The sequence below is a fragment of the Sphaeramia orbicularis genome, chromosome 7 (assembly GCF_902148855.1).
Source record: "Sphaeramia orbicularis chromosome 7, fSphaOr1.1, whole genome shotgun sequence".
Classification (NCBI taxonomy): Eukaryota; Metazoa; Chordata; class Actinopteri; order Kurtiformes; family Apogonidae; genus Sphaeramia; species Sphaeramia orbicularis.
The window spans coordinates 25,180,954-25,467,210 of NC_043963.1; the positions used below are offsets into that span (position 1 = coordinate 25,180,954).

The window sequence follows — 286,257 nt, forward strand, 5'->3', positions numbered from 1 at the left end:
AGTAATGGTTAATGGCACCCACTATTACACCCTGCCTCTGTTCACTGCAGTGCTTGTAATTTACCTCTTATGGTTAGAAACAAATGTGTCCTCTGGATTTATTTTAACTCTATGCCTTGTTTTGTATTTCAGTGTTGAGGAAGAGACTTGCAGCCATTTTTAATGCCTGTGTACTGTCAAAGAAATGTCAGCCAAATTGCACCCATCAGAACAAAAAGGTTAGAAGTGGTTTTCCTTCTAATTTTTTGGAGTACGGTCCTAAATACTATCATATATCTTTAGTAGATGTTCCTCAGGTTTTAATGGTGAGGAGAAGTATTTCCTTAGTTATTTCTGTCTTTTCAGGTTGTATGGTTTACAGTTTGTATTTAATTTATGTTTAGCTTCAGTTCAGTTTTACTTCAAAGATGCTTAACTAATGTTTCATACTGCACACACAGACACAGACACAAATCTGTATTTTGGCAATTTAGCTTGTTTGCACATATTGTGATGTTCTCCAGGGTATTTTATTTGTGCACTCATCCATTGCCCTTGCATTTCTGGCACTTACTCCCAGACCAGGAGGTGCTCATAGGGCTTAGCTTTTAGCCTGATTAGCTTTTAAAAAAATAAATAAATAAATAACAGCATTACATTTTTTTTCAACCTCAAATCAGAAATAACAAACATGTCATATATTAATGTTTTTTCATTTTATTTTAGATTTGAAGATACAAATAAATTCATTTTAGTTTAGCTATTATATTTTCCTTATTTTTGCAGTATATGTTTGATTTTTTTTCAGCTAAGAGATTTGCCTTTCTTCTTTCCTAGAACCTTAGCAAATTGGCTTGAAAAAGGTGTACATAACATTTATTTTGCAGTGATGATCAGCTCACTGTCCATTACTCCTTGCATTTTACATGTATTGTTAAATTCATGTTAAATGTGTTACAGCTGCTACAGTGTGCCCTGCAGTATTCATTGATATACTCTTGGGAGGTGCCTAATAACTAGCTCTTATGTAATACTGGTTACACCTACAACTATGGAAATTATTATTAGACTTGTGATTTTTATCTAGGTTTTCAATATACCAGCACTGCTGCATGCCCCTTTGTTATTCTGTCTTTCAAGGTTCATTTATTGTCATTCATTTAATGTAGCACATGAAGAATGAAATATATACTAAAAAACAGACGCATAAAAACACATACATAAGTAAAACACACCTAAAACACTTTAATTATCTCTAGATTGTTTGCTTATTTCTTTATTGAGTTGGAAAAGCAAATATTTCATCTGCATTGTCCCACATATGTACAAAAAATAACATTATGGATTCACAAGTCATGTTTATGACACTACTTTGACAGAGAGATAATGACTCATGCCGTCCTGTATTAACTGTACAACATACAGCACTAACTCCTCATAAGACTGGTCTCATTTGAGGAAGACTTCACTCAAAATGCCATTGAGATGTTACATGGCTACATTTTGTGATGTAATGTGAAGTTATACCTTGCCTCTTCCTCTGCAGGGGCTCTGGGTGTATATGATAAACATAGCATTCAGCGCTTTGGCCATCCTCCACCTGACGTACCTGGGCTCTGTGTTCAACTCCAGCGTGGACTATATGGAGGAGGATGAGGTGAGATTCCAACATGTGTGGAGGAGTAAAGGGAACTCTATTTTTGTTCTCTGCAGGCATGAAAGAACAGTATGTACACTATCTGGACAGTATGTGACATGTACACATTGGAAACTCTATACTTCATCTCCAGTTCAAAGAAGAGAAGTGTATACCCATAAATTTATTTTTGAGCATGTGTCAAGTCAGAATTATTTGTATAGCACAGCATCAGAAACTATAAATATGTCTCAAGGGAATTCTGAAATAAAAAGTAAAAGTAAGAATCTAATGCATCCTAAATTCTCCTTAAATGTCCCAAATATCTTGAAATCTTATGAAATGTGTTAGTCAACTAACAATGTGTGCTGCCCCCTACAGGATGATATAACCCATCATACCATTCAGAAGTGGTCAGAGCTGAGCTGGACAAGCCACTGGGTCACGTTTGGATGCTGGATTTTATACCGTCTCATTCTCTAAAAACAAAATGACAGAGGAAGAGTGAAGGAAGCAATAATGGGAGATGTGAGGTGAACTCGTCTTCTACACTGTGACTGTATCACACATCAGAGTGAGGAGAGCAGCATCAACCTGTATACGTGCAGCAAACCAACACGCAGTTTTCACATAGTGCTGGCTGATCTATTATTCTAACCTGCTGGGGACTAGTTTTTGATTTCCATGAAATGATAACCCACCCCCCACCCCCATCCATTTTTTTTTCCCTCTGTATCGCATCATTTTTTTTATCTGAACCGCAGTTGTCAAGCCTTCATGTTGTGACAGCAGTTACCGATGTCTCACTGTGAGTCACAATCAATACCTATCAGCATGGTGGAGATTGGTTGCTCCTTTCTGCGGATTATATCAAGGATTCAGTGTACGACTGCGGCAGATCCTCAAGGTGTGGTTTCCTTTCACCTCAAGTGTTATACAATCGTATCTTTAGGATTTAACAGAGCTTTTCTTTTCAGCATGTGTGAAGTAATAAAGCGTTTACATTGGAATGATAAGAGCACATGTTATGGTTACAAGGCAGCAATTTTATTATTACCAGTAATAAACTCCCCTTTTGTGATTTTTAGATAAAAGAAACTCATCAGTTAGTCTTTTAATTAATTTTTGTGATTGGATGGTGTTTGTATTTTGTTTCTTGTCTTTTTTATTATTTTATTTGACTTGAATTCTTTGCCATTGCTTATAGAGAGGGATTTCCTAGTATTTGTGACCCTTTGAAACACTTACTCACTCTTAAGTATTGAAAATAGGGTATAGAATCAGGGTATTTCACATGTGTCACTGTAGGGCCAAGTGTTAAACTTCTCTTCCTTACAGGCTAAAGAAAAAAAAAACAACAAAGTACTCTGTATAAAATACTTATCCTCAAGTCCAGATTTTTCTTACACTGCTGCTTTTAATGATGCATTTATGTAATGATTCTTGATGAAAGTATAAACATGTAACAGATTATGTCTTTTCAAATCAAAAACATCTAAGTATTTACTTCTTAACTGAAGAGGAAGAAGTTATAGTTTTAGATTAGAGCCTGAATGTTTATTCAGAAAGAACGCTCAGATGCTTTTGACCTGATGCCACCTAATCCCACAAATATTTTAAAAGCTATTCTGGTATTTAAATCAAAGTTTTTTCCCTATAAATGTGAAGGCACTGATACACCTGTGATATTTTTATAAAATTTTACATGAAACCTTGATTGTGGACTGTGTTTAATGTTGTGAAAAAGTCTTAAGAGGTTTTAGGGATTATAACTGGTAAAAAGACACAACACAGTACTGGGCTGCTGTAAGAAATAGTTGTTTATTTCAATAATTATTTACAAGGATTATATGAGGACTGTTAGACAGTCAGTATGGCGTGAGGGAGAGTCAGGAAAGGACTGCAATAGGATGTTTTTGTTTTTTTTTTTTGTTCAAAGTGATGGACCTGGTGTCTATTTCCAAACATCCATTAAACCAGAGGGGACAGTGTAGGGAAAGGGACAGAAAAATGTGGAGTGGGGGAAGGAACAGAGGTTGAAGAACAGATGGTGATGGATGGAGATCAGGTTCACTTTGTGCCTCTGTGAGAGGTGAGCAGATGCTGTATTAGAAGGCCTCACAGCAGCCCGATCTGCAGGCCTGAGGGAAAAAGTGCGGAGGGTAGAGAAGGTGCACTCAGCCCTGTCTGCCCCGAGGACCTCCATGTTTACGACGGCAGGACCCCAGCAGTGTCTCCAAAGCCATCTTCACGAATGCCTGGAAGTTATTGCTTCTCTCCCTTCGGCTGTCCTGCGAGGGGATGAAACACAGACAGATACCTTCACTGGGGACACAGCAATCACAGCACCTCATTTCCACACTGCCCCAAACCACTGGAGGTCTATATCACAACTGTAGACTTAAAGAACATATCATCTGTGCATAGAATAGTTCAGGGGTTAAAATAACACCCATGAAGCCTCAAATTGTAGATCATGTAAATGCTTACCTCCTTGCTTCTTGTTATCATCTCCTTTCTGATCACCTTTCTTCGGCTGCTCTTTAGGACTCTGAGGTTGCTGTAAAATTAGAGCAATAGTGAGTGAATATAAATAACAAAAATGCAAAGATTGAGAAAGAATAAGAGGGATTTATTGTAATATAGAGTAAATAAGTCCCTTACCTTGGTAGTTGACTTCTTGTCCGACTTATTACCTGTAAAAGTTGGAAAAACATTCAGAAACTTCAGTGAAAGATCACCTGTGCTTCATTTTTTTTTATTTTATTTTTTTTAAAATATCACTTTTGATATCCAAATAAATTAAACAAAGTAAAGTACATTTTTGTTCAATGTTGCTTACCTTTTGTTCCTGGCATTTTGGCTGTGCTCCAGAGGCTGTGCTGTTTTTTGAGAATGCAGTGTTAAGTGTGGTGTTCAACTCGGTCATTTATGGCCCATGCTTGTGAATGGCTCTGTCACTGGGGCCCCTTCGAGAAAGAGCACCATGAACAAGCAAAGAGCCCCGTCAGCTGAGCAGCATGCCCCACAGCTCTGCAGATCTTTGCTGAGCCAGGCGAAACCTCAGAGCTGACCTTGTAATACTGCCATTGTGAACCCACTGGAACTGTGTGCTCACCTATTGTCCATGACAAGAAAGCATTATCGTCATGTTACATACAGGATAAGAGAGAGTGTGTCATTTGGAAAAAGTAGACAACTTATGATTATGTTATCATTATCATGTTCATCGGTATGTAGACAGAGGACTGGATAGGATTTTGTCCTCAGAAACTTAAAATAAGTGAAGTTTATTGTGATGACAAAGCATCTCAGAAGAGGCTGTATCTTGCTACAATGGAGGGTTTGGGAGGAAACATCAATAATGTGTCATCAAATGTGTCATCCTTTGCATTCTCCATTGTGTTCGCCCCCAGGGAGGAAACTGAAATAAAGGCAATTCTAGTATAAAGCAAGTGATTTACTGACACCTCAGGGCCCCCAGTGGTCTCCATAACCACTGCTCTGAATGAGGACGAACATTATTTCTGTGTTTTGACATAAATTGTCAGAATTACAAGAAATATATCCATCTCATAACCGGTGATCTTATTTCTCTAACCACAGGCTGTTCCATGTTTTATTTTAACTACATTAAATTGTACTAGACATCAGATAAAAGGATGTTTAATACTGCGGGTCATCACATCTGTAAGTGGGCTGTTACGTCGGGTCATGTGACTTCACAGAAAAAGCAGCGATGGAAATAAGCTAAGGAAGGTGAGCCGATTTGTGACAAAATCCCCATGTTCCTTTTATTAAATTCTCCCTGTGAACGTCTCATAGCTAGTATAAAATGTCTAAGTGATTTTCTGTGTATGCATATCGAAGAAGGAATGGGAAATAGGTTTCTATGCGAGAACATCGGAGATGATGTTGTGGCTAACCAGCTAATTGCTACAGGGTTAGCTTAGCAACATTAGCTTCTACGACAGCTTCCTTACAGTCGCTTTTGCTTGATATTCACCAGAGACATGTCTATAAGCCATTCATCGATGCAAACGGACTCCTTCGGCTTATTTTAGTAATTGTATTGACGTGTCAAACTTTTTCACCATCACCATAATCAGAAGTAAGATGTGTTCCTGTGGTGTCATTAATATCTGCATCATCACTTGGTCTCGAACCTGAAATGTTACAGGGAGGAGGGGTATGATGTTCAGTCTCTGTTAACATAACCTAATGACAGATAGAGGTACCGTGGCATAGAATATATACATAGAATACATATTACAAGTTTATTGGTTGGATGAGCTCTAAGCTTTAACCAGATGTCTTGTGTTTTGACAGGGATCTGCCCTGGCAGTGGCTTCCTCTCTACCCAGAGTGCTTGTGGAATGGCAGCAGTTTGGCAGCAGGTTTTGGCAGTGGACGCAAGGTGAGACCAAGTCAGGCAGCAGTCTGTAATTGTCTGAACTGATGAAGAAACTGTTCAGATGTGTAATTGCTTATGGATCACTAGTGAATTATTGTATGTGCTGTGTCACTTCTTTCCCTCTCCAGGTACAATGCTTACCGCACGCCTACCTTCCCACAGTTCCGAACTCAGTACATCCGCCGACGCAGCCAGCTGCTCAGAGAGAACGCAAAGTGTGGCTTTGAGCCGGGACTGCGCAGGCAGTACCTGAGGCTGCGCAGTCAGCTGCTGGCCCTGCGCTACGGGCCCCTGTCTGAGCAGAGCAGCTTTAGGGCCAGCAGTGTGCGCAGCTCCCGCACCACACTGGACCGCATGGAGGTCAGACCCAAGTAACAGAAAACAGACAGGGACAGTGAAAGATAAGGGGAGGGGGTGTCTGTACTAATTGGGAAAAGGAAATACAAAAATATCTCAGTGCTGGAGTGAAATTGTAGGACTTATCTTACCAGAGCCATCTGGATGGTTCCTCTAGATCAATCAGCAGCGTAGCCAAACAGCACTTTGGTTGCCCACGCATATTAAGCTGAGCAGCTTGGTTGAAATCGTTGGCACTGCCCATGTGTTGGGATTTATCATTAACTTAAAGATGCATGGACATTTTAGTAAGATATTATGATCTGTATTTTTTGATTGTTTGTGGTCAGCAGTTGTGTCTGTGTCATGCACTGCCACTAACTCCTTCAAGACTCTGTCTCCACCCAATGCTCCCCTCCATCTCTTTTCTTCTTGGGTAGGACTTTGAGGAGGACCCCCGTGCCCAAGGGGCTCGTGGTCACCGCCGGTCCGTCAGCAGAGGCTCCTACCAGCTACAGGCCCAGATGAACAGAGCTGTCTATGATGAGAGGTACCTAGAAGAGTTGCTGCCTCACAGAGATTCTCAATTTGCATCTTGTCACATCTCATTGAGCAATTGAATTGTCTTTGATTTATTTGGTCTTTCAGCTGGTGTTGTAGTTTTTGTAGATTTATAGGCTGGCATTCTGGTTTGGTTGCATTGCTCAGATCTCTCATATTGAGTTGTCAGCTGTACGTTGTATTGATTTTATGCTTATGTGACGGTTTTTATTTGTGGCTGCAGGCCTCCGGGCAGCTTGGTGCCCACCTCAGTGGCAGAGGCCAGCCGTGCCATGGCAGGGGACACAACTTTGAGTGAAAATTATGCATTTGCTGGCATGCATCATATATTCGACCAACACGTGGATTCAGCTGGTAAGTTATAGTCTTTATGATTTGTAATCAGACATTTTGAAAACAATGAATTTAGCTTTTATTTCCTCATCACTTTTCTTTCCTCCTGTTAAGTTCCACGTTTGCAGTTTGCCAATGACGACAAGCACCTCCTTGCTTGCTGCTCACTGGATGGCTCCTTGTCCATTATGACGCTGTCCCCGCCTCCTCCCAGTGTGAAGGTGACTCTGAAAGGTCATGGAGGTCCCGTCACAGACTTTGCATGGTCCCTCAGTAATGACATCATCGTGTCGACATCCCTTGATGGGACTCTGCGTATCTGGAACACGGAAGATGGGCGCTGCATCAGAGAGGTCAGAGATCCAGAGTCTAGCGAGTTGCTCTGCTGCACCTTCCAGCCCATGAATAATAATCTTACTGTGGTGAGTCCTGTTTTTTATTTTGTGATTTCTGTCTAATCCCCAGTATCTCAAATGACCTTTAGTAAGAGACTTGTACTTATGGAACAATATTAAAGATACCTATAAATTTGATGTGAAACAAACCTCAAAGAGTTTGTTGTGGAGAGAGCCCCTTCTAACTAGCTAAATGTGTACTTTTTGTGTACTTTTATTGTCTAATTTGTTTTATGTTTATTATACTTGGCAGCTTTCTAAACAGATTTCTGCATTACTCTATTGGTACAGAAAACAAAGTCGTGACGGTAATATTTTAGCAGAAACAGAATCCAGCTTCTGGGTTTATTTTTTCCTCATACAATCATCTGCCACCTGCTCTCATGTCTGTCACAAAAAAAAGACAATGGAGCAGTTACATCACATCTTAAAAGGTTTGGGTGTACAAAAAAACCTTGGCCATGTTTCATTGCAGTTGCCACTAATACATCTATGACATATAGGGAAGGAAAACAGAAAAAGACAAGCAAGCCCTTCATAGATTAGCTTTTCATTTCATTCCTATTAACTGCAAGCTGATTTACACAGTACGTTGATTCATTTTCAACTAAATGTCATCAAAACAAAAGTGGAAAATGGGTTACATAATTCTGATTTTACTCTGCAGTAGTTGTTGATGAGCAGAAAGGGAAATTAAAGCAGAGCTGTGCACAGTAGTTAAAATGAGTCAGAGGGAATTTGATGTCTATTTTTACTTGAAAGTCAGTGCAAATGGATGTCTTAGGACATTTTTAAGAAATAGTTTACCTTCTATCTTGACCTTTGAACTTGAACTAGAATATATAGGTTTAACTATTCTCCCACAGAGGACTTGTGGTGTCTGCTATTTAAATTAAGCTGTGTAAAACATAACATCTTGTATATTCACAACATCATAAATATTCACATTTAAAAATAGTTTAACATAAACATTTAATTTACTGCTTTTCCTCTGTGTTACATCTGACAAAACTACTATCAGTCAATGAGGGTCTCACTGGCAGGTCTGTGTTGCAGGTGGGAAATAGCAAGCACCACCTGCAGGTGGTGAACATCTCCACTGGGAAGAAGGTGAAGGGGGGCTCCAGTAAGCTGACAGGTCGCGTGCTGTCTCTTTCCTTTGATGCTCCGGGGAAGATCCTGTGGGCTGGTGACGACAGGGGGAGCATCTTCTCCTTCCTCTTTGACATGGCCACAGGTACAGTCAGAGAATGCAGCATGCTCTGACTAAATACAAAAATTCTAATTGCTTTTCATTTCATCCACTCAACACATCGACTCAACACTGGCTGAGAGGAAATAGTTATGTATCTGTGCCGGTTTCTGCTGCTTGTGCCTGGCCCCCCCACAGGGAAGCTGACCAAAGCCAAGCGTCTGGTGGTGAGTGAGGGCAGCTCCATCTGCAGCATATCTGCTCGGTCCTGGATTAGCCGAGAGGCCAGAGACCCCTCCCTGCTGGTCAACGCCTGTGTCAATAAGCTGCTACTGTACAGGTCAGTCTGAAAGGGCATGTTGCTGTTTATTAATAAGCTGGTTTATTTCTACTGCCAACTGTGATGCATGCATGAAATAGTGTATTTGCACAGTGGTTTGACCCTTTATCTTTACAGGGTCGTGGACAATGAAGGAACACTCCAACTGAAGAGAAGCTTCCCCATTCAACACGGTTCTCAGCTTGTTCATAGTATCTTCTGCCCCTTAATGTCATTCAGACAGGGGGCCTGTGTTGGTGAGAAGTCTTCCAATTGTCCTGCTGTGATTTTTGAGTAAAATTGTGTTGACAGTTTATTACAAGCTGCAGGCTACTCAGTGATGCTGTTAAGGCCACTCAAGTGGGGAAAAAGCAGAGAAAATAGTAACATTACTCCTAGTGGAATAAAAAGGGCCTTTATTTGGCAATGGAAAAAAATATGCAGCCATTTTATGAGTTATTTTTATTTGTTTGTTTTAAATGGTATCTTTAACTAAATGCAGTCAGTTGAGATCATCTTCAAGCATTTGCCACTCTTTGACAGAGCTTCTTCACCTTACTTGGATTTTTCACACCAGTAGCGCTTCCTGCAGTGTTCAGCTCACTACAACTGTGTGTGTTAATTTGATTCAGAACTTGTCAGTATTTCAATTATGAGGTACTGTTTGACCTGAGAAACTGGTATCATATTCGTCTTCTTCTAATTCTTCTTCTTCTTCTTCTTCTTCTTATTTGTACATTTTCCCAGCGGGTTAAAAACTGAGTGGTAATATGACTGCTGCTGTTAATTGTGTCATCTGTGATTTTTAAATACTGAGTTATAAACTAGTGTTTGCTCTATTGCAGCAGTGGATTAGCTGTTTTAAAGCTACATCCATCATTTCTTATGGTTTCTGTGACGCATCTTTAATTGCTAATTAGTCTGATTTTTCCCTCTGACACAGTGACTGGCAGTGAGGATGGCTGTGTCTACTTCTTCGACGTGGAACGCAACACTAAAGCGATAGTGAATAAGTTGCAGGGTCACGGGGGACCTGTGCTCGATGTCAGCTTCAACTGTGACGAGAGTTTACTGGCATCCGCAGATTCCACCGGCATGGTCATCATTTGGAGGCGGGAGCAAAAGTGACTGATCTACCAATAACAAGCTTCCATCCACTGCGTACAAAAGGCCCGCTGTTAGTTAACCGTCCAATAACAAGTCTGTAGATTTTCACTGGAATGTAACAGGCTGCATTAAATGTGTAATGTAATGATACTTAAGTGCAATCAGATAGAACACCATGTTGTGTACGTGGTAGGGATGTCTTATAAATTCAGAGGGTGGGGGCGGTATGTGAGTGTCTGTGTGTGTGAGTGTGTGTGTGTGTGTGTGTGTGTGTGTGTGTGTGTGGTGTGTGTGTGTGTGTGTGTGTGTGTGTGTCTGTCTGTTCGTGTCTGTTCTCCTACAAGTGAGAAATTGCTTTTCACTGCAGAAAAAGCGAGCACTACTCCCATGCATGTGGGGATTTGACTGAGGTGATGTAGAGTGATCTTCCTGAGGAACCAGGTCTAACACTTTGTATCACACTGACAGTCCCTTTGACATAGATCTAGTTCACTATTTATGTAACTGTTATTCAAGCAGTGTAATCAAGTGTAGTAAACTGCCTTATTTGCTTTCAGTCCTGCAGTTGCCTGTTTGCATTTGAAACCTTTTGCATGACGAACTTCCAGTCAGTCAGTGGGCATACCAATCAGTCATAAAAGATAAACAAGTGTGTTTTGTGTTTCTACTTCGTCTGTGTGTGTGCGTGTTCTGTTTATGGTGGTTGCAGAGTCATAATTGATTTCACACACATACAGAATAAACGGCTCTTAACTGTGTGTAGTCTTTGTTTGATCTATTAATTAACTGGCACAACATAAGTATAAAATACCGAAACATGTTAAATATTATTTTATTTACTGTGATAATGTAAATATACTGCTCTTAAGGCTCAGAGGTTCATACTGTAGATTTCATGCATTATTTAGATACTGGTAATGAAAAATCCTCCATCTGTTTGGCAAAATGGTTCATGATTCATTTCATGATTATGACAGATTTCTTGTGAGTAGCTCTTTAAAACATAGCCAATAGCTACAAAAGTATCCTCACATAATTTAGATTCCAACCAAACATACTTTAATGTCAGAGTTAAAACTTCATTGTTGTTCACCACAAGGTCTTTTTACTTTCAATCTCTTTTTTTTTTTTTTTTTTTAATCTTCATAAGCAGATCTGGTTCCTAGTTATCAAGAAAATGTAGATGTTGAAATGTGAAATAGAAATGTTTGGCCTTCAAATTCTTCACATCACAGTCTGTTTAGCGGCTGTTCCTAAGCTTTCATTTGTGCTGTGCCACCTGAATAACAAAACTGGAGAAATAGCAATTTGATCCAAAGTTCTGTAACAGCTAAACTGTACATCTCATTGTATATTTATGTTATATTGTGATTGTATAATATTAGATTTTGCAGATACACTGGAATTTACAAAATAAGTCAAAATTACACATGTACAAACTTTTAAAACCTCAAGATATTAGTTGTGTATCACAAGATTAAAGTATAACAGTAATGGAAAACAAGTCAGTGCAATTTCCACACTTTGTTTTTCTTTTTTTTTTTTTTTTTTTTTTTTTTTTTTTTTTTTTTTTTTACAATTTTTACACCATAAAATATACAGCTGTTATAAACAGAGCTAGGAAGCTTAGAGTGGGTAGGAAACACTTTCAGAACATATAAAGGCACAATTAGACATCCTGTTTTTCCACTCAGTGTTGGTGGTATTATTGTGACGTTTCAATGTGACTGTGTGGGTGTAGAAGTGCAGTGAATGGTTTGCTCTCTGGACAGGACAGGATTTTTTTTTTCTCAAAGGAAGCAGTGTGAATGTTGAGGAGCACAAAACCTTTCATGAACCTGGGTGCTCTGTGTGGACTGACCCTATGTCTTCAGCACAGTGGGCGAGGACAAGCTTGTACAAATGAGTAACGCAGCTCTGTTGTGGTGTATCTCACAGAGAAGTGGGAAGAAAAACTAAAAATAAGCACTTAGAAATCTTCAACATCAGTTCTGGGGAGACAGAGAGGCACAGTTAGATCCAACCTGGACTATTTAGAGAGTGCTCACATCACATCGCTCATGCTGCTCACTGTGGAAATCAGCCACAGTTTTGAGAGCACATATCGTACAGACACAGGGGATTGTCTCTCATTGAGATTCAAAAGACGGAGTAATTGTTTATGCACAGAATGAACAATCACACACAGGCTGGATTTCAATCAGGCCCTAATTAAGTTTACAAAAAAAAAATTCTCCACCCTTTAGATTTATTGTTTAATGTCAGAAGCATAATTATCTAGAATGGTTGGTCAAAGTTTGATTTGCTCTGTATGTGCAATACATAACATTTGTTTTTCCACAAAATAAAAATTTCAGAGTGTTTTACCCTGCAGGAGAACAAACAACCATATTAGACTGACAATGTTTGTATGATGTTTCTGTTTGAGAGTGGAATCCTGGTGCTATGTTTGTAAAATTAACATCTATTCATGGCTTATTTTACATGGTAATGCGAGTTTAAACCTCCCACAGTAATAAAAGAATAAGCTTGTGTTCTGGCCTGTTCAGTGATTACATATCGCCTTGAAACCATTTCTCTATTTCCATAAAAGGCTTCACATCTGCCTCTTTAAAAGTCTGTTAAAGAGTAGCTGTTGTTTGTTTTTTTCAGTTTTTACAGTCACTGGTATTGAGTGATCATTTCTTTTTATTAGGTAATTAAAAGCACTCCACTTCTCAAGATTTGGAATTTTGAGCCTTCGCGTGCCTTTAATGAAATTGACTCATTGTCTTTGGTTATGCCATGTGTGTTCATCAGTATGCATATGCTCATTTATTCTGTTTTTCATGCATTTTATTTCAGTTTTTCTTAGTGTTTGAGTTAGATTGCTGGATGTTTTCACTGCTTTATACATATGTATGTTCTGAAATGTAGGCCTGTTTGTTTTCATTTGTTCCCATTGAGCTCACGTCTTAAAAACCCCTTCACTCACTTGTATATTGTTGTATGTTTGTGCCTCATCCAGCATAGATTTTATTTTTTTAGGTATTGTTGTTGGTCAGTGCTCAGTCAAGATGACTTTGTCATTTTAAGCAATGACCTACAAAGATATTTGTGCTACATGTTACATCTCATTTCAACATTATAGCAGATCAGGAAATCAGAATGCATCAAAAGTAGAGTCTTTATTGATGAGTGGGAAAAAGAACCACCTCAGTTAAACTGTACAGTTACAGAATATCATCTCGCAAAGGAATGCCAGACGTAAAAATTATGGACCTCAGTTTACTTTTCACTTAATCTTTCCACATCAACATCTGTACAAGTTGTAATCCCCAGTTTTGAATCTATGAAATGCAGTGGAATGCATGCTAATACAGTATGCTGTGCAAGTGTCCACATTTAGAAAACTGACTGCACAAATATTTCTATGCCTAACATACTGTAGGTCAGACATTTGCATTACATGAATCTTAATTTGGAGACACAACTCAGTGTAGTCTAAACTGGTTTCCACACAGCAAACATCTCTGGGGTTACAACCAGCCTGAATACTTTTTGATTTTAGACATACTGTGATCCAGACACTCAAATGGTTTATGTCGCTGGGAAATATAAGAGGGCCTGGTAACATTCAAGTTTCCTTCATTCTAAATACCACTTCATTTCTTTAAGTCTTTGTATTCTGATGAGAGCAAAGCAGTATTTTAAAAACATTCCCAAGATCATCATTTGCAAAAAAATATTCATTTGCTAATGGCATTTTAAAATGCAGTAATTTGCATCATCATTCAAATCATTAAATCCTATGGCCCGCTTGTAATGTGAAAGTGTTGTTTGCTAATTATTCTGTCCCCTTATTCATTATCCAGTCGTGTTTAATGCTTGCCTGTAAATTACTGTTAAAAAATCAAAGTACATTTTCAGTCAGAGAAATCCATTTAAAGGATACATTTTCATATGATGACTGCTCACTTTGTATGATTTGGAGACCACATGCTGCTTTCATATTGACTCAATATTACTGAAACCTATTCTATCGTCATTATTTCTTTCTATCCCTTTTCTCTCTACTGCTTCCTCTCTCACACACACTTACACACAAATGCTATATAAAAACACACAAGCAGGAATATACATTCCTGTACAGTCTATACAATATGAAATCAAGTCATATTTCAAAATAGTGTCATCTGCTTAACATGTATAGTTTACAAATAAAGGAAAACAGGCAATTTTTTATGATACAAAGAAACCTGACACGCCCTAAATCAAGTTCAAAAAATCAAGCATGTTAGGGGCTTGGGTTCACAACAGCTATTTAAATGTATCCAAGGGTATTAGGTTCATTCGATATTTTGCGGTCTCCATTGAATTAGATGAAAAGGCGTCCAGGGTGGTCTGCCGATCCATTTAGTCCCTTTGAGTTCCTTGATGTTTCTCAGAGTTAGAAACACTCTGATCAACACTTTCTTTTCACAGGCAACAGTACATATCTTCAAGGATTTCAACCCTCTGTGTGTCTGTTTTGTGTCTCATGCGACACAGATGAATACTTGGGTGAAAGCTTTGGGGTACGTCCCTCTGAAATAAGGCAACATTATTTTAAAATGGCATCTGTCACACTTAAATCTAGTGGTGATTGTTGTGATCTTTTCTACTCAGTACTTGTACAGTACATCATCTGAAATACAAGCCATTAAAGTGTTACCAGGACTTTTCTGTTGCCCTGTTCAAACCTTTGCACCTGAGGGCAATCTTATTCAAATATTAACATTCTTAATAAAATGGCACTGTGCCTGCATTTGTTGGTAAAATTTGATTTTGTTGTGCAAAACAACAAAACAGACACTAACACTTAACCAAGGTGCATTAAATCTCCAAATGTCCCTTAAAACCTGAAACATTCTCGTTCATACAGTGATGTCTTATCACATGATGCAGTAGGCTTCATCCTGGGGCAGGTGTTGTTTAGTCCTCCAGTAGGTTGGCAGGTGAGCTCTCAGCACTTTCCTCAGGTCCTCGTTGAGCAGGAGACAGAAGATGGGGTTGACACCAGCCTGGGCAAAGCTCATCCACACTGTGATAGAAAGGTACCTGTGAGGGATGGCGCAGGACTTGACGAACACCCTCCAGAAGCATGCCACGATGTAGGGAGCCCAGAGGACCAGGAAGAGCAGGGTGATGGTGTAGAACATCCTGCCCAGCCTCCTCTCTGACCGCACCTCTTCCATCCCGAGCAGCCGCCGGTGTTGATTGTGTAAATTTTGCCTAATGCCCAACAGAGTGGGTGGCATGGGACCTCGACCAAAACCAGCAATCCAATTAGCTGCAGCTTGACCAGTGGCCCCAGGACCGTGGAAGGTCCAATTCTGGCTGATAGCTGGGACGAGCTGGACAGGTTTCATCTTGCGGTGCCGATACTCAAACAGCAGCAGCTTGGCGTAGAAACCGTGGGTTGCCAGGACCACCACAGCCAGCATGAGCATGAAGCCTAGGGTGTCATTGGTCTTCAGGTAGCGGTGTTCAAAAATGCACTGATCCTCATCACGGATAAACTTGTATGTCCCCACGTCAAAGACAGGTGGGAACGCCATGGCAACGGCCAGAGTCCAAACCATGCAAATAATGGCGGCACAGGTCCAGATGGTCATGCGCTTGGCGTAGAATCGGTGGTGGGCAATGGCAAGGTAGCGGGTTACAGCCACACAAAACAGCATGAAGGCAGCGTGAAAACAAAATAGCACAGCCATAAAAGCCACAACTTTACAACTCAAGGCACTGTAAGTCCAGGCCGAGCTGTTGTGGACTGAAACCAGCACAAAGGGGAAGCAGGCAGCAGAGCGAACTGCATCGGCCAGGCACAGGTCCAGGAGGAAGAAATAGGGGGCCTTGTGAAGTGTCCTGTCTCGTAAGACTAGCACAGAGACCAAGAGGTTTCCTACAAGGCTGACACAGATGATCAGACCCAAGAAGACCAGCTTGAAGTAGGCAGACACATCTGTGGCAGAGATTCCTCCAGTGTTGCTGCTGCTGTCACTGCTGCTGCTGCCGCCTCTTGCCAGTCCACTCTGTGAGGCCAGCACAGCCAGCAAACTACCAGGGCCATCGATGGCAAAGCTCTGGTTAGCCATTCTACCACCTTCCACAAGAGCCTGTGGTTCAGGCCCTTCACAAACACTACTGATCCTCCTAAAGCCGTCGTCTCCCACGGCTCTCTCTCTCGACTTTACAAGGAGAGGCCGAAAGGATCTTTTCTACACGACAGAATCATCTTTCCTCTTTGTCCACAGCCACATCACCTGTGAACAGACAGATACATTTTGAAGACAACTCGAGTGAAAAACAAGATGTCTGACATGCCTGTTACACCTAGAACAGTCTAATAAATGGAAATAAATATTAGAGCTAAAAGCGTGGATATAGAAGTGCTGTGTTGGGCAACACGGTGGAAATCTCTGCCTTCCTGTTCCTCTAAGGCTGGGATCAGATCAGCAGCTCTACAGCATGCCAGCTCCTTGGCTCTCTCAGTAATTACCTTGCCCGTTGCTAAGATACAACAGCTCACATACTTTGTGCAAGTGTGGGTGTTTGAGTGAATGCATGGGGGTGTACAGGGGGATGGAGCAGACACAGTACAACCAACACTGGGTATGTCCAACAAACAGAGATGTTGTAAATGAGCAAAAGAACATTTTATGCTTTCCTTCTGCTGCCCTGTGTATGTATGCATGGCAGTTACAGAGCATCTGGTACAATGTGCATCTTAAAACAAATGTGAGAATGTAATGGCAGGGCAGGCAGCCATTTAGTTCTTACTGTAGGCCTGTATGTGAATGGCTAGACAATGAAATTGGATTCAACCTGGAAAAAAATATGTCAATTTTGAAGATACTGCTTTTGGCAAGGATCCTCACATCAGCCTTGTTTAAAGAGGGCACGATTTTAAGCCTGACACGATGATTAAAAACTAGATTCAAGATGCAGCCTCACCCAAAAAAACTCATTCATAGGCGTAAGGTAATAATAACAGAGAGCTGTGCTTGTCAGGGTGGGCCTTGCCTATGTAGGCCATGAAACACAGTAAGATTAGCTTTGACTGTAGGCTTATTTTTTCTATACCTAACAGCCCTCTGCCACCTTGACAAACATCATCTCACCCGATTAGATGGCTGCCATGTCAGCTAGGCCTAAAACACTGACTGAAGGGAAAAACAGATGAACAGGTGTCAAAATCACCTCTGTCGTGTGTATGTGAGAGAAAGAGAGGCTGAGAGGAAGAGAGAGAGAGAGGGAGAGAGAGATAGACAGAGAGATAGGATAACATACCTTTCATCCCCTCATTTATGGATCCGTTCTTCTCCCACGACAAAAAAACAAACACAAAAATGATCCTTGTCGCTTTGTGTCACTGTTTGTTAAATCGAGAGAAAAACACATAATAAAGCCTCACGCTCTCGTTGTGCTCTGGGCTCAAACAACACCTGTTATGCATGAATCCATCGCAAAGGAATATCGAATTGAGCAACATATAATCAACATAATACATTACAGGCGATGCAATAATCAACAGCTGATCAAACACTCAAGGATGAGGATTCTGCTGTTAAGCCACATTTCAGATACAACAACAACAACTAAAAAAAAAAAAAAAAAAAAAAAAAAAAAATCCCAGTGCCACCCTATTACAGTTTCATATAGAGGGATGTGTTCATTTGGTCTGGGTCTGAATATCATCCGAGAAAACAGATTTTATGTTGCATCACGTCGAAGATGGATCTCCACAGGGCTAGAAACAGACGCGATGAAAAAGATGTTGTTCTGTTCATATATCCAAATGATGTCAGATTTTCAATGCTTATAATAACCCACCCACAAGCGTTAGAGAGGAAAAAAAGATCGCGCATCCCCTAAATGAATCGTCTTGGCATGTATATTGGCTTGTGGCACCAGAACAATTAGTCCACACAGACAGGCTCGGTACGTCTCTTTTTCCCATCTTTCAGTCAAAAAAAAAAGGCGATGTATTTACCCTGAACAGTTCATATGCAGTCTTTGTTTTGCTGTCCAACGAAGGTGGACTACATCTTAATAGTCCACAATAAAAGCCTCCATGATAAGCATAAATACATCTCTGACAAATCCAGCGATGCCTCGGAAGGAATTTACATCACCAACGCTGTCGAAATCACGATTTGCAAAAAATAAATAAAAATAGCAGGAGAATAAAAACAGCACTGCTGGATTAGGCGAATTATTCCTGAATAATCCCAATTATGGCTGCTTGCAAGGAGGCAGCTCGCACATTCGCGGAATCGGTCGGTTTTATTCGGGGAGAGAGAGAGAGAGAGAGAGAGAGAGAGAGAGAGAGAGAGAGAGAGAGAGAGAGAGTCGGTGTTATCTGTGCAGTGGTCCATACATAAGTTGAAAGTGATGTTTTATTCCAACAGCCTCTGTCATCATACATGACGCGTCTGTTTTCTTCCTCCGTGGAGCTCCAGCTGTTCACAGACCGTGGATCCTGTTCATTGGTCTCCTGGCCCTGGTGACGGACTGGCCTCACTGGACCCCAATGACACAGGAACAGGCCTGACAGGGGCGAGTCCCCTGGAACAGCACCGGACAACGACACACGGATACATCCCATTTCCGAGGCTCACTGAAATTATCACCATCTTTCACATCCAGTAGAACAGTGTCAAACACATACAGTCCAATGTGATCTCAATTGGGTTGGATCAGTAAGATAACAGCATAAAATCTATAAATAATGACCACTCCAAAATTTTAAAATGTTTTATGTAAAAAAAAAAAGTAAAATTACATGATGAAAATGTTTATTTACAAACTATCCTTTCAAAATAAAATGTGAATTACATCAATAAACATGAACACTCAGAAAAATAACTACAGTCTAAACAATATTATGTCTCAGCATATCATTAAACATGTGCATCACAATTTACAGATCACAGTGGATCTACGAAGGTACAGAACATGTAGTAAAAGGCATAATACTGTTACAATATCACTTATTTGTATTCAGACATGGTGTTCATATTTGTTCAGGTTACTCACATTTTAATGTGAAAGGATCATTTGTAAATGTAAATATTTTCTTAATGCAAATTTTCCGTTTTTCACTTCAAACCAAGTACAAAATTTGGAGTTGTCATCATTTATATGTTATTATGCTATTGTTTTATTTGTCCGACCAACTTGAGGTCACATTAGGCTGTTTGTGGATAACTAAAATAAGTTTGACACCCTTGACATTTGCAAATCCATCCTGTGGGCCAGATTAGGCCCTTTGGCGGGCTAGTTTTGGCCCATGGACTGTATGTTTGACACCTTTGCAATAGACTATGTTTTTTACATTATTTTATTGTCATATACTATTTTTTTCTTTGTAAATTAACATTAACCGTTAACATCATGTTTCTAGCATTTACTGTATTCAAAACTAAACATACACTACATTTAGGCTATGTGATTATTTTGTGAAATAGCCTAAAGAATTCCACTTGTGAAGGGTTTTGAATGCCCTTCATATTTACTCACAAATCATCTGCTTTCCTAATGTTGATATGAGTAAAACCAAACCATACAGTTCCCATTTACTTATTTTAGTATGAAGGACAGAGGGTGTTGTGTATTGCACATATTGTAAAACCCATTGAGGCTGATTTATGATTTAAAAAAATCTGAATCCCTCTGATTTTCAAATCTCAATTATCACAAACTTTCCCATTCAATAGACTACAGTAATAGTGTTAAAAGTTGTTTTATTAAATATATATATTGTAAGTGGCCTGAAGAACACCTCTTGTCAAGGCCCTTAAGGGTTTTTGATTCTCATTCATATTTGAAAGTTTTATATGAGTAAATAAAACCAAACTGACTGCGACTGTACAGTCCATATTTACCTATTTTAGTATGAAGGACAAAGGGTGTTGTACATTGTACACATTGGTGAAGCCTATTGTGACAATTTCTGATTTGTGATATTGGGCTATAAAAATAAAACATAACTTGTCCTGGTAACATGCAGCCTAGGTATTTGTATATGTTACAATAGCTTTGGAATTGGTATTAGACCACCTTTGATTTTCAGCATTAATTCATGTAACAGCCCTTCAGTGTGATCTTTTGATATTATGTAATTGGAAAATTATTTTTCAACATTACATGTTCCTAAATTATATAATATTTTAGCATTAATTTAACACAGTTTAGTTTTTTATTTAATCTGCAAAACACTTAATGTGTCTTTTGCCACATCTTTAAACTCATATTAGCAACAGCGACCAGTGTTGGCTCTTCACTGATGTGTTGCAGCCTCACCCGGTAACCATCTTTAAAGCTGTTCCTACAACTGGTGCATATTAATCTATGTATATTTTACAAAATCTATTGCCTAATGTAACTTTTGAAGCCAATGGAGAGTTTTTAAACTATTGGTCTCTCACTGGCCTTGTAAATTCTAAATGTTTTTCTTTTTTTTAATAAATGTGAAGAAGTAGTCCATATTTTTAATATTTAAATATGTAGTCAAATGTTATCTTCAACATGTCTATGTCTAAGTATGTTGGGTAAAACATTCACATTAGGATGGATAAAGTTTTATGTCTTTTCATCTGTCAGGTAAAACGTCACTAATTTAATTTAAAAAAAATCTAACATGGTAACATCTGAAAGTTTATACTTTACCATTCAGTCCAAGAACATGTGCTTTGTTGTAGAGAATACTTAAATATTAAATATTGTTAAAACAATTTCCAATTCTTTAAAAAGCCACATATTGGAGAATTTTCATTAATTAAAAATGTCATCTTGATAAGTGGACTAAGCAGATGGTTGTCTCACAGCCAAAATAAATGTAATAAACAGTCATATTAAAGATTGATGCACCAGATAAAGTCGACAAATATTCATGGACTAATTCCTTTGAGTAAAATGATAAATAGGTGTACTAGGGAAGGAAAATTTGTCATGTCTTGGGGAGATTTTGCTGTCAAAAAATGTTATTTAAAAGGAGAAATTGTTTGGAATGATGGAATAGCGCCATTCATACAAACCAAGCAGTAGCACAGACTGTTGTCATAGTTGATGAGAGGGATAATACTCCCTCGAACACTGCCTCTGTTGAAATCGTTGGTTTACACAGCTTTCAGTGATGTAGATTACTGCTTAAAAAGGCATTAATTATTTCAATGTGAAAGTCTGTTGTAGGATTCTCACTGATTATCCTCCTTGGGTCACTTTTAAGTCTGCTTAAATTTTTAATACATTCCACATTCAAGCTATGTGACCATCACACAAATTAGGCACTGCTTCCTCTTTCCCCGCAGAACTCCATGAAATCAAAGTGTGCTCTGATTAATAATTTTGTTTTAAAGCCAAATACTATAATCCTTGTCTAATCCGGAGGATATTTGTCATCCAAGGACTGACACAGACAATTATGGGGTTGAAGGTATTTACGTTAGTACAGGATAGTGTGGGTTGATCCAGCAGGAAAACAATTCAGGTGTTTACATTAGATTTTAATGACTCACGCTGTCTTTAAGATGTCGTCTATCATGACTTCAATCAGAAATAGTGCCTGACTCTCATCACACAGCACTTGAGGACATTTCCCAGGAATTGTCACTGTTCAAACACTGATCTTAAATCACAGCATCCAGTGTGCACTTTCATCTGTCATGACACTGTGACTTCAGTGCAATGTCTGACCTTTGGCTTCTATTTGCAGCTCATGTTGCAATCTGTGTATTTCCACTTGAAGCGAAGCTGAACATGCTCCAGAGACAGAGGCGCTAAAGGCTCTGATGTCATTTTAGTGGTGTCAGTCCTTCCAAAATTTGCACTGCAGTGTCATTATCGTGCATGAAACTGTGTACATATTAATTTCAGTATAAATGAACAGAAAAATCAATAAACTAAGACACTGGGGTGCACGGTATCAGACCACGTTTAATGGCAACTCACTGCAAAACCTTTTATCACTTCAAACATGTCACATACAGTACAGTCACTCTGTGAGGTTGTCAAAGTAGTGCTATAAAATATATTATTGTGCAACGGTAATATTGTGTTTAGGAGAAAGTATTAACAGGAAGACTTCTCCATGAGGAGTAGTGTTGAGGCTGGTACACTTTTTGTCCCTTAAGCAACATCAGTTTCCAACTGATGTTGCTAAATGTTAGCAGGTTATAATTTCTTTATAATTAAGGCAAAATTGTTTGCTTAAGTGTGTTTTGCTTTTGCATCTGTAAACAAAATACAATTTCTGTAAGAGGTCTCTTAAGTGTGTGACCATGGCAATGCTTCTGTTCTTCATTAAACACATAATAATACATGGAATTCACAAGATCACCCTTAGCTACACACCAACACAAACATCCAAAATAAGTGCATTGTAGAAGTGAGTAATGATATCAGAATATAAAGCCTGGTACACTCCACATGACAGAAAACAGTGATTACAAATCACTTGCAAAAACATCCACAATGATAAGATACTATGCTTTATCACTGGAGTGATCACAATGTTGCTGAAAGGATGGGAGAGATAAAGAACAACATGGCAGATCATCTGTATTGTGCAATATAACAAGATACTCTCAACAGTTCCTGAAAATATAGGTTTTTACTCACTTTATTTTTGCATGGTCATCCTTACAAATGCCTCTTCTTTCCTTGATGAAAATATACATCAGTCTACAAACTCACACAGTGTTAACTAAAAATCCACATCTACAACAGAAACTAAATGTGGATTTTTAACCAATTGGCTTAATTTGGAATCATGAAAAAGGCACTTCCATGGATAACAGTTTAGGAGAAACATCTGTGGCATAAATCACAAACGACACAAAACCAAAAATAGTCCAATGATTAACAGGGCACTGGGTTCCTGCAACATGACAGACAAGGAAACAACTCCACTCAGAAAGATGATTGATGGCATCAGATTGACGTTTACGTCATGCTCAGACAATGTACTTGGTAGATTCTCTAATAATGTGTCAGGGGATATCTGGGGAGCATCTTGCCTCTCCTCCCTGGCCGAGGCAGAATGAAGAGCCAAGTTTTCCTTCACCTCACTGACACCTGTACTCAGTGAGTCATTCTCTGCAGGTTCAAGTGACGGGGGAGCTTCACCTTCTGCTCCCTGACTCTCTGCCACAGGAGACAAGAGCACAGGCACGCTGCCTTCATAATGTGCTGCAGACCTGGTGGAACCTTCTGATAATCCTGCAACAAGTTCACTCAATCCCACTGCAACCTCTGGCTCAGAGCTCTGAGTCACACTGAGAGCAGAGACACATTCAGCAGGCAGTTCAAGGCAAGGACGGCCGGCCGGGCTCTGGGTTGATCCGTATTCTCCTGTTGGCCACAGATTCGTCTCTGTGGTGGGACAGCGCTTGCGTGGAGTCTCCAAAGAAGAGATCTCCTCTTCGCCAGCCGGGGAGCTGTCTGATCTCAGCCTTGACTCTGGTGATATAGAGGGAACTGTGGCAGGCAGCAGTGCAAAGGGACTGCTGTCTTTGGGCTGCTCTGAGGTTTGGCTACCTAACACACAACGGACTCCGGGTGAAGGCTCTGACTTATTTGATTGGACTGATTCGTTGGTACAGAGTACAGAGGGTAAAGTAGTTTGAAGTGGGGTTGAGGAAGACATAGAAGGAAATAGTGCAGATACGGTATGAGCGGACTGTGTGCCATCAACAGATGGAAGCTCTTGGTTGGGTGGGACAGAGAGACCAGATGGGTGAACCGCAATCTGTTAAAGTAAAACAGTGAGAGAACAGTGACAGCAAGGAGAGCATAAAGACAAAGGGGAGAGATCTGTATTCCACATTAACAGTGCACACAGAGAAAAGAAAAGCATTTTACAGCATACTAATGCTTTTCTGCAAAATGGATCCCATGCTGACTATGTAATTGTGAGTGAATGCAAAGAGAAACAGTATGATGGGGATAATTGGACGGTTTTCAACACTACTGGCGAAACTGTACATTTGAAAGCTGTGACTGGATCTGTCATGAGTACAGAAGAGATTTAATTATATACCGTCCTTTTACTGGAGTCTGTACCTCACAAGGGCATTAAAGGGAGAAGGAAATGAGATCTATGCAAACTTTCATCATTAATTTATTCTGAAATTCAATATAAAACAAAAATGCAGCTCCTCTGGCATTCAGTGTTTCCACATTGAGAACTACAGTATGTGATTTTTGCCTTAAAACATCAGAAACTGTGACTGGTGCCTTATTGAAAGAACTTCATATTGATTTTTATGTAATTATATTCTGAATAAGGTAAATAATTATTAACTCAGAGCATATACCAGATAAATTCATGACAACCAAAAGACAGAAAACAACATCCAGAAGAACCAGAGCTTAAGCAAGACACAGATAACAGATGTTCTAAGACAGAGCATGTAGGTGTTAGGCAAAGCACAAGATAAAAAGAAAGACATATTTATGTGCATATGCTGTGATTTAAACATTTATGCTAACTTCATGTTTTATTCAGCTGTGATCTATTGTCCCTTTTGAGTCCAAAATGTAACCTGATGCACAATACATTTCAAAATAAATCATGTCTTCCTCTATAATTTTGTGTGCTGCAGTTGTTTCCATTGGAATTGCTGCATTTATTTACATCAAATAATTCCAAAGAAGTCTACTTTTAGTTCAAGAGAGCACTTTGTGTCAGTCTAAAGGGAGAAAAACCAATATGAAACAACCTTGACGCACTACAAAATAAGTAAAAGTTTTGCAAAGAAGTAAAAGCTCAGCAAGTGAGAGGTGGAAATGGTAGACGCCAGCAATTACATAGACATTATTTCCTTGAAAATTATAGTTCCAAATTTGAACTTGAAATTGTCAGGAGTGATGAAGATTATAGGGTTTGTGTGAAAAAACTAATACAGAAGTGTTTTATTGGATTTTTCAATGGTGTGAGAGTGAAGATGTGGGATAAAAAAAAACAATTGAAAAATGCTGTTTAGACACAGGCTAAAAAGTTCACCTGACATTTAATTTTTCTACCACAAGGAGACAGCATTAGTATGAATACTGATGGACAAACAAATGTGCAGTAAAGATGATCAGATCTGTAAGTCAGTATCAGTACCATACTAACACAGATCGCATGTTTTTCTGTGGAATAATATTACTGATTGACTGACTGACTCTGGGCTGTCTGGGGCAGTTTAATCAACGCTATGCACAAAAACTGCAACTTCCTACTGAAATACAAATTTCTTCCTGTCTGATATGCTTTATGTATGGAACGTTTCCAAAACCAACCTTTGCTTGCCAAAATGCAAATGCAACCCTCTTGTAATCTTAAGTAGCTCTCTCTTCTGCCATTTTACTGTAAAGAAAAAAATATTCAGAAAGTTGCTTACATTGTGTTTAGCATTAGTGTGAAACTAAGTGTTGAGGCATGGCAAGTTTATATCTTAAATAGCAGCGGGGTCACAGAGGTTAAACTGTATTCCATAAAAAAAGTCTGTCTTTGTGTGACAAATATGTTTCTTTTTGGAACAAATCATTCAATATGAAAACCTAGACAACAGCACATTGACAGTAGTCTTCAGTACCATGATCACAAACACTTTAAACATACAAGGGATTAGACATGATTATACAGGGTGTGAATAATGAGTAGTGATTGGACCGACTTAAAACTATGAAGAGACCATGAATTCAAATCAAATGAAAATCAAATTACCCCTGTCCTGTTCTCGCATCAGGTAATATCCATACAATTATAAAATAATTAAATCCAACCAATAGGGGGAAGTGATCTGAGGTTCAAAACCCTCTTAGATCAAAACTGTCAAGCATCTCGTGGCCCCAGTACACTTATATTGGAGGCAAAATTGCTGAACAGGACAGGGGTATAAATAAATAAATAAATAAATAATCAAAAGTTGCAAAGACATGAACAGCATGCATAGTGATACAAATGCAATAATACATACTCGTGCTACAGCGGTGAAAAAGCGAAACATTACCTAAGTTGTTGCTGAAGCTTCAATGAGCTGTGAACAATATAAACAACCAAGCCAGTGATGATATAAAAGCTATAAAAGTTGGAAAGAAAGGTTTGTTATGTTTTATTAGACATGTGACTCGCATAAAAGGATAAAGCACCTAGCCTGCTTACCTGTTAAATGAGAATGTTACAACAACTGCATGCAAATCAACATAATTTGAACATAATCCAACACGTTATTCGCTAAATGCGAATCCTCTGTTGGCAAGTGAGCCAACAAGCTGGCAGGCTGCAATCATGTTGGACCATTCTAACTTTGCAGGTCATAGCAAGTTCAAAATTAATAACCCTGATGAACATAGTATATTCCTGCTTCGCCCTTACCTCCACGTCGATGTCTGGCTGAATAAGGAGTGGGCAGATGGCTGTGGGTCGGACAAGGCCGGCTTGGGAGGTCCCTGCTTCGTCTGCTAAACAGATACATGGACTATAATTAATATACACAGAGAAAAAAGCAGCAATATTTACAGTGTTTACATATATTTGTATCTTTGGCAACACAAGCTACAAGTAAAGTGATTAATAAGACCAAAGTCATTATCACTAAAATCATAAATAAAAAACATAGATGAAAAAATTATCTTTACACTGTACCTTTTTTGTCTCGCTCATCCTCCAGATCTGAATTAAAATCCATCCTGAAAGACAAGCAAAGCATTAGAGTTCATTCACACTAAAAGATAACACAATCATGAAGCAAATTCATTTCAGATCAATCAGTTATTTCTATACTGTGATGTGTATCTTGAAAGAACATCCATGTTAGTGAAGACAGAAGACAACATAAACACTACAGAACACTTAAACTAGGACTGAAATGTAGAAAAAAAAAAAAGAAAAAAAAAGAAGAAAACATATGTCTGTGCTACAACTACCTCCTCCACTCAGACAGTTTGGTATTTAAAGCTCATCTCCTGCCATAAAGTCACCCTCTGAATCAGCTGACGAATGCAGCAGTTATGTATGAGCAGAAAGACACCATTTTGGGCCCCGAGATGCACCGTTAAACAAGCTCATGCATGAAGAAGACACGTATATAGTGATGTGCCATCATCAACACCTGTTATGGACAATTAGACTTAATATCTGCTGATGCAGTTCAACTGTTAATGTGCTGAATTTGCCATTTCAACCTGATATGGTCTCTTTGCATGCTTCTGTTTTTGACATTTAATCGGATAAAAGGAGATGGAAAGGTTGAATATTTTTGTGTGAGATTATTGAAGCTGGAAGCAAACACAAAATGTGGAAAACACATTTCTATATCAAAGTATTGTAGTGAATGTATTTAATGCAACTGTGCTGACAGTAATTACTTTAGTAGACATGAGCTTACTGCCTCTTAAAGCCTTTGTTTTACTGGCTTACAGATCTGTGTGATTGAACATGTGTTTGCAAAACATTATGAAAACAAGTAGTGCCAGGCACAACAAATCTCACCCCTCGCATGTATTGTAGCTTACTTTGGCATCAGTGCAGCTGATGTCATCATGTCTATGCATGTGGTGATGTCAGCATATCAATTACCTATATATATATGTATATATATGTGCCAAGTTTGAAGTAAATGGAAACAAAATTGATGTTTTTATAGACATTTGAAATTTTGCCCATTATAAGTAAAAAGGAGAAAAAAAAAAGATAAAAAAAATTCATTGACCTACTTTTCTCAAAATGTAACCACATCTGTTCTGGGCCACTGGTAACCTGTAACCCAAATTTGGTGTAAATTCACCCAATAGTTTTGCTGCTAAAAACATTTGAAATTTCACCTATTAAAAGTAAATGGGGAAAAAAGATTTTAAAAATTCATCTAAAAAATTGTAACTTTGACCTACTTTTCCCAAAATGTAATGAGATTTATTCTGGGTCACTGGCAATCTATAAACCACATTCGGTATGAATTCAATCAACAGTTTTCCTGCAAGTGTTAACAAACAAATCAAACTAAAAACAATACCCCTTGCCTCCCCTTCAGGGGGTGGGGTAATAATCTGACTGGCTTTAAAATAACCTCTAAATGATGAATTAGAGTCGTTTTCTGTGAGGAAGATGTGTTGAAAGAGATGAGATGTAACATATCCAAGAGTCCTGCAAAGATGCCAAATGTAATAAAGTTCAAGCCACATGATGAGCATGTGTTGAGAGCTGTGCAAACAGAGAAGGCATCGCCTGAGATGCTCTTTGTGGTCCCTGAGTTTTTCATAGGTTAAATCATTTAGATAATCTTCGTACTACTTATCTAACTCAAGCTCTTCTGTTGATGGTACCTAGAATAGTCATTACAAGTAAAATTCTGCACTCGTTTTAAAGAAGACATACAGTATGAGTTATGGGTTACGTTTATGACCTTACCCTGCACAATGACAGGCATATGTTTAGTCTAAACTGAAAAAAAGCACCACATCCTTGTTGAAAATGAGCCAACTACTGTGAAAAAAGTGGTTCGTGTTTGCTCCAGGCTAATGCATGATAAACATAACCTCAAGACCTACTTAAATACAGTTAACATTTTTAATTTCTTTTTATGCTGATTGTGTTTATTTGCTTAGGCTCCATTCAGACATGCAGTGGCCCTGGCTCCTCCACTCTAGAGACAGCTTTGGCAATAGAATAAGCCGTATTTCTAAAAGTGCCCGATAAAATTAGCCTTCTTGACTGAAAATACTGACGGAGGGAAAATAATAACTTAAATGATAAAAATACCTATGCTGACCTCAACTTTTTATGGGTAATTTGATATTTAGTCACACATTTATTGATAAATCACTTTGTTTGATATTCAGTGATTTGGATATAATTATTACTTTGACTTTGATGTGCAGATCAACAGTTAACCTATTTCAGTTAATTTCAGTCACGTATTACGTAGTTTCATTTCAATATGTTTGGGTGTATGAATGATATTTCTTGATTAATCAGCTCTTGAATATCACTCACAGTCTAGTCCAGTCCATGCTGCAAAACTCAGAACTGACCCAGGAAATCAGTGCAAAATAATGTTATGACTGAGCTGAAACTTGAAGCAGAAAAACAGCTCTGATTTTGTTTTTCAGTGATGCAGCAGACCATGACTTGTTTTACATAATTACTGTGCAACCTAAACTAACATGAGGACATTAGATTTCTTAAAATTGACGTCTTGGATCAACATGCAGCAAGTGATCTGGAGTCAACGACTGTTTCACCCCATAGTAACCCTTCCTCCTACAGGCCCGCCTTGTTAATGTGTCAAAATCCAATTATCAGTTCACTTCAAAGCATCTGATGAATTTACAGTATGATGGTTGCTATGGTGAAGATGCGGCTGCAGGTTTTGATCCCTTTACTCTTCTTCCCTAGTCAGTGACTCATCCAACTCTAATGATCCATCTGCCCCGTCCTATTTCAGAACAGCAACATAAGAAAAGTCCTGCGTGACCATTTACTCTGCTTTATATCCTGTTTAAGGTTTATAGGTTTGCTGGACTCCTCCTGCTGTCTTCTGTTTTCCTTCAACACTTTTATGTTAGTGTTAACAATAGATTAACCACTGAATCCTCCTCTCTGATTTACTGACTCTGAAGTAGTAACAAAGAAGAGAAGGTCTGGGTGCAACCTTCCAAATGTACAAGGGGAAGGGGCCGGTATGATGTATTGAGATGGCTCCGCTCCCTTATGTCTCTGATAGAAAAGGTCAGAGGTAAATTTTAGTGCAAGGGAAATGCCAGGGCTGAACACGACACCTGCCCTTTGCCTATTTTGATCATCCTCACACACCACTGGATGATTGGCATACTGAAGGGGGTGGTACGCTCTCCAACCCTAACTGCAGACACTGAAAGACACAAGATTAAATAGATGATTAAACCAAAAACAGACATAAACAGGCCATTGGAGTGCAACTATCTGGCGTGATACTCCCTCTGTGCTTTCGTTACAATACAAGTGCTTACTTCAGACTTGGATTCTTTCTATGCAAAAGGACGTCTCTGAGCAGACTCACTGACTGAACTGAATGCTCATTTCCACAGACGGACAAAGCTCACATGGAATTACAAGGCCACTGGAGCTCTGTGGCTTTTGTGATGCGCCTCTTTTCACAAAAACTATAAAGTATTTCTCTGTGACCTGAAAGTTTTAACTCTGCTTTGAGCATCCTTTTGACTAGACAGATGCAAGGTGATGTTAGAATAAGATCTGAGTTTCAATGAATGAACTCTGAGCTGATCAATCTGTGGAGGTCAGAGGTCAAAAGAATCACAGCAAAGTGAATGTGGCCTGAATTCAAGCAGCCTGTTAAATCTAAATCACATGTCAAGACAGTGACCTGTATGGTCTCGGAGGTTTCAGGATACCTCTCAACTCACTTATGTCGATGTTTGTCGCAGGAGAGTCTTCTTCATAGGACAGGAGCAGAGTTACCACATAATTCATTGGGAGTTATTGGGCCCAGTATCACCATCAGGAGGTTTCATAGCGAATAACAACTCAATGCGAGGAGCCATGTGTGATATAGGAGGAGCAAAGACAACTTGAAGGAGAACTTGTCAGTGTCTCCGTCATTAGATTCCTGGACATACTCTGCTGGGTGGTCAAAGTAAGTAGCCCAGTTGTCCATGGTTGATCTGATGTAAACTGCTTTGTGGAAAGATACGTTCAGGACTCGTACTATCCCGCAGAATGCAAGTGGTTCACTATCTACTGAAAACACTTGCTCGACCTCCACTTTGTTTGTGCGCACAGCCTGCAGAAGCGCACTGCCGCTGGGTGACTTAAACTCTGGGTGCACATCATAGATCGGCTTTTTCTCTGCTTTCCTATATTTCGCCTCCTCTTCTTCCCACCTGGCACTTGTCTCCTCGTCCTCCGAATCGAAAGCAAAAAATTCCTTCACGTCCCACTAGATCCCACCTGTTGTATCGGCAAACGACACATCTTTTTTCCCAGCGCCGCGTGGATTCGCAGGTACTCAGCGGTCTCGTCGAAGATGACGACCCTCGCTTCCTCGGTACCGGGGAGCATCTTGGGATGAGACGGACGTCCTCGGTGTCATCTTCATCATCATCATCATCCGCGTCTAAGCCGGGACACCTACTTTCTGCTTCGTTTGCGTCCTTTCCCAGCTCTGACCGTGGTAAAAGGCCCTCTTGACTTGGTATTGTTAAAAAGACATTATAGAATTTGTGTACACTCGTGGAAGCTGTGCGCTGCAGAGAGAGTACATATGGCGTTCTCCAAAAACACTAACAAAATACTCATGGTTTTGCGCAGCACTGCCCGGGTAGCTGGATGTGCGTTACGCACAGCCTCCTCAGTCAACGTGTGGCGTTTAAATGTCACCCATGGAAACTTGCCTTTAGTGCCAGCCCTTGTGATAGTGTATCCCCTGGTTTACATGAGTTTGTGCATCGCAATTTGACTGCTGTCGCGGAAGGAGCTGCCTAATTTTTAGCCCTGACCTACCAGGCTCACCATGCCCCAATTTGGTCTTTGGTTATAATCCTGTACCTCCCCGTGTTCTGTTTGGTTCGGGCTGCTAATACGACCACCACTGGAAATGGGATACTAAGAGTTTGATTGAAAATGCCAACATTCCCAGCAATTAGTATGGTAACGCGCGCCCCTCAACACAAGGGTTTAATAACCTCCAGTCGAATTATTCAAGGTCATTGTGTTTTTATCATCATGGCTTTATTGCCCCAAGAAGAATCATCACTTAGAGTAGATAGATCAAATAAAATGCATTTAAGCCTTAGTGTTAGAAAAATGTAATTGAAAGGCCCTATGTTCAGTGATTGTACTGCAAACACACTATCCTGCATTAACCCTACGGCCAGTTAAAGGCAGTTGACCCCTGTTTAGTTGTTCAAGAGCACGAGATCATGATGATGAAATGTGGTCATGCACACACTGGTCTGTGATTGGCTGTTTCATTCTACGCAATGACCGCAACATGGCAGTTAATTAAGCCCACGTGTAAACATAAATGACCGCAAGCAGCAAAAGTTAAGACTAAAATCTTATGTTTTTTCCCCTTCACTACTCTATTTTAAGTGTGTCAGACTATCTTAGCATTTTTACATAAACATCCATTTTCATCATACAGCATTGATTAAAGTAAAGCAAGCTTCTAGTATTCTCTATTCTGAGTGATTTATGCAAACCAGCTCTGTTAATCCTGTTTAAAAGCACGTTAACTAATAGCCTCATGTGAGGATGTCTAGTAACCGTTTAGACAGGATTATCAATCTCACGACACAGACGACGATGATGATGTAATTGATGGAAGAATTCAAGCTTGTAAACACGACCAGATTGTAGAGGAGACCAGACGTGTTATGTTTGAATGGTGGTTCAACGAAGAGAAGTGACCCAGTAATCTGTGAAAAAACCTCTCATTTCACGAAATGTCTTTATTTTTTAATCATGGCTAAATCTGTGATGCTTAATAACATCTCATCTACAGGCGGTAAATGACACCGTGGCCTGTTAAAAGCTTAAAATGAACAAAATCATCATGTTTGAGCCATGTGACGTCTTCAGGTATCGCGACAACGCGGGGCTCATTTCCGGCGGTCTACAATCTGTTTCTGTCATACACCTTCATGTCTGTTTTATTTTTTTACATCATAAATTACGTAACAATTTGCTCACTAAACACTTAAAGGTCGGTGCGCAACGACAGAGATTTCCGCTCTATTGTACCACAAACATAACTGTCCGTAAAATCTAGGAAGGCCGGTTGGCTGACAATTACAGAACTGATACGACTGGCTCACAGCTACACACGTGACAGAAGGTAACGCTTGTTAGCTGCAGCTCGCCGTTACGTTTTCCTCCAATGATGAAAGGCTAACTTTGAATCTCTCCTTCAGTTACATTATCTTTGGCAACACTGCGCTCGCTCGCAGCGCAGTTCCAGCGATGTAAAACACACCCTTGTAAATGATTGGTCGAGACGTTTTAGCGCGGCGTGTCGTGCCAATCAGAGGATTGTTTTTCTCTCACGTCGGTGCACGAATAGTAAGCTAAGGATAATGCAAATATAAAGTAAAAATAACTTAAATTGCAGTTTAAGGCGATATAATACGGGAAGTTTTGATTGATTTGGTAACGCCTTTTTACTGGACTTAATTTATGAATATGTGGTCCGGCCATGAATGCGAGGATATACGAATTGGGTAATGTAAGCTAACAGCCGTTAGCAGTCTCTTGCTAATTTTAAACATAAACGCTACGCAGGCCGCGGAGAAATTGGAGCGCTGCTTCCTGTTTGAGGTTCATTGAAAATGTAGGTTACATTGGGATCCGAGTTTCTAAATCACAACGGCTATCCCAATAGTTACCCGTTTGGCGTGATCGATAGCAGTTAAGTTTATTGTAGTTACGCTTGCGGGCTACCTAGCTTGTTAGCGGTTTGGCTAGCTAGCTAGCATGAGTGAACTGACGGACTGCAAACAGTCCGCTGATTCTGCTTCAAGGAAACGTCCATCACCCGACCAGGATGAGGACAGCGCGATCCCCTGCAAATCCTCAAAAGTAAGTGAGGCATCAGAAGAGCCAGGGGTCACTTCGGAAAGTTGCACAAACAGTGAAGCTGAGAGTAAGAAAGCGCTGGCAGGAAATCAAAAGATAACGAGAGGAAAAACCAGCTGCCGCCCAACTCAAGCAGAGTTCAGACAGCACCAGTAGACTGTCTGTCAACAACTCCAGAAGAGATGGTCATGAGACGGCAACAACCAGAAACCACAGTCATCAGATCCACAGGGACCCGCTGATGCAAAAGATGTGGAGAAGTCATCAGAACGGATCGGCGTCCCTCCTCTCCTTGGACAAGTCAGACTCTGCAGCCATAGCACTGCTGAGGCTCTTGCCAGTCTCACAGGAGGAGACGGGGAAGACAGTGAAGAGACTCCTTGCTCATCAGAAAAGGCTAAACAGGTGAAACATGGCAACAAATTTAAAACAACGTGGAGGCCATCAGTCCTCAAGAACAGGTTCGAAACACAGGCGGCAGCAGCAGATAGCTCCACATCTGTACATAGTACAGACAAGGAAGATGCAGTTGACATGCCAGAGGCAGATGAAGGTGAAGATCCATATCTGTATCTTCCTCCACACCAAGCTCCTCTTTTGCATCAGACAATGAGGACAATGATGAGGGGAGTGTGCCATTGTGTCAGTTAAGATGGCCCCAGAGATGAGACAGTCAGTGGCTCTCCTGGCACAGGTACAGATGAGACTGGAAGCACTTGAGAAGAAAAGTGCCCGGCTTCACCAGCGGTTAGAGCTAAAGATCAGTCGCCAGCGGCGGCCACATCTGGATCAAGCGCAGCTCAATCACAAAAACGATTCCTGGCTTCTGGGTTACAGCTGTATCCTTTTAAATGGAGAAATGTCTCTTAATCTGTCTTTTATGTTTGAGTGTTTGTAGCTAGAGTATTTTCTTGACTTGAATGTTCCAGCTGCTGAATCACCCTCACCTATCAGCTCACATTGATGAAACTGATGAAGATGCTCTCAGCTACATGACTGACCTGGAGGTAGGGAATGTTAGTGATGTGTGTCGTGTTTTTTTTTTGTTTTGTCTTGACTAAAGATAAATTCTATGTTTACTCATATATCCCTTAGATTGAATCTTTTAAAAATAACAAACTGGGCTACAGGATCCGATTTCACTTCAGAAGGAATCCGTACTTCCAGAACAACATTATCATGAAGGAGCTTCACCTTGGGATGGGAGGTAATAAGGGTCTGCAGTTATGGCATAAAATCGTGACAATGTGAAAAATTAAATAACACTACTAATAAAATCCCATGAAATATTTATAAACTTTTAAATGTATTTTGGTTCTACAAAACATAGAGCACCACATATATTTTGAAAGTGTCCTGGAAACTAAAAATAAGGGTCAGTAAACATTAATGTCACACCTAAAATGTTCAAAACAAAGGTGCATAAAATTGTGAAAAACAGGAACTATATTGCATTTTTTTATGGTTTAACAGTGATTCAAATGGGATTTCCATATTAAACTTAAAATTATAAATGTTAAAATGATAATAATTGTGAGTTAATAGTTGTGATATTTGTTTTCCAATGTCTTTTAGATCTGATATTGCGATAGAATCACTTTGCATTGCATTGTACAGTGGTTTCTATGTCTTGTCTCCTTGTGTAACTAAGCGGTCATCCATATTATTGTTTCATATTAATGCGAGTGATCATGACGTTATGTTAATGATCATTAATTAATCAACAGTGATGCAAGGATGTTTGTTGTACAATGCTGCTACACACAGTGTCTTTCATATGCTTTACCTTGAATAATTACAGAAGAGTCAAAAGGGTGAAGTTTTAACCCTGGCTGCTTATGTCTCAGGGTCTCCCATGTCCTTCTCCAACCCTATCCTGTGGCATCGTGGACATAACCTGACACCCACTGTGAACCCAGGAAGACGGCACGTGGGGTCTACCGACCTTTTTCAGCTGGTTAGTGACCACAGCAACCCAGGACAAGATGAGTGTAGCACAGGTGCATGACAGCTACTCACTGAACAATCGCAGCACACGAAATCAGTCAGTTTGAGCATACTATTAATATACTAATTACTGTCCTCATACATGCAGACTTCAAAATCTACAACCATTATGCATGATGATGAGTAACAGATGTTGTCTTGTTGGCATTTTGTAGCAAAATGTGGTCATAAAAATTCCTTTGTAGATTAGATTAGACAGAACTTTATTGATCTTTTGAGCCTCATGAAATGTATTATTAATAATCATTTAATTTTTTTGTAACACAGTGAAGCAGATTTGACAAGCATATATTCTAAAAGATCATCATTCTAGTAAAATGTACAGAACGAATTTCAAGACTGCATTTTTAAGAGACTGGAGAGGAAAGGTGACCACATTCATCGGCAACAACATGAAGCAGTGACTAAAGTTGTTGCTTACTAAAAAGGTCAGGCAATGACCGATGTTTAGCTGTGATTTTTGCTACTTTGCACAGTATGTGAAATACTTGATGTCATTGTGAAAACAGTGTTACATAGATGGAATGAAAGCAAATAGTGATGGATGTTCCACCAATTGCCATGATGATATTTGTACATGGTGAAGACAATGAGACACAATGTACATTTAAACTTATTGAGACTAAACATTCTTTTGTTTTTTTCTTTTAGATACTTAAGGACGATCTGTTCAGAGACCCACTGAGATACTACCTCACTCCTCTCTGGGAACCTAGGGAGAATGGCAGGTATGAAACAGATGCTCATGGCTGCCTATTAATGTATATATGTGTATTGAAGCAACTGACACACACAGAACTCTGGAATGTTTAGTTAGTGGTCAAACCACCTATTAAGCTATAATTGTAGAAATATTTTCAGCCACAGGGCCTTGAAATTATAGCTCATGTTTAAGTTTTTACAGTGTCCTGATCTGTTGGTAGACCAGGTGGGACACATACCGCATGTTTTTTTTTTTTTTTTTCTATACTAACACATGTTTGTTTGTGTGGTTTTCACTTTTTACAGCAGTTCCAGTGGGGCTAGAGCCGCCGACAACGGTAACGGCGACGACTGTGTAGTAATCTCAGATTCTGACGACGAGCCTGGAGAGGAGGCGAGTGAGGAGGCTACTGAACCCCAACAGGGCCGGATTCGAGAGGAAGAGGAGGAGGAGGAAGAGGGAGAGGAAGAGGAAGAGGAAGAAGACGAAGAAGAAAAGGAGGAAGATGGAGAAGAAGACAAGGAGGAAGAAGTGGAAGAGGAAGACAGAGGGCCAGGTGCAGGTTAGAGTCAAATTTAAACTGACATCTAAAACCCCTACTCCTCAGGGCTGGATGGGATATTCAATATGTATTTGTATATTTTATTTAATGTAGCTTGTTTTTAAAATAGAAAACCTTTTGTCACTTCTTAACAAAACTTTGTGTTACAGTAGTATAATAACATAAATCTTAGGTGCCCATGAGCTTTGTTGTTTTTTAAGGTTTTAATCTCGTAGTCAATCCCATGAAAGAATTTAAGAAAAATATTATGATGCCCACCCCCTTCCCACCCCCCCCCCCCCCCCCCCCCCCCCCCCATTCAAGAGAATTACTCGCCTCCCATCCCATTCCTGTGTTGTTGTGTTTGCTTTTTTAGAGGACAGTATTCGGAAGCAATAGAAGGATTTTCTGACATTTCTATGCCTAAAGAGATGATTTTCGTCTGCATTTCACATTATAATCATATAATTATTCATATAAGAATCACATATGTTCTATATATAAACTGACGTCATGTTATTACTATTCCTGCTCCTGAGTTTTCTTTGTACAATGAGTTGAAAAAAATCCCCCACCTTCTAAATGGCAAAATTGACTCCTATCCTGGAAGATTCCTGACACTCACAGGATACCTGAAAAGTGGTCTTTAATCCAAATATGTACAATCAGAATACAAAGGAAATGTGTAAATGGTATTACAAACAAGACTGTCAGTAATATATTGATATTATAGAAGCTGTATAGGATTTTTAGTGAGTCTAGAGATCAACTCTGGGGAGTTCTGTGGGAAGCTGGTGGAATAAACCACAAGATTAATTTGGAAAACCTGAAGACAGTCAAAAAGAGCTCAAGGTGTACCACATGCAAACAGAGGTCACATTAAATACTGAACTTTGTCTCCGGAAGCCAATTAGTGTGCAATTTTGAAGTAAATTACATCTGCTCTGTACAACCCTGTAAAAACAATGAAGCTTAAGATGCACTAAGACTTTAGCATTTTTATGATAAGTATCCATATTTTATTAAATCCAATTACTGCTAAAATATATGTAAAAATGCCCTACTTTGGATCTAATGTAGCTGCTTCTTTCCATTTGAGGTGGTCTTGAACAATTTCCTGTTCCCAGCACAATCTGATTGATTACACATTAAGAGCCAAAGTGCGGCCCCTTCCTGCGAGCCCTATAGGTCAGGATGTGATTTCAGAAAAAAAAATTGGGGGGAAAAGAAGTCACTGGCAAGAGACAAGTGACTTTTTGATTCTGTTGGTCTTGTGCCACCATTTAAATGTCAATTTAAAAGATAATTTTAGGTGTCATGTACGCCATGGTTAGTTGTAAAGATAGCAGAGAAGCATCTTGTTTTGTGTTAAACAGCTCAATGGACTGCATCATGTCACCAACACCAAAACATGCGCTGCCTTGGTAAATTTGACCTCAGTCAGTGCTTTTTTTTTTTTCCCTATGGGGGCACAGCCTGGAGGAGAGGGCCTTTGTTTCTATAGCCTGTCAACAAAGAATTAAGAAAATAACATGTAGTTAATAAATATTCACTGTTAAAATCCCTTCAGTTCAATATGAAAACTGACCAGTGTTGAAGTGTTGAATTGGACTTCATTTGATTTGACCTCCATATTAAAGGTCTTTCAAAGACGTTTTGAGTTTCAGATACTCAAAAATTTTTACACTAAGATTACATTTTTAGTGCAAATGTACGTTGGTTGCAAGTATTGGTCACTACTTTCCTAAAAACTTATCAGTCCTTAATGTGTAGTATTTGTTGTTGCATGTCGTGACTTAAAAGCCAAAGGCCTGTTAGTATCAAGTTTACTGACTTATGTTGTAGATTACATAAAGCCTCTGAGTAATGCAGGTTAAACTGAATAGACAGGAAATATCTCCTCCTCAGATGAGAGCCCAGTGGAGAAGGATGATGTTGGAGAAATTGTGATTGACGGTAAGACTTCACTCTTAACAGCAGTGTTGTACCTTCACTACTATAAATAATTGGGCTTGGAAAAACTTGGTGTCTTTGTTTTGGTTTTTTATCATGGAATTTTATTTTAATAATCTCAACGCTTGAATAAACACAAAACAAAGAGCATGTGGAGTAATAATCCTTTGAAACCACTGTGATGTTCTTCGTCAGGTTCTGATGACAGTGATCAGGAAGACGCCTAAAAAGAGGAGCAGCTGTATTTTAATGAAGATGAGTCATCGCGGGACCAGAGACAAGGACATTGAAGAAGATGCTGAGATTTTATGAACCATAGCAAAGATTGAGTACTTCTTCCCAATGTTAGTCATTGTTATGCACAGAAACCAGTTTTTTTTTTTTTTTTTTAATACCTAAAAAAATATACATATTAAATCAGGGTTAATTATAAGACTAAAGCCAAGGCAGCATGTTTCCCTTCTTTTTTATACAGTCGGTACTATGTGTACTCTAATTCACTTTTTGCAGTTTTTTTTTAAGAACAGGTTCTTGCACATCATATTCAGCCAGACACTTCATACAGCTAGTGTTCTTCGACTTCATGAAGAACGATCAGTGACGGCCTACACATATGCAGGTGAGACTCTGTTTGCCAGTCCATTTTGGCCGTAAATCTGACATTACAGATGCTTAAAAACAAACCTTTACTTGTGTTATCAGAGGACGCTTGAAAACAAGTGGTTTTAAATTCTAGACATTATGGAAGTGTCACAAGCTAAACTCATCAAGTTATAATACATTTCGGATGCACTGAGTCCTGAACCAAAATCTGTTCTCAGGGATGATTATGGTGGTTAAATTGAAAGGATCTTAATGACTTTGAGACATTTACACACTTTCCGCTCTCTATAAGGAATCGTGTACTCTACTGTAGTAAATAGGAACAGATACAGTTTTAATATACTACCTGCATTTTTCCCTTTTTGTTTCTGTTCAGTCTTGTTACACACCACCATTCACCCTTGTTAACAATTTGTAAATCATCTATGATGTTAAAAATCATTGTTTGACCAATGTCTTTGTGAATTCCTATATTTTTGTAAAGCGCTTTACATAAGTAGCTGAGTTTTGTATTTACTTTAGATTAACTTAAAGCTTAAAAATTTCTTTGTAAAACATTTAAAAGTTTAGTTTTCTCGTAATGTGTTTAAGGATTTGTGTTCTTTTCTTTCTTTCTTTTTTTTTTTTTTTGAAGATTGTATCGATGGAATTGTTCTTCACATCCACATTGTGGCATGCCTGTGAGCATGAAACATAAGGATGTTAACATTATTCACAAAGCTGTGTAAAGGAAAAAAAATGCTGTGCACAGTGTCAGTAAATGTTAAATTCACAGAAACATGGAGTGCACTGTAATAAATCTCGTATTTGTATTTGCTTACTTTTCTTAGCAATGACCTGTAAATAATATTTCAACATTGTCTTTTGGATAAGACAGTACACATAATTAAACCATGGATAATTTTAACAAATAATCAGGATTTTCTTTTTCATGAACATAATCAGAAAGTTATATTTTGTGTGCTGTGTTTTATAGGACACTGTAGTAATAAAAATACACTTGTTTGTTAATTTGCTTTAGAATAAATGTCCACATTTTGACTCAGACCTAATAAAAAAGGCAGTTGTTTCACGTTGATCTGTGTGTGTTTTCAACATTAACATAAAGTAGATCTGTTTGTGGTTACACTAAATTCTTAACTGAAAATCTTTATTTGAAGCCGTTTTACTTAAGGGTCAGTTTACTTTTTGCGCATTCATGTCAGTATCAAATCCTATTGGCGGATGAAGATCATGTGACGGGATTAAGAGGTTAAGTACTTGTGGAAGTTTTGGTCTGTAGGTCAGATAAGTAATTCAGTGCTAAGGTGCCTTTGAGCAAGATCTGTTCTTCAGAGAGGTCATACTGGAATATGTGTAAGCCAGAATGTGGTTGTGAACACAGAATACACTGAGCCAGACTTCTGGATAAATTAAGGCTAAAAGAAGCAGAAATATACAAATCTGAATGAGCTTTAAAAAAAAAAAAAAAAAAAAAAAGCGAGAGAGTCCCAGTTTTGTCGCCATTTCAATACTGTTCATTGAACTGCAGGCTGTATCTAAAAGAACCACAAGGTGGCAGTGTAGTTCAGCATATCACATTGGACTGTCAATGTGCTGTAACTTACTATCAGTTACAGTATGTAGTGTTGTACTTTATCCTGTCAATACTTTTCAGTACTAGTTAACTGAAATAAAATATATTAAATCTTAAAAATGAAGCTTTTAAGTCTCAAAAAGTGTTGCCTACTGTAAACATGGATTATTTATTACATTGAAAGTCATTTGATTGTACATAGCTTCAACATGTTCTTCTTGAGGGAGAGATATCAAAGAAACACTGCTGCGATACAGCTGTTCTTTAATGTTTTTCGTCTTTGATATGACAGCGGCATGTCATATCACTGACATTGTGAATGTAGCACTGCAAATAGCCCCGGGTAAGACATTTTTGGACAGGCCCAGACAAAGGAACAGCAGCAGTGTTGCAATGGTACACTTAAACCCTTGATTCCACTTTTAATGCACAGCTATAAATATTCCACTAGCAAAAACCTATCCTGCTGCAGGCCCTGCAGCACCCAGGGTATGCAGTCCAGGATGGACGTATACTATATACTGATGAGGGAACACATTATACCTCATGAAGTGATCCCATGTGAAACACTGTGTTTGTCTGCTTTGAAGCAGATTTTTTCAGCCCACCTCGGAGCACAACATGTTTTTATGACTATGAATTAATAATGGGTTTGGTTCCTACAATATTGATCGTGACAAACTAAGTACAGATTGCTGGGACAACAAAGCCATCCTCTGGCTGCGTTGTGGTCTGAGGGTTGTCTGTGAAGCCTTTGTTATGTATGGGGTGGCAAAAGCCTAAATGGATTCCCTAGTGTAAACTACACTCCCCTGGGTGAGCTGGTGTTGCTACTGTACACAATCATCTTGTCACGCTGCTTTATGCTCTCACGTTCACAAAGTGGTTCCCTGGAATCTGCAACTCAGACTGATTCACCAAAGACTGAAAAATGAAAAGATAACACACAGTGACTAATTCTTTATGTGTGTGATTGATGTTGGGAAGAATATTTACTCTGTAGAATGTACAAGTAAAGGGTCAGTGCTGCTTTCTTAGGCTCATCTATAATGAGTAAACTGAACGAGGGCCCCTGAATACCAATATCTGTGTGTGCTTGTGCATGTGCACACCCATGATGCCTGATGGTGAAGGCTTACATTTATTCATATCCTTCCATGCATGTGTGCAGTTTTGGATCTTGGACATCACAAACACATGTCTGGCTTTTTTTAACACCTCAGTGCACAGATCCATGATTGTCTGCTTGTCACCTAATCAAGATTAAGCACATCATCTGAACTGAGCTCAGGAGACAACATAGAGGGATGAGAAAAGAGAATAGAGTGACTATGATTGAAGGAAATGGATGAGTGCAGCGATAAGCGGAGCTGCCTGGGCCCTGACAGATACACACAGCAGATGGATGACTCTTATCTGGGAGATCACAGAGTGCATACTCACGCCTAGGCCCAGTTACACAGAGCCACGATCACACCAGACAGATGAATAGGCCTACCCCCCACCAATCACATTGCACATACAGTACACACATGCACACAAGTGCACGCGCACACCTACACACACAACCACTTGACAGAACGAACAGATTGCAGCACTACCTTCGTGTCTTTGACATTGAAATTCACCTGGAGTCCGGTGTCTCAAGGATGTGTGCACAGAGAAGGAGAGAAGGGCTGTGGAGGGAGAGATAAGAAAAAATCTATATTTTTAATCTTAATTGAAACAGCAAACCAGGTGTGTGAGCATGTGCATCCATGCCAACACGCACACACTGTAGACATGTATGTTAGAATACAAATTTGTCTGCGAAAAAGAGAACACATGCCTCTGTTCACACATTTTCCAGCATGACAGATTTTTCACTGATTCTCTGAGCACAAACACTGTCTGTCGCAGAAGTTAACATGGAGCTGCAGTCACACATTTATAAAACAAATTTTTTTTTTTGCATGATCACACTTCACCATTAGGCTGTCACCAAAAGCTTTTGCATGAGTGCTGACAGATTTACCTTTTAAGAAACAAGCACTGTACTTTCACTCATCTGCCTCACATCCCCACTATTCTCCTTTCATGTACAGTAACACCCTCCTTAACACACAATCCTTGTTATTTGGAAAGATCTCTTCTTCAACAGCTGTTGATTCTCCCAGCTGCATTTTATGGCAAGGGAGAGTGCCAGTCTCGTCTTCAAGGCAGATGGTGGCTCGCTGGCTGGCCCGGTGAACACGTGGCATATTGGACGACCGCAGACAGTAGTCCATCTCAGGGAAGCTGCAGCTCTACAGTGTAAAAACCTGCAATCACCTCACTTTTAATACAACATAAGGCGAACAGGCTTCAACTGGAATGTGTGCCACGTACGCTCCCTTCATGTCAAAGATGTTTTCCAAAGTTGCTCTCTTTTGATAATCAATGGTGTGTGAAGTTCATGAATGTCACACAGCACCTGTTCCCTTATCTTGGGTTTGATGTTTACATTTTTTGAGCCGTAAGATAATAATTAAGGAGCTTAAAAAAAAGCTTGTAAAGCTAAGGTTGTGGTTCAAAAAACAGACTGCTGGACAATATTCCTATTTTATTTTTTCCATCCTGTAATTTCCTCTCAGGGTCATGGTTGTCTATCCAAACAGTACCTCGGACTTCTGTAGCAGACATGTTTAAACACTTCCAAAGTTCAATTAATCAGTATAGAAAAGACCATCAGTAAGTCAAATAATGGCTTGTTTTTTCCTTTAGGGTACAATACTCTTACAATTGGTGTGATTGATGTGTCTGAGGGCCAACGATTCATGTGGAGCCTTTGGTTGGCGATAAACGTCTACCTCACATTTCACCTAACTATCCATTAGACCTGAACATCCCACTGACAGATCTCTGTATGGACCAGAAAATAGACACAGTGTTTGTTTTCTAATCCACCCTATCTGTCTCCGTGTTACAAAAATCCATCCATCACGCTAGATGTAACAGGCCTGTTCAGCCTGCTCCCTCTACTCACGTACGCAGAGGAAAAAAAAGCCCATTCCTATGGTATTCTATGGTTGTTGGCTATCTCTCCAGCAAGTTGAGGCAGTAGGATGCATGCTGGTCAGATAAGACTCCAGAGTGGTACACCATCAGAGATAGGGATGACGTTAAAAGGTGCTTGTGAGGCTGTGGGAGTTGGTCAGTGTATTATAGTGTCCATTGCCAAAGTTGAGAGGACAAGGAAACCTGAACTCAGCACACACTCGTGACTCATTTCCTCAGCTGGAAACACAGTGATGCCTCCCATGAAGCGGGAAACAAAGCCTCTCTCCTGGACACATCTTGACACACCACTGTAGATCACATCTGGCTGATTCCCAACATAAGATAAGGTCACTGCTAACATATTCTGTCTGTGTGAAGATTAATCAAAACCAAGAATGTGCATTAAAAACAAATTCAAAAAGTTAAATTTAGAGCGTTCTCGTACTTACTGCCCTCCTCTGTGACCTTTTGCACACTGACGCACCACATTGGCTCACATGTTTATTTTATTTTACTGTCTCACAGGGCTGTTGCTCAGAATACAGGCACCCCCAGCTTTTGTGCCTTCAGTGCACCATACTGCGTCAAACCTTACACCACAAAGACAGAAATGATGAGAGGCGCTCTAGAAGCTGTTTTAATTTCAAGCTCAAGGCTCTGTTAAAAGGATGGAGGTCTTTTACTACCAGTCCCCCCCCTCCTGGTTACTTTGTCACCGTTGTTGTGAGTGCTGGAGCTAGGCACACAGGAATCTCAGGAATCTGTTTCGGCTGACTTGACTCTCATGTAGAGCCCAAGAGTAATGGTGACATTGTCCAAGTGGCAGACCCCTTTATAGTGAATCTGAGCCCCTGAATGCTGGATAAGAATAGGCCCTGATCCTCCTGGTTCATGAGAAAAACATTAGTATTCAGCAGGCTGCATGCCCTTTGCAGAATCTAAAAACAATGATTAACTTTAAATAAACCTGGCCAGCAGAGAACTATTAATCTGGCATAGATTGGTAACAGTTTAGAGCAGAGGCAGAGCTGAACTCACCAGCAGTGACAGGGTTAATCATACCCATATGGTGTACCAAGAGGTTTGGTCCAATGCTGCTGTGGGCCAACAGGAGAGGGAAGGCTGGGTGGGGGTAGAACAGACGGGAGAGGACAGCGGGGCACACACTCTCCAACACCTGCACCTGGTCACTTGATTTTCACTGAAACACCATCCAACTCCCTTTAAAGGATAAATGGAGCAGCATCTTGATCACATCATGGTGAGGGGTGTTGCCATCCATGCTTGAAGTTTTTGGAAAGAGTGGAAACAGCGTTCAGAGGATCAGCTGTGCGCTTTTCTGTCCTAACGTTGCCATGAGGACATGCCGTCGGTTAATAGCGAGTGATTAGAGAGCGTTTTTTTTTCTCTCACTCTCTCTGGGGGAATTTGCAAACCTATCGGATTGTTTCATGCCAGCGCAGCGAGGCTGAGAGAGATTTTCCAACCCAGCTCCGAGGGCGCAAAACGCGGGGAATGCAGCGGTAACATCCCGTAAGTTTTGGATCTGAGAGGCAAAGCGGGCACCGGGAAAGTCACAAATCAAAGGTAGGACATTTGACGTCTCTCTGGCTTAACTTTTAACTTCTGTTTGGTTACTCTGTATCCTAAAGTTAATAGTAGATGACTGCTACACACATATGTTGGTTCCTATTTCTGGATGTTGAGTTCACAGGTAAGTGCGCACTGCGCGTGGAAAAATAAGAAGTAGGTTAGAGAAATCCTGTCATTATTTTTGCGGAGAAACCATAAATTATTATAGCAGGACTCTAATTTGTCCAAATGTTAACATCAGACCCAGAAAACCAGGCATAAATACCTTGAAATATCACCAAGTGTATATTCAGGCCATCTTAACGAGGAGCCCACACACATTTCCATGGTTCATTCATACCGTCTGATCGCTGGTTTTTAAATATTTCAAGGTCTGTAAATGAAGTATACTCTTCAAGTGAATTCATTTACAGAACGGGAGGTTAAATGTTACAGGCTTGGATTTAAATGTTCAGACTCACTGTAAGCAGTGTATTCATCTTTGCACCCCTACACTTGGCCCTGTTGCTTAACCATATTTACTCTCTGATAATAATTGAATAATAAATGGAATGTGCCTGTGGTGCTTTATTTGGTCATGTACTTGTTTTATTATGACTGTTTGACCAAAATTATCTGGGGTGAAGATGTTTATCTGTTTGATTTAATAAGTGAAACTGACCAAAAATTGTCTTGGGGGAAGATGTTTATCTCTTTGATTTCATTGGTAAAATTATTCAAAACCCTGCTGTTTTGCTGATCTTGTCTGTTCATGAAAAACATGTTTACACATTTCAAGCTGTGTGCTTATAGTACATTTGAGTATTTGATTGAAGATACATAAATCAGCTATCCTGGTGAGCAGTTATATGGCCTCTGTCGATTTTGCCAGGAAAGCTGCAAGACATTCCCTGTGGCTTGTGTTTTTAATTTCCAAATATTCTGCATGCCAGTCATCTCAGATTATTTAGTGTTAGTGTTTTTCATGAGCACATCTTGTCATAAAATGTGTTACACATTAATTAGTGCCTGCATTCATATTGCGAAATATAATTCAAATTTTTGGGAAATCACTTTACTTTTTTTAATGATTACCTCTCCCAAAAGCTTTCATTTCGAGGCATGTTCCCGTGCCACTGGAGGCCTGGGTTACATGTCGTCATGAGACAAAGAGAAGCCCGTGGGATGGCTTATCGCCCGAGTAAAGCACACCTTCAGAGGGACAATTTAATGGATGTTATGGACTCAGCTTTTAGTATTCATAATTTATATGGGATCCTCTCCAGCAAAGTGCAGATGCATAATGAATGCTTGAGTTAAGGTCTAACAGTTAGGCCACGTTTCAACACCCCTAAACTGTCAGAAATTGTTTCAGGGAGGACTACCTGTTTCTTTGAACTGTCATGTATTTCACTCGTCAACTTCTGAAAATATGCTGACGTGCTTTGTTGAAAGACTAAGACAGAGGCAGAGGGAATCACTGATGGGCATCAGAGTCTTGTTTTAGACACTTTTCACTCAAACTGTGAATGGAATACATGTTGAGGAAAATCTATTATGCTCAATAAAATGTTCAAAATTAGGACAGGATGTCATCATTCACCTTTTTTTAAGATTTTTTCCAAATGACTGTGGTTGAAAATGCCATTATACAGTCTTAACACATACCTCACTACATTTACACTTTAAATAAATAATAGGGCTGTCATATTTTCCAGAGCAGGTGTGAAGATTTGGACGTTGTTCTCTCCTGCCAAACTATACGTCTTGGAAGGCTGCAGGCCAAACTTCTGATCACTGAGATCAGAGAAAGAGAGAGAGAGTCTCTTGCCTCTCCTTCCTTCTTTTTCTGTCTCATATTTCTCATGGGGCACACTATAATAATAGTTCATTCCTCTTTCTTTTTTTGTACAGATTTAGATCTCTGTGGGCTACCTGCATGACTGTTACCATGACAGCATCTGGAGCCCATCTCGTCCTGTTGGCCTTATGTGTTTACAGAGGCTCGGGCCTGCAGCCGTTTGCTCCACGGGTTCGCCTCTCCTTCAAAGGTGAGCTCATACACATTAAATAAAAACAGTCTTACAGTGGGGATTGTCATAACAGTTTATGTAATTGTATTTTTTTTGGTTGCGTTTCTCCTCTGTCTTACAGAACAACATGCACACATTCACAGCACCGGTTATATTTCCTCTTTATACATATGTAAAGAACGTATTTCCTGCCTCATGTCAAACAGTGCAACACTGAAAACAAAAGGTGGATGTTACGTGTAGGTGGTGACTGGTAGTGCCCTTCAAAAACTTGACTTAACATTCCCCACCCTAAAACCCACACACATTACAGTCTGACTTGTCATTTCTTCTTTGTTTTTGATGTCTGAAATGATGACACAAGAAGGAAACACCTGAAATTTGATCATAGGAACAAAAAGATATTTTAGCACATAAACGTTTGGCCGCAAGGTGAAAATCCAAGATGGGCGGATTGAAGGCCTTTTTGTAGACTTTTGGGATTTTCCCATGTTGTCTGCTGCCCGTCCTCATTAACTCTAATGGCAGATGCTCACGTTTCAAATACGTAGATGACACCTTTGATCAGAACAATGTTGGATGATTACAGTTATTTGTGCATCTCTGTCATGTGCACATCTACTGACACAGATACACAAATATGCACACACCAGCATTACCTGTGAAGATTTAGAGGTGTGAATCAGATTCATAACATGCTTAGGTGCTTTCATGTTGAGCTGAGTAGACATTTTGTATCTCGGCAGCGTTAACAAGTGAGGTTGTTTCTTCACTGCAGTGATTTAATGAAGAACATTTATGATTTTGCACAATCTTTGCCATATGAAATAGATTAGAGGTGAGCAACAACTGGAGTCAAATTGCAGTGCTGTTTTGATTTCAAAATTGATTCGGTAAGACTGAAAACAGCTGTCCACATGCCTCCATGTACAGCAAGAGTCCACTTGTAGTTTACAGGACTAATTACAGCGCAGTTTTATTCGACCTCTGACACTAATCCCTTTTCAGTAAACTGCTTATACACAAGTTTTTGCTGCGGGGTTCACAAAACAGCATTCTGGAAAGCCTGGTCTCAAACGTCATTGTTTCTTTTCCCCTAAATGCACTGATTCATTTACTGGAGTTTGCTCAGTGACTGTTAGATTGTTGTGAAAGTCCTACAGATGAAGCAGTGTCATTCACAAACCTCTGTCAACCTTCCCCCTAATACCAAACAAAAAGGAGGAAAGTTGGATTTTCTCCGCAACAGTTTTCTGCCACTCCGAGGATTTATTGTTCATTGTTTGTGACAGCAAGTCTCTTTGTTCTCTGAGGCGCCTGTGGAGGAGGTTTTGGGGCGCCTGGGGGTCATGTGACTTCTGAACAAACTAGTTGGCCTGAGTGACACTTTGGGATACTGAAAGCCTATAGAGGATAGTGATCTTGTATTGTTTCCTCTGTTGCTAGGAAGTTTTTCCAGTTATACACACTTCAAAAGGGTTGACCGAGTTAGATAGAATTAGTCAGCATTGCTAGAGAGCAGAACGTGCAGTGTAACTGAAGCCATGTTTTAGAATCTCATACCCTTACTGTGCTGTCACCAGTTTGCTCATACTTCAGATAGGCCCGGGACTAAACGACAGTGGTCATTAGTGCCTTAGTGACAATATGTTGTCAAGTTGTAACATGAGAGCTTCCAGTGGCTCAGCTCTAGCGTCATACTTCAATCATATGTCCTTCCCAGTGTTTCCCTATCAGTATCAGAATGTTGTCAGGGGATAAGTGATTGCTGAATGTTTACCAGATGATGGCAGTGCATTGTTGGCTATTTTTGGAGAATGGAGACATGTATAGGGGTGTGGTGTTGCTACATTTAGCCTCTACTGTGAATCCACTATGGCCCACTGGAGTTTGGCACCAGGCTTGTTATCCTGTGTTTACCTCTCAGGAACAGAACCGGACCTTGTCCTACCTCTAAGACTCCATCCCGCGTTGGCCGGAGATCCGATTGCATAGTTTATTTTAGTGGCACCTTGACTGCATCCTGTTAACATTGACCTCAAAAGGAAGATGGCAGGCACTTTGATGTAAATAAAGATTGTGCTTCCTCTTGAATCCCTGTAAGCCAGCTTCTGAGGGTCTGTGTGAACATTTGTCATTATATAAGCCTGCTGTCTTTAACATGCCTCTGCCCATGTCCCAGTGTGCACATATGGTGGTCAGTATGTTAAACATGCCACAGATGTGTGCGTGTGTTGCTTTTTTTTAGGTGATGAATTGTTGGATGAAGGAATGGAAACAATTGCATTTAGAGGCAGAGTACAACCAGAATCCATTTGTCCCACTGCACATGAAAATTGTTCAATCAAAGCTTTCAGCAGGACAAAAAAGAGAAACATTTTCCACAGCAGAGCATGTCTTAACAGGTTATGCTCTGCTGAACACAATCCTGATCTTAAGAATTAGCTCTGAGTTCCACTGACCGTGTATCTTAAGGGACCCGCTTTTTCGCCTAACTCCACAGGGCATGCGGTGCCTTAAACTCAATCAGAAAGTCTGAGCACATAAAATATTGAGATCTTAAAAGCGAATATGTTTTTGAAAATGCCGTAAGTTGAGTTATATTTAATCAGTGACACACATTTTCCAGCAATGAAGTGAGAAGGGTGTTGTTCAGGGGACCAGAAGTTCATTCAAGTCAGTAATGAAACATTTTCAGTGAAGGCATTAGGTGAACATAGTGAGGGGGTTTGAGAAGTAACCTCTGCTCCCCCTGCTGGATATGAAATTGCTGTTTTTTTTTTCCAATGGCATAGTTCTTTGTAAGAAAGTTTGAGTACTTTTCAAACAGAGCTCATGGACACACGGGCTGCAAGACCCTTCAGTTTCTCCTTCAACACCAGCGACTACCGCATCCTCCTGATGGATCAGGATCAAGGCCGTCTGTACCTGGGTAGCCGGGAGTACCTTGTGGCCCTGGATATGCACAATGTCAACAAGGAGCCGCTCATAGTGTGTACAAATTCCTGCTTTTCCTTCAATCCAGTCTGCTATTTGGTATAAATCTCTTTACGCAATCCCTAATAATCCGGTATTTTCAAGTAGCTGTTATATTTTCCTTGTCAAACAGATTCACTGGCCAGCATCTGCTAAGAGAAAGGGAGAATGTCAGATGACGGGAAAGGGAAGACAGGTGGGATCAAGTTTTCACATCCTGTCCTTTCAAAAATCTGAGACTTGTGCTTTCACCGCAAGACAATGACGATGTTTGAATTCCATTTGTCTTACTCTTTCTTGTCCAGGGTGAATGTGCCAACTTTGTGAGGTTGATAGAGCCGTGGAACCGCACCCATCTCTACACCTGTGGAACGGGAGCGTATCAGCCTATCTGTACATTCATCAACAGGGGTTGGAGAGCAGAGGTGAAGACAAGGACATTTGCATTTCCCCCCAGAGAGGGATTTACAGCAAAAATCCCTCAGCAGTAGGCCTGGAATCCTGTGTCCTGCTAAATATTTCAGGCCTACAAACTGGGACACTGATTTGTTTATGATTTTCTCATGCTCCCTTGTGATGTTTTAGCACTCTATTTTTATGCATACTCTCACTGTATAATTTGCTTCTCCAGGACTACCTGTTTAGACTGGTCCCTGGGTATGTGGATTCAGGGAAGGGAAAATGTTCCTATGATCCAAAACAGGAAAACATTGCAGTTCTGATCAGTAAGAGATGCGTCATTTAAAAACAGTTAAGAGTTTCATACATTTACTACTGAATCACTCACTGTTTTCCTCCTGTCTGCAGATGGTAACCTATATGCAGGTGTCCATATTGACTTCATGAGTACAGATGCTGCTCTGTTTAGGACCATGGGAGGAAGAACGGCAATCAGGACAGAGCAATATGATTCCAGGTGGCTCAACGGTGAGTAAGTGTGGGCGTGAGGAGGTAAATGTTGCTGATTACAGGTTATAGTTCTTCTCCTTTTATTTGACAGCCACTTCCCTCAATCCCCTCTTTGCTTATCTGTTTTTATCCTCCAGAACCTGTGTTTGTTCAGATTCAGCAGATCCCTGACAGTGCAGAAAGGAATGACGACAAACTCTATTTCTTTTTCCGTGAGAAGAGTCTGGACTCCAATGGTGGGGCAAGTCCCAGTGTTTTAGCCAGAGTGGGAAGAGTGTGTCTGGTGAGCCAAATCACATGGCACTTCTAGTTTAAAAAAATAATAATAATAATCTGTGCAGAAAATGAAACATAGCCTACACATTCTGTAGAGTCTGACCTAATTTTTTTTTTTTTTTTTTACTGCTCAGAATGATGAAGGTGGACAGAAATCCCTAGTGAACCGCTGGACTACGTTTCTGAAGGCTCGCCTTATCTGTTCAGTGATTGGAGAAGATGGAGTGGAGACACGGTTCGATGAACTACGTGAGGACACAATAAAATAAGCGCTACGTTTAATCTGATTAAATTTTAATTGATGCTCCTTTAACCATGGTGTTATTGATTTTCTTTTTTCATTCTTCTTTCAGGGGATGTGTTCATTCAGCCAACTCAAGATGAACGAAACCCCATGGTGTATGCTCTCTTCACTACAGCAGGGTGAGTGGTTATCAGAAGCTTTTGTCATAAATTGTTGCTGCAGGCTGGGATCACATCTCAACCAGCCTGCTTAACATTTTTGTGGCCAATTTATGTGTTAATTTCAAGGGTTGGGCCCAAGCTGTCTTCTACCTCGCCCTCTTACCTTAATTGTCTGTTTCTGTTACAGCTCGGTGTTCAAGGGCTCGGCGGTCTGCGTGTACTCGATGGCTGACATACGCAATGTTTTCAACGGTCCCTTTGCCCATAAACATGGACACAATTACCAGTGGACAGAATACACTGGCAAGATCCCTTACCCGCGGCCTGGAACAGTATGTTTCAGTCATGTTATCTCCAAAGTGATGCATTCACAGAGTTGCATGAAAAGGAAATTAACACACACTGTAAACACATTCAGATGAGTGTGCTCCATCTATTCTGTTTTTCATTACAGTGCCCTGGAGGAACCTTTACTCCTGGCATCCGTTCCTCCAAAAACTTCTCAGATGAGGCTGTGAATTTCATCAGAGCCCATCCCCTCATGTTCCATCCAGTTTACCCTATTCACCGTCGCCCCCTGGTGGTGAGAACTGGTGTGGACTACCGCTATACTGCCCTGGTGGTGGACCAAGTAGATGCAGTTGATGGACGCTATGAGGTGCTTTTCCTGGGGACAGGTGAGACAGAAAGCGTCAGGTCTAATCCCACTAAAGAATACAAGCTTTTGGAGAGAGGATTAAAATCTTACAAGTAATTTTCCACTTTTTTAGATCGTGGTACTGTCCAAAAAGTCATAGTTTTGCCTAAGGATCCAACCAGTATGGAGGAGCTCACACTGGAGGAAGTGGAAGTCTTTAGGGTACGTCTAAAAATCTGGCCTAGCCAAAAAAAAGAGACACTCAAAAGTTTAAAGACGAAATCTGACTTATTTATTTTACATCTGCAGACCAGAGCTCCTGTCAAAACAATGAAGCTATCCTCTAAACGAGTAAGTGAACACCTCAGACATGATGATATACATTTCAGTGTATAGACCTTAGATGATTCTTTTTTTTTTTTTGTTCGTGTCACTACAGCAACAACTGTACGTGTCGTCTGATGCGGGGCTGACCCAGGTGTCGCTGCACCGTTGTGGTGTATATGGCAGGGCCTGCTCTGACTGCTGCCTGGCCCGGGACCCGTACTGTGCCTGGGATGGAGAGAGCTGCTCTGCCTTCACCCCGTCCACCAAGAGGTTCTGTCTCATGTTCATGCATGCTTCTAAAGTGATGATGTGCACTTCAGCTTTGGTGTTTGCAGCAATCTGTGCAATAATGCTGTTTTTTTTTTTTTTTTACCTCAGGAGGAGCAGAAGACAGGATGTTAAACATGGTGACCCACTGAGGCAGTGCAGAGGCTTCAACGCCAAAGGTAAGAGTCATCACAGGCTCTTAAGAAGTCTAATATTCAGTAACCTCAACCTTAGACCTTAACAAAATAAACCTAAATTAAACAGTTTACATTATGGTGTTATTGTGTTACCTACAGCCTCTTTTAAATGTGTAGTTGTACTTTATCATACTGGAACTGAACAACATATGTAGATTAATGCAAAGAGAATTTAAAGGCTAAAGTGTTACGGTCAATGAAGTCTGGCTTTTCAACAGAAATAGGTGTTATATTTCATTCATAACATTCTCAAAAAGTTCTTAAATTGACATTTTGAAACCTGTAGAAACATTGTTACAGATGGACAGTCCTGAAATCTTTATTCTGATAAAGCAGTTTTCAGCATTTCACCTGTTTTATATCTGTACAGTAGAAAAACGTCTGAGAGAAACGGTCCAGTTTGGGGTGGAGGGCAGCAGTACATTCTTGGAATGTCAGCCACGCTCTCCCCAGGCCACCGTCAAATGGCTTTTCCAAAGGGAAGGAAAGAGGAAACTGGTAAATGTTCAATGTGCATCAGCTACTTGTCCACTCTAAGCATGTTATGATACATTGTTCTCTATTTCAGACTTTCCTGATGTTTACATTGTTTTTTTCTGCAGCTCAACCGTGCAGGAGGAGTCCTGAAGACCAACCATGGCATCCTTCTGAAGTCTCTCAACCAATCAGATGCAGGTCTTTACCACTGCCTTGCCACTGAGAATAACTTCAAACACACAGTAGCCCGTGTTGCACTTCGCATCCTGGATCGAGATATCGTTTTAGCTCTGACTGCTCAAGACGAGGATGAAGAACCAAAAACCCGCCACGCTGGACCCTACCTACAGTCATCCATCTCTTCTACACCCTTCCCACCTGAGATTAGACTGATTAACCAGTACTGCCAGTCCTACTGGGAACAGATAAACCCCAAACAGCAACAGCAGCGCAAACGCACCAGCCGTAGGCACACAGAAAGCCAGGATCAAGGTCTCGGCTAGGGGACTGGACTGGACCTGTCCAACACTGGCCTGTCTGGACTTATGGTGGACTTCTGTGGGTCATGCATGTTTGTGTGTCACCTTTATTCATAAGGCAGGTGATACAGTCATGCAGTCCTTAAAGTACTGTATTGGTGGTTTTGCATGTCTGCTTCTAACATTATATGTGTAAAAATACATCTTATTTATATTTTATTGTACTAACAACCACTTTCCAGGGATTACATTCTAACAACTGAATATTTATCTTTCAGGTTAACACAGCCATGAGCTTGTGTCATTTGGATAATTTAATCAAGTTACAGACTTGTTCTTGCATGAGATCAAATACTTCAGTAACTGTGAGATGTCAATCACTGTGGAAAATCTTAGTTATAGTGCAAGAAACTCAAAAACCTTTTTCACATTGTCTGCTTTTTCCTGTCATTTGTCCTCTGGATTACATTTTCATACAACACAGCTCAATAAGCAGAGAGTGTATGCAGCCGATAAGGTGCGGGGAGGATTATGTGAAACTGGAAAATGAAAACTGTAAGTGCAATGAAAATTGAAATAGATGGACGTGTTGCATATTTTAGTTATGGTTTTCCTTCCGGTATTAACTGAAACCAGCAACTATCAGAAAAGTGGTTGTAATGTAAAACTTGTAGTTGTGGGCTACAGGGGCTAGAACATGCAAAACCACTGGTATGGTCCTTTAATTATATTGAAATAAAGTGTAATATATTGATTGTGAATATAATATATATGGTCATGATATGGTCACTCCATTGGATTTCTCTTGTACTGTGTGAAGATAATATGATGATGCATATGTCGCATGCATATGTTTGTTGTAAGTTGTACATTTTCCTGTTGCTCTGTTTTCAGCCTTGGCGTTTATGATGTTTGTATGGTGTAATGTATTCGATTAAGCTAATTCCATTGGATGTTGTCATAAAATGACTCCCTTACTGTCCTGTGCTCTAGTGACCTACAGTATGTGAGTGTTGAAGATATGTATAGCATACAGTGTTCTTCCAGTTATGCACTTTTGTTGGTGGTGGTATTTGAGGGAATTGGGGATCTTTGCACAGGTGTTTGAGAAAATTATACAGGAACATAATTTTATATGTACAGTATGTTATAAAAAATGGGAATGAAACTGGCTCAGATTTTAGTATTGTTGATGTTCTGTTGTGCTGTATTTACAGACGTTCAAGTGGCTTTTTTTAAAGAAAGTCCAGAGTCACTATTCACATTCATTGAGAGTAACACAGTGCTATGTGCTGTCATGCTGATAAATCTACACTGGAAATGTTCGAACAGTTATATAAACATTTCTCATTTCTCAAATGGACTTAAGTGTTGAATTTGTTTTTTCACTTCCCAGCCCTTTAGTTGCACTTTTATTAAATCACTTATGTTGTATCATGCACAAGTCAAACAAATAATTTGCAATGACTAAGGCTATAAAACCCTGAAAACATATAACAGTGTTAAAATTCAGCATTTTCCAATATTAATCCCAGTCAAACTAAGCTTTAAATCCACAAAACCATAAACTGCCTCATCAGTCATCCCATTCGTCATCGTCATCATCATCATCTCCTCCATCATCTTCACTTTCATCTGAAAAACAAGATAAATGCAAATTTATTGGAGTTGGTTCTTTTGTTTTGGGAACCTGTTCACTCTTCATGCAAATGTGTGATGTTTACCAGAGGAATGGATGACTTTACTCCTCTTCTGCATAACCATCATGAGAGCACCAACAATTCCTTCGCCTGATTCTGGTGGTGTAGGTGTAGCAGGTTCAGGACACTCTGTCACCTGTAACACAAGCCAGGAGGGTAATGCATGACGATGGAAAGTGTAAGATGGCAATGCTACTGAATAAATGAAATTTAGGAGTAAAAGTATGTGATTTACATTTCTGAGCTTCTTCCCCAGTCGGATCTGATCCAGTAATGCCCCCCTGCTGTTCCCTCCTCCACATGAGGCTGTTGGAGGTGGCGGAGGTGGAGTTCCACCTAGAGGAGGAGGAGGTGGGAAATCTGAAGAGATCAGGGTCTGTGGAGGAGGTGGAGGAGGAGGAGGGGGAGGCCCTGCTCCACCTCCACCACCCCCTCCTCTGTTAGGTGCAGATGGGACGGGAGGAGGTGGGAAACCCACAGAGCGCTGGTGGTTGGACGGCGGTGGAGGAGGAGGTGGGTTGTGAGACATTGAGGGTCTTGAAGGTGGTGGTGAAGGGAAGTGAGAGGATGAAGTGTGTGAAGGTGGTAGAGGTGGTGGAGGACCACCTCGGTTTGTTGGAGGTGGGGGCGGTAGGCTACCCCGTGATGGAGGAGGCTGTGAGGACGGGCTCCCTCTTGACTGGCCTGGAACGGGAGGCAAAGGTCCAGAACGGCCTCGTGGAGGTGGAGGAGCCGGGGCACCGGAACCCGGCACCGGAGGGAGAGGCCCCTGTCTGCCTGGTGGGGGAGGTGGAGGCCCAGAAGCTGCAATGCATGGAACAAAGTGAACATCACAAAACTACACATGTCTATTTGTCAGTCAGTGGCGAAAAGTAATTAAGCACTTAAATACTTATATGTGTACTTAAATACATTTGTAAGTTACTTGTACTTCAGAATTTGTTCCACACGTTCTAAAGTGAATCTAGAGTGCTCCAACAGTGAGGCTTCACCATTAATCCTCTAATTATGCTATTTATAATAATCTATTAGAGGAAGCTAACCAACATTTAACCCCATTTTGCTGCTAACACTTATGACTTGCAGTAGGTAGTGAGCTTTTGTGCAGGACTTTTACTTGTACTTGGCTAATTTTGCATCGTTGTATTCTCACTTAAATAATCTGAATACGTCTTCAACCACTCATTTAATATACAATCTGTAGGTTGCAGTGATATTAACAATAAAGAGACAAATAATGTGTTTGTCTAACCATCTCTGTTCAGCTCCCTTTTGACTGCCTCCATGCCTCCAGACTGCTCGATGACATTATAGATGAGCTGGGAGGTCTGTTCATCCCTCATTTCAGCTTCACCGATCCCAGCTTGGGAGAGCAGTCTCAAAAGGTCAGGGTCAACGTTGTTGGGATCCCAGCCGACATGGGTAACATGCCTGATAGAAAGGAAGAAAGATGAGGCAATATGTTATGGTTTATAGATACAGTTTTAAGTGAAGCCTCCTCTTCACCCCAATGTAAAGTCAAATTCTCACTTAAATCCACTTGGGGCTCCAATGTCTGCTTTGGAAAGTTTGGGCCCCTTTTTCTTGCTCTTCTTATCCTTCTTTCCTTTACTGGTCAGTAATGAGGCGGAAGCAGGTGAAGGCATTGAGCGGTAGCGTGAAGACTGGATGTCTGGGTTCTGGATGTCAACTGTAGCCATGTGAAGACCAACAGGGCTGGTAGATACTGTAGAGTAAGTACAGAGTAAATACAAATACATATTATAATATTATAGCCCTTATATCGGTGTTTTTAAACCTTAGGGTCGCAACCCCACGAGGGGTCACCTGAAATTTTAAGTAATTGATAAAAAAATTTTAAAAATTACTAATTAAAAATATATGGTGGGTTGAGAGAGATAATCCCAATACATAAAAGACATGACAAACTCTGAAGCTGAAACTGAAGCGCTGTGGTACTGTTTATCTTTCAAATGTTCTTTATGGTCAGTTTAAGATGCTGCAGCTCTTTCATAATTCATAGTTTGAGTCATATTTTTTTCAGTATTAATTGTCAGCCTTGTAAATCCAAGCTGGACTGGCTGTACATATCCTGACCAAGGAAAATAAAATTCTCACTTTGTGCAGTAATCTACACCTGGCTTTTCTGCCTCCGTCCATAATAATATACATTATATAGACTAAATGTCATCTAAAATTAATGTTTATTTGCAACATAGTATAGCAAACTATTACATGACCAAAAACAAAATAATCTTAGCAAAAAAATGTCTCCATTTGAAAGATCTGTGGTCGACAGAAATTTGTGACGTTAAAATGGGGTTATGAGCCAAAAAAGGTTGGGAACCACTCCCCTAAATGTTCATATTACTCAGGGAAAATGAGCTGCACACCTTTTTCATTTGGTAGTGGAGGTGGACCACTTCTTTCTGTAATAAGATAAAACACACAAAGAAAGAAAAAGAAAACAGTTACACATTTATATCCTGCAAAGCAGTGTGATAGTAAGGAACTGAAGTGATTGCTGTCTTACCAATAGGAGGTAGGGGGCGTTGTTTCTTATCTGTTGGTATAAGATATATTTAGATGCTGAGAATTAATTATATTTTCTGTGACTCTCATATTTAAGTTTCTACAGTAGGATGCCTAAAAGAGGCTCAGTGTAAACATGTTTCAGATTTATACATAGATATATAGATATATAAACACATTTTACCAGGAACATACAAGAAATAACATGTTATACTTAGAACTAGTATTGATAACATACTGTAGATGAAAATGGATCTAAACAACTGTATAAAATATATCTTATGTTCTGTGTTTGTTATTGTGTTCGCTGGATGTATTTCTCTAACCTTGGCGGGTGTTTCTTTGGTTAATTTTGTCCACAACTGCATTTTGGAAGGTGTCTGCTTCCTGTTGTTCAGCAAAGTTCAGTCCAACCTGACAGTCCTAAATTGTAACACAAATGAATATAGAGGGGCAAGTGTCTCTGAAAAATAGCTTAAACATATATGAACTGGAGAATTTTTTTATCACTAATAATTGTGTATCACTACATTATGAGTGATTAAAAGCCAAAATTAAAAGTGTTGTCAAAGGTCAAAAATGGATGTACTTACATCTGCAGCAAAAGTGTGAAAGAAGGATTGTGGTGCGGAGTAAACTAATTGGTTGTAGATTTCTTGCTCCCATATCAGTCTCCCCATCTGTTGAAAAGTATAGATATTTCAGCCTTGCAGCAATACTCTCATAAGAGCCATCTTGCATTGCGTCACAGTTTGTTCATTTCGTAATTCACAGCAGAACAAAAAGTAAAACAGTACATACAGTAGCTGTGGTTGTTTGGGTAAAGAGTTGTTTAAACAGGCTTTTAATCAGATGGTTGGTTTAGTTACATAATTGTATGTGGTTACCTTCAAATCAAACATCCGTATGAAGTATGAGCGTTTGGGGTTGTCCTTCACAAAGCAGACTACTCCGGTGTGTTGCAGACTCCAGAAGGATGGGCTGTTGGGCAGAGCCATGAACAACTGTGCAACTGCGGTGGCCATGGACTAAACACAACAATACACATACAGAAAACAATTCAGTACCAAAAGGACACTCGATAGCATTTTATCACACTTCACATGTCAAATTTCAGATATATGGTAACAAGTCACTTCCTTGTCTGCATACAATAGCTCAGATAACAAATTGGAGTGCTTTAAACTTCAACTACAGATGCCTCGATGCAAAAATGTGCAGGCCATATATTATGTATTCTGCATTTATGGTAGTTTGTCATAAATATAGGCTGCATGTTTACTTCACTTAGCTGGAACTGAGTCATGAAGAGAGCAACTTCTGCTCTACTGTATAACTAACCAGGCAATAGTGTCTAATTCTGACAGCAGAGGAAGAAATGGTTCACCCCCCATTTCCTGTTACAGCTACCTCCTTTTTGATGACCTAATGTCAGTAGTTCATTTTAAACTGTATTTTCTAAGAATAAAATACTCAAATTGGATTTTTTTTTTTACTTAATCGACCATAATTAAGTCGTAAAGAAAGTATTGCCAAAATATAAAGTAGATAAAATCAAATAAAAGTAGATCGACCCTGTGGCTTAACGTTAACCTCATTCTGAAAATTCTGAACATGTTATTAAACCACCGAAAGCAAGAAACAGAAGTGTTAGGAGTAATAAGAAATACTGAGGGCTGAAAATGCTGATTCTTTGTGTACAGACAAGAACGACCTACGCCACAGATACCTTTCCTTCTCAGGTTTTCAACATAGCGTTTTATCAGAACAAATTCACATCAGGACAAACACAGCAGCAGAGGACATTCCCACAGTGGGGAGTCTCCACCTTGGTCAGGTCAGGACTTACAGCACACCTTCTGCCCAGCAGCTCCTCAAGTTTGTCATTCTCTTGTAGGCTCAGCAGACAGCTCTGGACACTCTCCAATTTTGTTTTAGATCCACGGCTCATGGTCCTATAATTAATTTCCCAGGTTAATCTAAAATGTCTGTGTGCAGCATCTGAAAAAGCGTCCTCTCAGCTCTCACACCAATAAACTCTACAGTAAAGGAAGTTTCTCTTCTCTGTTCTGTGCACACATCAACTCAGAGCAGGAAACGGACAACCACACTTCTCTAACCCCCACTTTTCTTCTTTCTGTCAGATGCACAGCACAAATGAATGTGTTACTTCCATTTTCAGAATGAGGCAGTGCACTACAGCGCTATCGCTTAATTCTACCTTTTCAAAGAGGACATCATAATGGACTAAATAGACTATAGATTGAACAGCAACTCAAAATGTATGTACAAAGACATATTTTATTGACAAATAACATTCATATTAATTTAAAATGTACAGGAAGATAACAAAGTCAAAATATCTTTGAGTCAAATTTTAGAAACATAAAAGAAAAAATAAAAACAGACTGCATTACTTTTAACTTAAGCTCCAGACATCATTATTCACGTTACTCAACAGTTTCTGGCTAACATGGACATTTTCAACATTGGATACTTTACACACATGTTAAAACAGGTTTTTATTGGCCTTGGCCGACATTATTAAAAAAAAAAAAAAAAAAAAAGATGTTACATCTTATCTTAATGTAACAAAATATTTATAGTATTTGGTTAAGGATATTATATCCTCATATTATAGAAACCATCTTTCTGTGTCTGATGATTCACTGGTGATCGTCAGTAACTGTCTGTTTCAATGACCTTCATTAATAGCAGCAACACCTCACAAATTGCACTGAATCTACTGGATCCTTTATCAAAGGTCACCTCAGACTCAGCGTGGAAGTTGATCACATTTTAAATATTTATATGTGTCATAATAGATTAATTAAACATCACATTAATTTCACTCACTATGTAAAAGTCATTGAAAAAATGGGTTTTCATAAACTGGAATCTTAGTGGTACTTCAAATAACTGTTCACGTTTAACTGAATCTGTGAGGTCATGGGTTGTGGGAAACACTGAGGTGGCAGATTTGACAGTAATGCATGTTAAAATAGACAAAAAGAAATTTATTTTTGTCAGATAAAAAAGCTGCTTGAAAAGGAAAGGGCTGTCTCAGGCCAAAATTAATTTACTGTCCTGTAAAATATGAGATGATAGGGAAGTACTTTGGACAGATGCTGGCAGTGACAGAATTATTCCATGGAACTGTACACATGCCCTGCACCATCTATACCATCCCCTCTAAAATAGGATTTCCATTTGACTCATGAAGTTCTCATTCATCCTTTATGTGTTAGTCCTTTATTGTCTTTTGCATTTTCACAAATGCCTCTGAAACACATCCTTACATGCCCTGTTATACAGGTTTTATTCAGTCAGAACACATATAACTGTGTTCTCTCCTCCATTGTGGACGGTTTTATCTGCCCCATTATGTCTTAATGCTTTCTGTGTTTTTTCCAGGTATTTGAAATATCCTTTGTGTTATGTAGCCAAAGTTTCTAGTTTGGCTTTGTTTGAGAATTGGGCAGATGAGGGTAAATTTAAAAACAGGGAGAGCTTTGGTTGGCATTCAGTTTATAGTGTATCTGTTCATTCGTAGCAACTAGTGTCCACCTCCACTTCGAGACTCTCCAGTCACCCAGTCAATGATGATAAATGACAAACTCATCACCATGAAGATGAATCCCACAGCAGCAAAGCATGCAGCCTACAGAAGAGACAGGAAAAAAAAATCTGGATTAACAAATAAAAAATACTGACAAAGTCATTTATTGTTTTTTTCTTAATTAAAATAAACATTGATGTTAAAGAAACTGGGTTGAACCTGAATTTTGGATCTGGAGAACATGGGCTCCTGCTCCTCAGGAACAATCCGGATGTAGAAGATTCCCGGAAGGATGAAGATGAGGCTCGGGGCAGATGTGGCACCTGAGATTCAGTGCAGAAAACAAAGAGGCGAGTTCAGCAAGGTTGTACAAAGTATGTGACTGAAAAGATTACACACATGACAAACAACCATTCATCACCATTCAGAGTAAACATACCAATGAGGCCAAAGATGTCACGGATGGAGGGTACAAAGATAACAAGCAGGTTGACCAAGGAGATGAGACAAAATGCAATAATGATGTGTCTGGCCCAGTGGAAAGGCTTGTCAGGGAACAGGATCTGGAGCAAAGCCCGGCGGATCTATAGAGGAAGAGAAGTAAAAAACAAAAACAAAAAAAAAACAGAAAAAAAAAAAAAAAATCGTTAGTGATAACAAAATCATGATAGTACCTTTAGAGTACAGTAGAAGTACTCAACCTTAAATTTTATTTTTCCATCACCCATTGCACTAAAACACATCAGTCTTGATATGACTCTAATGTGACTAGAAGTACAACATATTTAAAGGTTTTAGCCTGAAGACAGATGAGCAGAACCAGCTTTTGTCTTCATAATTAATTACAAAATCTGGTGTTGTAAGTTGTTATTTTTTAATCTGACATTAACTGACAAAGATGGTTTCCTCAGTGTCAACAAAACACTGAAAAGGAAACAGGTTTGCTGCAGCAGTTTCACTCAGAGACAGCACAATGCACCAAAGCAGTTTCAGGTTTTTCACTAACCTCTGGCAGACACAACATATATTATCTACTCTCAGCATCTATCATGTTGACCTACATATGGGTAACAAAATAAAACAACAATAACAGCAAATTCAATCAGATGCCTCCATTACCCTCATATTATTATCTGTTCATACAGCTCTCTAAATTAAATCAATTTTAAAAAGCAAACTAGGAACATATTTGTAGACTATATGGAAATGTGGAGTGTATGTATGACTTCATTATGTTGTGTTTTGTTCAAGAGATGTATGTATGCAATATTTACATTATACTTGATGGGGGGTGGTTTCATCAGGTTTTTGGTTTAATTTGTACATTATATGCATACTGAGTGAAGTAAGACAAATTTAGTAAATTTCGTAACTAAGAACTATAGCATCTAAAGAAATTGTAATTTGTAAGTGGATTTTTTTAAACTAATAATCTGAAAGAATCACTGAGGTACCCCATGGTTTTATCCTGGCTCCACTACTATTACCTTCTACCACAAATACTACATTTTTTAATAGAGACACCCACAATAAATTCTCAAATTCCAAACAAAAATACCATGTATGATATTTATTTTCCAAGGTATAATTACTGTTATACCATTTTAAGATTGGAGACACCTGTGTTATAAGAACACCTTACTTTAATGATGTCATAGCACTTTTGGGCTCATAACCCTTGTATCCTTTGATTATTTTCTCTTGTTTTAAATAATGTAATGTGCATACAGTGTTATTTTTGACATATTTAAATGCTCAAATAAAATAAAAAACAAGTGGTGCCAGGCACAACAAACCCCACCCCTCACATGTATTGTAGCTTATTTTGGCATCGACCCAGCTGATGTGATCATGTCTATGCATGCGATGATGTCAGCATATCAGTTGCCTCTATATATGTGGCAAGTTTGAAGTAAATTGAAACAAAAGTTGTGTTTTTATGGACATTTGAAATTTTGGCTATTATAAGTAAATGGGAGGAAAAAAAGATTTTAAAAAATTCATTAAAAATTACAGCTTTGACCTACTTTTCCCAAAATTAAACCGCATCTGTTCTGGGTCACTGGCAATCTCTAATCATAATTTGGTATGAATTCAACTTGTAGTTTTGCTGCAATAGTCATTTGAAATTTCACCCATTAAAAGTAAATGGAGAAAAAAAAATTAATTCATAAAAAAATGAACTTTGACCTACTTTTCCCAAAATGTAATGACATCTATTCTGGGTCACTGGCAATCTATAAACCCAACTTGGTATGAATTCAATCAATAGTTTTGCTGCTAGAGTGTTAACAAACGCAGAAACAAACAAACCAAACCAAAAACAATACCCCTTGCCTTCCCTTTGGGGGCCGGGGTAATTAATGCATGACTGTGTATAATGTCAGTGTGTCTTTATGGGCACTTTTAGCTACATTCTATTGAACTGTAACTTTAACTGGTGATAATGAAGTTAATCACTGATAAAAATAAGTGTTAAATATATGAATACTTATCTTACTGAGCTCTATTCACACACCTCTTCAGCCCTCACTTGTTCTGAAAGTTAGAGAGGCCTCCTCTGGCTAGTTACAGTTGCTAAAGTATGATTGGACGGTAGTTGTTTTTGGGAGGGCTTTAGTGAAGGGTATGTGTTCAAAGTGTAAAATAACAGGATATCCTAAGATTAATAATGTTGTTGCTGTTGTAGTATTGATAGATGTGTCTTACTGGAAAGAGAACGACGGGGACGGTCAAAGTGACGGCCACCAGCACAGCTAGACGCACACAGAGGACCAGGACATCCAGTGGGTCCACACGACTGTAGGTGTGCAGTAGCTCAGACTCCACATTGCCTACCCACAGAAAAACACACACAGTGGAATTAATGGTCCACTGCATATACAAATAAGCCTTTGAGTTGTAGCAGTAATGAGTTGTGTGAAGTTCAGATCTTGCCAGTCACATAAGAACAATGTGACCTTTAACTCTCAGGGGGACGAGTTCCTTACCATAAAAGGTGAGGTAACCAAAAAGAGCTGTCAACAAGTACATGATAAACATGGCCAGGATGGAGATGTTTGCAACATTCTGCATGCGTTTTTTGGTAGCACTAGAGTGGAAAAAAGGAGATAAATGACAATAATGCAATAACAGATTTTTTTTTTTTTTTTTTCATATATTGACTGCATTTATATTTTGTAAACTTACTCTCTCAGCTCAGTGTAGATAGGAAGAACTTCAGGGTGGCAGACAAAGGCAAAAGCCAGAATTGGGATGGTGTATGCTGTCTAAAAGCCAAACACACTAAGGTCATTCACTCAGGATTAATCAGTTGTAAAAAGTCTGAGCAACATTTTAAGTCAGTTTACCATATATCCAACATAGCTGTTGGCATAATATGCATTAGTGCTGTTGGCATAACACATTCTAGTGCAGAAAATGTGAATCTACTTTGCCAACAAATAAAGGCAAGTCATATAACTCTGAGCATTAGCTGGTGAAATGTCAGGGTTTTTTTTTTTTCAAACCTGTGAGTTGATGGTAAACATCTTGGCCTCACAAAAGTCATCTGTCCCATTAATGTAGCCGTGGCCGTGAGATAGATGGCTCAAGTTATGATGGTCTTCATCTTCCAGTGGACAGGGGATGTTGAACTTCTTGTAGATAACCTGGGGAGACACACCCATTAGTAAATCAAAAACAAATATTGTATGACGAACAGTTTGTTATACTGTACAAATATAGTCTGACTCACCGAAATGAGGAAAAACACCATGCAGGACAGGGAGAAACCACTTGTGTATCCCAGATACCCTAGAGCGCAAAAGGATATTAAAGGAAGATTTGCGATGGTTACACACATTAGACAGGGCATTAATATCAGTAGAGGGCTTCAAGGTTACAACTCAACTAAACAGGTAGTGGAGATATGATATACATGGATGAATATAGGAATAAAAAAAATAATATGGGCCTACAGAATGAAAAACATACCAAGTTGTTTCATGGTAGCTAATGGAAGGATGATGAGAGCACTAACAATGATGATCAAGAAGTTTCCATTCAAGAACCACTCTCTAAGATAGTCAGCAAAGAAATGTAAAAAAAAAAAAAAAAAAAAATCAGTATAACAGAATACATCAAACAACATAGAACTGGACATGAATCGACAGGCTATCGCTAATACTCACCCTGTGTTTTCCTGTTTACCAAGGAAAGCTTGAATAACCAATGGGAGCTCAGACTTTACGATAAAGAGGTAACTGGACATTGCTAAGAGGAAGAAAAAACAATCTTATCATTATTTACTTTATGATTATCTGATTACAGCTAATACACACACTTGGATATCAGATGAAATAACAACATTGACCCATGAGAGTTCCATGGCAATACCTCCAATGTTGTGTACTGTTATAATGACGGCGGCCAGCATTTTTCCTGGGTGACCAAAAGCCCGGTTCCCAAGCTGTTCATATGCCCGGATGCCTGCAAACACACACATTAGGCCTGGATGTAACGAGTTCTGAAAACACAAATGGCTCTGTGGTTATATGTGTACAAGTTATTGGTGCTAATTGTAGCTCTATCTTACCAACAACTCCAGCACTTTTCAACAGGAGATGAATAGAATAAGCGGATAGAATCGCAATAAACACCAACAAGATTCTGAAACACACAAGAATGGAGATCTGATGAGAATGCATGGAGGTAGATCTGGATGTTATCCTTGTTAGAGGATAAACTAACCATATACAATTTTGACAATAATTATCAAACCACTGTGACCATGTTGTGAAAAAGTAAAAAATAAAAATAAAAAAAAAATAGTAATAATAATAATAATAATAATTGTCATAAATGTACCATCAGGATTTTTTGTGTACAGTTGTGAAGCAAATGAAAAACCTGCATGAAATGTTTGCTATCATCAGTAATCATCACAATAAATAACGTTATTATTTTTAGAGTAATGACTGACTTTTGGTCCTGAGTGAAAGCTGAAGAGACGAAAGGGTTATTTGTGATTTTAAACTTTATCTAATGTTCAAAACATTTCAGAAATCTCCAGTTGAAATTATTAAAATGATAAAAATTCTCCTTCAACATCAACAAATTTAAGCATTATTACTGTTATTATTACATAAATATTAAAATGTTCTGCGACATAATTGTGATATAAAATTATAAGGAAGGAAAACTGTGACAGTTTTACAGTCATAAAAATGTTATTGTGATATGACACATAATTATATTACAATAAATATGATTATACACTATATGGACAAAAACAATGGGACTTGTTTATGCTTTGTAGGACTTTGCATTCCCGTTGACTTGAAATACCATAACAATAAAAATGTTCATGTCAGTTGAATGTCAGTCAAATCCATATATCTTTAAAAGTTATTTTTTTCCCTAACAGAGAGCTGAAGAAATCAGATGGTTACTTGTGGTTTAAAATGATTATTCATGGTCTGAACATCATAAATATTTTAGAAATGTACATGTAGAACTAGAACGAATTATAATGATATAAAAAATATGGCACTGATTAAAATGAAGCAAACTCTGTGGTATTTTGTAAGAATAGTAGATGACAATGTAAACAAAATGAACCCTGAAGAACAAATTAAAACATTTACTGCAATGACAATATATTTTGATATACTGTATCTTATCTTTTTGTTGCTCAGCTCCTTATTAGAAACTAAACACCTGAATTCAATGTGTAGTTTTATCATGCAGCCCTTAAAAAAGCTGTATTTAACTAACTTACAACAAAAGTTAAATTGAGAACATTAAGGAATAATTAATGCTCAAAAAACAAAGCATCAAAATGCCATTTGAAAGGCTAATATACTGGATTTGTATTGATAACTACAGGTGGTCTAATATTTGGTTCCAAAGTAGAAACATTAAGACAGAAACAAAGAGAAGAAATTAAATATTTTTTTCAGGGAATATACTTGGGTAAAAGGCAACTGTGGTCATTTTTTCCAACCACATGAGCAAGTATAGCTGTGAGAGAAAAGCTTGCCAGTCACAATCCACCCCCCACCACACAGCACAGGACTGATCCAGGCAGGCGTGTCTTGGATGTGATCACTACAGGCTATATTTAACTCTCAAATCTGATTTAGTGAGGCTGCATGTCTATGAGCTCTAATGTACATTCTGATAGATCAGGCCTCATACTGTGCCACTTGCACACATTACGTACACAATTCACACATGTAAACATACAGAAACACAGTGGAGCTCAGAGGCCGTCCTCCTGCCACTACACACTAGTATAAACACAAATGCAGTCAGACAGATGATACACACACTCCTGAGGCCCTATTCGTGTCCTTATAAGGATCCCCCACATCCAGTCCGTATCCAGTAACAAAATATAAACTTAATACTAAAGCAAATGTTAAAACACAGTTTAAGCTTGAAATAGCCTGTGATGACCAGCTAAAATAACCTCTATTTAAAAAATGTGTTACAAAAAATAATAAACGCAAATACACTCTAAATAACCCTGCTCTATTCTTACAACCTTGGAGGGAGAGCGAATTTTTCTTCACACAAAATACCCAAAATAAATCAGAAGTCCCATTTGTACAACAAAGTAAGCACATTACAAAGCAGAAGTCAAAGAGCTTTACTGAAAGAAACAGAAGAGAAACAGGTCAAAGTGACTGAATCAAGCAAAAGTAAGTACTGTGCACTGAAAAAACAAAAGCACTCGCCAGGTCGCATATATGCGCAAACATACATTACACAGAGTTACAATTACAGCCTCACTTAAAGTTCATCTAAAGTCAAGCTTGTGTGTTTTGGCATGAATACTCACATAAAAGAATAATTCCGGTGTTGGACATAGCAAAAGCCAGTCCCAGAATTCCACTGCCCATTATGGCGTTACTGAGGTTAAAGATGGACATACCGAATGAAGTCTTTCCCTCAAACTGCAGTGAAAGGAAAGTGAGGTATGTTACACAGAAAAATTATTTCATAGGCATGAATGAAATGGACAGATTTGAATAATATGAAGTAATATGGTGACTTCTGTAACATGCTACTACTTTAAATCACTCACATCTGTAAAATGAATTTCTTTCTTGGAACCACTTTTATGTGGGAGAAACTCCTCTTGTTCAGCCAAGGCGTCCAGCCCATCGAATCTACAAAAGCCAGAGGTCATTGGGTGGAAATGAAAGCACACATTACAGTCACACGAAAACACTGATAAAGGTGGCAATACAACTTATTTTTCTAAAATGTAACTCAGATCATTTTTTTAATCTTACCCATCATCCTTGCTGTGTCCGTTTATCTTCTGGAGTTCCATCTTGGTTGCTTAGGTTGTTGATGTCCCTTTAAAACACTCACGTCACTGAAAGAATATAACACAAGATATTAAGCATGATATCTGACGAGTAGAGAATTAACATATTTATTTATGTTTATTGCCTTTTCAAAGAATCTGGAAGTGCTAGTGATTATTTAACACATAGAGAAGGTTTAATGTCAGTTGGGCTTGTTGTTGCATTACATTCTAATATGTCTGCCAACTTTCCGCCATGAAAAACTGCACACAAGCTGACGCAGATGTGGGCCTTTGACCGTCTACAATGTTTAGGTATGCATCATCATTTAACAAGTTTAGACACGATTCACACTGGATTTCTGGGAACCTTTATATCACCATTAAAACGCTGTACATTTATGAGATGGATGTAAAAAAAACTTGCTCTCGTCTATGATATTGCTGTGATAGACTAGAAGACATGAATCCAGTTTTTTAAAAGTAGATAAAGTTAGGAAAAAGGTCAAAACATTTTTTATGAAGAAATACAGAGGAGGTAAGGATCCCCCAGAGACATGTTTCAACTCAGATAAGGTTTACAGAAAGAGGCTGATGTCAGTTCTGAGTCAGATTTTGACCTTGGTGTTTTTCCCCATGTTTCAACTCAGATAAATCTCAGTGCATCAAAATATCTTCATTTTAGCTCATTTGGAAGTAATTCCCGTAAACCCCTGTGGTTTGGTCATTGAGTTCATTCTGTAGTATAAAATAAGGCCAACATTTTTGAAGCAGGGCTGGACAACATGAAAACAGAATCTCAATTTTTTTTTGTATTTTTCATTGAATTGCCTCTGTCTACATGAACACAAGACAAAACATGATTAGAAAATACTTGTCCTCACTAGAACTACATATAAGCCCAATATAACTGAAGAGCGATACTTATATGAAGTATATCATAACAAGCAAACGGGTGGGTTTTCATTATTTAAGTTAAGCCCCCCACACACATACCGAAAAAAAGAGTAAACTGTTAAGTTAGTTAACTGATGTATTGCCCTAATTTTTCATGTGAATGTTAGTAGATCTGAACTTGTAATTCTATTTATGATTTTATAAACAACTAGGAGGGTATCAGAGTTCAGAGACAACCAAGGCCAACTGTTTACTCCTTTTCTCATTCCACAAAACACAAACAAAACAAAACACAAATTATGGCCTATGTTTTTCCTTATTTTTGTTAACTGGTGTACTATAACTAATTGTTTAGCATCATAACAAATTCATAGATCTAATATATCAGTCAATGGCAAGGGCCAGTTTGAATCTTTAATTAGACTGTATTTTTGCACAGTCCTGCAAACAGGAATAATCACATCACCTCATTGGCAGAGGTGATGATCCAAACAAACTCCCACCATAAGGGTTTGGTTTTGATATGTGCCTATTTAAAGTGTGTCTGACAAAAATAGTGAATAAAAATAAAATGCTGTCAAAGAACCTATGTTACTCTAATCATCTCTGCAACACACAAAGCTGACATAGACAGCCTCTGAGAATGTGTGTATGTCTGTGCTCCTGCCATGGGGTCATGGGATACTTCCCCTTCCTGTGGGTCTAACTGCCCTCAGGATTTTCACATCTGACCCCAAAGACACATTCACACTACAGCGCGTCATTCTTTAAACGTTTCACACAAAACCAGAATTTTTATATTCCTACGCCCATCTCTGAACACTTCAGATGCACAATGATCCATACAGCCATCGATAGCAGTGGGCCACAGGGATAAACAAAGGGTTTCTGTGTAAATGGTACCATTTTATCTAAATACAGAGTTGCCTTTCCCCTCCATACTGGCCTCCAGTCAAAGTTTGGTTGGAGTAACTTTCTTTAACTACATTCCCTGTGAGTTTCCCATGGCCTGTGGCCAACACATACAACCAACAAAGTTTGGAAGGAATGTCAGGGATAGTTTGCAAATTCACTTTTCTAAAAATTCTTTTTGTAAGAACTAATTACCACTGTCATATGTTAAAGCAAATGTTACCACTATGCTTTACTTGTTAATGAAGGGAAAAGTAGAAACCAGGTAAACCTGATTAACTAGATGCCCAATATGCACATATACAAAAATATACCATGTGAGCAACTCTTACACAGTGAAAAGACTTAGGAGGTTTAAACAAAAGGAATCTGACATGTTATTGTGTTTTCATCTGTTAAAGAAATTCTCCTTCAACATGATACTCCCACAAGCATTGAGTGAATAATTATGAAACTTTATTTTAATCATATATTTTAATTTTGACATGACACTAAACCTGCCTGCTTTAAAAACAAAACATAGACATGTTGAGCTTTACACAATCCATATTACTGCAGCCCTGCTCTCCAGGCAGTGTGTACCACATGGCTCTTGTCTGACGCAAGACCAGCTCACTATTGACAGTTAGCCCTTCCCTTCTCTTCCTCTTCATCTAAATACAAGGACACACACACACACACTTCTCAGCAACTTACCCTGGAGATCAAGAAAGAGGATGGTTTTCTTTTTTAAAAAAAAAAAGTTTTGAATATAGACAGAATAAATCCACACTCAAGTTCAGCCAATTTTCAGACTTCCAATGTTTATATATAGCTTTGTTCTTAGGAGTGTCTCCAAAGCTCCTTGGTAGTGAACAGAGGAGAGAGTGAGAGGGATTACAGGCTGGGAGGGAGCAAGCGGGAAATGGGAACACCTACATTTAACCCTTTGTTAGACTAGTCACAGGTAGTGTTTGCAGTTGGAAAGAGACTCCACTCACCAGGTGCTCACGCTACAAAGACGTCACAGCTACTGTTTAAACAAAAGAACCATTTGACGTTTTCAGAGCCAGTCTGTGGTTTAAGGCCACATGTAACTACAGGAACACATCAGATCCACAGGGCTTCCACTGTACATATTGAAATCTAATTACTATGTCATTACAGACTAATGTAGTACAAAGGAGGGGCAAGATGCTGTCATCTGAGGTGGGCTTTGTTACAGCACGAGCGGATATTCTCTGACAGTTTACATCCTGCTATAAGTCTCAGTGATGTTAATTAGCTTAGGAGATAAGTGCTTTTTTTAAGATTACCCACATGTGATTGTACTTAAGAGTGGAAACATTGTGCATGCTGACATGGTGGCATGAGCTTGACCCCCCCCCCCCCCCCCCCCCCCAAAAAAAAAAAAAAACACAGGAACTGACACGAGAGTAAAAATGAAGCTGTCAGGCAACATGGCACAAATAGAATGATCCTACAGAAGGTCTTACATGGCTCCGGCATTACAGAAAACTTGTGTACGATTTAATCAGTCATAGAAAGTGCAGAAAAAAGCGCCTCTGTAAATGAACACTGGGAGGGAAATTCATGGTGAGGTATCCAAAAAGCCTCTCACTACTTTGGTAAAAGGTCATTGTTTCCTCAGGGTCTACATTTCAGTTGGCTGATAAAGTTCTACTTAGCTGAGATATGAGCTTCCTCTGCACACCCAAGAAACACCCATGTTTTCTTTATCTCAACATGCCATAAAGGTTTTACTGAGAAATTTAGTCTTTCTGTTGGAAAAAGATCTCATCTAGTGGAAACAACAGATGACAGATTTCTTACACCTCTTGAAGAACTATAGTTTAAAGAGCATATTTAAAAAACAGACACTGTGGTTAAAGTAAAAAGGAACTAATCACATAATGTTAGAGCATTAAATACAGAAAGGATGTATTCAAGCAGTAGAAACAGCTACCTCAATCACCTTAAATGACCCGAGTCACATACTGTGAAACCAGTGGAGTGGATAAATCCAAAAATAAGGTTGTTCAAATATAGCAACATCCTGAGTAAAATATAGTCCATCGGGTAACATTTCTCCACACATCAAACATTTAATGTTATTTTTGTACATAACAGACATGCAAGCATTTGGCCCGCAGAGATACTCTCCCATTTCAGTGAGTCATTTAAAATCCCAGTCTGAATACAGGACTGCCAACATGTCCCAAAAAGAGCAGACTGTGACTGAGAACTTAACTATAAACTCAGTTGAATGATTAAAATCTCCTTCTGAAAAGACTGTTATTACTCATTTTTTCTGGCAACATGCAGTATATCATCAGTGGAGTTAATGATAATATTCCTTCTTTTTTTACCCCATGTATGAATGGGAGATTGTCTCGTGATTGAAGCTGAAGGAGCTTCAGAGTGCAGGCCTGTTGGACTTTTTCTGGTACTTACCCCTCTCTCTCGCTCTCTCTCTCTCTCGCTCTCTCTCTCTTGTAATAGTCAATCACAGAGACGTCTTCAGTCTAGACAGGAGTTGCAGGGCAAAAGTTAAAATGTGTTTCCTGATTCACTTCCAATTTCAGCTTTTAACCAAGCTGCGATGTTCTCTCCAGCTGTAAGAGGAGAGGAAAGCAGAGGGAAGGAGGGAGGTAGTAATTGCGCGCCTTAAGAAATTTCCTGCCATGTCACAAGCCAAGCCACTCCCTGGTTCGACTGAATGATCAGGCCACATGTGAGGCTCTGTTACTTTATGAAGCACTGTAATCAAATTGTACAGATTGGAACCCTGTGAGGATTATCTTTCTAATGTAATCAAGGCCTAATACTGAAATGTGAATTCTGAATGAAATACTCTTAGAAACTGCTGAACATCATGAATATAATGTGGCTGGACAGCTGATACTGTCAAGAGCATGTGCTGCTGTGGAAAGTTGCTTTTAATTTCTCCTATGTTCCTCATCTTTGTATCATAACCTCACTATTATTGCCATCTAGAGGGCAGAAATCTATAGAATATTAAATTTACTGATCTTTCTTTTACCCAGGGACATGCACTGAAAAAGTCCAAGAGAAAACAGTTTTAGATGTAATCATTAAATATTCAGTCCATAATCCTTCAGAAGCTTCATGACAGGAGACACTGTTAGACTTAAAAAGATTAATGCCATACTTATATCAGTATAGAATGAGTGATGGATGAATATTTTTGACCAGGTTTCCTGAATAGAACTTCTAGTGAATTTGACATTAATCTCCATTTACTGGAGACCGTGTCTGAGTGATAAGAAAATATGTATTATTAAAAAACATGCGTCGTTTCATATTATGTTCTATTGTTTACATTTTGTTTGTCAAATCCCACTTTTTAGACAAGATTTTTTAATATTTGGACAATGCTTTCTTCCACAGGGAGGCAAATGTGAACATGGTAATTGACTGATTTGTGAGAATAAAAGTTACAAAATAAAATTAACATGTAATCAAATGTGATAAAGCACTGTATGGGTGTTTCAAATAATATGTTTACTCTTGAAATTGTGGTCTGATGCTCATAATGATAAAATAACATTTAGATAGCAGATGCCAATGTTTTTGGAACATTTTGTATTGCTGCTAACTGCTAACATGCTAACCACCAGTGCACCAAACCCAATAGGGAACCTTACAGTTTGGATTGTAGGCAGTATATTAATAATAAATGTGTTGAATAGATACAGCCTATGGTTTATATCAATCAACTTATAATAAATATAACTAACAAATAAATTGTTCAGTGTCCACCCATAGTTACCATCAGAGCTGCACACTCTGCAAACAATGCAGGCCACTGAAGATTCAAGAATGAAATTTTATCATTACATGGTACTACACTGGACAGAACTGAATGGACACCAGATTGGCTAGAGCTGTAGACTGATGCCATGGCTAAGATACAATCAGACAGATTGCAATGGATTATAACAGATAAACATCAGTCAGACTTTTTTTTTTTCCAATCACCTATAGGCCAATGACGGCCCAAAAGCAAAAACTACCCATGCAACTGATAAATCAGTGTATCTGTATTTTAAACTTTTTCATAATTTCATATTTTCACTTAACACGACACAAAATCTAAGATCTGCTTGTTACTACACCTACACTTAATGCATTCCTGTGGTATATAATATTTATGAATCCCATGTATTCAGTGCTTTATCCATGTCTGTGGACACACCACCTACTGCACTCTGTCTGACCCTAAAGTGGGATCCCTCTTCAGTGGCTCTTCCTGAGGTTTCTACCATTCCCAGTTAAGGTTTTCTTCAATAAATATTTTCCTTCTTTAAAAAAAGGATACAGGAATAACAGCATGTTGTATATTTCATACACTGTAAAGTGCTTAAAGTCATATTTCTGATTAGTGATATTGAGCTACATGAATATAACTGAAGTGAATTACATTCAACAATATGATTTATATCCACCCTATCACTGTCATCATCATTTGAGGGTTTTTTTTTTCCAAATCCTTAAATTTGACAGTGTGGTGTATAACATAACATGCAGCACACTTTTAATACCTCTTGGCCAAATACAGTGTAAGATTCTGTTGAGCTACAGCCCTATAGGTGACCTATTTTCAGTAGGCTTCTGCTCCATGCCAAGATGCATCTATAGCATAAATTTGGTGCAATATCTCAATGCATTCTTCAGATAATAGAATTACATCACTGAATGGATAGACAGACAGATGGACAGAGAACACAAAACTATTACAATAACCCTTCGGCCAGAAGTTGGCCAAGGGGTAAAAATTACAGAAACCTACTCATTATCCCACTGGTAAAACCCCAACAAAAAACATGAAACCAAACTCAGTGTAGTATGATGTTTTATTAGTTGGCTAAGACAACACAGAATCACTATAAAAATCTGCAATGAGAAGACATGTGTATCAGAGGTTTAACTATAAAAAACAATTAGTAGTCTTATATCATTTGCCCTTGTCAACCCACGCAAAAAAATTACAACGAGCCTCCGGATTGGAGGCATGTCCCTGAGGACGGGCACACACAAAGAACTGTCTGCCCATGTTTGGCCCCTCCTTTTTCACAGTACGAAGCACACATGGTTCTCCATGGACCTTACACGGGGGCGGTGGGGGTGGTCCATGAAACAGTGACTTCCAAAACCCTGAGGATGCTCCTTTCTTGGTATCTGATGGCCCCACAGTAGGCTGTGATGTTAAATGTGGAGTTTTTACTTTTGTCCCTTGGTCATTGTCCTTTGGGTAGCTGCTGGTGCACAGTTGCTCTGAACCATCCAGGACAAGTGTAGCATCTTTAGTGACACTGCCTTTGACTGAAGGGTTTTGGGGTGAGGTGACTTCATCCTGATCAAGATTTTTTTGCCTTTCAGGTGCTTCAGTAGAAGGAAGAACATTTGTGATCTTAGGTTTGAAAAATGTAAGAAGGCTTCCTTGTGGCTTTGAAGCAGCCTTTGCTGTCTTTGTTTTTTTCCCCTTTGGGATAATTGATTCTGCTGTTAGGACTCGTTTTTTACCTGCTCCAGAGGGGTTTAAATTCTCCCTTCTTTCTTCCTCCTCTTGAGATCCAGGCAGTTCATTCCTCTGCTCTGACTGAATTGATTTTTGGTCCATCTTAACAAGGAAGCGGGAAAGTTTTTGCTGCTTGCCAGCAAACTCTGGCAGAAATCGAGTACAAAGTGGAGGATTTTTGGAGCTGGGTAGGAGTGAGCAGCTCAGTTGCCCCCAAACAGGGCAGTGGTCTGAACCCTCCACTTCTGGCATGATGTCTGCTGCCACAAACTGCTCTTCTGCAAGCTGACAATCAGCAAATATATAATCAATACGTGTGCCATAGTTGGTCTGTCGTGCTCCAGTGAGAGTAGACCAGCAAGTGAAGGCATTGGTGCGAGTTGGATGGAAATGACGAAAGGTATCCACAAATTTTCCATCATGGGTTGAAGTCAGCTTGTATGCTTCATTATATTCCTCATCAGTACTTTCTTCTTCTTGTTTGTCACTGTGCAAAAAGCAGTTTAACCATTTTCTCCCAGGGTTCTCCTCAAAATCATCCTATAGATGAGTAAAACAATAAACAAAGTCTTATTATTACTATTATGATGCGTATGATTATGCTGTTCTTATTTGGCAAGAACATAGCACTGCCCTTTGTCATTTTAAGTAAAGACAAGTAAACATATTAATATTACACTAGTAATGTATTACTCACAATGTCACTTGGGTCACAGTGGTCTATCGTCCGGTGAGATGTGTTTATATCACCTAAAACAATCACATAGCTGAAATGAACAAACCAAAAGAATGAATTCAGTTAGTTATGTAATATACTGCCAATATTCATGAATGCATGCGATTGTTCAAGGTCAAATGAATACTGAGGATTTTCAGTTGCAGAGTTAAAATGTGTCTGCAACAACAGGATACACCTGCACCACAGTTTAACAACAAGGTTTTTTGTTCTTGTTTTGAAACTTTTTGTAATGTCTCACCTCCCGTCTTTCAGAATGGCTTCTGCCCGGCCTTGAAGCAACTTGTAGAACTGCAGTTTGAATTGCTTTCTCTCTGGTTTTTCAGGGTCAGCTCGTGGACAGTACACATTGATTACAGTAACTGTTTTCACTTGGTCCTGACACCTGTAGGGATAAGAAAAAAATAACATAAAAACTAGACATATGAATATTTAAAACTACAGCCAGTCCATGTTTTAACAGAAGTGGCTCAACTTGATTATGATTAATGCTCATGCAAAATGTATCATAATTTTGTGACAATAACCTTAAACCATATTTAGGTGCCGCAACAGAGGCAACACATTAAGTAACGTTTTTCCTCAGAGAAATATCAAAATATAATGTCATGTGCTTACATGATTCTGTGTTGTGTGATAACGGCTCGTCCTTCATTGTCTAAAAGCTGCAATTCCTCAGTAGAATACTCAGTGTGGTCACCGTAACACCGGACAGGACCTTCATGGTTGGTCAGCAGGCCTGTGAGACCTTCCTCAGCAGCAAACGGAGTGGCACTGTCCTTACAGTAAGTGGCAACCCCTGTGCATGCCAGGAGAAAGAGGTGAATTGGGTTGCGTAATTTAGATTGTCTGTAGCACCAGAAGACAGGTATGGGTCAATAAGGATATTTGGAATAATTGGAAATGACTCTAAATAATAATAGATACAACACTCAAAGTGAAGTGACATCAGAGAGTAGACTTGTTTTAGTTGTTTCATTTGTGTTACACTTTAATTAGTACTATTATGATTTAAGCTTACTTAAGGCCCTATTATTTTATCACGATTGTGTATTTTATTGTTTTAGTCGACTGTGTTAAACCTTAATATACACAAAATAAAGGTTGAATGAATGAATAACAGTGCAATGAACCTGAATATCCGCTACGTCCTCGGCTGAAGCTGAAATAGGAGTTGTAGCCATCGACAATTGCCGTTCTTTCATCAAGTAAGTCTCCTGTTAAAAAAAAAAAAAAGAAAAAAAAAAAAGAAAAAACAATTCAAGGATGAATTTTTGAATCCTCCGTAAGCACTCAGTTGCACGTCAAATCACATTACCCGCGTTCAAAACTGTAAAGATTCACTAACTTGTCACTTTAGTTTCCTGAAGACAGATAATATCCGCATCCAGAGAATCAAGAGCTTTTTTAATGCCGCCTCTGAAAGTCCTGATGCCATTTATGTTCCAGGTGACGATCTTCATTGTGTAAATGTCCAACGCTTCTATTTACTACAGTATATGGAGCGGGTAAACTCCTCCATTCCTACCAATGTGCACACCCGGAAGTACAACGGAAGTCGTTGGAGTCTCAGCGGAAGTGCATTTCTTCAGCAATATTTCATTATTTTTCTTTTATCTTAGGAGTTTTTAAAATGATATCATAAACGACAAATTTTATACTTGAATAGACAGTACGGATTTAGTGGCTTAAAGATATTCTCTTGTAAAGAAAGCCACTCGGTGTAATTGCATTTCTCAATTGAAAAGCTAGAGGGGGTCATCGTGCTTTCACGTTTTCGGCGCGCTTTTGACAGTCGGCCTCACCTCACTGAAACGAGAGAACCGGGTGGGAGGAACAGAAGCGGCTGTAACCTGCTGCCCGTGGTTACTAGCGTGATTAGCTAACACTACCGTTCTGCTGCGAGCTTCAGAAGGAAGTCCCCGGTTATCGCTCGGAGGAGACCGCCGTGCCTTATCATTAAATACAACCAGAGGGTGAGTGGCTATTTTGGCTAACGGCGATAGTTTGTTCTGCTAATTAGCTTGTCTGACCTGGACACGACTGACGTTACAACAGAACAACCCCGCGTCAGGCACTTGATACCCTGGCCATTCCGCTAAGCCTTTAAAGAATTTGCTAACCACAAAGCCAAGAGGCTAGCTAGCTGATTCTTTCAACTCGATGTTTCTATTATCATTATGATGTTACTTACTGCGCACATCAGGCCAAGGCTACTCATGCTAGCCTGTCCGGCGACATCCGTGTGCGGTTTCCAGTCCGGCATCGTTAAACTATTTGTATGTTGTAATAATATATTCTATCTGCCAGTTTGGTTAACTCTTAAGTGGAAACGGGTGACATATGAGTTTGTAGATATTAAACATCACTCGCTTTTTATATTCTGATGAAGCCAATGCATTGAATTGGTGTGTGGCCAGGGAGGAACAGATGCTCACAGGATACATCATTTGTAACCGGACAGCCGGTGGCTAGTGTTTCCATCTTCGGTCAGAGAAGAGGACATAAGGAAATGGGGGATCTCTGCCCCACCCAATCGATACTGATGGTCAAGTAACCTTAATGCATGTGTTTTCTGGGCCATTTTGTTGAGATCACAAATGTTGTAATACCATTAGTAACCCTATACATACTCTGAGAGATGTTACACCGCTGGTCTAAAACGTAATAAAGTTGACCTTTAGTGTGTGTAGTCTTGCCTTGTAATGCAGTTCAGTGAACGTCTGTTTCAGGGACTTAAACAGTCAGTGGTGTTCTTTAAATACTTCAGTACGTGCAAATAAATGCCTGGCTTACTAGAGAGCCGTCATACTATAGTCAACTAGGCTTGTTGTTGGCATTAGAAAGCTAAAAATATTCGTAAACACAATTAACTGTGGAAATCGTGAGTCGTAACTTTTATTAATTACTGGCTTCTGAATTGAAAAGAAATGTTTTCCACTTAACCACTCACTCAGTTATTTCTTGATCGTGTCGTCTTGCCAAAGTGGTGTCATAATATATCTCAGAAACAAAACCTCTTTGTTGTCTGTTCATTGTTGTAAGTATTTTATATAACCACCATCTTTGTGTTTTGCCTTTTCATAGTGAAGTAATGAGAGTGGAGGAGTGAAGAAGGCAGGTGTCCCGATTGAACATTGGCAGGCAAGTGGGAAGCCAGGCAGAGATGCTGGAGGCGGATTCAGACCCAGCAGCGGCAGCAGTGCAGGGAGTAGAGGAGGCAGAGATGGGGAGTGGAGACTTAAAAGCTGAGGTGCTTAGACTGACTCTGGAGCTTCAGGAGGCCACTGAGGAGAAGCTTCAGGCAGCCCGGTATGGCCTAGTGGTGCTGGAGGAAAGTTCTGCCCTTAAGGTGAAGCACAGACAACTGGAAGAAGAGCATGAATCCCTCAAAACGGAGCTACAGCAGCTAAGAGAGGTAGGAATATAGCGTGTTTGTTGTTCTTTTTAGAAAATATAAAAAACTCAAGATTATTCATTTCTGTCATTAGATAAAGCAAGTGCTTTATTTTTCTCATGAAACAAAACTGCTCATGTGATCTAAAACTGCACTATTTTTAGACAGTCTGTTATTTTGGCTTTATAGCTACATATTGTACACCATAGACTACATCTATGAACTTTGGCATTCTTATGACTTATGCTCATCCCTCAAGTCTTGCTTTTCACAACACTAATAGCTCTGTTAGATTTTTGACCTCATTGTTCTTCCACTGAATGGACTTGTGATTACATGCTGAGTCAGTTTTGTTCTTCGAATGTCATCTGATGCACATGGCATTTCAGAGGAGGCCTCTTCAATGATTCAGATTGGTAGAATCTCATCCAGATGTGAGTTACTCACTTTTTTATAATGAGCTGAATCTGTTATCTCATTTAGACTGTGCCAAAGGATAGATTACTGTCTTAGTCAGGTGGTTAATAACATATGTTATCACAATTACAACTGTTTGTAAAAACTACTCTTTTTTTTTTTTTTTTACAGAGACTTATATGTTTTGTTAATAATAAACCTTTATGCAGCACAGGGGGACAACCACCATGTTGATATATTTTTAAAGTTTCACCTTTAAGGATGTATTTCATGAAAATAGTTCTGACATTCATATGCCCTTGCTTACATTAACATAGTGATGAATGACTGATGTACTCTGTAAAATGTGCCATATTCACTTATTCATGTTCAGGTTGAGTTTTTTTGTTTTTTGTTTTTTTTACTAATGCTGGAATTAGCATGAATGAATTTGTTAGCAGATTTGTTTTTTGTAATTGTCCCATTTCTACCTGTTTAAAGTACGACCAAAATGCTTTAAGACCTGCTTCTGATCTATCTTAATGTTATAAAACCAAATATCCATCAAAGCTTCTTATATCTGAAGGGACATACTGGTACAGAATTTTAGTTATTTTACATAATCTGTATAAGCCCAATTTCTTGGCAGTTAACCTACTCCATCTTTGGACGGGTTATAACACCAGGAGGGAGCAAACTTGTATGTTGTGAATTAACAGCATTATGTAACCACAACACTGTGTTTAGCTGAGCGTGAGTAGTTACATGTTCGTTGTATTTAACACTTTTATCTGAGTCAGTGAGCATAATTTGCAAATTAACGGATTATGCTAAACTGAGGTGAAATGCTTTATGTATTATAGCGTATTACGTTTATCACACTTACTAGATAAGATGGAAGCACAGCATTAAACAGTGTTTAAAATGCAAATGAAAGGTCTAGAGTGTTACTGTAGCTATTTCCTGACAGATGTGATCAGATGCCAGGTGATGGTTTTCACAAGCTTCTTCCTTTGTTAGGAAGTTGACTGAATTTCTTGTTTTGACTGCATCTTTCAGTAGTATTAATTTAGTCCACGTGTGTAATATGTAGTCTTCCATATATTGCATAGTTTGCCCTTACCTTAACCTTTCTATGTGTTTTAAGGCATTTGCAGATTCTGTTAGCAGCCAGAAGCGTGCAGCTGCTGATGGAGAGTGCCGGGAGGAGAGCTTACTGCAGGAGACTGCCAGTAAGGAGGCTGCCATGGCAACCCGCATGGAGGAGGTTCAGGCAGAGCTGAAGCAAGCACGCCTTGCTCTAAGCAATGCTCATGCCGAAATCGATAGACTGGGGGTCGTCTCCACCCAGTTGAAGAAGGTATTTAGCTTTGTACTTCCTATATACAATTAAATGTGACATCACGCCTTTTCAGGGTGCATAACATTTACTACTCTACTTTGCATAGATGTAACTGGATTTTGTTTTACAGGAGTGTGAGTGTCTGGAGGCCGAGAAAGGCCATCTGAGGGATGAGATGAAAGAGTATAAAGTACGTGAACTACGCCAATTGCAGGACAATGGCGAGCTTGAAGAAGAAAACATATCTCTGCAAAAGCAGGTGTCCGTGCTTAAGGAAAACCAGGTCAGTTATAACTCAAGATACAGATTTACAAAGAGTAGATTTGCCTCATAGCTGTAATTAGAACTGATGGTTGAATTAGGAAATGTCCACAATAATTGACATAGCACGTATGTCTAAAAATTGATTATTGAGGAATCTTTGCTTTGCTGGTCTTTATGATTATTTCTGTATTTTTATTAGTTCTAAATTTTTTTGAAAGTTTATTGTTTCCATCCTGGGGAAAACATATTTGCTTGCAAATGTCTAATCTCTTTCACAGGTGTACTGACATATCTTCACAAATGGGTTGTAAAACTGGTAGTGTTAAAGGAACAGGACAGACTAGCAATGATTGCTTTTACATATGGCAGAAAACTAGAATGATCCTCTGAATGTCTTTTTTCCTCATTTTGTCAATGAATTGTGATTAAGAATCTCAGTGGGAATTTTGGTTTATAGTTGCCAATAACCAGGTTTCAGTCTAACTATTTCATAAATGAAATGCTTCCTTATGTACAAGAGTAAAAAAAAATTTTTAGTACAGGATGTCCCTTGAAAGTTTAGGGAAACTAACTGCAGGTTATGTGTTGCTCTGGAATTGATGACAATTTCAAAGACAGAAGTACAGACATTGTCTAATGGCAAGCAAGTGAAAAGCTAGGTGCAAGACGTGATGTGAGGTAAGACTATTTTGTTTGTCAGGGTACTGGTATGAACCTACCACTAAGTTGTAAACTGCAGATGCATGTCACATGCATGTTAAGTCACCATCGCAGCAGCTGACAGAGTAACTATATCAGGGACAACTGAACCGTATAGGGAACACTACACCCAGTGAGCAGAGGTAGATGCTTGTCTAATGTTTGAAGGTAGGCATTTAATAGGGATTTGAATGTTCATCTGTCTGTTGAATTAAATAACTGAATAATCATGTTTCTCAATAACAGTTTAATCTGGTTCAATTAGAACATTATTTTTATTCACATTTCATTTCATTTCATTTGTGTAGACTGTCGGACCAAATTAACAACACCAAAACCATTTAAAGAAGAAACTAGGTTTTAGAACATCTTAAGAAAATAGTTTTTTGATTGTGCTCTTTAACATATTTCAGGTTGAATTTGAATCAATCAAGCTGGAGTTGACCCAGAAGAATGAGGAGCAGGACGAGCTGCGTGCACAGCTGGATGAGGCAGCGAGGCTGAGGGAGATTGCAGAGAGGCAGCTGGATGAGGCCCTGGAAGCCCTGAAGGAGGAGAGGGAGCAGAAGAACAGTCTGCGAAGAGAGCTCTCTGCCCTGACCCTCAATCCCTTTGACTCAGTAGGGAACCTGGAACTCCACCTGGATCAGCTGGATGATAGCCAGGAGGAGGGCCAGGGGGGAGAGGGAGAAGGTGAAGGTGAGGGAGAGGAACAGGACAGTGGCTATAACAATGGTCCTGGGTCTGCTCCCAGTTCTGCTCGCCCTCCTCACTTAGGTGGCTCCAAAAGTAACGGCCTCATCCATCGCTACTCAACTCCTCGCAACAGTGATGTATTCTTGCGTGCTCCGGCATCTGGGTTGGTGTCAGACCTCTTGAGTGAACTACACTTTTCTGATAGTCAAAAACTAAAACAACAACTCCTACAGGTAAGCAGCACAATTTGGAGTGTTTTGAGTTGTGTATTGTGCATCTGTTTGACTTTTTTTTTTTTTTTGCCTTTGCATCTTTGGCTGTGATATACAAACACAAGATGTTTTAAATACACTAGCTTTCCAGTGTGCAACTAAATACTCATCCTCAGAAAATTATGAATATTATCTATTTAATATAATGTGTATGTATTTAATCCTTGATTAGTTTTCTGACCATGCTATATTCAAATGATGCCACCTTTTTATTAAGTTGTAGTGAAGTTGTCAGACAAGTTGGTGGTGTGACTAAGCTGTTGACAGGGATGTGTGCTACTTCCTGCTTTAGACCACATCCGCTGTATGCTGATGAATGAGAGCACTTTTACATGAATGACACCCATCTGACAAATTCAGCATTTTATCATAGGTTGTTTCACCAAATAACGATTATTTGAAAATGAATGAACACCAGATACACATACAATACATAGTTTACCAAAAAATGCTCTCAAATAAATTGAAAATGTGTTCAACTGTCATTCTTCTTTGTCTAAAAGAAATATATTATTTATGATGCACTTAAATGGGGGTTGGGTTATCATGGTCCTACCCAACAGATGTGGGGTGTGTGGAAGTGAGTGGCGTTAGTAATTGATTTTCATAAATAATGCATCAGAAGATAAGATGGATTTTTGTTTGTGACATAGTAATAGACGTGTTATTATTATTTTTTATTTTGTTTAGTTTTTTAATTTTTAGTTTATTTTATGTTAGCAAAAAATGCTTCTATTGAGCTGATTTTAAGCTGGAATACAAAGCTGTTTTATGTAACTTGCTAATGCCATTATTATAGAGCTTTTCTTTGTATCACCTGATGTTTTCCAACTTGCACTTGTGATGTTGGTGTTTAATGTATTTTTTATAAGTTTTATTAGAAGATTGATTTTGTGACTCAAACTTTCTATCCTTTTTAATTTATGTACATAGGCAGAACGAGAGAAATCAGGCCTGGCTAACAAAGTGGAGGAACTGCAGATGCAGCTGGTAATGTCTAAACAGGCACTTAGTCAGCAAGAGGACAAGGTTGGATCTCTCACCCAGCAGCTGGAGGCTGTACAGAGCAGCCAGCAGCACAATCAGGAAGCAGAAGACAGGGCTGATGATGAGACAGAGAATGGAGAAGGTGACGATGCTGTCTTTGACTACGAGGTGGACACCAAGAGCAAGGAGGTGCTGGAGGCACGGATGCGGGCAGCTAGTGAAGAGCTTCTGAAGCTAAGAGATGAACTGTCTCAGGCAGGGACTCGTTATAACACCTTAGAGCAGCGATACAAGCAGGAGAAGGATCGTTGGAGGGCAGAGGCCCAGGAATTGGCTGACAAGATCCGCCAGTGCATCAAGTCCAGCAAGCAGGATCAGGAACGCATCAGTGAGTTAGAGAAGGAGATTGGAGCCACAAGGAAGGTGGCAATTGATTCAGAAGGGCACTTGAGTGTTGCCCAAGAAGAGCTGTTGGCCTTCTCTGAGGAGCTGTCCAACTTGTATCACCACATCTGCGTATGCAACAACCTGACACCCAAACGAGTCACTTTGGACTATTATCGTGATGGCGCCCGGGCAAGTGGTGGAGCAGCAAGTGGGCGAAGACCACACCATGTCTACCCCCAGCATAGCACCCAGAAAAAGCAGCGCCCCAATGACATGTTCATCTCCAAAGCTGCAGCATTACAGTTCATGGGAGAGGTGGACAGTGCAGGAAGCAGTGCAGGAGACACGCCTAATTGCCCTGGATCACCCACCCTGGACTTCAGGGACCCTTCCAATGTGCGCAACTTGGTAGCTGTCATCCGCTGCCAGATCAAACACCTCCGGGTAAGAAATCTTTGCTTCTGTCCAACATTTTTCCAGCTATCACTGGACTGCTACATGCTATGTGGCAAAAGTCATAATCAGTGCAACTTACGTAACTCTTAAGTTGCTTGGTCCTGGAGTCTGAAAGCTCTCCATCCTTAACAAGTTTCTTGCTTAAACCAATACTAGGATCAGACTGATCAATGTGCTTGAGCAGCTCCGCACCAGTACAAATCCAATGTGTGGCGTGAGCTTTGTTAACACGTGTGTTGGGTTTGAATGGATTGGATTATCAGAGGGCAAAGTTGAGTTCAGACTTCTACTACAGAAATCTGTTAGTGTTTGCAACAGTGGGAAGTTGCTGTCCTAAAAATGTCCAGTTAAGAACCCCATGATGAGGTTTCCTCTATTTTTAAGAGTATTTCATATAAAACCAGTTTTGGTAATGTGGTACTTTATAATATAACATATACATAATAACATATAAAAACACATGCAAATGTTTTTGTTTTTTTTCCTGAGCAATCGTTTAAAAAATTGTAAAATACCACAGAGATAAACATGTAAATATTACATCATATTGAACTGTCCTCATCCTCCCTCAGGTGGCAGTGGACCTCTGTCGTCAGAGGGGTGCGATGCCTTACTCAGGGCTCAGTGCTAGCGGAGAGTCAGAACGGGATGCCGAAAGCCTTTTGGAGGAGGTACTAAAACTCAAGTCCCTCCTCAGCACGAAGAGAGAACAGATTGCTACTCTAAGGACTGTTCTCAAGGCTAACAAGCAGGTAAGTCCCAGTAAGCACCAGCCCTCATACACTGCTCATTTGTAATCTTTTAGCATGATCTGTGTTTATCTTTCCATGTTTTTATTTCTGCCAACATAACCTGTGTATTAAGTATATAGTTGATGCATAGCTTCTTTTTTTTTTCAATAATTTGTCATCTGAAAGATTTCTCATTTTTCTCAGTATGATTATCTTAATCTAAAATCATCATCTAAAGTGACAGAGTTAATCTGTGTTTCTTCAGGATAATCCATGCATAATCTTGAAATAATCAGTATGGTTGTCCTGTATCATCTGTCTAGACAGTCCCTTTAGTGTTCACGGTCATGTACCTTGAGTACAGTGTGATGTTACTCTCCTGAGAGGTTTTAGTCCTTCCCCTCCTCCTGTTCCTGTGCGTCAAGCTCTCTGTGACCTCCTTCTGTCATGCGCTGAGTTGTCACTCGCATTTACATACACACTTAAACTCTAAAAGGGAATGTGCTGTTGCACCAGTCTCACATTCAGTCACTTGTTTATATTCTGAAGGCTGAGGCTTAAGAAACTTCAGCTTTCTTTAATACTGGTGTTTGGGTTCAAGCCACATATCTGTAAATCTAGGGTAAAAGTAACATCAATAAGTTTTAATTGATCTTTCCAGCTCTAGTTTGAGAGTATGTTATTGTGACATGACTCAAGGTTAATGGGGTCTTTTATGACCACATTATATTTTTATTGCATTGAAAGGATTGTGTATTATAGTCTGGGAAAAAAACAGAATGATTAAAATGTATCTAACTTTTGCTTTTGGTTGGTGTTTTCTACCCTACATCAGAATTTATGATCATAATGGTACTAAGAATTTGAAGTAAATGTATTGCTTACTGTTAATCGTTTTCTAAGTGGGAAAAGGCATTGTATGGTGTATATATTTAAAGCAGTTTTTAGAAATCCATATTAACTATGAATACATATTTTGTGAGACTGTACCAGTTCTTAAAAACACAACTTGTAATTGTTTTTAACTCCACAATTTGTAACTCAATTAAAAATGATTTCTGTTTTTATGTTACAGCCAGATGTCGCTCAGGTTGCACAAAAAGTAGAGCTTTTGGATGTTACAGGGACTGTGACAAATGAAAAAGCACATCCCACTGTCCTGTTTGCATAAAAAGGAGGCTTTTTTAAAACTTAGATTTTATGCACATGATGATGGGTTCTTCATACTATGACTGTTACATTAAAATTAAATTAAAAACTTTGCAAAATATCTCAATATATTAAATTGAACTCCTGTATCATGATACTTTTGATGTTACCAGATCCTTTCCAGTACAAGCTCCATATAATGATACAGATATAACTTCGTCTGTGCTTGCCGTTGCAGACTGCAGAGTTAGCCCTGTCCAATTTGAAAACCAAGTATGAGACGGAGAAAAGTATGGTGTCAGAGACTATGGTAAAGCTACGCAACGAGCTCAAAGCCCTGAAGGAAGATGCTGCCACCTTTTCTTCTCTCCGAGTCATGTTTGCTAGTCGGTAAGTCCTTTTCATTACATTGAGAACAAAAGAGTAGGTACAAAGAAGTATTATAGTGTAATAATATTGAAAGTATTTTTGGCCTTGTGAAACAGTAGATTGGTTATGGTCTTCATAAAATTCAGACTTTTTGTTAATTAGTTTTGATAGTCAAGTCTCAACCTCTTTGCTTATTCTTCATTCTTAGTAATGGTGCTCTTGTTGTGGTACAGCTTTTGCTGCCACTCAAGTAATGAGATTACCTTGCTTATTGCGCCTGTGGACAATCCACTAGTTCACGTGAAGATTACAAACCACATGCTCTGCCCTGTGCTGACGAAAGGAGGCAAGGACACAGTTGTCCCATCAGGCCAATCACCTTAGGGAAGGAGAAACCTCATGTCGGCGGGAGATGGGTTGAAAGGTTCTGTCTAGAATTAAACTGACCAGCCACAACTGCACTCACTAATCACTAACCTCTTTTGAACTTGTGCATCCGTTTGCATGGGTAATGCTGTGTATTATATGCACTTGTGTCCTCTGGTTTGATTCTTTCTTTGTAATAAGCAGTGTAGGTGTGTGCATTGTTTTTATTAACTGCCTGAGAATCTTCTTGCACATGCATTACACTGACATTATCGACATGTGTCTAGACTCTCCAGACAGTTATGCATTTCAAATAAGCTGGTATTTGATTAGTCTTAAGAAGGATTGGAGCGGTCAAGGACTCCTACTGTCTGTTGCAACAGGCTAAAGATTAGAGGTTCAACTGATCCTCTACTTTATGATTGAGTTTCTGGTGCCATCATGTGGATAGCTGAGATGACTGCATGTGTATAGTGGACAGGACTTTTTTTTTTTTAAATTCTTTAACTCAAGCACCAGTGAATATATCACAGTTTTATTGTCATAGTCATTTGCACGCCACTATTATTGCCAGTCTTTGCTGTTGACAACCAAAAGCTATGAGAATTTGAAGTTACTGCCCAAGTTTTTGATTTGATTTCTCCAAATTTAAAAACTCCTAAAAACATTTCAATGACATGGTATAGATACAATTTACTTTTTCACATGTAACAAGTAATTTATTCAATCAAAAAGAGCTGTGGGAGTCAGTTATCAAAATGGTCCTCAGTTGCATTAGTAATGTTTGTTTAAAATTGTATTGTTTGAAGTTATTGTTTTCCTCACTATTAACCAGGCTCCTGCTCTGGCTTAGTACTTTAATAATTTTTTCCCTGCTTGTGCATGTTGCATCTTTTCCATTGTGTGTGCGTTTCTCAGGTGTGACCAATATGTCACTCAGCTGGATGAGATGCAGAGGCAGCTGGCAGCAGCTGAGGATGAGAAGAAGACACTGAATTCCCTGCTGCGTATGGCCATCCAGCAGAAACTGGCTCTTACTCAGCGTCTGGAGGATCTAGAAGCCCCTATGTCTCCTCACAGCTTAAACAGCAGCCCCCGCCGCTCCCGGGCTAAGGAGTTGGGCACCAAATCGGGTCGGGCCCCTCGAAGCCCCCGAAGCAGTCCTGCACGACCCCCGATGAGGAGCAGTCCACGAGCCAGTCCCGTTCTTGGCAGCAGTGTTCCAGCGATGGCCACACACCACCTGCGAGCACTAACCCGAAGCCTCCACACAAGCCCAGTAAGAACCCCTCTCTCTTTTTGTTCTGACAGCTCTACCCAGACAAGCAGCAGGTCTCACCGAGGCAGAGGTCTCCCACGGGACGCCACCTTCATTAGAAGTCATAGTGTCAGTGATGTTTTTAACACAGAGGCGGGTTCTGCCTATTCTGCAGCTCGAAAAGGCTCTACCAGTTCTGTGAAGAGTGAGATACTGGTCAAAGCACAAGTAGATGATTCAAGGAAGGGTTCCTCAGGTCGGAGAGCTTCGGTTCCTGCACGCCAGGACACCTTCATCACAACCCGTGTCGTACCCGCATCCCGACTAAAACCCTCTTTATTTTCATCTTCCATAGAAAATCTAACCTCTTCTAAAGGTTTGTGTGTGTATCCTAACACATCTGCAGCTTGGGGTGAAAGTAAACCGAAGCCTGAGTCGAAGGCAACTGTAGATGTGTCTGTGCGTAGAAAACAACACTTTCCCAACAGGTCTAATTCTGTTCAGGCAGCGGCTGCATGTAGTAACACATCTCAGGCAGATGTGGTCTCTCGCCAGTTAAATGCTAAATCTTCAGCAACCCTGACAAATACATCTACTGACATTCACCATCCAATGGGTAAGACGAGGATGACTGGGATCTGTAGGGAGTCTAGACGTAGAATATCTGCCTCCACTAGCAGAACCACCGAGGAAACCAATGCTAATGTTGCTAAAAGCTCTGGTAATAAAGCTGCGGCTGCATCTGCAAGGGCCCGGAGCTCACACTCTAAATCATCTCGTAGGCGATAATGTGTTCAATAGATTTTTGCTCCAAGGTTGATAAAGGTCAAACAAGTTTTCATTAATATTTGGAATAAAAGGGTTTTTACACAAATTTAGTTTAGCTCTGAAGTATCATTGGAGTTAATGCTTGTTTTCCATCTTTGTTATGTGACTTGATCCATCAGCTTTATGGGAGCCAAGAATTTGCTGATATATCTGTTGATATATTGTTGTGTTGATCCTGTTTATCCTTAAGTACCTTCCCCTCTTATGTTGTTCATTTTATTTTTTACTAAATATGTTTTTTTTTGTCTCTGTTTTCACCCTGTCTCTGTAGCGCTGAAACACTCCTTCCATTACTCCAAACCCCCTCTTCTCCATAAGGACCTGTCTTCATGTTGACTCCCTGGCTCCTTCCTTTCCTGACTCAAGACATCCTGTTCATCCCAGATTTGATGCTACATTCCCCACTCTACCCACCAGAACCATGGATTTTAAGTAAAAAAAAAAAAAAAAAAAAATCTCTCATCTTGCCCTCTTGGTTTTCTCTGCTTGGAACAGAGAAACCTGCATGCAGCCTGGTGACGGATGAAGAGACCTAATGTGCTGCTCATTGCTTTGTGACTTCATTGACTTTGTCTTGTCCTAATTGGTTCCAATTTCCATTTGGTCTTTTGACGCTATGTGTTGTGATGAACCACTGACAGTATTTATTCCTGAAAAGGACACTTTCCATGTGCAGTATTTACTGTCCCCAGACTCTTATGTAAGGCTATGACCTGTTTCAAGTCTTTACCCTCTTTGCCTTTAGTCTGGCATCTTTGTCAGGCCTGTGTGGCATATGTTAGTGTCAGTAAGATATTAGATCATTAGTGATAACCAGACTGTAGTTTTTATAGAGCACTGCAGCCTTACTAATAGAGTTGCTAAGTAGTAAGTAGTCGAGCTTGCTATCGTTTCAAAGTTCCTCCCTGCTACTGATAATACTGTTACATCCTTTGACATGTGTGGCCCCTCGGCTTTGGCTTTTCAGCCACTCCCTTTAACTAGAAGTCAGTAAACATGCCATTTAAATGATGGAAAAAGATCAGCCATTAGTACACCATCTCAGGTCAAATACAGAATTATTAAGTACATGAGGTGGAGATCTCTAATGTGCATCTTACTTTGCAAACTATGCAGACCAAGTCAGGACAGTGCCTCTGAACTTCTGTTGTTCTTTAAGATTAGGGTAGGTTCCAAAACATACCTTCACTTTTCTTCTGTTAATATCAGTGGCTGGCTGCAGCTATTTTACCACAGTCACTTTAGCATCTCTTACCATAAGCAGCTTGTGGAAGTCCTCTGATGCAGAAGTGGCACAGGTTCAAATATCACACTGACTGGCAGTGTACTCTTCTTCTTGTCAGGCTCCAGAATTGAAGTGGCTTAGGTTTACTCAAATCTGATGCAAACATGTTTGCCCATGCTCATTACTCTCAATTACATAGTCATGGTGACAGCTCCCATTTAGCATCTCTTTCCTCCTCTCTCATTTGATCAGCTAAGCAACAAACATTGTTTTGTATTTCATCAGTGTTGCCATGCTTTTTATGTGCTACCAAAGTAAGCATGTTGTCATGACAAGCTTGTTTTTTTTTTTCCTGTGGCTACAGAATCTACTGTACTCACTTAGGAATACTAATAGTGCTATCAAGCTGCTGTTGGGTTGCTGCTTGTAAATAAGTAATGTGTTACACTTTTTAGGAAAGTATTATACAGTGCTTTACAGCTGATAGCAGAATACAATTGAATGCAAAAAACATAATTTTTGCTAGTCAGAGCTCCACAAACATGGGGCCTGGAATGCACAGAAAAGATTAAAACAAACCTGTTGTTGGTGCAAACATTTGACCAATTGTAAAATAGACTGATGCCTGTTTTGACAACATCAGCGCATAAAGTTACATGTGGCACTTTTTAATGCCACTTGTCAAACTAAGTGAGAGAGACCTTTCAATTAAAGTGACTTGATGAAGACCAATCATGATCTTTCAGACCACCGCTGGAAATGGCTGTTTAAAGAATAAGAAGTGAATGCAAGGAAATTTGAGTTTTTGTGATTATTTTTAGCTTACCTGTCCTGTGGTTTAGAAGAAGCCACAACCTGCTGATTTGTTTGTTTTAGTGCCTTGGTTTTGATCTTGTCTGGTTTTAGACTACATCAAATTTTCTAAATGAAGGCTACTATTCAACACTGTACTTGTAATTCTGTTTGTTTTATTTGCTTGTGGAGAATCTGATGAAGGACAGTTCACACTGAATGAAACGATATCTCATTTTGTTAGAATATTTTCACATTTTAGCTTATTTCCCTTATAGAATTTAATTAGTGTCAACTAATGTATCATTAGGTTACATTTGACATAAGCTTCCCCTGGAATTATCACAATTTATGCCAATTTCATAAAATGAAAATGACTATTGCACGAAGACTGAATGCAGTAATGTACAATGTTTTGTTTTTTTCCATCCAGGGGAACCCAGGCTGTTGATTTCTGACTGTATAAAAACTCCTGCTAAGAAGTGAAAATGCTTTAACTCAATGTGTTGTTACACTGAAGGTTGTAAATGGATTTCCTAATCTATTTAATTCACTCTGTGCAGATGTTTAATTTAATTACCACTGTTGTATAATATTTTAACTGTATTTATGTGTTCTGCATTCTGTGTAAATTGTTCTAGAAAATGACATGCACACACTCAGTCAAACACTTTTGGTGGTCCTCAACTTTTTACGTGTATGCAAGTTCCTTTCATTGACCTGTGAATCACTTTTGTCATGAAGAATAAAACAAGCCAACACTGTACTGGATGTTTATGGTCTGATTTGTGCAAACAAACTCACCCTACATTAGATAAGAACAGAAATGAGAAGCTGTCAGGTTATCGTTGTGCACACACAGGGGTGTCTATTCTTTTATAGTTTGTTTGTTATGGTTATTAAATTGCTAAAGACAGTTTACACAATGTTATACTTGCTTAGATTTTAATTATTTGCTAGTTAATCATAAGCTGCTTTAGAATGGTAATATAATGAACAAACAAAGAGTTGAAAAGTAAAAAGTGAATTTTCCTTTTTTTGTGGAGAATCTTGGCAAAAAATAGTTGTATTTATGCATAAAATGGTAATAAGATTATCATGATACCATTTTATATTTGGATGTTATAAAACTAAATCTCAGAAAGCCTTTAACTCTAAACTCACACCTTCACAGTTAAAAACTTGGGTAATGAGGCTCTAATCTTAATGGAGACCATCTGAGCTCAGTTTGGTCTTCAAACCTCAACCTAAGGCCTTCAAAACAAGTTTGATGACTTCAGACCTTCTTGTGATAGGTGAGCATTACAATTCAAGATCATCCAAGAAAATCACTGTTAGCAAACAGGCCATGATAATGTGTTCTTTCACAGAGTAAAGGTCGTGCTGCACTGGAATTGTGAGTGCAGTGGGTTTTCAGGTTGGGATGTGGAGATTTTATAGTGAAGGTTGATAATTGTACAGAGCCTTAATTATAATCTAGGGGTGAAAGAAATATTGCTTCTGCAGATATTTGCAGAATCTGGGAATCCCTTTGTTTTTTAACATAAGCGTTAACATCACCTTTAAAATATACCTTTGTCCTTAGGTTGTTTAATGGGAGGTCTTTAAAATTGTAAAACAGGTTCCATTGAGACTGACATTTGCAAAATATTACTATTTTAGAGGGAGTTTTTGGAAACTTACTAAGGTATGTAATGCTCACAAACTGCTACATATTTGAGAACCAATAAAGAAATGAATATATTCATTATTTTGATACCACTGCAGTGCATAGTGTTTTGGCTGAGTTTCATCTGATTCAATTCACTTCAATTGAATTCATCTGAACTTCCAGACATTTCAGATTAAATGAGTTAGGCCAACTTCAGTGCAAATATAATTGTAGGTGTTGTGATGGAAATTGGATGGAATTGACACATTAGTTTATTTTATTTATGTTATTTGACCTTTATTTAACCAGGTAAGTCGACTGAGAACCAATTCTCATTTACAATGACGACCAGCACAAAAACAGGACAAACAAGAAAAGCACTCAGAGAGCGCAGACCTCCGCCAAGGCCGATCAGTGGGGCCCCCCACCCCCAATCACCACCAAAATTTAATCATTTCTTCCTTGTGCCAGTATCAACATTTCCTGAAAATTTCATGAAAATCCGTCCATAATTTTTTGAGTTATCTTGCTAACAAACAAACACGCACGCACACAAAGCAAAGCGATCACAAAACCTCCTGGCGGAGGTAACAACAAAAAGGATACACTCGCAACAAATAACATTACACCATTTGTAACAGTCACATGGATGAAATAAAAATGGCTGAAAGCAGATGCAAAAGTCACGCAATCTTGCCTTTACTATTTTTTTCAAAGACAGTGGAACGAATGAACTGAGTTTTAGTGTCTGCAGCAAACTGAAATAACAGCAACTAGTGCAGGTGAAGTAACAGAATTTAGTTCAACAAAAGCAAGAAAGCACAAATACTAGTGATAAAAACTGGAATAGACAAACAACTATGCAGGAGTTCTAGTAGTACTATAGTAGCACATGTGTATTAATATCGTGATTCCCTGTGTTAAGCATGTTAAGAGTGTTTTTGTGTTTCTGCATTATGTGGGTACTTATGGACATACAGTGGCTGTTTTGTTCCTGTGCCTTGGCTGTGTGTGCGCATGCGCAGAGAGAGTGGGGAGAAAAAGAAAAGAGACGCCCGGTGTGTGGCTGTTCGGTTAAGTTTAGCAGCTTAAGTTGTCGCAGTAACAACAACTTCTGTTCTTGACTGTTTAGTCCCTTAATAAAGCTTGAGTCCAGCGGAACTATACTCTGTCTCGGGTGTCATCGACTTCAGGGCTATTACAATATTTTATTCTGAGGCCTTTGCACAGTCCTACTTTTTCTTTAATGCTCTGTGATATTTACCTCCGCCAAGGAGGTTATGTTTTTGCCGGCGTTGGTTTGTCTGTCTGTCTGTCCGTGTGCAAGATAACTCAAGAAGTTAAGGACGGATTTGGATGACAATTTCAGGAAATATTGATACTGGCACAAGGAATAAATGATTAAATTTTGGTGATGATGGGGGGGGGGGGGGGGGGACTGATCTGCCTTGGCGGAGGTCTGCGCTCTCCGAGTGCTTTTCTAGTTTTTATTTATTTATTTTTTTCTTATACAGTCCCTATTGCACTAAGTGTTTTGCTGCTAAATTGCACTGAGCTGCTAAACTGATGATCAAGGTGCATATAATTATGCAGTATGTAAACACTGGCAGCAACATTAGAATTAGTGTCACATCGGTTTGTCTGTATTACTAAAGTAAAAGGTCAAAGGTAAACAGTTGGAAGATGCAGCAGTTTTGGACAGAGTTGTCAGACATGATAAATACTCAGGGTGAGATCTGATTGGCTGCAAATATGACTGTCCCTCCCCTTTAAAAGCAGAGGTGTGGCCTCTGGGCTGAGTATTTGTTTTCATGTGCTGCCTGATGCCACCCTGCAGCAGCAACAGCAGCTCGACTTAGCTTAGTAGTTTACACCAAAAATGTCTCTGAAGACAGTTGGCACAGCTTTAACGCGCACAATATGGATCAGAGGAAACAGGACCCCTCCGGTAGCCAGGTCTCCTAAAGCTAACAGACTGTCCACCACATGCAGCGTGTCTGGAAAAGGAAAACAGGGCCACGACAAAACAAAAGAACAAAGTTGCGTTGCGGATTCAGACAGGCCGAGTGGGGCCGTCCCTTCACGCACAGACTCCCCCCACAGAGGCGCGTCCGGCGGCTGCAAAAACACCGATGAACCCGTGGGTCCTCCCGGTGTCACTGGTAGGAGAGGACGGTCCTACTTCTCCACCGCTCCTCCCGTGGACCAGAAGTCTTACCTGTGGGCTCGTTACAATGAAATGAAACGGCTGGTTAACGGTAAGCACAGCAGGGAGTCCCTCCACGTTTTACCCACGGCCTCTCGTCCTCTGTCAGCGGGTCTAAGACTGGGGGAACATCCACGTCACCGGGCCGTGTGTCCGGCGTCTTCAGCCGTTGGCACCGCGGGATATTTTGTTAAGGCGCGGATTGTGATTCATCCTCTCCCGGTTAAGTAGCTGGTGCAATCAGACAGATGGCACAGCAAAGCCCTTTGTTTGATAAATGCACGTTAGGATAAAGTTAAACCAGTCTGTGGAAAATGAAACTCCAAATCCTGAAGTCGGGGTCCGTGTTTTTCCACAGTTCCTCATTACCTTAGCATGGGGTCACAACGTTAGCTAGCTTACAGAATACTACAGCCCACGTAAACACAGTGGTATTATGTGAATTTATAACATTTTGTTAGTTTTTCAGTTGAAAAAGAAGTGTTCAGAAACGACAACAAACAATACTCTTACAATATAAGTGCATTTTCTCCTAAACGTCCACGTTAAAGTAGAACAAAAGGGCTCCTTAATGGATTATTTCGCTAGAAAGCTACATGTCTATCTGTAAACCTTTTAAATGTTGCACTTAAATATTCCACCAATTTTCCACTTTGTATGCCCTTGACTAGTTTATTTTCAACAATTTATGGGTTTTATTAAGTGCATGGCATTTGTTGAGTGTTGCAGTGGTAAGAAACATTTTCAGAAACAAAACCATCAATACTTTTAAAGCAAAACTGCAATTTCTTCATGAAGCCATGAAAGCAAAGTATGAAGAAGTGCTCCTAGTTGTACCCATGCATTATTAGATTTGACCAAATTAGGTTCAGTCTCACCCATAGGTTGGTTTTGCAGTCACATGATGACATCCTTGTGACATTTCTCAAAGGGATGTTAGAAAATTGAGGCTTTTTACAATGGATTCAAAACTAGAAACTACATTAAAAAAATTTGCATTTAAGCTACAGTTTAGCATAAGTTTTTATTGGTGTGTTTTTAATGTTCAAACTTGTATTTATTAATGCATGGCACTTGTTGACTGATACAGGGGAAAGAAGACTTTGAGCACAAAAACAAACAAAAATACTCAATAAAAGAAATCTTAAATGAGTGTACTTAATAAAATCAGAGCTAAAGCATGCAAGTATAACCAATAGACTGCACTTTAATGATCATCAAGTAGAACTGTCCCATTTAGTGGTGCTCTAGATTAGATGAGACTTTATTGATCAGGGAAATTCACTGGTCAAGCCAGCAACAGAATAAAGTACAAGAATAAAATGTGCATGCATGAAGATAGAATAAAGAGTGCAAAAGACAAACAATAGATACAATAAAAATAATAATAGTAGTAAGTAATTACTTACTACTTTTATTTGTAATTATGTACAAATAAATAGCTTTCAAAACTACCTATCTATGAAGTTAGGCATCAGAGTTTGTTACTCTCGTCAGAAATGATGAAATTGTGAGGTGGTATACAACAGAGTAGACAAATTAAGTACAAAACCCTCAAAACTTGAAGAAAATGTCCTTGTGATTCCATCAGTGCTTACAGCCTAGAAGTGTTTATGCAAAGGTGTTCCTAACAGAGTAAAGAATTCAAGTGTGCAGGATCCTTGGTTTTAACTATAACTGTAAAATGTACCAATGTACTTTTTTGCTTTTCTTCCCAACTGTTCCCCCGTTCCTTTTATGCTGAGTCACATTTCCATGCATGAATCAACAAGAAACAACGGAAGGGCACCAGAGAAAAGCATTTCCAGTTATAGTTTGCGTAGCTGGAACTGTGTGTTACACATGTTAAAGGTTTGTCTGCTGTCCAGCTGCAGCCTTCGGACATGGCCTTGAAGGTCATGGCCCACTTTCTCAGTCCTCTGCTCATATTCTATCCAGGACGGCATTAGAGACTAACCCCAGAACACTGTGTAAACTGTTTGTTTAATCTGTGTCCATGTGTTAGATGCATGACTGGGGAGTTTATCAAGACAGTCACCAAACAAACTCAAAATGAAATCAATAATATGAGATCATGCATGGGGTTCTTCTATTTACTGATAAATTAACCACTATATTTTACTCTAAGTTGTGTACACCATTTTATGTACATAATCTTCTCTTTGGGTTGACTCAGTTCAGTGAGGAGTCGTTTTGACAGCTTACAAGCTCATTATGCAACCTCCGGTGTGCTTGCCAACCTCACTAGATTGAAAACAGCACCACAGTAACTTCGTTCCTCTGTGCTGAAGTGTTTGATCAGCAGCTTTAAGGACCTTTTTTCCCTTGATAAAAAGAATATTACTCTGCGTCAGAGACAGATTTGTACTTCCTCTCAAAATGTGATAAATATATCATAAGTATGGTACTTTAAATCTGTGCCAGAATTAAATGTAAAATCCCAAAATTAATGAATCCGACATTGAAAAATAAACAAGATATAGCATACCTATATTGACAAAAGTTTTATTGTAGAAACTTTAATGTGTTTGATACAAAATGACCAGTGGATTGCTAGTGATCCAGTGGGAATGGATAAGCTAATTAGACTAATACATACTTGTGAATGCATTTCCGTATTTGTAATTGTATGCTTCAGTGAAAATATATTTGTAAACAGTCATACCCACAAAACTCATTGTGTTGACAGATTGTAAATAGACTTTCTCAGGTGACAAAATGGTGAGTTGTAATCACACATTGAATCATTTTTTTGAGCGGGTGTTTCCTGTCTTCTCCCTCTGTTTAGACCTGATACCGCCGGGTGCATGTAACCTCCTGAACTCTTCTGCCATCTATGCCAACAATGAGGTCAACCTGGCTGAAGTCGACATCTATGGCTTTGACTATGACTACACGCTGGCCCTTTACTCAAACGCACTCAACACAATGATCTACAATGCTGCAAAAGGCTTCCTCATTGAGCATTTCAGGGTTAGTTTTTACTGGTTCAGGTATGTTGGCCTTATGACATTTATTGGACTAAAATTAAATTGCTTTATTTTTCATTCTAATTCACAGTATCCTGAAGGCATCCTTAAATATGATTATATTCCAAACTTTGCTGTGCGAGGACTTCACTATGACATTCAAAAGGTAAACTGTCATTTTTTTAGAAAGATAAATTTCCTGTTATGATTTCTGTGTACAGATGATTAGAAAGAAATTCCTTCCGTTTTAATCTGTCTCTTAGGGTCTTCTGATGAAAATAGATGCCTTTCATTACATTCAGCCCGGGACAGTGTATCGGTGAGACTAGATATTGCACTAAATGTATGAATGAAAGGTTGCACTGAAATGTATGCAATGTGTAATTGTTTCTCATTGGTTGTTCCCAGTGGCCTGAACCCATTGCCAGATGAAGAGGTACTTGAGCTTTATGGAGGGACTTATCATGTCCCTCTGGAGCAGGACAGCGGCTTCTATGGAAAGGTAAGAAAGATAGAAAAACGCCTGTAATTATATGATTTGTTACTCAAAAGTAGATGAAAAACAAACGGTTGCATATGTTTAAACCTTTTTTTTAGAATTCAGGAAGTTCCGGAAAAACATGTATGCTACTGTGAAATCTAATTCCATAGTTCATCCAGTTTGTTCTCATTCCAGGGCAGGCACAGCTCCTCCTGATGTTAAAGGCTGTTTTAATCTCATCCAGCTGCCCTCAAACAGCGATGTAGTTCAGGATTAAATCTGTGACTGTTCAGAGATTTTAAACAGTCTGGCTTAGACGTGGCTTTCCTCTTACATAAGTCATGGTTCTGAATTTTGTAATCTCATTTGTTCCTTTACCGTCATCAATCATCTGGCAGTAATGCAACTTCTAATAGAGCTGACAATAGGAACTTTGTGTTCTGCTATGTTGTTTTTTATTCATCACACTGCCCTTAATCAATCAAAAAACTAAAACTCTCCATGGAGTCTGACAGTCCTGAAGTCCTGTTTGCTAATTAGGAGAAATCTGGGCTGTGATATTTTCAATTGGGGCTCAAATAGTTTTCGGTCCATTAAGTCTTTTAAGTGTTTTCCTGTAGCAGTAGCTATGCCTCACCAGTCTTTAATCCCACTTGAAACAGTCCTGCTCTAAATGGTTTCATCTCAGTTTGATACTTGGCTCTGTTTTCAATGTTTCATCTAGTGGATAGTGGTTATAAAAAAAAAAAAAAAAAGTTTCCAAAAGTGAGGAAAAGGACAGATGAAGGATACATGTTAATTTAAGTTGCCATCACACATGTTTAATCATAGGGGAAAAAAATAATAGAATACACCCCTTCCTCATGCAGCGCTCTCCTCTTGTTCCAAATAAACACATCAAATATAATTATCCTACAAAGTCAAGGCATTACTGGGTTTATATTTCTAGCCTGAAAACCCAAGGAAAGAGCAGATGCAGTCTCATGTCCTGTCATAACACTTGAATTATCATATGGTCAAAAGAAGTATTGATTGATTTTTTTTTTTTTTTTTTTTTTTTTTTTGCCTAATGACAGGAAAAACCTTTCAAATGCTGCATCTTTAACTGTTAAATATATTGTATTTTAGGGACCAAAGGTGAAGCAGTTCATGGACATCTTCTCCATCCCAGAGATGACTCTTTTGGCTGTTGCAAATGACTTTTTCATCACAAACGACATCGAATACGACCCAGTTCACCTCTTCAAGGATGTCTCGGTGAGAATGCTCACTATGTCCGGGTATATAACATTACACACTATGTTGTGAGAGCTCAAATTTTAGTTCATGCTGAGAGACATAATGGACCAGTGTATTTCTCTGTTTTCCCACACTGGGATTCATCAGTAGGTTTCCCATGAATCTGCTGAGCTTAGTCAAAGTGTACAATGAACTCTCATGTGTACAACAGAACAATAACTTCTTATGCTCTGTGTGCTAAGATGCAAGGTTTTTCCAGTTTCAGTGACCTGTGTATCCAGTGCTTCATAAAATCTGTGATTTCACACAAAAACAGGGAAACTTTTTGGTTCTTGAGCATTTTTATGTTCTAGTTAAACATTTCTTTATGGTTGTTTAAGCTGTCAGATACTACAGGATCAAGGAGTACTGCAAAATGTTGAACACCACGTGTTTATTTAACCTCCACATAACATTTATTTAATTTTCAGGAAGCAATTGGCATGGTTCACCTAAAAGGTTACATGTATAAATGGGTCGTGCAAGATTTGGGTAAGAAAACAGTTTTTTAGTACATGTTTCTCTGTCTACAATGACATTGCAGAGGCTGAGTTTTATTTTGTGTCCTCACAGATAAATACATTCTAAGAGGAGAGGAGACACATGCTGTTTTGCATAAATTGGTCAGCAGTGGAAAGAAATTGTTCCTCATTACCAACAGTCCCTTCAGCTTTGTGTGAGTGCCATTTATTTGCAGCCCAGCATCTTGACCCATAGTGAGAGTAAACACTTCTGTTACAGGCTGTTACATGTTTTTTTGTTATTTTTGTCTTGTGTGCATGTGTAGGGATAAAGGGATGACTCACATGGTTGGAGAAAAATGGAGAGACTTTTTCGATGTTGTTATTGTACAGGCAGACAAGCCTCACTTCTTTACTGACTGTATCAAGTGAGTACATTGCCGTAAATACTCAATAGTTATGCAGTATCTTGTACATGTGCGTTTGATCCAAGCAGCTACATCTGACTTTATCGCCCCAGTTTATTCTTTTGTAGCTTCATTATGACTTTCTACATTGTTACTTTCATAGGCCATTTAGACGCTTGGATACTAAAGGTGATCTCTGCTGGGAAAAGATAAAGAGTTTGGACAAGGGGCAAATATACAAACAGGTCTGTTTTATTGCCAAACTGCTGTGTAAGTTTTCTAAAAGCAAATAATTTGCATATTTGTGCAACCTGCTGTTTGTTTTTAAACTGGCCTGATTTTTTTTTTTTTTTTTCTGGCCCCTCTACACTGACATGATGTAACATGTTGACACTGTTTTCTTCAACTTTTTCAGGGAAACCTCTTTGACTTTCTTAGACTGACAGGCTGGCGAGGCTCAAAGGTTCTTTACTTTGGAGACCATCTTTATAGTGACTTGGCTGTGAGTGTCAAAACATGGTGACAATAAGACTACCATCATCTATTGTACTTTCCTAAATAAAGCCACTGGGCATTAGGGTGTGGTCAGGCTAGAGTAAACTGCAAAGTGACTGTTTCAAACACCAGATGGCAGTACATGATCCTTAATACTGAATTCTTAAATACTGAATCCATGAGGGTGAGTACAGGATCTACTGTCACAGCATCAACAACAAACTACATATGCATCATTTCAGCGAAGAGAAAAAAAAAAAAAGTATTACGCTGAAGTGTCAGGCAACATTTAAATATTTGTATTTGGTTGTGTCAAGTATAATATCTCTTTTTTTTTCTTTATCTCTTTATTAAGATACCACAAGAACACACAGGGAAATATTGTATAGTTTTAAAACTCACAAAAAATATACACTAAATGGCTACAGGCAGCAGTCAAGATTTAGCATGGCTTCCCATGACAAAAAGTAGCCAAAATAAAAAGAAACATCTGACATGTGTTGAGTGAAACTTGATGGAAAAACACAAGATTATTGTAGTAAATCTTATATAATCTCCCTAGAGGAGTTGAAGACATGTTGAGTACTAAGAGAAGACACTCTAAACACCAGAATCTTTGCTCTCTTTTATGTTAGAAAATATGAGAACAGCATTAAAAAAGTTTCTATTTGTATCAGTTGTATCATGTAAATGAGAAATGCTAAGGTACATTATACTATGTCCTTAAAATGTTGCAAAAACAACTGACTAGTTACAGGGTGTGTTTTCCACCCAAGGAATCATAAAGAATGCACTGCAGAGTTCTGCTAGAACTTCCAAAATGCATACGTGTAATTTCTAGTCTTGGAAGGCACGTGAAGTATCCATTGTATCCTCAGTGACTTGTGATTTGCTGTGGTAGGACTTGATGTTGCGACATGGCTGGCGTACAGCAGCCATTGTGCCTGAGCTGGAGCATGAAACCAAGATGGTGAGCACAGGACGCTACGCTCTGAACCTCACCTGGCTGCAGGCTCTAACCGGTCTGATGGAACGCCTCCAGGTAAACACTAAACCTCAGTGTAGATGACACTTAATTCTCATTGAGTTTGTTTGAACGTACAAAAATAATGCAGATTGTACTCGGTGGCATCTCAGATAAAAGTGTCGTCTCTGTTAGTCATTTTAACACAACAACTGGAGGCAATGACAAACCACAAGTGTAGAAAGTTGAAGGATGACAGTGAGTTGATGACGTTATAGTTACTCATACTGTTCTGCTGACTGCTGAATAAACCGCAAACCACAATCTAAACTGCAATGACGGGGTTCACCAAGAACAATTGCCACATGTTCTGTAACTGTATTAGCTCTTGTCATTGGTCATAGTGACCTCAGTTCCAATAGAAAAAATTTTCACTGGTTCTCACCAAATAGTAAATGCTTGTCTATTTTTAATAAGAACCTTATGTTGAGGTACATTTTGAATTTTTCATATATGCTTAAAGTTTTTAGTGTAATGCTAAACCCTGTTTTTTTTTTTTTTTTTCATATTATGTTATTTAATATTGTAGACTCATCGTGACCCAGAGTCACAACAAGTTTTTCTGGAATGGCAGAAGGAGAGAGAAGAACTCAGGTAAGAGACTTTGTATCACGGGATATATTGTCATCTTTTTTTTTTTACCTCCGCCAAGGAATGGTGGAGGTTATGTTTTCATCGGGGTCTGTATGTGTATCTGTCTGTCTGTCTGTTAGCAAGGTAACTCAAAAAGTTATGGACAGATTTGGATGACATTTTCAGGAAATGTTGATACTGGCACAAGGAACAAATGATTACATTTTGGTGGTGACTGAGGGGGGCTGATCTGCCTTGGCGGAGATCTGTAGTCTCCGAGGGTTTTTCTAGTTATACTTAAAATAGCTGGAAAAGTAAATGTTTGTTGTTGAAGCTTTATAATGATGATTTTTATTTTTGAATGATTTATATTTTGACTGACGCTACATTGGTAATACAGCTGAATACCTGCTCTACAACCATGTTTATAAATCTTATGAACACATCCCTTCATGTCCTAGGATCATGACAAAGAACCTGTTCAACCCTCAGTTTGGTAGCATCTTCAGAACATGTCACAACCCCACCTACTTCTCCAGACGTCTTTGTCGTTTCTCTGACATCTACATGACGTCCCTCAGCTGTCTGTTGAACTATGACCTCTCCTACACCTTCTACCCCCGACGCACCCCTCTGCAACACGAGGCTCCTCTGTGGATGGACCAGCTCTGCACAGGCTGCATGAAAACACCTTTTCTGGAGGAGATGTCTCACATAAGATGAGAGATTCATATACCACCGGGACTAACAGAACATTGTATTTTAGACCTGGTGAATACTTGAAATAGCCTGAAGATTTCTTTCAGATCGCCGGGTTTCTTCTTAGCCAAAAAATATACTGCACAATTTTTTTCACAGGGTAAAGCAATACTGTCCCTCAGTGATTCACTTACACTGTGAATTCACTAGAGGGTGCTGTAAATTTAGCTACTGTTCAGAGAAGCATGTACATTTACTCAAACGTGGTACAAACTGGAAGACACACTTCACCTGCATTGTTACGAAAATGTTGAGGAATACTGGGCTGCTGACGCACAATTATAATAAAGAACTGAAATGTTACACTATTGTATATGGCTTTATGTATTTATTTATTTATTTAATCTAAAACTTTGGAAATAATTGTTGAGTTACTGTAGCAAGTGAAAGGCCAGCATTTGTCAGTAATGTCACTTGTAAAGCAAATGTATGTAAAATAAATAAAAAAAATCTAATTATATTCAGTCCCCACCCCCTCTCAGAACCCAAGAGTTAAAAGTGGTGTCTCCTCAGGACCCAAATTAACACACGGGGTGGGTAGATGGGGGGGGCTCGTGAACTGCCATAAATAAACACACATACTCTTACACTGTCAGAAACTGCCACAGTCTGTTGTTGCATCATTTACAATATTTCTGCCTTGATTATGTCTGTCAGTTTAACCCTATTGCATCTTTCACGTCATTTTTTATCTTATTACATCTTTGAAAACCAACACCACTCCCTTGGATTGCACATGGCCTTGGTGAAGTAAACAGTTAGGAGCTCATCCAATGAACTCTGTTTAAGAAAATCATTTCATATATCATCACAAAATATTTTCTTATGACAGTTTGTGACCCAAAACAGCTTAATGACACATTTCATATCCCATCTGTAAGAAACCAGCTTTATTTAAAACAAATGGCAAGAAAAAAAACCCAAATATTCTTCTACGGGTACTAGTAAAATTCAAATTAAAACATGTGATGGTGAAAAACAGTGTAGGAACAATTATTATTCTAAAAACAGAATAGCAAAAGGTGGTTTGCCTGTTATACTGAATTTCTGTAGAAAATCACAGGTGGTTAAAATATTATTTCGAAAGCTGTTTATAAATATTTTTCAACAATTCTGTCCTATAGGCACTTGTAACCACAATGAATTTAGTCTGCTAATAGTGAGGATTAATGAGTAATGGTTTGAGTTGAATTTCAGTAAGAAAAATGATAATAATAGTTTTTGTCATGTTCTGTTATTGGTCAGTTGGTCGCTAGGCAGCGCAGCATCCATTCATCAACACTGCGCTCAGCATCATGAACTCATTCACTTCCATCCAGCCTGAAGACAACACGGAGGTACTGTACTCTGCATGTTATAGCTTGGTCTGATCACGAATTATGTCAGTGTTGTACAAAGCTATATATTTCCATGTGGCTGGACTAAATCTGTTGGTTTTGTCAACTTTTTGTTGCGCTGTCCCGTGAAGGAACCATCGATGAAACAGCTGTTTTTCGTTGTTGTTCTGCTAATGTCGCGACACGGACGTTTACACTTTACAACCCACTCCAGTCGGTGATAAAGTTATTTTTAGGCTTTGATAAATTAGTCATCTTTTGGGATAGGTTGCAGTATTTTTATTTTTATTTTCATTTTTGTTTATTTTACTGATTGTTTTGAACCAGATAAAAGCTTCAAAATCTGGCTAGTGATGCAGAATAACAACTAGATTCTTCCTTCTATCGTCTGAAAGCAAGTGTTTTCCATCAGATGATTAATAATTTAAATTATATAATCGATTTTTACTTTGTCAATTGATAGAGACATATGCAAATAGAGAAGAGTGAAGATAGCCTCTTTTAATCTCTTAATTAACAGATGTAACTAGCTAAAATTAAATTACACACAAACACACACACTGAGTTATTTATTCCATTGTGGGAAAAAGATAAACAGGTTTAATGTAACTGTATGTGATTTGTATCCGATGATTTCTTTTAGGTTGTGCAAAAATATATTGAACTGAGCTGATACCAGATTTACCTTTGAGAATTAGCCTATTCCACAGAAATTGGATATATCTTCCAGTTACTGATGAATGATGCACTATCTTTTGGAGAATCACTTAGAACAAGGCATGTACTACACACTGAAGTCTAGATCCTATCCTATTCTATCATAACCTCAGGCACAAGAAAAATGATGATAGTAGCTGTGTCCATTATAACCCATTATCCCTTCTGTCAGATGATCCTGCAATAACACACTCATATTTTAGATGTACTACATTCTTCAAACCTTTTGGCACCATTTTAAATCCAATAAGTAACTACTCTTCAATGTTACCTGAAGACTGAATGGTATTTTCTCTTGACTGCAGCCACTCCTGTCTCTTTTCCTTAAGGACATAGCAGTACTTGTTCTCATATTTCCTCATGTTGCAGTCAAAATTTCTCCTTCAATATGTCAAACATGTTGTGCTTGTATGGTGACTTTTATTCTTACTTAACCCATAAAGACCCAGTGCTACTTATGTGTCATTTCCCAAAGAAATATTTGTCTATATTTAACCTTTCTTAAAGTCATTTATCACCATTTTTTGTAGTATTATCTTCTTTGCTTTGCGTTTTTTCAGTGACAATCACATATTTCCCTATATTTAACCCTTTCATGCATAGTGGTCATGACAATGGACAGTTATTTATACAGCTGTTCTCTTGTATATTCATGGGTTTGTTGTTTTAATTCCATATCAGCCAACACAGTGAACACTTATACATCATCCCATACACTCCAATTCATTCCATTAATGTAACTTTGCTGTTCTTGATAAACCTGATCTATGGTAACATGTTTTAGTGTAAATCAATTGTCATATTATCTCCATGAAGTGAGTAATAACTAACATTAGAATATGTTAAAATGTGAGAAAACATCAGGTTAGTAGCATTAAAAATGTTTTTTTTATTTTATTGTTAAATTAAATGCATGGACATTTTTGTAACTCTATGAAAAAAAAAATGATCGCATTGTTTTTTTTCATGCCTAAGGAGAAATAAAAACACTCAAGAAAAATTTTTCGACCAAGGATCTCATAATTCATGCATGAAAGGGTTAATTTACTGATCATATATTATAGATGTTCATAAAATCTCAAATTAAAGTTGAGGGTTATGTCAGAAACAGAAAAAAATGAAGAAAAAGTGACATTTTCAGTCAAATCTATCATTAACTGAACATAAATTGGTCAAACTCCATGGGTTTAACAGGTAAATCAATGTTATAGAAGATGACGGCATTTCCATGGTAACTACAGAGCCTCTGAACATCCAAATGGGTCATATCTGATGACCATGAAAAGATGATAAACTGCATTTTACACTAATTATTTACATGTGTTGATAGGATTAGTGGATTAACAAGTATCAAACATTTTAGGTCAGTAGATGGTTTTGGTCGATGGTGAATGTTTGGGTTTTTATGGGTTAATAACAGCTGTCCTCAGTTTACTGATTTACACCAATGTCGAGGAAGAAAATCAGGTTCAATGTAGCTGTTTTAAGACTATTTTTGGACATTTTTTAAGCTTTATTAGATATTGGTAGAGCAGAGAAATGGTAAACATAGGGTAATGACCTGCAGAAAATTGTCTGGCCAGTTGGGAATTGAACCAGACACTCACTGCTCAGGATATTTGCACCCATTTGCTCTGCGGCCTCACCTCAGCTGGATCAAATGTGCCGCAAGAAACAGTAGATGATCCACTTTAGGTTGTGAAAGGTGAAATGCCAAAACTGAGCTGATACCAGTGCTACCTTCTTTGAGATCCATTTGAGGTAATATTGATGAAAGTTTGGGGTGTATTTAGAGGCAGGTTGGATTTCACATCCCGTTAAACTGATTCCTATACTGGAGTTATTTATAGCGGCTGATCATTTCACTTACTATTGTAAACGTGTTATGAAGCAAGTGGTACCTGAAACAAAAACACTGATATACATGTTATCGTGTCCTCTTAAGTGAAGTAACCGTGTATCTGCAGTTTGAGTGGTGTTTCTATGCCCTTGCCCTCCTGCTGCAGTGAATAAAGCCCTTTTCACATGGGTCAAGAATAACCTGAGGGATTCACATGGGAGAAATAAAGTTGTTGTTTTTTTTTTATCAATATTACTGACATTATCCCCAGATCTAGACTCAAATTTACAGTTAACTGTTGAACTGACTGAAAGATGGAAATGATTATGAATGATTAAGTTTGTGATAATTTGGCGTGAACCTCAAATTTGCACTCAAAACAGACCAAATAAAAGGTGGAAGAAACAAAAAGATGTTGCAAATGACTGCAAATCACAGAGGTGTCGTTTCATGCATGAGTAATATTATAACAGGACCTGTGTGTTTGCTGAAATGGGGAAGTTAATTTGCAGTGGAATATTTATTATATTTTTACTTCCTTACTTTTTTTTTACTAAAATGCAGACAGAATTGGGTGGCACTATGATAAAAGAGGAACTGCAGTTATTGGAAATGACTCTAGTCTACAAGCACAATGTGTCCTGATTATAAATAGTAAAACTTTCCCTGTTTAAGGTCACTAGTATTGAATAATTAAGTCAAAGTGCTGGTCAATTGTAGTTTTCAAGATGCAGTATTGGGTCAAAGGAAGTGAAGTTCAATGAATTGATGAGAGAATGAGTGAAACTTAAGGCCAATGTTTGTCTCTGAGTTACCAGTTCCACTTAAAACAATGTTTGGGTATTAGAACACATTCACTTTTCATCATTCCCTCGACAGTCAGACTTATTTATAATGTACATGTACGTAAAGTTATGTACTCAGGTAATAGCACTTTGTCATACCTTGAAAACAGTAGTCCACCTGTGCTTGTATCATTTGTTTTCTGATTCATCTTATCAGTGAAGGTAAGATTTAGCACAATTTATCACTGAAGAAGGTAATTTCCGTAATTGTAGACCATTGTTGTTGGAGTAATAGTCTTGCGCAAATAAGGTTTATGTCTGCAATTGAGCAACAGAAGCTGTTATTGGACTAAACTTTTTCATTCCAGCTGCTCTCTCACATGTTATTGTCTTTGAAATAATTCAAGAAAGACCACATTTACAGAAAACAAACCCACAAATAAATGTGTGAGCAGAATTAGTCAATATAACAAGTTTTTATTTCATTTTATTTTATTTTACAGTAAAATTAACATAACATACATATGATAGACTGCACCCACACACTTTGGATAGCTGCAGATGAGGAACCTATGCAGGTTAGTCCATCAAAAGCCTATAAATATTCTCCCTCCATTACCATTGAGCTACTTTTCCCTCCATCCCATCATACTTGAGTGCCTCCACAATTTTTCTGCATCACTTTGTAGCTTTCAGTGACAATTCTCTATGCTTCTCCTTTTACCTGTTCTTCTATTCACTTTACGTTTTTCGTCCATATTCTTACATTTTGTCACTTCTACATCTCTCCATGTGCACCCCCCCCTTTCCTTTTCCGTCATTTCTTGTACTTCCACTTGAGTGCTTCAGTGTGTGTCACTGTGTTGGCTATGGGAGGCTATACACTCAGAGGATTGTGTGCTCTGGCAGTCAGTCCCTCCCCATAGCAGCCTCTTCTATTATTAAATGTAACAGGACCTTTACTTTTACAGCTGAGCAACCTTAGGATCTCTGCTTAATACGGGAAGATTTCCCCGTTGCAGACGATATGCCAACATCTCCCTCGAAAACTGAAACAATAGAGAGATCTGCAGGGAAACACAGACTTCACAGTGTTTGTGGTATCATTATTCTTGTTTTTTTTGTAAACCACAACATCTTAGTTAATTCATGAAGCTTGCTGTCCTTTGGCTACTAAACAAAGGAAATGTGATGTGATGCTGTTGAAATTTTGGCTTTGACAGACACACACAAGACAGATGAACAGTGAGAACCTTGACGTTTCACCTAATTGGCCTTCTTTTCCAGCAGGCATTTCTCCACTGTTGAGTTAATCAGATCTAACATGAGCAATTAGCCTGTATTAATACGCTTTTCCCACATACAGTAGTTGTTGAAGCTTTGGAGTTCAATTAAATTAAGATATATTCCTGACAGGATAATTGATTTTCCAGAGCATGGTGATTTGTGCTCTAAAGATGTGTGGATGTGTAGTGTCCTGAATTCACACTGAGGGCTGAACATGAGTTCAGTGGCTTCCTGCAAAATATAGTAAAATATGCAAACAGAAAAAAGCAGATCAACTATATAAAACATGCTCATTTCACATCATTTAAGAGCAGTGTGCTACACAATGATAATGAGACCTTTGGCACTACTTTTTGTGAACATATCACATTTTAAATTAAATTGTGACCTTTATATTTTCACATATATTCATGTAAAATGTGTTATATTGATGGCATTTTTACAGTTAATCTCACACTCGTAAATGTTCTGGCAAATGTCAGCTAGGTCTAAAAGCTGTTAATTAAAGATCCTGCTTTAACATCATTAAGCTCTACTGACCCGTGATAAGTGGTCAGATAAGACCACAAAATCTAAAAGTAAAATTCCACAGTTTTTAATGAATCAGATGACCTGAGATGAAACTAAAGTAAGTGATTAATTCATTATTTACAAAATAGCCATAGGAGCATGTTTTGGTAATAATAAGCACTTTTTAGAGTTGATGTAGTTTTTTGATGTATATTTTTGTCTTCAGTCGATTCTTTCACCTCTTTTCAGTCTAGCACTACACTACCTCTGCCAGATTTCACATGGATTATTAATACAGTGGTTTATGTAAGGCCACTGGCTGCTCCTGAGACACTGCACTCTTTCATCATCATACATGTAGGATGGCCCTCTGGCAGCCTGTCAAAGATGGAAGTCAGTGAAGATGCTCTTTTCACGGGTGCAATTTACTGTCTCCAGCCCTCTCCCCCTCTCATGCCATAGTTTGATGCCTAATATGTTACTGAAGCCTTTGGAAATAACAGTCCTGTCCTGTGCTGTAATTAACATTGTCAGTGATACAGAGAAGAGACGCTGCGTTAAAAGAAGCTATATTATGCGTTGTGAGGCTGGAGGGGCCTGTGTGACAGTTTGTGTGGCTTGGGGGGAAGAAATACTTCATTAATAACTGGATTTCCAACAAGACGTGTTTTAATAAGTCATTGTGCTGTATTTTTATAAGTTGATATCTTAATTATAGAGTTCTTCCGGTGCTTCAGCAGCCACGACTAGACAAACTGTATTTAAAGCCTCATGTTGATACTTCTAGTCTTTTTTTAGAAACTAGATGCATCATTTTGCTCCCTGTTGAATTATTCATTTGCATTTGTGTGCATTCTCTCCTCAGAGAAGGATGTCAGCTCGACCGTTGCAAACAGCTCATTAGAGCGAAAGTGTACTGTGTCTTTGATGGGCTTTGAATGAGTCATCCTCTCTGTATCGCTTACGCCTTTATTATTTATTCTTGATTTTCATCACATATTGCCTTTGCTCATTGAGTAGTTTCAGTACTCAGATTGAAGCAGCAGAAACACTTAGTGCTACACCACACATGGGCTCGTAATTCACCTCATGTCTCACTTTAGAGTCATGGCTTTGTGATTCAGGCCTTTATTTAGTTCTCTTGAAAAAATTCTGTCCTCCTTGCCTTCATCTTACATGAAAGAAACACTAATCCTCTGAAGGAATTGTTATTGAAAATGTCAGTCGCAGCTGCTCAGTATGTAGTCAGACCTAGTTTAGCAACAGAATTATCCTTTAATTAATTGACTTTAATTAGATAGAGTATAATAGCATTGTATAGGTACAGTCCACAGAAGGGGTGCATTAAGATAAATTTAATTGGCACACAGTAATATTTAATGGCTAAATATTAAAAACTGGCATGCAAAGCATTTAGTAGAAAGCTGTAAAAGCAAGTGTACTGTATGTACTCTATGCTGAAATAATGTACATGTGTATTGAGTTTAAGGTCTCCCAACCATAATGGCACAACATCCAAGTAATTTTAGGCAGCAATTAATTAATGTTACATCAATGTAGAGACCATAAAACTGATTAAATGATGTTAGATGCAATGCTTGTAGGTGACAAGTTTTGTTTGTAAGCCTTTTTGTGTTGTTTGTTTATGATCTGCTCTAGTTTTTCCAATTCCTTGCACACAGATAGGATAATACCAATATTAATAATAATAATGCTCTTAAATTATGTGATATTATGTAATTTCCATCAAAAAAATCCAACATATTCTTGAAGAAGGTCCTTTAAAACCTCCATGCATGCACTTAAGCCTTCTTCAAACTTAAGGAAAATGCTGTAAGAATATGGAATTATTTAAAAAAATTATCCAATCTAATTGTTTTGTACCCATGACTGCATGACCCCACCTATTGCAACCACAGTGCAGTTCATACCAGCGCTGCACAGTGTTTGTCTGGAGCCTACGCTGATTCTAACTGAGTAAGCATCACAAGTGAAACATGGCCAGTGCGTGGTCTAATTTAAGAAACCGCCGGCAGATATTTATAAATGCTTAGATCAGTTGAGGTATCACTAATTCTTTGTATTTTCACTTGACTAAAAAAAAAATCCAAATTCATGAAGTGATTTATAAAATTATATACCCACAGCAAGAGAAAATTTTATGGCAATTTAGGGCTCTGTAATAAATGATATGACTCTGCATTAAAAGGTTATTGTCACATTAAGCATCAAGCACACGTCTGTTCCTCTAATGAGCCCATAAAGGTACTGACATGTGTGACAGATTAAATACAGTTATAATACAACAGAGAGGACCTAAGACAGTCTGATGGGATTTGATCAGACAAGATTTGCAGATAGTTTGTAATATTTAAGATAGACTGATGAGTTTCACGGGAATGTGCTCAGAGGAATCATAAAATGCCCTGACTAATCAACTCTCTGTCACCACAATCTAGTGTTGAGTGGATTACACACAGATGTTTGTTTGCAGACACGCTGCCTGTTCACTACAGCTGTGTTCAGTGGTTCACCTGTGTGAAGCTGCATCATACATTACATTGTCCAGTAGAGGGCACTGTTACGTTGCTCATATGAATAACACTTAAAATATGGACATACAGTAATAAATGTGCACTTGTGTAGAGTGTACTCTTTACAAAGCTTTAGGTTATTCATAACATAAATATACTCACTCTCTTTATCAACTGTCTTACTGACCTTTTCACTGCAAATGCTTCCTGGATCCACAAACGGGTCATTTTGAGTTGGTCAATACCAGTGCAGGGAAATGCTATCAAAATGGCTATCCGCTGTGAGTTGAAAGCAAGGGGATTAAAACCTGCCCTTTGGCTTACTGGTATTTCTCCACCAGCTGAGGGATTTCAAGTTGAGTAGTGCTGAAGCTGTCTCTGCAGTGGCGAATCATGTATTGATCACCTGGCATAAAGACAAACTTCTCCTCATTTGCAGTGAACCATCCATCAAGGGAATGCTTGGGACACAGCAGAGAGATAGCGTGGCAGGATCCATTATAAGTGACACAGATATTCCCCTGCAACAAAGATCAATGACAAACATGTCACTAGAGCTGCTGCCTCCATCCTGTATGGGACATCTGTTTAAAGAAGATGGAGTGCCATAATTTACTAATTTAAAGCCAATATATTGGAGACTTCCCTCATTTTTTTAATGCAATGATGAATCTTAAAACTATAATTTGAACATTTTTTACTTTCAAAGTCATGTCAATCACAGCAGTATAGTGTTTTGCAGAGATGCAGCTGTTACTATACTACCCAGCTACTATATATGTGCATATTCTATGTATGTGTGTTGCCAATCTTGGATCAATTTTCAGAAAATCTGCAAAAGGAAATGCAAATTGATCCGTGTTTACATCCCTTATAGTTATGTGAATATAAAGGGATACTACTCCATCATCAGTGTTAAAACTTTGCAAGTTAAATGTACTATTTCACACACTAATTTACTACCTAAGCCATGGATTCAGAAGCAGAATTAGAAATACTTTATGAATCCCAGAATGAGAAATTATTGGTTGCAGCATACATTGAACAAATAGAAGACAAAGTGCAAGAGGGTAGCTATATATACAGTAATATAATACGATATACAGTAATATAATGCAATAAACCCAGTGCAATGGCTTCAAAGAAAAAAGAAAAAGAAATAGCTGTTAATAAAGTGCAGAGACATTTTGGAAAATCAGTCTTGAGTTAAAAAATATCCAGAGAATCATCTCCCACACAGAGGAGAAGAGTGGAACAGTTTTATTGAAGAGCTGATCCTGATGTTTTTTTCTTTTGTTTTTTTTTTTTTTCCATAAAATCTCAAAGCTAGTTTTAGGTTTTGGCTCCTGAACTGCAAAACATTATATGGATCGTAAAATTGTACTTCTCAAAGCCTTTGTCTAACATTTTTTTCTGCAGCTTTTCCCACATGGTGATGTTTAATCATTTTTTTCTATGTATATGACATTTGTGTTGGGTCTTCTATTGATTCATTGAACATTCCCTCTTTGCAAGGAAACATGTCTGAAATTTCTTCCATTTCTGCTGTGCGTTTTATGTGCAAATTGAAAAAGCAAACAAAAATAGCTGGATGAAAATACACTGTTGCCCATAAAGTTGGAATAAAATATTATTTACCTCTTCACATGAAATGATTGTGATGCTGTTATTTACTCTTGATAAATAGAGTGTAATTGGGACTAAGTATGTAATCATGGCACTTGGCAAAAGGTGGTAACTGATGTGTAAAATAAATAGGAACAATAAGATGAATGTTTTCGCACTACGAAAATGAAAATCTTACTAAGTGTATTTTTTTCATTTCTAGTCAAAATATCTCATCACACTTAAAATAAGTCATAATCACCTAAAGAGTAACTTTTCAGTGAGATATAAGAATTTATTTTTAGACAACAGATCTTGAAAATCTTCTTTCAAGAAATCTTACCAAGATAATTTTCATTTATTCCATTGGCAGATTTTTTTTTTTTTTTTGCTTGAATTAAGCAAAAAAAAAAAAAAATCTTGAATTAAGCCAAAAAAAATCTGCCAATGGAACAAGTGAAAATAATCTTGGTAAGATTTCTTGAAATAAGATTTTCAAGATCTGTTGTCTAAAAATAAATTCTTATGCCTCACTGAAAAGTTACTCTTTAGGTGATTATATCTTATTTTAAGTGTGATGAGATATTTTGTCTAGAAATGAAAAAAATACACTTGGTAAGATTTTGATTTTTGCAGTGTGAAAACAAAATAATTCTAACTTTATGGTCAACAGTGTACATGTAATGTCTGCCCTCAGTCCATCATGAGAAGATTAAGAAGTAGCGAAGCTGTTTATCATGGATGTAATAAGTGAAATAAAACATTCATTATTCAGGATCAGCTGGATAAACCTGTACCCTGTTGTAATAACTAGTTTGGCTACATGGCTGTGATTAGATTATTAGGTGCTACTGAAGCAAAATATGTGCTAAGACTCTACATGTTGGTGTGGTGGTATGAAAATACACACAGAGACATTTCCCTTTTTCAGTTTGCAATATGTGCTTTACAATATCCCAAATGGCACTGATGGATGGTTTTGTTGTTGTAGTTTTCTTGCTACTATGGCGTTTTTACACAAGTCCTGCCCAAATGGGATTTGTTGGTCCATTGCTATCTTGTCTGGTTTGTGTGTGAGTTTGGATCTGAACTAACATGTTTAAACTCCAAGTCACACAAAAACACAAGCAAGCTACCAGGTCAAGGCAGCATTAGACCAGCAAACCTTGTGTCCTGCATGGAAAAACATGGTTTTTGTTAATGGAGTCTCAACCTCTGAGGGCACTTCAGATCCCTGTCGGAAAACAGCTGTCTGATGGCCAAGTAAAGTGATGTAAAACATTCCAAATATGGCTGCATACACAGAGTTTCAGAAGTTTGGCAGTGGACAGCAGTACGACAGCTTTCTGGTAAAATTCTGCCCCTTTTTTTTTGTAGTTTCAGTTTCATCCTGATCTTATTATACCTTTAAAGAGACATCCAGATGGGGCTATTTGTGATTAAATAATTAATTGGACTTGATGGAAACAAAACCATCCTCTAATGTTGCCTACTAATTAAATGAAAAAGGCTGGGGACAATACAAAGAGCTGATAATTGCATTCAGACCTAAACAGCATGAAACATAAACAGCGATGGGGCTCATTCAGACCGAGCATGTTGCTACAATACCTCTTTTCTGCTGCCTTGTCTGCCATAACATCCTGGCCATCCATGAAAGGCCACAGTGTGTGTGCGTGAGGTTGTTTGTATCGGCTCCCAGGGGTCTGCGGGACACGTGACCTCATTGGGGAGGAGGATGGTTCAGTGGGCTCACCCCACGCCTCCCAGTCAGACAGTCAGCAACTATTACTGTAAGTTTTTTTCAGCTGAGTTATTTTTGGCCGTCTGCTAGAGGAGTCTATATGTCAGGTGTCTACAGACCCAGAGGAGGATATGAAAGTGATACACTATAGGCCCTAAAGCGTGAGAAGAAATGCCCTTTCAGTTGTCTAGAAATGAAAGTAAAGTGAAAGGAAAGAATCTCCTTCATGTATTTAATGTTTTTAACAGAATGCAAACATCTAAATGTATGAAATGATTACAGCTTTGAATAATTACTCAATGATTCAATCTTATATGTTCATTCAGCTTTTGAAGTTAAAAAATGTAATGAAAATGAACAGCTCACACAGCTATAGCCCAGCTTATTTCCTCTGCTTCAAAGCACAATTGCCCTTTGAATATTCACTCCCTTCAAATATTTGTATGGCACCCCTTCCTCCGCACACTCACCCTCCTCAAATATCCAAGTGTATGTGTACTCCTTGTTTGGTCAAGTATCTGGAAAATATTTTGAATGTATACAGCAGCTATAGGCTGTGTTTTCATCAGGTACAGTACAAATATTGTGGAGTGATTACCCTCGTTCTTTAAGGGGATGCACATGAGCTTAATTTTTACCCTTTAGACGTAAAGTATCAACAATCTGCCTCTCCAAATAAATGCACTCTCTGTTTAACACCCCTCACCTCTAAAATGAATGGTTAGAAAATCTCAAACACCTTAGGAATAATTATTAAAATGAATTGTGGAATTGATAATAATACTAATGAATATACTTTGTGAGAGCTTTAAGTAGAAACTGAGATCATAAGTAGCATTAGCCATAATTTTGGTATAGTTACACTGTAGAATACAATAAATAAAAAGTATGTAAATGCATGATTCTGTTGCTGTCTTCAGGGTGTCATGAGTCAGTTAGAATGGTTTAATGTAAAATATATTAAACTGTCATCATTGTTATTCATTTTAAACTTTATGGTGTAGCAGCAGTGTCTAAAAGGACCAACTGTATATTCACAACTGATTTCCTACTAGTGTTAATGTGAATTAACACAGCACACAAGGCTGAATAATTGTAGTGTTTTCTGTTTCAATAAAGTTTTTGTTGAGCCAGCAGGGCTCCAAGCTTCACATGGCTTTGATTTATAATGATTGTCCAGCCTCAAGCACATTTAGCTCTGTAATATAGAAAATTATAGATTAGAAACAAAATGATAAATTATTCACACCTTCTTAACAAAAGCCTTTCCACACATTGGAAGATTAATCAGTGTCTGTGGCTCTTTAGACTAACACAACTCTGATTTCTTCCTAAAGAGCCAATTTTCTGCTTCTTGAAAGCTGAGATCACTGTGCATTAGTGATCTATACATTTGCTCAGTCCACTGTACAGCCCTCATTGACCTCAGTGTGTCCACGTCTGTATGGCTTTTCAGCTTACATACTGGAAACATATAATGGGCCATTCCTCAGTGATTCGGGCTTTGTGATCCACATGTAAGTTGCAGATTTTCATCAGGAACTATGATAGAAAGAAATGGTCTGTTGTCTCTGCCCAAAAGCATTTATTTTTTTTAATTAGCATCCAACATTTACTTGCTATTTATCAAACATATCCCTCCTCCCATCCCATCATATTTTTTCATTTCATTTTGTTTCACTTCACTTCACATCATTTCATTTTGTTTTGTTTGTATCGTTTCATATCGTTTCATATCGTTTCTAAAAAAAAAAAAAAAAAAGCACAGACCACACTATTTTAACAGAGTAGTAACAATGTAATGTAATGTTTATTATACCTGAAACAAAGACTCCATCTTGTATGTTTTTTGAGGAGTTGAACCAACGCTTTATGAACTGTTTTGTGTTGTTTTCCGTCTAGACTGGTGTTTTGGTAGTGGGGCAGTATCAGTAGTTTTTCTGGGTCTCAGGACTTGGATACTGGGACAGGATCTCCACTGCCTTTGTCCTCTTGAGTGTCTTCCTGCCTGTCCATTTCCTTAAAGCAGGGGTGTCCAAACTTTTTTTAAAGAGGGCCTGATCTGATAATGTGGACATTGCCAGGGGCCAGTGGTCCCTTCAGACATTTTTAAACAGTAAAAATTACATATAAATGTGCTGTTCTACAACAATTTTATTTTCATTGTCACAATATAATTTTTTTAAATGGCAATGTAACCAAATCTAAGCCACTCAGGTGTGAACAAATTAAAAAAAAAAAAAAAAAAAAACATTTCTGCCTTCCTTTCACATCTGGAGTCAGATAACATAGAACAAACTGTATAGAGTATCTTAAACTTCCAAGTTGATAAAAATCTTAACCCCACATTCATTTTAAACATGACTTATATGAGTAATCATTACTCATATATTACTCAGTAATGCAAAGTCTGTTAACATTTAAGATGAAAACATTCGACTCTTACTCTTGTCTTTCACAAAATCATTCAGAAAGTAATATTTGTGTCACATCTACAAGTACGTAACACCAGCAGTTAGAGGCAACTAACCTGGCAACTTGGTAGCTTGCCTTGGTGGTGAATTCATTGAACTCCCAGGTTCACATGAAGAGTCACTGTTGTGAGTTTAAAGCAGCTTGAATTTGCTTCACTTTTTCAGAGCGCTCACTCCCTGCTAGCTTGTCGTATGCGTTAGCATGTTTTGTCTGCTCGTGTCTCTTTACATTGAATTCCTTAAACAAGGCAACAGTCTGTTGACAAATTAGGCAAACATAACTGCCTCGATTGTCAGTGAAAAAAAATTGTAATTCCCATCTCTCCTGGAAGCGGCGGCCCTCACTGTCAACTTTCCTTTTTTTTATTTACAGGCGCCGTGGTTAGAAATTAGCGAAAAAGGTTCACGGAGAGGTCACAGAGCCAGATAGAGTTAGAGTGGTGCTGCCACCATGAGGTGAAAGGAGAAACTGCATCTTGAACCTTTTATGATTCATGTACTCGGTTCAACAGTCCAAGCGGGCCATAAATAATAGAATATAAAACCCAAGCTGTGGGCCGTATAAAATTTGACCGCGGGCCGTGATTGGCCCCCGGGCCGGACTTTGGACATGCCTGCCTTAAAGACAGAAGTGGAGTCAGAGCTGCTCTGAGGACTGAGTCTTGTCCCTGAGGTGATGTGATTAAAGGCTACTGTCTGGGCTGTATCCATTCAAATGCCTCGCACACACCACAGCTGCTTTAGTTAATTGAATTGTCAGGAAAGCAGACAGGACCTAAGGTAGCACCCAGACTGATGTGCTGAATCAATAGATTGGCACATAAATAAAAGAAAGTTGGGCAGTGGATGAACCAATAAGCTAAATCTGGCTGTCCGCTTGTTTGGATAAGGCAAGTTTTATGATCATTTCAATTTCTAAGTGGCAGTGTGGAATTAAAAATCCTAAAAGTGCCAAGTTTGCATATATGAGAGTTAAGACAGTTCATTAAACTAGCACAAGGTTAGTTTCATTTTTAAAACCAAGCAGTGCCAACTAAAGGCTGTGGTTAAATGTTTTTAGAAAATTGCATTCTCAGAGGAAAGAGGTGATGTAATTGCAGTGAGATGATGTAATTGTCTATCAGTGTGTGCATGTTTGGCAGACCACATTGATTAATTAAGTGATTGTGTGCCCAGTTTGCACTTAGCAATTAATGTGATGAAGACCTAGTTGGTTCATGGAGAGACTGTAATTTTGGATTTCAGAGAGTTTATTTATTCCTGATTTATTGGTAGTTTAAATGCTGCCAGTGAAGATCTTTCTTTGCTGCTACAAGTACCTTTGTCCTTCTTCACAGTGACTATGGAGACAGATGTGCTTCATCCAGCACTGTTTTGAAAATGGATGTCAGGCAGATACATGATCTTCTAATGTGCAATCCCTCTGTCTACATTCAGTAATCCATGGCACTATTAATGTATTATTTGTCACTGCATCCAGTTTATTTAAGTCAGCAGCCATTTAAAAAAGAGATTCACTGTCCAGAGGCATTCACTCAGTTTAATCAATACATCTCGTAGTACTGCAGGGTAACTGTGTGCTGAATTAACCCTACTGTGTTGCATACCAGAAGTGATGATCTTACAAAAGGAGAAATTAGGAGGGAGATGAAGGTGTAGATTAGAAACTTGTACAAAGGACATTTCCGTCAGTATGCAGGAGCGTAGGTGTTAACCTGGAGCAAAGCTCTGTGATCAGGGAATGATGAAGTGTTTGTGTGAGGTCTACAGCCTGTTTAACCAGCTGTCTTCCAGTGACAGAGAGAAGGAGAACTGGTGTTGCAAGACTTGCTAGACAAACTTTCACAATGCAAAGAGCTGTTGTGTAGTTTGTCCATTGTAAATGAATGAATAATTTAGTTACCTGTAGACTGTGTCGAGTCCATGTGTTGTTTAAGGCTGACAAGAGCCTCAGAAAAAAAAAAAAAGAAAAAATACCCAAAATGATCCTCTGTCTGTGTGCTCCCTGTGATCCTGTAAGACAAAGAGGATGTAGGATGTATGTGAGAAAGGCTGCCCCACGCTCCTGGTTCCCCGGGAGACTGGCATGGTCAGCAGCCCTGCCTCCCCCCCCCCCCCTCCTCATCCTCTGTTTGTGAAGGAGGCGTGTGAGCAAGGAAGAGGCAGGGCATGTTAGCCGAGGCTGGGGGAGTGGAACTCAGACGGCAGGCAAAGCATACAAACACACAGATTCACACACACATGCTCAGTCAGCGTAAGTGACACAAGTGCTGGCTCCATTCAGCACTGAGTTGACTGACTCACTGCTGGTAGCCATTAGCCGGCATGCCGCAGAGAAAGAGGAGTTTCACTTTTGGAGCCTACGGAGGGTAAGAAGGAATATCATAATAATTCATACAACTGTGATGCCTCTTTTATATCATACCATTTACATCTGTGTGATTGTGAGAGTGTGTTTGTTTCTGTCTTGCCATTTGATGACTCTGCAGATTCTGTGTCTGTATTTGTGGCTACATGTGCCGTTTGCTTTGAAATGCATCACAACACCCTCTGACTACACCTTTTAGTTGTCATTATAGGTTTTCATCATGAGTTAGACCTTATAGCACTGCAGCCGCTGCTTAGGCTTTAGTCAGAATGAATAATGAAGTTCATTTTCAACAGTAGCTCTGAGGTATGAGATCAAGAAACATAAACAAGATAAGGTGATGCAAGGTTCAGGTTACAGGAAGATGTCACCAAGGCCCCGCTTAAGCTAAAGTTGTGATGAAGAATGTGATTTATGACTCTTCATTCATGTGAGCTTTCATGCATGCTCGCTACACATGCAAAACTCAAACAACATGTGAATGGATATAATTGAATGACCATATCAGTCCATGTAAATATTATCTAATGCATTTTGTGTATATTTGCCTTAAATTTAATTGCACTGCTGTTGCTGCACAGTCCAATGAATGCATTTGTGTCACCAGGACTTCAGACATAACTGGTACTAAACAGCAGGCGCAGTCAGCAAAGACTTTTTAATGGTCAAAAGGGGAACAGGTGCTTCAATGTTAATGCATGCCTGAGTGTCTTCACCGAAGCACAGGTGTTGTGTATGTTGAAGGTGAACATAAAGAAATCTGAAAATGTAATATAAGTAAAAAAAACTGGAGGAGAAATGATCAAGGTTGTGTATCAGGACTTAGTGGCCACACTTGAAATTACAGACCACAGAGGTTCATTATTGAATGAGTACCAATTCAAGAGAGTTCACTTCTGTTTTCTGCAGAACTCAAATCTAATCTTACTTGATGCAGCGTGGTGTGTAATTTTGTCATCAAATATTTCTTTTATGTTAAGTATTTTTCTTTTTCTTTTATTACAGCCCTTTTTTTTTTTTACATTCTTTTGCTAATGAAATCTGGCAGAAGAAATACAATGAAGTGTAGAGTAAGTTACATGATAACTCTGAATTTTTCATAAATCTGTCTCTCGCTCTTAAATCATGAAGTAAACAGACCTTTGACATGTTTCTCAGGCGAACTGAACTCTCTCACCGTTGTCCCCGGAGCTCAGACCTTCAGGCAACCTGAACAATGATGCTGTATGTTGTAGTGTGTGATGGAAAGAATGCGTGTCATTCTGCTCATAAACAACCAAGTGGAAAAACACATTGTTTTGAAATCTGAGCAGGATTGTAGTGGACATTCTCCACTCAGCTGATATGAAAATGTCAATTCTTCAAGTAAACAAGCCTCTTCAGTCTATGGGGAAAAGGTGTTTCCCTGTGTGTCACACATTTGGTTCATATTAACATTGCTCAAAAAGACAATCTAGAAAATGCAGGGAATCACTGATTTATTATTCCAGGAGACAGAAAAATGAGCTGCTTAGTGTTTTTAATAAGTATATTCACTAATAAGACTTTATTTGAATAAAAACCGTCATGCTCTAAAAAGTGATTAACTAATTTGAGAGCACTCTCAGTCTCAGAATTTTAAGGCTTATTGTTTTGAACACTGAACAGAGGACAGCACAAAGAGTGTCTTTTTTTTGACAAAAGAAAATGTTTGCATGACAAAAGATGATTAGACAGCAAGGCAAGGCTGCTTGAAACTGGAGGCCATTCAAGTACCTTTCTGAGGGCAATGACAAAACAAACAGGAGATGTAGGGCAACCAAGAGAGCTCTTCGTTGTCTACTTAGTCTGTCCACCTTGCATATTTACTTCGACATTCACATTCACAATAGGAGGCTAACCGCACACAGAACAAGGCTGAGTTGAAGTAATTATCTAATGGTCATAGGGCTGTCCATCAAGAACTTATTTCTGCGCTGATGTTACTCTTGTTATTTCAGATTCACGTCATGGCAGACTTCCTCTCAGCAACTCAATGCTTCTAATCATTAACCCTATGTTAACCCATAAAGACCCCATGCTACTTCTGTGGTAGTTCCCAAATAAATTTTTCTCTATCTCTACCTTTCTTAACTGATTTATCACCAATTTTTAAAATAATATTATCCTCTGTGTTTTGCATTTTTTGATGTAAATCATGTTTTTTCCTATGTTTAATTCACATATCATGTAGATATTCATGAATACTCAGAGTAAATTAAAAGTTAATTCTATCAAAACATAGAAAAATTAAGAAAAAGTTACTTTTTCAGCAAATATATTGCTAACTGAATATAAAAAGTGTCCATCCACTGTCATTGATCCAACTCCATGGGTTTTACTGGTGAATCAATGTTGTAGAAGATGACGGTGTTTCCACAGTAACTACAGAACCTCTGAATGTCCAAATGGGTCATATCTGATGACCACGAAAAGATGACAAACTGCATTTTACACCAGTTATTTACATGTATTGATAGGATTAGAGGATCAGCAGGTATTAACCAGTTTATATCTGTAGATGGTTTGTGTCACTGGTGGCTGTTTGGGTCTCTATGGGTTAATATACCTGTAAAGTAAGACTCAGTAAGGCATTGACGATATCTGGTCCTTGATCTAACCAGTTCACCTGCTGATTCCTATCTTATATTCCACTTTTTAAAAACTATTCACCAAAAATATTCATATCTTACCAGATTTTGTCAACAAATGAGTCACAGTGGGTCATTAACCTCACTAAGTCAACAATCCATGGAGCTTCCTTAAAACAAAAGCCCTCCAGTAGTTCACTGGCTTTTAATGTAAAGCTGTCACATTATCACATTGATGGACACATTTTCAGCTGAGCGGCTTTTAGTTTTGTGTTTTAAATCAAAGTTAACAACAGACACCAAAGCAACCCGCAGTTTTTTTGAGGGCAAGGATTGTCATTAAGCACAATTATGGATATATTGGAAATAATAATGAGCAGTGTATGCATCACCTCAGCCCCAAAAATTGTTATTTAAGAAATTAAACCGACTATGTGTGACATGCTGCCAGGCAATAAAAGAGAAGGAAACATGACACTGACAAAACAAAACAAAACAAAACAAAACTGTGCTGTCATGTGATTTCTGTTGGGTGGATTGTTTTGGTGGATATGAGAGATTTTGCATTCCCCGCTAGCAGTCAGCTATGGTACTTTGTGTGTATGTCTTTGTGTCTTTCCACATAGACTGTATGCTACTGTACTGAAGCTAAATGAGAACATTCAGCACTTTGCGTTAATTTCTCTGTCAATGGTCTCATTCAGCCCACGCTGGACTGAGACACAGCAGACAGTCTAGATTTAGGCACGTTCAGTATTGTTCTTTCTGTGTATTACCAGCATTAAAATAATATTATAATAGTGATTTGTCTATTTCACTGTATCCTTTTTCACACTATTCTTAGTGGGTGTCCTTTAAAGTGTCAGACACAACAATCACTGCTTTTATAGGTTTTAATACAACAAAGGGACTTTATCAGAAGCTGTAAGACATATTGCAAAAAGACAATTAAAATATTTTCATTTTCATTTTCACTAAAGAGAACGGTAGTGATTTTTGTGCTTTGTAGTTTTTTTGCAGTCTCTACCAGCACATTTTACCTCCTGCGGTTTGGACGTTAGTTGATAAATTTGCTGTTTCAATACTATTTTGATGAATTTTTCAGCCTCAGTCTCATGTGTTCTTGCAGATATGTCCAGTTTTTTATGAACCCTCTCCCTGAACTTGTTACATCTGAGCCAAAATGCCTCTCGGCCAACTTTGATACCATACTGTTTATTTTCATAGCTTGCAACAAATTTATAGTTAAGAACTGCAAGTGTAATGAATCAATTAGGTTAATGTTTATGTGATAGCCTGCTTTCTGATCTACTATTTATAGTCATGATGGACTAAAGGTTACATCCATGACCTCCAGAGCTCTGTTTTGTTTGTGTATTATGCCTAAAAGTGGGCAGTAACCTGCAGCATGTTCTGAAATCATGCTGGGCGAACTTTGGCAAACACTGACTATGACTCCACAGATAATTATTATAGCCCCATGGAAGAAGAATAACTTTCATGCATGCTATGTTTATATAGTATTAGTTACACAATATGTCATTTCTAATTTAAACATATTAAATCAGCAGCAGATTTTTTTGTTTATAACATACATATTAAATGTAATGACCATCCTTATTTTTTATTTTTATTTAATCAAGTAGTCGAGTGCAAGATCTGTTTTTTAAAGGAGACCTGGCCAAGACAGCACCCCAGTTACAATAAAAAGAACACTGAAGTATTTGATATCCAAATAAAGAGACAAGGAAAGAATAAAACCTAAATGAAACAATCATTTTTCAGCTAAAAGGCCAGTTAACAAGTTATACAATGATCAAATGAAACTAGATTTTTCAGATGTACGAAGCTCTATTATTCCATGTAAAAGGAGCAAAATAAGCAAAGTTTTTTTCAGCTCAGAACAAACTCCTGGAACCTATGAAATCCACCTGGAAATCCCTCAGCTTATCATTTACACATTACAACTTAGAGATCAGAGTGGAACTGCAAAGGCACAAAACATTTAGTAACATTGTTATAATAATAATAATAATAATAATAATAATAATAATAATTATTATTATTATTATTATTATTATTATTATTATTAATATTAATATTAAATGTTATTCACATTTTTTGTGAAAGGATAGTTTCTTGCTGTAACCATTTTCATGTAATTTATCTTTTTTACACTAAAACAAGGACAAATTTACGTTTATTATTATAAATATTATACATACATACATAAATAAATAATTTATAGTTTACTATGTTAGTAGTATACTGCTCCACTTGAGATGAAATTGGTCTGCATGTGGCCCCTGTACTAAAATGAGTTTGACACCCCTGATTGTTAATATCTTTAGTGTAATTTTTGCATTTCACGAGTTTGTCCCACAGGTCAGATTGGACCCCTCGAATGGCTGGTTTTGGCCCACAGGCTACATGTTTGACAATATCAGAGGCCATTTTACATAGCAACCACCAACTTTCAAGTATTCAGGAACTGAACAGTTAATCAAAATGTTTGGCTGTTTTCGACATCCAGGTCTTTATAGATGACTTTAAATATGCTCCATTTAGATAATCCCAAATTTAAAGTACTTATATTTTGGATACAAAACTATCCTCCAAGAGAATATTACTGCCGTTGAGTTGTAGCTAAACAACCAACTTGTCTGTTTTAAGCTGGATTTCCTTCGGGTCGACTCCTCAGCCCTGTCTGCTGACCTACTTGCCATAAGCGGTGCTGCTGACATGATATATACTGCAGGCCTCAGCTCATTTTTATACTTAAGAAAGTTTTTCAGGGATTCAAATTACAAGTTGCACTTAAAGTCAGATTAAGCTGAATGAACTAATTGTAAAGTGTTGCAGCTGCTGACACCGTGATGGCCAAAGGTTCCTAAAACTTGCCTCAAACCTACTTATCCCTCACTGATGTTTGTTTCCATGGAAACCAGCTCACATTTGATACTTAGTTTAGAGAATAGATTAAGTATGAATCCAATAATTTCTCAGTATTTGGTTCCCACCTACTGGGGTGTAATTTAAAAGTGTGCCATGCAGTCCTAAAAACACCGTTGTCTTATTTCCTAATAAAAACTAGGCTGCACACTGTTTTCACTGGGATTTGAATGTGTTGAATGTGCAAACATGACTCAGAGCCAACAAATGTATCAATGTAGTTAATGTTTTCCTTTAGTGTTCTTTCAGAGATGGACACAATATTCTTTGTTTTGTTGATAAGACTGGAAGTTTTAACCTCTCACTGTTGTCAGGTCTGCAGCTTCTTGTTTATCTGTATATTGTCCACCCAGAGCAGGTTTACTTTGCTTTGGTAATGGATGTGTCACAGATAGAACAGATTCTATTGGATGTAAAAATAAATAAATAAATAAATAAATAAATAAATGGTGGAACCACTGGTAAAAGTATTGTCATGATTAAAAAACAAACCATTTTAAAGCCAATTTAGAGACAAGTGATGACTGAAATAAATTAATGAAAAGATTGCTCAAAAATATTGATTTAAATAGATTCCCTCAGTTTTCTGTTTCACCTCTGGTTGTATTTTTTAAGCCACAATCTTCTCTGAAAGGTATGTCACATATTTAAGCTCAGGTTCATTCTATATGTTGAGATGAAGATAACTAACAGACTTTTGGAAGATGCCTTTGAAAAACTATATTAATCATAAATTTGTACAAAAACATGGATTGATCCAGTGTAAACTTCTACACTGCAGCACTGTTATTAAAGCCAGTCTCTATAAGACCTCTACAGATTTGAACCCAGTTAGTGTTTGTAGAGCATTAATGAACCATGTACATGTACATTTTTTGCTCTCGTCCTGTTTTACTATACTAGTGGGGGGAAATCCTCAGCTCATTGTCAAAGGTCACTTGAAAAATGTTTGACGCTAATGTTATGTTTTGATACTTCTATCTATTTTCAGTAACAGTATCACTTTTTTCTTAGATGTTGCTCTAGTCCAACACACGCTCTGGTTAACCCTCAAAGACCTGAACATCCATTGGTGACATCCACTAATCCTATCAATACATGTATATAATTAGGTTAAAATGCGGTTTATTCGCTTTTCATTGGCATCAGATATGCTACAGATAAGCTCTGTAGTGAATGTGAATGTTCTACAACAACTGATTTGCAAATAAAACCCATGTAGTTTTACAAATTACTGAAAAAGTCCCTTTTTAATTTGTTTTCTCTGTTCTAACGTAATCTTTGAATTTACTCTGAGCTTTAATAAACATCTACGCAATCAATAAATAAAAAATAGGATGATTTTGTGCAGATAAATACTTAATGCAGAGAATAATATTATAATAAAGTAATGATAAATCACTTTGGAAATTTGGAAGTCAGCCCATAAATAGTTCCAGGTCTTTAAGGGTTCAGGGAAGTTCTTTATTTTGTCAGAAAGGATCAGATGCATCCTAACAGGCTCCTTTAGGAAATTTAACAAACTGCTGGACCATTTCTTTGTGTATTTAGGTAATCTAGACATCACACATATCCCCAATAAGTAATCAGATATTTTGATATTAATTTTCTGGTGTGACAGGCAGCATGGCAGGTCAGTGTTATGTTTTTTGTGCTATTAACCCATAAAGACCTAAACCTCCACTGGTGACCAAAAATATCTACTGATCTAAAATGTTTAATGCCTGTTGATCCACTATTCCTATCAATACATGTGAATAATTGGTGTAAAATGTATTTTGTCATCTTTTCATGGTCATCAGATATGACCCATTTGGACATTTGGAGGCTCTGTAGTGAAAGTGGATACACCGTCATCTTCTACAACATTGATTCACCAGTAAAACCTATGGAGCTGGATCAATAACAGTGGATGGAGATGCTTGGTTTATGTTCAGTTAATGATATGTAGTTGTTTTTTTTAAGCCACTTTTTATTCAGTTTTCTCTGTTTTTGATATAATAACCTTCAAATTTACTCTGAGCTTTAATGAACGTCTAAATTACATATAGGAAATTAAATATAGGAAAATACATGATTTGCAGTGAAAAATGCAAAATAGAGAGGATAGCATTATAGTAAATGGTGAGATATCACTTAAGAAAGATAAATAGAGAGACAAATTCATTTGGGAATTGACACAAAAGTAGCACTGGGTCTTTATGGGTTAATATTGTCCATAATTATTTTCAATATTCCCTTTGTTTTTTACTTATTAGTTTTAGTCCTGCTTTGACTGTGTCTTGGTTTTGCATGGTTACTTCTTTACTGTTTTATCGACCAAATATCTGTCAAGTTCTATCTGGAAAATTCCAATAATCAGATTGTGGAGAACGCATATTGTAAAAGCTAATTTCAAATATATAACCTTAGATAAACTATTTAGTAAATTTGATAAAAAAGAATCCTGAAAAACACACATGAAATACAGTACTTTATCATGTTCAGATACATGTCCAGATAAATTGGATAATGTAAACTGACCGATAGGAATGAAGACAAGCATCTTGTCCCACAGCAGCTACTATATATTTAGTTTAGTAGATCCGTCAGAAAGCAACATTGATTTTCGTCAACATCTTACAAAGCCTGTGGCCTGACGTCCGACTTCAGCGGTCATGTATACTGTATGTAGAAACATGTTTCATAAATTTTGGCAGCTCAGCATGTTTTCTTCATAATCTTAATAAATCTTCATCCCCAACTGTCCCATATGTCAATAGGAGTTTTAAGCTCTGGGGTATTATGTTTTGATATGTTGACGAGAACAAGGTTTATTGCAAATTTCCTGTATTGGTTTTGGGATTGCAGTTGGGAGACTTGACTCAATAATCTCAACACACCCTAACTGATTTAATTTTATAGGAATTCCATGAAACCTGAGAAAGACTGATCACCAGGGTGAGGTTTAGAAAGTGTTTTTCTTAGTGATTCAGTACATATGAAAATAACTTTGCCCTCTTTACTGTCAGTTTTATAAGAGCAAAATTGATCGTCTGTAAGTATTCTGGCATTTTCCCAAAATCGAGTGTACATTTCACATCAGATCGACTACTGATTCATCAACCTCCAGTCTGTCAGGCTTAAAAATATCATAACTGATGATAGAGTGAAGATAGGAAGGCACTGAAAATCTGTCTTGTTGTGAATATGTGTCACATGAAGGCCTGGGGTTGAAAATGATGAGCGATCTTCTGCACTGAGGGGAATCAGGCGACAACCTACTGTAGCAACACAAGTCTGTTGATTCGTGACTCTGCAGTACAGTGAACAAACAAAACCCCCCACAGCCCGTTTCCTTTCAATAACACACATTTCTCAGAAGGAGGAAGCTTCGGGCTTTCAATTATCTTTTGAGAATTCCTTACAAGAAAAGAGAAGTCCGCACAGTTTTTGTTTAAAATGTCATCTCGGATTGATCACTTTTTTTATATTACATCAGCTGTTCCTTATTCCGTCTTGTGAGCTTATGATTGTGGGTTTTTATTTGATTGCTGGTGATCCACTTTTATTTTCATAATTGTTTTTGTGATCCGTGGTGCTGCTGTCTCATGTTCAACAGTCCTGTCGGGGGTATTATGAGTAAGCAGTCTGAACTCTGGTGACACAGTCAGAGACACAGTGATGGCTTCAGGGAAAACGCTGGACATACAGTCATAGGAGACAGGGTCAGCATGTAAAGTGTCCACAGCAACAAGGGGATGAAAAAAAAAAGGAAAAATATAAAGCCAAGCTTTTTTACTTTTCTTCTGGTGATGAGCACTGACAAACATACTTCACATTCCCATTTTCCTGTGTCACCATGAGCTTATCACAAGAGAAAGGCCAGCTGCATGAGTCATTTACTGGGCCTCAGTGACACTTAGAAAACAGCAGCTGTAGAAAACAATTAAGTTGTATTTTTGGAATTTTTTCATATTAGAAGCAGAGCAAAAGCAAGAACAAGATTCATTTTATCAAGCAGATTGTTGTTTTATGGTGAATTCAGTCTTTCCACTGTGTTTATTGTGGGTTTTTTTGCACATGCAGTGCCATCTGTTGGCAGAAACAGCTCCCTGCATTCTCAGATGAGGAGAGGAGTTCCCAATACCATCTACTCATTGTTTCCAGTGATTATTGCTTAAATCTGTTTATCCAGAGTGATATGAGGACAGATGATTTACTGACAGTGAGTAATGGGCTTCTTACTTTGGAGTCAAACCAGGACAAGATTCATTCGTCTCAGGAAACACCAGTTTAGTAATCATCCTATCATCCTTGGAAATGCTGCCTCCACAGATGGCAGGAGTTATTTGAGGGAAACACGTCCTGCTGCACAACCAGAGCCTTGTAGTTGTTGTAAGCAGATTGGACCACAGTTTTTACACGTTCCGCACTCCAATGTTCAGCTCCTGTCGTATGCAATGAAAATGTAACATCTGCAACTGAATTATTTTTCAGTAAGATGATTTGTGAGATTAAGGATTCAGTATGTATGAAATAGTTACATATACAAGCTCTTTATTAAAATGGCATCTTATTCTAAATTAAGTATTTGATTGTTATTATGTTTTGATATAATAAATTACAAAAATGTCATTATAACAACAATTAAGGCACAGGCACATTAATTAAACTTAACACTGTTTCATCTCTGTTTTTCTGTAGACTTAATCACTGCTCTGTCTGTGGTGCACTTTTTTAAAGAACATTATTCCACAGCAATCACACTTGCAAGGCTTCCTATTACAACCTGTGCTGCCATTATTTATCATTCACGTAAAATAAATAGTGTCCATTTCTGTTAAAATCAACAACTAATGCCAATACTCAAAATTTAAAACATACCAAGTCCAGTCTGATCATTGTTCTGAACTCTGAACTAAATTTGGCTCTTTCTGGACCGTCTGTAGTGGGACCATGTCCTCCTTGTCTTGTTATTTTGTTTTTATTACAGTGGGTAAGTCATGTTATAGGATATACTGTTAGAAGGAAGGGTGCATGGAGTTAATATGGGTCTCCTCTTAATATACAGTGGTGGAAAAAGATTTTGGACACCCATGCATTTGTGATATGTGACATTAAGAATCACCCTGAGGTCATTAAACTCTGCCTTGTAGTCTGCTCGACACCCACATGTTCCCTCCTGCACATGCACTGTTCTGTTGAGGTCAACACTGGTTGTTGCCCCTTGAAACACATCCAGACCATGATATGTTGAAACTGTCGAGAACTTAGTTGTTCTTTTTTCTTGTTATTAATAATTAAAAAAAAAATGTAAATGTACTTTTTTATTTGTGTCTGTCTGATGCAGCCACACCACACAAAAAAGATTTTTCTGCAAATATTTCAGTTCATCTTATTTTGAATATGCAACAGAACAAAGAAAGCCATCCTACTTTAGTCCTTAGAAACAGCACAGATTGCAAGCAAACAGGAAAATCTTCAGCATATACATGAAACAAAATATGACTTCATTTGCATATTCAAAAAGGAGTGGGAGGAAGTATAACTTATTTAATCCCCTTCTCCACATGACAGTCTATCCTTTAGCTTTATTTCATGATGATATTTCAAGGGTATCCGAAAACTTATTTCCACTACTGTATGCTACACAGTTCTCCATAGAACAAACAATATTATATCATTTTGTGTCTATTGGAGCATTGTAATTTGTATGGTTTTCACTGACTTCCTTCATGCAGAAAGTTAAATGCTTATAAATTACTCAGAAATTGCAGGTAAGAAATATTTAATAGGTTTTTTTTTCTTCCAGGGTGGACAAGACCTTCTCCAAGGCCAGAAACTTATGGTGAGTTTTTACTTTTTCACTTTTTGTTCCAAAGCTGGTGTTTTATGCCAGGACAAAGCAGCACTGAGAAAGTCTTAAAAAAAAATCATTAATACAAATAAAATCACTTTTCAGTATTAATAACCAAATACCGTGAATCAAAATCCCAAAAGCTTTTCCTCTCTGTGTGTTCAGTGTCGCTGACTGAGCATTAAAGTTTACAGGTGTGTATGTGTGTTGGTGTACACTGAGTGAGGTGTAAGTAAGACAAATGGGCCAGTAAACAGTGGAGCAGATGGACGACAGCGGGGAGACAAACACCCCGTCCAGTCACACTGCTCATCCATTCTGCCTTCTCTGCAGTGCTGCTGTGTGTGGCATGTGGAGGTGGCAGAGAGCCGAGCATGCACACCTCCTGACACTGCAGATATACCACTCCATCTCTGAAATCCTTAGGTGTGGTGGCAACAGTGTCTGGCCCTCTACCCTCTCAGTCTGACTGCAGCAGGTAAGCAGTGCTTTGCTGCAGTATCATCACGCCTTCCCTCTGGATTACAGACACAGGAAGATCTCTCTTTTAACAGCCAGGCCTGCATTACTCAGCACAGACTGGGCTTGCTTTCAGATACTGCAGTCTGGCCATCAGGCTACGTGCTACTGCATCAGACAAACAGAGCGACTGCACTTTAGACCAAAAGAGAAAGATGACAGGCACTGAAGCAAAATAAAGATGAAGAGGAGGAGATAAAAGACGACAGAAAACAGCACAGAGGATAACAGAACTGTGGGGTGTGAAGAAGAGGAGTCAGTGAATGTGATGACAGCAAGACAAAGAAGAGAAAAGCTGCGAGTAATGCCTGCAACTCATCAGAAACAGTTCAGCAGAGTCATCTTTGGTCCATACACCCTGAGGCAGAGTCATGTTCCTCTTAAAAGCAAGGAGCAATGCACCAAAGACTTGGAGTATCTATACAATTGTATCAAAAGAAGTTAAATTATAATCTGGTTTATAATCAGTGTTCCTCACAGGACAGGTACGTTTGTGGACAATAACACCTGTGGTACTAGGATGGAGTAGATGCTAGCATTAGATGTTTGCAAAACTTTAAAAGAAGATTCTCCACTTTATTCATTTTCAGAAGGTTCAAGGTTGGATGCAGTATCAGTTAACGGCTGCAGGTTCATTACGTTGAACAGTGTGTGACACTAAATTAAGACTGAGCTCAATCTTCAGACAAAGGCAAAACTATTAGAGCCCTTGCAAAATGCCATGCTCACCTTTCCGGATTGGGAGGCCAAGAAAATTCTGGTGAGTTTCTTTTTAATTTATGTGAAGGTACTTTGGTTAGTTTTTACAGTAATGTGCTTTAACTGCATGATTAACCCATAAAGACTCAAACATCCACTGACGATCAAAAGCATCTACTGATGTAAATGTTTAATACCTGTTGATCCACTAATCGTATCAATACATGTAAATAATTGGTGTAAAATACAGTTTGTCATCTTTTCATGGTCGTCAGATATGACCCATTTGGACGTTTAGAGGCTTCATAGTGAATGTGGAAACACTGTCATCTTCTGCTACACTGATTCACCAGAGTTGGATCAAGGACAGTTGTTGTAGATGCTTGATTTTGCATTCAGTTACAGAAAACTTTGCTGAAAAAGTCACTACTTCAGTTTTTTCTGTTTTAATATAATAACCCTTGAATTTACTAAGTTTTCATGAGCATCTAAGTTATGTATAGGAAATATAGGAAAATACATGATTTATAATGAAAAATGCAAAATACAGAAGATTTATAATATAATAAATGGTTACAAATCACTTAAGAAAGCTTAAATAGAGAGAAAAAATTAGCACTGGGTCTTTATGGGTTAACTCACTTTCTAGATACTAAAGTCTTCACCTCACTAATGCATGCATTTTTCTAGACACTATAATAAAGCTTGACTATTTATACCTTATTAAAGACAGTAATATCGGCTATAAAATCTAATTCCACTAATGTTGCATTGATACTTTCTCTTATCATATGCAACTAATGAGTACCAAAGGTTTTAATGCCATCAGTTCTGTTTTGATCCTTCAGTCCTCACTGGTATTAAAGGTTAAATGACCATCTCCTGTCTGGTCATTGTGGGTCATACACAATAAACAGATGATCCTCAAGCTCCATCTCCACTCTCACCAGGGGAGGCCAGTAATTGGTTGTAATCCTGTCTTAGTAATCTCCCCTGATGGGAGGAAATGGGAGAGGAGGGTTAGCATGGATAATGACCATACACAGTGGTTGTATAAGAGCCTTTCTCTTTCTCACTCTCCTACACATCACTATATAACCCATATCCAACACAAAATGTCCTCTGCCTTTCTATGCCTGTGATTCGATGGATTATTATGACTTGACTGGCCATTGTATAGCATCTGGCCTATTATTTCAGACAGTGTTAGCATTGATCTTAATGCCTTCTCCATGGTTTATCTCTCCTGAACTTAAGACTGGACAAATCTACACTCTGAAACCAGAAATGTGAAACAATTCTGTTTCACACACACACACTCACACACACACACACACACACACACACACACACACACACACACATATATATATCAGTTATGACTATGATCAACCTGCGCTTTGAGCCCTATATTAAAAATGCAAACACCTTTCACATAATATTTAACTCTCTTGCAGCTCTGACATTTTTTAAGTTTCTACTTGTATTTGTTTTAGCAGAGCAGTGCAGTGAATGTTGTGTTGTGTTTTGCTGCTTTGACCTCTGCCCTCTAGTGGTTAAATGTCAGAACATGGATCATGCAAAACACAGAGTGCATCCTGCAACAATAATTAAGTACTAATTATTACCTTCACCAAGGACCTTATGTTTCTCCTGCTTTTACCATGTGCTTGTTTTCTTTGCCCCAAATTTTACCACATCACCTGCTTTTTGTGTGTGTCTGAGTTCCTTTTGACAGTGATACAGATGATAACAAGAGAAATTCTCAAAATTCCCATATTTTCTATTCTTTAATTTAAAAAACCTATCCTTGTTAAAACCCATCTGACTTTATTCTAATTTACCACATACATGTATTTATTTATGAGGGACAGTGCATTTTAATGAACATCTACAACAATTGCAGCTGTAAATATGCCAGATTGTAGCAACAGTGCTAATTTCCATCTCTAGGCAGGTGACAAGAAAGACAACTGACAAAGGACAAAACATCATGAAAACATACAAACACACAGTGAGGACAATCTACTGATGGTCACAGGCTTGGTTTTCCTTCATCCAATGTTTAAGTTGTGATTTCAATGAGGTATATGATTGTGAGTCTCTTTTGTTGAGTGGTAAACTGTTCCAGTATATTCAGTCCCAGTGAAAGAAAGTGTAGTTTGTCATAAAGTAGTGCGCCTGCGTGGCACCTCACAGTCTCCTCGAGCTGTGGCCCTGGAGGCCATCCCACTGACAGACCAGGATTTGATCAAATCTGTCAAGGGAGGAGGGACATGGAGGAAGTGCATGCAAGACTTTAAATATCAGGCAAGCATTTTTAAAATTCACAAAATTATTAAAAATTAAGAAATTTATATTTATCTAAAACAATGCAGTGGTGTTTTTTGGGTTAGGGTTAGGTGTTTTTTGTCAAAAATCGTATGGCTTTAAAAAAAAAAAAAAAAAAAGCCATAACACTATAGATCATGACATCTATAGTGTCACGATCTAGTTCCAAATCAACATTTGACAGGCAGAAGTCACAGTAAAGGATTTTCTGTTGTGTAATTTTGTGCAAAGATTTCTCTCAAATATCAAATGACTTGTCTTCTAGATCACTTAAAAAATGTTGAGCATGGTTGAATACAACTAGATATTTAAGATCAATGGACACAAGTGCTCACAGTTGCACTCATACTTGGGGATTGAGCTTCTTTACAGATTTTTATTCTTTGTGAAGACAATGTAATCGCTGTGGATAGTGTTGATGGAGATTCAGCTGCTGTTGTAGTGGAGGTTTGCACTGCCTCAAGACTTTCTTGTTAATTATGTTTGTCTATGAGTTGGGTTATCTGGATATTTAGAGCCTCTACAAACTGAAAGATGTGTCAGCTCTGCTTGTTTTTTAGCGTGATCAGGTATCTGTTGAGGTGCTCAGTGGGTGGTATTCCAAAAACAGTTTCCATACCTTGACCTTACTATTTATTTCAAATTGTCTTATGCACTTCCTCATTCTATTTTAATAACGCTTTCTGTATTCTGGGCCAATTTTTTTTTGTTTCTTTTTTGTCTAGTCATAAACACTGAAGAAGTGTCATTGTAAACAGTCCTCTGTTTGTTTTTACTGATTTCCCATGAGATGTCACTCTGCATCATCATCTGTCTGTCCTCTCTGCACATGCGCTCACCATTGTGTTGGTGCACTGAGAAGAGCCAGGCCGGGTGTCAGTTTGCTTGTGCATGCTCATCTGTGTATGTCAAGCTGGGTTGTGTGGAAGAACGGACATACCGTAGTAGGAGAGCAAACTGTCAAGCCTAATCATACTAGACTGTCTCTGTGAGTCTCCTGCTGTCTGACCAAATATAGCACCAAAATGACAAGCTCGCCTGTGGTTCTACGCGACTCAATAATCCAAATCCTAACATGTCATCCGCCATCCAGCACCAGCACAAGATCTCTTAAAAAACATAAAGCTCTGATGACAGCAGACTGTTGGAGGTTGAGCTAGATGTCAGGGAACTTCAACAGCACATTTCCCTTTTGCAAAATCTGACTCTTCACTCTGGCAGCTTTACAACAATTTGTTCTATCTTTTTGTTTAGAAAACAGGTGTATCTCTTTTGTGGAACCTGTTCATTGATACTGTCATTTGGATGGTCATGTAGTGTTACGCCTGTAGGAGGACGAAGGCTTGCTCTTCTCTGCTTTCATTCTGAATTCTTCCTTAACCCATAAAGACCCAGAACTACTTTTGGGATAATTCGCATATGAATTTTTCTCTATGTTTACCCTTTCTTGAGTGATTTATCACCATTTATTGTAATGTTATCCTCTTTATCATGTATTTGTTTAGTAAAAATCATCCATTTTCAATGTTGTAGAAGATGACTGTTTCCATGTTCACTAGCCTCTGAACATCCTAATGGGTCATATCTGATGACCATGAAAAGATGACAAACTGTATTTACCAATAATTTACATGTATTGATAAGATTAGTGGATCAACAAATATTAAACATTTTAAATCAGTAGATGTTTTTGGATGACATTGGATGTTTGGGTCTTTATGGGTTTAATGGAAAGGAAATGCACATCATCAGATAATTTGGACGCTTCCAATTCTTCTGCAAAGTATTTGTTATAGTTGTTCATTGAAGGGATACAAACTTGCTTATCAAATAAATAAAGATTAATGTAACAGACGGAAACAGTAGCTCTAATATCAGAAAGAACAACCAGACCTTGAACTGACCGTCCTTCGCTGAAAAGTCACATCTGGATGTCTGTGATTTCCCCAGAGGGTACGTACATTTCTAAAGACTGGAAATGCACCCACTGTGGAAACTGGACAATGAGATTATAAAAGACAAGTAAGGTTAAAAACTGTGCCTTCAGCGTTGGTAGAATGTGCATCTTTATTCAAAGACACCTGCTGTACCTGTGTGTTCAATGCATACTGAAAACGACCAGCTGTGAGAGGAGGCGTGTGTTCTTGTGTTGCCAGAAGAGAAACCATCATGGATTCATCTCACGCATCAAATCCCACAGATAACCTGCTTTATTATTTATAATTCTGAGCATGTAGCATTTGATAGTGTGGCTGTTTTGTATTAAGCATTTTTATGTTCTGGCCACAAGAAACTGTACTATTGCATAAAAATGTAGCAATACCATCATGCAAAAACAAATGGAGTTTTAAAGCCTCCTGATAAGAGCTACTAACTGCTATTTTCATACCTGACTGTTTGTGTAAAACACTTTCAGAGGTACTTTTCCCTGGGGAACATGCTTATCTGCTTTGTGAATTTTGTCCAATATTTGCTTTTAACTGATTGTGAGTACATTAACTTTGAAGACAAGGGGACCTCTGAAGGTTGGGGATTTCTGAAAACAGATTTAGAAGACTTCCTGGAGTATGTTTTAGTCCCTGCCTTTTTGAGGACAAAATTTACATTTGAGGCTGTTAAACATTATGTCATATGTTTTTATGTAGCCAGAGTTACAGCAAAAAAAAAAAGAGTAAAACCATTGCTCTTGGGGCTCAATTGCAGCCACATGAAACTGATACAAGCACCGTTCAGAGCAATGGTTTCACACCAGAGACAATTACTGTCCCATTTCTTTGAGGTCTTCATGCCCGTCTGAGGGTGCTGTGAAGGATGCCCCTGTGAACCGGGCAATTCCACAGTCTATTTACGTGGTAATTCGTGGCACATATGTTCCTTGTATTTCTTTCTGTTTCAGGACAGATCATAAGTGAGGCAGCAGGTGCCACTTCATGATTTATTTCGAAAGATAGAAGACAAAGGCCAGGCCCTAATTTGTGAGCTCTTCAAGGCTTTTATCTTTATATAAGGTGACACAGGGGAAACCAGATCAAAGAGCTGCTCTGGAAAATGGTGCTGGTGTTTGAGGTACATTTTCTCACATGTTTAGTATGTATTAGGGAACTTAAACTATGTGAATTGTTCATTGAGAGGCTACTGTCAAGGCATTTGATGATAAAGGGATATAACAATAAAACTGAATAATGCCTATTTTAATTTATCCTGAAACAAAATCTTCATCTGTTCCAAGAACATTTCAATGTTAAGATTAAAGGCTGATAATGCAGCTGTAATTTAATCATGAAAATATTTGTCTTTTACTTTGCCTTAAGGACCCCCCCCCCCCCAGTGTAACCCCATTACCCAGTTCAAAACAACATATTAAAAAATCCTGCATGATTATTAAACCAGTGACAATCACAGTCCCAGTGGGGTTTGTGTTCACTGCAGAGAGATCATAGTCGGGGGGTAAAGTTTCCTGAAAAGTTCGGAAGCAGTTGGTACTCCTACTTTGCCTTGCAAACGACTTAAGGGCTTGATTAACTAAGCTGATTTGTTTAAGGCTGAGGAAGTGGGGTTTAACAAATCTAAAAACAGCATGAGAAGCATCACATTCCCTCACTGGACATTTTAGTTGTTGACTGGTCTTTACTCTTTATTTATTGTACATTACAATTCATTTCTGTAGTTCACCATAGCACACTTGTAACAAACACACATGCAGTCTTGCAGAAATCCCTTAAATTATTAAAAAGTGGAATTCAAGTGTTGTTTTTGCCACAGACAGATGTTCAGTACTGCATTCCTCCGCCTCCTGTCTCCTTTTTCCTCTTGCGGTCGACCGCCACTAATTAAATCTTAACCTGTGGGAAACAGTCAATGGTTATGCATAAATAACTATTCATTCATATTTTAAAGCAACAGCCATTTCACCTGCATGAGGCCTCTGGCATGTTGCTGCTGTATGGTTTACCTGTAATTGAAGTTCTAAACGTTTAATTTCTGTGAGGTCAGCTCCTAGTCACACACATGACACAGACTGTAGCCTCAGCTGCTTCATTTATATGCATATAGTACATGCCATGCAGTACAACGGGCTCTGAAATTTGTTGTGTTAATACACATACTTTAATGAAAGCAGTTACGAGTCTCAAGTTGTCTTAGTCTAATCCTGCCAGCTTTAACCATTATCTGAGCTTGTCCGTTAAGGATATTGTATTGTTATCTGCTGTAACATGTCTTGGTTGAGGAATAGCTGCTAAAAGGATGGGAGATGAAAAACTGAAATTGAGACGGACAGAGACAGAGGCAGAGAGAGTAGGAGATGAAGAGATTTCAGGACAGCAGCAATTCTCAGAGGATAAGGGAGGGAGCAAGAGAGGGGAGTGACCACAGACCATTTCACTGGGATAATGGAATGGGAATCCCTGGCAGCAGGGATGGTCGGAAAGGATTTACTGTGAGACTCTGCAGTGTGCATCCGACTGAGGAGGATACTGTCAATTTAAAACCAACTTTATGCCTTCATGCATGGTGACAACGAAGACTAAAGGTGGCTCAAGAGTTTTGTTTATGATCATTTATAAGTCATTTGTCAGAAACTGAGTTTCAGTGTCACACAGTGTATTGAATCCGCAGTGATGACTGTCGTGATAAATCCATTTGGTTTTCATTTGATAGGTGCCAGCTGAAATGATTTGTTACTAATCAGATTAAAGAGAACATCTGATTGCTTTTGCCAGATAATGTTGTTTTTTTTATTATTATAATTCTTTATTTATAAGCACTACAAAGCCTTCATGAGCTTTTACTTCCTCTGAAACAAACTCCTGCTTCTCGACCTGAATCTCTGATAAATATATTTAATCACGTATCTTACAGAATTTATTCAAAAGAAGATTACTGTCCAACAACAGCAGGACATGTCAACAAATTTCTGCTAATCTGGGCATTGTTGAAGTTTTGTCCCCTGTTGTAACAGTGTGTGTTTTACCATAGTAAGCTTTGGGCAGTGAGAGGATTATTTGCTTTGTTTATTTCAATACACGGCTCTTAATGGGCCACAGTATGAGGCTGTTCTCTGCTGTAATCCCTTGTTATCTCTTCATTTGTAACACATACAGTTCACACACATATACTCCTCAAGTATACACTTGTTCATTCAGAAGCTCTGGAGAAAAGAAAGATGAGTTGACACTCTCACTGCATTAGTGTATTATTTAGCAGGGATTTAGTAGGAAGAGCAGCACTGGTGACATTAGTCACAGGTCTGCTGGGAACTGTGGATGATAGCTAAGTGCAGGAAACACATGTGTTCATTGGGGATTCAAGGAGAAATTAAAAATGTTTCCACATGTTCTTTTTTTTTAACTAATCCAGGCATTAAGAAAGTAGATATCCCTGTTTACCTTTGAGACTTAAATGTTAAATATAATCACCTTCTTGAAGTCAGATGATAATGAACATGCATGTGCATGTGTAGGTGTTATTTTTTTCATGTGTGACTGATGTGGTTGCCACAGCAACAGCCCTGGCTGTCTTGTGAGGCACTGTGGGGAATGGAGGCAACCCCTGTTACCCTAATCAGCCCCACTCCTTTCTGCCGTTCTGTTTTTTTTTTTTTTCTCTTACTGAGCAACAGACTTCAGTCATCCTCTAAATGGATTATGGGGGAGGGTCTTCTGCTTTGAAGGTGATGGCTGGGGGTATAGGGTGAGCTTCAAGGGACTAGTATGAGTTTGTGTGAGTGAGCTGGAGAGCAGACAAAGAGGGTGGAGATGGGAGGAAGTGACAACTAAAGAGCGCATATGTGTGTGAGAGACTGAGTGGGAGGAGAGAGTGTGAGGGAGGAGAAACACGCAGCAGAGAGGATGCTCACTGGGACTGAGCGACAGTCTAAAGAGCTGAGAGTGGAACCAGCAGGTGAACGACTCATGGGAAACAGCAGTTGAGCTGACTGGAGCTGGAGAGTAAACGCAGAGTGACGGCGAGAGGAGGGATAACTGAGAGAGGGAGAGAGAGGAAGTGAGACGCTTAACTAGGAGAAGAGCACAGACAGTGAGTCATCTGCCCGACTGCTGGTCACTGTCCGGACCCTCAGAGAAGAGCCCAGCGTGTAGCTGCAACTGTGTCAGTAAGTTTGCTGCTCTGCTCCACACAACACAGGTCACCCACATGACATGTTGTGACTTCTTTACAAGGCTGATTTCTGTGGTGCATAGCTAACCAGCTGGGGTGTGTTATGTAATTTGTTGTGGTGTTGGGATAAAGCTGTGGCTTAGTGCTGCAAATTGATCTGCAGGAGGACTTATATAGTAGTAGTAGTGCACAGTGCAGTCAGGTGTGTGTAAGAACAGCAGTGTGTATTCTGTTTCGTAAAACCTGTTTGTGATGATAGAGGAGTTGGTAATGAAGCAGAAAAGACTCTGTAAAGAAGATGTGTGTTTTTCTGCTACTTAAGCTTTGCTGTGGTGGGATATACTGTAGATGGTATATTTTTTCCACCTGCTTTTATCTGTTTTGGCTATGACTGTAATTTTTGCTGATCACAGCAAGTGCATTGCTTAAAAGACAATTTTCTTTTACTTTTTTTTTTAAAACCAACTATTTTAATTGCAAGCTCCTCTTCAAAACGTGTGTATGGTTCAGTGTGTGTGAGTGTGTGGGTATATGTGCGTCCTGGGCCTATCTATTGTGCATCAGTTCTAATTAAGAGTTCAGGACAGCTGATGCCCTATCGTATCCTACCCTCCCATGGGAGAGCTGCTGCAACCTCACCTCGTTCATGTTTATAAGCTTCTTGAGCAAAGAAGTGTTCATATTCAGAATTATTCCATTGCATGTGGTATCTGCCTTTCCTGAATATTCCCTGCTTGTGTAATAGCAGGCTGTGCTGTATGTTAATAATTCTTACTACTTTCCTTCACCACTATGTGTGACACTCAGTGGAAATAAAAACAGATTTCTTCTTCAGTGGTTGTCCCTCTTTAGGAGCTGTTCGCCTTATCTCCATCCTCAGCACCTGAGGACCAGCAGCCTCGATACAATCACTAATGTGACTAAGAGCTTTGTCAGCACAGACAACCTCACTATCTTGAAAAATTATTGTTTTCCAGCTAAAGAGTTGACCGTTTTATCTCACTGAGTTACTGAATACATTGTTTCTCTGTGCACTGCGCTTTGCTTCTTCACAGACATTTCAAGTCAGTAAGTTTTTATACTGATTTATTACACGGGATAGATTGAAATAGATTGAATCGGTTATACAAACTGCAACTCTGCCGTGCAAACTAACCAGTTGTCAGCGTCAATAGGGCACCATATCCAGCAGGCGTATTGATCAGTGTCCCTGTGGGGATAGATCTGCAAAGAGCAAATCATCAGTCATCTCTGAATACTCTATGTGAAGCTCCTGGATTAAAGAAGAGACATGTTATTTGAATAGATGTGCCATTAAGTGTATTTGGATAGACCTTGGACATGGGTTAGGATTATATAGTATAATAATATATAATAGAACATTGTGCACTAAACAATTAATAAAGAACTTGCACAAAGGGAAAAGGGGAATGGATGTATATTTGGAATGATGTTAGGATTTCTACATATGGCTTCAGCAGAAATGTGTAGGAGTCTTTATCCCTTTTTTTCTATACATAGTCTGAATTATATTGCACATTTATAGTTACAATTTTATTCATATTCAGGAAAGTGAAATATAAAAGCAACAACAACTAAATTTAATAACAGCCATTTGTGCTCGATTTCTAGAGGTGGACTAACAGTGTTCTTTAAAAGGCTGTTACAATGAGAGGTCAAATGAGGAAACAGCTGAGAGCAGATTAATCCCCACTGTCAGAAATGAATGATCTTTGACTTTATTAATAACTACAAAACTGTTGAACTGAACATCAAAGTCAAAATAATAAACACTGAAAATCAAACTAACCATGAAAATGTAAATGGGGGTGATTTTTGTTTTCCTTCAAAGCCAGTATTTCCAGATGAGAAGCCACCTAATTGGTTAATCAGTCGACCTCTGTTGCTGTTTCTGTTTACTTTCCTCACAAATAGATTCTATTGTAAAATGGGGCCAAACATGTGTCTCGAGGCATTATGTTTTGTTGTTGTCATGCCTGACCTCAGCCTGTGTGACCTTTTCTGGCTGAATTTTCTCATGTATTTGTCTGATTGTAGGAAACAGGATGGGAGCGACCCCCGAATTTCTGCAACTCTAGAGCCCCAGCTGTTTCAGCCTACGCTCCCATACACCACCTCTCCATTCCATAAGGTAGGAGGAGAATCAACACTAGCTGAGAGTCCACTTTGACCCTTGACCTTATCTGATAGACCTCTGTGACCTGTCATGCTGTGATCTTTGTTAGGTGTCTGTGCTCATCTTGTCTCTTACACCTGCTTCTGGTGCATCTTATATTCTGTCTATATTTAATCTCTGCGGACTATTTCAGACTCAGCCTGTCTGTCTCTATTGTAACTTTGATTTTTTTTTTTTTATTCCTGTCATCTTTTGTTTAACTTCTGTAATTAGTGTGCAGAGAGCTCAGCAATGGATCATTATGTTTGTCAGATTCAATTAATAGAAATCTATTTTTAGTGATTCAATCGGAGCCTAACATGTCTCATTCCATCAAAGCAAATAAAACACAGCCTTTCTAACCAATCATCATTTGTGAAAAGATAAGCTTTTCACCCCCATTGCCATCTTTAACGTCACTGAATTTGAGTTTTTGTATGGGGATTTAGATGTTATTCAGCTTTTGTAAGCGCTAAGTCAGTTACTGAAGTGTGAGTTTAAACATACTCAACGATTTTCATTTTATATTCTCTCTTTTCTTGTCTTGTATTTGTATAGGTGTTTTACGCTTCATTTCATGACAGTTTGATTCAATTTTCTGTTCTGATTCTAACCTTAAAGCTTGTAGCTTAATCTATAATGCAGTTTTTCCTAGAATGTCATGTCACATTTACATTACATTTGTATAAATTAAAATGCAGATGCTGGGTGTAAAGTGTACAAGTGAAAATGATTGAAGAGGAAATGATTTGATTAAATCTGCTCAGTCTGTCACAGTACCTCTTCAGCCAAACACATTTTCTAAACGTTCTGCACTTACAGTTCTCATGCCTACCTTTCTGCACAACTTAACATTTCCAATGGGCGACTGCAGTGTAAAACATCCTGGGGATATTTTAGGAGCTCAGAAACTGAACTCAGCTGAGCCTGGTGGTGATTAAAAGTGGATCTAATCTCACTCATTGGTTTCACAAGGTCCCTCACATTTCGGATGGGGCTTACACTTACAGCAATTTGACTGGATGTGAGAATAGCAGAGGAGCTGCAGAAAGAAAAAGATTAGAGACGAGAATTGGGAGATTGGGTTGTTTTAGTAGTCATCCCTGATCCCTGCCGCTCACGGCGTGTGTAGGTGCCTCAGACTTAGTTGTAAGACACAAAGAGAGGATTTTTAAACTTCTGTGGGTTGTACAGATTTGCATGTACGCCAAAAAAAAATAAATTTCACCTGAAAGACATGACACCCTGGTTAAGCAGCAGCAGCAGAGAAATGTAACATAGAGAATAGCATTTGCTCTCTCTGAAGGGACTGAGCAGCAGTCAAAATAAAGTTAACCCATATTTTTCTGCTCTGTTGATTTAGATTCGAGCAAAAATGAACCCACACTTCATGGTGAAGATTTTGAGGGACAGCATGGTAATGTGCTGCTCTGTAATGTGCTAAGGGCTTAGTGGGACAAGACTCAGAGGACCGTATCACTTTAATCACAGTCTTGCTGAAACCAGGTCAATCTGCAATTAACCCCACCAGGTCTTATGGTCACTGCCTGATTCATATTACACTGTTATAATAATAATCATAGCATTCCTAAGTTGAGAAATGCACATGGCCGAGTTTGATGTAGCCCACATCAAACATTGCAAAACGAATCATGCAGTTGAAGACAACATAGAGCTTGAGATGCTAATTACCCTATGCAATACCAAGCTGGTTTATCATCACCCACATTAACAGCACTTTCAGGATATGTATACACAGACTATTTGAATTTCTAGTTCTGTGCTCCTGTGTTTTGGGTCAGGTTCTTAATGCACACCAGCTTTTTATCTTCTCTTTGCTTTCAGATCATAAATTTCCGCTGACGATTTATAATCTGTTTTACTCATTTACCTTCTAAAATCCTATGCATCCTTAAATAAGCTGGAATCAAAATGCAGAACTGAAATGTGACATGCTGCACATGAAACAACATGTCCCTAAAAAAGTGTCTGGATGAAGCTGGTGTTCTGACATTTCATAGAGTTGGTCAGAGTTTTAATGAGCTCTGTGAGGGAGCACTGAGTTGCAGCTGACAAGTGTAGAGAAGGTCTCTCACATGTAATTTGCTTCTTGCTATAATGACTAATCTATTAGCTGCTATAATGAACGGTCTCAGCTCTAACACCTGCAATGAATGCTAGCCTGGCCCCCCTGCAGATCTCATCACCTCCTCCACTCTGGTCACTAATGCAAAAAATTAATTAAATACTAATGCGTTTTTTCTCCTCAGTAGGTTTATGTTTTTGTGCTGTAGGTTTATTCTTCTCAGAGAAAGTTTATTGTATCCCATTAAGGGTAGAAGATGGTTGCAGGACTTTTCTATAAAAGTAAAGAAGTTGGACTCCACCTCTCATCACCTGTCAGATAGAGAGATAAAGACAGAGGTGACATGTAGTTAGGAGTGATAGCATGCGATCAGGAGGAGACTAGACTCCTGAAGCTTCACAGACAGGATCAGCTCTGCAAACTTATACGCAGCCTGAGACGTGCACCTGCCAGCTGTTGATAATCTTGTATGTTCTGTGCACACACGCCGGGAAAGCCTGCAGATCTTTCCTCTATCTTTGTCTGATCATTGTCAGACATGGACGCAGATAGCAGGGATTCAGCTTCACCTTGAGTGTCGCAACAGGACTCAGTCAGCTGTCTGCCATTTGACAAAAGCACAGCAGTCAGAGGGAGAGTCTAATACTGAAGTCAAGTCAAGCTGAAACATCTATTGACGCCGCAGGATGCCAGTTTGAGGAAAGTTAGAAATGGCTAGAAATCATGACAGTAGCTTTAGATCTCCTATGGTGACAAAGGTGCACTGGAGGAAACCCAGCCATGTAAGTAGTTTCAGCTTAGAAAAATGTTGCATGGTCATTAATAAAGAGGCATACGGCAGGTGTGGATTACATGTGTTTGTTTCTTGTCATTTAGACATGGCATGTGTCCAGGCTGCATTTCATATTTGCATTATTGTGTTTTCTACAAGTACACCACTGCAGCTCCTCATTCTTTTCTAAGCTCTGTTAATGCTATTGAAGCCAGGCTTATTTACTTTTAGGGTTTGCGGCAGACTATTGTTTGCACATGGTGGAGGACTTTACTCAAACTCACTGAAAGCCACGACTCTATTGCTCTGTACACAAACGGACTATCAGGCTCTGTAGGCTCAACCTGTCAACCTTCATTTACTACCAGACACCGAATGTTTCTATAGACTGTCGTAACTCAGTGTTTCATTTAGCAGCTTGATGTGTTGAGGTGTGTGTGTGTGTTTTTTTTTTCCTGGTGTGAGGACATACCAACATATATGGAAAGACAAGCAACTTTTGAATTTTGGAGCTTTTAATGTCAGTGATACATGATTAGAAGAAACAAGAGATCACATGCACCAATCACATAAAACATGCTGTCTACCAATTTCCATTTCTGCAGCAGACAGTTTTCCAACTTTTCAGATGTTGACCATTGAAAATAATTGTTTCTCCTGAGACTGGATTAAATGATAAGAGGCTCCACAGCTACAGAAAAAAAAAAAAAAAAGTGGAAAAAAAATGAATTAATCTCAGCAACAAACATGACCTTAAAACATCTTATCTTACTCTCCTCTCTCCAGAACCCAGATTTATTTGAAATGATTGAAAAGATGCAGGTAAGGTGATGCAATGATCTCTACATTTTTCTCGGCTTTCCAAGCTGCTGTACCTATCAAAAAAAAAAAAAAAACTAACTACTTAGTGTGTCTCTTCCTAATTCTGCAGCTCTTTGGCTCTCTCCTCAGTTACAATACTCATCCTTCTGTGCATGAGATGGATTTCTGAGTCTGGCGGTGACAGAGGAGAGTTGTCAGAGCATTTTGTGTGTCTCAGCGTCTCTGTTAACATTCTGGTTGTGACACTGGCTGACTGTGTTGGAAGCTTATTACCCACCTCAGACTCTGTCTCCTGTTTTCTGAAGGTTTAAGAGGGATGTTTGTTCTATACAGACAGTCTCACATGAGGAAGCCTCTCAAAATTCATGAGCAAACTTTATTTTTTGTACACATGTCAGCATCTCAGCATGTCAGCGTTTGTAGTAGCAGCTAATTTTGTTATTTTGAAGTTTCCTAAATGCAAACATGCATTTGTAGCAGGGGTTGTGATAAAAACAACATTCTTCTCCAGTCAGACAGTGTATAGTTTTGCCCTCCCTGGCATCTAGCATCATTATTGTACTAATTTAGTTTACCCATGTCTATTTTTTTGCATTACTTTCTCCTTTTCACACACATATGCATTTCATCTCCACTATATATGTCAGTTTAGGAGCCAGCTTTTGAATCCCTGGAGTCTCATTACATTCCCTTCTTTTGTGTTATAACCTTCTATTTTCAGTCTTCTTTTTCCATCCCTCTGCATTTGCTCTTTTGGTATAACATAGATCTCTTCCTTTATCTTTCAATCTGTCCCTGTCTGACTTTGCTTTGTTGCCTGCTGCATATCTTTTGGGAAAACTGTTATATAATAATGTTGATTGTTTTCTCCCAGTTTTGTCAAAGTACTCTGGTATTTACATGTGTTGCCTTGCATTATATAGATTGTTTTGTGTTTATAGTCATCAAGCTGATTAATTTAAGTGCTTGTGTTCAATTCAGTTATGAAAGCAATACCAGCTGTTGTATACATGACTGAGCATGACCCTCCTCTCTCTCTCTGTCTCTTTTTTTCTGGTTTTCTTATCTCACCCTCTCTTCATGTAGGGCAACAGGATGGATGAACAGAGATGCACCTTTCCTCCCCCACTCAAGGTTGGATTCTCCACATAGAGACAGAATATTATTCACAAGATGTGCTTATTGCTGCGCCATATCTTACTCTGCCAGACAGGTTGATTACTTCAGCACACACCAACAAAATATTATTCATAATGTGGTGAAATTATTGCAAGTTTGTCATTTTATACCAAGACAGTTACCGAGGATTCTGAATCCTATATCTCATGGTGCTTCGCTCGACGAATAGAGAGGATGAAATTCACACTAATACAGCCTCTCAAAGCATTAATTTTCCAAATAAAACCAATACTTTGATCAGGGATTGTCTATGGATTCATCCCTACATCATACATAGATGCCAAATTCACTTTTTTTTTATTACATAACCGTTATGCAATTACTCTGAAACAGTATCCTATGGGATTATAGAGTCAGACTGTGTAGTTATTTTTATTCTTTGATGAGGAAACAAAGCTGTGTGTCTGTGTTTTATCCAGACTGAGGAGGACTACATTCCGTATCCAAGTGTTCATGAGGTAGGATGCTACAGTAGCAGTTTTCACCATTAGAGTGCACGTTTCCACTTCTCCTTAGGGAGAACACAATATTCAACATAATACAGCTGTGTTTGGTTTCTATTCTGTGCTTAACCCCCCTCTTGTTTGGCATTTTGTGACAGGTTTTAGGTCGAAAAAGCCCTTTTCCTCTCATCCTCCTGCCACAGTTTGGGGGCTACTGGATTGAGGGAACCAACCATGAGTTGGGTGATGCAGTTGACTCAGAGTTACCGCAACCTCTGTCCCCAAACACTCGCACAAAGCTGGAATGTAACACAACAGCAACACTGTACCGTAAACACTTCTTGGGCAAGGTTAGCCACTTCGTACAGTACAGACATTTTTTGGTTTTGCTGTTTTTTAATGGATTAAAAGCTTTTACAAGAAAATCAAATAACCCATAAATATGTAATGAAACCGATATTGTATTTTTAAGGGGTGTATTTTAATGTTGCTCTCACTGTGATATTAAGATATATTCATGAAAACTCCATACACCAGTTTCCTTCCTCCACAAATGAGCCCCATTACTCTCGTAGAATATTTTACAATCAATTTCACTTTGTGCTCATTACAGTAATGAAATGAATAAGCAATAAGTGAATCCCAGGGGAGTAAACCACTAACAGTGGCCAGCCTCACTCTTTGGCACTTCATATACTGTAGCTAATGAAGATGCATCAGGCTTGGCCACCTGGTCCTACACACTCCTAATCTGAACAAATTTGATTTGCTTGTAGAAGAAGAGCGGTAAGTAAAAAGGTACTCAGATTAGTAGGATATTGGAAATGACTGTGGCGCGCCCACATGTTTTGCAGATGTGTGTATCTGTTCATGACACTAATGACTGTTATCTTGCTCTGTGCCCTCAGGAACACTTTAATTACTATTCAGTGGACAGCGCACTTGGACATCTGGTGTTCTCACTAAAGTATGATGTGATTGGTGACCAGGAACATCTTCGTCTAATGCTCAGGTATAATGCTTTTCCTCTGTTAAGTAAAACGTTGATTAATTCGCATGTAAAATCAAATCTTTAAATATGCGCTTCAGAATCTGAAGTAATTATTTGTATTGTAAACATAATGTCATCTGCTTGAGGTCTGACAGGAAATAGATGAAAAACTGCAGTTTTTGCATCGCTAAAATGCCAAGTATTGATTGGATCAACACATCCTTACAGCGATGGTGTTATCGCAAGTGTCATAAAGCAAGAGAGAGTGTCAACAGCACTGTTGCGTCCACAGCAGAGTAACAGATGGACTATTTAGGCCAGCGAGTGGGTGGGGATGGAGAGAGGGAGGGAGGGAAGGCACAGAGAAGCCAGGGTGGGGATGTTTGATAATGGTCCATACCGGATGAGCTCTTTCTCATCTGATAAGTTCTGAGAAATGTTGCATCACATTGTTTAGCTTTAAGACTCTGCTGATGGTTTTATAACTTCTACAGGACCAAACTGAAAACGCACCATGACGTGATCCCTATCTCCTGTTTGACAGAGTTTCCCAATGTGGTCCAAATGGCCAAGGTGAGCATATTTGTTTCTTATTAACAGTAAATTATAACTAATCATGTGTAACTGCTCATGCATTGTTAAATTTTCTTTCTCTCTCTCTCTCTCTTTTTTTTTTTTTTTACAAAAGCTTGTCTGTGAAGAGATCAACGTGGATCGATTTTTTCCTGTTCTTTACCCAAAAGTAAGATCTGAAACTGCTTTTACCATTTACCATAAATCATCCATTCACCAGTTGCGATAACCTAATGTTTCTCTTTATATTTGTAATTGTTTACAGGCTTCTAGACTTATAGTCACCTTTGATGAACATGTTATAAGCAACAACTTCAAGTTTGGTATCATCTATCAAAAGTATGGACAGGTGAGTTGTGAGTCCTGAATGATGCCTTTTCCCTGTCAGAGATGCTTCTGAAAAAGTGCACGGATTTAAAAAAAAAAATAATAAAAAATCTTTGTATTCTGTCTAAGAACAACAAGAGAGTGCCATACATTATAATTTCTCTTTTCCACAAAGAAGCTGATTATGCTCAGTGTTAATTATGGCTTTCAGTCCAGTCTAGTCAGTGCCGCTGTCATCAGCGCTCCCTCTCATTTTCCTTGGCAATCACAGCCCTCTTGTTTACTATGTTTTTGGGTAGAAGAGCCATTTAATGCTCTGCTGAGGACACTTGTACCTTTGAAATGAGACCTCAGTTTGTAAAGATCCTCACTGCTGTTTCCTAAAGCCTGCAGAAGTTAAAATACATCAGGAGGCCATATTATATCCAGTAAGGGAGAGCTAAGTGGAAAAAAAACATGATGTTAAACAAGCATACAGCATAAAGGAAACAAAACACAAATGTCCAGTAGCTTGTTCAACATCACTTCTTCAGCTGGAAACAATAGATAATTCGCTGTCAGTCACAGCTGATCTTTATTGCACAAGCCCTCTTAAAGTCTATCTATAAATGAATGTGTCCTTAAATGCAAATGAAGTGTATCTGGAGTGCACTCAGCTTCCCTGTAAAATTAGTTAGTGATCCTACCAATATGTTGCGGTGATGACACTTTGTTTCTCTTCATTTCCGATGCAGACAAACCCTAACCCCCACAATCTTCTTGCTTTCTGATGCTGTAACAATATTATGGGATATTACTGTCTAATTTCTTAACTTACAGCTGAAGACATGGTAATCTCCTCCTAACATTGATAATTATGAGTCATTTTTCCCTGGCTACAGACTTCAGAAGAAGAGCTCTTTGGTAACAGTGTAGAGAGTCCTGCCTTTGTGGAATTCCTGGAGTTTGTAGGAGAGAAAATTGAGCTGCACAACTTTAAAGGGTAAGAACCTCTGTGGTTTGAAGCTAATAAACATACTCTGCACAACATGTTACCAGCTGCATGTGTCATTTTATCAGGCTAACTACAGGGATGATGGTCATGCTTCTGCTGTGACTGCAGAGAATATCCTGTTAGATATGGCTGTGTGTGCTTGTAGTTTCCGAGGAGGGTTAGATGTGACTCACGGGCAGACTGGCACAGAATCTGTCTACTGCAACTACCGCAACAAAGAGGTCATGTTCCATGTGTCCACAAAGCTGCCTTACACAGAAGGGGACACCCAGCAGGTACTGTAATACAATACCAGATCAACACACCTTTCATAACTCACATAAAGCAGTCAGACAGGTTTCCTCTGGGTATCTTAGTACCACATTTTGCATGTTCCTTGCTCCTGATGCTAAGCAACGCCACAGGCATACATTTATAAAAAAAACAAACAAACAAAAAAAACACTAGTAGTACACATGAATCACCCTAAATGTATGCATTATTTCTGCATATATAAGCACAAGTCCTCTGTCACTGTGAATTTATGCACAGTCCTACTCCTGCTCACACAAATACTAATTAATTTGCACAAGCTCATACATTGTTACTGCTATCGTGGTTTGTACAAACACAGATGAGGCTGTAGTGGGAGTTATGCTCCTTTGAGCCAATCGGTGCTTTAACAGAGTAAGCAGCACTCCCTGGTGGTGTTACACATGCTTCAGCGGTCAGACGTTAGGCGTGAAGAGTAAGCACTACTTTATGATTATTTATCATTTCTATTTTCATACTCTGCATAAATCAGAGACAAGGTATTTCCAATTCATCTTCTTTTGTTGTGCTATAACAATGTGCTGCCCACACCATGAGACTGCAATTCTGAAAGATGTCTGTTTTACATGCTTTGTGTTTTCACTGTTTGTGTGTTTCAACAGTGAATAGATTAATCTGTGATACAGAATGGAAACATTTTGCCAGTGTGCAAACTATGCCATAGGTTGCAGTGGCGCTCAGTTTTCACCTTTTCTTGGATAGAAATGACAAGAAGAACATTTATAAAGCACTTGATTTAGCTTTTATTTATATATTTCATAATGTGTTCAATAAGACTAAGACAACAGAGGAAACACTGCTGTGCTGTCTCAGCAGCACAGAGCCAAAGACAGGGGAATACTGATTATTTTAATAATACTGGTCCATTTTATGGAAATTATGTTTAATTAAAAATCTGTTTTCCAAAATTGAGAGGGAAAATCTGTATGAATGTTATTGTTGATTTTTAAATGGAAATTAATTTAAAGGACTATTTTCATTGCTTTAATAGTAAGCAACACACAGCATAATTTTGTTTTTATTTGTGAGTGTTCTTACCAATAAAAATCCATTAGGAATCATACTAAATATATGTTAAAAATATATATATTAAAAAAACAATTTTGTTAATTTCTAATGGTGAAAGTTCAGAAAAATGTGAATACATGGGAAAAAGTAGCACATTGTCCCCCCAAAATGTCATGAATTCTATCATCAGAGGAAGCTTTTAAGGCTCATTTTCATCCGCAGTCTCATTGCAGGCCACAAACATCTAATTATTAGCCAAATATCATTAGCATTCTTCTATCTTGGATAACTATTCATCACAGAAGCTAATTATTAAATTTTCTCTAAATAATAATGTAATTTTTATGTTGCAGCTGCAGAGAAAGAGGCACATAGGAAATGATATTGTGGCCATCGTATTCCAAGAAGAAAACACTCCATTTGTTCCAGATATGATTGCCTCCAACTTTCTCCATGCCTATATTGTAGTCCAAGTCATGAACCCCTGCTCTGATAATGTGCTTTACAAGGTGATGTATTTTTCTCATTGTAGCCTTATTCTGATTCTTTTTAATGACTAGTGATAATTACCCCCCCCCCCCCCCAAAGGGGAGGCAAGGGGTATTGTTTTTGGTTCAGTTTTTTTTTTTTTTGTTTGTTAACACTTTAGTAGCAAAACTTTTGGTTGAATTCATATCAAATTGGGTTTATAGGTTACCAGTGACCCAGAATAGATGTGGTTATATTTTGGGAAAAGTCGGTAAAAGTTCAAATTTTTAATGAATTTTTCTTTTTTTTCCCCTCCTATTTACATATAATGGGCAAAATTTCAAATGTCTATTACAGCATCAATTTTGTTTCAATTTACTTCAAACTTCACACATATATAGAGGCAACTGATATGCTGACATCAGCACATGCATAGACATGATAACATCAGATGGATTGATGCCAAAATAAGCAACAATACGTGCAAGGGGTGAGGTTTGTTGTGCCTGGCACCTCTTGTTCATCTTGTTTTACATTTCTAGGTATCAGTGACAGCGAGGGATGATGTACCTTTCTTTGGCCCCGCCCTTCCAAACCCTGCTATCTTTAAAAAGGTAAGACAGAGACCAGCTTTTTGCATTCTCTAACCTGTGTGTTTCAGTTCTGATGCCTTCTGTTTCTGTTTATTCTCTCTCAGGGTCCTGAATTCCATGAATTCCTTTTCACGAAACTAATCAATGCAGAGTATGCATGCTACAAAGCTGAGAAATTTGCCAAATTAGAGGTGAGTTATTGAAAAGAATTGAACATGTCAGCTAGAGCTGTATGCCACTTCCCTTTGTTTTGATCCATTATTAATGTGTGAATATGTGTGTGTGTGTGTGTGTGTGTGTGTGTGTGTGTGTGTGTGTGTGTGTGCGTGCGTGCGTGCGTGCGTGCGTGCGTGCGTGCGCGTAAGGAGCGAACACGGTCTGCCTTGTTAGAAACGTTGTATGAGGAGCTCCATATAAACAGCCAGGCCATGATGGGTGTCGGAGGCGAAGATGACAAACTGGAAAATGGGAGTGGAGGAGGAGGGGGCTTCTTTGAGTCGTTCAAGGTAACCGGAGGGGCTTCCACAGAGGCACACCTCTGTTCCTCAGCTCCACAATGTATTGATCATACTATTATATTAACATTTCCTCACAAGTATTCATATTATTACATATGGAGGGACCAAAACATTAGTAATATCACAAGTGACATTTTAGACCCTCTGGACCTTTTCAAAAGGATTTTTAATGTTGATGAAGGGTTAAAATGTTAATATGATAGCGTGATCAATATGTCGGGATGTTTTAACACAAATTGAAAGAAAATGGCTTGATAAACTAAGCAAAAGCCCCTTTTATATATTGTAGATTGATGTTTTAGTCGAATTCATAGCTAGCCATTATTTGACCTGTTAAAGAGGAAAATATGTTTGCAAATGATTAAGTGACTTTGAGTAGGAGTCAGTGCTGTTTTACCGGATGTTTAATGTTCCTTCTATGCATGTGAAAACTGGATGTGTTCTCTCTGGCAGTCTCTCAGGACTGCTTTCCTTTCTACATGTATGAAGACGGCTGTGCTGTGGGGGCTTTATCGATTCTCTCTATTTCTCTGCTAATCTCAATGAAGAGACGCTACCTTCTGGAACACACTGCTCTTGGCTCCTCAGCTTTCCTTCCACATGCTTCCCAGCTCTGTTGTGCTATTTTTTTCTCTGCATGCCCCAGTTTGCAGTCACTGGTCACTTATTCCAGAGAATCTGTCACTTTCATATGTCAGTATAAAAGGAATGGGTATGACTCTTTCGCCATCAGATGCCACTGCTTTTCCTGTGTTTTCCATGTCTGCAAAAAGTGCACCGGGCTTTAAACATCTGTGGCTGTGTTTAATCTCAGTGTGGTCAGACATCTGTGAGCCACTTGGCCCTTCTATTTCCCTTCTCCTCTTTACCACCTACCTAAATGTAGCGACTCATCTGAACCCCCCTCGGGGCACTAAAGCTTAGCAGTGTTCTCCGCCGCTTCCTTGTCTGTCAGGATTAACGTCAGACCAGTGCCCTCTGCCTGTAGTGGTCAGCGTTCAGGGACAGCCTCGAGGCTCCTCTCAGCTTCTTCTTCGTACTGCGATGCTCAGTGGTCACAAGGGTCAGTGCCATCTGAATGAATATCCTCCTCCTCGTCTTTCTCTGTAGCGGGTGATCCGCAGCAGGAGCCAATCTATGGACGCCATGGGTCTTACTCTCAAGAAGCCACACACAGTCTCCACTAGCCTCAGCAGCAACTTTAACCACAACCCCGCAGACAGCCCCAAATTCCCAGGGATAGTAAGTACAGTGCCACGCCTCCTGGTGTTGAGTGAGGCCAGTCTCGCTCCCTCTGCCTCTTTAATACCCCCCAGCTTTTCTAGTACAGTTTATGCCCCCTCCCTCACTTGCCTGCTGCACTAACATCTCACAGAGATGGGCTGCACCTGCGATGCTCATGTAGAGCGTTTATGCCTGAAACTTAAACTTAGCTTCCACATTGCAGTTGCACTTTGTTTCCCACCACAAAATGGACTGGACACTCACTGAATTTAATCATTCCAGGGCACAAGATAAATTTGTTCTTTGGTTTAGAGCTGTTTTAATGCTAATGTTTGTTTTTTTTTCTTGTTTTCTCATTATCTAAATCCCCATGCTTTTGGATTGATCATTAGCAATCACTTGAATTTTAATGAATGTGGGTTAAATCCTGTGTTTACGAGTGTGTGTACGCATGAGATGCCAGTGAAAGCTTGAGGGTATATTTGGTGATCACATATTAAAACTGAAATTATCTGTCATTAAGTAAAGACCTTTACCTGTGGCCTTCAAAGTTTTGGCATTTCTGAGTTTAATGAACTTAAAACACTGCAGTACACAGTATTTCACAGCTTTGCATTGTTCCAGTTGACGGTAAAGAACCCAACGCTTTTCCGTTAAAGAGGTATAAGGTCTTTACTTAACACTGGTCATATGTATGTTTGCTAATGTAATGTACAATATGCACAAACTGTTCATTTTTTTGGATCATTTTGATAAAATGTACTGATTTGTATGGAGGTGAACATCATGAAACTTGAATGTGTTTGAATTAAGTATCAGTGGGATATTTCAGTGTTGTAGACAAAGTCAGAAGTCCAAGCTTCAGTACACCAATGCCCCATTCTTAAGGATCAATGGTTAATTTTCCACTCTAACTAACAGGACTATTATTAACACACATGCTCTATTAGTAGATATATAGTAACTGAAGCTTGCTTTTCATCCCTAACCTTGTCTTGATATGAGATCTGATGTATAACATGTTGAATGTCCTCCTTGGCTGTTTTGTTCTGTTCTTCATCCTCTTCCTCACAGGCGTGTGACTCACATAACTGGCTCATCATTTCTCTCTCCCATTCAGCTGCCTGTGTTGTTCCCATGGAGCCAAAATGTCGCCCTTTGTATTCTGCAGTTAACACATGCTTTGTATTTTGTTTGAACAACATGACTTACTGCATGAAATCTCATTTATATTTGTATATATCTCATGTTTTCTCTTCCCCCTTACCCTTCTCTCTCCCTTTTGTCCTCTGTCCTCATCTGTCCCTTTCTCTCCCTCCTTCTCTCTCTCTCTATTTGTCTGTCTGTCTCTCTCTCTCTCTCTCTCTCCTTCCTCTATCTGTGTGGCTCAGTCATTGCTTGTCCCAGGCAAAAGTCCCAGTAAATATGGACGTCGAGGCAGTGCCATAGGGATAGGAACAGTAGAAGAGGTTCATGTCTAATTCTAACTACACTCTAACTTTCTTCTTTGCTTGATTTTGTTTGCATGGCTTCAATGCATCATGACCACACTGTCTATAGTGTACATTTTAAGACCCTAATGTGCATTAAATGTAGCACATAGTAAACGTTTAACACAAGGTGAATTATAATAAGTGTTAAGAGTTGGTTTAGATATTATGGCTTCAAATTTTCACATTAAATCCACCAATTTGAATTATTTAGGTTTTATACAAGACTACAATAGCAGAAGCACTCATATGTTAAAATATAAGCAGCTTTGTAATGTGAATATAGTACGTAGACATTAAAATTCTTATTTACGCTGCTTCTTAGTTCTTTACAGACTTAAAGTTGAGGATTCTGTTTCTATTCTCATTTTCCTATCAGCTTTACTGCAGTGTGTTTTCAACTTAGCTTCTTTTGACTAATCTGTGTTTTAATCCCAGTATGCTTAATTCTCTATTTGTTTAAAAAAAAAAATGAATATTAATGATTTAATGTCCCCCTTACTGAAGAATTGTATAAAAAAAAAAAGAAAAAAAAGAATCCTCCTCCTGCTCTTTGAAGCCACATTGAATAAAAGGCTTTTTCAAGTCCTTATTTTCAGAGCCTTAAAAGGGAGATTGAATGAACAAAGCAGTCGCTGAGAAAGCATATTTAGTGGTAGGGCCTGGAGCCTTTAAATCCATCTTTCATCTCCCGCCTTAGTGTGCTCTGCTCTGGCTGAAAGACTGGCACTGGTGCTTGACATTAAGCTGCTAACTGCATATTTTAACTTCTTTTTCATCAGAGAGCAGCGATGGTCTGATCATTTAGAGCTACATACTTTTAAATGTATTTTTCCAAGTGAATTACCAAAAATGAAATTAAATGGCCATTATCTCTTTTGAAGAGCAAATAAGAAATTTTCTACTATGTAAATAATGAATGCATTGATACGCACCAAGCCTAATATTATTTAAAGAGGTTTGAAGTATTTTAACTTTGACTCTGACTGTCTCTTCTCTCTCCATGGCAGTCCTTGATCATACCAGGGAAAAGTCCAACCAGGAAAAAGTCTGGTCCTTTCAGCTCCAGGCGAAGCAGTGCCATTGGCATCGAAAACATTCAAGAAGTCCAAGAGAAGAGGTGAGAGAAGACTCCTTCACAATCTCACATAGCCAGACCTATCTTCATGCTTGGTTAGCACTGCGCCAGTGCTGTAAGTCTGGCATCTTCCACTATCATTCTGGAATAGAGGTAAAAGTTATCTGGGTAGTTCCACTAGTTCTTGGGCAGCACGAAGCACAGTATTCTGCAACAGTGCGTTTGCAAAATAGTGTGCAGAGAGAAGCTGCTTTAGTGGAAGATGGGCGCATGTCAGGATATTAAAATTACTAAATCCCTCCAAAAATGTCAAAACCTACCATTTTCAAGGGGTATTTGGAGCTCACATAGATAGCAGACAAAAGGTATAGGAGAATCCAACAGAAATATTCAACCTTATTTTACCGGAATAGTTCCCAGTACCATTTGCACAGTAATGCTATGCTGAATTTTGTAAGTGGATGCATAGGCCACCACTATATTGTTTATCTCTCATATTTTATTTTGAAGCTTTGCCCCGTTGGTGGCAAAGCTTCAGATTCATTAAATAAGGACAAGTTGAGACTGAATCTAAAAGTGGCCCAAACTTATTCAGACTCTACATTGAAGTCAAATGTGTACAACACAAATGATATGGAATCTGCTATTTGTTCAATATGACTATGTGGTCCCAAATAAGATACAACTCAGGTTTTTTGCAATGCCATCTCATTCATATAGAAATTATTTCAACTTACTGTGTATCTCATTCCTCATAATTCTGTTCTGGCAAAACTCCCACTTAACTTTGTTTCCCTTCATCCTCATCCTCCTCATCAGGATATTCATGCTGGTCAACTCAGGATAGTGACTAGTTTACATTGAAATATAGCATCAGATACATTTAAAAAAAATAATGTGTGAAGCCAAACAAAACATCAGATCTGGCCAAAAAATCCAAATCGAGCACTAAGTCTTTGATTGATCGCAGCCTTAGAATTAAAGTTTACTGAATTTTTTTATTAGAATATCAATGTGTTGCTTTTGTCTGTTGGACCTTATTTGTGATCAGTGATTTTTTGTTCCACATCTCTAATGCAGCAGTAGAGAGAGTTCTCCAAATACCCAGAAGACCCCTGACAGTGGTCACGTCTCTCAAGATCCTAAATCTGACAACTCGTCCAATCAGAGCTCTCCTGAGGTGCTCACAACTGCCAAGAACAGGTGTGTAAAACTGACACTTGATATGAATATGAATCAAATAAGCGATACCTTTGTGGTATCATACTAACTGTGTGTTAGTGGGTTGTCAACCATCGCTGCAGCGTGTTAAATGACTGTATCTCAAACATAAGATAAATTCAGACTTGGCTGTGTGGAGAGTGGTTAACCCAGGGTGTAGTTCTTATCTTGGTGGCAGGGCCCCATCCATCACTGAGGGTCATGACCTCTCCCGCTCCTCCTCCAACGCTAGCAGCTTCGCCAGTGTGGTGGAGGAGAACGAAACAGAGGCCACAGAGGACTATGATACCGGCATGGTGAGTGGCACAGTCAGATGTGCATGTGTGTACAAGACAAACATTTGTGTCGTGGATACTTGTCTTCCAGTCTAAAATCTCCTCTTCACACTCCCCAGGAGAGTCTGTCATCTGCGGGGACTCCTCACAAGCGAGACTCCCTCACCTACAGCACCTGGCTGGAGGACAGCATGAGCAGCACCAGTACAACCAGTCGTGGTAGCTCCCCAGGTGAGGAAAAAGCAGATCCAGGAAGTTGACACCGACTTGACACCACATGATATTAAAGCTTTCAAAATAAGGGAGCATGGTTTAGGAGAATAAAGGAAGAAGAAATAGGACAATCATGGACATTTGTATTTTACTGATATTTCAGTTCATCTTTAGCGTATTACAAAAGTTATAACAGGTGATTGTGTTATAGCATATTCTGTATATGACTGTTTGTGGGACTTTCCATCAGGGCCTGGTAAACCTGAACGAGGAAAGGGGACAGACATCCGTATCAAACTGGAACGACCACACGATCATCAGTCCTCATCAGTGAGTAAAACTCACATGGCTTAAGAACCATCAACATCACACTAATTGTTCTAAGACTGTTAATGTTGTCATTTTGAATTAGCGTTGCACTGAATAGCTGCAACTATACAGTGTCTCTGCTCTACTGATCTGCAGCGCTGCATTTTAATACAGTTGTGGAAAAAATTATTAGACCACCCTTGCTTCCTTCAATTTCTTGTTCATTTTAATGCCTGGTACAACTAAAGGTACATCTGTTTGGACAAATACAAAAACAACAAAAAAAGCTCTTACGAGTTTAATTTCAGAGCTGATATCTAGCCATTTTCCATGTTTTCTTGATAATAACCAAAATCACTTCAGTTCTTACATCAATAGCTATGGCATTGTACTGCCAAAAACAGTGCTTTTAAGGCATTCCATATTTTCTTTTTTGTCTGTTTTAGTTGCACGATACACACAGGAATTGGTACTTGATTGCATAACCATTGTTTTTGATGATTTTTGATGATCTAATAATTTTTTCCGTAACTGTATAATGTTTTGTTGCTGTTTTTTTAATGTATGTCTATGCATTTCCATCTGCAGAATTGTTAACCTCAGTCACCTGGTTGTATCCTGGATCTCCATATTCAGGTAAGACATGGATTTAAAGTATTTAGGCATGGACCACACAAATATATGAAAATGTTAAATTACTACAATTAACAATCTAAATTTTCTGACACCTTACTTATTGATGGAGTTTTAATCCAATGTGTTTGCCACTTTCAAAGCATTCCCATAAGTCACAGTCCTTCTGGGAGATGAGATGAGTACAGGCGTTTGCCATGACCAATGATAAGAAGGAAGAAGACGGCGTAGAGGAGTGGAGGCAGGTGGAGCCAGGCCAGTCTGCTGCTCTGTGAAGCGAGAGCTGGCGAAGAAGACGCACAAAGAGGGGCCAGCTTTTGCACAATGTTGTTTCCTTTCACTCTCATCTTTGCCTGTTCGCACGTCTGTTGCCTAGTTGTAATTTTGTAACCTGATTGTTTTTAAAGCACCCATTTACCTATGAATTCAACTGTTTTATTTGTAAAATATATTAGTTTGCTTCTATGTGTTGTTCAAGTTTAGTTGTGCTGGCTATACAGGGTAAAGACAGTACCACTGAGCTGTTTGTAGAGATTTTTAAGGGGTCATAAGTGCTTAAATTTTGTTTTATTTTTTTTAAGGAAACAAGTTGTAATAAAGATCTCTAATGTATACATAGAGTAAAACCAAATATTACACATCAGTACTCTTTTTTAACAAAACATTGATAGGATTGCTCTAGCGGATGTTGTAAAATGTGACTGTTATGGTGGCAAAAATCCAAACACAGGTAATATAGTAGCTGCCCAAGTATACAGTTAGACTTCTGTTTTAATAGATGTCTAACCATTGTATAGCTGCCATGATTGTTGTATTTCCTCAGCCACTTAAATCTCCATAATATTAGATTTCCAGTTTAACACTTAAGGTAACAATGAAGATAACACATTTGCAAAATGAAATGAAATCGCCTTAAAACCTCAGTTACTTTGTCCCTTTTATTTTACCTCACTTTTTTGATCCACATGATTCATAGCCAAAAATGGGACAGCAGTATTAGAAAATTAAATGTACAACTAATATATTCAGTATAATTTTAAGCACACTAGTTTCTTAAATGTGGTGGTGCCATGCAGCTACCCACTGTCTGTATAGTCTACTATAAAGTAATATAAGGATATATCCTTCATTGACTGATCTGAATGCTTTGATCATCTTGTCAGTTGGTGTAAGTGTCTACATTTTGTTCCAAGTTGCATTTTTCTTTATATGTTTTTATTTATTGATTTGGTTGAAGTGTCATTTATGGTGTACATCTGTTATACTGTACCTCTATGGTGACTACATGCAGCCTCCTGTCATAAGCTTATACTGTTAGTGTTGCTTTGAAGTAAATTATAATGTCTGCATCTGTATAGCTCTGTCTTTTTCAGGGGTCAGATCTCTTTTTGCGCAGTACATTTAAAATGCAATTTAATAAAACAGTGAATATTTATTTGTTTTTGGGTGGGAAAATAGCTCTGAACACAACTACTGATTTTGTAAATAGAGGTTGCATTGGAGTACATAATATATAATGTATAGGCCACTGAGTGAAGATGAAATGACCAACACCATGGAAATACTGCCAAGTTACCAGTGTATTTTTTCTCATATCCTTAACTTTGAATATTATTTTGAAACAATTTTTCGAATAAACTGATTTTAAAAGTTTTTTTCAGACTGTTCTGTAAAAGGGAAAAGCTTCCAGCTGATCATTTCAGTTGCCTTATCATCACAAACTGTTGGTGTATGTTTAGACAGAAGAGTAAATACTTAATAGCCAGCAGGATTTACAATGACATGAATGTTTTGTTGTTGTTATTTTTATTGTAAATAAATATGCTGAGAACTTGAATTCCACTGTACGCATTCTGATTTCCTTTGAACTGTAGTTAATGTCAGTATTGTGTGGTTTTCTTAAAAAAAAAAAAGCCCAACTTTGAAAACCACAGAATAAAAATCACTGCTATGGAATTCCTATACATTGTAGATGCTCCATTTTCCACAGTCTTAATGAAAACTGAGAGAGAAAGCCCCATGAATAAATGATTTGATGTGGCTGCCCACAAGTATGTAAAACTGGAGCAATCTAAAAGTGGATTCTTCCTTGGTTATACAACTGTGCCACATGGAAGAGAGAAGCATGCATTTGTAGTGTATCAAATAAAATTGGACTACATTGTGGGTGTAATGGGATTTCCAGATGTATCCATACACAATCCTCTAATGGACATGCTTAAAAATGTCTTGACAAATGAGGTCTACCATCTTACACTGGTAAAAGTACAAGTGACACATGACAGAGGACCTTGGGAAATAGTATTTCTTCTCTTGTCGGGTTAGATTCTATTTTTCTTTTTGTACATTGTTAACATGTAGGTTCCCATGTGGGGAATAACTTTAATACTTACCGTAAATAAAAAGTTAGTCATTGTGAGTCTGGGCTTTAACCACTGCTTTATGAAGATATTAAACATTCAGACGCACACATACAGGCTACTCTAGCACAGTATCCTACTAATGTTTGCCATGCATCCAAATGCAATATTACACCCTGCTCTATTCTTGATTGTGTTACATATCATTTGGATTGCACAACACGAGGCTATTTGCTATGTGTGGAATTATCACTGTCATTCAAGCTGCAGACAACCCCAGGCAATTTGCTCTCTGTATATTTGTTCATTGTGGTTATTTGGATGTGATACAGTCTCCTATATCCACGTTTAGTAGACCAATCCATGTAATTTGTAATGACATTGTCCATTTGAGATGAATAATTATGGGTAATTTTAAGTAATGGTGCTTGTTAGACCTTCAATACTGAACATATCCAATAAAAAATAAATAAATAAATAAAATAAATTATTATTATTATTATTATTATTATTATTATTATTATTATTATTATTATTATTATTATTTGTAGTAGTAGTAGTAGTAGTTGTATAGGCGGAACCTTTGTGAACGCTCCGAAACAGGAGGTGGATTCATTTTGTGTCGGACCGGAAAATATTTACCGGAGTCACATTGAAGAGCTACCAACTTATACATGTCCGGTCACTGTACTGTTTTGCAAGGTAATGCACTTATTAATTTGATATTTCGTTTTTTCTTGAATGTGGGCCATATACATAAATAATTATTATCTTACCAACCAAAAATATCATGAATTTAGGTCCGAGGGGAATCTACAGCGTTAGCTAGCTAGCATTAGCATCAGCCTAAGTCTTATACCGGCGTAATGAAAGTATACAGTTTATTTTTAAGCATCCATTTAAATGTGAATGTTTTAAGTGATACAAAAAGAGTAGTGCATGGTTTCACTATATTGCTGTTAATTAACGGGCTCGGTATCCTAGGGCATTACATTTGGGCACGTTTTACTGCTCAATAAGCGAAGAGAAGCGGTAAAATTATTCCCAATGTCATAAATTTCTAGTTCGATGTGCTGTCAACATTTGATCCTGAAGTGATTCTGGATAACAACCTTTAAACATGCAATACATATTTTTCTCATATCCACAGGATAAGTGAGCAGTCAAGGCATTCCTAATGACTTCATGTGAATGATCATCAAAGATGTTCACCTCTAAATTCTTATCTCGTCTGGGTTTATTACACAGAGCAACATGTAAGTATGAAAAACCAGTCCACACTTTGGTCAAACTGAAACGTGTAATACGTCATCCCTGAAATCAAACCTTGCCACAGGGTTGTATTGTTTAAGTTTTACCAAAGATGTTTCAGTGACAGGTGGATTCATCATTCACTGTTATGGCAAATGCTGTTAAGGTTTATGCTTAGCAGTAGACCAACTAAGAGTAGACTCTACTTTTCTAAATATAGGTTTGTATTGTTCAACCTCAAATAAGAAATGAAATACACAGTATGGAATGTAGTGACATTAAACTGTTTTTTGACTTGTGTTTCATGCTAACCTCTATGAATGCAGAAAAAAAAAAAAGTTTTGTCTGGTCAACTTCCTCTCACCTCTCACATTAAGGCTGTAATGCATACAAGAAAAGATACAGGAGCAGTTTAGATAATGATAATGAATTCAGTGTAGTTTGAAATGATTTAATCATCATTTTGTATCATTCAGGAAAGCTCTTGTCCTTTAGGATCAAACACAGGCAGAGGATTGGCAGTTTGTTAAATGTGTTGAAAGTTAGTGAAATGTTTAAATGAAATGTTTGTCGAAGAAAGATTGAAAGGTATTTAAATAAATATATACATCTCTCTACTGTGCAGAACAGAATTAAGAAATCTAAGAACCTGAATGCAATTCAATGTGTTTAAGGGCAAGGACACAAGCTGATCACTGATATTTCTGATCCTCAGACAGCACTGCACCTAGAACATCATTCATCCACATGGGTTCAGGAGCACTGTAGCAGTCCTTAGTAAAGCACTGATATATGGAGTTACATCCACAAATGCCTCTCAGCTGTAGACGAATGACAGTTTATGATGTGGTTCCATCTCAGGGATCTCAGATCATGGTGTTTAGCTACTGCCCTTGTCCTTCATTTACTGAAATACATTCAGATTCATTGAGTCCCAGAGGTTGAATTACCCAAACCCTTTCTTTAAAGAGCATAGTTTTTAGACAATCCAATTATTTTCTCAGATTTTTTGATAAAATGGTGATCTTCAGCCTGTCTTTGTTCTACACTTTTCATGGATGCTGCCATTGTACCAAATCATGATTACAGTCACTTCTTCACTTCAACTGCTTCAAATCACATTGTTTATCATTACCTATAAATTGCATCTGTTCCACCCTTTTCGTTGAATGTGTTGTGGCTTGAACATGATGTACGGATGTATGTATGTTTACAAATAAAATACAGTTGATATGTCGTGTTCATTCTGTCTACGGTGAAATACAGTTGTAAGTAAATTTTAATATGGCTGCATTCTTTTTTAATTTGCATTTTCCATACTGTTTCAACTTTTTCTAATTTGGGGTTGTGGTCAAAATGACAAAATATAAAACATTGATTGTACATATTTTTCTCTTACACCAGGCTCACTTCAAACTTGCGGAGAAATTTTCAGAAGCCCTGTCCAGCGGGTTCTTCCTGCTTACTGCTCTTCAAATAAAGAGAGAAACTACTCAACAGCAGCAGACAACACATCTCCTCCTCGATGGGTTCAGCTTGAGCCAGAACTTGACGAGGCTCTCGTGCCTCGTAAGATGTCAGTAAGTCCTCTGGAGAGCTGGCTCTCCCTGCGTTACTCTCTGCCCCCTTTGCTGGAATCTGCTCCGCCACAGGAGGATTTAGAAGTGCTGGAGGAGAAGGTCCTTCCACCCATTTTGGTCCCTGTCTTAGAGGATGGTGAGGGTTCAGTCACACCACTTAAGTGTAAGAATGATATAGAGATCCGTCGGCGGAAGATGAATCGGCATAAATACAAAAAGCTGCAAAAAAGGACTAAATTCCTGAGGAGGAGAGTGCTGGAGGGCAGAGGGAGAAGGAAGCAGGTGAGTTTTCTCAGTTTAAACGTAGATCATACGGGCATTTCACAACATGATTTGTTACTCTCTTGACCCTGATCTTTTTTCCAGTATCATCTGTAAATGTTCATACTTCACCTTCAGACGATAAACAGTTGTGATATATGCTTGTGTAACCAAATCCTAACCAAAAAAAGAACGATTTTTAATTTATACAGTCAAATATAAATATGACTTTGGGACTTCTCTGTTACAGAAAAGGTTTGAGGAGGATCTCAAGAGGATTTGGACACGTGCTGGACTAAAAAAGGCCCCACAAGGATGGACGACACCTAAGATCTTCCTTAAACGGCACGGAAATAAATATAACTGAAAAATCACACTGTAATTTGAGTTTGTGTTACCTCCTCCTCACAGATCATACACACAATTGAAAAAAGTCAACCTACTGTCAGCACCTTGCAGCAAAAAGCATGTTTCACTGATGACAACATCATCTGTGTACAACTGTTTTTTTTTTTAGTACATTATCCAATAAAAACTATTGAACTAAAGACATCTGTTTCTCCAATTCGTTATGCTGTTGCAGCCTACATTTTCTCTCTTCCAGCTGCAGGGGGCAGTGTAGTACTATATATGACAATCTCCCGATGCTTAATTGCTATTGTCAAGTATGTCTCAGGTTAAAATAAATTATACCGTAACATTCCCTGTAATAAATGTTTCTATTTATGCCACAGTTGAAGCTGATATAAGTGTCAGCATTGTAATCTTAGAAGAATAGAAAGATTAACCAATAGACTATAATTATTTTGATAACATTGCTTTTCTTGTGTGCAAGTTTTGCTTTGTATTCATTCGTAGACGTTGCAAGTGTAACTAAACTAGTTACATTAATCATTTGAAGTTATTTTTAAGTGATTAAGATTGAAAGTAAAAGTTCATCTATATTCAGGTGATGTAAACATACAAAAAAAACAAACAAACCAAAAACCTGCCTGTACCTGTAGTTGTGCCCTTTGAAGCTTTTACTGTGTTTTGGTTTTAGTCTTGGCTGTTGCCTTATTTTTATTCAGTTCTATTCGAGTCTCGTTAAATCATCATTTCTTGTTTTCTAGTTTTAGTTTTGTTTGTAAAATTCCCCGTTTAGTCACCTATTACTCCACATTTTTGGGACTAGAACATCCACCACAGTGTTGGATTTCATTGGCTGACTTGGGCGGAGCGTGTGCAGGATCCAGACTGTAGGAATCAAACTAAATACAGCTGGACTGTCTTTCGCTCAACTTGGGGCATTCTTGTGCTCTTTGTCCGGCTCGTATCATACCTGCAAACCCCCCCTAACAAAGATGCACCTGGACATGACGCTCCTTCAAAGTAAGTTCTGTAGACAGAAATAGAAGAAAATGAACTACTCTGAACTTTGTACATCTGCATCCATTCTTTAAGTTGCTGTAGGGAAGAAAAGCAGAGTGTTGTGCAGTTTGTTTTTCTTTACTATAGAATTTGCTCAGGAAAGTTGTTTTAAAAAATCTATTAAAGACCAACAAAAGTCTAGTTTAGTATCAGTAAAGTGCAGAAAGTTATTATAATTTGCACATTTGTGATTATTTACTTTTGTATCAATAGTGTTAAGACTTGCTTTTTTATCTATCTATCTATCTATCTATCTATCTATCTATCTATCTATCTATCTATCTATCTATCTATCTATCTATCTATCTATCTATCTATCTATCTATCTATCTATCTATCTATCTATCTATCTATCTATCTATCTATCTAATTGTTAGTGTAAAAGTGAAACTATTCTTGTGTACAGTAACTGTGGACTTGCCTGTTGATACAGTGTGTGTATATGGGATTTTTTTATGGCTTCAGCCCAATGTGTTTCTAGTTAACTGCGGTCTGAGTCGAGGAGTCAGCACAATCCAGCACCCAGTCATTATATGTGTCAGTAATGAGTGTTTCACCACGAGTGGGTTTCTTTGAGGCCGGACACCGTGGAGGAGGGGGATTGCCACTCCATCCTTGTTTATGATTGGCCTCTGTCTTAATTGACGGGCACGAACAACAAGGTATGGAAAAGATTAGAAACTGGGGGAAATAGTAAGCGGTTGGGATGAGATGCCCTTATAAACAATAAACAGACCCGGGTAGAATAAGGTGACGTATGTCAAACTCAACCGTTTCACTAGGCATCGACTTTTCAGAGAGGTTTGTTAAACAGAAATATACATTATAGAAAGATAAATGATAATAAAGCGAGGCCTACTGTATAGAGTTCTAATGAAAACATCCATTTAACCCTTACAGACCTACAACTATGTCTGTACTGACTCCCAAATCAGTTGTTCTCTACATTTAACTTATCCTTCATGATTTATTATAGCATTAACCACATTTTTTTTTAACTGAAAATCAAGAATTTTCCTTCATTTTATTTGCCAGTTACCTAAATGTTCATATAATCTCAGAGTAAATTCAAAGGCTATTGCATCAAAAACAGAGAAAACTGTAGAAAAAGTAACTTTTTCAGCAAAAATATCATTAACCAAACATACCATGCATCTCTAACCACTGTCGTTTGTCAAACTACATGAGTTTTACAGGGGAATCAACATTGCACAAGATGACAGTGTTTTCATGTTTTCTACGGAGCCTCTGAACATCCAAATAAGACACAGCTGATGCTGCTGACAAGCTGAGGAACTGCATTTTTTCCTGAATTATTTACATGTATTGATAGGGTTAGTGGATAAGGTCTTTGAGGGTTAGATCCGTCAAGAAAAAATACACATCAGATACATATTATGTGGCTATAGAAAGCAGCAAAATATATTTAAGGCCAAATGTCTTTAACCTAAAATTCCATTTGATGGATTAATAGTCTGAACCACTGAAAATGACTTAGTTGATATAAAAAGCTTGCAAATGTCTTTGTTTACACATGCATAACTTATAGCTCTGTTCTACAGTTTTTCAGGGGGAATTACATGCTTCAGGGTGAAATGTGCTAAATCTTAGATGCTTTTATTAGATTAACTGGAAAACAAATGACAGAAGTGCTGGTTGAGTACTGTTTTCAAGATATATGATGGAGTGTTATAACATACATAGATAGTTTTAGGTATATTTATATAATAGATTTATACATCTGACACTAGAAGGAATGAATGTAAAACACAGACAATGTCAAAAAGAACTGGTAGCTCAGTCACAACTATTCACTTTGAATAAAACAATACAGTATCCAACCTAATACTGTATCTTAACTTATTTTGTCTTTATTTGTGACCCAGATTTGTTAAAGGTCACTGTTTTTGTTCTGGCAGTATTTTGCTCACAGCCCAGTGTTGCTGCCTTGAAGAAATTATTAACAAATACTCTAACCCCTTGAAAAAAATCTTGAATAAATGGGTATTGTATATAGTATCTGGATGCAATAAAACAGCGTTTTCCTGCTGCGCTGTTCTACCGGAGAGTCAACAGGCCCTCAAAGCGTCTGAATGTGCCTTTGTATGTTTAGCTGAATCTGCAGCTGGACACATTTATTCTGTGACAGAGCTGTGAGTAAACTTCACACACACGCAACATCTGTGAATCACAGAAATTCTGCTGCGCAAATTCATGCTTTACGGTTGAGTAGAGCCCATCATTGTTTTTTTCATACCTTAGGGACAGCTTTCTGTTAATGTAATGTAATCCATCTGATTCCAGGGATTACTAATAAAAACAGTTCTATTGCATGTCATTTGGTAAATACCTATTATTAAGTGTGGTAATTCAGTAGCACATTGTTAGGTCTTTAGTGTTAAACCAGCCTCTTGAGTCATCAGCCTGTGTGTCTGGAGGAGAGATGAGAGAAAATTACAGGGTCTGGGACACTTTGTTTTACCTTCTGCTTGAAAGTTTATACCCTTCAATAGAAAACCCACCAAACTTTTCCAGTATACGATCCGTTCCATTATGCCAGTATGTGTGCTAAAATAATTTCACTGAGTTTGATGTATTATTATTATTATATACTCTCATAAAAACACTGCATGCTCTGCTCAGCGTTCACCAAATCCCTACATAAAGCAGAGTGAAGCTTTGTTTGGATGAAATATTCCTCATTTTCCTGTTGCCTGCATGCACATGAGGTCAAAAAGCCACATGCAGCTGTGATGAATAAAACACCTGGATAGTAATACTTAACAAAACCATAACCCAGGAAAATATGTTTTCTGCACAGAAATATTTATGATGGTGATATTTAGTGGTTGATTATAGCATGGACCAAACTTTCATGTGATAAAATAAATGTTTTAACCCTTTTTTCAGTCAAGTGACTATTTTTTTTTTGTAAGTTCCATTTACATTACAAGACAGTGACAGCAGTAGTTACAGTGAGGACAGTGATTCAACAATCTCAGGTCCAATGTGGTCTACAGGGTCTGTAAGGTCCACCTCTGCATGAACAGTGAGTGTACCTGCTTTGTTTGGTACCATGAAGTAATGGTACTAATGTAAGGAATGATGTTCAAAGGGATAATGTGGATGTGGACAGGTGTCTGGATCAGCACGCATGTTGGTCTAATGTTCTAAAATACATGTTCCTTTACATTACATGGGTTTTTCTTGTATTTTTTGTATTTACTTTTTGTATTTTTTAATGCCACTTTCGGGTAAGGAACCAAATATGGTAACTTCATCAACCTTGATTTTCTACATATCAATAAAAAAAAAAAAATACAATTTTCACAAAAGTAATAAACTTTTGTTATGTCCTCCAATAACACACTAAGGTTAAAATGAATTTCAGTAGAGTATTTCTATGAGTGCCTGATAAAGGGTTAAAGACATAGGACAAAGTAAGTGGATTAAATCTCACTTCACTGCTTTCCCTAACTTTGCATTTGTCGTTAGTTTCTGTGTATTTTGTGGTAAATCAATGTAAGTCAAACACATTATATGCAGCCCACTTTTGAGATTCAGAGCATCAGTGAGCATCAATAAAAATGTAATTCACTCAGCTCTTCAGTGTTTGTTCACTGATTGCTTCTCACTAATCCATCTTAATGTGCAACATCATTACAAATGGACCAGTTATTTCCTGATCATGGATTTAAAATAATCCCTCCCTTATTCCTTCTAATGTAGTTAGTGTACCAGCAGGTTTTAATTACCGTACACAACTCTGCACATTTATTCCGGATAGTTCACGGTGCCCATTACCAGTGCACAGGTGTTTGGTCATGTTTCTAGACTTTTGACACCGTGCACTGTGACTGAAGTGTGCTGAATGGAAGCCTGGCTCTTCATCCCCTCAGGATCATGGCCTTGCAACAAGCCAGCGGCAGCCAGGATGAATAGAGGCTCTGTACGCTTTGGCTGCATGCGTCTGTGCTGGGCCTTCAGTAAACAGACGACGAAATAGCACTGTGGGAAAATTGCATTAGAAATAGCAAATGTACGGCTGGAAACTTTTCTATCAGTAGAATGGGAAAAGGCAAACAGCAAAGTATGTTTCCAGAGGGTATTGTTTTGATGTTCGGTCTATTTAAGAAAAAAACTTTTATCGGCTGCTGTTTCTGTGGAATTAATTCTTCCCACGTCTTTGTTTCATTTATTTCTTTAAGCAGTCCAATAACTAAACAGAAACTTTAGCCCCTCAGTACAACTGTAGTTATTATGATGAATCCAGGTATAAGTGTTTTTAGACTTGACTGAACCAATACCTCTTTGTAATACTTATTATTTCTGTTTTTTCTTTTTCAGTCCTTGCTGTATTTTTCCTGCCAGGAGGTAAATATTAAACATTATTTTTCCCTCTTAAAAGCATTTATGTTCAGCACTTACTTGTCTTTGACCCTTACATGGTTTGATCCATCAGTTTGGAGCCAGGGCAGCACTGGACTCGGAGTGGTGGTGGATGCCAGGAACATCACCCTCCCTGCGGGGTCTAAAGCTGTCCTGCCTTGTCAAAGCCCCCGCATGGTGTGGACCCAGGACCAACTGAAGGACCGGCAGAGGGTTGTGCACTGGGACGTGGTTCACAGCAGCCCTGAGTACTCAGTAGAGCGAATCTTGGACATGTCTCCTGGAGCCCACCAGAGAGTCTACAATGGCTTCAACAAGGGACGTATCTCCATCCCAGAGACTGCTTTCACTGATGGAAACTTCTCCCTCATCATTAACAGTGAGCCCTCAGTCATTTTCCAGTAGCACCATGAACCCTCCTTCAGAAGTTGTTTTATTTCACAGTATTTTGGATGTTTGTTTTTTCCAGATGTGGTCATATCCGACAGAGGAGTTTACACTTGTAACCTCCACCATCATTATTGCCAGATTCACCAAAACATTCAGATTCAACTCAATGTCACTAGAATAGGTGAGGTTTTGATTTCATGTAGCCTCATGTTTTCCCATGAGTCATTATGCACAAAACAAGTTTGACGGAAACACATTTCTCATTGATATGTTCCAGCTCGAAAAGAGAAGCGTTACTGGGATGGAGAGAAGACTGTGTTCGTGGTCCTGGTGGGCAGCTCCGTGGTACTGCCTTGTGTGAACCGACGACCCCTGTGGAGGGAAGGTCTCCAGGAGGACCAGCAGCAGGTGGCCCACTGGGACTTCCAGCCCCCTGGGGTGCGTCCCGATAGGGCTGACCGCCTCGTGGACCTGTATGCCTCTGGAGAACGTCGGGATTATGGACCGCTGTTTGCCCAGAACAAGATGAGCGTGGAGGAGGATGCTTTTACATTAGGGGACTTCTCACTGACCATCGCTGATTTGAAGCCTGTGGAGAAAGGCCTGTACTCCTGCCACCTACACCACCACTACTGTGGTCTTCATGAGAGGCGCATCTTCAGGCTCACTGTGCTACCACCACCTCCATCGACCCCCAGCACAACGTCTCCCATTGTCCAGAACGATGTGCCAGAGCCAAGTAAGACACAACTAAAAAAAAAAGAAATAAATAACACTGCAGCTTTGTTTTTACAGACATAAGTAATGGCATTTTCCATATTACTTCTAGGCTGAATTGTGCAGTTTGAGAAGAACGCTGCTCCTGGGTTTTTATTTATAGGCATAGTTGGTCAGTTAACTCAGTCTCTTTTCTTGCCAAGTTTCTCCCCAGACCTTGGTGTTTTTGTGTTTGAGCTGCAGAGGGAGGGAGGAGGAAGGAATGTGGAAGCCGGTGGTTCAGAAAAAAAGAAAGAAAAAGAGGTCAAAAGTAAAGAAAGAAGTAATTAATTTCTAGATGTAAAAAAGCTTTTTGTTTCAGCAAGGCAGAGCTTCCTAAACATGATGACCATTAGGTTTAGTCTTTAAGAACTAAAAAAAAGTACATACAATGTTTTAAAATGTTTTAAAGAAAGAAAGAAAGAAAGTTGTCTACAGCTTGTAAATCTAAAATCTTGGATTTTCAGAGGGAACTGTTTGTATTTCTTCTTGCAGCAAATAACCATAAATTGCCTGCAGCGGAAGTGGCCTCATTTTACTCGCTGACTTTTTCATTTACAGCTTTTTTGTTTACAGCTGGAGCCATTTCATTTTAATTGCTCGTAGCAGAAGAGTGGGATAAAGCAGCCAGTAATTTTGGGAGTGGAGGGTGATATCTTGTGTTTTTTCCTCCGTTTGACCCCGTTTTTCCCATGCGTCTAGACTGGTTACACTGTATCTTGAGGTTTGTTTATTCTTCTTTTCTCCCAGTTTTCGCTCTGGTTCTGAGCAGATTTGTATCAGCCTGTGTCAGAGGCGTGTTTACCGGCAGTAAAAGGAAGTCTCATACATCTGTTCAACATCTGGACCAGCTGTGACATGAAAGAGTAAAGTAAGGGGAGGGGATGAGGCTATATGTTATAGATTTAAGTCTCCCTTTAAAAACACGCCGGTCCATTTAATAACTCCCTAAAGTATGCAGTGAACATATGCACACGTGGATAGATGGCATCGTGCCTGTGCTTTTTTGGGTTCACCTCAACTAGATATTCAGTTGTTTTTTACGCCCTGTTGATCTTGTCTTTTAGATTATAACCAAGTTGCTTGCGTTCACTGAGGCGCCAACAATCTGTAAGTGCAAATATCAAGAGAGCTGTCCTTAAATGCAGTAATTATTCATGCCAACAAAATAACCTAATTCCTTTGTAATCACGAAGGAGGTATTTGTGAGCTGTCAGCAATTCAACTGAAATCTCACTCTTTGAAAATGAAGATGCGTTCTTTCATTTCATTGACTTGCAAATGTTGCAAGTCAATGAGCTGAAGAAAAACCCTACATGTAACCTCTGTGCAGCATATGTGAAATAGCCATTAACACGTACACACATGTCAGATCTGTCAGAAAAATGGAAATGGGCTACTGCTGGGATACGGCTGTGGCTCTGGAGACAATGACCTTGGACATGTCTGTGCAGTTTCATGCTTATTAGGTACATTAAACAGTGACAGGTGATAATTACTGTCCGTGCTGCCGCTGCCACCGTGGATGTGGGTGATCAGGATCAAATATGACGGGCTGATTTTAAAAGCGTGGTCAGACATGGTCCATTGTATGTTCTGTTTGTAATGCAGCAGATTTAAAGTATATTTAAGAAGATGATAAATGATAATGCTATGATAAATGTGGTCAAATAGATAAAAGATGATCAAATGTCTGTTTAAAATAGAAATGTTTGCAGTCGTGATCTGACTTGAACCCTTTGACTTGAAGGTGTCGCACAGTTATTTTCCATCCATTCACAAACTAGACGATGGTGTTTTTGAGGAGGTTTAAAAAGGCATAACTGGAAAACTAATACAGACACACAGACAGACCACATAACAGTGTTCGTCTCTCTTTCCTCACACTTCTTTTTTTTCTGGTCAGCCTGTTTTTCACTGAGGAGAGAAAAAAAAATAACAGCTGTATGACATCAGGTCTGGAAGTCATTACTGCAGAACAGCTTTTTGACATTTAACTCCTGCTCTCCCTCCTCCTTTTCTATGAAGCTTTTGAAAACAAAAGAAAAAGAAGAAGCCTTTAGGGAAAATAATATTTTGAGTTCCACAGAAATCAATTTAGGTTTCATTCTTGTTTTTCCAAATCCAATATATTACTGTCAGAGTGTGACCAGTAAATCCCTTTTACACTTGCCATTGTTATTTTATTTACAAGCAGTTAATAATAAAAGCTGATTATAACCATCATATATGTGGTTTTCAGGGATTGAAGACCCGGAAGGTCCACGTGTGGTGAATGTTATCCTTCCTGAGCATCGTGGTTATTTTGTCCATCATTTGGGTTACTTCCTGGCAACCTTCTTACTGCTGGCCTTTATCGTCGTGGCTGTCATTGTGCTGACACGGCGGCGCAAAAAGAGAGGTAGAATGTGTGTTAATTCTATTATATTAATCCCCTAATGCATCTTGTTGCAATTTTACTGCACCTTGTTTAATAATACTACAAATTTCTATTTTATACTTTAGATTGTATACTTTAGAATTTGCTCAATATTTTACAACCATATGTTTATTCCTGTTTTTTTCATACTGTGTTTTTTTTTTTTTTTTTTTTGCAGTCTGAGCACCTGTGTAATTCTATTCTATTCTATTCTGTTCTAATTACTGACGTGCATCTGACAAACTGCAAGTGCTATTATAAAAAAATACTTTTGTAATTCAGTGATTTTTTCTGAACATGTAATGAAATTTAACATAAATGCGAACAAGCAAACATAAGTGATTAATACAAATATCAACAATCATAACAATCTTAGACAGAAGAACAGCACAATAGTTCCTTTTACATGTTCAAAAAGGGGTCGGAAGAAGTGCAACTTATTTAATCCCACCCCCTCTCCATAAAATATTATTAATAATATATATATATATATATATGTATCCCTCTTTCTTTTACATTTCTCTTTTATATTTATATATCTATTCTCACACATACACACTCATTCATCCATATACACATACATAAATACATGCATACATTTATACATATACCCACAACATACACAACATTAATTATTGTTGTTAAATTTATTCTAATGATTGATGGTGTTTCTGTATCTTTTTTAGGACTTGAGTATGACATGCAAAGATATGAACGGTAAGAAATTCAAAATATATTATGGCCAACATCAAACTTTTTTTTTCTTTGAATGGTTACTCAATTGTTCCATCATTTTAGGGGAAATATAACAAATGGAGGTGAGGTAACATTAGACTACACAGAGGTCGGGGCTTGCAGCCATGAACCTGTGAATTCAGGTAAAGTGAGCTTCAATCACACACATACAGTAAATAATACACTCTGGATTTGTACTGTTTTCTCATTTATTAAACACTGCATTCCACAGACTACAAAAACAACCTACTGAAAGAGAAGGGAATGGCCAAAGACTGCAATAAGGGTGAGTCAATATTATGGAATTTAGGAAAAGTGTTTGGGTGTGATATCCTAATAGCTGCAGAAAAGTATGTCGTAAAACCATTTCATTTGACTGATATGATGTCCTCTTTTCTGTTTCCTCATTCAGACTTTGATGGAAAAATGTGGAAGTGAGTGAGATGTTTCTGAAGTGCTGCTGGCAGGTCCAGGGCAAACACCGAAGGAGTATAAGACTGCGGAGAAAGGACAAAAAAAGAAGAAACCCAGGAGAGGACAGGAGGAATGCTCCCTCTGCTGTAACTTTAACACACTAAGCTTTTTCATTAAAGGCACCAGGATTTTTATGACTAATTATACAGTAACATGCTTTTTCACCAGCTGTTCTAGCTATGTTTTTACATATTTGATCTTTCCACTTTATAGTCCTTGGTTGGTTTATGTTGAATGATGAGTATTTAGTTGCATTTTTAATCATCTTTTTCATTTTTTTCTAAATGCATGCTGTGTATTAAAGTATTTTATGTACTTTGCATGCTTACAGAGCTGCAAGCTTACAAATCTTTTTTGCACAAATTCTGCTGTACTGTAATTTGTAAACGATATTTCCCCATGTTTCAAAAGTTAATTTACTGTATGTACTCAATATCAGAAGAGCTCCGCATTTTTAGCTATGGAAATTTGAACAATTATGGTACTTTTTGTAATTTTGTTTTCACAACTTTGTATGAATATGTTTAGAAATGCAGAATGTCAGACTTAAATTCTTCTGATGATATGAAAGGGACCATGGACTAAAGGCTCAGTCTACTGACACTCAGGAAAGAAACCAACCTTTTAGCAATTTCTGTGGATTTCAATGGACCGTGTAGTACTTGTTTGCATCAAGCATGTACAATGTATTTGTATTTGTAAAACACTGACTTTATTACTGAATCTGCTGGTTAATAACACACGTTGACTGCTACAAACATCCAAGTGTCACTCTGTGATGCTTATTCCAACAATGACTGTTTTATATTAGTAATCTACTTGTCATAGCCATTACTTTCCCTTTTCTCTTGTGGAGGCAGTTGCACACAGTTTAATACTGGTCTGATCTAATTAAAGATTTCCTCTGTTAGATCCATAAGAGTGACTCATGAATTCCTATGTGCCCTAGTTACTGCATGATATATGATATGAACCTATAAAATCAGCTGCCTACTGTTACTCGAAGTGTAGACAGTAGCATTTTAATCAGGATCTCATGGAAATTTGCAAGTAATTCATGTATTTTAAATAAATAATGAAGTGCACTTGGCTACCTATTCTTGCACCCAGGACGATCATTGATTAAATTCATATGATTCATGCAATGATTTAATAGTAATGATTGGTTATATATAATATAATATATGTTATAATATGATAATTATTATATACTTAGTCTTCAATATGCATGACATAGTGAAAATTCCCATACTGACATAATCAATTATTGTTATTATTAGTAGTAGTAGTAATACATATTTAATCTTTCCACTTCATCAGTTGGTTTATATTAAAGGATGAGAATTTAGTAGCATTTTTTGATCATCTTTTTCATTTTTTTCATCATCATCTTCTTCTCCTTCTTTTGATAATAATGATGATAATAATAATAATAATAATAATAATAATAATAATAATAATAATAATAATAATAATAATAATTGTACTAGTAGTTGTACATATTTGATCTCTTGATCTCGCCATTTAATATTCTCCATATATATGATGAGTATTATTTTGGATTTTTAGCCTTTTACCTTCTTATTTTGCTGATTTTATTATTGATACATGAGATGGAATTCGAGATATACCATCTCATTTGCACAAATATCCGAAAATAAGTACAATGAAATTATATTCATCCGTTTTGACTGAATTAGATCATTTGTCGTAAATGTTATCACGTATTTAACTCATTGGCAGTTCAGCGGTCGTGGGTTGTCTGAGCTGATCCTGTGGTTTCTTACCTAAAGCAAAGCCACATGTGTCAGTCGTGTGTGTTTGGGCTTCCTCTTTGTTTCGGCTGTACAGTACAGTCCACGATGTACAGTATGAGTATGTTGTGTAAGACGCGTCCTGGCTCGCGCACAGCCCAGACACGCCGCTAGATGACAGCACTGTCTAACCAATTAGCCTGTGAAAAATAGCAATATTCCCAACTCCATATCGCAAGGATGTGGACTGTCCCTTCCTGTTTTAGTGCCGAGAGAGCCACCGTAGCGACTCACACCGGAGCAGGAATACATGCACTCATAACGCGATTATGTCTGGATTTTCTTTGCGTTTCTCAAAGACGCGGAGCTTTCTTTTCCATCGCGGGCTGCGCAGGTTTATTTAATAGGAAACGCTGTTATGTTATTCCACGGGTAGCTGGTAACATAGCAGGCCTGTTTATTCCGCTGCCAACCCTTGTTCCTTTCCTGTGTCAATGATTGTCCTCCCCTTACTCTCATGGCGGAGACTAAAATAATATATCACATAGACGAGGAGGAGACTCCTTATCTGGTCAAACTGTCGGTTTCTCCAGAGAAAGTCACCTTAGCGGATTTTAAAAATGTCCTCAACAATCGACCGGTCAATAGCTACAAATTCTTCTTCAAATCGATGGATCAGGATTTTGGGTAAGTGGCCATCGTCGGTGATCATTATTATTCTCATTATTATTATTAGCCTGATCGTCTGGCTCAGTTGGTGTTCATTAACGCAGTGTGTATGGAACTGTTTATTTCAGATCATGGTTGACAACATCAAATGATGTTGGTTGTAAACGTTGTATCGTGTGTGCAAACTAGTGCCGTGTTTGTTAGCACGCTCCTGGCACCTGCTCATTATTCCAGGCTATCCTGTGCGCAGTGGAGGAGACACATGAGTGTTTGAAGTGATACCAGATCCGTCCGGAGTCCTCATGACGCAGCCCTGCATGTAGTCCACACCGAGCTAGACCCACATTAATGTCAACAAATTCAATTAACCAAAGCCCAGACACACACAGACACACACACAATGGACTGCAGGTGACTCCCAGGGGAATAAGGCAAGCACAAGACAGCTGTGGTGACTGTTGGGAAATCATGGAAATACAGTTTACACTGATTCCATGTAAATGAGGAAATCTGTCAAACAAAACTACACCTACACTGTATCAAAACTTAGACTTTAAGTTTTCTAAGCATGTGATTATCAACATAATCATTAGGGCAATAACACAAGACTTCAGTGACATTAATATAAAAGGCTTGTTTGTTTTTGTAAGAAATAAATGCAGGTTAAATAATGCATGGAGAAAGTCACAATAGTCTTCTGTAGTTCCAAGTACATTTCTTCCAGTGTTTTGTTATATAACTGTGTAATTCACTGTTATAAAAGAGAGGTGAGAATAAATGAAATGACTCATGACCATAGTTAAACATTGTGCAGTCATAGAGTAAACAGCATACATTTTAATTAAAACATTTTAGCACTAATTAATTCATTACAGTCTTTCTCTGCTGTAACTCATTTATTTCAGGAAGTCTTGTCTAATCACTGGATGCTAAATGTCATGGAATATATAAACTGTTTCCTTCCTCTCTTCTCCTCAGTGTCTTTGTGTGTTTCTCTCCATCTAACTCTACCCTTACTTTCAGAAGTTTCAGCAGGCCTTCACAGCTCTGTACATACAGGCTGTGTGATGAAGCTGCTACTTTCTTCAGCTCTCTTGGTCAGAGAGATCAGCCTGTACACTGAGGGTGACATATTTGTGTCAGCGCCTGTTTCTCATTCCAATCTCAATTGTCATACACAGACAGGCTCGAACATTATTACAGTATCTTGGGCTGCAATCGGAAATATGACTGGAGGAAGTGCAGAAGCAGGCAGTGTCTCAAGAAGCAAACGTCATGCGTTTCTGCAGCCTGACCTTGTGAGGGGAACTGGCTCTTCCTGGTGGCAGGCTAGACTCGGTGCTGCGCTTTGTCCTCAGTTCCAGCTTCCTGCCTCTCTTAGACTGCAGGCTGGGCCGCTTGCTGGGCCTCAGGTGATCGGCAAGCAGATTATGGAAACAAACAAAGCGTGTTTGCTCTCTCCACATGGAGACGTGGCTCCGTGTTGCTGAACACACGGCTACAGGAGGCCAACCGGCTTCTGCGTGTGCACCCAGAAAGCGTGTTAAATGAGGGTGAGAATTGGCCATTTTCAAATGACTGTGAGGCTGTTGTACACACATGATAAAGGCACCTCCGTGAGCATCCTTGCCTTTGAGTTGAGGTTGAATATTCAGGCTTTGTGAGAGCCGTATGGTACTGGCACAGTATGGAAGCAAACCTAGTCAAAGGCACAGAGGAGAGCAGTGCTTTGTGGTAGCCATGCTGGCCGTACTGCATAGGCACAGACAGTATGGCTTCTGGAGAATTAGCTTGGGAGGAATAAGACTGCTGAGCAGAGAGGGAAAACATCAAATCCCTTGCAGTTATAGACAGTGTTTGAAATGTAAATGAGCAGTCAGCGCAAGGTCCTCTGTAGTAGACCCCCTGCTGCGGCGCAAAAACCAGCCATTTTCTTATGGGATTGCTGAACTACTTTAATGCTAGCCATATCAGCTCTCTAAGCAATGGTGACACAAATTTGATAAATGGTTCGCCCCCAAAACCTCGGCTCAACCTTTTACTGTGAACATTTCATTTCATTGTTCCCCGTGGAATAGTGTGGAGTACATATAAGCATAGGCTGTGGCATTTCTGTTCACACAATCGAGCACAACAAATCCAGACGTCAACGCTCTGCGCATTTCATACCTCAGATTTTTTTTTTTCATATTGTTTCATTCATCAATATTCATAAGACAGGAAGCTAATTGAGGCTGGGTTGTTTTGAAGCAACCCACTTTGCTGTTTTTTTGGAGGCTTCAAGGTGATGATATGGCATTTTGTCATTGCCAATGGTGGTGAGTGGGTTTGAGATCTCACTATAATGCAAGTCACAGACGCACTGTGGAACTGTGGAAGCAGCCAAGCCGAAGGTCTGAAAGAAACAGTCTTGTTTGTGCTTCACAAAATAGGGGGCTGGCAGGGGGATCTTTCTTCTGCAGAGGAAGTGATGCTAAGCCCCTGTAGTTAAAGGATGAAAATCTGCAGCTTTTTTGCACAAATGCGCCTCCACCTCACCTCGATTGTTTTTGCTGTTTGAGGATGGTGACATATTTGAAGGTTATACTGAACTTACGTGTCATAGAGGTGCAACTATGCCTTTGTTGTGACAGTGACAGTGTGATATTGTCAGATAGTCACATTGTAAATGGAAAAGGGCCTATGAGCCACAACTCTCTTATTATGCTGCTGTAAAAATGATACTATCAAAAGCGTCAACCATCAGCACTATGAACACTGTTATTAAAAGTTTTCTTGATGGTTTAAGTTAAATGAAGGTGTTTACAGAGTCAGTGTCAATTAAAGTCTACCTATTCACAATCTTATTTGACTGTAAATATTTTTCTTCCCTGTTTACAGTATTATTAGCATCAGCCCACCAGAGTCCTTGGACTGCTGGCCGGTGTTGGCTGCCTTCTCCTTCCCCTGCTTTCTGGTTTAGGCTGTAGCTACCCAGCCCTCTTCTGTCTCTCAAAGCATAAACAAACACGTCTAATCTCCCCCAGCTACACAAATATCCTCAGTGGTGGAATATTCACCGATCACTAGGGTAAATCTTTTGTCATTATCCTGTGAAATCTGTTAAGACCTATTTAAGCTGTCAGCTCAAAGAAGTCCGATCAGTGACAGCGGCTCACACCAGACACATGCTTCTCTAAACAGGCTTTCGGCGTGTGTCTGTGTGTCAGTGGCTGTTAAGTGTTCAAGGTGGAACTAACCCTGCTTCAGATATCAAACGGAAGCTGAAAAGAATGCAGGCCATGTGTTTTTGCCGCATGTTAAAGATGTCATCTGTTTTCTTTGGATTTAACTCTCGGTTCTGTTGATTTAATTCCTTTACAGATGTCTTTAGAGGATTGATTTCGTGTTCTAGGAAGCATGAAATATGGTAACAGTGGTGAACTCTGGTGGAGTGGAACTGACAACCTAATTTGCGTCAGACAGAAAGAAGAAGTGTGGCAGATTTTGTGTTTGTGCCGACCACTCCTACACCCTCACGAGTCACCTTGCAGCTGGCCGTGTAGCTTGAGAGAGAGGATGCAAACACTTCCTACCTAACAAGCAGCCGGCAGACTCAGCCCTCGCCTCCCTCCCTTTTCCTCCCCGAGGTGGAACAGGCCACAGCAGCAGACCCCGTGGTCGTCAGTTCCTGCCACAAGGCTACGTTATCTCCGTCCGCCACTCCCAGCAATACAGCTCCCACAGCAGCCGTCCACACAAAAACATTACTAGCTTGGCTAATCATTTCAGTAACAGGGAAGCTCTGGCAAACAAGACGTGGAAAAAAAACTATAAAGTCGCTGTCAGACACCCCTGCATAAAATCTTCTTAGGTTTTCCTGCCGCTCTCAAGTTGTGCCTCTCCCTTTTCATGCTCAGTGTTCAAAGCCAAAAGCTAATGTGAGATCTCCACAGACTTTTAGAAATGCTTGGTTGTACCAATACTGGGAAAATCCTTTGCAAAAAAAAACAACATCCATATAAACATTCAGGGGGGTTATAACTAAAACTGAGGATTTATCAGGGTGTGTTAGCCCTTGGGTTTTAAGCACGAGCATGATGTTTGCTACCTCAGCTGATCTCCTACCCCTCGGCCAGCTTTGGGCTCAGTGTGTGTGACACGAGCCTAGCAGGTGTGGTGAGAGGTTGCTGCTGAACTGTGTCCCAGGAGGTCAAAGGGTAACTGGGAGGTATTTTTGAAGAGAATTTACAGCCAAAGACGAGCATACTGACAGAGGCTCACACATCAGACGGCTCTATTAATACACACTCCTGTGCCTTGACACCCTGTTGTCACATATCTATCTATCTATCTATCTATCTATCTATCTATCTATCTATCTATCTATCTATCTATCTATCTATCTATCTATCTATCTATCTATCTATCTGTCTGTCTATCTGTCTGTCTGTCTGTCTGTCTGTTTGTCTGTTAGCGCAGGGTGATATGATAAAAAAAATTAGTGTCTGTTTTTTGGGGTTTGTTTATTAACTGGGATTTATGTAGATTTGTGGCTTAATGTAATTTTAATTATTAGATTTTAATTAAAAAAAAAATTGTATAATAACCATATTTTCACATTAACACATATCTATCTATTAGGGCTGAGTATTTTAATTACTTTTTGAAATCCAATAATTGAGCCAGTTTTAGTTGATTAGTGGTTTGTTATGCTGTTATCATTAACATGCTCTCTCCACCCAAAACAAAATATATTACCAACCAAATAATAGGGGGAACCACAAGCTTATGTATAAAACACACTTAAAATGTATTTTTTATTTTATTTTATTTTTTTTTTTCAGGCTTTACTCAAACAGATGCAGTGCTCAGGCTGAAACAAGCCATAAACGTTTGTTCAGTGTCTCTTTGAAGTAAAAAAAAAAAAAAATCTTCTTTGTGTAGATATGTGGTGGTATTATTGAAAATCGGTGCTATGTGTTTTTTAAGATTCTGGCAGTTTTACTATGTACATTGTATTTTTGAAATATTTTTCCGTTTTTGCTACAGCTGCTTCTTAATGTAGGTTTGTGCCTTACTCTACTATGAGGATTTAGAATCTGTCATTTTAATGTCATTATTTAATTTGTGCGATGTGCTGTGTGTCATATCAGCGTGTATATATCACCCTACTATAACTGAATGGAGTGTGCACACCTGCGCTGGTTTACTGATTTATGACCCTGTCCTAGCCAGGTTAACTGTCTGTTATCACATTGTTGTGCTTGGTGTAACTGGATGAACTGTATTTTGCATAAATCACTGATAGAGTCTCACACCGAGAATGACACTGCTACTGCTCATTGAGCTTACCCGTGCTAGTGAGGGTGCAAAGCTGGTTGAAAGCCATGTGGAAAATGTGGCTTACAAAGCGTGAATGTCTCTCAGTACGTGTCAACTATGCAGGGAAGGGAAGTGTCTCTAGGCTGTACCGTGTTGTGTTGAGCTGAGTCTGTGTCCTTCTGCTGCTTGGTTGACACTATCTGTCTGTGTGTTCCCCAGGGTTGTCAAAGAAGAGATTTCCGATGACAACGCCAAGCTGCCCTGTTTCAACGGGAGAGTAGTGTCCTGGGTAAGTAAGATGGATGGTGCGCCCATGCTGCCCCTCTCTCCTGGCTGCTTGCCTGGCTCTGCAGCCTCAGCTCTAACGAAAGATATGTGGAGCATTCATGGATCATGTAAATGTAACAGTGTAACACCTCCACAGAGCTGTTTCAACACTCTGAGCCTTGATCTCACTGATCAGCTGTATTGTAAAGGCGTGAGTGATTCCATCAGACACTAAAAATGGATGCTGTTATAAAATACAGCCAGACATAACTGGGCTTGACAGCTAAAATATAAAACATACAGTCGAGTAGAGCTCTGTAGTTAAATGATGAGCATCAAATGGTGATGTGCGTATTTATATTATGATATTTAATTTTTTGTTTTGTCTCTTTGGTTTTGTTTTCATTGTCAGCTCAAACTGTTTTTCAGTGTGTGGTTATTTAACTTAATTATGTATACTTTAGTTTGGAATAATAATTTTTACCGTTACTTTGTAATCATTATAATAAAATGTTTGTCATCCTTGGACCATAAAACAGAGTTTAAAACCACAAGTCATGCAGTTTCAACTTTTACTTGGGACTTGAACAAAATAATTTGACATTTATTGTAATAATTATTAATTATTTTTATATCATGATTATTTTATTTTATATAATATAATTATTATTAATAATTGATGTAATAATTATCTATTTGATTCTTATGAAAATGTTAAATGCAATAACATTTTAGGCCATATCACCCAACTCTGCCATTGATTGATACTTGTCTGTCTTGTTCTTACCCTTGAGCTAAAAGGGTCACATGATGATGATGATGATGATAATGACAAAAAGTCTTAAGCATATAGTGTTTATGATTTATAACAAGTTTTCCTCCATAGACAATAAATGTCAAATTAAATCCATTCATCATGTTAGAAGAGGATTTACATTTTAATAATTATCTGTCAATCCCACAAATCAAAGATGGAGGTTTAAGAACTGACTTAAAATATCTAAGGGGTTATATAAGTGTGTTTGACAAGCTTTCAATAACTGCACTTGATGATTCGCTTTGATTCATCAACTTAAAGAATTGTCTTTATTTAACAGTGTTGCCTATAAATGTATATCCTATATATTGATCTGTCAGGGAAAATTCATTATGTCGCTTTGACGGGGAGGTCAGAGGTCACTCAATAGTACTTGTGGAGCTGTTAAACACCTCTCTGCTGAATGACATTAAGGCAATGAAAATGGAAGGCATTTTTCCTGCTCAGGGACAGTTTAATTTACACTGTGTAAACTGTGAAATATTCTGTCAGACACATACACACTGAAATAAAATAATCAGATAATCATTGGATAATTAATGCAGTTTTCCAGAAAATTGGAGAACCAAGCAGCAGAGAAAATCTGCTTATTTTTAACGTCTTAAAGCCAGAAAGCCAGACAGCAAACAGCAGACGCAGCAACAGAAGGTGATGGAAAGTGCAGTAACACTTTCAGTCTTTGAAGTGCAGCGACTGAAAGTAACCCACAGGTTCATTTAGGATTCCTGTGCCACAGATGAAGGAATTGTACTGTCATAATGACACCTGTGAATCCCAAAGCTTGCATTAGAATAATCAGTCCTCACAGTTGTTAGTCTCTCCACGGCTGCCTGCTTTAACTTTCATTATTCTGGCTCAGATGAAAGGAGAGTTGCTGTATCTACGGGTCATTGTACATCATCCTTTGTACTGACACTCAACTGAGTAAAAGTGGTGTGGTCTTCTAGGTTTTTTGTCACTCTGTGTGTTTCTCAAGTTGTTTATGCGTCGTCACCCATCATCTGAAGGCCGCATCTCATTTCATACCCTTCCCTTATGTGTCCGATTTGTACACAAGATGTCTGTCTCTGTGGTGGAAACATCACTGTGTATATTTATCTCTGAGTGTTGATGTTTTTCATCTTCCCTCATCTACTCTATGGGGTCTATATCATTTGACAAATATTTATTATTGCTTGTTTCCTAACTAAATAAATCTGTCAGGTCTAAAATGAATTTTTCTTTGCTCTCCAATGCCTTCCTTCAGTTGGTCCTGGCAGAAAGCACCCACTCTGACGGGGGATCCCAGTGCACAGAAAGCCATCCGGAGCTGCCCCCTCCCCTCGAAAGAACAGGAGGCATCGGAGATTCACGACCCCCCTCCTTTCAGTAAGTCGGCTGATTACGGCTTGTCATATATGCACAATTGCACACACAGGCATGTAGGCAGATGTATTCAAGCACACAATTCTGTGACCTTTTTATTTCCCAGCATGCCATGTGTGCTAATCAGAAACTGAGTAGCTCATCAGTGGGATTCATCTCCGTGGGCTTATATGAGAGGTGTAGGATTATACGCCTGTACACTGTGTGAATATGCCATGAAGTATGTGCTAAAGTGAGTGTGGGAACACGCAAGGGTGTGAGCATGTTCCCCACTTGTGTGTATATTCCTTCCTGCCCACCCAGCCAAAGAGTAAAGCGTTAGTCCGCTCATCTATGTAAACATGCATATGATGCGTGCATTGCCAGTGTGGCTGATTCTTGAAATAGCCTTTGCAGCATAAACACCTCCAGGCAAATACTGGCACTCAGGGAGCGTCTTTGTATTCAGTCACTAGGAGCATTCATCCATCATGAGCTTGCACTTAAAAAAGAGAGATATGGTACAAAAACAAAGTGTCGCTTAAAAGCTCAGAAATATAGTTTTTCTCAGGAGTTTGATAATTATCAGCACGGTTTAGACTTGGCTGCAAACCAGTAGATCACAGAAGATCACTAGACCTTCTGAAGAGAAGTCCCGAGCTAAATATAGTTAAAAGGGCTGGGGGCAGTGGGGGTGCAAGTTGTTGCCATTGCAGTGCCAGAGCAATACGGCAGAGGATCTATATTGAGAACATGCAATCTGTCATGTCTCAGCGTATGTCTTTATCCAGTGTTTGACATCTCAGCTCGCTCTTGCCCTCTATGGGCTGCAGCCTGCTGTTTTGGCTGTCAGCTGCTCTGATGATTTTATTGTTCCTGGCCTGCTTTTACTATGACTATCGCCACCTTGTGGAGGAGCAGGACGGTGGTGCCAGCCCCTTTACCCCACGTCATTTCCCCTCCGCCCCTACCTCCCTCCCTCCCTCACTCTCCCTTTCTCTTTCCCTCTTTGAGTCATACAGGCAGGCCTTTCTCTCAGAGAAACAGAGTGGTGAATTCCCAATAGCGAACGTCCTCTCTTTCTGAAATGAATCCAGTCTCCCTCCCTTTACCGCTCTGTGTAACTACCTCGAATATTATTACCACTTCATTTTCTCTTTGTGCTTTATTCATGCATTTCATGTGTTTGTTGGTTTGAATGGCTCTATTTGATGAGCTCGTAGAATAGGTGTTTTGGGCTGAGAATGGACACAACTGATGTGCTGCTGCCTGGTAATCCGGATTAACAGACATTAAAAGCACCCATCTACATTTCCCAGGAGGGAGGGGTGGCAATTGGCAACACAGTGGGGAGGTGGTGGTGGGTGGGGGAATTGAAAGGGGGTGGCATTTGTTCACAGCTGCAGCCTTGCGCCTTGGATAATCTCCCACAGGATCAGCAGACCTGATACTGACAGGCGGCAGACAGGCCCTCAACAATACATCAATAATCAGTCCCTACAATCACTACAAATAAAAACCCAGCCCAACTATGAATCTGTGTTCATAAAGTAGAGTTTTAACATGAGGTATTTGCACAAGAGCTGACCTGTGCTGCTAAATCCCAGTCCAGCTGCACCCATTAGTACCATGACACAGAAACATGTAACTATGCCATATTGAGCACTTTGTCCCGCTGTGTGAACACAGCAGACACAGCGTCCTGTCTGCACTTGTGTTTTTAATTTGCATTGATCATCCACCCTTTGCCACTGAAGTGTATGAGAACATTCTTATTACACCCCTCCAGATTCTTTTTTTACTTATATATTAAACTTTATATTTACAACAGTAACATATAGAACTGAACAGAATTAAATACAGTTATTTATGTGGTTGTTAAGTTGTCAGTGATTAAATGAATTGCCAAATGTCTTCTTTTTTTTTTTATCTTCCCTGTGACAATAAATTAAATACTCTGCTTATGGACGAGACAAGACATACATTTGAAGATATCATCTTTGGCTTTGGAAAGCAATTAGTGACATTTGTCACCATTTCTGGCATTTTATAGAGAAGGTTAATCAACAATGAAAAAAATCGTCAACTGCATTTCTGCTTATGCACAGAAAAATATCTAGATTACCATGTTCCCTCAAATTTTAATTGTTCCTTTGACACATTCATCATTTTATTTTTTTTCATGCTGTTGACATGTAAAGATAATCCATTTCTCACATCCCTCTTGAGCTCTTATCGTATGTATCCCATTAGTTTTCAGCCACAAACTTCATTTTTTTCTGCCTTGAATCGTCTCTTTGTGCTTTTATATAAGCTGACAGTAAAGTCTTCATCAGATATCTTTCTTCTCATTAACTCAATATCTGTCATATTACCAAGTACTACTACTGTATAGTACTTGGTAACATATTCTAGGGTCTGATATATCTATATGATAGAGATGCTGTATGTAGATATGAACATACCATATCCAAAATACATGACAACAGTCTACATTTATTGCCTCATTACTTCCAACATGGATGCACTATAGTGAATTATTTGTTCTTCATTTTACACGTAATAGAGTCTAATTACATGTAAGGCAGTGTTGTGTTTTAATCCAATTTTGTAACTAATCCTCTTCAAAAATGATCAAATCACATTCTTTTTCCCATTTTAGCTCCATTAAATGTAAATTCTCAACTCTATTATTGTTATGCCATTTTTTCCAAGGTTTATGTTGTGGGTAATTTCTCTATCAATTGAAATATAGTCTTGGTTGTTTAATACATGATTTTATTTCAACACTTGGAAACTCTGTTAAATTATAAAATTTGGTCCTAGACTAATATTTGTTGACATGTTTTGTACACCTTTTTTTCTGTTTATACCCAATTAGTATGACACTGTTACCATTTAAGCATGAGTGTACATGCATGCATGCATGAATGCACCTGCACGCAAGTGTGATTATAGATGCAGGTATAAGGTACATGTAGCATACATGCCTAAGTGTGTGTGACAGTTTGACAGGGTTGAGTAGAGTTCTCACCAGCCTCAGGTTTCATAGGTGCCCGGTGGCTGTGTAAATCCCTTAACCCAGGTGCCTGAGGCCACGGCGTCTCCAGCCCTCTGACAGAATAACAATCTGCCCTCCAGCTCCTTCAGAACCCCCAGACTCCTCCCAGATCCCCCGGTACATAGGCCTCCTTATTGCTCAGCACACACCTGATCTACCACTTCTGCCTTTTTTATGCGGTCTGTCACTCTCCCCTCTCTGTCTCCCTCTCCGTCCTGCTTCAGGCACCATCTGGGCTTTCAATAGGTCTCATTAATGCCAGTATTGTCCACAATGGCTCCCTCTCAGGGTATCTGGTCATTAATGACACTTAGTGAAAAACACATCACATACCGCAGAACAATAAACCTGCTATTTTGGCCAGAGGGATTGAATTTGAAACAGAGTCATATTATGAGTTGCATATTCCCCAAAGGCTGAATGGCAAGCAAACAGATATTTAACAGAGAGAAGAATATTGTAGAAGGGGATTATATTCAGGAGCACTGGTCACAGTCTGTCTAGAGAATTAAATGGAAAGACTTGCTGTGAGACAGACAGAGCGTGTGTTTTGTTCATCATTATGAATCTGACTGAAGTTTTCCGATGTGTGTGTGTCGCAGCGCCAATGCGGTGAGCAGTCGAGATGGCCTGGACACAGAGACGGGTACAGAGTCCCTCCTGAGCCACCGCAGAGAACGAGAGAGAGAGCGAGCACGGAGGAGAGCGAGAGAAACTGAGCGTGAGTATTATCAGTGTGGAACAGATGGATCCTAAAAATGCAATTATCTTGTCATTTCCAAGTTATTACATTTCACTGAATCTTAGTCACTTATTGAACATAAGATGTCAGTCACCCACAAAAGTGGACGAGCTGCAGACATGTTTTTAAAAAAATAGCCCTGAGGCATCACATGCTACATGTTGAACTTTAGCTGTGTGAGAACAAGACACGCATATCTAAATTCTGGAAAGAGCAAAGGAAGTGGAAAGCAGTAAATATGTTTTCTGCATGTCATTTCTGGAATTTTCTGTCTTGCCCAATAATTGTCTTTCCTCTGTTTCCTGTGTCAGGTTTATGGTCAGAGCTTGTTTTCCACTCAGTAGTCACTCTCCAGGCTTGTAGGATGATTATACCCTGTCAGAGGACATGTGTTTGATGAAACATCATAGGAAAGTCGGTTTATGCCTGTCGTTCTGATCTAAATGCAACTATGTACCTGAAAAAGAAAAACGTGGTTGCACTTTTGAAAAACCCTTGAGGGCTTTTAACAAGTTAAAGGACATGTGCGTGATTGTTGAGGTCACTGAGACGCTTTGGATTTCGGTGGAGTTAAATACTGTTGCTGTTAGATCACTTTGGTAGGAGAAGGTGGGCTTTCTCCGTGTTCCCTCAGAGAAGCTGTTCTGCTTCATAGAATCTCTGTTTTTAATATGATAGTCTGCCAGGCAGCATCGCATGACTCTGCTATCCAAAACAGAGCTGGTGGTGCAGCAGGAAAATACAGAACAAGGTGTGTTTTGTTGGCAGTACAATCCTACTTGCGATATTCTGGGATATCCACTCCAATCTGTTCCCGTCCTTGTCACATTCACATTTTGGCTAAATGACTTGTTTTCGTGGCTGAAGTGTAATAAACCAGTCTGCAGTCTGCTGTTGTTATTTTTTCACTTCATACCCACCGCAAAGCCACTTGTCTCAGTCTCTCCACCCCTTGTCCTCTCTTCACAGCAAGCCTGGCTCTTTGCATCCTGTGCTCCAGGCTCATTAACCAAATACTCATTAATTTATGTGGCACAATTATTATAACAGCATAAGGTTGAGGTAGAGGGAAGGGCTGGAAACACATTCAGCCAAATGTGAGCTACAGGACCAAGTGTATCCTCGGAGAATAACGGCATGATCATATCTATTGCTTTTATTGTGATTATTTTCTTATACTGTACCACTTGGGATCGTAGTCTTGATTTGGCACTAGACGTGTTGTCCTTGACAGCGTCAGATCCACTGTTGCTTTCTGCCAGCTCCACATCTGTTATTTTGTGTTTGATACGGAAATACCTCAAGCCTAATGAGCCTTTTGTCTGTCTTCTATCCCTTTTCCTATTTATTCAACTTCAACGCAAATTGAACACATTTACAGTAATAGACCGTGGAGTGTTGCATCAGGATCATCTCTCTCACACACAGGCAGTCTCTGTTTCCTCACCTTATATCCTGTGCTTGTTTGTTAGTTCTAATTAAGGGAAACCATCAGGGGAATTGGGTGTTTCCCTCTTGGTCTACCAGCAGCTTGCAGCTCGTAAATCTAACAAGCAAGTCTTAATGTAACGTAATTCAATTGTATGAAGACTGTGGGGGCTCAGCGGCGGTGGCTGGATATAAAGACATACAGAAGAGGCGAGTAGCTCCGCCTCCTGACTTACCTGCCTGCAGCATCAGCAGCAGGAATTCCCCTGTCACCCAATACACATGCTTCAAGTGATTCAGCCTCAGTGTGAATACTAGCTGTTTTACAGTGAACAGCTAAAGTGCTCGACTCTGGTAAACATATCTCCTCTTATTCTCTGTCTGTGCTGCAGCATTTCAGATTGAATGGATGAATAATGCAGCAGTTGAAAATTTTAGCAGGGGTGAACAAGTGTAGGGCCCCAAGGGCAGCAAGGATGTGTGGGATATGATCTGATGTTCCAAGGCCACCAGGAGTTTTGCATCTTAATCTATTGTTCGGACAGGACCTCAGTGTTCAGCTTTGGTAACATTTAATACTAAAATAAAAGCATTGGCGGTGCATTAAGCATTACACTGATCAGTGCTGCTGGGATTTCAAGGTTGAGGTCAAAGAAGACACGGCTAAGCCAAAGCACTTATGCTTGTATTAAAGTGTTAACACAGACCACAAAAACAGCCGGAGAACTCAAGCTATCCTCTCACACAAAAACAATCTTTAATTTTTGTGATATGATGCTCCTAAAAGCATGTGGGCTTTTAATAACCTGATGTTTTTTACTTGAGGCGGAGATGGGAGAGGACACCACATCGTCTCCAATCTCATATTATGTGTTCAGGAAAATACCATCACCTGATTGGTCAAATGCAGATAAGCAGTCATTCTATATTACATGCCATGGGAGGGAGCGCAGTTTCAGCTCAGTTTCTCTGTGTGTCGGATGAAGGCTCGCTGTCGAGTGTGGTGAGAGGGATTTGTTGTGTTATTTCTGTAGCATTTGTTTGTTTATTTATGTTCTATTTTATTTTTGTGGGATTTCTCAAAGTCTTTTTTTAATGCAATATATTGATAATGATCATAGTTAAGATTCAGAGTTTTGTCTTGCAGTGATGACAGTGAGAAAGTGTGTGACAGTCCTGAGCTTTTGTTACCATTTTTTTTTTTTTTTTTTTTTTTGTTACCTGTTGTTTTGATGAACTGATGATGATGATTATGATGATGAAAAACTCACCAGTAGAGATAAAAAGTGAAAACTTCCACATTTATTGATGGTTAGCATCACATCTAGTAAAATTAAACAAATATGCATCATCTAATTTTTTTTTTCCTTTTTTACAAACATTTTATTCTTTATGCTCTCTGTTATGTTTTGTCACATCTTTCTTCCTCTCCTATGCTCATTGCTTTTTTTGTTACTGCCTCTATTGTAGATAAACTGTGAAGCCTGTCAGGAGCCGGCCGATGTGCAGAGAGCATCCAGAGTTCAGACTGGTTTTTAGAGATCCACAGCACAAAGTCACAGACGCACTTATTTGCTTTCTTTTTATTTTCTGGTATGGCAGTCATCTGATCATGGGAGGAAATATGTTAGAGTGACTCCGGACAGTGGATGTCACTCTACTGATTAAGTGCTTATGTGCAGCAGATCAGCTTTCATGCGTGCACCTTTTGGGCGGAGCTAGAAATGGGAACTACGACATTGCTGGAATGCTTTGCTCGCTCTCGGCGAATATGCTGTCTGCCACACCCTCTTCGCCTTAGGAGACCTTTCCAACCTATACGCTGTTTTCCTGAGACAGCACCACCTCACTGCCAATGTATGTATAGTGATAGACAAGGATTACAGCTGGAAATAACTGGAGATACAGTATTGTTTTATGTACACTCTTGATAACCTTGTCATTCTGGTAATTTTGAAATCTTTCAGAGCTTTATCATTCATGCCACTCTTATCTTCAATTATCAGATACATTGCTTCAGACTTTTTTCCAGTGTTGCCACTCTCAGTCTGAGTCTCCTCCTCTTCTGGTTGCTTCCTCTTCTCTGATCTGACTCTGCAATAAACAATCTGACCTCCTATGTGACTCATAGCTGCTTTGCTCTTTCTCTCCAGTTCCTCGCATCAACGGCCACTCGAAATCAGAGCGCACTGCCAGAGACTCAGCCATGGGCTACGACAGTGCCTCCGTAATGAGCAGCGAGCTTGAGTCGAGCTCATTTGTTGACAGTGAGGAAGATGAGGATGCTAGCAGGTAAACTATTAAGTCACATCTAAATGCATTTCTGCTTCATTCAAGACACTTACTATAAATCATTTGCCTCTGTTTGCTGATTTTTGTTTGCGTTATCTCATTAAAGACCCCAAAAGAAAGAAGCGATAAGTCAATTATTTTAATCACAGTATAACTCACACTATAAATAACTATCTGCTTCATAAGTCATGTGTTGCATTCATTTTAAATTTATTTTCCCGTGAGTTTTCAAGGAAACATAAATCACTTAGAGACACTGAAAAATGATGTGAGTGTAAGACACTAGAGAAAATAAGCTTAATAGCATGAGAAACTCCAGCAATCTCATATTAATGATGTTGTCTACCTCCCTATTATAGAAAATCTGCATTTCTTTACATTGCAAGGATTTTGGCTCATAAATCAGGTCTACAGTTTTTGCACATACACTACACGTACTCCTACTTTGATCTAATATCCCTGTTTTGCCCTACATTTCTTCTTCATTCCCCTCTCTTCTTCTTCTTCTTTTTCATCTTCCTTTTCTTCTTCTTCTTCTTCTTCTTCTTCTTCTTCTTCTTCTGTGTTTCAGGCTCAGTAGCTCCACAGAACAAAGTTCTTCATCACAGTTGATGCGTAGACACAAGCGTCGCAGACGGAGGCACAAAGTGGCCAAAATCGACCGGGTGAGCACCTCTAAGACACATCACTGTTACCACTGGAATTGAATTAGACACCGAGTGCGAGAAACAGATGAGATGGCTGATTGATATGGACTTTACGCCACTTCTGCTGTGCGTCACTTACTGTTTCCACTTTGTGCCTTTCCAGTCCTCATCCTTCAGCAGTATCACAGACTCCACTATGAGCCTCAACATTATCACCGTAACACTCAACATGGGTAAGGATTTATTTTTACATATTGATAAAGAATTTATATATTCTTTTGTTACGCCTGAAATCGTAACACGTTTTTCTCTTTGTTTCATAACAGAGAAGTATAACTTTTTGGGTATCAGTATTGTTGGTCAAAGTAATGACCGGGGAGACGGCGGTATCTACATCGGGTCCATCATGAAGGGTGGAGCAGTTGCTGCTGATGGTAGAATAGAACCAGGAGACATGCTCCTCCAGGTATACTGATGCATGTTGTTGAATTGTTGGCATATGTTGTCAGGTTCTGGCTGATGCTGATACTGTGTGATAGTTGTCACATGAAGGGATGACTGTATTGCTGTCCGTGGTTTTGTGTCATATTAATAACCACAGTGTTGTATTCGCTTCCGTTGCTAGACTCTTGTAAAAGTTGTAATTCTGCCTCTCCTTTTCCTTCCTGTTATTGCCTCTCTTTGATCTCTGTGCCACAGAGCTTTAAAGCTACACCCACAATGAAACACATAATAGCTGATTTCATTTTCTTGTTGCCCCAACATTCACAGTATAGGTTTTATTTGGGCTGTGTATCACACAGAAAGCAGCTTAGGATTTGCCTGTATCTGAAGGCCTAAGAGCACTGTAGAGATGAATGTGTACACAGTGCAAGTGCATAAACAGATTTAACTCCTCTGTACAGCTTCAGAAAGCCACAGAAACACACTATAAATATATGTGTAATGTAATTTTAATGAGTTAATTATATATTTTCTTGTCTGTCAACCAGGTGAATGACGTAAACTTTGAAAACATGAGCAACGATGATGCTGTGAGGATCCTTAGAGAAATAGTTTCTAAAACTGGGTAAGAATTGTTAAGAACATACAAGCAACGTGACTTTACTTGGTGGTGTGTACTGTGGCTAATTGAGTGTAAAGCTTAATGTTACATTTCACACTAAAGTTTAGTTGTCTAGAGGATAAATTGTGTAAATAGTTCCTTTGACCAACCACTAAACTTTTGCATAACAAGGTGTCCACAAATCCTTAAAAAGTCTTACATTTGATTGACCTCAGTTATCCTTAATCATTCTATAAAAATGGCACTCAAAGGTTTTGAAAATTACACAGACAATAAATGATGTTGCTGCATTTGCTTTGGAAAATCTTTGTAAAGAATTTGTCAAATTCATAATTAGTTTTTAGCATTTTATCATTACAGAAATGGGAATGAGTGGATCCTCTGACACTCATTCATGAGTGGAGGGTTCAAGTATGAGCTGTAGCAGCTTGAACATCAGTAGCAGAAACAGTCAAAAAGAAATGGAAATGTAATATTAGCTTGATTAAAACATGGTCAAGACTGGTTCAAGGAAATAACTGAGACCTGTTGTCCTATCATTTTTATGAATAATGTCTTACATTTCATCAGACGTCTTGAAAGTATCTCAAAAAGTCATAAATTTAGCATCCTTCAATATGCAGATCCACTGATGATACTCTAAATTTGGTGTTAACGCCACAGCGATTAGAAGCTATTTTCACTTTTCTTTATTAGAGATTGCTGTATTAAATTTGGTTTCTTCCCATGTTTCAATTTGACAGTTTTATGATATAAGCAGGGCTCCCACGGGGTCTTAAAAGTCTTGAATTTACAAATATGCATTAATACCTTAAAAAGTCTTTAAAGGGTGTTAAATTTGATATGGTAGGTCTTAAGTAATGTTGCCATAAATGTGTTTAAATGTGTCTGTTAAATGTCCAAGCTGCAAAGAAAGTACTGTTGGTCTGCTCAGTTCCACCCATTTCAACCTGACAATTTATTTGAAACTAGGAACCAATTATTGCTAACTTTGCCGCCCTCAGTGAGAAATGACTTGTAACAGTGGGAATCACAGTGTTGGAGTAATAAGCACATTTTCCTAAATTCTAGGAGTCACAAATTTTTGCCAGTATGGCTGTGAAATGGATATTAAATTCTGCTCTAAGTAGTCTTAAAAAGGTCTTAAAAAGTCTTAAATTTAACTTGTAGAAACCTATAGGAACCCTGGATAATGTGCTAGTAATATGGCGTCTTAAAAACGTGTTTATTAGTCACACCTGATTTGTTCTCATTTCTTTGCTCTGTTTGTTTTCAGTCCAATTAGTCTTACTGTTGCCAAATGTTGGGACCCTTCCCCTCGAAGCTACTTCACAATCCCACGTGGTAAGACAAGCACCAGAAACATGAACATAGACATATTTCTTGTTCACATATGAATATCTTTCTCAAATCCAAATGTTTTTTCTTGCCTACATTTGAAGATGTAAAGCGAAACCATGTCCTGATCAGGTTTACACTGGTCCACGTTGAACTGTACTGCTGATCAGAACTCTGTTGTTGCTCATTTCTTTAGCTGAACCTGTTCGACCCATTGACCCTGCAGCCTGGATTTCACACACCACGGCCTTAACAGGTCCTTACCCACATTACGGTAAAGAAAACCATCACTTTCGCTGTTCATGAAGTATACAGAGTTTCATAACTGCAGTAATTTAGAACAACTGAAACCTCTTCTGCTCTCTTATCACAGAATTTGATGACCTGCCGTTGTCTGTGAGTAAAACAGACATGGCAACCATCGTCAAAGTGATGCAGTTGCCTGACTCTGGTTTGGAGATCAGAGACAGGATGTGGTTGAAGATTACAATCGCCAACGCAGTCATCGGTAAGAAAAGCTGACCTATATCGGTTCCCACTAAACTAAAAACTAAAGCATGTTTTATGTCAGTTCTAATGCTTTTTAGGTTTTATAGTAATGCAGTATTGTATTCACCTCACCTGAGCCATTTTTCTTTCATTTACTCTAAAATAAAAAAAAAATACTTCATTTGAAACATTGTGAAACACTGAACCATGATGAAACTTTTTTGTGAAACTTTATTGTCCCTAATTTTTTCACATTGCTATATTAATTTTTACTTGGTTTAACCTTCGTCTTGTGTTAGCTTTGTTTCCATCTCTTATGTTAACGGGTCGGTTTTGACCCATGTCTTAAATCAGCTGTAAAATACACTAAAAACTATTATCTATCATCCAGTTTGTTTCTCATCTCTTGGTTATCTTGTTAGGCTTCCTTATCCATGAAAATATTGGTTTTAATATTTTTGGTATGGGCCTCTGGGCCTTTTTTTTGTCAGTATACCCCTCCATGTGCTCTCTGCAAGTCACCAACTCTAAACTGAATTGACCTCACATGTCTGGACAGGCCTGCTGTAGCTTGTTTTGTTTTTGTGCAGGTATACTGGATATCAAGGCAAAATGAGAATCCCCAAAAATTTGCATGATTGTTAGAGGAGCTGGCTGTCAGTGTGTTGGCTGACAGTGCACTTATGATTTCAGTTTTGGCTCTAATTATTGCTTTATAATCTTATTTTAATAACTGGGTCAAAACCGACCCTAACAGCACAAAGGTCATAATTTCAACCAGAGCATTTCATAATTTAGTGAAAAAAAAAGTTTGTATTATTTTGTTAAAATAGAGGTTCCTGACAAAGTCAAAAAGCCTTGATGCAATAAACAAATTTTATGTGGTTCATTTATGCATTTAAAACCTTAAATGGGTCGGTGCCGACCCTAACACAAGAGGAAGGTTAAATAAGTTTTTTTGTTGATTTTATTCTAGAAATTGCATCTATTTGATCACATATCACCAGCTTCCATCAAGTTATACACATGTACAGTTTAGATCCATTCTTCATATTTTTGCAATAAGAAAAGAACAAAACAGACAAAATAAACATAAAAGAAAGAACACACAAGTATAAACATTGGGTGTTTCCATTTAGCACAGTAGAATGAAATAGTTAAAAAAAAGAGGGATGTTTCAAGGAAATGTAATCTTTCCACTTCTTCCATAATTTCTCCCATAAAAGTACAAATATCATATCTGATATCTTACCAATATTCTGCGAATCTTATGGTTTAGCCAAATACCTTTCTGCAGGCATATTTAAGATCCCAAATAAATATTTGATTAAGTATTTGTGACGTCAGTTGTATGAGACCAAACAGGAGTTCATCCCAACTAAAAGCAATTTTGTCTCCAAAAATAATAACTAATTATGTATAAATTTTGTGGAAAAATTATGGCAGGACCAAAACAAATGGAAGTGATCAGGTTCCTGGGAGCCACAGTTTCTCCAACAGCAGGAAGAGCCTTCGTAATGAGATTTCTGGACAGGACTGATAAAATATCTAATGAGACTCCACGTCCTCCATGAGGCTGAGTTCGAGATTCTACACTGAAAATCACATTTTCATGTAAATCAAGTTTTTCTCTCTGACACATGGCTATTAGTTTCTTTTACTCATTATAGTTTAATATAGAAATAGTTCATTATGTGATTGAATGGAGATAAATTTTAAACCATAATCTGCTTCATATGCAAAAATAAAAAAGATTCAGAGGAGTTTAATTTCAGAAGAGTGTTGGTCCATTAATATAAAACTAATGTGAGGTCATACTTACAGAAATCATTGTTATTCATGCCATGTAGTTGAATGTTTGGAAAGTTTGTAGTAGATTTCTCACAAGTCCAAAATGGTCATGGGTGTACATGTATTTATATTTGTGGTGTGTACATTTATTGCACTAACATCTGAAAAATTCTTTCCACATTGAGGTGCTTGTTTAACTACTTTGGTCACTGTTGTTATGCGTATCACCAGTATTTTTAGCGTCTGCTAAATCCATCAGAGCAGAGGCCCACATGTCTGTTTGCTGTGTGTATCAGGTGCCGACGTGGTAGACTGGCTTTACTCCAGAGTAGAAGGATTCAAGGACCGGCGGGATGCGAGAAAGTATGCGAGTAGTCTGCTGAAACATGGCTACCTGAGACACACCGTCAATAAGATCACCTTCTCTGAACAGTGCTACTACACCTTCGGGGACCTCTGCCAAAGTACAGCCACTTTTTTCTCAGTGTGTCAATAGTGCAATGCTGCTTTTTAATGAATAGGAGGATTGTGCTAAAAGTTTCCCCTTCTGGTGCTGTTTTCTCTCCAATAAGACATGGCATCACTCAATTTGAACGAGGGATCCAGTGGAGGAGGCTCTGAGCAGGACACTTTGGCACCGCTCCCACCCACCAGCAACCCCTGGCCCCTGGGCGGCCAGCCATTCCCCTACCCTCCCTTTCCCTCCGCACCCCCCAGCTTCCCGCCAGGATACTCAGACCCATGCCACAGTTTCCACAGTGGGAGCGCAGGGAGCCAGCACAGCGAGGGTGAGCAATGAGCAGGAGGGACAAGATGGGCCTTTGAGTTTTCCATTAGCCTTTCATTAATTAATGTGATCATTTGACTCAACATGCAACATGACATTATATTTAATTTAAATATTTCTGGCATGTGATGTCAGTATTAACAAGTGTCTGACTCATGCTAATGGCCGCTTTTTTTGGATTTCTGGGCAGGAAGTTGACACTGAATTGCATTTTCCATAATTAAATATCTAAAATTTTATTGTCAAGGTCAATCATGAGCATCTTGAGTCATGCAGCGGACAGCTCTGCAGTACTGGGTGTGTACAAAACAATCTGATTTCAGCCATATGATTACAAACCGCCAGCTTGAAATGATCAACTCCGAGTCCATCCCTGTCCATCTGTTTCTGAATGATCTTTTGTTTTCATCTGGAATCAAAACATGACATTGCCTTGTGTTGCTGCTGCATGGTTTTTAATATCCGCATTGAGGGCGACTGGAAAACAGGTGGCTTTAATAGTTTAGTGGGTGGTGATGATAGTGTAGCAGGAGTGTCCATTTTAGACTAGACAGGCCAGACAGATAATGGTAAGTTTCATGTAACCATCTGTCAGTCTGTACTTTTCATTGTTTTCAGTGATTCATCCAGACATTGCCATATCTTGCTTTCAGTCCTGTTGTCATTCTTTCAGTCGGTGTATCTGCAACCTTTGCAACACGGTTGGAGAGAGATGACAAAGACAAGTGTTTTCTATTAATTACAGTTTTAGTTTCAAGCGTCTCTGAGCCTGCCTGTGTATTAGAGTGCATGTGTGTCTGTGGGGTTAACAAGTTATGGGTTTAGGGTCCAGATAAAGCGGAATAAATTAGGTAGTATCAGAAGAGCTGGGCTAGGAGGTGTGTGTAATTCTGTTGTTCCCTCTGTTTATGCTGGGCAACGGTAGACTGAAGGAGGAGGTAGTCCCAGGACACTGGGGGAACCGGTAAGCCTGCTAACCCCCTCTCCTCCTCTGCTGCTCTCTCTCTCATTAATCCTCTTCATTCTTATTCTATCTCTCCTCTCTTTCTCGTGTGCTCCACATTCTCCACCTATCATAGCTTTAAGGTTTTTTTTTCCTCCGCCCGTCCCATGCGTCCTCCTTCGTCCATGTGTACTCTATGTGTGACTCTCCCGATAAGTCCATTCTCCTCTCTGCACCTCTGGGCATGCATTCGTACTGTGCTGGGATCGCAGTGAGAGAGGTGCATGATGCAGGATGATCACTCTGAGGCTTGTGTTATCATTCTCACTGATAGGGGGCAATCATGCACCACTTTACCCAGTACTGTTGGGCTCATTGCGGAAGGGGAAGTGTGGAATGTTTGATTTTGCAACAGTGTGGTACACCTCTATCAGAATGACGCCAGCAATATGAAATGTGACACTAAACCGTTAACAAAACCTGAAAACAATACAATCCTTGTGGTTTCTGTTGTATTTTTTGTGTTAGCTGCTGAGTTGCAGTGTCTATCTGATGCAGGTGTATCTTTGACATTTATTCTACTTTCTACTCTGTGAATGTTTCAGTGTTTGTATGGACGTCAGAGGAATCTCACTGCATTAGTTACTTTAGATCAAACTTGGGAGAAGAAACTTTAGAAATAATCATATTTGCCTTTGACAGTTGACTCTTGCTAGACTGCTTTAAAAAGAAAGTCACACCTTAAACAAAGCACATTAATGTGTATAATAACAATAGTGTATTTTACTGTTGGGCTGTGTGATATGACCAAAATCACATACATTTAATGAATGAATGATATATAATTATTTCTATAAAATGGCTACATAGAAAGGCCTGTCTGTTCATATTCTTTACAACTAAAGGGTATTTTCTTTTTTTTTTTTTTTTTTTTTTTTTTTTTTTTTTTTTTACTTTTTTACTTTCTGCATTTTTTCTAATGGAGAAGGAAACAAAATAGAAAATTATTATTTCTGGAGTAATTTGCAAGGAATAATTCCCTTCTTCTTGTCAAACCTTGTGACTGAACTGGACCCTGTTTTAGGAATAAGGTCTTTAGTCCTGGCTGATCAAAACCTTTTTCCCTGTGTAGAATATCCCAGTTCCATGTCACTCTTTTATATGTTTGTGTTGCTTTTGGAAAATTCTGAAATTTTCATATATGCATATTTGTCAGTACAATAACAGTAACAAGCATAATACCAAACAATAGATGTTTTCTCTTTCCTCACCTACTGTCATGTCACACAGCCTTATCTTACTGTATATTAAGGGGATTTTTATTTCTGTAACATGTTCTGTAAAGTGGAATGTGCTGTTCATACCCTTATATTTTGCTTAATGTGTGACTTTCTGCCTTGATGTAGAAAAACAGCTGTTCTAAGTCAGATTTAAACACATATTGATGGTTTCATGCCCTAATACTCAACAAGACCAAGCTGAAACGCTGCTGTTGTTCCCTCCTAACAGGAAGCCGAAGCAGTGGATCCAACCCCAGCGCTGGCAAAGGTAGACGCTCTTCCCCACAAGAGAAGGGTCACAGGTCAACATGCAGCGAATCAGAGCCAGGCGTCCGTGGAGGGAGGCGCGCTGATAGGTCCGCCAGCCAAATGAGCCATCACAGCCACGCCGTCTCCAGTCACAGTCATGCCCGATCGAGTCTCAGTCACAGTCAGTCACACAGGAGCCACTCACTGTCACAGAACACCCATCCCTCCTTCACCTACAGTCACGCACCCTTCACCCAGCAGGGGCCCGGCTCCTGCGCTCACAGCGAGAGGAGCCACGCGTCCTCCTACGGCCCCCCGGGCTTACCTCCCCCGTATTGTCTGGCCCGTCTGGCCCCCAAGACCTCAGTCAGCAGCAGTACGCCCCCCGGAGCCCCTCCTGGGAGGGAGTTAGCAGCCATTCCTCCTGAGCTCACCGCCAGTCGCCAGTCGTTCCAGCATGCTATGGGCAATCCCTGTGAGTTCTTTGTTGATATCATGTGACAGGACAGTGCCTTTAAAACTCCTTGAGCACAAAACAATTCTTTGTGAACCCACTCAGTCTTTTGCCTCCGACTCCGACTCCGGCCCTCTCCCTATCTTTCTCTATGTCCCTCCGATGTCTAAGCAAAGGATTATGGGCCGTAAGAGCACAACAGAAGGGAGTTCATACACACACGACAAGGGTTTTCTGTGGCCTCAAACCCAACTTTTGTATTGACGTGACGTGTACAGTTTGTGAAACGTGAGTGGTATTTAATGTGGTGATTCTTTAAAGCTGCCACACGGACATTCTCGGGAGTGTTTATGTACTCGGCGTAGGACATTTTCAGATCTGCAACACCTTTAAGCTGGCTGGGCCTGGATCTCAATCCCCCAGACCCAGACTCAAAACCAGCCCGCACTTACCATAAGAACTTTTCTCTGGGCCGAGAACTTGGACTGGACCCTCAGACTCATATCTGATTAATTTTAGCACGTTACACCAAACCTCTGGCTGTGTTTTCTTTGTGCTGTGGCATTGCCACCAGCTTACTTTTTTGTCAAGGTGAGTTCTTACCTGCCAACTACTAAAAGCTAACCAGTTTACAATCCATGGATTTATTCAACCTCAAAAGGGAGGCCCTGTAGCCAGCCATTAATTTAATTAGGCTGCATATTGCATGACTGTCTCAACTGCTTTAAAGAAAAGAAACTTTATTAATTTTGTTTAAAGTATTACCATTATTTTGGGAAGGGGTTCCTCTTGCCAATGTTCTAAAGGAAAAATCTGTACACTGGATGATTTTTGTGATATTTATGTGATCATGTTGCATTGATGGTGTCAGACTTTGTCTACTACGGCTGACTGACAGACAATCAGACATCACTGTAAATCAGTGGCCAGTTTCCACTGTTCTAGCTGTGCTTTGTCGAATGTATCATTATTCCTGAACCCTGACATTCATTACTTTATGGTTTCAACAAACTGAACTGAGCAAATCACCCTGTATACAGATTGCAAACAGTAAACACCCACCACTGCTTTTAAAGAAACTCAAAGGGTGGGCCTAAGATAAACCGGTTTGCTGAGAGCATCATAGATGAGCTTTGATAAAAATCCAATGTGACAAAAAGCCAAAGCCTCACATAGTGTGGTGGATACTTCTTTATAATGTGGAAGCGGTCTATGATGCAAATCTCTTTATGATTATCATCAAACACTTCTCATTTTACGACTTCAAAGTGACTTCAAGGGGAATCTTGGTCTTTAGATTCTGAACTCCTTGCAAAACAATGGCAACCCCGGGTGTATCTGTCTAAAATACAGCCACAGGGGGGAAATTACACACAAACACTAATTTTATGAGCACTTTTCCATTTTGTCTCTCCCTCCCTTTAGTATGAAACACTGTTTGCAATCAAAGCTTTCTCTTTTTGTTTCTTTACAAAAGAAGAATAAATTGTACATAGAAATTTATTATATATATATGAATAAAAAATATATATGTTCAAAACATTCTTTTCTTTATGTCTTTTACAATAATCTGTATATTTTGTCTTGCTCTTAACACACTGAATTCTTTTATTCACTTTTTGACAGAGCCACTAGGTGGAGATATTTGCTTTCTTGTTTGCTTTCACTTTAATTATTATACAAGATTTTTAATATATAAAGTAGTTTAATAACTTCATATAAAAACATAAATGTTGTTATTTATTTTTTATTTACAATGATTCTATAACATTTAAGTCTGTTATCATTTCTCAAGCAGTGGGCAAATGTTTGAAGTCAGGACTAAAGACAGTAAAAAACAATGTATGAAGGTATAATCTCACCACAGCAAATGTGTCAGCCTCATTTCTTTTGCTGTGACACCTCTGAGTGGAACTTCCGAACACTCTACGTACTTTCCCAGTGGGCTGACATTTGACTCAAACACATACCAAACCTGTAGACCCTCTCATCTGCTTGACCCACCAATCGCTATGCTTTGTAGACAATAATACTTGAAACTGACGTCAGACTCCCCCATATGAGAAGATGTTCTGTGAGACGTCAGGAAGGAAGTGACGTCAGAGCCTTTCATCAACACCCTCGCCTGTAGACTTAGATTAAGAAGTACCCGAGTATAGAAGCTGCTTTAGAGAAGTGTGGTGAGCTATGATTGGCTGCACAGCACAGCCATTGCAATATCTACATGGCAATTGGTAAAGTGAAAGAAACATGCAGTCCCACACTGACACCTCAGTCTGACTTCTGCTACAGCAAACATGGTTGCAGTTTCACTCACTGAAGCCTACGTGCCAACACATAAACACTAATTTACCAGCACAGTGACTGTCATTATTACAACACTTACTGAAAAAAACGTATTTCCCAAGCCGTTATGTTAATTGATCTGAAGGGGTTTACTGAGCTTCATAATTGGATTATGGGGGAAGTTTAAGGGTATATGTGGGAGGTGTTTCTTGGCCAAGGATGCGTAGGTGGACGACACAGTGTCTTTTGACCTCACAGTCTCACGTAACATAAGTCTGGCCTTAAAGTGGGCGAACGCTGGTAGGCTAAAAAGATGCATCAGAATGTCAGAGGTAAACTGTGTTAAATGTCACTCAAGTATGATATGATCACACTCAGCTTGAAGCCGCACGCACATGTGATCATACTGGTTTCCTGCTTCTGCTGTTAAAAGTTCATATTTCTAATGAGTCACAAATAACATATACAGCCTCAAATAACCTCGTACACTTGGGTAGTTAGAGGTGTCTATTAGCTCATCGTTAGTCAGCAAATTTTCCTATGTTCATAGGCAAAGTGCAAGACAAAGCACTTACTGTAAGGTGACTGAACTTCCCTTTTAGACAGAATAAAATCCCACATTGTGGTTTGGGGAAAGGGCAAGTTAATAGATAATTCAAATCAATCATCCAGAGAAACAAGACACCGCTTTCATTGCAGTATAAAAGGTATTCATGTAGAACTTTTGGTTTTTGTTTCCTCCTTTTTATCCTGTTTTTGCACTTTCTGTTTGATGGTGGATAATCAGCAGCTGATTAAGGCAGACAGGAAAATTTTGAAGTTTTTAGAGGCTTTCAACTAAACATATGACAATGAGTAAAGCTTAGACTAACCTCATACTCAGTCATGACTCATTAGAATCAGCTGCTGTCAAGTGAGCATGATGAATTCTATGTACTTACTCAGTGAACAACTTTCCGAATTGCACTAAACAATATGATAGCTTAGAAGTGTTTGTTTTGTGATGTCAGAAAAAGATGTGATGTGAGGATGTGTTTTTACACACCTTCCCTGTTTCTACAATGACATCAACTAAAAGCAGTCATTGAACTATATGTAGGTCAAACCACATCCACTTAACTTTAATTACATCACAATGGATTTCACAACAAAACAATTTAATTTGCAAGAAAATAAGGAAACTATAGGACACTAATAGTTTTCTAAGTTTGCAAAAGTGCTTATGTTCACAACATTAATAACATTTCCTATAAGTCAAATACACAAGGGCAGATTAACAAGAAATAAGGATATTTCAGATGTTTAGGACACACTAACTCACTCAGCTAGTGCTTTGTTATAGTAAATTCCATTAAGGTGCTGAATCTGGGCATGTTCAGACAAGCAGCGTGTTCCTGAGAACCCTGATGTCTGGACAATAGTTATCAAAATAATCAACATGAACTCCAAATGACTATTTATTCCTGTGGGAGGGCTTCATTTAATTTAACAGAGAGGAACTGATTTGGTAGGTGCAGTAGTTACCAAACAAGGAACATTGTGATCTACAGGGACAATAATTCATCAGGAAATCTCTTTAGGTTATGGGAAAGGAAACAAAAACTCCCAGCATGGTCTGGGGTTTATGATCTGCAAATATCTTTATGCATCATGTCCTAAATGCACTTTGAAAAATAAATTATAAATCATTCTAATGTTCTTTTTCTTATTAATGAATGCAGGAATTTCCAGTTCTTAATATCAGATAATAGTACTGAGCCATTTTCACGATCAGAAAATAAGACACACCCCCAAGAAGAAAAAGAAAAACACAGACAACATGAACAATGTGTTCAGTCATCTCTTGGCTGCTGATGTGAGCAAAGACCACAGAGCAGAGGGCGTGCTTCATCACACAGCTGTAGCACTTTTGGTTAATGAGACTGTGGAGCACTTGGGCTTTCAGACTGAAGCTGTAGCTGACAAAAAAACAAATCAGAAAAGTGATCCCTTCACTTTTTGAAATATCTTGGATTTTCTGCATTTGGATTATCTTTCTATTCTGCTCATCCACACACTTGAAGATCTGTTTTCAGGATGACCATAATCCTGTGGACCATGGGTCTCTTTCTACTTGTGCAGAGCTGCTTCTGCAGCATTGGAGAGACCAATATAGGCTGCATCAAGTGGAAACAGAGTGGGAAAGATGTTTGCTGTGAAGCCTGTCATCCAGGTAATAATGATAACAATAATAATATGAGTGTATATGAATGTAAATGTTCTTTTATTTTAGACTCTACATGTTGTTATTTCATGCCAGATTAGTACCAATACAGTATAACTGGAACAACTGATAATTAATTGTAACTGAAACTTTAAATATTTCTTTGTAAAATTCATTCCATGTTCTTGCAAAAATTGAAAATGTGTAAAATATATTAAAACTTAAGATAGTACTCATTCACTGGACTGAGTTAATAAAATTAACTGGATATGTTTACTCACAGGAGTTAAATAGTTTTACAATAGTTCTAAACTCCGTAGTGTTTCCCAGGGTAGTGTCTCTATAATGAGCTGAGGTTGAGGCAGATATTTTACTTTCTATAAACTCTGATACCTGACTGTGGACTTTTGTCTATTTAATAATATAATTGGAAAGGAAATCCTCCAAGTTATAATCAGTGTAATTGATATCTATCTGAATATTCTCCTGGTCACCATATTATTCTTTCAGGACACACTCAAAAATAAAGCCATAAACTGTACACTGTCTTTGTGAGAGTGTTTTTATGAGTAACTGTACTCCAAACTCTGAGCAGTTCCTTTGTGGCAGCATCTGGCAACCAAATAGTTTCAGTGGTTTTCAGCTAATACCACAACAAAGAGAAAGTTTGGATGAGCTACAAACGAATTGAATAATTTTATACTTGGTGATTTCTTGTAAATGTAATGAAATCAAGTCACTTCTGTTACGGAAACCTGCAACTCTTGCTCCCACATGTATCTTTTATCATTCTTTGATGTTCTTTGTACTTTACCAGTTTAGTGAGGGAAGGTAATATTTCTTTGTGTGGGATAATATGTTACATTATCTTCTTATCAGATCTCACAATGCTGCTATTGTCTATTTGTTTGTGTGTTTATAGGGAACCGTCTTGTCAAACACTGTGGTCCAAGTCCAAAGGACCTTTGCACTCCTTGTCAACCTGGGACTTATACAACTGACCCTAAACTCCGCAGGTGTTATCCGTGTACTCAGTGTGTAGGTAAGTAACGCTGGTTTCTGAAACATATTTTCCAATTCTGTAAAGTGTAAAAGCAAAAGAATCAAGTCTTAACCCATAAACACCCAAACAACCACTGGTGACCAAAATCCTCTACCAATATGAAATGTTTAATAACTGTTGATCCACTAATCCTGTCAATCCATGTAAATAATTGGTGTAAAATGCAGTTTGTCATCTTTTCATGGTCATCAGATATGACCTATTTGGATGTTCAGAGGCCCTAGCAGTAAACATGGAAACACCGTCATCTTCTACAACGTTGATTCACCAGTAAAACCCATGGAGTTTGACAAAGGATAGTGGATGGACATACTTGGTTTATGTTCAGTTAATAATAAATTTTGATAAAAAATTGTCATTTTCTTCATTTTTTTTCTCTGTTTCTGATATTATGACAATTAACTTTACTCTGAGCTTTTATGAACATCTTCATGATCAGTAAATTGAATACTGGAAAATACCGCATTTTTATTGAAGAAATGCAAAATACAGATGATAATATTATGATAAATGGCGATAAATCACTTAAGAAAGGTTAAACAGAAAAATTCATTTGGGAACTGCCACAAAAGTAGCGCAGGGTCTTTATGGGTTAAAATAATTTGGATTACATGGTGTCAGAACTCTGCTTTTATTTTTGCATGTGTAGGACCTCAATTCACGGTAAAACCCTGCACAACATCCACTGATACTAAGTGTGGCTGTAAAGACGGACTGATATGTGGTGATGAACAGTGTAGTTTCTGTACTGAGAAGTGTGGCAAAGGCCAGGAACCAACAGAAAACCGTAAGAACATTTTTTAAAAGCACAATACATTAGCACATATATGTGATTTATGAGTCAAACTGATGCTAAAGCAAATGCATGACTGTCTTTTCTTAGGTTCTTGCAGACCATGTCCTCACGGTACCTTCAATGACCAAAGTCACCAGAAATGTAAACCTTGGAGTGCCACGTAAGATATGAGTCATCTCTTATCTGTCATAAAAACTATGGGTGTTTTCGCACTGACTTAGAGACACACTCACTTTCTTAAAGGTGTCCCCATCCAGACCAGTTTATTGAGGCCAAAGGAGATGCATTCAGTGACATCAAGTGCAACAACGTTACAGTTATGCCATTGGTTCCAGTGGTTCCAGACAAAAGTCAGTAAGAACTGCTTCTAATGTTTCATTCATTCTTTAAATAAATCTCCATATAAAACAGAATTAATATAAACAAATGATACTAATTAAAAAAAACCTCTATTTGTTGTGTTTCTACAAACCTGTTATAATAGGTTTGATTGATTTATTTTTCTGCATGTGTACTGGTCAGATCGTGAAGAGGTGTGGCCATGGGCCTTTTGCATGGGCCTCTTTTGTGCACTTCTGATAGCCTTCAGCATCATCATCTTCACCACCAGCATGGCCCGAAAAGTCCTCAAGAAACGAAAGAGCATGAAGAAGAAAACCAAAAAGACACCAATAATCCGAACTCCTACAGGTCATTATTTCTATGTCTTGTCATGGACCTAATATATGAGATTACATTTACAATGACTCAAATGCTGTAAAACTACAACTTAGATGAAATTCTGTTTCTGTTTTGTCCTCAGATGAACCCAGGACCCTGATAGCAGTTGAGTGCAGTTTTCATGAGGCCCAGCAAGAGCAGGGGAGCAGCACAGAGACGCTGGCATCCAAGGACTCCTCAGATCAGCTTATTCCATGAAAGAAAAGGAACCAAGTGTACCGTGACACTCAAGTACCTGTTGAAATATTTTGAAACTCGGGGGAGAGAAACAAGATATCCCGAGTAGGATCAGGTCAGTTTTTTGACACTTATCCAGGTTTGGAGGATGTCCTCAGAGGATGTCCTGAGCCAAAACCCATGGCTCTGAAAGGAAAAAAAACAGGACGCTGTATTCAACAAACTTTTTTTTTTTTTTTTTTAAATCCACTCTTCTTTCATTTACAAAAAAAATAAACAAATACTTTGGGTTGGGTTAGATGTAGCTTTGAATATTTCTCTGTAATTACCACTCAGCACAATGATAATGAGACTTTTTAATATTGCAATAAAGTCATGAGGAAAGGAAGGGGAATTCTAACAGGGAAAAAACATTTGTATTATCTATTTACAGCAGATAATTGTGGCCATGGTTTTCCTTTTCAGTTCAGTATTTACATTTACATTGAGTTTAGAACCTAACTTTCCAAACACATCACTGGAAACCTTTAGAATTTATTTGAGCTTTGAAACCAAAAGCCTTCATTTGAGCTCAATCTTAACTCCAAGTACTGTGTGTAATAGAATTGTAGCATTTAATGTGAATGAGTGTGGCTGCTGTTGTTTGGTAATCGCCTGGGTGTTGCTCTGTATGAATGTACAGTTCAGTGGGTGTAAGACAGCAGAGAGGTTTCAGTCACGCCTAATGAACCTCATACCTCCAAAAATAGACTGGGTTTTATTGAAATGCTGATGCTGAGTCTAGAAACCTACTTTTACTGCTTAATTTTGTAACTGTCAGTAGCCAAAAATGACTGTACTGTGCTGATATAATCACAGTTCTAGAACATGACACTTAATCTATTAAGGAAAAGACTTGGCTTCCTGCTCCAGTGGATGGGAACTCCATTGTGGGATCAATTATGATGGTGACATAAGATAAAAAAGTACTACCATGTGCAAAACAGCATTGGCACCTCCTCTTTACCCCACATTGTTTTGCCAGGAATTACATGGACTTTCCTGACTGTTTCACAGCCAAAAAGGTCAATGAAGGGTTTTCCCCACATGTAAATATGTGTTTACTACATCTTAAGACAAATCACCACAAGTTCTGCTTAACCTACACTTTCGTCTTCTATTGAGGATGTTTAAACCGAATACTGCTGCAGGTTGATACGTGCCTCTTTGGGGTTCCACACAATCCAGTGTTTAACAAATTTATCATGTTACTAGTCATGCTGATTCTTGACATTCCTATGAAATGTCTCATAGGTCATGAGATGTTTTGTCAGGAAAACATATGACTCACTTTAGGGAAATGCATAGGAGACAATAAAAATGCCAATAAAGGTTCAAGTCTGATTAGAAAATATCCCCTTCCTGAATATTACTAGTTAAAAACTGAAAAAATGTACTCGTGTGGGCAGCTAGATCAGACATAGCGGAATTTTACTTACTGTATTTCTTTTACTGTATTGTAACAAGTGTATTATCTACTGAAATGGAACATTTGTCACCACAGACTGTGTGGGTTAAATGTGAGAACGTTAACCCACAACTATAGTAATGTATCACTGACTAAGTATGTGTCACACCTGCTGAGACTGTTTCGGGTGAAAGGTAGCAGGCGCCGCCTTCAGTTACATCAATTAAGAGTTACTTCTAATCTGGACTGCAGCACTTTATTTTACCTCCAAACTATAAGGACGTTATGTGATATACTTGTATTTTTGTATAATGTGATGGATTTATATTTTTTCAGTACATGTATCCATTGTTTTACACTGTATTTTTCATTTAATAAATTCTTTCTGTATTCATTCAAAGTACTGTACACGATGAGCGTCATATTTATTTTTATTTTAAAAAAAAGGGATGAATGCAAAAACACACACAAAACAGGATAAACAAAGACAATCTAATATCAGACCAAGTTTCATAATATGAATAATATTATTTGGCTTACATAATTGGCTCTGAACTGACAGACAAAAAGCCTACCTAAAGCATTATATAAAAACATGGGATGGACGTCTAACAGCTATGGAGGCCCACTTTACAGCTTGTCAGCTCTTTCAAATTTATCTTCTGTTTATTTACTATTTGGATCCTTGTGTGAATCCTAGTGAGTCGGTGTGATAACTGTCTAAATGTAACCCTGTGGCTGCTTTAGTTGGACATCAGGAGTGAATATAAAAGACCCTGAGATGATGTTTTAAAGCTCCAAAAAAGCTAATATGTAAAGTAAGCAAAGCTCACTCATTGTCTCATCTAAACCAGTACCTTGATCCAAGGCACTGACAGGAGAATTAACCTAGCATACATGTTTTTATGGCAGGGAGAGACCAGAGGACCTGGAAGTCAAACCAGTGATTGAACTAAAACTGAGCAAACATGCCACCCCAACACTGACCTTAGCAGACCTTTAAACATGTATTGCTTTGTTATATGTAATGCATACCAAAGGTACATAATGAGCTTGCTGTGTTAAAAGGAGTAAAAAATATTTACATTTGATATTACGCACTTATTCTAAGTCATACTGTAGTTGACAAAGAGGTTTTCTGTTGACTACAGGTTAAATAAGTTCAGTTGATTGTCATTTTCCTGCTGTAAACATTAAGTGTTTCCAAAGATTAAAGAGTGTAAAAACTACACCAGACATGCAAAAACTAGAAAATGCTCTATGTTTAAATAAAACTGAACTGATATATTTCCTTTTCTGAAAAATTCATTTCAGTTCAGTTTGCAGGCATCCCTTCAGGTCTTTAAACAAAGAGTAACATGGACATTTACAGTGTGCTGCTTAACTGAAAAAAACAAAGGTGTAACAAACATAATAAAGGCTAAACTGTTTAAATTAAATACAGATGAACAAATATGAATTCATCCAATACATCAGTTTTCCCTTTAAAAATGGCAAAGATGTCAAAGGTGTTAATTCTTTACTGAAAACATGTTCTAAAATGTGGTATCATTCATTGCTCTTTGTTCCTCTAAAGTGCTAGTAGGGCTGTAAGAAACAGAGTCCTTATCTTTTTCAACCTTAAAGTAAAGTGAATCGAGCCTTAGTGTTCCAAAAATATCCACTGTTGCATTGTAACAGGACGCAGTGGTCAAACTTATTGTTGCTTGCAGTTTTCTTTCTTATCTTTGGCTTTCGGGCGTCCTGATTTGTCTGTCTGCCGCTTTGTGGGTGGGATGAAAGTGGGCTCTTCCAGAAGGCCATGTAAGCCAGACTGAGAGACAGGAAGTGGCTGACAAATGGAGCCTAAAGTGAGGGAAAAGGATATGAGTGTCCAGTTATTGTTCGGATAGTTTTGTTTTGAGTCTTCGTGTGCTGTACCTGTTTGTCCGCCTCTCAGGCTGTCTGTGCCTTGCCTCCTGGCCTGGAAAGTTGGGTCAAGCTCCTCTGCGATGTTTCTGATATGTGGGGCTGGTCTGCACATACAGCATCAGTAGATCAGCACATACATGTACTTACACTCTAAATAATAATAATACAGTTAACATATGTCTAACAGAAACTATTACGGTATAGTAGAGATAGGGCTTGGTGGCTGATTCTCTGGGGAGCAGTCCTCTGTGGGGGAGGGAAGGCCTTCTGAGTCAAGTCTCTCACGATGGACCTAAGGCAGCAAACAGATCAAACTCACGTCATTAGTGTATAAAAAAAAAACAAACAAAAAAAAAAACTGAAATAAAACAATGGTATAGTTTTGGTAAAACTGGGAGAAATGTGTTGAACTAAATTTGAAATCTGTGTTTGGAGGAGGAAACCGTTTCTAGTACCTGATTTCCATTTACCTGTCTCTCTCTAGTTCTTCTGTCATGGTGACTGATCATTGCTCGGTGCTCACGCCACGACACCGGCCCTTCCAGCTCACGAGACCTACGCTTTGACTTGATTTCCTGTTTCTGCATAAAGCGTGCAATTTCCTGGGACAAAAGCACAAGATATACAAATATTAACTGCTGAATATATTTAAACTAATGACAAAAACATTGTAACACTAATGTACCTCATCTTGTGCTACTTGTGCCACTCTAAAATCTCGATCTGGGTACGAGCTTCGAACGGACTGGGAGTTCTATGAAGAAAAAGTCCAACAGAAATTTCTTAGTTGTATAAAATGAAAATGGTGTATCTTCATCTCTCTGACAGGGAATCATAACACACATTTAGGTCCCTTACCCTCCTCAGCTGCTTTTCCTCTTCCTCCTGCAGCTTGCGGGCCAGTTCCTCATCCTGCAGGACCTGCTGCAGCTCTCCAAGGTCAAGGCTCCCATCCAGCTCTCGTGGCATTGATGCTCCTGGGATAGAGGTCAACACACGTCAGATATCAACTGTAAAATCTAAAGGAACTGAAGTGTGTATAGCACGCTAAAAGTACAGATAGTGGAAAACCACACAGACAAATTAAGCTGAGTCACACCAAGTTTAAGTTACACCAAAAGATAAGAAGATACAGCGTGTAGAGACATATTGCATGATTATAAAAGAGACTCCACAGTGCTTAGAGATTCTTTTACTACACTAAGACTAGACCAACAATGAAGATGAAACAGAGCGTGAAATCACAGGCAACTCCAGGTCAGATAAAATTACAGTTATCAAAAAGAAAAATTCCCCACTTCAGTAAGAGACCCAAAGGAGTACTAGAGGCCAAATTTTGGAGACTGAATGTTGATTGAGGGAAGATGAGAGGAGCAGATGTACACAGAGAGGAAGGGAACACCGCTTTGGAAGCTTCCACTTGCAGACTGAACTTGGCTGCAGTTCTGGGCGTTACCTGCTAGCATGTGCCTTGACCTATCCCTGGTTGAAGCCCTGCTGCTGCTGAGGCTTTGGCTGCGCTGCGGGGCTCTTCGACGGGGCTGCTCTACTCTCCCCTTCACCTCCTGCTCCTCCTCTGAGCTTAACCTTTCCTCTGTGTTTCCACGCCAGGGCCTGTGCTCACGTGCTGTCGTCTCCCTCTCATCATCGTCATCGTCCTTTGGGTACTTGTGCTCTTTCCACCTTCTACTACCTCTTCTTTCTCTGTTAATCAGATGTAAGTCTCTACTACTAATCTCATAAACCTCTGAATCATGTTCCTGGTTATCACGGTGCCTGTCTCGATCTTCTCTGTGATCTCTCTCGCTGTTCTCTCGGTGTGACAATCTCCTCCTCTCCCTGATATCTCCATGGAAACTGTGCCTGGTGGTGGCAGCTCTCTGGAAGGCTCTCTGATGTGGTTGGGAGTCACCACAGGACACCTCACTCCCATGAAGCACCTGACTGTCTCTCCTTTGAGGTCTTATTTGCAGTGGCACCCCATTCGCACCAAACCTCACAGACACACCCCGCTCTCTGAGGACCTGACCTAGCATCTGCCAGACATTGTTGCTTTCTTCCTGATACCTATCAAACCTCTGACTATCATCCCGAAAGCGAACATGTTTGTCTGGGTTGTCCTTGTAGGTCCAGGTCTGTGTTGAATCTCTGTGGCCATGTCTGCTCCTGTCATATAGTCTGACAGATTGAGTGCGACTACATCGCCCTTCTCTTACCTCTGCTAACCTAGAGTCTCCACCATGAGCTGTATTTCTATGCCAACCTTCAGAGGCCCCTCTATAGCTCCTTTCCTTATCCCGATTCCTAGCCTTCCTGTTCTCTACTTCACCATTTTCATAACAGTCCTCATCCCACTCTTCGGTCTCCTCTTCCCAGCTTTGGAAGTCCTTTGTGAAGCTTCTGTGAGAGCTCAGACTTCTGTAGTATCTCTCTTGTGGCCGAGGTAAGGATGCCCGCCGCTGAGGAGGCACAGTGCTTAGTCTTTTATTCCGTCTTTGTGACCTCACAGAGAGCAGTTCAGAGAAAACTGCATCCAAGTCCTCTGAATCATCACTCAAAAGCTCTCTGAATTCATTCCTGGTTTCTCTAAATGAATCTGTGTGTCCTTCATTTGACCATGGCGTTGAATTTTTTTGAGCTGCTATCCCCCTGGGGGACTCTGCCAGAGGCCCGCTTAAGTCTGAATAGTCAGAGGTTGAACATTGCCACCTGGTGGTAGATGGCGAGTACTGCTCCTGTCGGTCATATGTGTGTGGGGATGTCAACGCAGAATCACTGCTGCTGCCTTTAGTAACATCAAACATGCAAACACAAAAGCAGGGATGGTGGGTGAAGCTGTTACTACATGACAAGTGCAGTTAATGATGAGACAGCATATACAGCAGCTTGATAACAGTTGCATATTTGTCATGTGGAGGTGGGTACGAACTTTGACACTGGGTTGGCGCCACAGTGGCATAAGGAAATAGAATTATGAAAATGCCTTGTTATTCAGTGCAAATCTTTGATACCCAGGGTGTATGTCAAATGTTCTAAGTCAATAGCCATGCAACAAGCTTGTGCCAAGGTTTAATTTTGCTGTCTAATGTGACACAAATGTAACATAAGCTGTTTCTCAGGAATTCCCCAGGTGCCGGTCTAATTTGTCCTGCTGTAGTTTCACTGTGGCTCAGGACTCTTTCTGCAAAACTCATAATAAACAATCTCTAATTTTGTGTTTTGTGTCACTGCTTCAGCAAATCTTCTGTGTGCAAGTAAGATTATTGTGTAACATGAGGTTTTTAGTTGTCAGTATTTTATTGTTATGTTAAATTACAATACTTAGTTTATGTAGAGTAGGACAGGCTGGACAACCCTATTATTACAACATGAAGAAATTAAGCTGCATATACCCCATGTTCGTGTCAAGTGCACATGAATGCATAGCTTTTATACATTTGTATTGATTAAGAATGTTAAACTTCAACTCAAGGCTAAGATTTTTTAATGCTGTAAATCTTTGCTGGAAAATGCTATGGAAGTGTAAAACAAAAACTACAGAGATGAAGTCAAAGGGAAAGTAAAGAATATATTTATCTTGAGTTGTAATTATTTTCTTCTTGTTAAAATGGATGTTATAACCCTGATATTGACAAATATTATTCTGGAAGTGACACCAAAGTAAAGTAATCAATACTAGCATCAGTTTTGATTTTTTTTGTGAGAATATGTAAATATTTAAGGAACAAATGTATTTCGTCAATTCATTTACATTTTCAAAGAGATATAAAATATCACCTGTAAACAACCAGACAAACAACCAGTGTATTATTTGTTAAACAAGGTCAACAACACACTACACAGCAGTTATGTTATGCATTTGTTCATGCATGCTGTTACAGTACCTAATAAAAGGCTTAAATACGATAGTAAGTAGTAAAAGTGACAGAGCATGTTTGCAGAGAATTTAAGTTGAAATGTGCTTTAGGATAAATACACATGCAAGTTTAACAAATGCAATTTTGCATATATAAACAAATATGCTTATGGTATACATTTTTATTAACCAAATTTACACCCAACAGTCTTTAAAAAGGACTACAATGTAATATATAATGTAATGTTGCATCATATAAACTGATGTGAATTTAACATAAAACACACACTGAGTGTACCTTCACAATAGTTTTCCTGTTCTCTGCTCCTCCTGGTTCTGTCCTCCTCTTCCTGCATTCGTTTGGCCATTTCCTGTGGATAGACAGATTTAGTTCAATGTTTATTTGTACTACACATTCATAAAATTATTGACACAATAGCAATTATGGCAAAGTGAAGATTACATTGCAGTGCAGTTCTGTCAAAATAAGCAAGTTCTTTTGAAACTGAGTTTCCAACATTTATTAAATGTATTTATTAAAAATGTAAAAACAACCAATTTAGTTGTATGAACGATGTATGGCCATGGGTTAACAGCACTGCAACATTCTTAAAGCATCTAAGTGACCATTTACGACCAGAAGGTGGCAGTGTAACACAGACCTTTTAAAAAAAGACATTAACGTTTAGAATCTGATGACAAGACTCATGAGTGACAGATTTTTATGAATGGTGGTGATGTAACCAGATATGAAGAAGGACCGTTTTTCAGTAGAAAGTTCTTTAGAGAGTAAACATCATTTAGTCTATATATTTAAAAAAGTTTAAGTTGGGGGCAAGAGGGGATTAAGGGACATGGGCACTAAAGCTTATTATATCCGACACAAACAACACAACGTGGACCAAACTGTTAGACCCTGTGCATGCTGAATACTGAATATGATTAAGGAGAGATGTGCAATGATCCATCAAATAAATGAAACCATTAGACACAACAATCTAAGTAGTCACACTGACAGCGCTGGGGATGACTTAATGGAAACTATGAGACCATATGACAGACAAATCAACTTTTCATCCCCTTCACCCTGCACTCTAGTTCAGAAAAAAACTCTTAACAGAAGCAGGTCAACGGGACTGTTTCACTTGAATTAACACCTTGTCACTGGGGAATGCCCACCCTCACCAGAGCTGTTATACTTGTCTACTCTCTAAAAGAGCCCCCCTGCCATACCACTGTGCTGCTCTTATTTTGGAAAGGCCAGAACTCATAACATTCTTTACAAATCAGCAACTTCTACTGGTGACTTTCATGAAATCTCTCTCTGTAGGCTGCATTTGTAACATAAATCATAAGTAAGAGCCAACACAGCTCTTTTTGCGTTGTGATCAGAGCGTGTGCGTCAGCTGCTTTGCCAGCATCAGCACACAATTAGCAGCTTGCCATGGCAGGTTAGGCCTGGGGTGCCACGGGGATCTGGCATTTGAAACTGCACAGCCTGATGCCTTCTGTTCCTTAATTAAAGACACAATCTACGGGGAGGCAAATATTTAATCAACACTTCTGATCAGCCGGTCATTAGGAGAGGTACGAGTTACAGGAGGGTTAATAACTCATCATTTGTTGCTTACATCAACATTCACAAAACTAAATGATTACATCCACAAAGGAATTTACCAAGAGCTAAATAACCTGAGTTAGCTAGGCTTAATATGGGTTAACTAGGTTTTACAATTTAACACCTCCTGTGTGTTCCTGCAGAGCACAAACCCCTCTGATGATGAATGAACCTCACAGCCTCTCTGACCTCACATCCTATAAACAAGGAGCTTTTATAATCCAGCCCAAAGCAGCCTCCTCTAAAAAGGAAACTGCAGGGTATAGGAAAATATTATGCTCGAGTGGCCAGCTGGAAGTTTTGTGGCAAAGTTAGCTCTTTCCCCACACTGCACTTCCACAGCTGAGGCCTTCATTTCTATTGCTTCCTATTTAGTAAATTACATAGCATGTGGATATGCATGTTGTAAAAATCACTGTTTATACACTGTGAAGCTAGGCTTATGGGAGGAGGAGGAGGAGGAGGAGGAGAAGGAGAAGAAGAATATTATGTAGCGGGGCTCAACTTGTAAACTTAATAATATGACTAGTCGAACAAAAACAAAAAGATGAAGGTTTTCCTTTAAGGCTTTTTTTATTCCAGTTCTCCCAAACAGTGACAACTATTTACATGAGTTAACGGAAAAAGGAAAAGAAAAGTCAAAACCTCTTTGTAGCCTAACAAACACCCACAATGTGCTGTCAGCTCTATCTTACTCTCCCAACAAAGCCAAAATGGCCGACATATATAGGGAAAAGCCCCTCCCACTGGGCATGACCCACAGCAATCAATTACACAAACATGATTTTTCCTCAGAAAATCACAAGAAGACACATCAGAACACAAGGAAAATAAAGAAAAATACTGTCTTTAACATTTCCCCTCTATATTTATCACAAACCACTCTCTAGCAGAGAGAAATAAACCTAATAATTGAAAACCACCCATTAAATAGTCAGGTGACCATTTTCCCGCCCTGCCCCCCTTTATTAGACGGCAGCACTAGCTACGCCCCTGTTTGGCCGGCTCGGCGTCAGTCTGCAGGAAGCAGAGTGTGTGGTGAGTATCAAGCATGAATGTGTTAAATGTGTGCGTATGTTGGTGTGTAGAACGGACAAGTGTGCACCCTCGTACGAACTACATGAAACTGTGTGTGTGTGTGTGTGTGTGTCTGCGCGACATGTACGTGTTGTGCATGTGTGTGGTGTGTACCTGTGCGACACATACTGTGTGGCGTGTACTTGTGTGGCATGTATTGTGTGTGCGTGTATGTGGCGTGTATTGTGTGTGGTGTGTATTGTGTGTGTGTGTGTATGTGGCGTGTATTGTGTGTGGTGTGTACATGTGTTGTGTATGTGTGTAGCGTGTCCATGTGCGTCATGTATTGTGTGTGGCATGTCCATGGGTGGCGTGTATTTTGTGTGAGTGTGTGTGTGTGTGAGTGTGCACTGTCCGCGCTCAGCAAAGGGGATGCTCCGTCACAATTATAGTTCAGTCTTGTAGGAATTTAGTTCTCCCACAAATTACAAGTCCCAAATATGGGCCAATAAATGTCAGAATTTCCTCATTATGTTAGCTAAAAACCCATCCCATAACTATTTGTTTTGGCAAAAATATAAATCATGAGTTCCCGGAATGCTATAACTGAATGACACCCCAGCTCAACCATAAAAATGTAGAGAAATGCTTACATTACATTTCACAATATCTAAAGTATGACACTTACATAAAAAAACATTCACAAATAGAATGTGAATGTTTAACAAACCATCAGCAATGCCAAACCACTTCAGAGTAAAGAATGAACTACATAATAAAGAATTTACATGCGCTAATTGTGTTCATTCACTGAGGACGTATAAATGTTTTGAGTATTACAAAAGAAGATGAGGAGGTTGATGGTCCAAGTCTGCACTCAGCTCCTAGTGAACTTACTGGAGACCAAACTGTGTCTGTGCATTACTGCTGACTATGTCCATACAGGCCTCTTATGGAATGATGGATAAATAAGAGGCCCAGAGCAGCAACTTTCATTCATTACATACTCTGATAGTCCTGAGAGAGTGAGGTAAACCGTATTATGCTCCCTGACCTGCTAGTAACAGGCAGATACAATAACAGCTCCCTAGTGCAAGACACAGTATGTCTATGTGTTACTGTGCTCAATGTGCCTTCTCTGACTTCAAGGATAATGCTGTTCTATTTTAAGTTTGTGCCAACTGCAGTTGTTGCCCCACTTGATTACACTTTTTCCTGTTTTGTTCTCACAGTGGTGCAGTTTGAGATACAAAGACTCATTATCCTACCTTTACAAGAGACTATTTAGTACTTTGAACTCTGAGGAAAAACAACTTCCTACAGCTGTGAATAGTTAGTCAGATAATCTATAACCATAAACAGAAACACAGCCCCTCTGCTTCTATAGATGTATTATTAATCATTTTCAACAGATCACTTATCGCTGGAATCCATTATAACTGACTGTTTTCAACCTGACATTGGTGAGAAATTAAACAAGCTACTTTCAACAGCTTTCTCTGAGGCCTTTAATTGAGTGTGTGATCACTTCAAAGTATTCATTTGTTGTGGTCCAAGCCTCTGTTTTGTCACAGCACTGTGCCAAAATTGTACTTGTTCATACAGTGTAACTCTCTGCTCTGGTTACTGCTAGCAACTTGACACCCACGGGAAAGGATTTATTCTTTTTTCAAGAGCAAATCCCTCAAAATACTTTGCTTTACAAATACTTTGGCTGTCACATGTGTGTCTCCTAAATACATTCAAGTTCAAACTAAGCTTAGGGTTTTAATCTAAAAACGGCACACACACCAATTTTCAATCTTATTTCCAAACATTTCTGGATGACACTACCTCAGACCTGTAAAGGCAGGTAAAGGTAGGTTTGCTTTTTCTGTGCCTTATACATTGGTTTTTGGACTAGTAGTTTAAGATTGTACACACCTCATCATCTTGCTCCCTCCTTAGAGCCTCCTCAGTGCACCTCTGGATCTCCTCCTGGATTACACGAGCATACTCAAAGTCTTGCTCCTCTCTGCAACAGTAACAGAACAGAAATACCTCAATGTGATAAACGTGAATCTTCATTTGTAGTCAAAATGAAGTGAATTTGTAAGTAAAGTAACAACACCACTCACTATATTTTGTAAAAGCATTCTACCTATGCAATACTAAAAATAACAAGCATTGTCTCCACTATGCAGTATTTCAAGCTCCTTAGGGACATGCATACCTTTACCTACAGTAAATATAAAGACACATGGAAATGTTCTTTCCATCTGTTATTTTCATCTAGCTTGCTGTTGTTCTTATCTTCAAAGCAGCCTCTGACAATCACAAACATTTTGCTTCCTTCACATTATTGAAAATACCAAAAAAACACATGTCGAACAACATGCAAAAACTTGATTTTTCTGCGAATATACTGAAGAAAACACATGATCCACTGTATGCCTGAATGTCAAAATATAACTGCTTCAAGAGCCTGCAGAAAGCCAACAATGCGACACATTCCATGTCTGAAAAGGGCTTAAGAGACTGGGTTTAGAACAGAGGTCACCCACAGTTGTCTGGAGGCCTGTCTGAGAAGGGCACTCTGCTGAGCCCGTTGCTCCTCCTCCTCATCCTGAAGCCTCTTTGCTACACGGATGTCATTCTGCACCAGTTGGTTCTTCTGGATGTTGGTGGTATAGTACTGTTCAACTTTGCAGGTAAAGAAGAATGGAAAAACAGAAAAGGACAGTCTAAGTTATAAGTGAAATATAGCATTGTATGTTTACCTATCAATAACTCTGATTGTCCTAGAGACAGCTGTGCTTTGACCTTCAGAGCACCTTTGAGAGCTCCCAAGAGAAATAAATGCACAGTACTCATATTACACTATTTTACAAAAGCATGCATATTATTGTAAATCTGTAATTTGCAGCCTGTAATCAGAGACACAGTGTCATTCTTAGCTCAGTTCCTAAATAAGTTAAGTAAAGGGAACTAAATGTTCACAAGCTAGAAAGTGGCATTTCACTGAAACAGCATGCAATATAAAATGATAACTATAATACTCATATTATAGGTTTGCAGCTGTGCAGCTGTCACGTGAAAGCTTGACTTTGTACTTACTCTCCTGCTCCTGCAGGCTGTGTGCTAACACCCCGTCCTCCAGCACAGCAAAACACTGACACACTGAAACAACAGCACAGCAGCACCTCAGTATCATATAGGACAGTGTTTAAGATTAAAGCACAACATGAATGTTTGAAAAAGTGAGAATTTAGCCTCGTGTAGACTGGCAACAGAAAAATTGAGGGTAGTTTTGAATGATTCTTGAATAATCCATACAGAGGGTATGAGCTTTTGAATGGCCTGAAAAGAGACGATATTGTAGAGGTTCTGGCTCAGTGCTATGTGTGAAGTGAAACAATCAGGTATGAGAGCAACATTTTATGATGGCAGCTTAGATGACACAGACAAAGGCAGAAAAGAGAGTACCCTTTAAAACTTCAATGGACACCAACCATCTACCACTCTGGCATGAATTCACTGTTGAATTTTAGAAAAGCTCTCATAACAAAAAAAAAAAAAAAAAAAAAAGAGTACCAGCACCAGACCGACATGAGAGTGGCCACAATTATAACTCTTCTCCCAAAGTCAAGGATGTCTGTTGTTGTAGAGAAACTGTGCCAAAACAAAAGTAGTGGCATGACGAGCTTACAGAACTGTGTACCCATGTCTTTGTAAGATTAAAAAGTGTGCATTGCATAAAGCACTAAGGAAGAAAAACGTACCATTGTTTGATATGAATTAAACTTCTGAAGAAGCAGAGGCTTTTTTTTCTTGTACAAATGTTCTCATTATGACTAACAAATTAGGATGCAAAATTTACTTTCTACTGGGTTGGCAGAGCAAATGGGTAAATGCATCTAGAGTGAAAGTGTATGGCTGTAATAGATCCTTAGGCTTAAACCAAAGGTTCTGTGTACACCAATACTGCCTGGTTCTTCTCATCTTTGTACTCAGAAGACAACTGAGTATTCAATATCATCTGATCCCACAGTCTGGCCACCTGCTGCTCCATGTCGTAATAACCATATCTGTTTTCATGTCAATAATGCTCCCTGGGCCTTACACTATTTCCTTAGAAAGCTGACAAGCCTGAAAGAAAACAAAGAGACTTGAGAAGTAATTTTGTGCCTTCTGTTTTGACCTGAACATACTTCAGACACCAACCACCAGCGCTGGATATCCACACTTTTGCATGTCTTTAACCTGTGCATTAGTCTTCCAGAGCTTCAAATTCAGGGACTGTTATACTCATCTGTACACACACCAAGTATTTACAATAGCGCTTAATGAGTCAGGACGGCCTCTATGTGCTGTAACCCATGTGTGTTTAAAGTCTGTCAAACAAACTCCAAAGTTACTCAAGTGAAAATAAACACAGACAGACAGCTACCCTATGGCCCAGCAGTCGTCCCTACTTCCTCCATCTTTGCAGAAGCAACTGACCAGACAAAACAACTTCACTGCCTCACTTATTTTCCTCAGGCACCCTGGAATGGCTGTCCTCCTTTATACTGGTGCTTTTACATGACAAAAGAAACCCAGCAGACAGCGTTTAAGATGGATTTAGTCTAGTGCAGTGGGAAAAGCCATGAGCCTGAGCCAGAGGCAGGGCCAATTAAAAACACCTGTCCTAGTACTAATCCTTCTGCTGAGCCTATCAGAGCGGCCTGGGTTATGTCTACGGAGACAAAAAGGACATTTACATTCATGCCTTCAGTGTTTTGGATACTCGCTTTATGAGCTGAGCTCCAGCACATAAATGCCACATGTTGTTCATAATAACCTGTCTGAGTTCTTAACCCTGCTATAGGAAGCTTGGATACCTTTTATACTAATGTAAACCTTTAAGCAATTTAAAACAGAAATACTAGACAGGTGATAAATAGGTCCCTAGTCCGGCTCACTAGGGAACAAGGATGAACATTTCCATCACCAAAAGGGAGCGGTGGCATTCTCCTTCCTTTTTCCAATATCTGTGTGTTATTAATTTGAAAGACCGCCTCGCCAGAAGAAAGAATAACAGCTTCTGAGCTGCAACTAAACTAAACCCTGCCAACAAAGATACACATCTTTTTATGTGCTGTTTTGTTTAGTAGAGATTTTGTCATTTTAATACAACAAAGCACTCCCTCACGTGCAAACATTCCACCAAAACAACCTCACTCCAAACAATGTTTTGTAAATGCACTGTCACTGCGTCCTGCACATCAGGCCAAACAACCCGGATAACTTTTACCCCTATTCTAGAGTGACGGCGGAGGGTGCCAGACCAATCCACAGCACTAGCACACTACTAATGAAGTGTGGAGGTGGCTCTAGTTGTGTGAGATTAATAGGTTCTCTAACAGACTGTCCCCAGATAACATGGTGAATCTGCTGCTAAATTTTGCCAACTGATCATTAAAGCTGCAATAAAGGTGTCAAAAGAATTAACACACATAAAAACTGCAAAACAAATAGGATTGGCACTAAAAGTTAGATATACTATATCCACAAAAGTATTAGGACATATTGAATTTAACATGTTCTATTGCATAATATCATTTTATATTGCAATAATTATTTTAAACATTATCATAATAATTATTGACAACAACAGACATGAAGATTTTTATAATGATAATCTATATGGAATCAGTTCTGTATCTAGAATAACCTTAACCCTAAGGAATCACTGACTGCTAAAAAGGCTGAAATAATCAAACCTAGAGACATGTCAAACATAAAATCTGAGATCGACTTTGCTTGTTAGCTTTTAGTTTTTTCTTCAGATTAGAAATTACAAAGCAGAAACAACTAAACAAGAACCACAGTAAAGATTTGTGCTACTTAGGAGATCTATATATTTATTATTATTATTATTATTATTATTAGACCCATAAAATACAAAATGACTTAGCGTTTCTTCATTAAAATAAATGAACACAGCCTTGTTTTCTTTCTACCCAGTTCTTATAGGCCTTATTCATTATTCCCCAATAGCTGAACTAGTTCAACAGGCACTAACAATGTATTGTAACATTTAAACATTTTCCCAAAAGTGTTGATACAGCCATTCAGACTGAGGATGTGTCCTTTTTGTCCTATTCTGTAAACAGGAAAGTGAAAAGAAGAGACCATATAAAACAATTGTGTTCAAACTAAACAGTCAAAGTTCAACAGTGGAATCAGTCTGACGGGACTGAGCCATCAAAAGTGTCTGTTTACACCATCAACGACCCCATAAGCCTACACTTGGAGTTAACCTACACCAAGACAGACATGCATTACCACTTACACCTGTTGTGGAGCTTAAGAGATTTTCCACTAAATGGATCTCCAACCTAGCCTTATGGGCCCAGTCTGTCAGTGAGGAGGGATTAGGCCCTAGACTTGGTTTTAATCTAACTGGACAAAGTGACAGTTTACTGTAAAGTCCATCCGCAGGGTTAAGAGAGGAGAGGCAGAGGACGGACACAAAGATGGAAAAAGGGAGTGAGGCTGTGCGTGCGTCTGTGGGTGTGTCTGCACTGCGGGTTAACTTGTTTTTCCAAACTCCTTCCAGCGACGGTCACATTACCCTTCAAGGGGAGGGACATGCAGACTGTGTTATTATGAGCACCAGACAGGTTTGGAGGGACAGGTTGTGAGGCGTTCAGGGCCAACAGTAAAAACACATGCTCAGTGCATTTTCATGGTCTTACTGAGACTCCTACTGTAAGCTACTTAATAAGGACACTGAAAGAAGCCTGCGAGGCTTACGTCTGTTTCTTAAGAGGGTAGTAAATCAAAGATCCAGCAGAAAACAGAAATTGGCTGTGGCATTTGAACACTGGAGGCTGAGAGGTATGTGTACGTGGTAAGATAGATCAGGAATGAAAAGTGGGCCGGGAACATCTAGATAAGTAGTCAAAACACTGAGTCGCATGGCATGCTAGAGGAGTTTGCTTAAAATATATATTCACATGAGACAGTTGCATATGCGGCATAAGTAAGATCATATGCTTCCAACATAAAAATCACAATTTTGTACTTCAATAAAGTTTTTTTACACAAATAAAAATGTTGCGATATTCTCTTTGGTTGCAGTGTTTCTATTTTATGTGTCATCGAATTTGTGAATTTGATAAAATTCATAAATCTTGCAAGTGACCATCATCGGTTGAGTATAATTTCAGTAGAAACCAACATATTTCCATACATGTAGTAACCTGAATAGTCCATATTGCGTGTATGAATAAGGTAATTTTTTAATATTGTTTCCACCCTTAAAACTGCAAGAACTAAATGGGGGGGGGGGGGGGGGGGGGGGGGGGGGGGGGGGGGGGGGGGGCAGTAGCAGAATCTGGAAATACATACTTTTCCTCTGCAGCTCTCAACTCTTGGCCCAAATTGAAACATTAAATATAAAAAAGATAACCTGACATAGTTTAATGCTGTTATGGAAGCTCCTGCATTGAGACATGGTGTGAAGCAGGTAGGAGGGTTAAATATGTGTTGGGCAGTGAATCAGATTTCATCAGATGCAACCTGAACACAAATTCTACTGTCTGAAAATGTCTGTGATTAGTCAAAATGTGTAATACAGGGTTAATTTTCTACAGCCTAAAACACAGGAAAGGAATATATACAGAAGTGCTGTGTCTCACAATATGGTGAAAGGTAATAATGGATTTTTTTGCCCAGTGACGCTAAAATATGATCAAGTACTGCAGCTTTAACGTATAGCTTCCAACAATATGTGCAGTCTCTCTGCAACAAGGCTGTGAGAAAAGGGGACATTACAAAGCAGGAAACCGTGACCCTTACAGCCCCCTATCCCTTCATGTACAAATATTATTCTTTCTGGTGGCTAAACCTTGCTTCTCTTTTCAGATAGTGTACCTAAACAGTAACTCACAACATGGTTGTGTGCAATTTGTCTCCCAACTCCCAACAACAATACAATCATTTTTAATAAAATTAGGAAAATTATCCCAGGCATCCAGAGCATGGGAGCAGAAGATCAAACTCCAACAGAGATATTTCTTTCATCTTCGTAGCCACTTGGAGAGCAGCAGTGGCAAGTGTCTGCCAAACAAAGAAACTGGCGAAAGGAGAAAATGACAAGGGTTCTATTTTCAGCCCAAATCCCTCACCCACTGCCCACGCCCCCCCTCTCTCCTGCTCTCTTTCTCTCTCCTCCTCCCAGTCCGTTCTGTTCTCCTACTCACTGCTTTTTCCACTAAATTTCACCATGAAGTATCTGTCCACTGCATTGTGCTATAAACTAGATCTGGGCCAGGTTGTCATGGACAACAAAAAGAGGTGAGGGGTAATGGGGCTGTGGGTCAGTTGGTGAGAGTGAAATTAGGAATGAGGGGGGAGGAGGGGGAATTCCTCTGGGAGCTGCATTCCCTCGGCACATCAGGCTATATCAGGAGCAGTCAGAGGAGGGACAAAACAGGAACTGATAAGAGGGGGAGAGAAAACAAAGAAAGTTAACTTGGCTGAGAATCTCAAATGGGGAGGAAAATGAAGGAGAAGTGAGACACGGGGGCCTACGTCTCTTCAGGAAATTAAGACATAAACACCCACAACAAGATGTAAAGTAATTGACTGCAGAGCCACAGGGACAGACAGCGCGAACAGTACGACAAACTCAATCTCCTGAATATAGATGATCAGTGGAGAAATGACACAAACCAGACATCTGCTATTGTCTGAACGGGCAGTTTATAACTGCTATTACTGGCTTTGTTTGTGTACTGGTCTGTGCTTGATAAAGCATGAAAATGCAAAGCTGCACAGTGCACCCTTTGTGTATGGAAACAACGGTGGACTGCTGAATTATCTCCCCTGATAAAAGACATGCAGACCTATTTCTATTCCATTCATTAGTGTGGACGTGTCAAAGACTGAGTCAACGGTCTGCAGATAGCTCCCAGTTTAGGCATTCTTTACCTGGGAATGATTTCATACCAACAAAAAAACAAGTGGATCAGACTCATTTAGTTTACAAAAAGTACATTAAAAGAAATGTACAGTATTGTATACATAGAGAATTGTTTCTGTCTTTGGAACTTTTACATGTGTATCTGGAATTTTAAGACAGAAAAACCATTAAAATACTGACCTCAATACTTCAGCATTATGTCTTCCTTGCATAAGTAAAAACTATAAAACATTTGATCCTACTTGGTCCCATCATGTCTGCTCTTGTAGCTGACCCCCAACCTCATACCTCACAAAGACAGCTTAAACAAAAGCACATTTCCCCAGGAAACACACAGTAATGAAGCACCACAAAGTTCACCATTTCCATTCTGTGTGTGGTGTGTGTTACATTTTCTGGAGGTGCAGAGGTTGTGTCTGTGTGGTCTTACCTTCCTGGACGCGTGGAAGGTTGGACTGGTCGATCTCCAGCTCTGCCATGGCTGTGTGTGCTGTCACTGTCTCATGGTGACACAGACCCTGAAACAATCCATAAATACAGACATGAAGTCAACAGATTGTGGAAGTTATTATACATTAAATGTGACATAAAGTACTGAGTAAAAAGGGAATGTGCTAAGTCCCACCAAAGGGTCCAATCCAACTCACGGGATGAATTTGTAAAATGGAAAAATTACATGGATACATTAGCTGTCAAGGGTGTCAAACTCATTTTAGTTCAGGAGCCACATGCAGCCCATATAACTGGAATGAACAAGTAAAATAATTGCACTGTCACTTTGGTTTAGTGTGAAAAAAGTAAAAGTATAATATGAAAATATTCACATTTACAAACTATCCTGTCAAAAATTGTCAATCATAAACAACCATAAGCAACTTGAAAATTCTTAAGAAAATTAAGTGGAATTTTACTGATATTACGCCTGTTAATAAATGTTTTGTGCCTTTGTAGATCCACTACGATCTGTAAGTTGTAATATACATATATAAATGAGAAGCTGAGGCATAATATTGTTAAAATTGCACCATTTTGCACTATAAGAGAAAAATTTGGAGTTATTTATAGGTTACTATGCTGTTATTTTACTGGACCAGCTTGAGATCAAATTGAGCTACATGATAAATGATTATAGGTAAAAAGGGTTTATTTTGGTGTCATAAAGTGTTGTAAAGCATTAAACACTCCAGACTTGGCTAACTTAGCTCAAACTAATGGCAGACAGAGTAACAATAACACAGGACCTGACCACTTCTGTTGACGAATAAAGTTAAATAATCACCAGTATTAGACTAAACCAGTAAGTAAACCTCCAAAAAACACTGCAGCACAGCCTACCTGTTCACAGCACGCTGCCCACTCAGGCTCAGTGTCGTGTCCGTCCACGCAGCCTATTCAACAAGTAGCAACAAAACATGACAACCGAGCCCAGTGTCAGCTCCGTCCTCCTCCGGACCTACTTTCTCTCTCCTTTTTCCCAAGTGTCACGCACGGGTCTGGCTGTTTCAACCGCCTGGACCTTTGTTGTGGCTTTTACGCGAAATAAACGGCTGTTGCTCATCAGTGAAACAAAGCCTCGTCGAGTTGTGATGGGATGGGAAGTGAAGGGAAGTGAAGGGAAGGGAAGGGAAGCCTGGGCGGACAAACTTAACTTAGCCCACAGTGCGTGGCTCCGGCTCCTGCTCCTGCTCTGCGCGAGGTGGGGGCGGTTAACGAGTGGTGCCTTCACGTGCCCACTCAAGCTCAGACTATTTCTGGCAAAGTTTTCCACGAGTCACGATCATTTGAACAATTAGCAATATCATTACCAATAGACTATTTTCTCTTACAAGATGTGTTTAAAAAGTAAAACAAACAAACAAACAAACAAAAAACGCCTACTTGTGTTTTATATTTTACCTGCACTGCAACTATACGAATCTGTAAAAAAAAAAAAAAAAAAAAAAAAAAAAAAAAAAAAAAGACGACAACTGATATAACAATGGAAAGAGCGCACATCAATAAAGCTTAAACAAATAACATAACAGCAACGGTAGATTTTCACTGTAAGTTGCTGACACCCTTTCCAGTAATTTCCATAATGCTGCCACTGACACTTGTAATGCAACCACAAAGACACTGACTGGCTACCAATATATCCGACGGATTGTGAAGGCAACACTTACCATCCAAGTGTTCCAATCACTCATGATTGTTTGTTAAACGTCTCAAGTGGCTACTGGTGTAATGGTTAAAGTTTTACTTAAAGTCCAATGATAATTAAATAGTATTTTGAAAGAATTGAAATTATTGGTGTCAGATCTGCTTCTTTTGTAGAGATCCAATGATTAAATATTTGGTTTAGATGGTTTTAGACTACTTATTGCTGGTTTATATATCTGATCAAACAGATTTTCATTTTGCAGCCAAAGGTGGAAGATTCCATTTAAACAGACAGATATGGACACTTTATACTTGTCTTGTTTGATTGCATTTCACACCCTGTCAGTCAGAAGTGTCTATGAAAACAAACAAGGAGGGTAAAATTATTCAAAATGTGTTACATAGTGTACAGTGTATTTCTAGGCGTAATGTTGCCCTCTACTGGCTACACCTACACCAGTCAGACCTGCAGGAGGTGGAACAATGTCAACAAACCCGTCTGGTCACATAGCTCTAAGTGAAAATGATAGATGTTTGTCAAAAATGCTTGGACTTTTACAGTTGTGTTTTTAGTTTTGTGATGCAGGACTGCCAAAAGGTCATTACAGTGCCTTCAGTGACAACAGGCTGTTTGACCAGTAAATGTTTAGAAAAAAAGATATATCAAGTTAGGTGAAAGATTGTATAGACTGTTGCTAAACTCCCAGTTTCCAGAGCTTAACCACTTTAACTCTTAAAAACCTGACGTGTCAGTGCTGACACACCCTGCGCTTATGCAGTTTGGATGGCTGTAACTCTTTCACTGTTTGTGCAATTGAAAAAAAAATCCATCAGTTTCTGAAACCTGAGAAGTTGTGCTTTATAGGTTTTAGTGGGTCATTACAGTAATTTCACTTACCCCTGTACTAGAAGCTGGAGAAGAAGCCATTTTAGTAGAATAAAAACATGCAGCAAATTGTAAACAACACTAAATTTTGAAAGATCTGGAAAAAAAGTGCTCTGGAAAAATGGGCAAACGGTCTCACACTCAATATATTTTCTAAGTTTTTAGTTAATCAAAATAAGAAAAAAAAAAAAAAAAATCCAGGCGGACCATTTTAGGCTCAGGATTTACAGGGTTAGAAACTCTGGAATGTGACCAGGAGCAGTGTTTTATACCAGGAGTGGCATAAAAACACCAAAAACCAATGGAGAGACCCAAATAATGACTGAAAATCAGGGTCATTACACCACACTTAGATTTCGGAACGTTTACAGAGTTAATGCATCATTATTGTGTTGTTTGGAAATAAATATGAACTCTGAACAGATGGCATTGTTAATAATTTTGACCAGTTTTTTAAAATAAATAATACAAATAACAAAAAGGGAAAAGAAAGCAAAAGGTTTCTTTTACAACAAACCTACACATAAACCTTCAACATATGTATAAATAATAAAACCAGTGGTCCTTTCATTTTTTTTTCCCCCAGATTTGTATGAGCTATTCTTAAGCTGATCCTATTTAGAGATCATGAAATATGTTTTGTTTTACTCGATTTGCTGGGATCAAATCACTAATTAGAAACATTATTACCTTAATGCAGTGGTTGTCAAACTTTTTCAGTCCGAGACACAAAAAAATGAACTTCGTCCCTCCTTGGGGTAAAGTTACAAAAATATGTCACCTAAAAAAACAATCCAAATGCTGATGTACACAATCACATGCTGTGATGTGTCTTATGTCTCTACATCTTCACATTTTTGTTGTCATCATTACCCGATTTTTTGTGTTGTTTTGCCCTGTTTTTCTTCTTCGTCATTTTTGTCTCGTCTTTAATGACTGAGACCTCTCTATACTTCACATGGCTTTGCTGAGATCAACATTTATAAACTCTTATTTTACTTTTAGTAGGAAACAACTTTTTATTTTTATGTATTTTATTCTGACTGTGACCCATTTTGGGGGCTGAGCCTAAGTTTGGGTAAGCGGCCTGAATGCATCTCTAAACATCACACAACACTTCTTCAGCTTTTCATTCATACTTCATTGTACTTTGTTGATGATAATTTTATTTGCATCATGTTGAACAAAAATGTATGAACTATGAAATGTACAGTTTTTCCACCCTTGTAAACCTGACATAAAAGCTCAGATGTTAGTCTACAAAGAATAAAAATATACTATCCTTCCACTTACTGTCATCATGTGGCATTTTATTTTTGTGTATTTTGTTGATAATTCTCAAAATGCACCTTATTTCCATTTATCGACTAATGTTTCTCTAGAAATGATCTTATATGTATATGTTTGTTTAATATTTTCATGAATTATAAAGTAAAGCCCATATACAGAGTGACAAACCTCAAATATGATGAAACAACATTTATTTTAGTGGACTGGAATAAGCTGGGAATGGCAGGACCTTGACTAATAGAGTATATAAATCTTAATAGCTTTTCATGATATACAGCAACACCTAATGGAGTGTCTGGCCTTCCAACCATAAAATTAAATGTCACTGTCGCTTCAGCAGCTCTCATTATCATACAAGAGATTGAACATTGACGTCACATTTCTAATAAATATACAAATAACATACAGAGGTGCAAAATATGACTTTGTACGTAGCTGCTGCCACCTGTCTCCGGAAGGCCTTTTCTACTTCTGTCCGTCAATGCTGGACCTCATAAAGTGGAGTTTATTGCATGAGTAAAGAGAGGCGAAGGCACAAACAAGACCTTTAAATACCGTGCATGAATCAATGCCATACAGTTACAGTGCACTTCTGTCGTAACTACACTGCATTGATCACTGTCACATTTCTACTGACGCTCTGTACAGTTAATTATGCAGTTATTGGAGACTGTCATCACCAAACGCGTGGCTCTCACTGTGCAGATCTGCCGTAGACCTTGAGTAAAGAGGATTCAAATGACCCAAAAGTTTAATTAAGAAGTAGCATAAAAACATGAGTCATTTGACTGCCCAGTTTGGCCACCTGCTCCCCAGTGGGATGATGCTGAGAGTGGCATCTGAAACACCTGCTTCAATTCCATTTACAAAGTCAGTAAAAACAGTCAATCAAGCCAAAGAGGTGGTAAAACACAACTCTGCCCTTGAAGCACGGGCCACGACACTTGTCTTTTTATTGTGCCTATAATTCACCTGTGACTGCCTGTTGATTTATCACAGTAAGAAGTGATGGGGCTCCGGATATTGCGGATATGTCTTGTAGCTGGCGTGAGTGTTGGCGGCAGTGTGTGTGTGTGTGTGTGTGTGTGTGTGTGTGTGTTGATTGCTTTACATGCGGGAAAGGGGAAAGGCTACTGCTGGAAGTATATAAACCAGTTAGGATCAACAGAGAACGTACAAGTTGTCCTTCCTCCTGAGGACATCAGTGCAAATCAGAGGCACATCGAGGACTTCAAAACAGGGATGATGTGTAACCAGCTCCTGTCCTGGGCCTTTCTACTTGTGGCTTCTGGTCCACTGTTGGCCCACCCCATCACAGAATCTGCTGAGATGCCTTATCCAGGACCTGGTAAGTAGAAAATAACATAACTGGTATTAGGAAACAATCTTTTCTATAACAGACAGGCCTTGGACAATTCCTGAATGCTGTGTAAAACATATTGAGATCTAATTTAATGATAAGTGATTGCTATTACTAATTATACAGTATGTACATTTTGCACATGTATACTTATGATCTGTGTGGGTGTCTGTCCTCAGTATCGGTGGAGGACAGAGGTATCGGACCTCTGGAAGATATGCCACTCTCTGAACAAACCTTCCCTCCTCAGGACGCTGCCGGTCTCAGATATTCCACACTCATATCTGGGGAGATCAACAGAGATGGTGAGACACACAGCACACACATGCAGAACACCCCAAAATCATGACATGTGTTTATGCATTCATAAAAATTATACTCATGTGTTTCTCTACAAAATATTTGTATACATTTTCATACGAGTTGAACCATATTTTCTAAGACTGGGTGCAAAGAAACTTGACTGTAAAATGAAGGAAATGATAGTTTTGATCAGGAGCAGGTGATTTGTAGATTTATAGCGTGACTAATGCTAGAACAAGATGACTACAATATATTCTTATATTTTGTTCTGCTGCAGGTGTCAGAACAACAGGCCTGCTTCCCAGATCCATGAAAAGAGAGGTGAGTTTTCTACAAACTGAACACTGAAAACAGCAAAGATGTGAGAGACATATCCAACAAAAAGTCAAACTCACTGCACTGTTGTCTTTTTGCTGCTTGTAGGTCTTATTGGAAAAATCAAGTCTCCTGAATCCTTTCAGCCATGTTTTGGGAATCCGGAAGCAGTTTAGGAAGAGAGCAGGGAATTCTGAGTGTTTCTGGAAGTACTGTGTGTAAAGCCGACCACAGCCACTGATGACAAACACACAGACAGGGCTTGTTTCAAAAGTTGCACTTGTGTACCGTACATGCAGACGAGAAACAAACATATATGCATGCATATATGTCGACATCCATACATGTGCATGTACATACATTTAAACTCACCTTCATAAATGCTATATTCATTCATGTGTGTGACTGAGAAATGTCGCTTGAAGAATAAAACATGATTTATTAAGATTACGCTCATGGTCTGTAAAATTATATTTATTTCTATCTCTTTGTTGTGTATGATCCATAGTCAACAGTTATATAGTAGAAAAAATCTAGATGGAACATCCTGCCAAATGGTATTTTAATAAATAAAGGTGCTAGTGACAAACACACTGACAGCAGATGAAATCCCTAACGTTTTCTTAAAATATAAAAGAGGCAACAAAAAGACATAGCAAACTTTGCTCTCAAGTTTTCTCCATTTTTTCCTTTTTTTATTATTTTACAGCAGAAAGAATATAAAGCATTCAGAAAACATCTTCCATATTTTAAGGGCAATTCAAAATGTTTTGCATGGCTTCAGCAGCTGAAATCTCTTTTTTTTTTTAAACATATCCATCGAGTCAGTGACGCTTGTACATGCACAATTACAAAAATAAAACTTACAAACAAGAGAAGGGAAGAAAAAGGAAGAAAGCAAAACACATTTAGGAGAACCGAGAGATGAAACTTTTAAGGGTAAGGGCTGGGAGCGGAGAAAAAATAGGTCACATAACAGGGAAAGACAGAGAAAGACAACTATAGAGGAGAGGAAAATAGATCTAACACTAGTTCACATGCAAAGTGTCAAGGACCCATTACTTTCTATCAAAGCAGGGCCTTTATTTTCTTCTTGGTTTGGAATTGATGAAAACGTGCAGTTCGGTAAAGGGTGCCATATAATTGCTGTCCATAAACTACTGAATGCTTGTCTTGCAATACTGGCATTTGCATAAGAGTAAGTCGACTACATGTGTCCAATCATTTTAAACTTCACTAGGTCTATAGGTCTCCACAAAATAGTTCTTTATTGCTCTGTGTGCACAAGTGGAATATGTTGTAAAACTGTTTCTGTTCTGTTGTCCTGATGTGCCTACCTTTCCCTGGTTTGGGTGCTTGGGGAAAAAGAAGAGGAGGAAAGGCAGATTCCCAGGTCAATTCACAGAACGTCATGTAATTGCTAATATACTAAAGAAGAGTGCCCATAAGCTAACCTGTCATCCCATTCATAAATGGCAGTAAAAACAAGATTTGCAGGTGAACTTTTCAGATAACTACACTCTTAATCTTAAGTACCCTCTATGGTTTGTCACAGATAAATTAAAGGCCTAAAGAACTGGCCAGAATTATACGATGATTTGACAGGCTCCTCTGTAAGAATGCCAAATCATTTATATTAATGAGCTATATATAACAGGACGTTAGGCTTCATTGGTGTCTGTAATGTTCAACATTGCTCAAAGGAAGTCAGATTATACATTATATTCTATCTTTTTAAACACTTGTGTGAAGTACTGCAATGTTGAACCTGTCTTTTCCAGATATTTTACCAGAAAGGACTTCATATTTCAATTTGAGCTTCTTCTGCTATGAATCACGTGTCCTGCTCTGTTTCCTCCTCCCCATTTTGGCACCCTGAGTAAAAATACAGAAGGGAGGTGAACCAGTCCCTCAACCTGGTGCGAAGCAATTACTGCCTTCACTGGACAAATGAAACTGACACCTTAACATATCTGCATGTGTGCTGTGCAGTGTCTTGTGCGTGTGTTTTGTGTATATCATGTGTCGCTTAGTTAATACTTGAAATATATACTCTCACAATGGCCTCTCCAACCGCGTCCATTTGTTCTATTTGAAGTTGGGAGCATACTGATCAAATCTAAATGATTAAAAACAAAAACTAAAGGAAAAGTTAAAAAGTTAGAGCTTGCTTTAAAAACAATCCTGTCCTCATGCTTTGCCATGAAAACATCAGTAGCTACTGAATGTTGCTCAAAGGCTCTGTTTGTGGGTTTCATGCCCTCTGTCTTTCTGAGTTCTGTGACACGTCAAACCAACGTTCATCGTTTTACAGAACAGTAAGTCTTTTAACAAGTCTATCTGACTACCGATTCTAGGAAAATAAGCATGCTTTAGGTGCAGTTCTGTCACCCAGTTAACTATTTTACCCATGCAAGCATAATAGATCCTTCTCCTTTTGCCACGACATTGCATTGGCTATGCATTCTAACCACACACAAGAGGAAGAATGCAAGGCAACAAATCCCAGTAGTGGCATTTCTAAATGTGATTTTAACAAGATGACCCAGTAGAAAAAAGATTAGAAGGCAGAAAAGGAAGAACAAAAAGCTTAGCATGTTGACAAGCAGGAATTCGGTGGTGATAGTGGTGTGAACAGGGTTACCGGTGTGTCATATTGTGAGTGTGAGGTGAATGGGATGTGTGTGTTCATGTGGAGGATCCAGCACTGTCTATAGGGAGGTGACCATGTTCTCTCTCATTTTCTCAACATTAGGTGGGATCTTACAAATTCAGATACCAAACTTGTGTGATCAGGATATGAATAGGCACTTTCTACATAAACACTCAGGAAAGAAATTGTGTGGGGAAAAAAACAGCCATTCAGTTGAGGAAACGAAGCAAAGAAATACCCATTTAGCCGAAAAAGTATTTGGAAAAAACATGAGACATTTTCAATAAACAGAACACAAGTTTTTCAGTGGCACTTGGCTGAATAATCAAATGTTGTTCAATGGATACAGAATACACTTCCTGGTAGTTCTGGTAGGGGTATTTATGAATTAGGCAGCAACCAACAGGCACCTCTAAATCAGCAGCTCATGAGTACAGTATTTTCTCCCAGATTGTTACTTTACATCTATCAAAAATGCCATATAAGTATATATTATCTGCTGTACAAGACACATCTTATTCCTCAAATTAAACATGGCACCAGTGTGAGACAACTCAGAGCGCTGTCCTTCTGGATAAAATAGTTCATTTTGCATTTTTAGCTGCTTGGCAATTAAATCCAGTCATGTACAGTATGCTACACGTGTTTTTCATAGACTTCTTTTTCCTTTGTTCTTTACATAGAATACATAGTACAGATTCTGGCAGCCTTGAACAAGGAGTTTTCCATTAGAACATATTGTATTGAGTAAAAACATATCACCAGTTTACCACTGGGTTCAGCCTAAAATGAATAAATTCAGTCGTTGGTGCAACATACTGGCCACTGAAAGAGGTGTATTAAATCTTTCTCAGTGACAGAAAGTAATAACATGGATCACTTTATAGTGTCACCATGGGCAAGGCTGCCATTTACAATCTTTAAGATCATACAGTATACCTCAGTAACACATGACATTCCATTTGTAATGACAACAACAGCAAAAACAAACAAACAAACAAACAAAAAAAGCTCAAATCAGACTTTCCTTCTCTGCTATGTCGACAGTAAATGCCTGGGTTATGTATGGTGATGTAAAAGACATGAGAGACTCAAGTTCTCTGCTTAAATTTGATTCTCTTTGCAAACTGTGTACCCTTTTGTTCTTGTGATCCTCGGCCAGATGTGATCCTACGGCCTTCAGTGCTAGTGTGTACTTCACTGTATGATTATCTGTTCTGCAAAAAATTAACTTAATTCTTAAGCTAGATAGCATTCACATACCTTGGCACCATTGGCAAAAGATTCTTGGTAGCCCAAAGGAAAAAAGAAACAGAAAACAAAAAATGTAAACATAACCATACTTGTTTTAAGATAATTTTGCAGACTTCTCCTACCTCTAAATACTGTATTTTTTACTTTTTCATATTGCAATAATATCATGCTTTAGCAAAAATGTTCTTCTCAGGAACAATCAAAATAAAATAAAATACTCTAATAGTGAAATATTTTTAATTTTACAGAGCATAGCCACTACTGCTTTTGTTGTTTTTTCCCTTTTAACTCTGTTCATACTTTTCATGCACATAGCTCATTTTTATCCCAGATATTTACACTATATACAAACAATACAACCATACTTCTTAGGCATTCAAACAAAACTATACAAATATTCTGTTTTTGTCTCGTACCTGTTTTTGACCCATTTTTAATGAATAAAATAATATATTTCTAAAATACAATCCCCTTTGGGTAAATGTTTTTTTTTTCCTACGTACTTTCAGCCTTCTTTATATACAGAAATCGCTCAATTGTCAAAAATATGGATTTGTCAAACCCCTAGTTTGGGACAAGCTTAGGGACCCCTCAAAGAATCTCTAAGACGTCAAGGCAATGTATGTGATCTTCCCCTCAAAAGCCTTCACAGGCTCTGAAGTTCATTTAAAAAGAACATTAATAAACTGCATGACCAGAACCATTACAACACAAAATAGGCAAGTTATTTTCTCTTGTTAGGTTTCAAAAGAGCAATCCAATGAGTGAGGCAAAATGAAGCAAAACACAATGGAAAGAAACAGGACAATACAGGGAAAGCTGGGTATGAGTATGTGGACCACTAAACTGGAAATGAAAAGAAAATCAGAGGATAGGCTGAAAGACTAGACCATAAGCACACAAGCAGACACGTTTCTTGCCAAGAAGTCATGCATTTTTTCTTGGTAGTTTTCAACAACATAGTCTGAAGATACAGATCACTAATACATTAGACATGATGGAACAAATACATCAGACAGTATGAAACAAATTCAAGTAATAAAGGGACAATATAGAATGTAAAGCATAGGGTTTCCTAACAAAATGGCAAAACTAAATATTTTATCCCCCATCTGCTTCTGCATGGTTAAACCCCGACTACATTCATTTGTAGCTCCACCCGTGTGGGCAGACTGGTGGGGGAGAGCACAGTGGGACAGGAGCAATTGTTGAGCTAAACTGAATACTATATCATCTACAGCGGTGGATAGAAGTGAGTGTGTGGGCTACCAAAGCATTTGGTTTAAAAACAAAACAAAAAAATCCTTCTTCAAATAAATCGATTGGTCACTTAAAAAATTATGAAATACAATTAGAGCCCAGAGTGTTTCTGCATGGTCTCCCTATCCTCTGAGATCTTCTACAGCAGCCTTAATGTACATTTCTTCAGGTCCTCACATGTGACAGACCTCCTCAGACATGTCCTGTGAGCGCTTCCTTTACCGTCCAGAGCTTCTTTATTTTCCAAAAAAAGACAAAGGAATCCATGAAAAAGTGCAAAAAATGCCATGAAGCAAATGTTCTGCACCCCCCCACACCAACCCTTTTTAGTTTGTAGTCCCATAGAAGTTGCCACTCTCCAACCGAAATCAAGTCAGTGGAAAGAATAGATATGTGAAAAAATGCCGTTGTACATGTAATAGTTGTCGAACCATTAACACTGCAGTAGTAATAATAATTGCAGTGTTTGCATCGCTGTTTTTTTCCATTTCTCTTGTAAAATGTCTTGGGTACGAACAAAAAATTAAAAGAGGAGTCAGGAGAGTGATGTCACATCGCGAGGGGGCTCTTCTGAGGGGTCTCATGTTCCCTGGCCCTTTTCAATTCTTTCACCCTGGAACACAGAAAGACGAGTGTCCATGAATGCAGCGTCTATAATTTTAGTTTCTGGTAATAATCATCAGCAATAGTCACACACTGTTTAGCCAGTACAAACAGAATTATATCAAGTCATCCCAGATCATCAGGAGCTGCTGGTCTGTGAAAGGAAATGTTGGTCAGAATTGAATAAAGCGTGCACTTAAGAGTGAACAAAATGAGCACAATTACAATACCATTATCGTATTAGTTCAGTTCATTTCAGATAAAATGCACATTCATCATTGTTTAGAGTAATGAATAACAATATATTTTCATGAATTGCATTTATTTAACATGTTTCAAAACTATGATTACTATAAAAGAATTACATTACAAACATTCTTAATGCGGTTCGTAACTTAAAGCTACATGAGGCACCGTGAAACAGAGTCGTGCCAGAAAATGCATTTACAGTGAAAATGCATCACACACTGCTGTGCCTTCAACCTAATGTGCCTCATGCCGAATGTGTGAGATTCATCTACAAAACATCTCGATTTCTACAACCTACTGAGTGAATGGGAATATTTATACAAGCACCAAACAATCACATGTAGAGGATTAAAAAAGACTACATGGTTAGATTTAGGAAGAAAAAGAGCAACTTAATGTTTTAATACATAAAATGCACCATCTAGCAGTCTGCATAAAACTGGAAGCTGGAGGGGGCTCTTAGCATAGACATGTGTCCCAGGGGTACCACTACTGTTTACCCTCAAAATTGATTTTAACACATCAACCACCACCTTATAATGGACTTTGGCTTGCTTTGATTATTTTTAGCAGAAGATAAACACTGCAAAATGCATGAAGGTAGGCAGATGCATGGTTAGATGCTATGTGTGTGTGTGTGTGTGTGTGTGTGTGTGTATGTGGAACGCAGGTGTGTGTGCTGCTTCCTCTCATGCTGAGCTGGTGATCTCCCTGGAGGTATGAATCCATTAAAGTGCTGTGTCGTAGTCCCAGTGGGTGGAGGAAGCTATTGTTTGTGTTTCCACTGTGACCTATATGCTGTCACTGCTTTCTAACCTATATCGCAGGATGGCAGACAAGCCTGCCATCTCAAGTGTTTACATTACCAGTCTCACTCTAAAAGCATGGTAACCTATTTTAGGACAATGTATATAGCAGACGGAGAGAATAAAAACATGGCATGTGAGTGTGGACACCAAAAAGGTTAAAACGATCAAATGCTTCAATACCTATACATGGTTTAATGTACATAATGTGCATGCCTTCTCATTCTGATGTACCTTATTGTAGTTTTCCTTTAGAAATGTATTAAAATTTAGCACACTCATTTTAATCTTCAATTCTAGTGATGGAAAATTAGAGGGGACATTCCCCTCTCAGTCTGTCGAGTGGCTAGAAACAGGACACACAGCCAGTCAGACAGACAGACAGCTACTTGAGGAAACAGCAGGCCCACAGCATGCCTAAAGGTAGAAGAGCAAGGCCCAGAGTTGTCACCACTTGACATGCAGCAGAATAAAACATGATCAAGAAAAAGCCTCCTGTTCTCTCAAACTTGCTATCCGCATAACCACACAAAACCAAAAATAAATGAAAAAAAAAAAAAAAAAAAAACCCAAGGAGAGAAAGACAGAGATAAAAAGAGTCAGAGAAGTGACTGTTGAGTGTTATAGTCATTCATAAGCATTTTGTTAGTTTGAGATAAATTCTGCTCTAAATCTGAGATTCTCAGTCCACCTGTGGCTCCAGTTGGCAGCCTTCATGCAAGCAGGCATCAAGCAACAGTAATGGAGAAGGAAGTAGGGTGGGTGGAGGGGCGGAGAGAAAGAGCAAAGGAGAAAATGAGAGTGAGGGAAGGAGGGAGAGAATGCGAAGGCCGAGACCTCAGGAGGAGATAATTGTATTATTAAAGAGTGTGAGAGAGAGACACAGAGAAGGAGATAAGAGGGAGAAAGAGGCATATAGAATAAACAGGGAGGGAGAGAGAGAGAGAGAGAGAGAGATAGAGAGAGAGAAGGAGGCACGAACTGAGTTGCTGAGACTGCACTCACCCGCTTGAACAGTCTATGGTCCATCAAGGGGCTTGGCATAAACAGCAAAACAATACCAGACAGCTATTAGCACACAGTAGGCACTGTGGAGGAGGGGGCGAGGACAGGTGGGGGCCAAATACAGTGAGGGGGAGGGGAAGTGGAGCTTAGGTGTTGGAGACATTTCTAACCACCCAATATTTTGAACAAAAATAAATCAAGCACATAATACTGAGTACAAACTGGTAAGAGATGGACAAGCTTGTGTGATATTAGTGTTTGTGTCTTATTGATTAGCTCAAAGAGAAAGTTTGCTTTTACACTGAACCTTCTGAAAATGTTATTTCAGCTTATGTGAATTTGTGTGGGTTTTTGTGGGTGTGTTTCGCTCTGCGTGTCAGTGCTGTGGTCTACCTGTGGCGGCAGCGACGTAGGAACCTCATGATCTTCCTGGCAGCCTGATCCTGCCTCTTAGTGAGCAGACTACCTCTATAAAACACCACACAGAGAAAACATACTGTCATGCACTCTGCCATTGGTACATGGAGCAACAGCTCACATCTTTCTTGAAACTCAGTCACTAGAAAACGTGATGCCATTATGCAGTTTTGAAAGTCATCAAGAACAATAAATCTCAACATCATGTGTCATTTTCCTTTCCACAAAATAACTGTACTGGTTCGTGAACGGGTTGTGCTTCATTTAATGACAGGTTTTCACAGGAACAATTCTAATCAAGAACAATGGAACATAATTTGATAGCATATTATCCCATCCAGATCCACTTTGTGACAAGTTTTATTTATCGGTCTCAGTAACCCTTTGGTTTTTCAGACTTCTCATCCGTGTTATTGTCTCCATACTGTCTTTCCAACCAGTAATATGACATAACCATAATGATTCACATGGGATTTGAGAAAAAAATCTACAATTTTTAGTTCCAACTGGGATCCAAAGCTCCAGGTTTGTTTCGGTCAATATCAATGGTTCAAAATTAGTTGTGAACGGTAACAGAATTGGTTTCTTGTTTGTGTAAAATGTATTCTACTTGTTCACGTCCTCAACTGGCAGGAAGTTGTAGTTGGATATAAAAAAAAAATCTAGGATGTTGTCACCACTGCATCCAGATGTCCAAAAACCTTTAGATTTTAGCAATAAAAACTCTTTGGTTAGGATTACGAAAAACTATGGTTGTGGTCACACATATTGATAAATATATCATGAGTTATTGTTTTTTTCACATTTCATGAATTTTTTTCTGTATTAAACTAACCTGTGGAATCTTTGTCTAACTTGTCTAACTGCTGAGTGCCTAAAAAGTGTAATAATACGGTCAGAGAATTCCATCCTCTTATAAATATACATAGAATGACTGAAATTAAGCATATATTTAATTTATAGGATTATATGCTTCCATCTCTTGCAAAAAAGTACAATGGCATCATTTCATACCTGCAAAGTTGTTGATTATTCACATAATGAGTATCTGAGTAAAGTGGAATCTTTCAGTGAAATATTGAGTTAGTTTTGGACTTTCTCTATTAATATTGTAATATTGTTAATATTGTTGACCACTTGGCCATGTCACCCTTGTCAAAGAGATCCTAATCTCAATGGGTTTTATCTGGTTAAATAAAGGTTAAATAAAAAAAATATACACAGCCTTGTAAAAAAAAAAAAAAGTCCTACATTCTAATATTTAACCGTACTGTGTTTAGTCTTGATTATGGGATATGTCCATCACTGCATTGTTTCAATAAACTAATGCAAAATCATAACATTTATTTACATAATTTTTTGAAAACAACATTCATTAATTTATTTTCCAGACGTCCTCAGTGCAGGAGCCTATCGACGTTAAAAACCTAGACCTGAAGCAACCCCATATCATAACACTGCCCCCCCAGGCTTGTACTGTAGGCAGTAGGCATGATGGGTAATCACATCCACCACTCTGAAACAGGGTCAGTGTGGACTGATCAGATCACATGGCCTTTTCCCATTGCTCCACAGTCAAATATTTATGCTCTCTATCAAACTGATGGTTGTTTAAGAAATGAGAATCTACTCACTCAGTTAGGGTAAAAGAACTCGCTACAGCTGAAACATATTAATCACTGCAGTAATTATCCAATGGAAAGATCTTAGCTAGTTGTTTAGTTAAAGCCAGATGGGGACTTTTTTTCATCAGGGTGTGAATCTGTGTATAAGCAACTAAAGACATCTGCTGTCCATTGTCAAGTACAACAGTCTGCACATTCATTGTGGACTAGTGCCTAACATTAAGACCTAGTCGTTCATTATCCATGTGTCTGTCACTGTATTCTATTATTTGGCCTTATTGTGTGACTCAGTGCCTACCTCAGTTTGTGTTGCACCAGGGCAGCAGCTGCCCCACGGTGATGGGGCTTCAGCCGGCCAAACTCCTTGTAGCTGCGGTAGTATTGCTGAATGAGCACAGCAGCCCTCCTGCTCTGCTGGAACTTCTTTTGTTCGTGGTAGCTGCGGAATTTACTCTGGATAAGGATGGCGGCCTGCGTCATCTTCTTATAAAGTGCATACTGTCAGAAAGAACAAAAATTGTGTCATGCTTTGCTGTGTGCACCAAGCAGAGCTTTGAGTTCACACTATAAATGAACACATCCTGAAGTTTAACAATTCATTCAGCTGTTAGTGTTTTTTTTTTTTTTTTACCTTCAAGGCTATCCATGTTAGCTTGCAAACAGAAAAGGGAAAAATGATGAATCATGCTCTTGCAGACTCTGACACACCAGTTTGGGTGTAAAAATGTTCTCACTGCTTAAACACAGACATTTAAGGAAACTGTTAAAATGTTATGAGTCCCTGTTTGTCTCTGTCTCGCCTTGTCTTCATCGTTTGTATGTAATGCTAGTATGTTGTCCTTCACTTGTCATGTCTTGCATCACTCAATAAAAAAACAGGGGAAAAAAGAGACCCAGAATGCAACCCCCCCCCCAAAAAAAAACAAAAAACAAAAAACAAAAAAACCCCCAGACATTTCAGAGTCATTGCATATGACAGACATGAACTAACTGAAACATTAATTAAACCTACTGGTAGATGTGAATTTATGAACATTTTAAATCTTTGGAGGGACCTACCTGTTTGTACTTCTTGTAACAACGTTGAATAACAGCAGCAGCTACTTCCTGTTGCTCTCGGAGGGGCCGCCCCTGTGGAGAGTAGAGTAGAAGAGGTCAGTGGTCACTGTAGAATCTGCAATATTGTCACAAAGGACAAGTCTTCCTGAGGTCTTCTGAGAATTTCCACCCTGGCATGGGGCCAACTCTCATGGACTGACCCCATGCGAGTGGGGAGGAGGAGGTGAACTGCTGAAAGGTCCCCCTCAGTTTCAGCTTGTAGACAGGCATAATAGATGACTGTAAACAACAGTGAACAGTTTGTCATATGAAAAACTTAAATGTAACCCAGAGGAATAGCGAGCTGAGGAATGGGATTGGGCAGAGGGAAAAGGAGTGGTTGTTGAAAACAAGCAGTAACAGGCTCAATACACCTGAGAGACAGAGAAAGGGGTGGAGAACAAAAGCTTAATTGTGTCTAACTGGAGCAGGGATACAGGGGACAGTGCAGTCGTTCCTCTAAGCAAGGCCATGCTCTGCTCAAGCCACCTTTCCCATGCTGAAACCACAGGGACATGTTTGAATAAATATATATTTTATGCTGTCATATGTATATATGAGCAGAGGCATAATAAGTGAGAGAGGGAGAGAAACAGAGAGAGAGATAGAAAAAAAATCTAAATAGTAGTAAGCACAGAGTATATCCTCAAGAACAATATTTATAAACCATAAACCATTTACTGTAAAAATCAAAGCACTACATTCTGTCAACAAATCAGAGTAAACCCTTCAACTTCTTTCCATCCTTTCAATGATAACCATCACTGAAATGAAATATCTAATAATACCACTTAACAGCACAGCCCCGTCACTGCAGGCTGCAGTACACACAGCATAGGGTACCTTAGTGCCAGGCCTGTACCTTGTACTTGCGGAAGGCAGTTTGGACTAGACGAGCAGCCTCATACAGCTCTCTCTGCTCTGGATCTGACAGAGTCAGCTGGGCCAGGTCTCGCTCCACTTTGCTGTTGGAGGCATTGATGAACTCACTCCAATCAGCTGGGGATGGGAGTGTGGACCTCTCCAAAGGACCCTCTCTTATGGGAGAACCCCCGGGGCTGAGGCTGGGGTTGGACGATGGCGTCAGGGGTTCATTATATAGAGATCTGAAGAAAGAGGATGGTGAATGATTATAATTTATGGCATTCGGTAAAAAAAAGAGCACATTTAGTGGTTACCTCAAAGAGTGTTATCAGATGTAAATTAATCCTACTATGTTAAGACGTCCTACTGCACTGTACCTCACACCTCTATGAAGTAAATACAGTTATACTTGATTTTAGCTGTGTACTTTAGACTTAGTATTTGTCAGTTTTTCACTCTTCCTAGTCCACATTTTACTCCAGTGAAAGAAATAAGAGCAGAATTAATATTTGTGGAGTAAGGACAAATATACACCCACCTACACACACACAAAACTGTGTATTTGATATGGGAATATGCCTACTATTGCTACAACTACGACTCTATTGATTCCTATTTCATGCTCATGGTGGTGCTTACCTTAAGTGTATGATGCTAGGCAGCTGTTCCACATCTCCCAGATAGTTGGCCAGCCAGTTCATGGTGTTGCTGACCCCTGATGTGTCTAAGGGCACAGAGTCTGCAGCGGTGAAGTTCTCCCTTTTGATTCTTTCTGGGGTTGCTTCAATTATGTGCTCTGCTAGAGTCATCATATTGACCTGTTTTTTCAGACAAACAAAATATACAGATGCATTATCTTGCCCATGTTACACTGTATTTGTTCCGTACTGTTTCAATATAAAACTATAGAGAGAGTGACTATCTACTGTATGTTGGTTGAGCATCAAATAGACATGCAGGTTTAATTGTTTTGACCTGTGGCCAAACTGTCGGCCAACAGGGCCAACAGGGCCAATAGAGAATATAACAATGATAACAATGACACTGCTATACTGTGGGCTGAAAGTTGGAATCCAGCACTATATCTCTTGGAGAAGTAGTTAGATAAATCCCTTGGCCATTGAAGTGGATCAATAGAGAGAGTTTATTATGCAGTGATGGTCATCGACGGAGTGCCAGGTTGGCCTGGTGTACCCAGAGCAGAAGGGCACACATAAAAGAGGAGGTGGTATATACTGTTCTGTCTAATTTGAATCACATCCTGGATTTTTTTAATGGTCACAGTGTAATTCATTAGCATGTTACTTGTCAAAATAATGAGTATTACATAATCAAACCACAATCAAACATATTATTATACACATATTATACACATTTTCCTCTATCTACCGTTTTGTTCCTCCAGTGATGTAAGAGAACATTTGATGTGTGCTACATCATTGCTGTGACGCAGGTATTTAAATCACAGCAAAACAATTTGGCTAAAATAGATGTGAAACTTTCATCTGCAGCAGTACCAGTGCCAACAACAACATATTTAGCTGACAGGGTACACTGAGTATTTTTTATTCTCACCTGCAGGTCATCCATCTGTGTGAGGCAGTCCTGGTTCTCCAAATCTTCCCGATAGGACAGTAGTTCTGCATCAGCCATTTCTCTGTCTGCCATCACCAGCATGCCTAGCTGTTCCCGCTGACGCAACCGGTTGACCAGCTTCTCCTTCCCCAGACTGCTGCCTCCACTGACCCCCAGCCCCTTCCTCCCCAAACTGCTGCTAGAGAAACTGTCTCTGGAGGTCCATCTGGCTGTCCCTGTGTTCCCTCCTGTCGACAGGCCCTTGTCTGAGCATAGACCCTCTGAGGAGAGGCTCTTGGGGCTAGAGGACAGCTTGTGGAGCTGTTGCTGCTCCAGGCTCAAAGGAACAGACATGGCCTTGTCAGGCCGTGCTTGAAACAGTTCTGGATTGGGTTTATGTTTTTTAGCTTGTGGGAGATCTCTTTGGCCCTCGCTGCTGTAGTAGTTGGATGGCTCTGACCTAGGCCTTCTCAAGTCTACAAGAAACATTACATGTTTATAATTAGTTGAAAATACAATAATAAGGACTTTCTTGCGGATAATAAGAAGCATAACATTAACTTTTAGGAAGATATCAGGGTTTGGGAATGATATAATATAGACTGTACTTGCCTGGATTGAGGCTGGTGTTGCTGGATGTAGTTGTAGTGGTGGCAGCTCCCCCTTTCTTGCCTGAGGGTGTTACTACACCATCATTTGCCCAGTTGACCATCCAGCTACCTGTTGTAGGGGCATCCGGGGCTGGTGAGAAAGACACACGACTCGTCGGTGGTAATGGCGCTGGTGGCTGCTGCTCTTCCCTTTGCAGCTGCTCCAGACATTCAGCCAATTTAGTATGGCCACGGGAGCGGGCAATTGACAAGGGTAAACGGCCCAGAGAATCAGGGATAGCTAGTGCACGTCTGTCCCATTTATATAAGACCACAGCTGCCTCCAGGTGCCCCAGAGCACATGCCCACATCTAGACAGGAAACAGGTGGATAAGAACAGGCAGACAGACACAGAGTACATATGCTTCCAATATAACAGACTGTGGAACTACAGATTAACAGAAAAAAACAGAAATGCTCCCGTTTAATTATTGGTTACTCAGACGCAAAGATGTTAATTTCAGCTGTCCACTTACCAGAGGTGTGCAGGAGAAGTGGTCTACATTGAGAGGGTCCACTTCTAACTCCAAATCAATACTATCTGCATGTTTGGTGCTGAATGGAAGAGAGACAACATTTAGTAATTCATTGCTCTTTAGTGTGGTGCACACCAATTAAAAGCAGAGCACCATTATATCAAGAGAATTTTGTTCTCACCGCCACTTGATGAGTGTCTGGATGAGGGTGGCATAGCCTTGGCCTGCGGCCAGGTGAAGGAGTGTCATGCCTCTGAAAGTCTTGGAGTGGATTAAATGTTTGGACTTGGCCCAGCAAGCTCTGCTCATCATCTTCTCACAGACCACCACAACACGGCTCTCAAAGGAACTGCTGGCTTGCGTTTGGCCAGATACACACTGACGTACAAAAAGAGAACAAACTGTTATCAATATCACTCACCAATATGTTATTACAACCATTTGGGGGGTAAAGCATAATGAAATACAGTATACATGTGCTGTCATATGAAGAATGACTTTCATCATACTGTAAGAAGAGCATGATATAGGTTTTCACCTGTGACTGACTGTTGTTGCCTCCTCCTCCTCCTCCACCTCCTCCTCCACCACCTCCACCTCCACCGCCTCCTCCTCCACCTCCTCCTCCTCCTCCTCCCCCTGTCCCCCCTGTCCCCCCAGTTCCTCCCCCAGATCCGCCACTCCCTGTGCTGCTCGACTGCTGGTGGCTGGCCATCTCTGCCATCCTCCTCTCCATCTGCTCCAAGCGCTCCAGGATAGACATTCTGAACTGGTTATCTGGGCAAACAGTGGGACACAGAAGAAGAACACGTCAGCACACAAGGAGCATCCAGTGTGCAAAAAAATGGCTGTCTTTGCTGTTACCAGCACAAACAACCTGGTATCTTGACAAGACAAATGATCACACAGTATGCACCACAAGCTGCACCAAATACAACATGTTGCTTTGAGCTGCATAAAGATTGCCGCAGTGACTTGGGGCTCAACATTATGAGGCATACTATCAACCATTAAAGAACAAACTCCAAGACATTTTTTTCTGAATCCTGTGAAGCTGATGGCAAGTTAATTTCCATCTTTCAGCTGTATGACACAAAGCCTCATAATCATAATTAATCTCCCTGAATGTGATTGCAAACAACAGCATACATTAACTTCATCAAAACAATCAGCTTTACTAAAATAACCTTTAAAGCGCATCAATCATCCACTAATGGCTCCCATCACCAAACTCCTGCTGCCATCTCAGCCACTCAAACACAGCCACAGCAGACTAATACAGGTTGAATGATTGGCCAATGAGTGGGGGCATGTTAAATGTGTCCACACTTTCACACAGCGCTTCAGACACGCTCTGGGGGAAGTGTGCAGCTGAAGGCCCTCTCCAGCTGATTAAGTACGGCCCATTACGGCCAAGGAGTCTTGGCCCACCCCTGTTCCATAAGGCTGTATTGTGGAAGCACAAGGAAACTGACAGTACAGAATCAATCACAGCTCACACCTATTGAGAGTCCTTGAGACCCCAGCCTTTCTATACATCAAGATGGATGTAGGTATAAAAAGCTATGAGCAGTGTTTACATGCTGTTTAGAGGGTAACTTATGCGTTTTACTCAGTTTCAACCAGGGCAGTTTAATGGATTGCCTCTACACAGGTTTTAAGCATTGCAATGAGAAAAAGCTATTTTCTTTTTTAGAAATATGGAACATGTTGCATAATTGAACACCCATATGAGGAAAGGACAGCTAAATTGATTTCAAAAGACTTACCAACATATAGTATTTTAACTAAAAAGCAAACAAAAAAATTAGGTGTTGCTTTAGGTTTGGCTGTGAAATTAAGCTAATTGTTAAACAGTATTTGAGCAACAAATATGCAGAAGTCTAAACATTTAATAACAGTAAAATTTGACCAGCTGATGTTAGAAGATAATGCAGAAGGCTCACTGAGACATTAAGCAAACACTCTACAAACACTCATATACAGATACAAGCAACAAACATGTCAAACATGAGTGTGCATATGCACACACACATTGGCTTTTGCTGTGTACAGACAGTGGAATGGGATGGGCACAGAGAGCCCACTGCAGCATGGAGTATAGAAGACTGCATTAGCATTCCCCATTTAGCCACTATGAGGCCGTTTCTGTGGCAACCTGCTGCCGAGTGGTAACTAGGCGACAGGAACATGGCTGTGTGTGTATGGTCTGCCTGCGTGCTATTGGCTTATTGATGAAGGGGAGGAGAAGGACTCGGTACACCAGCAAAAAAATGGATAAAGGCAAAAAATGAGAAAATATGGTCTATAAATCTTAGATGTGGTGTATGTGTACCTGGCCTACTCTCATTTCTCATTGTTTTGACATTGTAGGTGGGGGCCTAATGACTCTAAGTGGGGAGCCTTCACAGCACGACCTAGTGACATTTGCGCTTTACGGTATCTTGGCAGTCACGGCTCAGGGCACCGTAGAGAGCTAATGTCACCGTCAGACTCCCTATAAGCCACTTTAAAGCAGGTCAAGTAACCACTATCACTGGACAGAAAAACATAATGTCAGTGGCTGGTAAACTGCTGCTTTCAGTGACAACATGCTGTACTTGTGAATAATGGACTGGGTGAACAACACTGAGCTCTCCTCCTTCGATCTCTATGTGCATTGTAGACTGTCTAAGTGAGTCTGCTGTCAGATCAGCATATCAGGTTTAAATACCCTAAAAAGTGCCTGAAGTGTTCCTTCACATGTGGCATTCATGTTTAACTAGCAACACGGTGACTTGGAGAGACAGGTGAGGTGATGGGTTAAAAGTCTACCCCAGACTGAGGCTATGTCTGCAGGGGAGTCAGGGGGTTGAGATAGGTCACAGTGCTATGGCCTGCTTTAATACCAGGCTATGCTCTCCCACTCTCACTGGCTGACATGAGGCAAGGGACAGAGACAGGGAGATGGACAGAGAGCGAGAAGATAGTTAGCAGTAGGCTGACATGTCTTTGTTCAGACCCAGTGCTGCAGTGCGCTGCAGTGCAGATGATGTCATCTCCACCTGCTGCCTGCTGCTCCAAATGCGATGCACGTTCACTGCAGAGGGAGGATGGGGGTAGAGACGAGTGGGAGGGGAGAGGGAGGAGACAGGGAAGGTGAGCAGCCAAACAAAACTGTATCAACAACGTGACGTCTCTAACGCCCTCCCATTCTCTGGTTTACTCCCTTGTGACGGTGTGTGGCAGCAGACGTTGCGACTCTCACACATATAGGGCACTCTGTGACATGCTATGTTGAAAAGCAACTGGGTGAAAGGAATGAGTCAGACCATTCGTGTTTTTGGGAAATTTGATTAAGTGATGATATGTCAACTTAGTGTAAACTTAGCAGGTGTCATGCCATATTTATGTCTGCTACTGTATATGGACCAAAGCCAGTTCCAGTTCCAAATCCAGTCACTGGAGTAGAATGATGTTATAGCTTCTTCATGCTTTTCCTAAAGCTTTCAGTTCCTCCATTCTCCCTGCTGGATTTGGGTTACATTTCCCATCCCAGTTATATAGTTAACAATATAAATTTATTCATAAAAAAATCAAGAAGCTTCTCATATTGCTTGATGAAGACACACATTAAATGTTATGTTCTATCAGTTCTGTTGCATTTCTGTCTGGTTTATAAAAATTTCCTGTATTGTCCAGTACATCACTATTATAATGTGCTTCACACTAAATATGTTGTTGAACAACCTGAGGTGTTCCCTCTGGGAAAAGAACCTTGAGAAGCTGGGAAAGTACTGCACTTCAAGTCTGTTAATAGAATAACAAGTTGTCTTGACTAAAAGGCAAATGCTTAGCACTAAGATTGAAATGAAAATCCACATAATACTCCATGACAAAAAGTCTGGAATTTTTGTGATCGATAACCCAAATTAAGTCAGGGCAGAAGTTCATCAGTGTAATGACTATTGTCATTACACTGTTCCACTGTGGGACCTACCAAACACTGGCTCCTGACCCAGTCAAAACCTGGGCTCCATGTCAATTACAGAGGGGTTAATTGCGTAATATGAATAAAAAACATAGTTTGAGTACTGTAGCATACTTTTGTCTTTACAAGAACAGTACATAACTTCAGTAGTTACTAATGTTCCTTAGCGTGCAGTGAGTCTCATGTGCCACTGAGGCTCTGCTGTTGCCTCTTATTAGTTGTTCCCAAAGGATGCCAATGTCCTTTGAGAAAACCAGAAAACCTGTAAGATGTGGACTGGGTTTCAATCTAGGCAGCATCTAAGTCTCACCCTATGTAATCAGTTTCATTTTGGGGACACGACAACAGCTCCTCAGGAGACAGGCTGATATACATACAAGTATGGAGAGGAAGGACAAGGTTGTTTATTGACACTCAGTGGAGCACAGTGGGAGTGAGAACAGACTGAAGGGAAGACGGTATGAGAGATTACAGGTAAGGACAGGACAAGGGTGAGGTGAGATGAGAGGATGTAAGGAGGGTGATGGAGAGGGGAGGAAAAAAATAAGAGGAAGGGCAGGGGAGAAAGGATATGCCACCTGTCATGAAAACAGGGAGGAGAATTCAGTGTAGGGTCAAGTTAGTGGGCAGTAAGGGGCAATATCTCTGTCCCTTCTAGCAAATGTCAAGGATGAGGGAAAGCAGAGGACTTTTAATAGAGCACTGTTAGGGTAGAAACATGGACAGTTGGCCAAATACCCTTTTCATTTCCTCAGTACAAGCAGCTATTAATGGACAATTCCTCTACACTGGACAAACAATATTTACTCAAAGTTTAACTCGGGGCTTGTTGTTTTTAAATTCAACAAATATGGTGCCCATTCTCAGACAAACACCATACTCTGTAACTAAAGACATATTTTTATCTTTAATTGCACACAGGCTTGTTCATATAGTCTGGTTGAGTGTGGGAGGGGATCTTTAATTCTCACTTTTGGACCAATTAAGTTTAGAGTTGGACCTCATTATCTCTCTGCAGCCGGTCAACCTCTCACATGTTACCCAGTAGAAAGGCTGGAGTCCAGGCTACTTTAGGCCTCTGTGTGTGAGCTGACTGACAGGAGCTGGTATTTGCAACTGTGCAGAGTAAAGGATCAGGCCATCTGGCAGCAGCCCTCACAGCTGGAACACATAGCTGTGTGTTGATCAAAGCTACAGTATACTTTGACATAGTATAATGACCAGTTGTGGTGCTGCCAGTTCTATTGTTACTGCCCTTTCTTTTAAATCTTAAAGAAGAGTAAAGTAGCATCACAGGATTTCATATTTTAGAAGAAATTTGCCATCTTCTTTTAGTGGAAGCTGTTGTTATGACATTAAATCTATTTGAGGAACCCATCCATCCATCCATCTGCTATTCTGCTTATCCTGTTCAGGGTTGTATGGGGTGGAGCAGGGGGTAAGACATGCCCTGGACAGGTTGTCAATCAAACAAAGGCAAAATGCACAGAGAAAAACACTTGTATTTGTGCCTTGGGGGAAAACGGTTTCAAATTCACCCAATCTGCTCATCTATAAACCAGAAATGGGATCAGATAAAGGACAGCTACAATTAAACTACATCCATGAACAACAACAATAAACATTACTGATTCGCAAATACTCCGAAAATATTTACTGTGTATGTTAGGTCATAGTCTCCGTTCTGAAACCCTGATAGAAAATCACATAATTATAGTATTAGGTGAAAGCTGTCACATAAATTCCTTTAACTTTTGCTCCAAAAATGTACAACCTGCACACATCAGAGCCAGTGATTACAAATGTAATACCATCCAGTTTGGATATCAGCAGTGTGATTTTAGCATTACAGGTATATTATGAAATGCAAACACAAAAGCGTACTATCTGAAAACATGTTGTCACTTTGGAGCACTATATTTTATCAATATACAAAGATTTGGTAACAGAAACACTGTAACAAATGCTACTTAAGAGGAACTTTGTAGTGCATGAGCCACACAAGTGAAGCAGCTTTTAACTTAGCTGGCATTTGTCCAGTTTTACAGGTCAGTATGAATCTAGACTGAATGCTGAATAGATACATTGTGTCACACTGAAGGTAGAAATGCCAAGAGTAAATACCATGGGGATTTTCTGTCAAGCAGTATTACATTAATAGTGCAATGAAGTATTGGGTTTTTGTCTTGAAAGCAGCGTAGTGTGATTTTTTGGTGGGTGTTCAATTGATACACTAACAAGTACATGTCTTTAGCTTCTTATTTGCATAAACAACTACATACTGCTTGACACATCAGCAGCAAACAGGAGAAAAATTAAATGAGTGGAGAAATAATTCCAAAGATGAATCAATCTGATATAAAGCAGCAGGGCCCGGGGGACAGGACGTCTTCAAAGCTTTCCATTAATAGTAAGTCAACACAGTTAGGCTAAACACATTCACAGTGTTGTCACTGGCTTAACAATCTTTTATAACGTGGTACTGAGAATCACATTTCAGTTTTTTTTTTGTCACATTCTAGAGCAACAATTGCAATTTATAACTGAGATCAGGAAAGTAAGCAGAGAAAGAGACATGAGACTATGTAGCTGATACAACCACCAGAACCTCAACACAGTGTAGGCTTGTTTGGAGGAAACATATATTTTCACACTTTTATTTAGTGGTATGACACCTTGGAGGGAAACACGTGCACAAAATGAATAGCTGTTTACCCAACAAGCTCAATCTGATTACCAAAACTTACAACTTACAACTACCTGCAAACATGCTTTTGTCTGAAAAACAGTTACCTGTGAATACACAAAGCTATATAACCTTTTGGGCTTTATAAGCACCCTGGGGTCTGTTACCTCAAACAGTGAGGACATATATATTTAAAATCACATCTTAAAATCATGTAATTTGATGCACAACACAAAGTACAGCTTCAGAGAGAGTTTAGTCTAGTTTTATACAGTCCCATGACTAACTTAATGTGAAAAACTGAATTAAGTCCATAACCATTACACTGGACCGTATGGTCTAGAGTAAACTGTACAAATGTCACTCTTATTACTAGTGCCAACAGTACAACAACTAGTGCCTTTTCCTAACAATAAAATCAATCATCCTATCTATAATAGAATCTAACAGCACTGAAGGTGCCCTGATTGAGGTCATTCTAAATTATCCAGGAAACTTTAATGGAGACACACAAACAACTATAAATAATGTGCTTTCTCTAAATTACTTCTCTGAAATGTCTCTTTCTCTTTAAGCTTTTGTTCTGGAGTGATCCATCACCTCCAGGTGTTTGTGGTACAACTACTATTGCGTTTGTCATTGTAGCTATAACAGCTACAGTGACAATGTTACCACTAAAATAAAAAATACCAGTCCTGCAGTTGTGATTTATGTGCTGGGTATTGTGTTTATTGCTGTATTATGGGTGTTCGCATTACTTTCAACACTTTTACAGCTAATTTTAATAAAAATCAATCATGTCAATGTTGTCAGTGTTATTATAAATGCTACCTTATGGATAACAGTTCTTAAAATAGTGAGCTGTTTTATGTATTTTACACCACGGCCAAGCCCCCACAACTAAGAGCCACACAGCAATCACTTTGAGAAAAATATGACCACAAAGTAGCATTAGTGGGTCTATTATTTGCTGCTTACTAAATGCATGTAGCACAGTGTATGCAACAGCCATAAGCAAAATTTGGAATTTCATATAACATGTTTAAAATATGTACTTTTGTAAATTTAAGAAATAATTAGCCATGGTGTTGTTTTGTGCAGAGTGGGGATGTCTTTAAGAAGCCATAATAGCATGTGTTCAGCTCAAAACTTTACAAAGAATCAACAGGTTGTTAAATGTATGTGTAGAATTCTTGCACTTTTCAATGTGTGGACATTAAAAAACACAACAAAAGCCAAGTTTGAAAACTCAACTACAAGTGAAGTCGCTGTTCACACATCGGTGGTGCTGAAAGACAAGACGGCAGCACTTATGCTCGACTACTGTAGCAACTTGCAATTTAACAACGTGTGTTTTTTTCCGTATTTACTTGATCCGTTGATGAGAACTGTTCTTAACTCGGTCTGAACTATGAAACAACTGCATGAGTAGATTTCACAGGCGACAGTGGCCCTGATTACCTGACCAGCTCTCAGGGATGCGACACTCCTCTAATGCGCTAGAGCATCCGTACTTTCTCCGATGGTCTATAGTAGATGATGTTTAACAACACGTGAAACAGCAGTTGCAGGACACATTAGCTAGATTGCGCGGACAACACACACAAACCAACCAATAGGGGTTTTAAAAGGGCTTGAAATTGTTCAAAGTGTCACGAATTCGAAGTGCATGGCTTTGCCAAAAAGTGCCGCTTTGCAGCAGTACATGTGGTCCTGAGAAAACAGACACCACAACTAGTTAACTTCATATGCTGACTAAAATGTCATGAACGCAAACTATGTTTTCTCTAGTAAGGCGTCAAAAGTCATCGTAAAACGTCTCTAACACGTCAAGACAATAGTCGTGAGTCAGGAGTTGGCTATACTACAAGCGTCAACTCTCCACTGCTCTGCAATGAGGCAGAGTCACATGAAACACTTGAAGAAAGCATGTGGTCCAGGATGATCTGTTATATCAAAACTTCGCTACAGCACAGACACAGAAAGAGGACAGTAAAACACTTAGGACAGTAATTTGGCATGCGAGGTGTTCTAGGAAGGATGTAACTTCAACTTCTTGTGGCATACAAGAGAAACGCACAGAATAACAGCCCAAACACAACACAAATACAGCACAGCACAGCACAGCACTACAGGAACAGGCTCAACTTAACACTGCTAACCTTCTATTTTACTTTCCATGGGTAAAGTCCACCTCAAAGCCCCCAAATACTGCCTTTTTTGTGTTTCAGGAAAGGCAGGTGTCATTCACTGGCATCCTGACCCAGAGAAGTCCAACCATAGCTGCATTTCATTCAAATTGCAGTTTTGCCCCTTCGGTCAAGCTACTTGCACGGTGTTATACGGAAAAAATAAAAGTATATATCCTTGGTGTAGACTGAATCTCAACCTCAACAGAGCACTCGTCAACAATAGAACAAAGTGAAGGAAGAGAGCGACGTGAGGAGAGAGGATGAGAGAGAGAGAGAGAGAGAGAGAGAGAGAGAGAGAGAGAGAGAGAGAGAGAGAGAGAGAGAGAGAGAGGAAGACCGCTCACTACTCTTCTTCCTCTAATAGCCCCCTCCTCCTCTTCACTTGTTTCGAACTCACACACATACACGCACTTTCCTAGTGCTCCTAGTAGTCGCTGCTTTCCCAGCCTGCAGTAAAATGACAAATACCGCTGCTAGGAGACGTTGTGCGCACGTGCCGCCGGTAAACAGACGCCCTAATTTCCGTTTGCAGCCTCCTCCTTGAGCCGATGTCGTGCTCGCTCTTTCTCTATTATGTTTTTATTATTTGCTGATCACTCTGTCTATCACTAGGACTGTGCTGATGGTTTAACAGGTAGATAGGCTCATCTTCGTGCATGCGGTTGCTTTTGCAGAGTCTCTCCCACAATGGGGAAGGTCGGTGCAATGATTGAAAAGACGTCTGGACTCGCCTCCTTCCAGCCTGTAGCTCCTGTCTGCAGCTAAACCTTGCTCTGTCTGTGGTGGTTTACCCTGTTTACCCAAACACGCCCACTCCTCCGCTCCTGCATTGTGTGTACACGGGTTGCCGTTTGTCACGCCGGTATAGTTTATAGGCTACTTAGAGCCCGTTCTATTCTATCCATACACAAACACTACTCAGTATGCCGCTATGCTCGAGCTCTAATTTGCCAGTTTTCAGCGAACCTCTCTTGGTTTGGCTCGCTGGGTCTAAGCAGAGGGACTTATTGGGGCGGACGATGAGAGTTCTGCAGCTCTGATATTCTCTGTCCTGCCCATGGCTCCGTACCTGCAGTGCTGCAGAGAAAAAGCGCCCCTTCCCCCACTCTGCATTATGACAAATCAAGGCAGGCAGGCAGCTGTGCCATTAGCACATCATAGCACAGTGAGTCTTCCATGGTAGAACAAACTCACAAAGCTGTGCAGCATACCGCTGCAGACTCACACTACATATTACATGTCATGTCAAAAGTCTATAATTAATTAGTTGGATGACGGAAAGGGTTAAGTGTGAGCCTGCACATACAGTCACATTAGGTGAGTGGGATTTTGTCACACTATTTTTTGGAATGTGGTTAGTATCACTTTTCCATTATAGTCTACGTGACGCGCATCATGGTCTGTTGTTTTTCAGCATGGCACACATTATCGATGACTACATGCCTAATTACAGCCTGCCCTACTTCTGAAAGTTATTTAGACAACAGGAACATTGAAATTTTCTGTCATCAAGTGGGGAACAAAGCCGAACATATTCAAACATTTACTTTTCCGGAAAAAACAGGCAGATTAAAACCCCTCCTGTTAATTCTCTATGGTTTTAAAGGACGCCCTGCGCCAATGTCGCTGTCCGCAGACAGAGGTGCTGAAGCCGCTCATTAGGAACACTTACGGCGTGAATGTCTGCTATGACATCCGGACAAGTAACTATTCACTTAGAACGTTCATCAGTTGTGTTTGTGACTGTCACAGCTGTAACTAAATATCACCTTTCCCAGTATGTTCACTCACTTGCATCACACCGATATGAGTTACTTCTTTTGTAAACAAGTTTGTGAAGCAAACCGTACCACCATTAATTGTATCTTACTTAGAGCGAGAATTCACGTGCCAAAAATCACCTTTTATAATCGCAGAAAGGAGAAAATCATACATTATCAGCTTTTATATGCAATAGGCTGAATTCCAGCCACACATTACATGGTAAGATTGAGGTATGTTAATGATCTTGGCAGCTCATACATGTCTTTGTCATAGTCTAATACAACAGACTGCCATGAGACAAATATTGAAAGATGGCAGACAAGGGGTTAATAAAAGTAAGGTAATAGGGTGGGCTGTGTTTTCCCTGAGACAGTCAGCTCCTCCTTAACTGGTTCTGTGAATGGGCCAGTGTGAGACAGTAGGGTATGAATGGCGGAGGGATCCACTGGTTCTGCCTTGTATGGGAGCCGCCAGCTCTGGATTACTCACTCCCACTCCCTCAAGGGCCGTCTGCAATGCAGCTGTCCTGTGAGCCGGTGCTTCACTGTGCCCTACTTTATCCTGTCAGTGCTCAAGCACTGCAGCATTGCCTCCCTAGCAGCATTCTTACATACAAACATACAATATGTACAAACTAATTACATTCTGTGAACATACCTACACCATCGGATTCAGTCTGTGCAACTTTCAGCCTAAACCTGAATTTTAATGGAATGGATATTTACCAGCTTTGCATATTAATGTTCTATGTAGGAGAGCCTTATATCATTATAGTCTAATAATAAACTCTCCACATTCATGAATTTAATTTCCTTAAATTAATTTAATGTGTAACAATAATAACCATGCACAGTCATACCTTTGCAAAAGGATTTAATCCAACAATAGTATATAATATATCGCAATATACTGCCACAAAACCAACAACCAGTCCACTCTGCAACAATGACAGCAATGTTATCATGTCAGAAAAGCCATTTATTTCAGTGTTAACTGTATAGAGACCTTTCATATCTTCAATGCACACACAAGTAATATTAGCCTGTTGCAAGAAATACAGCTATTATCTCAACACATACTGTACATAGATAGGTGTAACTGAAAGACTTACCATCCAGTGAAAGCCAATCGTGTTGAGATGATGGCAGTGACGGTAGAGCGCGGGCCTTGTACTCAAACACCACAGAGTTAGAGATGATTTGGTTACTAACAGCCACCTGTAGGGTCACCAGACCTGTGTCATGAGCTGGGGAAGGAAAGGATTATGATAATTCAGCACAGGTAGACTACACACAATATCAGTATTATTGATATGAATATTCTCATAGATCTGTATGTAAGACTACTACAAACAAAGAGAATATAATTATGATTCACACTTTAAATGACAACACTATTTTAACACAGTGACTGATACATCAAGATTTGCCATGTTAACTTGTTACAGTCATTAATGTGTTGTTAACTGATTTTATTTGGTAGAAAATGTGCAGCTTTCAGTTGTTTTACCTGGGCAGTAGCAGCGCAGCACCCCTGGTTGAATAAGGGAGGCTGGGACTGAGATCTGGTCAAACAAGCAGCTGTAGTTTGAACTGGCCTCTTGCCATGGCCCTGTGATCAGCACCTTTACTCCACCCTGCAAACCAGAACAAATGGATATGATGAACTTATACCACACCTGCCAACTCAGGGTTGGGTAGCCCCGATTATTTAGTGTTATTCTGCCATCTACCGTGCAAAGCTGAGTATTACACCAGGACGAATAAATCATTTCACATGCTGACCTCTGCTACCATCATGTGGATAACCGGTGTAATTTCAGGCCTCACATTTTATATTGACGGGGGGTGTTAATATCAAATACCACATTAGCCCTGATTTTCTGATGCAACAAGATGTTCTAAGCACTCCTGTGTAATTTTTTGTCCAAACATCCCCCCTACCCCGAAAATTACTTTCTGAACTCTGAAAATCACAACTTTCACAGCTTCTCCACTCTTTTGTCCAGTGCAATGTATAAATATGTTCATGATGGGCCATTTAATGATCTTGTAAGTGCCATATTGTATCGTAAGAGTACTTTGTACAATGAAAAGTCTAATGTCAAGGTCATGTTGTAGGTTAAAGGTCAACAAAATGCCTAGTTTTTTCAAAAATTCATACCATTCCGACATTTATCAAATATGTCCTCAGTTCTCTTCCCTCTGGTTTCCTGGTGGGATCCCCCAAGGCCTTTGGCCCTTTTAAAGCCACATTAGAGACAAAATATTGCAACATGTACATTCCATTTGAATTTGCCGCCATTAGTGTGGCAGGAAACACTAGCACACATTTTGGCGGGAATCACTAACACTTCATTCATTCATTCATTCATTTTCTGAACTCGCTTTATCCTCACTAGGGTCACAGGCGGTCGCTTGGAGCCTATCAAAGCTACTTATGGGTGAAGGTGGGGTTCATCCTGGACATTTCGCCAGTTCATCTCAGGGCTGAACATATAGAGACAAACTGTCACTCTCACATTCACACCTATGGATGATTTAGATGAATCAATTAACCTATCAGTGCATGTCTTTGGATGGTGGGAGGAGTCAGAGTACCTGGAGAGAACCCACGCAGACACGGGGAGAATATGCAAACTCTACACAGAAAGGTCCCACCCCCATCGACTGATGTTGGAATCGAACCCGGGACCTTCTGTCTGTGAGGCACGAGTGCTATCCACTGCACCACCAACGGCCGCAATGGGACATACACATGTAAATTGCAAAGTCATGTACCGTTTTTTATTTTTGACATGTCTATATGGATGATACATTGAGTAAATAGTTCTGTTTAATGTATCTTATTGAATGGAAGTTGTTTGTGGTCAATAGATGTGTTATGAGGATAGAATCTGAGCCGAACATTTTGAAGAACCCACATTAACAGCTTAATTCCATGAAATATGCATTTTTGACCATTTGGGTGACCTTTGACCTATAATTTGAGCTTGACACTATACCTTTTGTAGTGCAAAGCACTCTTAAGACATGACATGTCTCACAAAAAAAAACATCTAAGGGCCCAGCATGAGCATATTATTACATTGTACTTCATCAAAAGTGAAAAAGGTTTGAAAGTTGCCAAAAAACAAAACAAAAAAACATGTCTTCAGGGTTGAAAGAGTAATTTTCAGGGTGGTGGTGGTGGTGGGGGTTTGGATGAAAATTTCAAAAAAATTACACAGGAGTGCTTAGAACATCTTGTTGCATCAGAAAATCAGGGCAAAAGTTGAGTAAATAGTTATGTTTAATGTGTCTTATTGAATGGAAGTTGTTTGTGGTCAATAGATGTGTTATGAGGAGAGAACCTGAGCCGAACATTTTGAAGAACCCACATGAACAGCTTAATTCCATGAAATATGCATTTTTGACCCCTTGGGTGACCTTTGACCTATAATTTGACCTTGACACTATACCTTTTGTAATGCAAAGCACTCTTGAGACATGACATGTCTCACAAAAAAACATTTACGGGCCTAGCATGAGCATATTGCTACACTGTACTTTATCAAAACTGAAGAAGGTTTAAAAGTTGCCAAAAAAAAAAAAACACGTTTTCAGGGTTGAAAGAGTAATTTTCAGGGGAGGGGGAGGGGCTTGATTTGAAATTTTTTCACATTTTTGTATTCCCAAGACATGGGAGCATTAGAAAATCTGGGCTAAAGTTGAATCTGAAAATTTTCCTGAAATAACCCCCCCCCCATTTAAAAGGTCACGTTAAATCAGTGATTTTCAACCTTGGGGTCGGGACCCCATGTGGGGTCGCCTGGAATTCAAATGAGGTCGCTTGAAATTCCTAGTAATGATAAATGAATTTAAAAAAAAACTTACTAATAAAAAATATATGGTGAGTTGAGAGATCCAATCCATTAAACACATGACAAACTGTGAAGCTGCAACTGAAGCACTGTGGTACTGTTTATCTGTCAAATGTTCATTGTGGTCGGTTTCAGATGCTGCAGCTCTTTCATAATTCACAGTTTGAGTTATTGTTTGTTCAGTATTAATTGTCAGCCTTGTAAATACAAGCTGGACTGACTGTACATATCCTGACCAAGGAAAATAAAATTCTCACTTAGTGCAGTAATCCACACCTGGCTTTTCTGCCTCCATCCATAATAATATATATTATATAGACTAAATGTCATCTAACATTAACATTTATTTGCAACATAGTATAGCAAACTATTACATGATCAAAAACAAATTAATTTTAGCAAAAAAAAAAAAAAAAGTCTCAGTTTTAAATGTCTGGGGTCGCCAGAAATTTGTGACGTTAAAATGGGGTCGCGAGACAAAAAAGGTTGGGAACGACTGCGTTAAATTATGTCACCCTTCAATGGACAAATGGGGATAGTAATAACTGTGAACTGGGATTCTAGTGAGTTTAAAGTATCACCAAAATACTCAAAGGTGAAATAAGTGAGGGAGGTTTTATATATTAATCCGTTGAAATAACTATTCTCAAATAATTTTTATTAAATTGTGTAAATCTTTTGAATGAATGAATTACATTTTTAGCTTTGAAATGCACTAGATGTTTGAGGTCTTGTTTCCAGTTGTAGATTTCCGATATATTTATTTATTTATGAGTTCCAAATCCTACTTTTTACTTTAGGTTATTTATTTATTTTCAGATCTTATTTTTGGCTCAGATTTGGTTCCATGTTATATCACTATTCATTTTAAAAATGCATCTTGTAAATCTAATTACTTTTTTGCTGTGTGTAATCCTTTTATCCACACTGATATTTTTGGGGCTCTCAAATATTGCAACTGGAGTATGAATGACTGAAATTTAAGTTGACATATCTACAGACTCTTTTTTAATAGACTATGAATACTCAGTCTATGTACATACACCAAACATATATATTTCACAGAATCTCTCTTAGAAATGTTTTACACCTTCTGCATAAATAGGGCATAGAAGTAACTTGTGTTTTTTACTTGCATGTCGTTTCTTTAGCAAAACAGTTCAATTTTCATCAAAGTGATTTTACAGCAAGAACACGTATTCACCACAAACTACAATGTTGCTTACACTATTGTTTGTAACAATCACAGGAAATCCATGGAGGTGAGTCAACATAAAATCATTATTGCTGAAAGTAATTAGTAAATAGTAGAATTTTTGGATATGACCATAAATAAAATTAAAAAGTCTGACTGTTACAGATGTTACATACAATTATTCGAACACATTTTAGCGACTGGACTCATATACAACGGCATTAGAAACAATGAATGACTGATGGAATATTTACAGGGGATAAAACTTTAAGGGAGGAAGTATCATCTCACCTCAGGGTAGGACCACTCAGGAGAGTAGTCAGTGACCATGAAGAGTCGGCCTGTGGCCTGGAGCATCCCCAGAGCCCCCTGGGCTACAGCTGCAGATACCACCTCTGCTACATTCATGTAGGACAAGGAGCTGGGCTCTCCGGTGGTTCCTCCTGCTCCGGCCCCTCCACTCAGTGACTGGGGACTACAGCAGGGTTGAAGGCAGAGATCTGAGGGGCTGTAGCCTGAGCCCCTTGCTTCTCCATCTTCCTGGCCCTGTTGAGGGCCTGTACCAGCTGTGTTCTGACTATCAGAGCTATGGGATGTCACTAGCTGGTGAGCATATAGTGCCCCACCAGCGGTCATGGTTGTTCCACTGCCATCCACTGAAATAAAGTCACTGATGAGGTCAGAGAACTGATTCCCAAAAGAGATGTCAAAGTGATCCAAACTGATCTCCATGCCTGTTCCTCCTGCTCCCCCATTACTGGTTGCCCCGCCCAGTCCTTGGTGGGTTCCGACAGTGTTGTAGAGACCCTGGACCATGCTTGTGCCTTGGAGAAGAGGCTGCAGCTGTGGTTGCTGTTGGGACCGGTTGTTGCCATCACTGTTGTTGTTTCCATTATGAATTACTTCTCCTGCACCTCCACTCCCTCCTCCTCTTCCATCTGAGGTCTGCTGCAGATAGTGCTCTGCCGCCCCTGCGTCTCCATTACCTGCCCCACAGGCCTGAATATGATCCCCTGGCTTCAACAAATTATCTGTTCCATTTTCAGGGGCTCCTGCCTGAGCTGAACTCACATTGCCTTGTTGTTCTAGACCCACCACTTCCTCATGCTCAGTGCCTAGCCCAGGAAAGGTCCCCTGGTATTGTAACAGCTGAAGAGAACCTGCCTGCCCAGGCCCCTCTGTGGGTGAGCCTCCATTACAGTTGGCCCTGTGCTGGGGTTGGTGGGCCTGGTGATGGTGATGGAGATGGCCGTTGCTGCCAGGAGAGTCTGTCTTCACCACCTGAAGGCCCATATATGCTCCAGAGTCATGGTTGTGCTCCATCAAATGTGTTTTCTGGCCCATGTTAGGCCTGCCTTGCTGAGTCTGGCCAGTCTGAGAGCCATCCTGGAGGAAGAAGCTTGGTGAACGATTCTGGTGTTGCATGTGAGGACTAGACATTGCTTGGCCATAGTTTACTGTGGTTGCACTGGAAGTATAGTCCTGTTTAGCATCAATGGCACTAAAATCCATCTGCTCCAGGGTAGTGCTGGGACTTAGACCCCCACCAGAGGGAAGCAGAGAGCCTCCTGTGGTCAGAGAGAGGCTGCCCTGGCCTGAACCAGCACCAGATGACACAGACACCCCACTGCCACAGTTTACTACTGTCCCCACCTGGTAGCCACTCTCCTTGGCCAGCTGCTGCTCAAAGGAGGTGTCCTCGGTCTTAATGTTTTTTACCAAAGCTGAGCTGAAGGTGTAGCCATTGTCTGACATAGAGGGGGAGCGCTGCAGACTGCCATTAGTATTGGTGCTGCCACCAGAGGAAGATGAGGTTGAAGAAGAGTTACCCTCTGTCTTTAATGCACTGCCTCCATAGGTCTGGCCCTGTTTAGGATTGTTCAGAAAGCAGTCAGGGTCAAAGTTCATATTGGTCTCTGGGATCTTGATGCTTCCAGAGTCCAGGCTGCTGGACAGCACCAGCTCCTCTGACACCCCAGCAGCAGACAACATAGACAGACTGTCTCCCGTCGCGGTCGTACCAGGTTCCCCAACTCCTCCACTGGGGAAGGCAAATTTGTGACGATCAGCGGTAACAGACAGCACCAAGCCCTGTGAAGTGGCATCTGTACCCATCAGGTGAGTATTAGGGCCCCCGGTTGGAGACATGCTATAGACAGGGTCTCCAGTGACCTCAGACATAAAGACACTCTGTGACAGGCCAGACATGACAGAGGCCACATGGCCCATGCCTGTGACCACAGGGCTGTCAGCCATGTCTGGATCACTGTTGAGGCCACTGCTGATGGAGACAGGAGAGTTTTGTGTGGTGTCGGGAACCTCGACCTGATTGGTGGACGACACCTCCGTGCTGTTCTGGTGGAGCAGGACAGGCTTGTGGACTTTGCCATTACGTTTCTCCCTTGTGCTACCCCCTCCGCCTCCTCCTCCAGAGCTTTTGCCTCCACCATGGGAACTGTGCTCGGTTTTCCCCTCAGACACATCATTGTTTTGTACCTCAGAGTGAGAGCTGCTGTAAGCCCCTGAACGGGGATCCACCTTAGGGGAGATGATACGGTGTTTGGCGCTGTTGCATTTGTGGTGCACACTGCTCCCTGCACCTATAAGAGCAAAACAGACATAGAGAGAGGTGGGGGATTTGGATGGGTGAAGGAGGCAAAGAAAGGACAAAGTACAAATAAACAGCATTTAAAAAAACACTTTATGCATAGGATACGATAAAACTAGCCTTTCATTTTATTATACAGTAAATGAAGCGGGAAGTTTTCCATGGCCTGCTAGTCATCAGAAATAAAAATGCAACTGGGGCTTATCCAGAATAATTTGTTTAAGAAATTAGTAAACCGCTGCTTAACATTGTTTTCCTGAGTAACAGCCCAGTGAAATTACACAGCTGAGCAGGTATTTGATTGATTTGCATATTGTACAAGAACAGCTGGGCTATTTCAGATATGACTCCGACACATTTATCAGTAAACTAAAATAATAAGCCAATAATCCTGACGCTCTGACAATTTCACTATAAAATCCTTTTGCAATAAAATACCATAAGCACCTTTTTTGATGTGCTGTAAAACCAAATGTATCTTCTGTCTAACCTTCTGCTTCTCTCACTAAATTTTTCACATCTCTCTTGAGAGCACCCTCCATCCTATGTTTCTGCTAGCCCCTTACCCAGGGTGCCCGTGCAGAGGCAGTTGTGAGTCCGGGGAGGTGGCTTAGTTTGGTGGCTGTCCAGAATCTGTTGCACTAGCTGCTCCACTGAGAAGCCAGAGCTGCTGTTCCCATTGCTGCAAGTCCACTTGATGCCATGAACTGCCGGGAGAGAGGAGGAGACAGAGACATCAGCCAGCCCAACAGACCACCAGCCACGCCAACCCCCCGCCCCACCCACTGCCCTTCCTGTCTACCTGCCAGTAGTCACCATGCTGCTTATTTGACACCTCTCTAAAAAGCCCCAGTTACCATGGTATGACGGAGTAAAAAAAAATGACTCACTGTACTCAAAAGGTGAAATTTTGCCTCTACTGCTGTCTCCACATACGGCAAAAGTAATTGTACATAATATGGTAACAGCACCAGTGACAGTACTAAATATAGTGCAATTTACACTTATTTAAAGGGGTCTTAGTAGTATGTTAGTAAACAGTTTTATTACACTTTATTGTTTATTAGTATAGAGTTATTAAACTATAAAATTATTAGCGTTACCATTGAATTTATTTACATTAGTATGTTTTTTTCCACATCTTATTTTATCATTAATTTGACTGCATAGATTATGAAATGAAGTAAATAAATTAAAATAAGCCATTTCTGAGAAAAATGCATTTATTTTAAGAATATACATATAACTTTGTTTTAATAGGATATTCCAGCTTCAAATGTTGAACTAGATTTAACTTTTACTGGACTAAGACAATGACCGAACTTTTATTCTTATTTTAGGAAATAGAATAATAATGGATTAGATTTCTATAGCGCTTTTCAAGGCACCAAAAGTGCTTTACATTATTGATCCAATATTCATTCACTCTCACATTCTCACACTGGTGGTGGTAAACTATGTTTGTAGCCATAGCTGCCCTGGGGTAGGCTGATGGAAGCGTGGCTGCCAATTTGTGCCAAACAGCCGGTCTGACCACCACTGAACATTCTGACACCAGTGTGAGTGACACTGGAGGCAAGGTGGGTGAAGTGTCTTCCCCAGCGACACAACGGCACATGACTAGGACAGAGCAGGATTCGAACCGCCAACCCTTCAGTTATTGGACCCGCTCTACTCTTGAGCCATGGCCGCTCCATAATAGTTGCTGACTCCCCTTACAGATTTGTCTTTACTTATTCGGTGATATTTAAACATATTTGGTATCTTTTGGCATCTAAGTAAGGCTGTTTTTGGAGTGCATGGTATGTTAACTCTATGTGGCCACATTGGTGTTTTCATAATATTTTGGTTAATGCTTCACTGCTCATCTGAATTTCACAGTCTTTTTCTTTTCCTCTTGTTATTTTCTATCTCTTTTCCAGAGTAGGAGAATGTTTTTCCAGTCTTCAGTTCACTTTAATGTAAGTCTCACTCTCTAAAGCAGCAGGCGCTGCCAGCCTGGTGCGTCTTTCCCTCCCATATGACAATGTCTGTTGCTGCTCTCTGGCCTCCCCTCTGTGAATGCTGATGAAGGTGACAGCAGGCATATTCTCTCCACCCTCCACCCTTTCCCTGACCTACGACTCTGTTCTAACAGGGAAAGCCTCTGGGGAGGAACATCACCTAGCCGCTGCTGCTGTAACCGCTGTTGCACCTTGGCGAAACAGAGAGGCTTTTTGCTGTAAAGCTCCACTCCCTACCTCAGTCACAGATTGCTAGCACCTTCTAATACTTTTCATCGCTTCAGTTGCCAACCAGGTACCACTTCTGATGAGACAGATAGTGGTTTTAGTGGCTGTAAGGTGGCAGGAGACACCACTGAGTGCTGCAGTGCTTAGGCTCTCAACCACGGAAAAAGGTAATATTTTAATTGTGAAGCATATTCACACTATAAAACAAAATCAAGCCAGGTTTAATACACGTTTCCTTTGGGCAAACATGCAAGAGAGTAAGATATATACAGAAAACAAGGTTGAGCGCATGTGTGAAAAGCAGAGTGAGAATCTGCTTTGTACATGTCTGTTTGCATATGAGATAAAAAGAGATGAAAACAGAAAAAAAAGGATGATGGGATGGCAGATTAAAGACAGAGCTAGTTAAGGCAAAATGAAAAAAGCTTCAGAACATGATTGGATGACTGTGATAAGGATCTAACTTGAAAGCTTAAAGATCCTGTGGCAGATTACAGGCTGGTCACCAGCAGATGTCAGCAGAGCTGTTGTGATCAAGCTTTAGACCGTTCCACTTACAACTCGCTGTGTCACAGAAACATGAGCGGGATTGACTTTGATCTCTCACGGAGTCATATTTGTTCAGTCTTATATCTACAGCATATGAGCTTAAACAAAGACTGAACTCCAAATGTGAGATAGATATTTCATTCCATGTCAGTATAATTACTGTACAAATAATTGTTTCTGTCTGGAGATCTCATTAGACAGTGCAGCTTGAGTCCCCACTCAACTTCTGACAGTGTGTTATGAAAACAGTATCAAGGATATGATGCTATTATTGCTAATGAAAAGATCATAGGATCACTGATGCACTAAACCGCTATCAGGAATCTCCTTCTGTGACAAAGCCAGCAAGAGGGCTACAGGACAGAGGTGCATCCAATCTGCCGATGTGTCTGAAAGAGTGAAAGCCTAATCCAACATCTTACATCCACCATGTAGCCCCGTCCCTATTTGTCCAAACAATCTTGTCTCTTCCCCTGCTCTGATCCCTCGTGCCAGAATTGCCACAGCCATCTTCAAGCTTCATCTAGACAGACGTCGCCCCCGGAGGCTCTGGGTTGTTGACGTATAGTTACCACCGTGTCTGGCTGTCTGCTCTTCTCACTCAGGGTTATGTTCCAAAGCAGACATGACAGGAGCAGTGCCACTAGGTTTAATCCTGGTGGCAGCGACAGCAGTGGCACCAAACAGCAACCCAGTCACATCATCATCCTGATGACTGCATCCTGTCATGAGCAGCATCACAGAGCTCTAATGACAAACACAGTGAGCTGCAGGGCACACGCATATCCCATCTTGTTGCCTCTGCCCCATTGGGCACTACATGGGACAGTGGAGTACAATAGTATATGTGATGGTCAGCCCTGGCTGTCTTGCCTTGCTCTATTCTAGCCTAGAGACAGGCCTTCTGTCTGTCTGAGTGTTTGTTAAAGCCGCTCAAGCGCTATCTGTCAGCAGGCTAAGGGCATAGCTGGGGATAGCGCAGCGTGTTTATAGCATTAGACCAAAGGAGTGAATCAAGCTGGCTGCCTTGTCTATGTAACTGTAGCGTGACTGAGTTGTGATGCCACCCTCTTACCCCTATCTTCACCCTCTTGCTTCTTCTCTTTCTCATCAAACACCACAGGGCGTTAAGGAGGGTGAGGTCAGACAAGGCAGTATTTCACAGGGCTTATATTTGAACTGCTGTATGTGCGTGAGAAACTTTTTGTGACTGAGAACACGAATGTGTGTGTTTTTGTTGTGGGGAGACAGAATAAGCTCAACTGATCCATGAAATCCACATTTTTCCTTTGTTGTTTTTTTTGTATCAGAGGTGTCAAATGCTTTGAGCACTGAAATTTCATGACGAGAATAACAAAACAGAGGAGTAAGATGGAAGAGGGCAATTATATTGCAAAAGTTGACACTTACGTGGAAAAAATAATCTCAGGAGTTTGAGTGCTGACAAAAATCATCAAGTGAAAATATAAACTATCATCAGTATATGATATCAATTTCCTTAGTGACACATACAGTATGTCACTGAGTGTCGAGCTGTATAATTTATTTGTGTGATCATGCATCCTGCACTCAATTATCAACCTATAATGCTTGAATGTTTCTGTACCCCAAGAAGGAAAGAAGAAGGAAAATCTGTTCAGCTTGTTTACATATAAAAAAAGCAATACAAATTTGTAATAAATGCTATGGTAGAAATATGTAATGCTATAAATAAAAACGTATCCAACAGTGCTGCAACTGTATTAGTTAAATTACTGTATGCAAGAAAAAAAAATCTTATTAATAGATGCAAGATATAGGTCAGTTTAGGAAATATGTATTCCATATTAAGATCAAATGTATTATTTATGATTAACTAATGCATAGATGTGCATGACTTCAACCCTGTCTTAACTCCAAACATTGAGTTAGGAGCAGTTATCTAACAATACCACTAGGTGGCAATGTTGCTCCATCATTAAGCTTGTTTTAGCAGGTTGGCTGTTCAGGAGAATGAGACGGATAGAAAGAAGAAAGACAGAAAGCAAAGACAGAGAGCAGGAAAGGGATTTTTTCTCTTTATGTAGCCTCCTCATGTAGCCTGGCAGCTAGAAGGCATCTCACACTCACCCTCTTTGTCCCAACAACTCCCAAAGTTAATGACTTCACGCATTACTGCAAATGGATCTTGGTTTTTACATTAAGCCACAGATGTAATGAATACAGTGGGCTGCCGTTGCTTAGTGGCTGTCCTGAGGTAAGGCTTTATGTTGAAATATGTTCTAAAAGTGATAGCAGACAGAGTACTCAAGAGGATAACAATATACATGGACCACAGTTATAATGGTCTGGGCTGCCTTCTCAGTATGCAGCCAGCATGTGTACATGCTTGTAAAGCTGCTGACATGTTCCTCTTTACCTGGCCTGATCACCAATAATTGGATTTTGGAATATCAGTCACAGCCTTGCTAGTCCCTGCCAGACACACCCAGGTCACGTGCTGGTTGTTAAAGGTGTTGTGACAGCTCTCGAAAAGATTTTCAGTGTCCCGCAAACTCCTCCTTTGGCTACTGTTATCATCAGACAAACACTGACTCAATCGTTGGGCAAATCAAGAGACTAATAAAAACACAAACCACATCACACAGAGCATTAGTAAAGCCAGTAACAACAGGGATCAATTCAGTGAGGAGGGAGAGAGACAGAGGGAGTTGGAGGGGTGGAGGGGGGATTTCTGGTGAGTCAGACATTCTTGCTCCCACGTACTAACATGAATCAATAACCAGCTTGCTGCCATCTTCTGCCTCAACTTCCTGCTCAGGCCAAAGAGGAGGTGCACTCTAAGCCTGGTCAGAGTGGTGCCAGAGGTCTAAGAGAAGAGCTGACCTTTGACCTGCAACTGGCAGATGGCTCCAGTAAATGCACACTCGTATAACATTGTAGGAACACTCAGTGACCAAAGACACTCCCTGACTGAGATGTTGAGGGCACTTATTGTGCATGCTATGATCTAATAGGACCAGGCATTACATTCTCAGAAAAAAAAGCCAGTGAGTTCAGTTTTTCCATGTAAACACTATCAAAGACTTTTTTTTATGGCTGATAGGAGCTGTGAAAGGCTTTGAATAAAATGTGACAGTGGCGACAAGAACCGATCAATGCATAGTTCTGAATTGGATTAGTCAATTACTCACACATAGGCTTAAGTTGGCCAATCAACTCCTCCTTGGTCCACTTGGCCCACTCCTTCTTGTCTGTATTGATGGAACACAGGATAGGACCACATGGTTTCCCACAATCCTCAATGGCTGGGACATTCAAATAGTGGACGAGCACAATATCAGGATTCTGTGGAGGAAAGAAGAGGGGGAGATTAAACAAGGTGGTGTAACAGATAGCCCCAGTTAGACAAAGAGCATGACTTCTTGAGGATATAAGAGGAGACTGTGGTAGTGACATATAGATACTATAGCTTAGCTGTAAGGGCTTCCATGTGGAACATGCCAGCTGGCTGCTGCAAAGTAAAACACTGTTGAAACAGAAAAATTGTGCACAGATAACAACATCCGAGAACAGAGGAGAAATCCAAAATCCAACAGAAAAAATGCTCCTCTCTGTCTACAAATGTGCATGTGCTTGGAGGTGTATCCTAGCATGTGTCCTCGTGTGTATTTATTCGGGCATATGTGTGATAATTATAATGTGTGCTCATGTAACACACTTATGGCATTTTGTCAAGTCCTCCCACATGGTGAGTTGATGCCCTCAATTAACTCTGCCTGTATTTACAGAGTCAAAACTCAACAATTTGCTGGCTGTAAATTGTTACTTGGTTACCTCTGCAAATTCACTAAATTGACAGCTTATGAATAATAGGTAGCATTTTAGGGAATCTTTTGCGAGTGTGAATAACATCAACTCGATTCATGAAAAGCTTTGATTACTGTGCATAGCAAAGACTCAAACAAGGCATGTAACCATTTGGGTCCTTATTACTTCCAGTATGTTCTAAACATCCACTTGCCATTAAGCCCACACAAACATAACACATAAATAAAGAGCAACATCCCTGGTCTAACAGGATACAAATATATTTGTATTGATTACAGCTAACCTGGATGCTGCCAAATACATCAAATTACACAGTTTATGGTAAAAACTACATTCAGATGTGTGAATAAACATTCACACAGGGCCACACTTAACGTGTATGCAAGCACACAGATAAACAAGACGTAAGAATCGACAAACCAACAAAGACCTTGATAGTGAAAAATGCTGTGACAACATGTGTGTGTGACTGCAGTTTGAAGCTTCATCAGTACTAAGTGGGGAATAAATCAAGGTGCTGCTAGTGTAGGTCTGTGCTCCCTCTCAGTGTGTACCATTAATCTGGAAATATACATCCCCCTCTCCCTGTCTCTGTCTCCCCTTATTCCAGACAGGGGTGTGGCTAGGAGCATAGAGCTACAGCAGCAACTTGTTCTGCTCCAAAACATACGAAGCACTACCACCATTTCTATCATGTCTGGGACTCTGAGGAGCACAGATGACCTCCCTCCACCACTCCCACCAGGGATTAGAACTGGACATCGCAGTGTGTTACCTCACTGCTTTCCTTGTCCTCTGTCATTGCTGTGGACAGTAGGTGACTGTTGCTGGCCTGTTTGGATGGAGATGGCACACGGTGGTATGTGATGCCCCCAGATGGCATCACCAGCTGTGTCAACAGCTAAGAGATGCCCTGAGTCTTTACTTGGAATGAGAGTGCCAAATGTAGACAAGTTCATTTAATTATGAGGGTACATCAGCATGTGTGCAAAGACACACACAGCTCACTCATGAGTTTGTGCAAATACGCAGGCATAGACACACAGAGGCCGAGCAAGGACAAACTAATTAGCATACTGTAACAGACACATACGTATATACTCACAAAACACACAAGGGTTAGCTGAACACAATCATACACATGGTTACACACAATCACCTCCTTCCAACACCCACACTCCCAGCTGTTTTCTACCTTTTCACACATAGCTACACAAATATGCATGCACAAAGCAAAAGAGACAACGTGGCAGCCTTACGGCTCATCCAAACACAACTAATTTGTGTTGCTGTGCTTTACTATAAGGAATCTGCTATCTATTGTAAGCCGAGGAGGAAGCCAGAGGTATATAATGTCTGGAACTTCTGCTTTTTTTTCCTCAATTGTGTTTTCCTTTTTCTCTCTTCTTATTTTACAACGCATTTAACAGTTTTCTCCAAACTCAGGCCCACCTCTTCTCTGAGAAGAAAACAACACAATGAAAATGTAAAGCGTCACATAAATCTATGAGGATGGTAATTTAATTTAATTTCCTGCTGGCTGCTTTCTTTTTCCACAGTGTAATATCTGGAGTTGGTTCTCCAGGAGTAGGGGGAAAAGGCTGAGGGGGAACTTTTGCCTGGATACTATTTTCTACAGAAAATGAGATCTCATTAACTTATTGATTAATTGTGTAATGTGGTCTTTTGGTTGTTTTTTCACTTGTTTCCCATGTGAGTCTCAAGGCAGCTTTCCAGCCTCACTTCTGCAGTGGAAAGGAAGACTGGGATACAGTTGCAGGAACCTGTGGTGTGAATGTGAATGAGGATGTGAGGTGTTTTATGACTCTATATGTATGTATGTGAGCTTGGGCCTGTAAATATATATACATATTAGCATAATTGCACACATGTATGCCAATCATTTACATGTTTAGGCCTCATAATCATAATCATATCTTGTATGTGTAAAATGTAGTGGATCCCGAGCCAGCATTTTCATGTTGCTGTGTTGTGTTAATGTTTACTGCACCTCCCTAGAACAGATGGATAGATGTTGAGCTAATTACTAGCAGAGTCTTGGGGAGTCAGCCATGGGGGCGGAAGGCCTGCTGAGTGGGTGGTGGAGCGCCTTCCTGCCCCTCCCTCCACCAGTATCTTTCTCTTTCATACACACAAATACATCAGCATACAAAGCCATTCATGCAAATAAAAATGAAAACAGTCGTGCACACACATCCACACACAATCACAATCAAACGCAACAAAAAGTTGTGGTGCCAACACTCACAGACACATTCTCACACACACACACACACACACACACACACACACACACACACACGCATATGCGATATGCAAGACATCGCCATCGCAACCAGAGGATAAAGGTGCTGTTGTAGCCAGGCAACAGGTTTCTTTGGCACCCACGCACTTAGAAGCAGCCAGTGCTCCTACGATCTCTTAGTGACTGCCTACCTCGTCCTGAAGTCATACACCCTGTACTACTCAAAAAGACAAGGAAGGAGAGAAAGGGAGAGATGCACTAATGGAGCTGAAGACACAGAGTTAGTGGAGATGGATACAATGACCTTCTACTCCTGGCTGTAATGTGAGGCAGTGAATGTGTATGTTGAGCTGCAGTGGAGATATAACTAACTGAAGTCCTCAAGTACAAAGCGCATATATTGGTGGAAGTGAGTGTGAGTGGACAAGTAATGTGTCCACAGCCTTGTTAAGTCTCTGTGACCCTTCTGCCACAAATCTGCCACTCTTTTGGAACAACTCCATGTAGCTACTACTCCGACAGCCCAGTGTAGCTCATTAAGAGATAGAGAGAGGAAGGGAAAGAGACAAGAGTAAGAGAGAGAAAAAGACAGAGAGACACAGACAGAAAGAAGAATGAGGGAGACGGTTCCTATATTGTCAGGCAGGCAGCTCTGCTCCATGGTTGTACTGTACTTTAGTAGGCCTCGCTTTCACAACCCGTGCACAGGAGTGATAAGAACACCATTAACATGAAAGGATCTTAATTGAGAGGGGATGCTTCATGGAATGTGGATGAGCCGAGAAGTGCAGGGGGGAACCTTGTTCCTCCCTGATAAAATAACCCACATGGAGGATTGGGGGCTTCAAAGCCTGTCATACTGAAGGAAAGAAGAGAAAAGACAGGGGGCTCAGGTATGGAAAGAACCCCCCTTTTTCCACTTTTACTCTGTGGAGGAAATGGGGAAAAAAAGCAAATAAGGAGAGGGATGAGAAAGTTCTTCAGGGGGAATTGAACTAGCTGGCTACAGGGATATCCATTTCAATGCAAAATATTATGAAAGCAGAAACAGTCAATTGTTTTGTCACAAACATTCAGCATCAAGGCATAAATATAGAGGGAAGGTGTGTGTGATGAAGTATTTGTGTTTGTTGATGTATCTGTACCTTTATATTTTTACGTCTGCCTACATTAAATTATAAATAGCGTGTGAATGAGTGTCTAGAGGCAGATTTCTGTATGTTGGCTGGTGTACGTACATCAGTATGCATGCAGAATGAATGCAATGAGCTGTGAGTGTGAGTCTGAGAGCATCTGCTATTTTGACTGCATATTCATGCTGCCTTGTGTGCAAGGTGAATGAGAATTTGTGGTGTGAATCTTTGCATATGTCTGTGCAGTTTGACATGTCGTGTCTGTTTCATGTCGTGCGCTGTGGTCCAGTGTATGGGCTTATTAAGGCCCCGCTCTCACGGCTGTGTGGAGGCAGTTGCCCTGGCAGTGGCATGGTGATGGATGGCATTGGGTGCCAGTCATTAGGCAGCCTCCTGGCCTCTGGCATTGAGGTTGCACTTTTAAACACCACCCTCCCCCGCCTGTCCCCAAACACCACTGCTCATTTCAAGGTCAACTGCCTCTGTGGTGCTGTAAGTTCACCTCCATGAGGCACAAGACTTCTTCTTTTTGTTTGGAACCTTTATCGCTCAGTGCCAACGGGTGTGTTTTGGAATGTGGGGGTGGCTGGCTTGTGCCTTGCCTCGTGCAGACACAGAGACACATGTGCAGCACATGAGCACACACGCACGCACGCACGCACGCACACACGCGCGCGCGCACACACACACACACACAATGAGGTAAACAAAACCCCACGTCAAACCTTCCCAAAAAGGCAGCAAACAGCCTGAAGCTCCTGTCTAGGTAGCAGAGCAATCCGTGATCTGAACCCACTTTCCCCTCCTCTCACTCTGGGTCCTCTATGACACACTCTTTGTCTAAATGTTCCCAGTTTAGAATACAGACGCCCTAATTGGGGTGTCTGGAGTCAACGCTCAACTTAACTGCTACAGTTCACCCTCTACTGCACCCGGCTCAACACCAACTACAACACTGCCTCAGCGCCAAGCTAAAATGATGCCCAGGGTGGGTAGCAATCCAGGGGTAAGAGCCAGTTTATAGAGAGTTTCTTAATGTGAATTGCCTGGTTTGCCTCTGTCCAAGGACTGTGAGAGAGATGGCAGAGCAGTATGCACAGTGGGAGATCCTGATTTAGGGAGGATTCATACTCCACCTCTTTACCTCCACTACCTTGTGTACTGGCTGCAAGATATGAAAGGCAGAACTTGGAACTTTTGAGGAACAGGAAGAGGCCAGCATGTTTGAGCGTGTTTCAGAGGAAGCCAGGGGCTGAGGCCTGTGATGTTTAATTCAGTAGCACATAATCACTCCGATGGAGTTGAGAGCGGGGCTTTAAATAACTCAGCTTAGAGGGGCAGAACTGCTCTACTCTGGGTGGGGAATGCAAGTCTGTATGTAGGAGTGTGTGTGTCTGTGCACGTCTGTGTGCCGTTGTGCAGATATGTGAGTGCATTTTGCATTTCTACATGTCTGCGAATGAGTACGCAAGAGAGTGCTTCTCTATTTTTGTGTGTAGCTCCTCCCTGCTTTGAAATATTTTATTTGTGCACTGCGCCACACTAAAAGGTGGAGTGTGTTTGTTGCTGTGCCAAGTGTGTGCATGCATTACAATAAAAGTGCAAAAGGGCAGTATTCGGAGCCTGAATATGGAGGAGCATTCTGGATGCCAAGCAGGCAGGCATTAAGTCAGGCAGTAAGCTGGGCAGTGAGGCATTGAAGCCCCTTTAGCTGCCATGACTCAACTCACAGTTTACAGTCTACTTGTTCTTCCTTGGGCCTTTCCAAAGCACACTACACTCTCCATTAGCTGTAGTGATCCCAAGTGAGGCCACAGTGCCCAAGGGCAAGCTGAGAAAGGGCTATCAGGAACACGTCCGGCTGCCATAATGGCCTTGGCTGAGCCCATGGCACTGATCCTAATATTCATTGGCCATCCAGGTGACAGAGAATCACATTGGAATAAAAGGAGGGAGAGGAAGTTGGTGAGGCCTCTCCGACACAGGGAAGATTCACTGTGTGCGCTCTCTTCATGGCTCTTTTCGTTTGTTTCCACCTCACAATAACCTTTCAACCTCTGGCTTTCTCTAAGTCTTTTCCACTTGCTTGCTCTCTCATTTTCATCTGTTCCTCCTAGGGCATAGTGCAATTCATTTGGAGGACGAAAATGCAGCTAATGGCATCTCTCTCTCCTCCCTTTCTTCTGTTCTCACTCCCTTTCATATCAGTGCTGAGTCTGATTTGTTTGTGTGCATCGGCTTTCTCCTCGTGCCAGTCGACACGCATGCTATTTATGTGCCTCTGCCCGTGTCTGTGAGCAAATCAGGACTTCACAGGAGCAGCCAGGGGAGAGAGATGTGCTGGTGCATTTCTAAACAGGGAGTCACTGGGAGGACTGATGTGTGTCCAGCAGCAAGACAGTCCAACCTGGCCACTATCTGCCTCTGCAACGGCCCACTGAACAACAATAGATAACACTGGTTGTCAGCATCAACAACAACAGCCTTTGAGGTTGTAACAGAAAGCAGACCCACTCAAGCACAAATGAGGGCCATTACATGCACTTACATGCAGATGTGCACACACACATACCTAGACTTTTACACAGTGGCAGAACAAGTATTCTGATCCTTTACTTAATTAAAAGTGCTAATATCACATTGTGAAAATTCTGCACAGGTAAAGAATCATGCAATCAAAATATGTATTCAAAGGTCAAGTGAGTAGAAATTTGAGTGATTTAGGAGGATCTAAATTTTAAATTGTAATTTAATAGTCATAGTTATGTTATCATTAGTGTATAATCACTTGAAAATATGAATAATTATGCTTTTTCGTTACCTTAGAATGTGCTTTATATTATACTGTGTCCCCTCCATGGAGTGTTTCAAGGAACTCAGGATGAACATTGTTTTAGGGCGGTGAGGTCCAACATTAAGGTACATCACTTAATGTGACTGAGTGTGGAAAGTAGCTATAATCCCCCGAACAAAAAAGCCCACAACAGACAAACAGCTCTAATAGGGCATTTTAGAGCATTTTTAATGGCCACTTTATTGGAGGGTGAGATGAAACAAATTCAGCCAACTGCAATCTCAAATTAAACCTCTAGATATCACTATATGCACTAAATCTTGGAGAAGAAACCTGACTGTATTATCAACACTATGTACCTGTAGTCATTGTGCAGCAAAATTGTCCCTGTGTGTGTTTCACAATTCTATGATTCTGCAATAATAACACTGCTGCAATGTGTATGTTGTATTTTACTGCTGCATCACATTGCACAAAATAATAATATTTGTTGGATTTCTATCCTGTGAATAGCACATATCTCTAAAAAGTCAACTTTTGTGTGAGCTCAGAAAAACAGTCCTGCTTGTAGCTTTGTGACAATGCATTTTCCAGTTAATCCAAGGGGTTTTTAAAGAATTTATTCAGCTTTAGAAGGAGTATAATTTTCTAAACCCATAAAAGAACATTTAATCCTTCATTTTATCACAAACAGTCAAAGTCAACACATTTGAAGATACATGTTTTTACTGAAAAACTGCAAACTGAAAAGTAAGTGATGCAGCCACACATTTAATAAAATAAAAAGTGCAATATTTCCTTCTGAGATGTAGTAGAGTAGAAATTTAAAGGGAATGAAAATATAAGTTCTATCAATGTGTGGGCACAGTATTTGAGTAAATGTACTTAATTACATTTCACTACCTTTACACACAATGACTATGGCAATGGCCACAGGACAGCTAAGCCTGTATGCTCTGTCAAACATGGTGAGGGGCTCATTATTATTACTGGGCCTGATACTGGAGCAGCCCCAGAGCTCAGCTTGGCAAGACCTCTCTCTGGAGACACACACTAGCCTTTACACACACACACACACACACACACACACACACACACACACACACACACACACACACACACACACACACACAAATACACACCATACAAATGGATAATCAAACGTCTGCCCCTGGGAAAAAAAATGCTCAAATGGTTTCCTAGCAACCAATGGTGTGCATTGGGTGTGCATGAAAAATGGAAAATAAAGACAGTGTGTGAGTGTGTGGTTGGTTGTGTGTGAGACAGAATGAAAGAATGAGTTGGAGATAAACAGTGCATATTAGAGAGAGATAGAGGGGTTTATGGGGTGAAGTACAGAGTGGTCAGAGATAAGAAGTCGTGAATGGGAAATGAAAAGGTAATGAAGAGAGAAAGAGAAAAGGCGCCATCAGAAGTCTGCCGATCTGATCGACAAACAGAAGCATTTCCCCTGCCTCTCTACAGGGGCAGTGTTGACTGCAAGTTGAGCCACAGATCAAGTCTACAGACGGTTAAGGTCATGGGAATTGACTGTCAAATCGCAGCCCAGAGAGGGATCATCATGGGAATAAATCAGTATTTTACATACTGTTACAAATAAGTAGCACTACCACAGGGTACGGACTAAAGCATAGGGTTTAGAAAATGGTCTGAAAAACAGCACTGTGTATCAACCAAAGCTTAAATGCAAAACATGGT

General features: G+C 39.3%; 19 protein-coding genes across 40 annotated transcripts in view; 12 read left to right on the forward strand and 7 right to left on the reverse strand.

Moving 5' to 3' along the window:
* The window catches only part of LOC115421867 (protein-serine O-palmitoleoyltransferase porcupine), a 7,470-nt gene extending 4,138 nt beyond the window's left edge, over positions 1-3,332 (forward strand). The window contains exons 13-15 of the mRNA XM_030137860.1: positions 133-218; positions 1,526-1,636; positions 1,997-3,332. Of these exons, the coding sequence (XP_029993720.1) occupies positions 133-218; positions 1,526-1,636; positions 1,997-2,098 (299 nt within the window). The 3' untranslated portion in view covers positions 2,099-3,332. The remainder of the gene's footprint in view (positions 1-132; positions 219-1,525; positions 1,637-1,996) is intronic.
* Positions 3,333-5,310: 1,978 nt separating this feature from the next.
* On the forward strand, positions 5,311-11,030 carry wdr13 (WD repeat domain 13). The gene is made up of 10 exons (XM_030137850.1): positions 5,311-5,374; positions 5,945-6,032; positions 6,158-6,389; positions 6,806-6,915; positions 7,150-7,280; positions 7,374-7,681; positions 8,711-8,891; positions 9,045-9,186; positions 9,304-9,422; positions 10,109-11,030. The coding sequence occupies exons 2-10, from the start codon at positions 5,992-5,994 to the stop codon at positions 10,291-10,293; spliced, it is 1,449 nt and encodes a 482-aa protein (XP_029993710.1). The 5' UTR covers positions 5,311-5,374; positions 5,945-5,991; the 3' UTR covers positions 10,294-11,030.
* Positions 11,031-13,420: 2,390 nt separating this feature from the next.
* On the reverse strand, positions 13,421-18,588 carry LOC115421871 (probable G-protein coupled receptor 173). Its single transcript, XM_030137864.1, has 2 exons — positions 17,584-18,588; positions 13,421-16,556 (listed from the first exon to the last, which is right to left on the reverse strand). Exon 2 carries the CDS (start codon positions 16,386-16,388, stop codon positions 15,186-15,188), a length of 1,203 nt encoding a protein of 400 aa, XP_029993724.1. The 5' UTR covers positions 16,389-16,556; positions 17,584-18,588; the 3' UTR covers positions 13,421-15,185.
* A 3,622-nt stretch (positions 18,589-22,210) lies between these two features.
* Positions 22,211-31,812, reverse strand: LOC115421873 (uncharacterized). 4 transcript variants are annotated; one of them, XM_030137866.1, is made up of 4 exons: positions 30,645-31,812; positions 26,930-26,973; positions 26,660-26,742; positions 22,211-24,043 (listed from the first exon to the last, which is right to left on the reverse strand). In XM_030137866.1, the coding sequence occupies exons 1-4, from the start codon at positions 30,749-30,751 to the stop codon at positions 23,120-23,122; spliced, it is 1,158 nt and encodes a 385-aa protein (XP_029993726.1). In that variant the 5' UTR covers positions 30,752-31,812; the 3' UTR covers positions 22,211-23,119. The 4 variants fall into 4 exon arrangements, with proteins under 4 accessions (XP_029993726.1, XP_029993725.1, XP_029993727.1 ...); XM_030137865.1 differs by having other exon boundaries at positions 26,660-26,745; XM_030137867.1 differs by lacking the exon at positions 30,645-31,812 and adding an exon at positions 26,262-26,321 and having other exon boundaries at positions 26,930-26,960.
* A 1,274-nt stretch (positions 31,813-33,086) lies between these two features.
* On the forward strand, positions 33,087-40,738 carry tspy (testis specific protein Y-linked). Its single transcript, XM_030137893.1, is given in 15 exon segments — positions 33,087-33,959; positions 33,961-34,173; positions 34,176-34,421; positions 34,424-34,474; positions 34,477-34,646; positions 34,648-34,692; positions 34,783-34,860; positions 34,949-35,060; positions 35,701-35,754; positions 35,757-35,792; positions 35,795-35,853; positions 36,512-36,588; positions 36,869-37,125; positions 39,013-39,060; positions 39,253-40,738. Coding segments are annotated over 15 exon segments (1,686 nt in total). The 5' UTR covers positions 33,087-33,751; the 3' UTR covers positions 39,285-40,738.
* A 4,644-nt stretch (positions 40,739-45,382) lies between these two features.
* Positions 45,383-56,172, forward strand: LOC115421851 (semaphorin-3F-like). Of its 2 annotated transcripts, none has more exons than XM_030137834.1 (19): positions 45,383-45,515; positions 45,718-45,841; positions 47,741-47,877; positions 50,690-50,850; positions 50,969-51,031; positions 51,141-51,260; positions 51,467-51,560; positions 51,643-51,762; positions 51,882-52,027; positions 52,155-52,269; positions 52,374-52,443; positions 52,613-52,757; positions 52,880-53,102; positions 53,196-53,284; positions 53,372-53,413; positions 53,502-53,659; positions 53,768-53,835; positions 54,224-54,351; positions 54,456-56,172. In XM_030137834.1, the coding sequence occupies exons 3-19, from the start codon at positions 47,766-47,768 to the stop codon at positions 54,831-54,833; spliced, it is 2,232 nt and encodes a 743-aa protein (XP_029993694.1). In that variant the 5' UTR covers positions 45,383-45,515; positions 45,718-45,841; positions 47,741-47,765; the 3' UTR covers positions 54,834-56,172. The 2 variants fall into 2 exon arrangements, with proteins under 2 accessions (XP_029993694.1, XP_029993693.1); XM_030137833.1 differs by having other exon boundaries at positions 45,384-45,515; positions 45,713-45,841.
* A 32-nt stretch (positions 56,173-56,204) lies between these two features.
* Positions 56,205-61,221, reverse strand: wasb (WASP actin nucleation promoting factor b). 2 transcript variants are annotated; one of them, XM_030137844.1, is made up of 11 exons: positions 60,898-61,221; positions 59,929-60,069; positions 59,635-59,721; positions 59,368-59,464; positions 59,043-59,072; positions 58,903-58,938; positions 58,040-58,235; positions 57,762-57,940; positions 56,745-57,313; positions 56,534-56,645; positions 56,205-56,444 (listed from the first exon to the last, which is right to left on the reverse strand). In XM_030137844.1, the coding sequence occupies exons 2-11, from the start codon at positions 60,064-60,066 to the stop codon at positions 56,386-56,388; spliced, it is 1,503 nt and encodes a 500-aa protein (XP_029993704.1). In that variant the 5' UTR covers positions 60,067-60,069; positions 60,898-61,221; the 3' UTR covers positions 56,205-56,385. The 2 variants fall into 2 exon arrangements, with proteins under 2 accessions (XP_029993704.1, XP_029993703.1); XM_030137843.1 differs by having other exon boundaries at positions 60,891-61,221.
* Positions 61,222-61,324: 103 nt separating this feature from the next.
* Positions 61,325-74,167, reverse strand: LOC115421864 (sodium-coupled neutral amino acid transporter 3-like). Of its 2 annotated transcripts, none has more exons than XM_030137855.1 (16): positions 74,143-74,167; positions 69,884-69,969; positions 69,673-69,757; positions 69,423-69,541; positions 67,177-67,250; positions 66,978-67,070; positions 66,773-66,854; positions 66,576-66,658; positions 66,337-66,395; positions 66,110-66,250; positions 65,790-65,869; positions 65,591-65,691; positions 65,310-65,434; positions 63,040-63,184; positions 62,820-62,923; positions 61,325-62,702 (listed from the first exon to the last, which is right to left on the reverse strand). In XM_030137855.1, exons 2-16 carry the CDS (start codon positions 69,922-69,924, stop codon positions 62,598-62,600), a joined length of 1,437 nt encoding a protein of 478 aa, XP_029993715.1. In that variant the 5' UTR covers positions 69,925-69,969; positions 74,143-74,167; the 3' UTR covers positions 61,325-62,597. The 2 variants fall into 2 exon arrangements, with proteins under 2 accessions (XP_029993715.1, XP_029993714.1); XM_030137854.1 differs by lacking the exon at positions 74,143-74,167 and adding an exon at positions 72,406-72,584.
* A 2,380-nt stretch (positions 74,168-76,547) lies between these two features.
* apex2 (APEX nuclease (apurinic/apyrimidinic endonuclease) 2) lies at positions 76,548-79,666 on the reverse strand. The gene is made up of 6 exons (XM_030137837.1): positions 79,315-79,666; positions 79,100-79,183; positions 78,585-78,765; positions 78,208-78,351; positions 77,928-77,997; positions 76,548-77,770 (listed from the first exon to the last, which is right to left on the reverse strand). The coding sequence occupies exons 1-6, from the start codon at positions 79,427-79,429 to the stop codon at positions 76,667-76,669; spliced, it is 1,698 nt and encodes a 565-aa protein (XP_029993697.1). The 5' UTR covers positions 79,430-79,666; the 3' UTR covers positions 76,548-76,666.
* Positions 79,667-79,791: 125 nt separating this feature from the next.
* Positions 79,792-94,346, forward strand: LOC115421846 (protein bicaudal D homolog 2). 2 transcript variants are annotated; one of them, XM_030137810.1, is made up of 10 exons: positions 79,792-79,942; positions 81,054-81,384; positions 82,907-83,119; positions 83,232-83,384; positions 84,478-84,993; positions 85,966-86,850; positions 87,435-87,614; positions 88,981-89,132; positions 90,396-90,756; positions 91,835-94,346. In XM_030137810.1, the coding sequence occupies exons 2-10, from the start codon at positions 81,133-81,135 to the stop codon at positions 91,838-91,840; spliced, it is 2,718 nt and encodes a 905-aa protein (XP_029993670.1). In that variant the 5' UTR covers positions 79,792-79,942; positions 81,054-81,132; the 3' UTR covers positions 91,841-94,346. The 2 variants fall into 2 exon arrangements, with proteins under 2 accessions (XP_029993670.1, XP_029993671.1); XM_030137811.1 differs by lacking the exon at positions 79,792-79,942 and adding an exon at positions 80,022-80,040.
* A 2,684-nt stretch (positions 94,347-97,030) lies between these two features.
* Positions 97,031-106,194, forward strand: nt5dc2 (5'-nucleotidase domain containing 2). Its single transcript, XM_030137836.1, has 14 exons — positions 97,031-97,489; positions 100,226-100,410; positions 100,498-100,572; positions 100,670-100,725; positions 100,815-100,908; positions 102,016-102,144; positions 102,597-102,657; positions 102,739-102,841; positions 102,953-103,054; positions 103,197-103,278; positions 103,449-103,535; positions 104,430-104,570; positions 105,082-105,146; positions 105,587-106,194. Exons 1-14 carry the CDS (start codon positions 97,111-97,113, stop codon positions 105,846-105,848), a joined length of 1,821 nt encoding a protein of 606 aa, XP_029993696.1. The 5' UTR covers positions 97,031-97,110; the 3' UTR covers positions 105,849-106,194.
* Positions 106,195-122,959: 16,765 nt separating this feature from the next.
* Positions 122,960-165,693, forward strand: LOC115421850 (rap1 GTPase-activating protein 1-like). 14 transcript variants are annotated; one of them, XM_030137822.1, is made up of 26 exons: positions 122,960-123,086; positions 134,441-134,476; positions 146,210-146,303; positions 149,972-150,007; positions 151,094-151,141; positions 151,606-151,644; positions 151,788-151,979; positions 152,538-152,641; positions 153,115-153,193; positions 153,309-153,362; positions 153,459-153,542; positions 154,402-154,502; positions 154,660-154,789; positions 156,188-156,343; positions 156,845-156,916; positions 157,000-157,086; positions 157,261-157,401; positions 158,524-158,655; positions 160,029-160,106; positions 161,138-161,247; positions 162,286-162,408; positions 162,659-162,722; positions 162,821-162,932; positions 163,165-163,244; positions 163,812-163,859; positions 164,000-165,693. In XM_030137822.1, the coding sequence occupies exons 1-25, from the start codon at positions 123,043-123,045 to the stop codon at positions 163,818-163,820; spliced, it is 2,205 nt and encodes a 734-aa protein (XP_029993682.1). In that variant the 5' UTR covers positions 122,960-123,042; the 3' UTR covers positions 163,821-163,859; positions 164,000-165,693. The 14 variants fall into 14 exon arrangements, with proteins under 14 accessions (XP_029993682.1, XP_029993678.1, XP_029993679.1 ...); XM_030137818.1 differs by having other exon boundaries at positions 162,289-162,408; positions 162,587-162,722; XM_030137819.1 differs by having other exon boundaries at positions 122,961-123,086; positions 162,605-162,722.
* Positions 165,694-166,821: 1,128 nt separating this feature from the next.
* On the forward strand, positions 166,822-169,856 carry aurkaip1 (aurora kinase A interacting protein 1). Its single transcript, XM_030137879.1, has 4 exons — positions 166,822-166,918; positions 167,367-167,472; positions 168,872-169,329; positions 169,559-169,856. The coding sequence occupies exons 2-4, from the start codon at positions 167,421-167,423 to the stop codon at positions 169,673-169,675; spliced, it is 627 nt and encodes a 208-aa protein (XP_029993739.1). The 5' UTR covers positions 166,822-166,918; positions 167,367-167,420; the 3' UTR covers positions 169,676-169,856.
* A 701-nt stretch (positions 169,857-170,557) lies between these two features.
* Positions 170,558-180,800, forward strand: LOC115421869 (matrix remodeling-associated protein 8-like). Its single transcript, XM_030137862.1, has 10 exons — positions 170,558-170,679; positions 175,066-175,092; positions 175,181-175,486; positions 175,577-175,678; positions 175,775-176,236; positions 178,496-178,654; positions 179,359-179,389; positions 179,471-179,550; positions 179,640-179,693; positions 179,820-180,800. Exons 1-10 carry the CDS (start codon positions 170,652-170,654, stop codon positions 179,843-179,845), a joined length of 1,275 nt encoding a protein of 424 aa, XP_029993722.1. The 5' UTR covers positions 170,558-170,651; the 3' UTR covers positions 179,846-180,800.
* A 1,076-nt stretch (positions 180,801-181,876) lies between these two features.
* Positions 181,877-208,145, forward strand: dvl1a (dishevelled segment polarity protein 1a). Its single transcript, XM_030137835.1, has 15 exons — positions 181,877-182,322; positions 187,828-187,897; positions 189,939-190,060; positions 193,700-193,818; positions 197,421-197,559; positions 198,131-198,224; positions 198,370-198,439; positions 198,533-198,672; positions 199,199-199,275; positions 200,549-200,616; positions 200,807-200,884; positions 200,984-201,118; positions 203,187-203,354; positions 203,463-203,678; positions 206,130-208,145. The coding sequence occupies exons 1-15, from the start codon at positions 182,153-182,155 to the stop codon at positions 206,648-206,650; spliced, it is 2,187 nt and encodes a 728-aa protein (XP_029993695.1). The 5' UTR covers positions 181,877-182,152; the 3' UTR covers positions 206,651-208,145.
* A 2,588-nt stretch (positions 208,146-210,733) lies between these two features.
* tnfrsf9a (tumor necrosis factor receptor superfamily, member 9a) lies at positions 210,734-215,706 on the forward strand. Its single transcript, XM_030137875.1, has 7 exons — positions 210,734-211,101; positions 212,015-212,134; positions 212,805-212,942; positions 213,039-213,111; positions 213,195-213,301; positions 213,474-213,641; positions 213,754-215,706. Exons 1-7 carry the CDS (start codon positions 210,966-210,968, stop codon positions 213,867-213,869), a joined length of 858 nt encoding a protein of 285 aa, XP_029993735.1. The 5' UTR covers positions 210,734-210,965; the 3' UTR covers positions 213,870-215,706.
* ccdc187 (coiled-coil domain containing 187) lies at positions 214,869-234,310 on the reverse strand. 2 transcript variants are annotated; one of them, XM_030137816.1, is made up of 13 exons: positions 233,986-234,310; positions 233,081-233,168; positions 226,794-226,856; positions 226,241-226,379; positions 225,621-225,711; positions 221,361-221,433; positions 218,663-219,991; positions 218,065-218,183; positions 217,892-217,960; positions 217,677-217,808; positions 217,404-217,498; positions 217,216-217,310; positions 214,869-217,140 (listed from the first exon to the last, which is right to left on the reverse strand). In XM_030137816.1, exons 2-13 carry the CDS (start codon positions 233,127-233,129, stop codon positions 216,992-216,994), a joined length of 2,403 nt encoding a protein of 800 aa, XP_029993676.1. In that variant the 5' UTR covers positions 233,130-233,168; positions 233,986-234,310; the 3' UTR covers positions 214,869-216,991. The 2 variants fall into 2 exon arrangements, with proteins under 2 accessions (XP_029993676.1, XP_029993675.1); XM_030137815.1 differs by having other exon boundaries at positions 218,050-218,183.
* Positions 234,311-238,207: 3,897 nt separating this feature from the next.
* Positions 238,208-239,165, forward strand: LOC115421887 (urotensin-2-like). The gene is made up of 4 exons (XM_030137889.1): positions 238,208-238,313; positions 238,505-238,630; positions 238,906-238,949; positions 239,052-239,165. The coding sequence occupies exons 1-4, from the start codon at positions 238,208-238,210 to the stop codon at positions 239,163-239,165; spliced, it is 390 nt and encodes a 129-aa protein (XP_029993749.1).
* Positions 239,166-239,611: 446 nt separating this feature from the next.
* camta1a (calmodulin binding transcription activator 1a) overlaps positions 239,612-286,257 on the reverse strand; it is a 272,063-nt gene continuing 225,417 nt past the window's right edge. Inside the window, exons 7-25 of the mRNA XM_030137891.1 lie at positions 277,709-277,862; positions 272,322-272,462; positions 269,439-271,747; positions 265,600-265,726; positions 265,202-265,336; positions 254,097-254,255; positions 254,017-254,042; positions 253,660-253,856; positions 253,479-253,557; positions 252,965-253,313; positions 252,353-252,828; positions 251,417-251,595; positions 250,776-251,019; positions 249,875-249,946; positions 249,447-249,467; positions 249,114-249,313; positions 247,167-247,241; positions 246,751-246,804; positions 239,612-244,723 (exon numbers count right to left, since the gene is read on the reverse strand). Of these exons, the coding sequence (XP_029993751.1) occupies positions 244,660-244,723; positions 246,751-246,804; positions 247,167-247,241; positions 249,114-249,313; positions 249,447-249,467; positions 249,875-249,946; positions 250,776-251,019; positions 251,417-251,595; positions 252,353-252,828; positions 252,965-253,313; positions 253,479-253,557; positions 253,660-253,856; positions 254,017-254,042; positions 254,097-254,255; positions 265,202-265,336; positions 265,600-265,726; positions 269,439-271,747; positions 272,322-272,462; positions 277,709-277,862 (5,061 nt within the window). The 3' untranslated portion in view covers positions 239,612-244,659. The remainder of the gene's footprint in view (positions 244,724-246,750; positions 246,805-247,166; positions 247,242-249,113; positions 249,314-249,446; positions 249,468-249,874; positions 249,947-250,775; positions 251,020-251,416; positions 251,596-252,352; positions 252,829-252,964; positions 253,314-253,478; positions 253,558-253,659; positions 253,857-254,016; positions 254,043-254,096; positions 254,256-265,201; positions 265,337-265,599; positions 265,727-269,438; positions 271,748-272,321; positions 272,463-277,708; positions 277,863-286,257) is intronic.

Bases quoted from the DNA above. Each gene is read 5' to 3' on its own strand.
- wdr13 (XM_030137850.1), top strand. From the start codon at position 5,992: ATGGCAGCAGTTTGGCAGCAGGTTTTGGCAGTGGACGCAAG. The intron at 6,033-6,157 runs GTGAGACCAAGT...TTCCCTCTCCAG, and splicing joins GTTTTGGCAGTGGACGCAAG to GTACAATGCTTACCGCACGC. The intron at 8,892-9,044 runs GTACAGTCAGAG...GCCCCCCCACAG, and splicing joins CCTCTTTGACATGGCCACAG to GGAAGCTGACCAAAGCCAAG.
- LOC115421871 (XM_030137864.1), bottom strand. From the start codon at position 16,388: ATGGCTAACCAGAGCTTTGCCATCGATGGCCCTGGTAGTTTGCTGGCT.
- LOC115421873 (XM_030137865.1), bottom strand. From the start codon at position 30,751: ATGAATTATGTGGTAACTCTGCTCCTGTCCTATGAAGAAGACTCTCCT. The intron at 26,746-26,929 runs GTACAGTGTAAA...GTATCTGTTTAG, and splicing joins GGATGAGCGAGACAAAAAAG to CAGACGAAGCAGGGACCTCC. The intron at 24,044-26,659 runs GTAAGGGCGAAG...TTACTTTAACAG, and splicing joins AGCCAGACATCGACGTGGAG to ATTGCGGTTCACCCATCTGG.
- LOC115421851 (XM_030137834.1), top strand. From the start codon at position 47,766: ATGACTGTTACCATGACAGCATCTGGAGCCCATCTCGTCCTGTTGGCC. The intron at 51,763-51,881 runs GTGAGTAAGTGT...TTTATCCTCCAG, and splicing joins TGATTCCAGGTGGCTCAACG to AACCTGTGTTTGTTCAGATT. The intron at 53,103-53,195 runs GTGAGACAGAAA...CCACTTTTTTAG, and splicing joins GGTGCTTTTCCTGGGGACAG to ATCGTGGTACTGTCCAAAAA.
- wasb (XM_030137843.1), bottom strand. From the start codon at position 60,992: ATGAGCCGTGGATCTAAAACAAAATTGGAGAGTGTCCAGAGCTGTCTG. The intron at 59,073-59,367 runs GTTAGAGAAATA...TTATACCAACAG, and splicing joins CCAAAGAAACACCCGCCAAG to ATAAGAAACAACGCCCCCTA. The intron at 58,939-59,042 runs GTAAGACAGCAA...ATCTTATTACAG, and splicing joins ACGCCCCCTACCTCCTATTG to AAAGAAGTGGTCCACCTCCA.
- LOC115421864 (XM_030137855.1), bottom strand. From the start codon at position 69,924: ATGGAACTCCAGAAGATAAACGGACACAGCAAGGATGATGG. The intron at 63,185-65,309 runs GTAAGACACATC...CTTCCTCTATAG, and splicing joins TCCCCGTCGTTCTCTTTCCA to ATCCGCCGGGCTTTGCTCCA. The intron at 62,924-63,039 runs GTATGTTTACTC...ACTGAATCTCAG, and splicing joins TGACATCTTTGGCCTCATTG to GTGCCACATCTGCCCCGAGC.
- apex2 (XM_030137837.1), bottom strand. From the start codon at position 79,429: ATGAAGATCGTCACCTGGAACATAAATGGCATCAGGACTTTCAGAGGC. The intron at 78,766-79,099 runs GTTCATTGCACT...TGGCATGCACAG, and splicing joins AGGACGTAGCGGATATTCAG to GGGTTGCCACTTACTGTAAG. The intron at 77,771-77,927 runs GTGAGTAATACA...ACTCATCTATAG, and splicing joins ACTGTGACCCAAGTGACATT to GATGATTTTGAGGAGAACCC.
- LOC115421846 (XM_030137810.1), top strand. From the start codon at position 81,133: ATGCTGGAGGCGGATTCAGACCCAGCAGCGGCAGCAGTGCAGGGAGTA. The intron at 84,994-85,965 runs GTAAGCAGCACA...TTATGTACATAG, and splicing joins TAAAACAACAACTCCTACAG to GCAGAACGAGAGAAATCAGG. The intron at 89,133-90,395 runs GTAAGTCCTTTT...TGCGTTTCTCAG, and splicing joins CGAGTCATGTTTGCTAGTCG to GTGTGACCAATATGTCACTC.
- nt5dc2 (XM_030137836.1), top strand. From the start codon at position 97,111: ATGTCTCTGAAGACAGTTGGCACAGCTTTAACGCGCACAATATGGATC. The intron at 100,411-100,497 runs GTTAGTTTTTAC...TCTAATTCACAG, and splicing joins TCCTCATTGAGCATTTCAGG to TATCCTGAAGGCATCCTTAA. The intron at 102,842-102,952 runs GTGAGTGCCATT...GTGCATGTGTAG, and splicing joins AACAGTCCCTTCAGCTTTGT to GGATAAAGGGATGACTCACA.
- LOC115421850 (XM_030137817.1), top strand. From the start codon at position 123,043: ATGCCGCAGAGAAAGAGGAGTTTCACTTTTGGAGCCTACGGAGG. The intron at 154,503-154,659 runs GTAAGAACCTCT...GTGTGCTTGTAG, and splicing joins GAGCTGCACAACTTTAAAGG to TTTCCGAGGAGGGTTAGATG. The intron at 162,723-162,820 runs GTGAGTGGCACA...CACACTCCCCAG, and splicing joins AGGACTATGATACCGGCATG to GAGAGTCTGTCATCTGCGGG.
- aurkaip1 (XM_030137879.1), top strand. From the start codon at position 167,421: ATGTTCACCTCTAAATTCTTATCTCGTCTGGGTTTATTACACAGAGCA. The intron at 167,473-168,871 runs GTAAGTATGAAA...CTCTTACACCAG, and splicing joins TTTATTACACAGAGCAACAT to GCTCACTTCAAACTTGCGGA. The intron at 169,330-169,558 runs GTGAGTTTTCTC...TCTCTGTTACAG, and splicing joins GCAGAGGGAGAAGGAAGCAG to AAAAGGTTTGAGGAGGATCT.
- LOC115421869 (XM_030137862.1), top strand. From the start codon at position 170,652: ATGCACCTGGACATGACGCTCCTTCAAA. The intron at 175,679-175,774 runs GTGAGGTTTTGA...GATATGTTCCAG, and splicing joins ACTCAATGTCACTAGAATAG to CTCGAAAAGAGAAGCGTTAC. The intron at 178,655-179,358 runs GTAGAATGTGTG...TATCTTTTTTAG, and splicing joins ACGGCGGCGCAAAAAGAGAG to GACTTGAGTATGACATGCAA.
- dvl1a (XM_030137835.1), top strand. From the start codon at position 182,153: ATGGCGGAGACTAAAATAATATATCACATAGACGAGGAGGAGACTCCT. The intron at 198,673-199,198 runs GTATACTGATGC...TCTGTCAACCAG, and splicing joins CAGGAGACATGCTCCTCCAG to GTGAATGACGTAAACTTTGA. The intron at 199,276-200,548 runs GTAAGAATTGTT...GTTTGTTTTCAG, and splicing joins GAAATAGTTTCTAAAACTGG to TCCAATTAGTCTTACTGTTG.
- tnfrsf9a (XM_030137875.1), top strand. From the start codon at position 210,966: ATGACCATAATCCTGTGGACCATGGGTCTCTTTCTACTTGTGCAGAGC. The intron at 213,112-213,194 runs GTAAGATATGAG...ACTTTCTTAAAG, and splicing joins TGTAAACCTTGGAGTGCCAC to GTGTCCCCATCCAGACCAGT. The intron at 213,642-213,753 runs GTCATTATTTCT...TTTTGTCCTCAG, and splicing joins AATAATCCGAACTCCTACAG to ATGAACCCAGGACCCTGATA.
- ccdc187 (XM_030137815.1), bottom strand. From the start codon at position 233,129: ATGGCAGAGCTGGAGATCGACCAGTCCAACCTTCCACGCGTCCAGGAA. The intron at 218,184-218,662 runs GTAACGCCCAGA...CCTCTATCCCAG, and splicing joins GTCAAGGCACATGCTAGCAG to GAGCATCAATGCCACGAGAG. The intron at 217,311-217,403 runs GTAATAGTTTCT...CTGTATGTGCAG, and splicing joins AGCCCTATCTCTACTATACC to ACCAGCCCCACATATCAGAA.
- LOC115421887 (XM_030137889.1), top strand. From the start codon at position 238,208: ATGATGTGTAACCAGCTCCTGTCCTGGGCCTTTCTACTTGTGGCTTCT. The intron at 238,631-238,905 runs GTGAGACACACA...GTTCTGCTGCAG, and splicing joins TGGGGAGATCAACAGAGATG to GTGTCAGAACAACAGGCCTG. The intron at 238,950-239,051 runs GTGAGTTTTCTA...TGCTGCTTGTAG, and splicing joins CCAGATCCATGAAAAGAGAG to GTCTTATTGGAAAAATCAAG.